Source organism: Carassius gibelio, chromosome A24 (assembly GCF_023724105.1).
Source record: "Carassius gibelio isolate Cgi1373 ecotype wild population from Czech Republic chromosome A24, carGib1.2-hapl.c, whole genome shotgun sequence".
Taxonomy (NCBI): Eukaryota; Metazoa; Chordata; class Actinopteri; order Cypriniformes; family Cyprinidae; genus Carassius; species Carassius gibelio.
The window spans coordinates 9,825,411-10,069,203 of record NC_068394.1 but is presented as its reverse complement, the minus strand read 5'-3'; the positions used below and the strand labels follow the sequence as shown (position 1 = coordinate 10,069,203).

The following is a 243,793-nucleotide window of genomic DNA, read 5'->3' as shown; positions in this document are numbered from 1 at the left end:
GAAACAGTACACTTACAAGTATACTACTAGAACACTGAAATTTGTATATACTTGCTACATAAAGTATACTTAAAATTATACTTGAACTCTACTTAAGTATATTTAATAAAATAAACTTGAAGCATACTACTTTTTGGGTGTGCCAACAATGTCATTTAAATATTTACATTAAGAAAGATTCATAGTTTAAAACATGTATATAAATTTAAAATTGTGGGCATGACTTCACCATTATTCCATAAATAATATTGCCCACAACCTCATCAAATAAAACAATTTAATCATTTTGCAGCTCTTTCTGCAATTATATGTCATTTGTTCATAGCAAACAAACCAGATAGCTTTGATATTGGAGCTTTCAAAATGGCTGCCATTCAATTAATTAGCTTCAAGCTAACAATCCACTGAGAGGAGCAGCATTATTGATGTTGAGTTCAGCAGAGGTGGGGCCTCCAATCCATCTGCCTTAAGGCAGATAGAACAGATATTCAACGAATTCTGAGGTTTCGCACTGTAATTGGGATATTATTTGGAAAAGTGGAGGAAGTTTATCAAGCTTTTAACAGAAGGTCTCTTGGTTGGAGTAGCACGGTGGAGAACTAGCCCTCTGGCTAACCGTTTCACTGGAGGTACTGAGACCAAACATGGCTGGCTAGACGACTGTTTGAGGTCCTGCTCTAAATGACTTAAGGTGAGTCATATTTCAGTAACAACAAAGAGTTCTTTATATTGGAGCAAAGGAGCAGCTTGAGCTAAATGAGTTTGTCTCTCATATTAGTTAGTCTCTAAGGTATTTTGTTTAATCTTCAAAAGTGACTATAGTTTGAGCAACAGTAGCTTAATCTAACTGCTTAAATTAACTTCTGACATTAAATATTGATAGATGCATCTAAATGCAGACTAGAACTAGTTGGTAAATTTGTGTGAATAAATCTCACTTGTAGTTTTTCATACAGTCTACTCATGCTCCACTGAAGTTTAGAGGTAGAGGTGAAGGTAAGGGTGCAGCTTCATGCCTTTTTTTCTATAAATGTTATGTTTTTGGACAAATTCATGTGAAAATTACCATTTTGTAAAACTTTAGATTGTCTAAAACTCAACATGTTGTTCGTGTGTGTGTGTGTATATATATATATATATATATATATATATATACCTAATGCACAATAACTTTTTTTAACCAAATTTTAGTGAAAATATTTTACAGTCCTTTACTGTTAGATATGTAGCTGTTTAACACAATATCTGTCTGTCTGTATACATTTATGATTATTTATTATTCTGTTATTTATTATTAATTTTTTTTATTATTATAATTATTAGACAAAGAAACGCCCAATTAAATATGATGAACGATATAAATATTAGTTGGTAGGTTTTTTTTTTTTTTGCAGAATTTTTTGTTGTTGCATACTTTAAACTATTGGACATACAGCTCTTAACACAATAACCTGCTGTCCGGTTGTTGGCCTTTTCAGTTAGAAATATGTAGCTTTCAACAGAGCCTCTGAATCATTTAATCCTTGAACGTGTTTATCCATGAATGTGCTTATCCAAATTATGTGTTTTGGAGTCGATAATCATCACTTGAGGTTTTTGATTGAGCTATGTACTTATTTGAACAATGCATGATTGGCCAGAATAAGTATGAATAATATCAGACAAAGCCAGGGTCAAACTAAGTGCAATGACATAATGGCCTCACTGAGTTGTTAGGCCTGGATAAATGATTCAGGTGTGAGAGTTTGTGGTCAGTAGACCAACATGAACTGTTTGGTTCGAGAGGCACTGTTCCAGGACTGACAGACAGTTGTGTAGCAGGAGCGTGTGACTTTACATGGGGTTGCATGTGTGAACCAACAACACTTCATTCAGCATTCAAGTAGAAAGATTATGGATCATTTGTGCAGTCCTCCATGTCATTGAGCTGTTTTGTTATTTCTTCTTACCTCATTTGTATTGCCTTTAAATGATACATTAGACCAAAATGCAGAACACTTGGTAAATGTGGTGATGTTTCTATTGACTGTGAAATATTGAGGACTGATGAGGGAATCATCATTTCTCAGGCACACACACATTAAAAGCCCTCTAGGCAGAAGCGTTTCATACTTTATTTAAAACACATACTGTAGGTTGTATTCCCTTTACCACAGTTTGGCGTTATATTGCAAGCCTTGACAGAAATGGATGAAAATCTGCCTTTGAGTTCTATTTTATGGTCATTTTTATAAAGATATCCTTGAACATAAAGTGCACATCTGGATTTCTATTAAACTGTTATTTTGTGAAATGGGTTTAGATGTTTTATGCATGTTTCTTGGGATCGAGGCCTTTATGTTTTACTCGGCTCATTCACCTTCATGCTGCAGTTCGCCAAGGAGTCCATTGAATTGTTCGCAGTCAATCTGTCCACAGATGAACGAGCAGTTTTTAAGGATGGTTATAAATCAAAAGCTGGATTTGTATTCTTTGGTTGTGTACTTTCTGTAGACAAACTCTCGCCAGTACACGTTTTTTGAATCTGTCTTCTGAAACAAAGAAAGACTTCTTGTTATTAGTCATACTTACTTGTGAAGACTTTTATATTACTAATGTTGGAGCCCCGATTAGGACATATTTGAGAGATGAGAAGTGACTATTAAAGGTATAGATCAACCAAAAAAAAAAAAAAAAATATGCCAACTTGTAGAAAATAAAAGGAGACATTTAGCAGCATATCCAAGCTCCACTCTTCCATTTGTATTTTTAGTTACTTATTTTATTATATTAATGTTTTTAATAAAACCCATTATTGTCTTATAGCTTGATCCGATAAAAAGCTGAAATATTTACTTTAATTAAAAATATGACGTATCGATTTATATATAAATATACATACATACATACAGTACAGACCAAAAGTTTGGACACACCTTCTCATTCAAAGAGTTTTCTTTATTTTCATGACTTTGAAAATTGTAGATTCCAGTCAGGATTTAGACCGTATCATAGTACTGAGACTGCTCTCCTTAGAGAGTCTGTCTGCTTCCTGATCTGGGCCCCAGTTAGTCAAGTATAAACACTAAGACTATGTGCCATATTTCTAGACAGAAGAGCAGCACCACCCCAGGAGGGATGAAGACCATCTCTTTTAAACAGGTCAGGTCTGCCCCAAAAGCTCGTCCAATTGTCTATGAAACCTATGTTATTCTGTGGGCACCACTTAGACATCCAGCCATTGAGTGATGACAATCTGCTATGCATATATAGTGTATATATATTGCAGTTCAGAGTTAAAGTTCTATGTATATATTATACCTTAAAATACAATGCTATATGATCCATCTAATTATAGATCACATTCATTGTATTTATTTATAACTATTTATATAAATGTGTATATATGTAACTATTTATTTAGTTTGTTAGTTAGTTTAATTGACATTTAAAAGATTATTTTAAGCTTTAAGCTAATACTATGCACTTCTGTGTAGTTGCCAGAAATTATGGATAATGTGATTATGTGTCATTACTTTTGCTGAACCTTCAGTGGCATTAATCTTGTCATAAAAGTGGCATGCAGGGCACACAGTATATTTCATAAGCCTCACATTTTACAAATTGGTATGGAATTGCAACTACTTGAAAACACCCTTTCTCGTAAGATCAGGTTGAGTTACCTGAGTATCCCTTTCCGACAGTTGATAGTTGAGTTGTAACTCCAGACAAGATCATGGAATGGCCCCATGTCTTGACGCACATGAGGTTGCTGAACACAAACTCCATGAATAGGCTTGTTTACTAACCACAAGTGGTTCCACTCACAAAAACCATAACAGCACAGTACACAACAGGGGTGTAGTTGACTTTTACAGCTTCCTGGTGGAAAAGAGCTTTCAGCTGGCCAGCACCTGCAGAGTTTGAAGGCTGCAAAGGGCAGGTTAGTGGATATTGGCTAGAAAGACATGACCTCAGCTTCTTGTGAGCAATGTGGAAACCATGTTTAAAGGCCGTCTTCAAGCTTCAATATCAGACTGACTCATTTATTGTGCTTTTTTAGTTTCTGAGTCCTCAAGACAATAGGGTTTATGTGTGTTGCTTGCTGTTCTCATAAAGCAAACTGTCCAAGCGAATAATAAAAAAGGCTGTACTTTGGGCGTGCTGAGGTTTTCCTGTCTCTTCATTTCCCCTAATGAAATCAGACTGAATGTCAAAAACATCTGTCCTAACTGATTCCCTCCTTGGTGTTCAGTTTTTTCTTTTTTTTCCTTTGATTTATTCAAGCGTGAAGCGTAGTAAGCATAATGGGTTTGCTCCAGTCAACTTCCTTAGTGTTCAGGAGGTCATCTGAGACTCTAGGGCCACCTAGTTCCAAGGTTGTGGGACGTAACTAAGTGAATGTGATTGGGGGAGGTCTTTTTGAAGAAAGTGTCCTGGGAGCTGCATGACCGAGTCAAAGTACACATGGATCAAATGTTTCATGTGATTCATGTATTCACAAGGTGCAGCGGGATCCCTCAATGCTGAGCTCATGATTAGCCTCCTGAAAGGAGGCCAAGGGCTGAATGTCAGCCCAACTGGTGGATATCCAGATGTTTTATGGGAGCCGCACCGCTTGTATGAAGAAAGAAGGTGGTGGTGGGCCAGACTATCCTTGTACTTAACATGGACACAAATCTTATTGACTGGTTTAAGGGGAAACATGACTGGGCTGTAATTTATGTCTTTTTATTACATGGCTCTGTGGAATACTTGATTCTGTTTGGTCAGTTGCGACATTCTGAGGTCTGTTATCCCTCGATAACAACCGGTAAAAGCTGATAACACAGGCTCATCCGGGTAACTGAAGTTGGCCCAGGACTCTTGCTAGAAACTTTTTTTATTGGTGGAAGCTTTGTGTTTGTTTAGTTAATAAAATATTAAAACTTGATTCAGAATTGTGTACAATTATTTAATCATTCATCCTGCTATCGCGTAAATGGCTGCCCACTGCTCCGGGTGTGTGTTCACGGTTTGTGTGTGTTCACTGCTGTGTGTGTGCACTTCAGATGGGTTAAAAGAAAAGAGCACTAATTCTGAGTATGGGTCACTTTCAACTTGCCGTTTACTCGCAGCTGCGGTGTTCACTGAAGTTTGCGTTCAAATATTTCAACTCAAAAATCAATATTTTGTCTAATTTTACTTATGTGGCAAGTAGCCGTGTAATAATTGGGATAATGTACATTCAGCTGTCTATACATAGCATAGACTTCTCTCGGCCACCCTATTGTCTTGTTTTGTGCATGGGTGGGACCATTTGTTTTTCTTTTTTATTTGATTGTTTGGTGCTCTGAATAATATAATCTTAATATTGAAATGCCATAGATTGCTTACAGCTTCAGATTTTATCTGCTAGACTTGACTTCATACATAGGTTTAAATAAAATGTATTTATTTATAATTGATTAATTTATATAGTTATACAGAAAAGTTTCTACTGCAAATGTGCAAAAAATCCAGTTCTCATTTTTTATGTGATTCAAAGCAGGCTTGTAAAATAACTTTTTGATTCAAACCAGTACTTTGAGCCTTTAAGCCATTACATCATAAACAGTCACTGTCGGGCATTCAGTTGCCATTTTCATTTTTGAAAGGGAATTGAGTTTAATTTAGAATTTACTGTTATAATTAACACACAAATCATTAGACTTTCTTGGACCTCACTGGATCATTATGAGGTCCAAGTCTCACTGGAGCATTATGGAATAATGTCTTTTGTTTTACTCAGTTCTTCAGTTTTATTGATGTACTACAGCAATGAGTGGCTTTATAAGGCAGGTTTCCAATTAAACTGTTGCTTCTTATGAACCTTGTGTACTCCACTTTAGATTAAGTGTTTCTTTTAGAGCAAATAAAAGCATTTGCCATTTGATTGAGGTACATTTGCAGTTATAGGGAAACAAATGTAATTTCAGTTAAGCCAGATGAGGAATTCTATGATAAATGAAAAGTTCACGCTTTTCCACTCCACTCTCTTGGTTGTTAAAACAAATTTGACAAGCACTTAAAATGTCTTATATCCTTAAGTAATTCCTTAAACCTCAAGACTTCCGGCTGCTTGTTTTAAAAGAGATGAACGTCTTCAGTTCTCACATTTGGCACGCTATGGGTTTCATTAGAGTAGTGTTAATTACACTTTCTCCATTGCCAAGCTAATTGAAGCCCAGGCCAAGAAGAACAGGGTAAACAGGAGATGCATTACCACTCCTTCCCATAATGCTCTTCCTGTCAGGCCACATCACAGGCCAGGAGATGGGCACACAAAGACGATGTTTGCTCAATCTATCCAAGCGAGGTTGCTCAATTGGGGGAAACTAAACTTTCCCATTGGTGTCATCCTTTTTTTCTCTGTTGGTGGTATTCAGTGGGGGAAAAGGGTAATTTTGAGCAAATCTGAAGAGAAGCCATATAGTTGGGTATTTGTACTTTATTAAAACAAAATATTTAATGTTGATTCTTAAGGTAAAGAGGTACAAATCTTGTCTTTTGTTCTTGTTTTTCTTCATCTTGTCTTCCTCCATTGGTCGTCGTCGTCGTTGTTGTTCTTCGAGTTTATTCATAACCAATGATCATGTTTTGACAAGTAAATTTAAATAGTATTTTATGATGGTTACACTGCTAAAAAAAATTTCTTCTTCTTCTTCCTAGTCCAGCACATTTAGTACAAATGTAGGACACACAATTGGTCATGTTGTGAATTTGAGGATGTCGTGGACCAATAGAAGAGGGACTTTATTGTGTGGCAGTCAATAGTTGCTAAGCAGTAAGAGAGGAGTGTTTGCTTATGTCAAGTCTAGTAGAATAAATGAGGGCAACAATGGGCAAATGTATTGACCTGACTCTTATATTTGTAGAGTCTTGGCAACCTCCCAGATGGATAAAGACCACAGATTTGTGGGGTAAAGCTTTGAAAATGAAGGACTTGGGTCTGTTGTTATAAATGAGGTTAGTTTTGCCCTCCTAGAATGTAGTTGTTTTTGTAAGTGCTGCTAATACAGGTGTAGCTTGACTATGTACACTGACCTAAGGACTTTGGGAACCTTTCTGGGTTTTGTTTAGCTGTCCATCATTATTAGTGTTATGCCTTACTTTACTTCGTTACCCAAGAAAGTAATATAGTTAAGTAATCCGTTACTTTGGAACTCCTTACCACCAACACTGACCAAGATGGCAAGCCAAAGCTGATAAATCTAACTTGCAGTCTTGTGTGTTGAATCAGCTGCATTTATAATGTTCATATGTTGATTGCTGACATGAAAGAATCATTTACATTCTGACTGCCTTTACATCAAAGCTGGTGGACGAGGGCTCAAGCTCAGGCTGAGCTGAGGAACACTCTGGAGAAGGAGCATTTATTTTTAAATGCTTGCAGTAGGGTTTTATTAATATGAGGTTAAACAAACAGTGACATGCCAGCTCAGACTACAATCATTAATTCTGGAATGCTGTCAGACCTCACATATATGCCAACTCTCTATAAATAACTTCTGTTCAAAGCCAAGAGGGACAATGAATTTAGAAGTCTGCATTACTATTTCCGTTTAAATGCACATACATGTTGTTTTTTTTGTTTTATTTTTTTTTTATATACAGAGAAGGGATGCTATTTGTCTTGTATTTAAAGTATTGGCCATAGATGTCTGTGAAACCTCCCTAATATAAAGCAAAAGATTCACAGCACCTTACTTCCACATATGAGTCATCTAATGTTAGATAATATCACAATATTACTATAGGCAAATGTTAAAATTAAGGAGTGATGATCATGGGTGGGTAGAAGTATTTCGAACTCTGAGCATGAGGCAGATGATGAAACAGGATGGACACCTCCGCAAAAACCATGAGCTCATCTGTGGGCGAATTTTATGGCAGCCTTTTAACATTTTAACCAAATATTTAGAACCAAAAACCAAATATTGAGGACATTATTTATTTTTGCTTTTATTAAAGATGCTCTGGCACGTTATTTTGTCACAAAGTTAAATGCTACTTCTAAAAAATATATTATTTGGATATAATATATTACATTATACATTGCTATTTTGGATGACACGGACACATACACACTCACACACACACACATAATGCGTAATGTTTTTTTATACTGTAGAAACTGTATATTCTATGGCCCTTCACCAACCCTAACCCTATCCCTCACAGGAGACTTTGTGCATTGTTACTTTCTCAAAAAAAAAAAAACTCATTATGTATGATTAATAAGCGTTTTGAAAAATGCAGACATGAGTTATGTCCTCATAAGTCACCTTCTCCTTGTAATACCTGCGTCATACCCATGTCATTTTACAGAGTTGTGTTCTGTTATGTCACAAAAACAAGAGCACACACACATACACACACATATATATATATATTTATATATATATATATGTATGTGTGTGTGTGTGGTGTTATAATTATTCCTTTCTCTGAAACCTGGTGTAAAGTCTGCTTGATGTTAGCAAAAGTTACTTTTTCTTTTAATTTCTTGTATATTAACATAGCTTTCCAACATCACCCAAACAATGGTAACCACTGTTATGGTTATTAGCATCATCTTCACCCACTCAATTCCTCTCCGCCTCCCCTACTTTTGTTGTATTACCTGATGCTCATCCTGAGGTCGCTGCCAGTAAAATGCTAATGTATTGTAGCTTAATTGTGAGAACTCCACTGAAAGTAGATAAAAGATCAGGCTTGTTCATATGCACATGAGCAACAACTGCATTTAACCCACCCCATATGATAAAACAGTTTTAGTTATCTGAAAACAAGCCTTTTTGACAGGAAACCAGGTTTAGTTCTGTTCTCACAGGATGTTTTCTCAATGTCGATCAGTCTGTAGTATTTATACATTATTATAGTATTTATTAATATGTTAAATTAACTTTTTCTATATTTTGTGTTTGTGATTTTTGATTAGTGCTCTTATCACTTGCAACAGTTTTTCTTATTTAGGTAATTTTGGTAATTTTAGTATTATACAATATTTTAGTTCAGTTATTCCCTAAGGCAGCCATTCTTATTTTAATTTAATTTAAGTTTATATATGTTTTCTATTCTAATGGTTTTATTTCCAAAGGTTTTTTTTTTTTTTTTTTTTTAAACCATAACACTGTCAAAGTTTTTCACACTATGTTTGGTGGTGATAAACTAGACAAAATCAACACTTTTTTCACCTTACGTTCATCATTTTATGGGCATTCCTTTGTGGCTAATAATAGTTATAATATTATAACTATATAATTATAAATATATAATTCTAATAATAGTTATACTTGGGAATGTCCTACTTGCTAAAATGTTCATTGAGCTTGTGTGGAATTTCCTCTGGCACATTTGAGTTTACTGAGTTACAGTATCTACATGGTTTACAGCAGTCATTAATACAACTTTTCTTGTATGCTTAACAGCTACACCGCAGACAACAATGCTCTATTGACGTCTAGTGGGTTAATTTGATATGTTTCAAGAGTGGCATAAACAAATTAAGCCTTATGACTTGCCATGAAGGAGATTTACCTGTCTGCTTATCCTGTGCACACACCCACTCTTAAATCGACTGCCGCAGAATTTAAGTGGTCATAAAGTTGTGTTGCTGTAAGAAGCTGGTCAGGGTTTATCCTTTGGGGATCTCCAAAAATGTACTGCTTTATATGGATTACCAAGGGAAAATATGTAAAGTTCATATTGAATTTCCATTGCATGCCCTGCCACCACTTCTCCTTTTTTTAAAGTAGATATGGATTGGCATTTTAAAAGGACAACGGTCCAACATTTGTTTGAATATAGTTTATATGAATAGAGTTTATGTAAATGCAGTGTGATTTAATATCATCCAAATATTTGGTCATATTTCCTATGTGGTCAGAATTTATCCAAACCTTTTTTTTAATTATTATTATTATGAATGTTCCAAAAGCAATTCATTGTTGCATGTTATTCTAAAAAGAAAAACTTTCTTTGTCATCTATAATCAAAATGTTATAACTTATTGGATGATGTTTACCAATAGTTAAATAGCTATTTTGGCATTGCTTCATTTGGTCTGGGTTTATATGACTCACTCTTCATGATTTAAAATCCATCATGAATTGATTTAAATCAAGTCTTAATATCCTGTTTCAATCTGAAAGGTCACATTATAGAAAAAAAAAAAGTTTCAAACGTCAGTTCCCATTGTTTTTAAAAGTATTCTGATATCGTATGAAGTCAAAGGTCTCTGAGAAGGTAGCGCTTTCAAAATGATTGCATTTTGTCATTTCCAATATTAAAGCTAGAGTTTTGGCATGATAAACTGGTTCGAGATCAGTTTTCAGAGCTAAATAACTGATTAAAACCTTCAAGAACTTTCACCCTGGTGCCAAGAGCGCTGGATTAGCTCATTGCCTGTGATAGCGACCTGCTGATAAGACCATTAGATACCAGAAGTTATTGGAAGCTCTTCTCACAGACGGTCATTTCCTCCCTTACAAAGTCTCCTGTCAAGCATACGCTAACGTAGGTTTTACTAGCCTGTTAGCACTCCCTGTCCCAATTACTCACGCCCTAATGGAGCTTCTCTGACTGGTGTGTTGAGTAGTTTACAGTCTGAAAAAAATCTCTTTGAAACCTGTTTTAATAGTGTCCAATAAATAAAAGCTTCTCAGTGGGAGGATCGCTGGGTAATGGCTGTTATGCTAAGAGTTCGACAGCTCCAGTGTTGAAGTCGCTGAGTAAATTACACACCACAAATCTCACTATCAACAGCCACTATGTGTTTGTCTGCAAGACTCTTACAGTTTGATGGCCCAAACTCTGCGGAGTTTGGAAGGCCTCGGCGCTTGTGTCTGAGGTGTGGGTAGAGCTAACTAATCTGGGTGTAGGAGTCAACCGGCACAATGTGTGTTAAATGGCAGCACCATAATAAACTCCAAACAAATAGAGGGTTGCTAACGCTGTGCAATAGCCAGGGTGGAGGGCCGCTGGTAGCCATCAAATGTCTGGGGTTCTTGGAAAGACATGGAGGCAGTGGGCAGATATTACAGCCTGGAGACGAATCCTGGGGTATTGGTTTATTTCAACACCCTTTTGAGCATAGTGTCATACACCCAAAAGAATGGGAAGAGACTTCTTTTGTATTTGCTTGGATAACCATTCACCATGAAATAGTCCTGTTTTATAAACCAGAACGTTCATGATACAAAACCGGAGTCGGTTACGCGGAGTGCTATCTTCCAGTTTCACAACACCACCCCCAGCTTTAGACAGCTAGATATAACAGGCCTTTGCTATCAGATTTCAGACTGCAAACTGATGCAGACATTGCACAGTGGATGCTTTTGAGCACGCATCCATGCACCTTTACAAAATAAACCCCCATGTTTATAGACCGAAGGGACTGAGGAATGTAGGAAATGTATCCAATATCTATACTCACTGTCCTCTTACTGTTTTGTTTATATGAAAGAATGGACAATGACAAACACAACCAGACAAACAGACACACAGAAAAAAAAAAATATATATATATATATATATATATATATATATATATATATGTGTGTGTGTGTGTGTTTTATGTACAGTATATGTATGTATGTGTGTTTGTGTGTTATTGTCCATTCTTTCCTTCTATCTATATGATGATACTGATACTACATACACTGACCTTTATTAATATTGGCTTACATTTTGGTAAATATGACCAAAGATTTTTCTTTCAAAAAAATTCATACAGCCACCTTTGGTCATATTTACCAAAATGTAACCTTCCATTAAAGTAAAATAATTGAAAGTGGGGGGAAATCACATTATGAAATTATGAGAAGACCATTAAAATAACCAGCCATGACTTCCTGTAGGATTGTAAATATGAGAAACACAAAGGCTAAATTCCCATAATCATGAGTAAAACCAAGAACAAGAATGTTGAGCTTCACAAAATAGAAAGTGGCTGTAAGAATAATGCTAAAGCATTGAAAATCCACATTTCCATTTTCAGGGCAATAATTAAGAAGTCCAAATCAACTAAAGATGTTACAAATCAGCCTGGATGAGGATGTGTGTCTATATCACCCTATAATGCATGGTGAGGAAGAGAGTTTGAGTGACCAAAGACTCTCCAAGGATCACAGCTGGAGAACTGCAGAGATTAGTTTAGAGCTTTGGGGTCAACAAGCCTTAAAAAAAACAAAGAAAGAAAAATGAACTGCCCCTACATCACCATATGGTATTACAGGAGGGTTTTAAGAAAATTCCTCCTCCTGTACAGATAGATTCAGATAAATAGCATCATGGATTCTGTCAAATAACAACAGATGAAAAATCAATACCCGATTGCTTCTGTTACAAATCTTATAATAGGTCATGGTTGTATCTTCCATCAGGAAAAGGATCCAAAACAAACATCGAAATCAACACAAAAATGTGTCACGCAGCACAGAATGAAGCTACTGCCATGGTCATCCCAGTTTCCTGACCTGAACCCTAGAAAATAAGTGTGATGAACTAAAGAGAAAAGGCACGAACATTGAGCTGGGTATCTAATGGATCTGGAGAGATTCTTTATGAAGGCATGGTCTATGATCTCTTGTCACATGTTTTCCATACTCCTCATGCTTTATAAGAGAAAACTCAGAACTTATCTTGGGAAAACAATGTTGAAATAATTGGGTGCCAATAATTGTTGTCAATGAGAAAAACATTTTGAAGTGAGTGAAAGTGAGTGAAAGTGACATTCAGCCAAGTATGGTGACCCATACTCAGAATTTGTGCTCTGCATTTAACCCATCCGAAATGCACACACACACAGAGCAGTGAACACACACACGCTGTGAGCACACACCCGGAGCAGTGGGCAGCCATTTATGCTGCGGCGCCCGGGGAGCAGTTGGGGGTTCGATGCCTTGCTCAAGGGCACCTAAGTTGTGGTATTGAAGGTGGAGAGAGAGCTGTTCATGCACTACCCCCACCCACAATTCCGTCCAGCCCGAGACTTGAACTCACAACCCTACGATTGGGAGTCCGACGCTCTAACCATTAGGCCTCGACTTCCCCGGCTTTTCATAATGAGACCCCCCCCCCCTACTTAAGACCTATACAAAGAAAGGATTTTAAAAAAGTATGAGCTTTTGCCTGAATTACTGCAGCAATGTGGCATGGCATGGAGCTGATCAGTCTGTGGCATTGCTCGGGTGTTGAGAGTCCAGGTTGCTCTGATAGTGGCCTTCAGCTCTTCTGTATTTTTGGGTCTGGCATATCGCATCTTCCTCTTCACAATACCCCATAGATTTTCTATGGGGTTAAGGTCAGACGAGTTTGCTGGCCAATTAAGAACAGGTATACCATGGTCCTTAAACCAGGTACTGGTCGCTTTGCACTGTGTGCAGGTGCCAAGTCTTGTTGGAAATTGAAACCTGCATCTCCATAAAGTTGGTGAGTAGCAGGAAGCATGAAGTGCTCTAAAACTTCCTGGCATACGGTTGCATTGACCTTGGACCTCAGAAAACACAGTGGACCAACACCAGTGCCTAACCTGATTTTACCAAGTGAGACATGTTCCTGGGACAACATCGTTGTTGACCCTGGAACAACATTGTGATTAACCAATCAGATTTGAAGAACCAGTTTATAGATTTTGTGAAGTTTACGCTTAAAATCAGTGTTTGGTGCTTGTACATCAGTGTCATTCATCTATCATTTCCTCTGATTTTAGGGATTACTCATGGTTAAGGTTAGGTTTAGGTGTAGGGATATGGTTAAGAATATATTTTTGGAGTAAAATGTTGTTCCAGGGTCAACAAAATATGTTGACCTAGGAACACATCGGACTTGGCAAAATCAGGACGTGCAACACCAGTAGATGACATGGCACCCCAAGCCATCACTGACTGTGGAAACTTTACACTGGACCTCAAGCAATGTGGATTGTGTGCCTCTCCTCTCTTCCTCCAGACTCTGGGACCCTGATTTTTCCAAAGCAAATGCAAAATTTACTTTCATCAGAGAACATAACTTTGGACTACTCAGCAGCAGTACAGTCCTTTTTGAAGCGAGATGCTTCTGACGCTGTCTGTTGTTCAAGAGTGGCTTGACACAAGGAATGTGACAGCTGAAACCCATGTCTTGCATACGCCTGTGTGTCAGGTGGTTCTTGAAGCAATGACTCCAGCTGCAGTCCACTCTTTGTGAATCTCTACCCCATTTTTAATGGGTTTTGTTTCACAATCATTTTGTCCAAGCATTTGTTTTATTAGTTATATTTTGTTTTCCCACATTTGATAATTAATGGCTTATTTGTCCAGTTTTACATTAAGATTTTAACATTGTTAAAGCATATATAAAAGGAAAATTAGTTTCCATGTCTAAAATCCCTTTTGTCATTTTTATAACTGTATGCTACACAATATCCCATCTGTTTACATAAGCCAGCACTGTCTTCATTTTTGCACGTGCATTACACAGAGCATGCTATTCATTTTGGCTGAGGCACAATACGTCAGGTTTTTCCTAAGTCATGAAAATTCCTCAGAAGCATGGCAGCACATTCTGGAGAGTTGCGTTGGTCCGATTCCCTCAGGAAAAGCCGGGATGTGTTTCCCCCACCGGCAAGAGTCACAAACCCCTCTCTGTCCACTTTCCTCCCCAGACCTTGGCTGGGAGCTACCCTAATTTATGACCCATTTCCTAAACAAAATATAGAGTTTCAGGTGTAAGTGTTCATATCAGTATACTTAGGAGAGTGTGGAAGCTTTACAATGCATGACCTGATATAGTCAGAAACCAGGCTGACAGGCCCGGCGTAGATTAATATAGCCCTTGTGACAGAAGCTCACATCTGGAGGGTGACGCAGAGTGCAGACACCTGAGCCCGGCAGCCGCGATCTTGCTCAGCACGTACTTAAGCGGCAGTCAGTGAGGTCATGGGGGTGATAGATGGGAACTTATTTTCACAGACAGAATATCGGCCATGAGAAAGGGAACGAGAAATGGGTGGAGGACAAAGAATGTACAGATGGGGAAAACAAAGTGAAAGAATGTGTTTGTCAGCAATATCCCTTTCTTAAATTTCATCCGACGTGGTTCTTGGTAAAGCAGCCTCGAGGCATTGAAATGGCACACGCCTGGATGAATTTATGATCTGTGGAAAATCTGCAGCTGCCCTCAAATTTAACGAGTTCTACCAAAGTCAAATGATGTATACACAGGTGAAGATTTCTGTTGGCAGCTTTTAAAAAAAAAAACAATTCTAACCAATCTGACTGACCACTTTGGTTTGTAAAATGTGACTTATGGGCATGTTTCCGTGCCTTTTGCAAATGAAAATGTTCGCCATGAGAGTCCGGCACTGAGTAACACACTTGTTTGTGTTTATGAGATTCTAACAGAACTTCTGCTGTAAGGCCGAGGCTTTTCTCACCTATAAGGTTGTGAAATCTTCTGGTGGTTAGTTATGAGCTATTACTTTAACACCTGGTGCTGAAATGTTAAACAAATGATCTATTGCTGTTGAGATTGGTACCTTGAAAGTTTCCATTTGGAAGGTAATGGGTCAAGTTTCTGACAAAATGTGTATTGTGACTTAAATTTCACAGTATTTTTTTTCCCCCACTGTTCTGTGTTTCTTTCCTGTTTTCACACTCAATCATGTACTTTCTCCAGTAGTAAGACCTCCAGTTATTCTCCTGTAGTCGGTCTGGTTAATTAGGGCAGCCAGTTTAAACAGATCTGAACTAACAGCGGAGGTCATATGTTTGAGGGAAACGGAGATATATTGATGTGGTGGTAAAAGTCGGAGTGTCTTACTCCCATCCACTCCTGTCTCCCCACAGAGCTGCTCAGATGTCTCTATCCCAAGGCTATGAAAACAAACACTTCAGTGTTTCTAAACCGGTGTCTGTTACTGCTTACACACTGCTCATGCATGGGACGATTGAATCTTTTGAGTATTATGGGGGATACAGAAGCAGAATAAATGGTTCATATTTTTCACACGGCTAATGTCTATTACTTAAAGTCACTGGTAAATATAGGATGTCTGCTAAATGTTTTAAAGGCTCACTTTTAAAGTAGTAGAATAAATTGTGGAAGCCAAATTAAATTAAAGGCTATTTAAGGGAAGTCAAGCCTCGTGCATTTTTTCCCCAGTCTCATTTTGGCAATGCATGCAGAGACTAATGCAGAGACTAATGAAGAAATATTATAAAACATTTTGCTTTCATTTTATCATTTCACTGCATCAAAGTAGTTCAGGATCAACCTTTTGGCTGGCATTTAAAATCCAGTTGTTTGTTTGTGTATATTTTTTATGTGATTTATTAGGTGATCTCTTGTTGGTTTTGGATTAAAATTGATATTTTATGCATTAAAAATTACCTATCCCCATTTGGTTCCAAAACCAATATAACTGATGGATTTCTATGCAAAACTAAAATAAAAATGTATAATGCATCATTTAAATTGTATAATGATATGCATAATGTGCTAGTCACACATTTTCATGCAATTACAATAAATGGAAATTGCACTCAACCAAAAAAAAATAAATAAATAAATAAAAAGGACAGTTGGTTCTTTGTGTACAACAGCTCATCATTGGGACAGTATCCTCAAAATGGCATCACTGTACTGAAAATAGAGTTGAACTTGAGAAACTGATCTGCTTGATTCATGAACGAATCATTCAGACTGACTGATTCAATGAAAAATTTGGTGTCCAAGGAACTATTCTTTAATGAATCAGACATTATGGATCACCCCAAAGAAAGTTAGGATGGACAAGATTTTCATTATTATTTGTTAAATGTTTTCTGTTGCTCACACAAAGGATATTACTTTAGAAAAAGTAGCTCCACTTTTTTTATAGACCACTTTTATGATAAATTGATATAGCTTTTTGAAGCTCGACAGCCCCAGTCATTATTCAGTTTCATTAATCCTGTCAATGTTTTTCTCTTTAAAATGTGACACGTTTTTCTTAAGTTAAATGAAGCCTGCATGATGTTTCTGTTGGTGCAGTTCAAATAATGGTGTCCATTTAGAATGCAGATGGGGATTTAAAGCACATAAGACACTTTTCTGAGAAAGAAAAACAAAAGCATTAATTAATAAAAAGAAATAATAAACCTCTGGCAGTAAAAAACAATCATAACCCAATAAATCATAGAAATAATGAATCCCACTCCACTTAATGTCAGTAATGACAGAGCAGTGTTCTTAATTGTTACAATGAAAAGCCTCCTTGGCCGCAAGTTAAAATGCATTTTCTTTTCCCTTCGCACCACAGAATCCAGATGTTCGGAGCAGTGCATGTTAAACAGTGGATGTCTTGTTGGCTGTAAATCCAGGACACGAAGAGCGAGTGAATGATTTTTTCAGATGCCTTCGAGTGTCTTTGACATTAAACCAGACTCTTAAAGCATTCTCCAGCCCACCACTTTGTTCTCCTTATGCAGTCTTGTCTCACAACCACAGTAACAGGTGGGCCGTCCCTCCGTCTGCTCGTGCTGTGCTCTGTAGAGTAGTGTGTTCTGCTTCTTGTTTTTCCAACTTTTAAATATGAAAATATCTGGTGAAGGGGTGTTTATGGTGCATCATTTCTTTTTTTTTTTAGACCATCAGAAGGCCAAGGCAGTCTGTTCAGTGTCTGAGCCTGTGCGTGTGCTCGCCTGTCCCCTTGAAGGAATTAATAACATATCCTCCCGGCCTTAGAGTCTCAGCCAGAAAGCCACAGTAAAAGTGTCTGGAAACATTTGAATAGCTGCATAAAAGTCAAGAGAACTGAACGACATTGTGTAGTCCAATATAAAGCAATATGGGCATGCAAGCAAACAGTGGGGTTTGTGACTTGGGCATAGGCAGCAGTTGTCTATTGCAAACCCTTTTATATTGCCCCCAAGGATTGACGAGTATCTAATGTCAGTGGATAATTTTTTTTTTTTACATTTAATTCTATTTTTTTATTGTTGACGATTAAATTGTCTCCATGATCTGCTTTTGAAGAAATATTGCACAGCACCCGTTCTGCCAGCTACACTTCTGGAGCATGGTAAAATTTGTTTTAATCTTGATATTTGCTGCATATTCACCTAGGCCGCCTTAGTGACAAGTTTATGTGCAAGTTTACCTCACAGTCTAATAATTAATTCTTTTAATTCTATTGTGATTCTTTTGCCATTCTGTTGTGTCCATGATCTGCTTTTGAAGAAATACTGAACTTGATATTCACCTAGGCTGCCTTAGGGACCGTGTGCAAATTAACCGTGTGAAAGACTTTTTTTAAATAGAAACATTTGTTTGATTGTACTGCTCAGACAACTTCTAAAATGGTAAAACCGACATGAAAAAGAATTGTTATAAAATTGATTTTTATTTTTTTATTTTTTATTTTTTAAAAGAAAAGTTGTGATATACAGTATCACGCACCTATATGATCCACAGATCTTTTGTTTTAGGTTTGCTGAGGATCTCTGTTAGTACTTAAACATTTTCAGATGCGTATCCATTAAGGATATCTGCTTAAATATAATATAGCAAAGATGGAAGTGCATTGATGCATTGGAATATTTTCTTTGCACTTATGACCCTAAGATCTTTTGACAGCGCATCATCAGCACTTCTTCCTTACTCAAATACATGTGTTTTTTTACGAATAACTCCTGTCTTAAGTCTTTCATTGATCTATGATTTCCTAGGACGTTCACCTCCAATTTGAATTTGGATGATTTTCTCAGTGTTACATTTAAGGATTGATACAAGATGTGTCTTGGATGTCTCGGTTGTATTTATGTTAGTGGCTCACACATGACGTCAAGTATGGCCACATTCTGGTTGAAAAAATAAAAAAATCTGAAAGATGCAAATTGCAGTTTTGGTGTGTGTGTGTGTATATATATATTTATATTATTTATATAGTGCTTTCTAAAATACAGATGGTGTCAAAGCAGCTTTACAGTGTCAAATGGGAAAATAGTTTGTCAATAATGCAACAAGACAATAACAAGTATTTTTTTTTCTTTCAGTTAAAGTCATTTCATTGATTCCATGATGTCATCATCCAGTTCAGTTCTCTTCCAATAATGTTGTGCAATCTTGCAGTAAGCCATTATGGTTGAATTGGACAGCATGTATTTAATGTTGTTTTATTAAGTTGTGTCTCTTCTTGCCCTGACTTTGTACATGCTGAATAAGTCTAGTGTTTCCTGCTTTAGATTTGCAAATAAATTAGTTATGACCATTTTTATGCATTTCACTTGTGCTCTCTCTCTCTCTCTCTCTCTCTCTCTCTCTCGCTCTCTCTCTTTCTCACTCACTCAGTCTCTTCTGTAAAAAGAATTCTTGGATTTTCATAATGTGTTCTGTAAACACTCACTTTGTTTGTTTTTATCTGACACATGTAACCACTTTATCTTCAAATTATTGGCACTCTTCTATTCAACAAATTTGTTCACTGTACACCACACATTAAGACTAATTGAAATCATATTGTGATGTCATGTGTATAACAGTGCGGCTCTTTGTTGGTGTTTTGATGTGGTTTTGTTGATATCTTACACTCTTGTGGTGAATGTGTTTGATTAGTGATCCTGAGGGTCTTTAAGTGGCATCTGGAATGCTGATCTCACCCTCCACCACGGAGCTCAAAGAACCTCTGAAGGATCACATCTCCAACTGTCATTACAGTCCCTGACTGGTTTTGTATTAAGTAGGTCCTGACTGCCTTAAGACAGATCCAGTCTGAATCGCAGCCTGTTGTGCTGTGGTATGGAGACCTAATGGGTGGGTGAGCGTCTCTTGACACTGGCCCCCCTCTTGGTGCATAACAATGTGAAGCAGAGTGATCTGGCAGTGAAGGTCCCGAGGGGAAACATCTAAAGCCAACATAACTCTGCCCCTCAAAATCCTGCCTTCATTGTTCTGGCAGACTTTCTGTTATCACTTATGGGAAAATATGGCCGTACATGATGTGGGTAATGCTTTTGGTGTGGTTATCGCTCTGAAAACTTGCAGTCTCATACAAGTTAAAAACATTACATACTCTATTTTGATTATGTCTTTGCTTTAATCACATAGCAACCAAACCTTTTTAGTGAGTGCTTGGGAGACTTTTATCCCTTAATTCGCTGTTTGTTTTAGAGAACTTTCAATTCATTTAGTCAGTTAGTTCAAAGTTATTACTGAAATAATGTACTTTCACTTAAGACACTACTTTTCAAATCGAATGTACTTGAAGTGGTCTATGTGGTGTATGTGGTTTTAGTGGGGAAAACTCAACTTTGCACGAATAAAGATTTTTCTGAAGATTAAAGGACATATTAAAATGTATTCTTAATTTTCCATTTCTAGCCCTGTAAGGCAGTCTCTTTGGTCTTCCCTCTTGTCTCTCTGCAGGCTTCAGTCACTGAACAGAGTAACTCTAGTTTCCCTCATTAAGTAGACATGGCAAAATTGTATTATCTTGGCTGTAAATGTGAGGATTCCTGCCATTTCAAGCAGGGCTCAGTTGGTCTGATTCTGGCGGGATGTGTTAACTGGTTTCAGCTGGAAGCCTTTTGCAGTCCAACTAAAAGGGTGTGAATTGGTTGCTGACCCACAATTTAACATTCTAACTTTAAGGCTTTGGAAATTTTCCTGACCTAAAATCAGGGATTCTGAATCTTGATCTTCTGTTTTGTAGAACTGCAATGTTGCATTATGGCCTACTCTTTCTAATATGGTGCTCTTTGCTGAATTTAATAGTATTTTAGTTTATAACTAATTTTCTTTCTGAATTTGGAAATTGGCAGGCATATATAAAGGGTAATTCAATGTAAAAGGGAATATGTATATATATATATATATCAGTACAGACCAAAAGTTTGGACACACCTTCTCATTCAAAGAGTTTTCTTTATTTTCAAGCCAAATTTCTTTTGGCTTGTAGTGTGTGTATATATATATATATATATATATATATATTATTTATTTATTTATTTTTCCTTTTTTTAAAAAAAAAAAGTAAATGGGAGACAATTTTGCTTTCATGTTGACTAATACTGTGACTTGAATACAGATAAAAATTTCCCATAGATGTTAAATTTGAATTAACTTTTAACACATTCACAGAAATGTGTTCTTTTGAAGCATGTCCTCTACTGTATATTTTTCTAGCTGACAGATCAGAGCAGCTCAGAAGCACAAGTGCTTTTTTTTTGTTTTTACTTTCATAAAAAATACAAAAATACCTGATTCATATTATTTATTCAATAATTCTTTGACCTGAAATGCATGAAAACACTGCAAGGCTGTCATAGAACAATGTGGTCTTTGAAACTTCATCAAGGATTGAAAAGCAGAATCCTCAATGATGTCTGATGTGAGACATTTGCCAAGGTATATACTGTATATAATAGCTGAGCACAGAAAAAAACAGTGCTTGTGCATTTTGTATTATTATTATAATTTTTCCTATTATTATTTCATTTTATTTTTAAATGTTCTATTAATATCTGGCAAAATTGCTTTAATTACAATTTAAGTTTAATGTGGTAATTTCAACACTTTCTGATATGATTAAATCATATTTTCCAGCTCTATTGTAGGAATGGAATGTCTGGAGAAGCTTACAGGATTCCTGAGCAGCACCAACTGTGAGGTGCTTTCATTTGTTCTTCCGTAAACACAGACTTTTGAAGGATGAGGCATGCCCAATTTAGCTAAGTGAGCAATGCCCCTATTACCTCGGCATTCCTTCAAGAAGCATCTCCCATTGTGCTGCCTCTCCCAAAATTAGCCCATCATGCTCCGTCTAACATGGAAGGTATTGAAAACTTTCCATAATTTCATTTTCCAGAGCCTGGGGGTGCAAAAATCCTCTATACTTGTTTGCAAAAGATGCCAGTGCCTGTTATACTACAAAGAAAGCTTCTCAATGTCTGCTCTTCATTATGAGCAGGGGCTTGGAATAGGGCAATTTCTACCAAAGAGATTCAGGGATGCAAACAATCAATCGATTGCACATTTGGTCTCCGTTCCTCATGAATGCTGGGCGTTCCACAGCTTTGTCATATAAAAATGAAGCATGCATGCAGACTGGGTGGGAACCCATCAACAAGTCTATGCATATGATGTAGTGCTGTTGTTTCAGTGCAAACGTTGCATAACTTTTTTTTGTTGTTGTTGTTATTGCCTACTAAAATTAATGTTAAAATTAATATTGCACTTATATGTATTCTATAAGTTTCAATACTTCTGCCAGTTACTTGCATATAGTTTACCTAGTGACAGCATGCCTTTTATAAACCCATGCCATTTCCGTTTGGCACTTATATGAGGAAGCCACTGACAGGCCGATTGTTTTTATTGTAATGCTCCAAGAGATCCTTCTATCTATTAACAACAAACACGACATGGTTGTCTGGGTATGGGAATTTCCTCAGGCTGAAGCAAAAGGTGTCCAATGCTTAAACTCTATACATCATCACTTGACAAGCCAGCTGACCCTCTGATCGCTAAAGGGGCCGGACACTGCTAGAGAAGTGTCTGGTGAAGGGAAATGTCTGCCTCCCTAGCTTTAAAATGTCAGATTAATCAGTCAATTACAAAGCACTCAGACAGTGAACTTTCTTAACACTGATATGTATATCCATACAGAATAGTAGGGCATCTGATGGGCAGTGTTAAATTCTGGCTTATCTTATCTTTTGAGAGTCCTGTGAGTGTTGGATTCATTGAGGAACTCCCTGTAGAAGCCTAGAGTGAACATTCCAGGAAGATGCAAGCTGTGAATTCTTAAAAGGTTTTTTGTTGCCCTAACACTTCACAGCTCGGTCTCATCTTGTCTTTGCAGTTCTTCACAATTCACAAAATAATATTTTTATTATTGATTGATTTGATTTATTTTTTCATTTTATTACATTTATTTTATTAACTGTAAACATCAATTTATTGTATTTATTCAAAAATAATTATTTAATTTTTATTATATTTATCCTGTTCCCTGTAGTCACTGAAAATTCTCAAAAAAAAATTATATTATTAATTATATTAATTATTTTAATATATATATATTAATTAAATTGTTTTGTTTTGCATAGCAGTCACTGAAAATGGTCTCAAAGCAGACATGCATTAGGTCATAACAATGTAGAACTTCTAATGGCCTCCTTTAGAAATAACAATGGCTAAGTTGTGGCTTTGACAGACTAATGGTATGTTGGAAAATATGAGCTCCATGTGACATTTTGTTAAAAAAAGTGGTCTTTTACGCACCGTACTATCAACAAGCACTCAAGACAGGCGTTGAGGAGGGTTTGATTAATGAAGACCTTGTCTGTTTGACATCCTTTTTCCTTTCACACTTCATAGCTTCAGCCCACAACACCTCCAAACCTCTGCCTTCCCAGACTGCAAGAGGACCAAGAGAGGACTGATGTGGGCCATAGAGAGTTTTCCATGATAGTTTGTTTAGCTTGATTCCATGTAAATCTCTAGAGAAGACACGCTCGGCCACCTCTCAGTAATTCAAACCAGACTTTGAACCAATTTGAAGCTGCTATTTATTGTACTGTTTACTAAAATACACATGTTGAGAAATCACACATCTGTGTACCAACTGATGGATGAAGTAGTGCCGTGGTGTGAGAGAATTAAACTTGCATATGTGTGCGTGAGAACAAGTGTCAGTGGTTTGCTGCTGAAGGTCACTGTTTGTAGAATGTACCATTACGCCACACGCAAGTAGCTGCTCTTTACCCTTGTTCCCCTTTTTCGGTTTGGAAACAAGACCCCTCCCTTTTAGACTGTTGTCCCTGAGGTTATTTTTCTCACTGAACTGAGATTCAGTCATCTCCAGATCTTTTTGCTTTCCTACAGACAATTAGCCTGTCTATGTCAGATTTTGCACTTCTGCTCAATTTCAGTTCATTTCTGTACTCAGTCTGAGATCGCATACAATCTATGAGATTACTTCCGGCTACGCAACAGCCGTCCAATCAACGAAAAGAGGGCGGGCTGAGAACCGTGACGTAGACACTAATCTAAGCGTAAGCACCGAATTTAAGATTTTAGTTTAGGTTAGGGAAATCGAAAACGATCACTGATATGGAGACACACGGGATGCAATTCGCTATGTTGTGGAGAATATTTCCTGCATTGGCCTACTTGAAGCCAGAACAAGAAAAGTGTTTGTTACACATTTTGAATGGAGGTGATGATGTGGACCTACTCCCGACAGATTTTGGAAAAAGTTTAATTTATCAACTTTTACCGATCATCAGCGAGAAACTGGGGAGGCCAAAGTCCAGCATGACGATAATTGTGATTGTGTCCCCCTTGATTGGAGGCAGCAAAGCTCACTCTGTTTCTTTTTATTTATTTTATTTTATTTTTTTGCACCATACCTGTGTTAACTTCAGAAGTTCGAGGCAGCTGAATTGGTGCGTAACACGCGTCATAACCAAATATTATGTGCTTGGCTTACGAGTCCAATGAATTTAAACTTCAGACCCCCACCCCACCGGAAAGTAAAAGCTTGTCAGTTATGCCCTTCCAGACTCTGTCTACAAAGCAAAACGAAGTATTGGTATTACCAGGCTAACAGACAATGAGTAACCAGAACAAACTTGCTAATTATGACTGGTATGTGTTCATTTCTTGATGAGGTCAAAGAATATTTCTGTAGCCACACCAGGAGAATTTGCAGATTTCTTCTTCCTTCATTAAATAACAACTCCTTGACATTTGATGCTGAGATTAAATTCATTTTCATTAATCATTGTAAATCATTAAAATAATGGAAAATAAAGGATATGATAATGATTTTGTCATGCCGTGCTCTCAAAACCATGTTGGGAATGTTCAGGGAAAAAGGCTCACCTGAACTTCCCAGATGTAAATACATTTCGTTTTAACCCAACAGCTTTAGTACTTGGACCAGCAAAGAGACAAGAACGTGATGAGAAAGCTATATGTGTCTTTTCTCTTTTCAGCAGCCTCTTTGTCCTTCATTGGACTTGGTATTCCTGATGACAAGATTCTTCGGTTTACCCTCAGCTTTGCCTAAACCTTCATTCTTTATGGTCTGTTGAACAGAACAACCCCCCCCCCCCCTTTTTTTTTACAATTCAGAACCCGTTTACCAGCCTCCATACAGCTCTACAGTAGTCAACATTTGAAGTGGATCAAAACCTTTCATCAAAGTTGTCCTAAAAACCAAAACAATACTAAATCTTGTCTTAAGACAACTTTGAACTTTTTTTGATGCACTTCAAATGTTGACTTACTGTAGGCTCCCCATCGCCGTCACCTGCAGTGACCCTCACCAAACCAAATGTGGAGTTAACTAAGTGTTAATTCTCATAAAAGTGAAGAGTAAACTCCTTATGACGGCAGTGGAGAAGAAAATAACTAACATTAGTATGTATGGTCAAATCCTGCAGATGAAAAGCTGTCTTCCATCCTGAGATGGTATTGGATGGAAACCCTTATCATTTATTTGCCGCCATATCATTCGTTCTTTCTGACTTTTTCTTTTGGGGAAAACATATTTTCAAGAATGTCTTTGCATATTTAGTATAAGTAATTGACCTTCAAAACAGAATTTGGTTCCTTTGAATTACAGCGTAAGGACAATTTTGGACAACAGTTAGTGAGATTGAGAAAGTAAATGATGATAAAGTGTGATTTTTTTTTTTTATTTTTATTGGAGAGCAAAGAAATGCCAGGGAGACGCCACCACACTATGCAAAACACTTTGTTTTGGGCCCTACACTGTTTCAAGGGCACATGCAATTCTACTTATAGCTCTATTAATGATCATTTTACTCCTTTCCAGATGTTCACCTTGTTTAATGTTGCATGCACATGACAGTTGACTTCACCAGCCTGGTTTGGATGCAGCCTCACCATGTACTTGTGCTTTTTTTTTTTCAGACCAGACCTAAAACCTGTGAAGGGTTGAGTATATTGGCCTTGTCAGTGAACGGCATTGCAACGCATGTCTTAGTTCGACTGGTTCATGCCTTGGAATAAATCTGCATGGGAGTCTTCATGGGAGATCCAAATTGCAGTAAATGGCCCCACACTTGCAGATGGATGACGTAGGAGAAGGAAGTTGGATACAGAATTTGATCTGGATCATGTTGGCTCGGGACAATGCTGGCAAGGTGTTTGGAGATGATTTTCTCCATAAGGTTGTGTTATCTAAAGGGGTTGAAGGAGAAACACTAGTGTGGAGCTTGGCATGCTGTCAATGCCATATGGTCTTGGCGGTGTGTTGATGTGAAGCCAGCTGGCTCTGGTTTTAATAGTGAGTGAAGGGAATCGTTTGGGTCCAGGGAGGACACGTTCACGCACAAGTAATCCAATCTAAAAGCTGGGTGGTCAGTAATGTACCAATTAGATATATATTACCCTTTGAGATATCAGTTGGGTTTTTTTCTTCTGTTTTTTTTTTTTTTGGTGGGGGGCATGTCACAGCGTGTCAAATTTATGTGGACTGCAAGCACTGCAATTGGTCTGTTATTACTCCTCCCTCCATATGTATTTGAGTTTTGTGTGTGTGTTTTGCACTTTAATATATTTTAATGTTACAAAATAAAACAAAGCTAAGAACAAGGGTCTTATCATTTATTATAAAATGTAGCATTATATTACTTTGTTGTCTGCGACAAACAGTTGTTCTGCCATGGTATAAAATCTTGCGTAGATTCAAAGAATGCCGCCATCTGCGTAAGCGAATAATTCTGTTTCAAATGGTTCATTTATTGCAATCGGGTGGCCAATTTCAGTTACATTTACATTGATGCATTTAGCAGATGTTTTTATCTAAAGCAACTTACAGCGCATTCCCAATTTCCTTTTTCTTCGTTTTTTTTTTTGTGGTCTAAAAAAGTCTGTCTAAATTAGGCTAGCCTGCTGTATTAAGAATCCTTAGTAAAATGTGATTGTAATAGCTCTACGGAATGTGAGATTTTAGTATATTTTCCAATAAGCTTTGTAATCTCTAATGCGTTCCTGTTGCAGTTCAGTTCTGATATTTTGTATAAGCATAGTTTTTACAATCGAGATAACCGCTGGAATGTTTCCTCAGTAGCACATTGTAACCCATGTGCTTATAATCACAGAAACTGATCTGTTGCAATAACAGAAAAGATGAGAATTTAAACTGATGAATTCACAGGGATGAGTGAGCCTTTCTGTAGTCTTCAGCAAACAGGATGTGAGTTACAAAAAGTATCAGCTGCATTATACTGAGATATAAAAGGACTAAGAGCCATATTGTTGTCTTGACTTAGAATTCTGATCCACGTGGGTGGCAAAGAAAATCTTATTCTTGGCTTCAACAGCTTATTAACCCTTGTAAGAGTCTTGGTGTGTGTTCTGTGAAACAGCAGCTCTGAAGATGTAAACCTACTTGATGATGCCTAACAGTACTTATGGTACTATGATTTCAAGATCAAGCATAACATTGCCAAATTCATTTGTGCTTATCTAAACCAGTCAAAAGGCGTGTATAAAAATGAAAGACCAAACTTTTGACTTTTGATTTCAGTGGGCTATTTCAAGTGCTCTTTGACAGGTACTCAACAAAGCGGGAATCAGTACTTAATTTTAAAGACAAACTTCTCAAATGGACAAACCTTTGGTTGTAGTGAAGATGGTCACTGATGCCCCTTTCCCTTAGACCAACATAAACACAAGTCTCAATTTCCATGACTAGGATGGACAGCAACCCGCAGTTGATGGATTTCAGTACGTCTTCCTCCTCAGTTGTCCAGTGTGGAGAGAAGAGGAATGCATTATCTTGTCATGGAAGAAACTGCCTAGGATTCAATGGAAGCATGGAGACAGTACATGCCTAAACTGGCACTGTGTGACTGGAAACTTGCCCAACAGAGACACTCTTCAGTAAGTTAAAGTTCAATTAAAGTTCACCAAATGACTCATAAGTGGTGTTTAGAAAGGGATGATTTTCTGTGTCGTCTTATCCTAAGTGAATGAATGAAAGAGATGTTTTGTAGCTTGTTGTAATTGTTTCAACTTTAAAGTCTCTTTGGATTGGTGACCTTAGTGATCTGAGATCCCATGTTGGGATTGACAAAGAGTCGCAGCTGATGGCTGTCCTGTTTTATGCTTAAAGGAATGTTACCCTAAATCTCACTTCATTCTGAGGAACTCAAGAGAAGTTCTAGACTGGTTTTGTATGTGCAATGAAAACCAAAGGGGTCCAAACAAAAAAAAGTCATCAGGTTTGGAACACTTTTTGTTTTTCAGTGTCCAGTATGGTGGAAAGGGGAATTTTAGTCTTCGTCATGGAGAAAAGCTTTGCCAATTTAGGCCTGCACTATATATCCCCAGCTTCTATTCAGTCCTCAGCACTGTCTAAACATGCAGGATCTGAATCAGCCCTCCACATCGGTGGGAGGAAATCACCAGGAAAGCAAGCGTTCTGGCCGGCTGCTATCTACAACAGAGAAAGAAAGTAAACAAGTATGATAGTTGACGAGAGTAAGGGAGGGGGAAAAAACTAGAATATTATTTGTTTATACTGTTCACCAAAACACAGTCCATCAAGATCTCTTTAGGAGGATGTGGGCTGGCAAAGCAAGCGTTCTTTTATATACTTCTCTCTTTTTCTGGTCTGAAATGTGGGTAGGTGCTCAGTAACTGGTAATAAGGCAGTGAAATGTCCTTCTGTCCAGGATGTGTTTTGGCTTTTAGAGGCAGGGGTGAGGCTGGACAGCACCTAATTTATGCATATGCAAGAACATCCTGAGAAAGAAGCTTGGCTGAGAGTCAGGCGAGCTCTACAAAAGATTGGCTGAAGGACCCGATATACTTCAGACGAAATGGAAGAAAGAACTGATGTGACGTTATTTTGAATGCAATCAGCCTGAGAAAAGTTTGTTTTGAGTTAAGTTTTGGCAGTTCGAAACAGCTCACCAAAGCTAACTTTTTGGGCGAGTTCATTTTGGCTCCTAAACACCTTTTGAGTTTCCATTGGTCTGTGGCAGTTACGCAATCAGTGGGTGTGTACTGAAACTCCACCTTCTTTTACGTGCAATATTTATTTATTTATTTATTTTCCCTGGTTCATTTCACATTCACAGGTCAGGCAAGAGAGAACAGTATCTCCGGCCTAGTCACTAGCAACATGAATACACTGGAGTGTCGAATAGCTGAGCTGGCACAGATATATCTGCACCTGTACAATCGCTCACAAAGAGATTTTAAAATTCAGAGAAATTGCAACAAAACTTGATGTCGACAACCCAGAGTTATGTAAAAAGTGACGTAGAGCAACATCCGAGACAAGTAAAAAAATAAATGAACGCCTAATAAAATAAAGTAACAAACTAACTCCAATATCCATATCATGCTAAAGTTCTCAGACTATGAGACATTCACATTTCCCATAAAGGTCTTCTTTTTTTATTGCAAACATGATGTTTAACTCTGAACTGCTGCTAATCATTATTCTTTTATCTATAATATTCTGACCATTGGTGCTCATCTCACACCTAGAATTGCCTGCACGTCATCATTTCATCATTGTTGTGTTTAGGGGATACGCACAAGCGTCGCGAGTTATGTTTACACTAATCTACAACCTGCCTCCAGGAGCGCAGTGGGTTTCAGAATGTTTGAAAAAAAGTATACCGTCACTCATCCTTTTTGAAATTATTTTTGCCAGAGTCTTGACAAGAGTCTGAGCTCTCTGCCAGCCAGGAGGGTTACAAAGTGGAACAGAGGGCCTCAGCAATGTTTGCTAAGATCTAAAGCTGTTCTCTAAAGCACTGTTTACATTTCATTCACTTGCACAGCTGAAAAGTGCTTAGCCTCTTTTTCTTCCACTGACCTTCCCTTTTATTCCTCTTTTGACTCTCTGAGGTGTATTCTGCCAATTGGTCAAATCATGTGTACCAGAGGAAATTATGTGGTTTAATGGGATTATTAGTTGGTTTATTCCAAAGAAATCTATCACACCACTGGTGTGCAAACTAAAACCATAAAAAATGATTTAATTACTTGAAATGATAAACTATAAAACTACAGACCAGTTTCCCTTCGTCCTTTCATTGCAAAAACACACACAGAACAACCTCCTTGACAGCAATCAATCTGGCTTCAGAAGTAGACATTGTTGAAGTCCTACTACTGGCAAAAGTGGAGTCCATCAATACTTATCTTGCTTGATCTGCCTGCTGCTTTTCATCATGGTTAACCACCAGATCATCCTGTCAACCCTATTGGCAAAGGGAATCTCAGGAGCTGCACTCCAGTGGTTTTAGTCTTACCTATCAGGTCCTTCAAAGTATCTTGGAGAGGTGAGGTGTCAAAGTCGCATCATCTAACTACTGGGGTGCCTCAGGGCTCAGTTCTTGGACCACTTCTCTTCTCTGTCTACATGGCATCATTAGGTGCTGTCATTCAGAACCATGGTTTTTCATACCATTGCCATGCTGATGACACTCAACTCTACCTCTCATTCTACCCCGATGGCTGCTTGCATCTCAGCTTGTCTAACAGATATTTCTTGCTGGATGAAGGACTATCACCTTCAACTCAACCTAGCAAAGACAGAACTGCTTGTGGTTCCAGCAAACCCATCGTTTCATCACAATTTCACCATCCGGTAAGGCACATCAACCGTATCTCCTTCAACAACACCCAGAAACTTTGGAGAAATGATTGATTGATCAGCTGACTTTCTCAGACCACATTGCTAAAACAGTCTGGTCCTGCAGATTTGCTTTATTCAACATCAAGAAGATCATACCCTTTCTTCTGGAATATGCTGCACAACCCCTTGTTCAAGCTCTTGTCGTGTACAGGCTGGTCTATTGCAATGCTCTTTTGGTAGGTCTTCCAGCCAGTTCTATCAAACCTTTACAATTAATCCAGATCGCATCATCAAGATTTATTTTTAATGAGCTGAAAATAGTGCACGTCACACCTCTGTTTATCTAGTTGTTCTGGCTACCAGTAGCTGCTTGTATAATATTCAAGGCATTGATGTTTGCCTACAAAACTACCACTGACTTCACCCCTTTACCCCTTTATTCATTACTTCAGATTTATATGCCCTCTAGAAGCTTGTGTTCTGCAAGTGAACATCGCTTGATTGTGCCATCCCAAAGAAGCACAAAGTCACTTTTACGGACTTTTAAATTAAATGTTCCCTCCTGGTGGAATGACTTACCTACTGTAACTAATTTAAGCAGCTGAGTCATTAGCCATCTTCAAGAATTGGCTAAAAACACATCTCTTCCATCTTTATTTGTCCATCTCTAGCACTCTCTATTCTAATTATATTATTTTTTAAAAATCACTTTTTAGACTTGCAATCTATTTATTTGCTACTTGTTTTCTTAAAAACAACAACAACAAAAAAAGTAGCTTTCTAATCTTTTTGTATTCTATCTGTTTTGTCTCTCCTTCAGAAATACGTAACGGGTTCTGATTGGGCCAGCGGTACCTGTGTTGTGATTCGACAGCAGCTGAGAGCAGGCTGCCCTCCTGGTAACGTGATTGGGCTAGAACGCACGTGCTGGAGATGTATTTATAGTCACAGGAGCGTTTTTACTGACGAAATGCACATGAAAAACCGCATTCGTCTTTATGTCCTCAGCAAAATGAGCTGCACATAGTTTTACATGTGCATTATAATGTTCGGGAACCGAGTTAAACATAAATTGTAACCATTAAACTCAAAGTACAGCGTTCCTGGGAAGCCCAAACAAAGAGGATTGGACTCCGAGATAAAAAAAAAAAACAGCGTTTCAACGACATGGCAACAAAAACAAACAGCTCTTCCTTCTTCTCCGTCGGTGCGCAACAAGGCCACGCCCCCCGTTTGTGAATTCATGTGGGGGGTGGTTAGTCAAAAAAACTGTTTTAGTGACGTCATTACTATAGGAACTAGAGGGATGTAGTCCAAACGGGTCGTTTTTTGTAGGCGAATTCTGTTAAATCAAATATCTCGCTTGGCATTTAACTTTGAGCTTTAGAATTTTACAGATATTATTTATACTCTAACAACAACATTACACACTAACTAAAGTTTAAAACATGGAATCACGAAGAAGGGGACCTTTAACAAAGCAAAAAAGACCTCTCACACTAGCTTGCTCTATTCTTTTTGTATTTTGTTTTCTTTTTATTATATTATTTAAAAAGCCCTTGCTATGTGTACTGTGTTAAGATAACTGAGACTGAGAGATTAAAGCATTGTTCTTTTGTTGATTTTGATTGTTTCTATTGTCTGAATTTGTAAGTCACTTTGGATAAAAGCGTCTGCTGCCAAATGTGTGTGTGTGTGTGTGTGTGTGTGTGTGTAATATATATAGTATAAGATAATATTATTATTATTATTATTATATAGAAGTTATTACACACATACTTTAATAGCATATCAGTGATAACAAGCAACAACACTGGCGCAAATGAATTATTTGAGTGAATAAACTCCAGACAAGAATGCCAGATGCTTATGACAATGTAAGGTTCAACACAAATGGATTCGGTTATACATGTATACAATTTAATTTTGGTTTGGGTCACATCACATTCTGTCTGATTTTAATTAATAATGTTTAATGCAGTGTTCATCTCTTTGTGAATTCATGGCTATAGTTTCAGAGGAAGTTCTACGAACAGTAGCCATCCTGCAGAGATTAACCTTATCCAGGTCAAGCTCTCATTCCTTAAATGGATGACATTTCTTAGATGCTTCTGGGAGAAAGTGGCTGTCAGTTAGAATAGGGTTAGAATAGGATTTCTTGTTCCTCTCACAAACTGGCTTTTTAATGGCTGTTGAGAGGTTCCTCTTTGGTCATTGTTTATTGCCTTTGTTTAAATGGGCACCCAATTAGCACCGAGATGACAGCAGATCCCCACCAGTACCTTTTAAGATGTAGAGGGCTTCCTGATTGTGGATGAATGCACACAAAGGCTGAAAATTGCCCTTCCCTCACAGTCTTAACATTAGACTATGAATTATTATGGGTAAAACAGACAGATCTATTTTGTTTTTGAAACAGAATGGACAGAGTTATATCTGTCCTAAATCAAGGCCGGTTCCCCTCCAAGTGCCACTGGAAAACACAGAGGTATTACTGGAATTTGCACCTGTTGCACGGCAAGCTGTTTGATCCACTACAGTGTCCAAAAAGATGACCGCTGCCGGCCATGGCAGTGCAGTTCACATTTAATTATCAGTGATGAATAGAAGTGAACCATTTGGTTTTTGACCATTGACCATTTTGATGTTCGGTGGTGGTCTTTTTGGCTTTACATTTACATGAAAACCTTGAAAAGTATTTTATCATTTCTTATATGTATAAAAAAAACGTTGATATCAAAGATACCAACATTGATTTTATGTTATTATTTAATATTTATTCATTTTTCTATTGATTTTAATACTTTATTTATTTTAATCCTACAATTTGGATTGATTGACTAATTTAAACCTGCAAAAGTTTGTTTGTTTGTTGTTTGTCTATCTTGTCTTAACAAAATACATTTAAATAAAAATATTTATACAAAATTATATTAAATGCATAAAAGTATTTTAGTTTAATCTAAATAATCTATTTAAAGAACTTATTTCTTTAAAACATGCAAGTTAAATTACAAAGGTATTTACTTTTCCAAAGATATAAGTTTTATGTTCAGCTTATCTATTTATTCAGTTATTTATTTACTTATTTTTAATTATTTTATTAGAAGTAAACTATTTACATTATTTCTTTAAAATATGAAAGTTAAATAAAAACAAAGTTATTTCCACATTAATTTACTATTTCAAGTTTACTTTTACAAAAGTTTTTTTGTTGTTGTTTTTTTTTCAGTTAAACAAGTTAAATATAACATGTTTTAAAGAAATAACAGTTCAAAACATAACTTTTTTTTCTTTAAAACATAAATATCATTGTTACCATAGTTATTTGTTTAATTAATTAAAAATTTGTATTTAATTTCATTTTAAATTAATATGCATGATTGCAATGGTTCATAATTCCTCTCCATCCCTCTCCATTTTCAGTTGAAAATGTATTTATTCAGAAGAACAAGAATGACATGAGCAGTTCCCATTATTTCACTGTCTTAGATAAACATTCATTTTTCCACAAGTCTTGACCATCATCATTTATATATTATCTCACACTCGGGCACAGGCACACACACTGTGACGAGGACCCTTAAATGTGGTCATTTTCAGAACGGCAACTGCATGCATTCTCTGAGAGGCCTAGGCACAGACGTTCTCTATTGTAGCACAGGGCCATAATGTCCCCTTTCAACTGCCCCCTTCATAAACAACCAGGTGTGAGCACAGTGAGAAGGGAGGGGGGCAGAAAGTAGGAGGGCACTTTGCCGGCACTTTCCATCTTCATACAAATGCCCCCTAATGTTCGTAAGAAAAGAGGACTCATAAACGTTATAAATATGCAGTGATGTGATAAAGCCCAGTACTTGAGCAGCAGTTGTTTAGCGGTAATGCTGTGTGGTAATTGAAAGAGTTCCCTACTCTCATGCCAATAACATATTGCCAGACTCTTGTCACTTCTTCTACTCAAAGGCTGAAATTCCTATTAAAAAGCCACAGTTGATGGTGTCTTTTCCACCACCCATGGATGGTTTCGGCACCAGAGAAATTTGCTTGTATTATATATTATTTGTGCATTCTTTTCGCATGAGGTCCACCCAATTTGAATAATTTATCACATGTCAAGACTTGCAGCAAGGTGAATCATTATACCTTTAGCACACATTCTGATAAGCCAATATTCTACTGTCTATAAATCTGCATAAAACAACTGGCCAGTATTACGCTGTATTAATTTAAATTTTGAGTCATGTAAAGGCCTTATTCAGAATATGCAGTGTAGCTGAACATTCATGCATCTCTTCACTAGTCCAAACAAAGTTATTTCTGTGTGACATTCGATGCTGACAGTTTTTCCAATAAGAATTTGTGTATTTATTGATTTGATTGTTTGATTGATTGATTGCTATTTAACTACATGTTGTTATTTCTTAACTTATTTATTAAAAAATATATTTTTTTTTAAATTATTTGAATTGTTTAATAATTGTTTATTATTTATGCATTATTATGAGCTATTACATTTCAAATGACATTTATTCTAATTCTATATATTTGTATATTTATTTCATTTATTGACTGACTTTGTTTTTTTTTTTTTTTTTTGTTAATTTGGCAGACTACATTTATTTGACTAACCTTTTATTTACCTAATGTGCAGCTATTAATTTAACCTTTAATATTTTAATTCATTTTTAAACATTTATTGTCTCACTTTTTCTGTACTCATTTAACAGTTCATTAACTATTTATTTAACATTTAAATTTTATTTGAGTTCTATAAATTTCTAATATTTATTTTGTTTGTTGACTAACTTTTAACTTATTTTATTTAACTCTTTTATTTACTTAAACTTTAAGTAAACTTTAAGTTTGATTGTCTATTTTAATTCTATTTTTATATGTATTTAACTAAATTTTTATTTACTTGTTTATTTCAGTTAAAAAATAATATTTAACTTTTAAATGACATATTTTAGTTCTGTATTCTATATTTTATTATTATGAATTAAAAATATATTTAAATTTTATTTACTTTATATAAATAGTTTTTTTTTTTTTGTTTGTTTTTACTTTTTAAACCTATTTAAAGTAACCATTTCATTATTTTATTAAATATGGACTTTATTTGGAAAAATGATATCCATTTAAACATGGTTAGTTTTAGTTTTTAATTAGAGATTTCACCTTTTATATCATCTTCAGTCCTGAACTGCCCTGATCTGTCCTTTTGTTCTTCAGCTGTTCAACCTCATTGATGCATTTAGCGGGCTTTTTCAAATCTTCTCCTTGTCACTGCCCTAAGCAACTACTAAAATTGAGAGGGGGTGAGCATTATCAAGATAACTATCCACCCCACACACACCAAACATTAATTCTCTCTGTCAATGACCTGCTCGCGGCATGCTTTTAGGGATTATACTCAACCAGCCATTTCAGGATGTCGAAGTGCGGACAGGGCCTCCTCACATGAGGATTTGCCTTCTGTCTTGTTCCTGCTTTTCACCTCTGGGCCTTAGAGGATTAAACCATGCTTCCGGACACAGAGCATTATTTGCCTGGGATGAGAAACCTACGTAAAGGAAGTAGACAGAAATATCCAGAAGTATCAGCCTTGATAGAGTTTTGGAAACTTACAGATAGGTTTAGCGTAATTAAGTTTCTATGTAGGGCAAGTAAAAATGTTAAAAAAAAAAATTAATTGTGTGCAAGATGTCCACCACAACATGTACAAATGCTTATATTTATTTTTTTTAAACCATTGTTCATTTGAATTAAATGGAAAGTGTAACTGCAGTTATAGCATGATATAGCTAAACCATCCACATAAATGTCTTAGATTAGAACAATCCAGACTCAAAGCCTTTTATAAGCCTTTCACCATTGGTGACCTCCGCTCTGACCTTTTCCTCTGCCTGTGTAAGGATCAGATGGCATGGGATGATAGGCTGGGAGAGTTAATGCAGCTGATATTTTTACTTTTATCCCTGAAGGGAAATGCTGTCAGGTTAAAGAGACATTTTTATTTTCACATGTATGCATGCATTTATACATTTTTATTTATTTATTTTAAATCCTATGTTTTTATGTATTATTTATTCTTTCTTTCTTTTAGATTTAATGTTAGATTATTTGTTTATATATATATATATATATATATATATATATATATATATATATATATACACACACACACACACACACACACACACACACACACACATATTTATATACACCGGTATATGTATGTATGTATGTATGTATGTATATATGTATGTATGTATGTATGTATGTATACATTTTACATATTTTTTTTTTATTATTATTTTAGATTTATAATATGACTATGTAGTATAGCATTATATATTTATATTATTTATATGAATTGAGAATGGGCATGAGGGTCTGTAACTCCTGTTTTTCTTTGGATGCCAAAGGTCATTTCTGGGGGAGGGAGGTTGGCAGGAGAATAATATTATTTAAAAAAAATTATGGAAATGTAAGACACCTGTCCTGAATCCATTAGTCTTTTGTCAGGCCTGATAACCTGCTAATGTATGACTTCACATAAAAATAAAAGAGTAAAGCTGTAGAAATTTAGAAAAGTGTTCCGACTTCTCTCTCGTCGCCTCTCTGGGGGTATGATTTAAAAATGTTCATCTGTCATAAGTTCTCAGTTTGTGCTCTTGCAGTCTGAGTTTTAGCTGAACCCCTTGAATGGCGCCAGTGATCAGATCGAGACTGTCGTTTTATATTAAAGTGAGCTTAATCATAATGACTCTATTCCCCTTTTAGATTTAGGGTATAATTGACATGTAATGTGGTTTGTCTTGCAAGAAAGAATTAATAGATTCCTTAGTATATAAATGTTGGACCTTCAAATTCAATCGTACTGACTTTGTGACTCTTCATAGTTTTTAATAGTGAAAAATAAAAATGTTTTATATGTATTTGACCTAGTTTTTATGTTGTCTCATTCCTAGAGTGTTAGCGGTTTTCTTGTCATGGAGGAATTCCTTTCTGTCTTCCGCCCTTTCACTCTGACAATGCAGCGATTCAAAGTCTGTTTCAGTGGAGATAGTGGTTCACACTAATGACCCTTGCTTGAGGTGCCTTTTCTGCATTGAAAGAATGCTGCAGAATCTTTCTCTGTCTTTCTAGCAGCTGCATCCCATCTGCTATGTATGCGAGATTAGTATCGCTTTATTCTTACATGTGGGGCTCCCATGAACTAATAATTTACACATGCTTTCATGCCACACTGTGCTTTACTGTTTCTCAAGCGCTGAGATGCTGAGCAGTGACAGAGCCTGAGGGGACCAAGGGATCTTAGGATTCCTGAATGCCACTAAGCATGCTACGGGCTTACAAACCCCAGGAAAGTCTGGGCAACAGCCTGTCCCTGTCACCCAAAACATCACTATCATAGTTCATCAAGACGAATTAGGCTTGGAAACCAAACCAACTTGATCTAAAGCTCGACAGCAAAAGCGGTCTGGAGAATATTGAACAGATAATAGCCAATTGACTTTACCCAAAAAATATGGTATGGGTTTGATTTTAATAGCATCTAGACATTTAAAGCCAAATTTTTTATTGAAAATAACCTTAGTGGGTTGTTTAGTTTGCTGATTTTCCAATATGATTTGAGTAAAGTCATGTCATAAACTGCTTTACATGTTTTGGCTGCCCTAATATGTTTCAGAAATGCTACTTAACCGTGCATAAGCTTTCTGGCCCAACATGACTGAGGGGCCCTTATTGCAGAATCAGATGATGGTTCTGATAAAGACTCCAGAGGAAATAACTTTTATATTCAGTTTCTAGCTCAACGTGCAATGAGGGCATATGAAAACAATACACCGTTTGAAGTGTCCCACATGGAAAGAACCTATATGAGGATATATGCGCATACTGAACATGAATCCTACAAGCAGTTTATATGCACACATATGCTGCATATATACAGCAAATATGAACATGTATGGTAATATATATATGCACATATATGAAACCTATATGCAATTTATATGGACATGTATGCTGTATATATACAAAATATATATGAACATATGATAATATACTGTATATGCTGCATATATGCATATACCGTATATGCCACATAATGGCGTCAGTCAGAGCAAGAAGTACCAGTCAGGTAAGAAAATCTAAAGTCTTGTTAAGTCAAAGTCTTTAATTTCTCTTTGAGTTTCTGTTTTGGGGTGCTTTTGTTTAACATTCTAGTATTGTGTAATCAGTTTATTGCTCCGGTAATAGATGATTTTGGAACCGGTTGGGAGATGTGATAGCGCATAACTCTCTGTAACGTATTGACTTAAAGCTGCAGTAGGGAACTTTTGTAAATGTATATATTTTTTACATATTTGTTAAACCTGTCATTATGTCCTGACAGTAGAATATGAGACAGATAATCTGTGGAAAAATCAAGCACCTCTGGCTCCTCCCAGTGGTCCTATTGCCATTTGCAGAAAGCCATCCGCTCCCGGTAAGAAACAACCAATCAGAGGTCTGGTCCGTAACTTTGTGTTCAAAATTTAGAAAAATTTATATAAGCGAGTACACCATGAATCCGTTTTCCAAACCGTGTTTTTAGCTTGTAGTGTCCTGAATCACTAGGGTGCACCTATAATAAGTGTTTATATTCGGACTATTTTAGATTGCTTCGGGGATACCACGGCGGAGTAACCCAATACCTTTGTGATTCTTCATAGACGTAAACAGAGAGAAGTAGTTCCGGCTACAATGTTCTTCCGCAAGACACAAGCAGTTCTGTTTATTAACCGCTAGAGCGTCAAAAGTTCCCTACCGCAGCTTTAAGTATACTAGAGCTGAAACAACGTGTTTTATCCACAACGTCGACGATGAAACAAATAGTCAGCAAATGTTTTTGAGTACTGGTTTGATCTCGTATCTACCTAATGTGAGAGTCTGCAATAATGCGGTTTGACCAGTGTGGCGCACATACATATGTAGGAAAACGGCCAATTTTATATATGTCACATATATTAAAAACCTATATCAAAACCTAATTAAAACATATGTTTATGTAGGTTATTTCCATGTGGGGTTATTCAATAAGTAGGCCGTGCACTTGTTTGCACGTGACAGCCGTGTAGCTTAGCAGCTAAAGTTACACTCTCTTCTGACCATTGTTTCAGCTTAAAGCTGAAAATGGTTATTGTTTGGGTTCTGGAGGCATTTCTAGATACTTTCATCCAAGAGAATACTAGACAACACTCTTAATTTTTCTGGCAAAGGGAACCATCCGCGGATCTGTCCGTCTGGGACATGTGCGGCCAATTACCTTGAAGTTAGCTTCCCCTGATCTGAGACACAAGATTGTATTGTCAAAAAATAAAAGTAAGTTGAGAATTATCCAAGCAGTTGAACTGCTTTTAAAATGTGATGGGGTCATAAAGAAGTCTTCTTAATTGTCAGGTCACTGTTATTGGTAATTATTCAGTCCAGTGAGGCATGAATCCCCATCCGCTCTCTGCACAAAATGATTGAGACAAATATGCAAATAGTGGTATAATGTCATTTTGACAGTGTGTAAACTCACTTTGTAATAATAGTGTGAAATTACTCTTGATTTCAGTTTCAGTAATTGAGGTTCCACCCCATACTTATTGGTTGATTAAAGCCAGTGACACATGACACTTGTCTGTGTAGTGATAATTGCATTAACTAGCCATGTGCTTTGATGTTGAATCTCAAAGAAACGTGCTGACGAGCCTGACAGTGGTGACTGCTGTCTGGGGAATCAAAGTGGTGCAATTAGTTTGCAATTAGCTTACTGGTTTACCTTTTGATCAGTGTGATGTCCTAGTCTGATGAATAGCATTCAGTGATGTTTTTCAATAGCTGTTGAGTTTTGGTATATCCTAAGTGAAAACTCGTTTCCCTTTGGGATGTGTTCTGTCTTTGACACCTAAGCTTAGCCATTTCATACAGATGGAGATGAAGATGTGGATATTTCAGGATACTAATGGGGTTATTTGCTGAGATCAGAGCATGCTTGAGGTCAAAGCAATAGGCAGCTGACTCTATAAAATCTTTGATCCAGAGCATGGCTGCATTGCACTCGTGCTTTTGGCTCTTGAAAGCATGGAAGACAACACCACAAATCTAATTTATGTTTGAGCTTGTTCACACCCTCTCTCTGCCCCCCTTGGCCCAAAGACACCAAATCTCAACCAAGCATGATGAATGAGACAAATGAACCAAGTAGGCCCCCTCTAGCTGATATACACACACACATGGTTCTCACTGCACCTGTGAGCCTAATTTAGGCTTGCAGATAGAAGAGGGCCCTTGCAGGGGTTAATTCAGTGTCCCTCTTTTGTGTGTTGTGAGGGGGACTTTTTAGGTTTTGCTTTGGACAGCCTAAGTGACCTCCTGCAGGGTCTTTGGGCTAATCTAACACAAGAACAGTTCGCAGTGTTCTATTCTAGAGGCTTCAGACATTAAATCCCAAAGATTCCTAATTATTATGTGTTAGTCAATGGATTCCATACCCGAGGGTAAAGGTTTTATGCCGTAAAACAGTATTTTATAATTTTCTTTTTTAATGCATTTTAGTGTTAAGATTATTTTTTCCATCTCCAAAACCCCTGAAGTTCCCTTACAAAGCCTCTAGGTGTTTGCAATGAAACTGCAGGGGGTTTGTAAGACAGAAATGAATACATTTTTAATAAAACCATGTACAATAAGAGACATGTCTTGTCAGTGATCAATGAGTCCACTGAAGAACATGGTTGTTTGCCACTTCTCACCCTCAAAGGCTTTAGAAATATTGGAGTTGGCGGTTGCAGGGCTGGCTTTGGGGTTTGAGGTACAGCATGTATTATGTGTGTAGTTGTAAAGGGGTGGGTCACACTTTGAATTCAGTCAATCTAATTTAAGCTCTTCCCTGAAGCTTTCATTCCATTCACCTTTTTTCCAAACCTCACATAAACCAGGACCAGGGGTTTCTGGTGCCCCTGATGAAAATAGCTTTTGTTGCTCTTAATCTAATATCCTGAGCATTTAAACAGCAGTGAAAAAGAGAATCTTGCTAAAATGGTGGAAGTATCTGTTTTTACCCAGTAGTTTTGCTGAATGCGCCAGCTGGAAAATATATGGCTTTAAGATGTGATAAATGCTTTTGCTGGAAGTTTGTGTCCGATCGCATAGGAAACCCTTTAAAAACAAGGCTAGGTTTGATTACACGCTTGATCAGTAGACGGGAACAAAATTGTATTACAAATGTATGTCAGTTCTGAGACTTGAGTCACCCTGTTGATTCCACTGCAATAATATGCTAAATCTCATGTTTTGCCATCTGCTGGATCTTATTGACCCTTCCAGCCTCTCCTGAAACTGTCATCAGCCTAGTTCCTCTCTCGGATTGACATTAGCATAAGAAAAGAGCATAAGAAAAGTAAAACCGATATAGCATTAAAGGTTAGACCTATTAGATGAACTACTCTTCTCTGTGGCTACATGAGAAGGGTACGTGACGACGAGCTCGCTGTATTTGTTTGATTTGGGGCTTTTGAGGGGTTTGTCAGGAGTGGAGATTGATCAGTGTTTCAGTTTGGTCTGGCCTAACGGAAACTTTTACCAGGTGTGAAAGCAGCTTTAAAGAATGCTAATAGGTCACTTAGCAGCCTTTTGTTTTCATTTCCTCAGCTGATGAACTAAGTTTCTAAGATAACACAGAATCAGGGTTAGCAGGTTTATTGAGTTATAGTTTGATAAAAGACAAGCCATGAGGATGAAATTGACATTGATTGTCAGTGTGCACCATACTGTTTTTCTATAGTCTTGTAGGTCCAAAGGGTCAATGGCATGACTCCTTTGTCTTGATTTGTGCAATAATCTATTCAAAAATACATTTAAATGGCAGTACATATATACAGTGACTTTCTGTTTCAGAATTAATTTTTTGAAAATAAATGTACAAATTAAATAAAAATATACCTTTAAAAATCTGTGTGGGCTTCCTGTCTTGATATAATGATGAAAAATAGCTTCATTTTATATTTTTTTATGTAATGCATCACATTTAAAGTAAGTTGGAATGGAAATATTTGTTGCATTTTGGTTTTCAATAAAAACACCACTGAAAAAGATTACATTTCTAAGAATTTGGCACATGCATTTTATTAACTTAATTTATTTTTAAACTGAGACACTCTAATCTGCCATTGTCCCTAAGGCAAATGTTCCAAAGAATTCAAATTTAATAGAAAATAAGCTATTAACACTGAAATTTTAGTCTAGCTTCAGATAAATTACTGTGAAGCCACTCTTATCTGCCATTGTCTCTAAGGCAAATGTTTCAAAGAACTCAAATTTAATAGAAAATAAGTGGCAGTGGCTAAAATGAATGAAACTAAATGGTGCTAATGATCCTGGCTCGGTCTCTTATCTATGGAAAATCTCTTTATCGCTTAACCTAAGGCAGTAGATTGTGAAGGACAGGAATGCTGCTGAGACAGCTGAAGATTTACAACAGGGAGGTGTGAGTTAGGCAGATGTAACAGTGTAGTGCAAACAGCAGTGCATTGTGGTCTATGCAAGACTTTCTTACTTGAACTAACCACACACATTTTGTGCATTTTATTTCCAGGCTTTAGAGGGGACTACTTTACAACTATATGTGTGAGTGAGATTTGAGGATCCTTAGGCTGCTTCTATTGGATTCTTGCGAGCTACAAATGGCAACATAACTGTTCAGAGACGTGCTGCCCTCCCTCCCTCCCTCCCTTTCTCATTCGCATTCTCAATCCCCTCCCTCCTCATCTCCTCTCCTCCCTCTCTCTCTCTCTCTCTAAATCTCAGGTTACCGTGGCTAGAGTTTTTAGACATCTCTGACTAGTGTTTCCCTTATGTCCTTGTCCCTGCCTCCAGCCTGGGAAGAGCCACCCAGTACCCTTTCTGATTGGACTGGGAAGTTTGTCTTCACACACCACTGTGCTGAGTGCTGGAGGACGTGTTTCAACAGATGGTCGGGGTTAGTGTGTGTCATCACATTGGAGAATGGATTAGAGGAGGAAGGTTGTCTTCCAGGAGCAGTGTGGTCCCCACAAATACTCTGAGGAGCTCAAGAGCGAGCAACCCACAGCAAGAGAGATCCACTCCATGAGCAAGACTGACATCCAGGTAATAACACTTCAGATTCTCACTCTCTCCAACTAATTTGTTTTTCCTCTGGCTCTGGGGTTTTTAGCCTATGTGTATTAAGTTATTTTTGGCTGCATCATTTGGTTTTCTTGTGTGAAGCTGAAATGCTGACAGGTTTGGAATTCAGTGAGCGAGATTTTTGAATGAGAGATTGTGGTTTCCGAATGACTGGACATACATCTTTTCCATGTTATGCAAGTTTTAATGAACCATCTAATTGGATTTTGACTACATGAAGATGACATGGAAAATCTGGTTTAACTGCCGTTTCTGTCTTGCTAAAAAAGTTAAAGGGAGCACACCACTCTAGATTGAGTATTACCTTCAAACTTTACCTATTATAAATTATCTTCAATTTGATTGTAATTGCTTTGTCAAAGCTAAATCTACTGCGACATTTAAATTTAAATTTTCCTCTGTATTCACTCAGCCTGAGCCTGCACATGTTTCTGGCAAACACAAGTTGAATGCATTTAAATGACTGTTGTGTCCTGCATTATGCTGACACTGTCTTCATTCTGAACAAAAGTGGCATTACGAACATCTCCTGGACCAGGGTGAAACACATGCAAACCAAGAGGTGACTCTAAAGAAATCACAAAGCCACAGGTTTCACTCAACTCCAGTAATCCAAAAAAAAGGGAGACCTGCCAATGAACTAGAGCTAGATGTCTAGCATTAATATGTTGCTGCCGGGCATGTATACAGTGCAAGGTGTTTGCTGAAGGAACTGTACAGTTGTAAGGGGGGCAGAAGAATGATGCCAGGAATGCAACAAAGACAGAGTTGTGTGAATGATTTTTATTTACACACATTAATCAGCCATGTCAACATCACTCACTCACTCACACGCCGAAACTCATTTGAGAAAACCACAAATACATCAGCACCAGTTTTGAGATTTTACAATGAAGGCAGTTATTACCAGTGAATCGGCAGGATTATGAAGGGGTGTGAATTTCTGTAGCTATGCCTTGTTAGTTTTTTGCTCTAACTTCATTAGTGTTTGAAAAATCATTTGTGAAATTGAGCTAATGCAGACATTACCTTTCGTTGAATCAGTTTAACGCACAAGCAGATTTGATTTAATTTGAGGTTAAAAGTTACCTTGCCAAATCAGTGTTGATGGGTTGCATTAGTAGCTAAATACTGCTTTTCAGTACGTCTGAAATGTACATGAGCCATATGTGATTAGGTGATGTAGCATTGTGATCTTTGAAGAGATCTGAACTAAAGTCGGTTTATGGTCTCAAACCCTTGTTTAAGTTAGAAAGCAGACAATAGTCTTGACCTGTTCATTCTTTGCAAACCGAGCCATGCCATAAACTTGTCAGTTACAGCTTTTCATCAATCACTTGCTCTAGGTGCAATTAGTTTTAAATATATGGGCCTGCTTCTTATTTCCGTCCACTGTTTTTAAGTTAATGATACGGTCAAAAAGGAAAGTTGTCAATTACTTATCTGCATGTCGTTTCAAACTTGTATGACTTTGTTCTGTGGATTGCGTAAGAAAATATTTAGAATTTCCTGGCCACTCTTTTTCATAATGAAAGTGTAGCTGGGATTGTCAAGCTCCAAAATCATAACTGTAAAAGTGATTCATTCAACTCCTGTATTATATACAGTCAACAGAAGCCATTCGATAGCTTTGTCTGATTAATGGACCAATGTTTTGGAGCTTGACAACATGGATTCCCATTTACTTTCTTCACTGGAGCACAAAAGGATAAATATTTAATATCTCTCTTTCATATAATGAATGACAAACGTGTTTGGGGTGACTTAAGGGTGAATACATAATGACAGAATAATCATATTTGGGTAAACAGATACTTGATCCTGATCCCCGCATCTTTTAGAGATTGCTGCAGTCAAAGTCTAAACAGTCGCTGCAGCTGTTGTGAATAATTTGTAGTTCAATATTTGGATCTGCCAACACTAATATTGTTTCAGTAGCTGTTCGGTCTTTTGGAACATTTGACTGGGGATCAGCTGTACCGTGAGAGTGGGACCATGAGAGCGCATGAACTCTAAGCTGTGTTTGTGTGTGTGAGACGGAGAGAGAAAGAGAGAAGGCAGTCACATTTTTGGAAAATAACTATGGGAATGATTTTTGTAATTTTGAATTTAGATTTCAGTCTTTGTCTTATTGTTAAAGGTGCTGTAGGGAACTTTTGTAAACAAATATTTTTTACATATTTATTAAACCTGTCATTATGTCCTGACAGTAGAATATGAGACAGATAATCTGTGAAAAAAATTAAGCTCCTCTGGCTCTTCCCAGTGGTCCTATTGCCATTTGCAGAAACTCCATCGCTCCCGGTAAAAAATAACCAATCAGAGCTGCGGTCCGTAACTTTGTTTGTGTTCAAAATGTAGAAAAATGTATATAATGAGCGAGTACACCATGAATCCATTTTCCAAACCGTGTTTTTGGCTTGTCCTGAATCACTAGGGTGCACCTATAATAAGTGTTTATATTCGGACTATTTTAGATTGCTTCGGGGATACCGCGGCGGAGTAACCCAGTACCTTTGTGATTCTTTATAGACATAAACAGAGAGAAGTAGTTCCGGTTACAATGTTCTTCCGCAAGACAGTTCTGTTTAATAACCGCTAGAGCGTCAAAAGTTCCCTACCGCAGCTTTAATGAACATTTCATACCCTGTAATTTAATATCCTGTATGGCTTCTCAGTTTTCCTAAGGCTTAAGACATGTGTTAAGTATTTAACCCCCTGCCATTCGTGTTCACTTACCAACTCAAATCAAAAGCAGCGGGAACCCTTGTGCCACTGCGCCGCATGGCTCTTGAGCTGTTTATAAGAAGCCTCTTCGCTATTAACTAGTTGCATATAATCACAGTTGCCAGAGTGCTGCACATTTAACAGCCTGTATGTACAGTGCTTTCTGTCAAGTGCTGGAAAAATGGCAGCATGTGGAGGTGGCAACCTGTGCCAACTGTTCCTCTGAGGAGCACCACTGTGTTAGTTACACAGCCTTTACCACCACATCAACATTAAAAATCTTGTTTAGATAGGCAGAGAGAAAGAAAATTGAGCTGCATTGTGTACATCTCTGCTTAATAATAGTGTTCCAACAGGAAGTGAGGTGTCAATTTAAAGGGAAGGGTAGTTGAGAGTTGACAGTGTTTCAGCATGGTGTTGTCTTGCTTATCTGCAGCTTATAAACCAGTTTATGGTCTACTGTTTATAATTTCACTGTGAATATCATTGATCTCTCTTCATAGAACGCAGGCATGATATTTAAATGATCCTTCCTGCTCTAGGAATGACAGACCCATGAGAAACACTAACAGAATAAGCTCTCTATAGTGCCCCCAAGTGTTTAAAGAGTTTCACTTTGTTGCATCGTTGTTACGGTAGGCCAATCCATTTTGGGATGCCTGGATTGCTAATATTTGGGGAATGTCTCAAAGCACAGACCTGTTAGGGTCTTTAAAGCGCTTGCAAGCTTGCCAGTGGTTCTTCTAGTCAGAACTTGAAGATTAAAGTTTCTCCAGTAATTCCATTATAAAAGAAAGGTATCTGGGAGATTCTGTCAATGTGGCAATCTGAGGAATTCCACATGGTGTCTCCGTATATTTCACATTTACAATGGAACCTGTTCTTTTTAAAAAAACGTACATCTGTGCTCTTTTTGTGCAACACCATTTTTATGTACCTTATAGCAAGTTTTGCGGCAGTTTCAAAGAGAAATGTCCACTGAGTGACACTAAAACACAGGTTCAGTACGTGAACCCTGTCATGTTTTTATTAAAGGGGGGGTGAAATGCTCGTTTTCACTCAATATCCTGTTAATCTTGAGTACCTATAGAGTAGTACTGCATCCTTCATAACTCCAAAAAGTCTTTATTTTTATTATATTTATTAGCGAAAGATAGTCTGTACCAATTTTTTCCCGGAAAAACACGAGCGCCTTGAGGCGTAACGTGTGGGCGGATCTAAAGAATCACGAGCGCCAGTAGGCTTTTGAGTTGAGAGCGTTTGGAAGCTGTGACACAGATCCAGAGGCTGAAATTTAACAAGAGCAGCATCCGCAAAGGCATCTCTATGTGGTATGTACTGAAACTGTATATATTTGCTTAGCGGTTTTGGAAAATGACTAAGTTCCACTTTATGTCGCCTTTTTTTTTTTTTTCTTTTTTTTTTTTTTTTAAGCTGTACATGTGGAAAGTGCAGTTTGATGACAACATCACATGTTGTTTACATGATGTGCTTACGCGCCGAGAGCTAAGTTAACAACACAGAGATATTTGAAGCAGTTTTACTCACCGCATGCGGTTCCAACACACGATCGTGACCCTTTTCCGTTGGGACTGCATTATCCTTAAGTAATAAATGATGTGCAAATCCGGCGTCAAACTGGGCCTTGTTTGTAAAACAAGCATCTTCGAAATGCAGGGAACAAAAAAAATACTTGCACAACTCCGTTGATGCTCTGTAAAAATAAACTCCATCCACTGGTCCCTTAATGCTGTTTCTCTTTTGGTAATCTGTGCAGGGTTGTCTTGCCCTGGCAACCAAAAACACACTTCTTTTGTGACTTTTCGCGACGCTCTCGCTCTGAATATGAATGCCTGTGCTCAGCCTCTCAGTGCTCTGCTATACGGGAGCGTGCGCTCTTCCGGCAGACGTGCCTTAGGACCCATATAAGAAAATTCCGCTCCATCTAACGTCACACAGAGCCATACTCGAAAAAAACTTTCCGAAACTTGTGACAAACCGGAAGAGGTTTTTTTGGAACAAAAATACTCCTTCAAACGCACTTAACTTAATTTTTGAAACTTTGTCCATGTTTAGCATGGGAATCCAACTCTTTAACAGTGTAAAAAAACTCAGTATGCATGAAATAGCATTTCACCCCCCCCCCCCCCCCCCTTTAAGTTGGTATAGATCCGTATTGAAGTGTTTTTATTATGTTGCTTCAGGTACGTATTGTGGCGGTTTAGAATTAAAATATCCAGGGACTGTCACTAAAAGTTAATGCTCTATATTGTTGGAAATATGCCCTACACCAAACCCAACCCTAAACCTACCTGATAATGTTAACAAACGCAAAACCGATATAAAAACGCATTTGTTGATGCACTGTACCATTTGAAGTTCCTTGGTTACATGGGATTTGAACCAGAGCTCCTGGCACTCAAGTACATCTCCGTTCTCCATGAGCTACCAAACAAACCTACCATCTATGAAAACCCATAGATATGAAGCTGGATATGGGCAGTACTAACATTTAAAACCATCAGTTTTCAAATCTCCCAGCATATTGATATTGTTTTGAAGTCATAACATGATATTCTTCAAGTAATAATGTGAAAATTACACTTTATTAATCGAAAATGTAAATTTGTGTGAAAAGGAATATAAGGTGTTGGAGTTTTACTGCCTCTAGTGTTCATTTATTTTGAAAACTGCAGTGATATGTACTTATTGGTAGGTATTTCGCGTCTCGCAAAAAAATGCACCCAGGTACATTTATGCCATGAGACCAGGTCTTACAATGATGCTCTCTTAAATAAGTCAGAGATGCTAATAAGTTCTAGACTTAGGCGTTGACTGTTACTTGAAACCTTTGGGGTCAGGATAATTTGTAAGGTCATGTAGTCAGTCATTATTGATTTTTAATTCACATTGTAGCTGGTTAACAGGTGTAGAGCCACATGTGGTTGTTTTTGGCTTGTCCAAAGAATAGACAGGGATCTTCTGAACACTCAGGAGTGGGTAACTCTGGAGGAGTCATTGTGGAGGACTGGGATGGACTAACCAGGTCTGAAGGGAAGTTAGGGCCTTTCAGGTTTGTAAGTGGAAGTTGAAAAAGTTTGGAAGCTTTTGCCTAGGAGTTGCTCAATGTGGGTCGAAGGGTCCAACCACCAGTATGCCGCCCTAAGCCCCCCATAGTATATTTACACATTTGTTCACACATGCCAGTGGTCACATTGAATGTTGCTGTCGAATGCGATCTCACACAAATTAGCCTGTTATTACCTGCCTATGGATGGCATTGTCCATACCATGTCAGTTCTGCTTTACCTTGTTGTAGAGAACAGGCAATCCTATTTAAGTTTGAAAGAAAAATGGCATATGTCAGGATCCATTTGAGTAAAGAAGGCTCAAAAAGGTGGTGTGGCCAGGGGGTGATGCTTTTATCCTTCACTAATTCAGAATAGAAATAGAGAACCAACTGGGGGGAAAGAATAGGCATGCAGCTCTGCCGACAGCTCAACTAATAAAAGACAGCGTGTGATGCTCTCAAAAATGTAACCTCTCATCCTTTTTTTAACTTTTGCATGAACAAATTCAGTGGGTTCATAACGACCTCTTTCGGAACATACAGCTCTATGCATGCAACATATCCAGACTCAAGCTTATTCTGTTGCTGAACAACTTTGATTTGCTCTTTCTTGGCTTTACCATGGGGATATGAGTCGGACCTCTGCTGTGGCTTGCTCTTGAGTGGAATGCCTATAAACCTTTCATTGCTTTGGGTTTGTCTCGCCAGAGCCCAATATGCAGGCCACTGGAAAGCTGTACCATTCAAATTAAGTGGTTCTGTGGTTTTCCTGTTTGGCTGCCATGATGTGATCAATGTGGCAGTAAAGAAATTAGATGTAGATCAAGGGTTGGGAAATTGCATTGTTTTCTGCTCTTTTAATTAATTATACCAAAATGTTTTTTGGAAAATATTGATTTAATCTCCTAATTGCGACTTCATAAATGAGATTTATTTATTTATTTTTTGTTGCAAATTTATCTCCCAACATAATTTTGTCTTGCATGAGACATTTCCACCCACAATTCCCATGGTTTATTTCTAATTCTAACTTTTCAAAATTGCGAGCATCTCAGAACATTTCTTTCTCACAAATTGCTACTTTGTTGTAATAGCGACTATTTATTTTTACAAATGAATTATTTCCATAATCCCAGCTGTCAATATTCTGACATTTCTTTTGATAATGAATTTATGCAACTTTCTGTCTTTTCGATTATATCACAGTTTAACTTTCTTATTTTGAACTTTCTCACATTATTGTTTATAAATGTATATACATAATAGATTTTTCCCTCTTGGGTTGAAATGGGCTTCCATAAGAGAGAGACTGGACAGCTGAGATTCCCAGAGGGCATTCCATAACTCCGCTCAAGCTCATTTACATGACTCATTGTTTTTCCTCTGGCACTCAGCATTTTAGGTTTGGCCTGCTGGCTGTGAATTTGTAAATGCATGTGAAATTTTGCTTGCACTGCTTTTGAAAATGAATCCTGTGTTTTTTTTTTTTGTTTTTTTTTGTTTTTTTTAAGATCATACAGTCTGGATGGGGCGTGACCTGTAAGTACAGGTGTCAGAAAAATGCCAGTGCACTCAAAGTTAATTATGTTACAAATGATGTGATCGCACGCTTCAAAAAAAGCCACACACATTCATGCCCCAAGCGGTGGCGAGGACAGCATCGGAGTACAAATTACAGGTTGCATTTCTTTGTGTGTCTGTGGGGCTGAAGAGATGTAAGACAAATAGTTTTTTTTTTTAATCTTCTTTGAGTATCTATAGCAGAGAGTGACTGGGAAGGTCAGGGAGGGGTTTTCTCATAGTCGGTGTCTTTTAGATTCTGTCTGTACATGCCCCACATTCTGGAAGTGTACCATTTCACACTTGGACAGAAATGCTCTGTCAGTGGCCTGCTGACAGAGCCCTCCATCCTCCCACTAACCCCTCCCAAAAACAGTCTGGAATTCTGTTCCTAAGCGCCCCTTGTACACATCCAGCATTCAAGTTGCTGCAGTCTTTAGTAGAAGAGGTTGAGTCTAAAATGAGCATCGGCGCAATAGTGCTGGTGGTTTCGCCATCAAGGAGTTTGTGCTTTCCCGCCCATTTAATGTGTGTTGTGCACTTCTGTGGCTTTGTCATTCCATGTACAGCAACTTAAGCTCTTACTTTGGTTTTACTGATGAATTAAGTGCGAGTTGAAAGCTAATACTGGCATTAAATGGAGTTATGCAGTATCTCCTCTTTCAGACAGGCCATATGTTCCAGAGGTGAGGCCTGTCGTGTGTGCTTGTCGGTAGACTAATTATTTATATTTGGGGTTTGAATATAATTCAGTTTGGCTAATTCCCCGTAAGGGAGTTACGGTCTATTTCTGTTTTGACCCAACTTTTTTCTCCTCCTTTTCACCTGTGCCCTATGACAGAATTTTATTAGATTAACATCACACACTTTTAGACTACTTATACAAGTGCACAAAACCCTGGATTTACCATCTTTCTTATCAAAGACACATGTCTAAAAGTGCTACAAGTGCACATTTTGACAAGTGTTCCAATTGGAATATTCATCAGCCATTATCACATGGGTAATTTCATCTGTATACATCTGAGGCCAGGTCTTTTCACCTGCCCATGTCAACCCCTTTGGCATAGATCTGGCCCGGTGGCACCACTTAAGCCTTCAGGCTTGTAATGGTGCCACGTGTCTTTAGTCAGTGGGCGGCATATACAATATTAGAATCACTTAAACAGCAAGGATACTTCAGCTCAAACAGATTTGCCTGGTTCATTGTGTTCTTCATGTGGGAGCTGGCTGCTGATTTCATGGAAAGATGTTGATTTATAAATTCAGGATGGTTACATCACTGGAAACTCACTGAAGCAATTTGAATATTTTCTTTATGTGGCATTTTAATGTGTTTGGAGTATTTGCCACTGTGGTGTGAGGAAGATTTCATAACACATTCTTTGGGAGGTTCTTTTTAACTGGTTTTATATTGGAATCTGGATCTGGAGTTATAAAAAGTCAATTTTTTTCCCCCATGGTGATGTATGTTTTGTGGAGAATATAAACAGAACGTAAAAGTCTCTGAAAGAAAAGCATTTCTCAAGGCAAAGGAACATATTTATTCTGCTATGGCTGGTTGCAGCTGTCATAAATTTTTCTCCCACACCCAACAAACACCTGTTAAATGTTTTTGCTACGTCTGTTTCTCTGTTATTTGTCATAAAGTGTTGATCAAAGGCCAAAATGTCTGATATTGCCACTCCTCCATTATGCTGTCTTTGGAGATTTGTTTCTTTGCTTCTTTCATTAACCACACACTTAAAGGAATGACCTGAAAACCTCTCTGGAGATACCTCCCAGCTGACAGAGAGAGGCGAGGATGGCTTGCTTCGGCTGCTTCAACTTGAGCGAAAACGCCAGGAAGAATCTCCGTTAGGCCTGCTAGAACACTGCCAAATTTGGTCAGAGCTGATTTCAGCCATACCTGGCTATCTCAGTCGATTGTACTTGCCTTTAAACAGCAGGGTAAGTAGCCGGAGAATGTCGAGGAGGTCTGAAGCTTTGACTGGGTTATGCTGCGCAGACTTTGCAGGTGGCTAATGAGTTGGGCCTTCATAAGAGAAAGCTAATCTCTCCCAAAGCCAAGCCGAGGAGGAGCTGAATGGAATTTGCTTAGCTCTGAATTCTGTTCCCTGTATGCTTAAGCCCGTGAGCTGCTCGCTCTTTCTCTCCCACAGTCGTTGAGATGCTGTGCGGCACCCACCGAGAGTCACGTGTGCTGTGGTACAGGTCACCCATAGCTCTGACAGCATGACTTCAGGGGCCTCTCTGCTGCCAGTATATTGGATTATGGAAAAATCATAAAACATGCTCTAACCCCCTGCCTTGGAATTCAGAAATGAGAGGTAGTGATGTGTGCTTAGTTTGGAGATTAGAGAGGGGTTTTGGGTGGGCTTTAATGTGCGACTAAGGTCCAGTGGATGGGGTTCTTGAGTGACGGCTCTGTCGGCTGCCATCGGTTGCAGCTGGGTGTGGATGTGTGCGAGACTGGTGTCATTGGAGAACCTGATAATGTGAGCTGGCATGGTAAAGCAGCTTGGCAGCCTGGGAAACTAAGGTGGCCATGACATCAATCTTTCAAAGTGTAAGTGCTCAAACTGTCTGCACAAGTTCACAAAAGAACAAATTACTTAATCTTTTTTTTGTCTACCACTGTCCTAACATTCTCTTTTTGTGCCATCTAAATCTGGGTTTTTGTCCTTAACAGCTGTCTCTGGACAGTTTTGTCAGTGTTTATTTGTTGTTTCGTGCTGGGTAGCCCCAAATCATTGGTCCAAATTCCTGATCCCCACAAGGCTTTGAAGTCTGTGGGAGGCTGATTATTTTAATGATATTTACATGCATTTAAATGAATGAAATGGGCTCTGTCAGGTAACAGGACCCCAAATCCCCTACTCTCTTTGGTTCCTGTTGGAGGGTTGGAGATTAGCATTAAACTTGTTTTCAGTGAAAGTCACTGCTATTTCCTCTGAAACCACAATGTCAAAGCCTTTATGCCATCCAATATACTGGTTAAATGTTTCTGCTAAATATAGTACATTGTTAAAATATTTAATAAAAGCCTCTAAGAATGAAACAGAAAAAAAAAGTATGAGTTCTTTGTAGTTTGTGTGTTTCTTGTAAAGTTATTGCATTTTGGCTTAAATAAAAAATACTAGATAACCACTAGAATTTGATTGTTTTAGTCAGTTTCTTCAAAAACCACAAGATAACTCTATCAGGATGGAGAAATGTGCACTATAGTCATCATGCACTCCGATTTGGACAGTGCCATTTTCATGCTGGTTGGCATAACACTGTTGACAACTGTTGACACTCCTGATTTGATTTGATTCTGATGTTTGCTCAGCTGTTCTGGCAGATAGAAAAGCTTCTGTTCCCTCAGCACAAGTCAAGTCTCTAGATACACACACACAAACATGCTAAGTACCAAAAAGAAAAACTACACAGGAACATCAATGGGATGTTTCAAGAGCACAGCCTTGCATTTGAAATAACTTTTTTTTGAAAGACTCATCCCATTAGGGTAGTGTGATTACCAGGGCAAAGCTCTGGCTTGTATAGGTGGCTTTGCTATGAAACTTATGTAGTCATTCAAATGTAGAAATGTAGTTTTCACTGTTTGTATGCTTTAATTCAGATTTGTTCATGTAGAAGTGCTGTAGGTATTAGCATCTTGCTAAAGTTATTATTTGTTTTAATTCATTACTTGGATTTTAGTAGCAATGTCTGACATGGCTTTCCCATTCAGTATAGGTGTTCGTAAGAGAGTCAGTTGGCGTTTGACTGCAGTGTATCCATTCACTCTGCAGTGATTTGGCAGAATGGTCCAGTGGCGTGAGAACAAACTGAAGCCACTTCAGTCGGATTCCATATTCTAGTTCTTGCCACATAATCAGTAATCTTTTCCATCAGTGAGAACAAAATGTTTCTATATTTACTCACTTATGTCATTCCAAAAAACGATTCTATTTTTCTTTTTAACAAAATGAACATATTTTAGAAATATTTTACAATGTATTTTTGTCCAATGAAAATCAACATGGTCCAATGTTACATTTGGGTGCACATCACACTAGTTATTTTGGTTTTCCTCGCTCCCATGTGGGTGGACGGCTCTTGGTGATAAAGGCTCATGCGGTTGCCTGACCACAGTTCTCCACAACTCTGTAGGCTTTGACACTGTGGATGGAGCAGTGAAGTCCTGGCTGATTTAAAAATATATATATATATAGAAAAAGATAAAAAAAAAAAAAAAAATGAAACGTTGCAAAATACCAGCCTCTAAAAGCTGTGACTAAGTAATCATTTATCTCCCAATGGGAATAATCACCATACAGAAATATGCAAACAGCCTCTGCAGAAACTGTGCGTCTCTGTGCATCTCTGTATTCAAATAGCCTGTCTTTTGCCATGTATAATTTACCAGATGATTACCCAAGTGAGCGAGGGAAGCTTCACACAAAAGTTTAAATTCTCGTTCACTCACTTTCATGTCTTTCCAAAATCTCCTTTCTGTTGTGGAACAAAAACATAAATGGGGAAAAAAACATTTTAATTTTTTTCTCCAATGAAAGTCATGTTTTAAATCCTATTGACTTTTAATTTTATAGACAAATTCTCTCTCCCTACAGAAAAATGAACAATCCAATCAAAGGTACTTGCAAATGCGCATTAATTGACAAGATCGTGAGACAGGTGTGATGTTTCAGGACAGCTAGTTCAGTGGTGTCTGTCAGGTAATGAGATACTTTGAGTGTCATCCTGTAAAAATAACTTTAATAGCATAGTTAAAGTAAAAACAAATCTTGCCTTGGCTTGGACTCTTTGATAATTAAAATACAACTGTCACAACCAATAAACTGTTAAGTTTTCTTAATGCTGATTGTTCTCCGGTGACTTGGCTTCTGTACAGGCTCATTCTATGGTGAACACGAAGTCTGTAGTGAGGGAATGGAAAGGGGGATTAGCCCTCGAGTCTCTCTTTGTCTATGGAAACCTTCCATTTATGAATGGCTGACTCACTATTTAACAGTGCCATCTGGTTTGATTTATACTTGTTCTTGGCTCACGAGAGACTCTCATTTGCAATGAAGATGCACAAACAACTTTGCCAAGGTGAAGGACGAGTTCTTGGATGATGCTCTGGTTTAAAAGGAATTATTTCAGGCTGATAGGGATCAGGATTTTCATTTTAAGTGATTTTAGAAGCTGATCGCACATGTTATGAATGCAGCTTTGCCATTTTCGTCTTCCTGGACGAAGGACTGAAAGAAACCAGACTATTTGTGATGCAGTCTGGATGTTATAAAACCCAGCGCAGTTGGAAAGAATGTGCCGGGTCATGGCATTCTGATCTGTATCATGTGGCCTCTTCCTCAGGAACTCATCTATCCTTACCTGCGAAGGCTGTGAATTCGGCAGTACTCATTTCCTAGAGTCTTTTGAGAGTCCAGGTGCTTGAGGTTTGGGTTAACCACCCCACATTACCACATGGGTCAAAGGGGGTTCAGGGCACATGAAAGTATTTGGTCTGGGCCTTCACCACAGGCAGCAGTTGCGGCTTTTGCTTGCCAAGAACCTCTGAGCTGCTGTCTCTGATAGCCCTAAATGGCAGAAAACACCGCTTTTGTGTTTAGGAAGTGGGGGGCGGGGGGTGGATGCCTTAAAATGCATGGACGAAGAGAGAAAGCATAAAAGTACAGATTTTGGATCACACTGGAGGACCCTGGTCTTGTCATCCATTAATCTGAAAATTGCACCTCTTTCATATGGGGCTGTTTTTTGGCAGCTGTTTGTCAGACTTGAAAAGTCCAATAGTAGCCTTTTTGTTTGGCACCTTTGAACCTTTGAGACTTTTTTTCTTAATAAGTCCCAAATATTAGTCCCCCAGCTTAGCTCTGATTAGTACAGTAGAGGCTAATTTTCTGGGTCATTTCGTCTAATCCCTAAAAACAATAAGGGCTGGGAGGATGCTTGCTCTGGTCCTCGTCTGTGACCCAGAAGAAAGCTTCCTTGTGTTCTTCAGCAATGCAGGTCTACAAAGGCAAGGCACTCAGCAGATGTGTGCAGACCATGAACCATAGTCTTAAGTTACTGTAGTTGAGGTTATAAAATTATTATGCATTTGTTTTTCAATACATTGTAATGTATTTAATTTATTTATTGGACAGTACATTTTCAGGCATATTCTTATATTTAGATTACTTTGCTGTCATCTAGTCTTTACTTAAACTTACAGTACTTTTTAACAATACACAGATGTGATCTGTAAAAAATCTCGGAAAGAATGTCTTCCATACTTTTTAAATTTTTATTTTATTTTATTTTATTTTTTGCTTTGCTTCGTTTTTTGTCTGTTTTTTTTTTTTTTTTTTTTTTTTTTTGACCCCAAAATCAACTATTGGCTTAACAGTATTTTTCAGAATTTTAATATCAGTGCATACTCAGAAAAACATGTTCTAACAATACTATTCTCCTTTTTTGTTCATTGCAGGACTTGGAGTACTTTAGTTCAATGTGGTTATCTGGGTATCTCCAGATATTCACTGTAGTTTAATATAACTGACTTTTAAATGGTTGCATAATGTTTAAATCCAGTGATATGGAAGTACTTTTTGTTCTGCACATTACAAACACATTGTCCAAATAATAGTTTGACTAAGCCAGAGGAAGTCGCCAGGTTTTCCGCTGAAGGCTTCAGATACAAACATCACATCATTTTTGCATGCCAGCCCAGTGTTGATTCAGTGCTAGAGAGTCATGGAAGTATGGAAGCATTGTTTCCCATTATTCATGGAAATGGAGGGTAGCAGGTCTCTTATTCGTAGGCAAAGGGTCAGTGGAGGACTCGCGCATCAGATAAAAGCAAAGTAGTGGTTTATGTTCTTGCCCGTGCCACCAACTGGAACACATTTTCACAGTAATGAGGATAATTAAAACAAAATTATAATTCACAACCCCTTTTCCTCCAGGGAAGAAAATAGAAGAGCTATTTTGGGTTGACTGTATTCTAAAATTACAGTTCTGGAATGATGGTGAATGTGTCATCTTTGAGGGCAGAGACCGTTTAATCTCATGATTGAGCTAAATAGCAACGTATTAGCTCTTCATTTTGTATGGGGACTTTTTCAGGCTGGAGTTATTAATGTTATTTTCAAATTGCTGGAGGCACATCACACAATACTTTGTCTTGTAGTGTCACATGAGAATGTCAATGAAAGGATTCGTTTATCACTTTAATTTAAATACTGATGCTGAAATGTCAATCTAATTTCCACCATATAGACATAAAACAGATGATGGAAAGGAAGCATACGTCTGAATAAATGGTTGAGGGAACTCTTTATGTACTTTAAGGCCCTTAAGAGGTTTTCGTGAGATCTGGAACTGTGTGTGTGTGTGTGTGTGTGTGTGTGTGTGTGTGTGTGTGTGTGTGTGTGTGTCTGTGTGTCTGTGCGTGTGTGTGTGAGTGCACATTCTGGTCTGACTGGACCCTGTCATCCCCAGCACCAGGGGTTTGTCTAAACAGCGCCAGTGTTTGCACAGTGCTGTCAGGGTGACTGGACCGACTATCCCTCGTGCTGCCAGTCTAAAATCCACTCTATCCAAAAAAGCATTTTGAGCCTCATTTGAGAGGCAGCCATTAAATGCACAGTGATGGAGGAAGGCAAGGACATGGTTTTTCGTTCAACAGCTCCTTATTATACATCATATGGCCCACCTCCTAAAATTGAAAATTGTTTACTCCCCTTCATGTTGCTTCAAATCCATATAACATAATTTTTTCACATTGGTATCAGTCATAAGCCGACAGTTCATAGTGATCACATCTGTCAAGATACAAAAAAAGAACTATGAAGACAAGGTAAAAGAAATATGTTTTCATAAATTATTGTAATTGTAAGTAATTTTGCAAATGTCATCAGAAGGGAGTACATTAAAAAACTTTTGAATGTCAGATTTTGCCATTTTTCAAGCGAATAGCTTGTATCATTTACTGCACATTTTTGATGTAAAGTAATTTGTAATTGAATGAGGAAGACAATAAACATTAACAGAGCCATTCTCAGCATACTGGACTTGTTAAAGAGTGGACGTGTGCATATTTTAAAAGGAAATCATTATTTGCAGGTCGTTTGAAATAAGTTGTGGTTCTTTTACTGCTTTTTTTTAACTCCTTGAAATTCCTCTAAATCTTTTAATTTAATTTCCATTACATTTGCGACCATACCCATTTGTTTTTGTCCCAACAAATGTCCAAGAAATGGTTACATCCTTGCTTTTTTATAATATGATTTTGCTTTACGTCACTAGTCTGGAAGGGATTTTCCTTCTTTCAAGTGGAGTATTGTTAGTTGGAATATGTGAATACATTGGCCTCAAATTGATACTGTAAAACCAGTGCTGACTCTAATTTACTCATTTATTTCTCGACTCTCAACAGTCTTTGCAACAAGTATAAAATAACTATTGAACTCGGGTCAATTACTCTACCAAGCAAAATTATCAAGCCAACTGAATGGCATACGACGAGGCTCAGGTGCATATATGGCCATATTGTTTCACAGCTCATTGATCATAGGCAAAGATCAGCATGGGACCACAAGCAATATGGTCCTCCATAAGGTTTATACAATAAACTTGCATAGAAATTGGGCTGGTATATCAATCACCCGGCTTTTATTTAGCCAATTGTCAGGAAAATGTAAATGACAAATTGCTTTACCTCATGCATTAGCACAAAAACTACAAGACTTAACGCCAGGACATGGGTTTGGGAAATGAAGCATGTCTATTGAATATGAATGATTACACAGAGTCATCTTTGCTGGTGTAGAGTGGATGCCATGCTGTGTAAAGGGGTCAGTTTGTAAACCTGCAACTGGCGACCACAGCACAAGGGTTAATGTAGCGGAACCCTCTTCCCCAAACTGCCTTCACTGGCTTTGTAATTCCCACTGGGTGTCCACTAGGGGTCACAAGCTTTGGGCCTTGTGACTGACAACATGGCCATAAAACATGATTGGCTGGGTGTGGGACGGTGCAGCCTTTAATAGCCAATGGCAAAGCTTTAATGGTACTGAAGGAGTGGGACTGATTAGAGAGAAAGAGCTGGCTTGTCTGCATACACGGAGAGAGACACTCAGGTCTTTCTGACTTCAAGAAAGTGTCTGTAAATATGAGTACAGAACTAAAGTAAACATACTGGGCGTATGACTCCACATGTGACACTGCTAAGCTAAGGACATAACAGGTAGGGTTATGGAGTGTTTCAGTGTTCAGTAAGTTACAATTTTACAAAAAAACTTTTTGTACATTTATTTTAGTGGGTGGACATCCTGGAAATGTGTTGAACTTTCATTGCAAGGGTTGAGATTTTCTATAGTCTGTTGCTGTTCTTGTGGATGGATGTGAAACTAGATGACACTGAGCTTAAAAACAGATGCAAATAATTTATTAGAGGCTGCCGACAAGGATCTTGAGTTGTTGTTTGTCTTAAGAAGGAAGGAAAAGTAGTTCTTTTTAGTCTCTCCAATTTGTGTCAACCGTAGTAACGTTTGTTTTAAACTTTTTAGAACTCCAGAAGCATTAACATCTCTTTGCGCTTTTCTGAACAGATTGCGTTGTGAGGATTCCAGCCTTCTGATTCCTGTTCACACTCCCCGGTTTGCAGTCCCATGATGCAGCTGGTGAGCCTGGCCTGGATGATGGTCCTGGCCACCCCACTGGTCTGCTTTGGTTTCACCACACGTGGTCAGGGCCTGCGTGGGCGGGTTCAAGGTGACCGACGAAACATCAGACCCAACATCATACTCATCATGACAGATGACCAGGATGTGGAGTTGGGTGAGTATACCAGATGTGATTCATCATTAATGGTCCACCTGTACTGCAGACAAATGAGGTGGAGACCTCTCTTGAGGCTTGCAATATTATGAATCAGCAAGTAGTTTGGAAAGTTAGTCTAGAGATCCTCAAAAACCATAATAAAAGTAATCAGTTATGATACAGCGTTACCTACTCATAAAAGTAACGCGTTAGAGTACTCATGCGTTACCAAAAATTAAAAGCAGTTCGCAGCGGCTCACACATGACAGACACAGCCCCCGGCCCCTTTAAATGCACCTAGAAGTCGTGACTCCCGACAATGAATAACGTCAGTCATCCGACTAAATTAACACTGCAGGATAACAATAACAGGAAAGACAGTCAGCAATCGGCTATTCCACATGGCGTTTTATTTATTTATCACAGAACATATTATTAATCAAAATTCGCACCTTACGTTACCCAGCCCGGGTAGCCTAGGCTACTGTATATTATGAGCACCACAAGATAACTCCTGATTTTTCTTTAACTTTAAATAATGCAGTTATCAAAGTACAAGTATGCTTACTTGTAAACACAACCTTAAACAGACTTGCAGATTTAACTCCATTTAGAAATGATGAACAACCGGCCAGCCAACGATCTAACAGAAATTAACAGCTGCCTGTCAGACAAAAATGATAACAAACCGACCGAATTAAATCCTTCACTGCCACACAGGCAAATGACAAATCGCTTAATAGCCGAAATAATTCTTATTAAAGTGTCACTCACAGAGTGTGCATTTTACCGTTATGCTCTTTTCTTTTTCGTTGACAAATTGAAAATAATGTGCGTGCTTCCATAAACCAAACGCTGTCCTCTCTGCTATCTTGCCGGGAGTTCGAAAAAAAAAAAAACCCCCCCACACACACAGGGTCAGGCGCAGGGCACAGACGTATCACAGCCGTTGACTTTACGATCACAGAGCTTCGGCTCCGCTGATACATCCGCAGGTGGCACAGTAGACCTAGGACTACTGTCTGACAAAAAGCAGGCTGCAGTCGGGATTTTCCTTTCCTTAAAATAACGGATTGCTTTTTTAAAAAAATAACGAAGTTACTGATTACTTCCGCACGAAACTAACGCGTTAAGTTACATATTTCAGGAAAAAAGTAATTAAAGTACTCTAACCCACAACACAACACTGTTACCCACAACACTGTATATATATATATATATATATATATATATATATATATATATATATATATATATATATATATATATATATATATATATATTTGTTCCCTCACTGATTTGGGTGTTTGAATTTCACTCTTCACTTCAATATTTGTGAGATGGATATCTTTAATAATGATAATAAGAATAATTTACTTATTATTATTTTGTGGTGTTTCAAGTAGTGTTTGTTGTCCATTTCCATTATGCCTTAAATAATTACTTACTAAGCATTCTAAAAATCAAGATATGTTTACTTGAAGCAAAATAATTTTTCTTATTGAGTTTTCTTAGGAGAAATGTATAAAAATCAGTCAGATCTTTACATAAAACAAGAAAATCATCATCCACTGGGGTAAGAAAAGTTCATGTTCTTTCCCATTTGGATTATGTGTATTTTTCTTACCACATTGGCAGATGTTTCTCTACTGAAAGGAATGACTTCATTTATTTTGTTGAATTGTTCATACTTTTTCATTTTGATTATATGAATGAATTTGAATATTTACATGATTATCTGTTCTGGAAAACAAGACAAAAATACAAAGTATGAAAATCAATTGTAGTACTCTACTGGATAGATTATGTGGAAATGTCCATGCTGGTTTAAGGTAGCACTGGTCTGGCTGGTGGATCACCATAACCAACTTAACTGATGGTGCTGATTGACTGACATCATGACTTCCGAAATTCAGAAATGTTTAATCTTGATCTTGGAGGGTTATGTTCCTGCACAATTTGGCTTCAACACATCTACCTGGTAACCCTGAAGACCTCGATTAGCTGGTTCAGTGTTTATTTCTGGTTTAAGTTAAACAAAGGCAATCTTGCTGGTTAAACTAGTTAAAACACCTTGTGAAAACACTGGCATTCATAACATGTGCTTGTGACAGTCTAAGCAGGTTTGTCATTCATCTTTTGTAGGAGATCTATTTAAGTTGATCATTATTAACTCGGCCTTGGAAAGAAAAGTCTTAAGCCTTCTCCTGGGCGCATTAGCTTGCTTGCTTGTAAGTCTTCTTGATCTGCCAACCAAGTCAGTCTTGGTATCGATCCCATTTTGGTAAGCCTTACTGTTGTCACTGGATCAGGTTCCTTTCTCTGAGAGCATAACATCCAATAGGTTTCAATCTCAGACTGTCATCATAGGTTTGACCTATTTCCTCTTTTAATGTTTAATGGCTCCCCTCAGACATCTGAGAGGCTAAGGGCCTTAGTCCTGAAACCACAGCCAGTCGTTGCATTACCACAGAACTACAGGGATCCTTCTCCACATCAAACCACTATTAGGGCTATTTTTGACATCATGTTGTATATTAAGACATGTTGAGGTTTTAAATTATTAACCGTACTTTACTGAACATTTATTTGTCTTGCTTGGTGTGTCAGGCTCATTGCAGGTGATGAATAAAACTCGCAAGATCATGGAGGACGGTGGAACCTCATTTACAAATGCGTTTGTAACTACGCCCATGTGCTGTCCATCACGCTCTTCCATGCTGACTGGGAAGTATGTCCACAACCACAACACGTACACCAACAACGAAAACTGTTCCTCACCTTCCTGGCAAGCTCAGCATGAGCCGCGCTCCTTTGCCGTTTATCTCAACAACACTGGATACAGGACAGGTAAGAAACAAAAGAGAGACAGACAAGCCATTCTGTCATTTAGAATAACTTTTATAATACCGTATTTTCTGGACTATAGGTCGCACTTTTTTTCATAGTTTGGCTGGTCCTGCGACTTATAGTCAGGTGCGACTTATTTATCAAAATTAATTTGACATGAATCAAGAGAAATGAACTAAGAGAAAACATTACCGTCTACATCCACGAGAGGGCGCTCTATACTGTTCCTGTAGTCTACCACTGAGCAGCATAGAGCGCTCTCTCGCGGCTGTAGACGGTAATGTTTTCTCTTCGTTCTTGGCTCTAAATAAATGCGACTTATAGTCCAGTGCGACTTGTATATGTTTTTTTCCTCATCATGACGTATTTTTGGACTGATGCGACTTATACTCAGGTGCGTCTTATAGTCTGAAAAATATGGTATATATAATTTTAGAATACTTTTTGTAACAATAGGAAAAGTCTGTCAATTTCGATAATTAATTTGTCCTTGCTAAATAAAATATATATTTTTTTTACAAATCTTAGTGTGCATTATTAACTTTTTTGTGTAATATTAATCCATCAGTTTAAATATTGATATTAAAATAACAGACCATTTTAGTTGGATACTGCAATTTTGCTGGAAAAAAAGTGTGTATAATAAATTGAAAACAATGTTTAAATGTTTTAACCTTAAGGTCTTCATGAGGGAAAGAAAAAAAGTGTTCTGCAATTTCACTAGAATTTTACCTTCACATTTGTTCCTAGAGGTCAAATAAGAGTTTAACAGGAATTTTCAATTTGTCTAATTTGTGGAAGCTAAGCATAGAGTAAAACGTGCCAATAGCCTTGTGCTGTGTGACTTGAGTGGCAGCACGTTCTGACCCTGAATACAAGGGTTCAGGCCTCACCACTGCCTGTGGTTTCCTGCTGATGTGTTAGTCTACAATGAGCTCTCCAGGGTAGACTGGCTGCTTGCCCAGCTCTTCTGGAAGATTTGTTGGCTAAGCTTAGAGGGGAAAGGGTAGAGGAGACATGTATACAATGCAGAGACAGACATTTACAGGTATTATTCAAAGGCAGTGTTATGAGACGCTTGTAAATGATCATTTTAGACTTTGTGTCGACCTCACTGAACATAGATTCATGTTTGTTTTTCTTCATTTTGTCCCACAGCTTTCTTTGGGAAGTACCTCAATGAGTACAACGGCAGCTACATCCCACCTGGGTGGCGCGAATGGGTGGGGCTGATCAAAAATTCCCGTTTCTATAATTACACCGTCTGTCGGAATGGGAACAAGGAGAAGCACGGCGCGGATTATGCCATGGTATGTGCTCCTGGTAACATAAGTTCACAGCCCAGTCAAAATGCCAAAGATTTCTTTTAAACTCTATTTACAGTTTATGTTCAATTGTATGCAACTACTTTCAGGCCTCTAATTACATATAAAATTTTAGTCTGTTAACTCCACATGGAATGTGGTTAGGTTAAACAGGGTGTGGGGAGTTACATCGGTGTCTTCTGAATCATCATCAAAAAAAAAAAAAAAAACATGGTAAAAAAGAGTCAGTGTCCTGTGTGCAAAGTTCCTTTTGGAAACAACTACAGTTCTGATGATTTGACAGGTTGGACATTTGGACTAAGCTCAGATTTCTTACTATTTTTGCAGGAAATATTATGTCATTTGTAAACAGTTTTTAAGTCAACATTTTAGCACAACATTTAATAAGCCAAGGTATGCAAATTTAACAAGCAATGCAGCATATAATACTATACTATTACTGTATGATACTGCTGTATATCATAGCCATGGTTCACAGTACGCTGAATGGCAAGATGTGAAGTGATAATGGCTTTTGCCATCCTTGTGCAAGACATTCAATATGAGCAAAGTGAAAAAAATCCAAGTTTAAAGGGTTCAATTTGACATGGCCATGTTCTTTCTCTATAGTGTTTTGGAGCTGCTGTCAAAACAAGCTTTTGGAGTTTCTCAGGTAGCCTTTTGCTGAGGTTTCATGGTTTGGGCATAAATTGGCTTGGAGGCGGTTTTAGGGATGAGCAAATAAATATTTGGACTGTTAATCGGATGTCAATTACCTGCTTGAATTCCCACAAGTGGAAAGGCACAAGAGGGTGAAGGTTTCTCCATGAGGTTTACAGAAATTTTGTTTGCTATAGTAGGTGTTCAAGTGGTTCCTGGAGACCATTAGGAACATTTATGTTCCGGTTTACATTTTGAAATGTAATGCTAAAAAGGAATCAATAAGAACCGTAAGCAGAGATATGAAGGTTTATAAATATTTCCTCAAAGTTTGCACCAAAAATGATTCTCATTATTGAAGAATGTCACACTCTTTATATTAGCTGTAGACTTTTATTCCTGTTTAGTCAATAAGTAGGAATTTAGACAATAAAAACTCACAATAAGAATGTGTTGCAAAGGCAGAGATTGTGCAATCAGTCCAAGATCTTTAATGTATTAGTTATTTAAGGTACATTCAGATTCTGTTTCACTGACACATTCAAGATGATACTGTATTGTTTTCAAAAATAAACAAACATGCTGGTTAAAAAATGGTTTTGTACAACAGAGAACCTGACATTGATGTGTTTTGCTGTAATGCTGAGGAACAAGGTCCACTGAGCACGTCTCTAAACAATGACTTGCACGAGACGTTCACTCCCACAGATGCTGGTAGCTGCACGTTTTAGCAATGGGGAGGGTGGGGTGTGGGTTTGGAGACTTTCCCACAACCAGCCCAGACCAGGAGCACTGCCATCTAAGGGCTTACAACTTCCACATCACATGATTTTTTACCCCCCAGGCCCTTGTGCACATTCCTGCTGCTGCATCATAGCAGTAAGATTGAGACCTCAGTGTTGTCATAACACCAGACTCATGGAGGGCTAAGACCCTCTGTCAACATTGAGTGAAGCCATCAACGCCCTAATCATGCTCAAAACTGAGTTGTGAGCATCATGCCATTAGCTCTGTTGTTGTAGGTAATGTCAGTTTGTGTGTGTGTGTGTGTGTATATATATATATATATATATATATATATATATATATATATATATATATATATATATATATATATATTATATTCAATAATCAAAATATATAGGGAAAAAAACTTCTTGTCCCTAGCTTTATTCTTTCAAGCTGTGAAAGAAGCATAACCATGTGAAGAGCATTCACTTTATGCATGATTTTTTTATTATTATTATTATTATTATTCTGCATGTTCCAGGACTACTTCACTGATCTGATTACCAACGACAGCATCAGCTATTTCCGAATGTCCAAGCGCATGTACCCGCATCGGCCGGTGATGATGGTGATCAGTCATGCAGCGCCTCATGGCCCGGAGGATTCAGCACCCCAGTACTCCGAGCTCTTCCCAAACGCTTCCCAGCACATGTGAGTGACTCTCAGAGCTGAACTCCACTGAACTCAGTCTATCCTGTCTGAGAGATTGTTGAGTCTAGATATTTTTATTTCTCTGTATGTATTTATAATAGGATATTCCAAGGGACACATTTTTTAGTAGAACAGTAGCATTCCAAGCAGATCACTTTCCTTTAAAAGTATTTTAAACCATTATAATTTGGCTTGCAGGTAAATATAAGTTTATAGCTTTAGGAATTTTTGTGGCCACATATTTTTGGAAATGTCATTTAAACTAAACTCTTAAGAGATGACACTGAAATGCACTTCACACATGACTCCACCACCCTGAAACTAGAGTGATTTATCATCCAAGTAAAGTTCTGGCACATGCCAAGTAAGATGATGGGGGATGAGATTTTTATGATCCTCACTCCGGGTGCCAAGACCTTGTTGGGTTCACTGCACTATCATCAGTTTCGTGGCTAAGTTCCTATTCCACAAACAGTGTTGTGGCAACAGGCCATCCATCTCCAAGTCCTTAACATCCCAGGCATGTCAGGATCCTGGTCAGGGCGACATCACACTTTTGTCCCTCAGGCCTATCCATTTCTTTCTACTTGTCTTCCTACGCAAAATTCTGGCACTTCTCGTATCAATCATGCCTTTCAGTATGTAGGTTTGGGGAATGCATTGTCTTATAAGACCCTTTTGTGTTATTAATATCTTTTTAAGTGCATGGGCTCTGAATAGATCACACTTGGATACCCTTAGGGTTCACATCGGCTGGCAAGTCGCTCTGGTGCCGAAAGGGTTGCCTGGGAAGTTGTGCCAAATATACAGGGAAACAGATGGCAGGCACAGGTTTCATTCTGGATTGCTGCAGCAGGGTTTTAGACACTTTTTGTGTTTTATTTATCATCGGCGTAAAAAAAGAACACAAGCACACTCATCCAAAATACCAAAATAATGTGCTCAACCACATTACTTTCTGTGCTTATGTATTTTCTTTTATTTATATTTTAGATATTTATTTTACTAAAGTTATAATATATAAATACATTTTTTATTATATTTTACTTAATTATATTTTATTGAAGTAAAATATATAAATTAATAAATTATTTATACTTTTATTATATTTTTATTTCTTTTTGTATTTTATATTTTATTAAAGTAGTTAAATGTACATAAATTGATAAATAATTAAATTATTTGTTTTACCTATTATTATTATTATTATTATTTGTTTTTTATTATTATTTGTTTTTTTATAGACTCTACTTCATCTGTCTTTGTTCTTAATTTGCATAATACAAAAATCATACTAGGTGTCCCTGCTAGAGTCATTATGTAAAAGTTAAATAAGCCACAGATGATTTTCTTGCCAGTCTGGAAGAAAAGCATAGTATAACCCTGTGAGCTTTGTAATGTGGTAATTGATACAAATAATCTCAAAAGCATGAAGTCTGCATTGCCGTTTTATCTCAAAGACAAACATTCTCTACTCTACTTTGTGGCAGGTGTCGAATCTGGACTAATTCCATCCTTTGACCTCCAAATTCTAAATTTGCTCTACCTACGTATGTGAAGAGCCAGGTTTCTTTTGTGGGGTGTATTAGTTTGCCTTGCTAGCTGGGTGAAGAGTTCAGTGAGCGGACAAAGGCGGACTGAGGAGGAGAGGGCAGAAGCTGTCCACTCAGACAAAATGGAGCTTGCCTGTGACCATAATTCATTATGACACTAGGCACAAGAGTCTGGTCTGGAAAGCAAAAGAAGGCCATGTCTTTCAGCTGTGGAGAAAGGCCAACTGCAGTCAACAGGTGGCCATCTCAAAGCCGTAGCTCCACAAACAAGTCCGTAGCCTCCTGTTTACCCAGCTTTTAATTCTCTACTTCAAATGCAAATGAGTTATAGCCCTGTCGTTGCTGGACTTATTACAAACTTTATTTTGGGCCCGAAGGCTGGGGAAGCTATTATTTTTCTTAAGCATGTGCCAACCCTCAAGCGATTAAACACTGCCAAGAATCCCTGAGACTCTCAGCATGGTGTGAGGAGAGATGGAGAGCGAGCCCAAGAAAAACACCTAGCGAGGAGAATTAGTATGTTTCCGTGGAGGGGGAGGGCAACTGCTGTTATTGATGCTTGTCAAATAAGTTATACAGCAGGCAGCTCCAACAACCACAAGTGGTTGTGAAATGGCAGACAGGTGTGTGTGTGTTCCTCACAGTGGCATGTTGTGCTTATTCACGCAGAACTCCCAGCTATAACTACGCACCAAACATGGATAAGCACTGGATCATGCAGTACACCGGCCCGATGAAGCCGATTCACATGGAGTTCACCAACTACCTGCACAGGAAGAGGCTCCAGACGCTGATGTCTGTAGATGACTCTGTGGAAAAGGTCAGTGGTTTATGCGTTCTTGCTCCAAAATCTGGGTATTTAACAGACTTTGTATATGAATGGAAAGTAAATGTGTTTCCTTTACAGATATATAATGTCCTGGTCGATACGGGGGAGCTGGATAATACCTATATCATTTACACAGCTGATCATGGTTACCACATTGGCCAGTTTGGCCTGGTCAAGGGGAAGTCTATGCCCTATGATTTTGACATCAGAGTACCGTTTTTTGTCAGAGGTCCTGATGTGGAACCAGGGGCAAGGTAAAATCAACTTCTATTTGAAATGTACAATTTGTACAATATAATATCTTTCCACACTTTATCTCTAACTGTATATTTCTATGTTAAAATTTGATTGACATTAATTAAAAAATATATATAAATTAAAATAAATATTTAAAATTGTAATATTATATATTTTAAATTATATTTATAATTCTAATTTTATTTATTAGCATTATATTATACTATAATGCACATTTAGCAATTTTCACAAATTAAAATATATACATTTATATATTTATATCAATATGTTTAATTATTAAACTTAAAATTATTACTCTATTTAAAAATAAATGTAACTTTGTATACAATTTCACACTTTTGAAAATATATTTGTATACAATTATTTATTAATGTATATATTCACATTTTATATATTTATGCATGTTAAAAATATATAAATTGACTATGTGTATGCACAATATATATCTAAAATGTTATTAGCAATAATGTAGTATAGCACACGTTGTATATAGAATTTCTTTCACAATACACATAACACGTAAAACATAACAACATTTTGTGTTACTCCGCAGGAACAACCATCTTGTGCTAAACATTGATCTCGCACCCACAATCCTGGACATAGCTGGCCTGGACACTCCTCCTGATATGGATGGCAGATCTGTCCTGAAGCTTCTGGAGCAGGAAAAGAATGGGAATAGGTGAGCTCAATCCTCTCCATGAACACATTCCCAGTGTAATAAATGGTTGCGTAGTACCTGTTTATTGCTTTTAATTCAACTGAGTTGGGTTTAACGGTTTGTGAACATTTGGAGTACATTTATAAGGGGTTTCTGGCAGGTAAAGAATGCTGGAAATGCTCTGGGGTCGTTGCCACTCATGATGGCAGGAGATATTGAGCAGATTAAGCGGTCCTAATTCAGGCCAAGCTAAACATCTGCTTATGGTATGCAAATTACACAAAGACTGAGAGCGAAATAAAATATTGATATTTTCGTATTGCAGATTCAAGCCCAACCGGAAACCCAAAGTCTGGCGGGACACATTCCTCGTGGAGCGGGGGTAAGGCAAACATTATCCCCTCTCTCCTCAATCATACTATAAAATCACTACAGAATGAATGTGTAAAAATATAAATGTAAAGTATACATTTTAATTGATTTATTTTGTATGGGAGGCTCACCGCATACAATTCAAACCGTTCCAGAATTCCACTGCCAATAGATAAGATCAGAAGTACGTATTACGATTTTATGAATCCATTGCACAACCATCCTTCTTCCTTGACGTCTCTTGGTTCAAGTTCACCTCAAAATGTTGGAAAATATCACAAAAGTATTCTTATTCACCCAAAATACCATTAACAATCACTACAGCGTCACTGTAAGTTCAGACATTCTTCAATCAAATATGTTCTCAGGAGCTCAGCTATTCAGAAAACAGCTTTAGACTCTCATTATCAGATATGTTTCAGTAACCTAGGACACTCACGACAGAAACAATCCTTCCCCAGGGGAAAAATATGATATTACCAGTGGTATCAGACTCAAATTTGATATGTGTGCATAGCATTTCCCTTGATTTCTGTGACTGATGTGAGGAATTTTGGTATGGTATTGAGGTTACTCTATTTAACTTATGCTGCCTTTGTGCGGCCATTGCACACAATCTCTATATATTGTATCTGTGGCCGTGGGCACAACCACTCTGCTGTCTCAGTCTAACATTCCTCGTGTCACTCACAGGGAGCTGTCAGTCTGTGTAATGGCATATTACCACTCCCACAGTCAGCCCGTGCTTTGTTTGTGCTTAAGGCTAAGTGAAAGAAGGTTTTTTTAGGAATGGTGCAATCATAAAGCACATCGTTGATCAGTGCAAGCTGTTGCTTCTGTGACTCAGTAACTGTTGTGTATGAAGCCAGATCACGGACTCGAAGCGTGTTTGTACAAAAATGCCATTAATTCAACCTGTTTTGCACTGTTACGACAGCTCTCATTTTGTGAGAATCAGATTAGCGACTACTTCATTAATCAGCTTTAGTGAAATCATGCAGAACACTTCATTTCCCTTACAGGCGGAGGTTAATTTGGACCGGAATGATTTGTAATGTTCCAGCTCTTATATATATATATATATATATATGACACAGCTAATATTTAAGTGTAAAAATGTAAATGAACAATTAAATATGTATTATTGAGTTTCATAAAATACTTTAATTCAGGCTTTTTGATGGACTGCATTCATTTCTTGACTAGGCAACCAGAATCACCAGCTTTTTAAGTTCTCTGAGTTTACAGAATCCTAATTCTACCTTTTATGATTTGTTTTTATGGCTTGGCTTGATGGAATAATTCACTCAAAAATGTAAATGTGTGAAAATGTACTCACCCTCAGGCCATTCAAGATAGAGATCGGTAGATCAGTTTGTTTCTTTATTGGAACAGATTTGGAAAAATGTAGCAGTACTTCACCTGCTCACCAATGGCGATTTTTGAATTTTTGGATTCATTCGACTTGGCATGAGCCAAGGATTCAGAGGAAAAAAGAATTTCCATTTTCACTTACGGTTCAAAAGTTATTAGCATGCAAACATTGAAAGTTTGGACAAGTGGTGGCGCTAGAGAGTAGGAGTTAGAGACTTTAAATTTGCTATAGTTAATGTTGGGACTGTCCTCTATCAGTGTGCCAAATTATACAACTTTCCCGCAATCGGTTCTATGGGCTGCCATAGACTCCCCAGTCGGAAAAAGGAAGAATAATAATAATAAATATAGCTGCAAACAGCAATATATACAACGGCTGATAAAATATCACAACAATCCACAAACTGCATGTTTGCAACAAACAAATCCATTATTAAGACATCCAAAACAGTTATAAATATCACAAACAGTTAAAACACCTTAATAAAAAAAAAAAAAACCTAGAACAGTTTCAAGGTTTTAATTGATGGACTGGGGTCATGTGGATTATATGTAAATTATTGTGCTGTGTACATGTACATTATCAACTGTTTGAACACTCATTCTGATGGTACCCATTCACAACAGAGGATCCATTAGTAAGCAAGTGATGTAATGCTAATTATACTCAAACCTGTTCAAATAAAGAAACAAAATGCAGTCACACTTTAGTTTGGTGACCAATTCTGACTATTAACTATTTTTTTTCCACAATAAATAGTAACATAGTTGTTAAATTCAGGCATGAAGTCGGATTAAGAGATCTAACACTTGGTCATGCAAAATAAGGCATTAAGTGTTTTATACGAGCTTATAAACAGCCAACATCCTAGAAATGTGCATTCTAATAAGCAACGAAATAATAGTGACAGTCAGTCCCTAAACTAAAGTGTTACTCAAACCACATCTTGGATGGTCTGAGAGCAAGTAAAATAAGAAAATTCTCATTTTTGAGTGAACTATTCTTTTTAACAAATGTCTTTTTTTTGTATCTAATGGAACTAACTACAGCTAGATCCAGAGGAAAGATATATCATGGGGATCTGGGCCACATTGTTGTTTGTGTGCTGTGTAAACTTTAATGCTCTCCACATATTAGTTATGAGATGCTGACCTGGGTGGGGCAGCCGGCTATGTTTTCCGGGCTTCCGAAACTTCAGTAAGGCTGCCAACTTTAAACCGTGGCCTAGCAACTCACCAAAGCACATTTGTTATTCCAGCAAAATCCTGCGCAAGAAAGATGACTCAGGAGGCAACTTGGACACACAACACTCCAACAGCTTACCCAAGTACAAGAAGCTGGAGGAGGTGTGTCAGCAGGCAGAGTATCAGACGCCCTGCGAACAACCAGGACAGGTATAAAGTCAAATAAACACATGCATTACTCTTTTTGTCACCTACTGTCTATATACATTTTTCCTTTATGAATTTGCATGCATATGCACAATATTTGCTATCAAACATTCAAGTGGTCTCAACCTGGACCTTGCTTGCTTTACTAGGGGTTTGAACCAGAGTGTTTATGCACTAAGAAATGCTTTTTGCCCCAACCTTAAATCATGATTGAACACATTTATATGCACCTTCAGCACGAAACCTGAGATTGGTGTGTATGGCTCACAGTCAAGTATGAGTATGAGTGGTGCCACTGTAATTGAAACCGATATTTACAACAAATTAAAGATAATTAGAGATTGGCCATAGCTTTCTTTCATCAGCACAGTGTGTGCCTGCTCCAGCAGACCTTCTGTGGCATGGCAATGAATCAAAGAGGGCTGAACATTACAAAATGGTGCAATTTCAGGTGTAAATGCAGACAATATTTCAAGGACTGTAGTAATGCAAACCAGATTCTTTTTTTTGGTCAAGTGAATTGTTTTGCTACAACACTTTGACAGGAAATTTGATTGAATGCAGTAAAGTTGTTGGAATAACACATGGGTTTCAGTCTTCTTTAGTCCAGTCACCTGCCAGAACAAAGTTGAAGACGTTTTGGAGAAAGATCCCAACATATTTTTATGAATAGACCTCAAATCTTTACTGGTCAACATGAAATAAGAGTTGATGCCATTTGCATCTAATCAAATAACCTTATCTTATAGTATATCAGATATATTTTTCTTTCAAAAATATATATAAAAAAGAAAATTCTTACTGACCCGATGGTGGGATGTTTTGGTAACACTTTAGAATAGGTAACACCTATTAGTTGCTTATTAGCATGCATATCACTAGAGTATTAGCAATGTATTAGTGCTAATTAAGAACATATTAATGCCTTATTCTACTAGACCTTATTCTACATCCCTAATCATACCCAATACCTAAACCTAACAACTACCTTACGAACTATTAAAAGAATTTATTGAGAGAAATGTCATAGTTAATAGTTAACAAGTGTTACCTATTCTAAAGTGTTACCGATGTTTTTAATAAGTACGGCAGCGTTTGCTACTGCCGTTGTTTTCCTGTGCAATCCACTATTTTTGAGGCCTGTCAATGTTTAATTGTTGAGCACAGCCAAAACTTGTAGTTATGTTCTACTGCTTCCATCTCAAGTCTTAGCTTGAGTAGAGTAGCAGTATCTGTTTTTCAAATATACTCTTGCTTTTTCTTTGACTAGTGGGAATGTGTTGAAAAGCCTCGCAAAGACGGCTTTAGCACAGTCCTACCGCCTGTAGTGGGGTCAATGAGGGCAGTGTGTTTGATTGAAGCTGTGTGAAAGTTTATGTCAGTTTCTTCCTGAATCTGAGTCAGTCATTCAAGTAGCGAGGCTTCACATAGTTGGCTGTGGCGCTGTTTGCTTATGTCTGTTTGACTTCTGGATATTTGGAGCCAGTCTCTCTCTCTCTTTCTCTCTGTGTGTGAGTGGATGTGAGGTACAAGAAATGCTCAACGTGTTTTAGTGTGTTTGGCTACTATGTCTGGTGGAACTAAATGAGTGAAAGTGCTCAAGCAAGTTTTGGCTAACTCCATTTTGGTTTACCGCCCTTTAAACAAACATCCTTGCTGCGAACAGATACAGCATCACCCGCAGATACATAAACTCAGTGATGGGACTCCAGAGCTTCTCAGGAAATCAGAACAGGGTTGTGGCCATTGTTTGGATAAGGTTTCCCATAGCACATGTCTGAGCTGTGGTCAGCTTGAAAAGCAAACAGCTCTGCGAGATTAGGAGATTAAGTCTAAATTGGCTTCTGATTGCTTTTTCATGGGAAGAATTGTGAGGTGGCCGTGCGATTGTGAATTAATAGGATTACTCTACAGATGCAGATGTCTGACCACTAAGTTCACCGTTGACAGACAGAAGATTAATTTCATTCATAAAACAGCTGTGGTTATGCAAATGAGGCGGTTCTTGCATAGTAAGTGGTTAGGCAGACAAAAATGTCTACCCACAACCTGAATTCCCGTCCTTTTTGTTACAGAAATGGCACTGTGTGGAGGAGGTCAGTGGGAAGTGGCGTTTGCAGAAGTGTAAGGGCTCTCTGAAGGAAGGATCCAAGAAGAGGGCGAGGAGTCTGCGCTCTCGAAGCTACGACAGCCGCGAGAAAAACTGCCACTGCGGAGACCGGCCTTACAAATCTGCCAAGGCAGCACGGCGGGCGCAGAGACAGTTTGCCCAGAGCAGTAATCCACGTAAGTATATGCACTAAAATGAGGAGGACGGATTACTTTGCTGTTCAAGACTGTATAGACAAACACTGGACCTTTTAGACTAGGTCAGAAAGTCCCTCACTTGTCACCGCCTACTGGTTTAATGATGCAGCCTACAGGAACGGTCAATCAGCAAATCAATAGCGTGAAGAGATTCAAAAGTTTTGAGTCACTGGGAAGAATTTCACTTTTCACTTCTAAAGGAAGGAACATTGAAACGGTATCTTCCGAAACTACAGATTTCCCAGAATTTTTTTAAACTAGTAATGAGCTCCATCAATATGTATATAAATATTTAACTATGACATATAAATATTTAAGTATGTGTGGCTGACGCTGATGTCTTCCTTCAGGCTACAGACCTCGCTTTGTTCACATGCGGCCAGCCAGATCCCTGTCCGTAGAGTTCGAGGGTGAAATCTATAATGTGGACCTGCAGGCTGATGACAAAACCCCCCTTGAGCCCCGACCAATCAGCAAACGGCACCATGACCCTGAGGGAGGTTTTGATTCAGACTTTGGGCTGGAGTCCGATGACAGATCGGAGGAGATGCAGTCAGATGACACTAATGCTGTGGGATACTCCAATTCTCTTAAAGTCACCCATAAGTAAGAGCTCCAAGCCTTTTGTTACCTCTAAACAATAAACTGTATTATAATAGTTTAAGCTGTTTTAAGTGTAATTTACTCATTTGTTGATCATTTTACCTTGGAATCACAGATGTTTCATATTAATGAATGACAGTGTGCACTGTGAAAGAGAGATTTACCAGTCCTCCAGAGCATGGAAAGACCACAAGAACTTTGTGGACCAAGAGGTTAGGCCCCCTGTCCCGTATTATCTTTAAGATTACAGCCGTTTAAACCGCATGAATGGTGTTCATTGTATACACTTGTCCCATAGATTGAACTTCTCCAGGATAAAATGAAGAAACTGCGTGAGGTCAGAGGCCATTTAAAGAGGAGGAGACCGGATGAGTGTGACTGTGGAAAGAAGAGGTCAGTTGACAATTAACTAACCTTGTTGAGTCATGTGGACTTGGTCAAACTCTGAGCGGACTATGGAAACATTATTGGTCATCGTTCCACTGCTCATCTCTCTTGTTTTATTTTACGAATCTATATATACACTACCGTTCAAAAGTTTATATATATATATATATTTTTTTTTTTTTTTTTTTTTTTTTTTAACAAGCATCGGTGCAATAAATTGATAAACAGTAAATGCTTTTACATTATTATTGTTAAAATAAAATTTATTTCATATATAAAGTGCATCACAGTTTCCTCAAAAATATTAAGCAACACATCTGTTTGCAACAATGATAATAAATGTTCATTAAGCACCAAATCAGCATATTAGAATGATTTCTGAAGGACCATGTGACACTCAAGTCTGAAATAATGGCTACTGAAAATTCAGCTTTGTCGTATTAAAATGTGTTATATTAAAATATAATCAAATGGAAAACAGTTACTTTAAATAGTATTTCACACTCTTCACACTTTTTATGTTGTTATTGTATTTTGATTCAAATGAATAAAGCCTTGGTGAGCATAAGAGAACTTTTTTTTTTTCAACCCCAAAATTTTGAATGCTAGTGTAACAGTTTTAAATCTTAACAGCAGTATTTTGCAGTTTGAGCAAGGCCTCTTTAGAAATTCCAGCTGAACTTAGTGCTGTTCTTTCCCTATTATAACCAGCTACTTTAGCAAAGAGAGAGAGCAGAAACACAAACCCGAAAGATTGAAGAATAGTAATGACTATCTCCATCCCTTTAAGTGAGTGCTTCTCGTGAGTGCGTGTCCGTGCCTGGTCAGTTTGTCTGTTGTCTGTAGTATCTTGTTGTGATGGTGTCGGATTTATGTCCAAATCCATGTTGAGCATCCTTAACACACTCTGTTGGCTGTGTGGTATATGTTGATAATTATGCCACTCAATTACAATAATTTTGTATGTGAAATAATGTATGAACTTTTGAATTGTTTAATTCAGTCTGGTTGAAATTGAAGAGTTCTTATTTCATCCTGTTGTATGTGTTTTGTTGCATGCATGCATATGTTCATGTTATTGATTAGTTAATCAGGCAATTTTCAGTACATGAGTCACATTTCAGATGGGGTCATTTAATTAAGAGCTCTTTCCATAAGTATACAATCCCAGCATCAATCTCTACCCATAAACATCAATGTAAAAACTAATTTTGTGAGGGTAAACATCATTTAACCACAAAGTCACTTTGTGAGACTGAAACACTCTTGTCTGAACGTTTTCAGGGGATCCTTACCAGATAATTGTGTAATTCACCTGGGATTGAGTTCCCTTTCACTCTGGCTCTAATGTCTCATTTATGCCACCAGAGATGTCATGCAGGAAGTGGACAGCAAGACTCAACTCTACAACGAAATCCGCCGCAGAAAGAAAGAGAGGAAGGAGAGGAAGAGGAAAAAGAAGGGTGATGACTGCAGTTTTCCTGGCCTCACCTGCTTCACACATAATAATGACCACTGGCAGACCGCCCCCTTCTGGAACTGTAAGAAAATGTTCATTGATTTTTCTAGTCCCATTTTATTTATTCTGGTAAATAAGTTGACAAAAATGTCTCTCTCTCTCAGTGGGTGGCTTCTGTGCCTGCACAAGCTCTAACAACAACACATACTGGTGTCTGAGAACGATCAATGAAACCCACAACACACTCTTCTGTGAATTTGCCACTGGTTTCCTGGAGTACTTTGACCTAAACAGTGACCCATACCAGGTGAGCATGTGTTTTCAGTTGTATTTTTAATTGGATCATTTGCTCTGAGTCTAAGATGTGGCATAGCAGTAGTGTTGTTGTGCTCCTATGGGGATGCAGGTTCGACTTTGATCTTTCTTGTTTCTCTCCAGCACTTTTAAATAAAAGCTTTAAATACTGGATAATGACTCTTTCTGTAAGGACATGCTATTATCTTAATTACAGCACTTACAATAACAGCACTGACTCGGTAAGTGCATATTGTTTTGCAGTTAACCAACGCAGTTTATACAGTGGAGAGGGACGTCCTGAGCCAACTGCATTTACAGCTGATGGAGATGAGGAGCTGTCAGGGCCACAAGCAGTGCAACCCGAGGCCAAAAGGCTTAGATGCAGGTAACACTCCTGTCCTGTCTCTGCACCACCCAGTCTGTGTGAAATGAGGGATGAAACATGCTAGCACACCTTTACTTTGGCTTCTGAGGTGTTTTATACATACAGATGTGAAAGATTCAGTTGCATCTCTGCTAAAAAACAAAAACGGATAAAACTAGCCTAGAACGGTTTGCTGGTCTTAAGGGTGGTTTACCCTTCCTGGTCAGGTTGGTTTAAGCTGGCTAAGCTGGTGTGTAGCTGGTCTCCAACTGGTCTCCCAGACTGACCATCTGAAGTGCTTAAAACCCCTATAAAACCAACCAAAAGACCAACTTAGGCTGGTTTAGTTTTTTTATTATTATTCATCTTTTTCCAGCGGGCATGTACTGTAAATGCTCATTTGAGAAATGAGATCAACACTGGCTTATTTTCTTATTTTGAGAGGAAAGTAGTGAATATTAAGCAAAACGTGGTCTAGCATGGTTTACTTTGACACAGGCTGATGTATGAATAGGGTGAACCACATATGGGATGCAACGTTGCACAATCTCTGTAATAGTGGATGATGGATTGTTCACTGAGTTTGGTTTCTCTCTATAAACTGTCTGCCCATTTCCTGTTTTTCCATTAATGTTTTTCATTTTAATCGCTTAACAGGGAACTGTAATATTCAAGCAGTCTAGCAATCACATCATCTCATACTTTAGCTTTTTTTCCCCATTCCTAGTGAATACCAGACCAGATGAAAAGGTCCTGCGAAAGAGAGCCGTTTATGTGCTTTGTGTAACTTTGAAAATCTAAAACTATAAACGTATATATTGACACACATTAATCTCTTTTGTTTTTTATTTTTCCTGCAGTGTAATTGTGATTTATAAAAAAAACATTTAGTAAAGGAATAGATTTCTGTAACATTGGGTATTTGGTGATTTAAAACCTGGTCGCCAGGCCCATTGTGATTTTCACTGTTCTGAAAACCATTTATATTTCTGTGAGGAGGAACGGACTCATTGTCATGACATCATAAAGGCCAGATATAAAGATTTTTGTATTATTGAATAGACTGATTTATACAAGTCGTGACAGCTTTTCAAAAACAAAATCAATAATGAAGTCAGCACTTGTTTTGGAGACAAAAACAATGGTTTTGGTTTGGAATAAAATCATAATCTTGAAGCAATAGTTAATAAAATCGCTGTGTACTCATACTCATGTCATTCCAGATATGTATGACTGACTTTCTTTCATTAAAACAAAACTCTCTTCCATACAAAGTGAATATCAAAAAGCTCTCAAATCACCAAGTCTCCTGAAATGTATATTGTTGTTAAGATTACCATCAAACATTGTCTTATTTTCATTTATTTTATTTTGTTTTATTTATTTATTTTTATTTTGTTTTTGTTTTTTACAAACGAAGCTGTAATATGATTTCAGACCTGAAATATAGCATCTTATGGACATTGGATGTATACCGCCTGTAGTTATGATTCACTTTCATTATTTGGAAAAGAGCAACGTGAACATTCTATTAAACATCTACTTTTGTCTTCAATAAAAGAAAGAACTTGTCTTGAATAACATTTGAAGTTTGGTGACATCTCAGGCATAACTGAGAAAATTTTGGGATGAACACACATCCATAAATTAATAAATGGTTGAGGATTTAAGACATAAAAATAGGATTTGTCACTTAGTAATGTACAAATATTACAAAAACAGATGCATGTTAATAATGTTAGTCTGCATGTTGTCATATTCTCATGATATTTGTGACCTTAAGTCATGAAACACTGTTAACAATGCCGTCATCATCGTATAACATTCATTCCATTATTAACACTACACTTCCTTACCATCTTTTTCTTCAGGACCATCCGGGAATTTTCCTCATTCATCTTTGATATCATTGTTCCTTCACTGTGGTTTAATCTAACAATACCTTTCCTCAGGAGCTGGGGTTATGCATGAAGAACTGCAATGTGATTGTTTATTAATATTTTTTAATCACCATAGACATTTAACATTGTAAATGCTTTTATTTTCCTGATCAGGAAGTAAAGATGGAGGAAGCTATGATCAACACAGGTATCCACACTTTTTGAATCCCTCATTGGCTTTTGAAATAACTGCATGGGCAGCTTGTTTCCACTAATACGCCATGTTTCATTGAGCTACGTTTGTGGTTGCATGCTGGGTTGAGCTAACAATTCAAGTACAGTATATTTAAACTTCCCATGAATTTTAGTATTTGAAATCCAACAAGTTTTCAAGATCATTCCTCTAATTTGAACTCTTAATGGATTGCTTGTTATTTTTATGCACTTTATGGATTCCTAGATGTCATTTAAACTAATTTGCATAAAAACCAAGGCTATTCATAGACATCATTAGTGGGGAAATAGCATCTCATAGACTTCCCAGTCCACAGAACGTCATTATTTCAGGCCTTTGCTTACCTTTTCCTCGTTCATGCCTGTCTTGACATCTCTGTTTTTTGGCTTACCTGCTTACCAGGCAACAGCAGCATCGAAAATGGTCAAAGTTGAGGAGGCCAAGCCTTTCATTCCTGTGAGTCTTTGAGACCATACGAACCCGTTTCTGTTCTCATTCCACTCTGAAGTAGTTCTCCAAGCTGCACACCACATCTCCATAGACCCCAAATTGAGTGGCAGTTCTGGTTCACTGTGGCCCGTGTCTGCCTGACCCACTCTTGGAATGCTCATTTCATTCTCTCGCCATCCTTTAACACGCTTTTGATTTTGCAGTTTTTCGTTTTCTACCTCTCGTCCACACTTTCAGCTTCATATTTATTTATTTATTTTTTGGGTTGCTGATTTCTTGGTTCCAGGATTTTCCATCTTTTCAGTCTCTCGTTGGATTGTTTTATTTTGGTTTTGAACTTCATTGCACAGTTTTCAGTCTGTCTGCACACTATTTATGATGTATTTGGTTTTGGGTGTCCATTTGGAGGACATTCGTTGCCTTGATTCGCATTCACACTGCTTTACTGCCGAAGAATAGAGCTTTTCTATTGGTCTTAAGAATCACTGCAGTGGTGTGTGGGGCACTAATTCAAGAACCCTCGGCACAAGTAGGCTGGGAATAACTGCATGTCATAGACTCATTCCAAAGTAAATGCTTTTCAACTCCGCAATAATCAACCCTTACTGATTTCTCTTGCTCTCCCCACTCCCTTTCCCAGAACACAGCCAGCCTGGGACGTCCACAAAGGTTAAGCTGCCCAATTTCACAGAGGACATCGACTGGCAGGGACTGGCAGATTTGTACTGCATGAACGAGAGTCTGTACGAACACAGACACAACTACAGTCCCGACCTGGATGACTGGACAAACTTTTGGAAGGATGTCGATTCTATGTTTGCACTGCTGAGAAATTTAAAGACACTCAACCAAACCGATAAGCTTGACCCTCTGGCTGAGCTGGGCTCCGGGGTCCTGGAGGAGGCCAGCGGTGCTGGATTCCCGATTCGAGAGGAACGCCCCCTGATTCCTGTCACCGAAGGTCCCTCGAGAGGTCCAACAACCAAAACTCTTCAGAAGAGTAATTTAAAGTCTCCTAATGAACTCCCAGAAGGCCGCCAAATCAAACCGAGCGCTCTTCCCAGGGGAGACACCTGGATTCAACAACTGGAAAAAGAGTTGGACAATGATGGAATGACGTTTAGCGGCAACGGCGTCACTGAACTGGAGACCCGCCATGACTTTCTGTTGCGCAGCTCTAAAATTCTGGATCGCCAACTGCTGGAAGAAGAGGAGGACATTTTTCAGGCCCAGGGTTACCTTCCCCTCTTGTTGCAGCCAGCTAGACCCCCAGAGCCCACTGGGGAAACTCCTCCAGCCCAGAGTGACAGCCCACTGGAGAAGTGGAATGGAAGCATCAGACCTTTTACCCACAAGCCCAGTGATGTTCAAGACTCGGAGGGAAGCGCCTCGGGAGCATCCCCTTTGAGAAAGGACTGCTGCCCTGCACTGTGAAGCCAGCCAACTCAGAGACACTAACCCCACGGAGCATGGACTGCTCTCCTGTATAATCCAATCAATTATTTTATTTTTTAAAAGTGCTTCCATTTATTAGAAATCAGTGTTATGTATTTTGTCTATATATATATATAAAAATGTAGAGGTAAAGTATCGGATGCATCTTAAATGTTGGGTTTGGTTTTAAATCTCAAGTGGGAAAACGCCACCAAAGTAAGGTTTTAATATATTTTTAAGTAAAAGAAAACGGTTCAAATGGTGAAACAGTCTCATTCAGTCTTGAATTAACCACATGCAGATTGTTTCCCCAGATGTTTGATGCACTTTTTAAAGTTTCTCGAATTCAACACATCCTGGCAGTCTCATTTAGATGTAAACAACTCCACGGTGACACCCAGGACACAACATAAGTCATTATTTGTTGGATACACTTTTGTTCATTGAGTATTGTTGGTGTTTTCTTCAATGTTTACTGCATCTTTTTAGGTTCAGGTCACTGTTAACACTCTAAACACTGCTTGAACATGTTTTATACACTTGGATTGTTGGTTTAATGGCTTGACTTGTTGGTAAAATGGTTCTCTCACAAATGTTGTATAGTTCAGCTGCATTCAGTCCATTTAATGAAAAAAGGGCATTCACCGGAAGTGCTTTAATCATTGATGACTAACATTTTCACTAAACTACAAAAATTAATCACGTTAAAATAGCTTGTTTCATTTGTGAAGAATGTGAAATGGGCATTTATTCTGAGTTTTCTGGCCATTTTCCTCCTGTCTTTTTAGAATTGCAATGTCTCAATTTATTTTTGAAAAAAAAAAAAATGGTTTGATTATGAGATGAATATGAGATGACCTGCCAAATTTGCAAACATTACATAACTTTTTAAGCAGTGGTGTTGAAACTATTCTGGCTTCTGGAAAGCCAAGAAGCTGTTTTGAAATAAAAATCAGCCAAACATTTGTTTCACCTACCTTGTGCCTCTGAACTTTCATTGAGAGATTGGATTCCGTTGGATTCCAGTGTGACCCTGTTATTACACTGCACATGGAAGTTGAGCTTTTTATAATATACTACAAAGTCAACAGTTTTACAGTTAATGTTCTTATCTAGTGTGATTTGGGTGCAGAAGACACATTTTGCCTTCAGGATCTGAAAATAATTTAGTAAAATATGAAAATATGATGAAAATGAACTTAATTTTTCATTTTTATCATATTTAGTGCACTTTATGTGATTAATTTTATCCCGACTAGCTATATTGTTTCTCTAAAAATGCCATTCATTTTGCTTCGTTCTCTCTCTCTCTCGCAGTTTTTATGTAAGAAAGATTGAAACCGTGGTAAAAAATGGAAACAACACAAATTTCAAAGTAAGAACAGTAGTAATTGTTTACAGAGGATTCAGTCACTTGTCTACTAAAATACACGCTGCTTATAACGAGGTATGTTGTTCGTTTATTACATAAACTGACAATGTTATTTCTAGTGTTCTATAATTGTACTCCAGTAATGGTAGTCTACCACTAGAGGGAAGCACTGTACTGTCTAGACCTGAACATGATGTTAAAGGGACAGTTCACCTTCAGTTGACTTCTTAGAGTATGAGGGCGGGACCACACACACACAAACACACATTATAGGGACCAACAACTGAAGGTGAAATATCCCTTAAAGTTTTCATTGTTCAGGAAACATCCAATAGATTTTTTGAAGTACCATTTTGATGAAAGTGTGGGAAGGCATAGTTTTATTACAATGGCATGAAATATATTGGCTTCAGTGTTATACAAATGATACAATTATTTAAATACTGATGATTAAAAGAAACCACTACGTATTTTTTTATTATTATTGTTCTGTGACTATATAAAATAGAAGTCTACACTGAAGAAATATAATGAAATCTTGATTGACTGAACAATGGTTGCTTCATATTTGAAGTGATTTAAAAATGTGGGCACAATAGACAAATGTAACCACCAGGTGGCGTCACTGTACTCATTAGCCAAGTGGATGTTTGACTACAGCTTTAAGGGTTACTCCACCCCAACCTGAAAATTCTGTCATTAATCACTTATGCTGGGTACACACCAAAAGATAATCGGACTGATTTTGGGCTGATTTGCCCCCTTCCGACAATCCTAGCTATGTCCTGATTATCTTGATGGTTCTACAGATTATTTTATAAGATTTTCTCTTGGTGTGAGGTGTGTTAAGAGTGCCCGAACCTGATCGGAAGAACGTCGGAGCGAATCGTATTCAACATGTTTAATATTTACGATCAGAAATCCTGATGTGTGGGCGGTACCCAGAGGACAAATGTGCACACGCTCTGGAGATGATCACGTGAAACGAAACAATATCCAATCAGAAAGCGAGATGATGGAAGACGGAAGCAGTCATGGCGCAGCACAAACTGAAATTGATGTGGACAGCGGAGATGGAGGATCAGCTTGTTGATTTGCGGCAACAGCACGGAAGTTACAACGTGTCACGTATAAAATCAATCCAAACAGTCATTGCAATTTCTTCCTGCATATCGTTCACCATGCTTATTCTGAAGTCTCGGGAGATTTTGCAAGATAAAATCAAAAAGTCCAAAATGTCTATCATGTAGAGTATCTCACATAAAAACAGTCGGTTATCGATTAAGTGAACTTAAACAGGTAGCTAGATGAAAACTGAACGTGTGTCAGTATTACATGCATGGCTTCCGGCTTAAATGGACCGTATTAAGTACATATTCCTGTGATTAATGTTAACCAACAAAAGATGTAAAATAAATGTACAAATGTTAAGTAAACCTACTGTATCTGAAGAATGAGTTTAATTTGTATCTCTTTCGTATTTGTCGTATTGTCTTATTGTGCTTTTTTTTCTAAATGTATAAATTATATGATCTGTATTATACATGAACAACTGTAATTTTTACAAGTTGCTATATTTTCAAGTTTTTCAATATTCTAGTTTTTCTAAATTCAATTCTTGATTCAAATTTCTCATATGTTTAATTGATTTGGTTTAAAGAGAGAGCGAAACATTAATGACTATTTTTGTTTGAAAACTACATATAAAATAGCTTCCAAAATAAATGTTGATAACTGCAGTTTTACTAAAATAATGACACAAATTAATGACAAAGTTTACAAAAATGCAATGACTTTTCATCGACTAAAACTATGAAAGACTCAAATGACTAAAATGTGACTATAGACTATTAAGTATTTTCATCTTAAGATAAAGACTGACTTAATCAAAAATGCCTGTGAACTTGACATCTTTCATACTTTTCTGGACCTTGACAGTGTAATTTACTTGGCAATCAATGGGACAGTCACAGTGTTGGGCAGTAACGCATTATTTAGTAACGTTACTGTAGTTTGATTACTTTTTTAGTAATGTAGTAATCTAACGCGTTATAATTTTCCAAATAGTAATTAGAGTATAGTTAAAAGCCGAGGTCTCTATACGTTAATGCCACCTTACATTGCTGACAAAATGCAGTTTTATAATCTAGAGATTGTAAAAATGATGTAGCACATGCAATGATGAGTCAAGAGCCAGTGGATTAGAGACCTGCTCCGGCGAGACACGACACAACAGAGAACAGCGTGTAGGACAAGACTTGATAGTGCATGCACTCGTGTGTGTGCCAGATGCAGGAGAAGAAAATGATTCACAGGACTCCGGTATTAAAATAAAATATCTAAAACAAATAAACTGTTATTCATCTATTGCACAAAAGCAACATGAACTGATAAAAAATATCAACTATTAACTGGCGCAAGCAAATGCATAGTTTCTATTTAGGCTATAACGTGTTTGCTTTTACAGGTTTGGAACGAAATGGGGGAAAGTGATAAATGACAAAATTTTCATTTTGGGGTGGAGTTTCCCTTTAAGAGGATAGACATCACTCAAAGCAAAAACTTTAAGCGTTCATGGAAGAATATTGCAATGGTGATGTGAGATGCTATTTTTGTACCTGTAGCTGGATGATTTGAAGATAATCAACATGATTCTTTCAATGTAAACTCCATAAGCTGGACAAACACTCCACATACACATTCTAATACTTTTTCAGGGAGTATAGTGCTGACTGACACTAAAAGAAAAAAGGGACACTGTCCTAAGGTCAGCTGGACACCTGGGTAAGAGCGACCCCTGAGGAAGACCATAAAGATTAGTTTTGCCTTGTTACACCTTTTTTCTTGAGTCTTTTTATGTGATACTTGTCATCATGAAGAAGCTTTTGTGGTTAAATAATTTTTAGGCTGTATAGCCTATATGGAAGTCTCAAACATTTAACACCATTATCTTTTTATGAAAATGTAAAAAGTTTACATAGGCTGTATGTCAGAAAGACCATAGGAACGGAAATTAAGAAACCGTTTCTGACGGACTGAAATTGTAGTTGCTACTTCCAGTAGACTGATGCAATAGCCAGCTCCATACGTGCGCTCTCCATTATTGTTCAATGTTGTGCGTTCATGCAAACAAATACCACACACACACAACGCAATAACCTATGTCAAATACTGCCATTTGATCCATCACATCTTCAGATGATGTTGTAAGGGATATCACTGCTTACCTGAAAGTACTATTAAAGAAAAGCTTGAAAGGATTCACATCGACCATGCCTGATTCTCTAACCGGAATCAATGTCCATATTTGTCCGCCAGTAGAACTGAAAATTTAACAAGGTTGACAGAGGTGGTAATCTGCAACAAATTGGTCCTTCGAGCCGGATTACTGGCAACAGCAAACAATATGGACACTGCAGCGAGTGATGCAGCGGAGCCTGTGGTCAGACCCAAGAGACAAAGTAAACCACCTTCACATCTGAGTGACTATGAGGTTGGCTACATACCTCCAGTGGACCCTCCTCCAATCTCTTCTTCTCGCTGTCACAGCCAACATAAGAGCCAATCGAGGAAAACGTCCCACAGTAAAGCCAGCTCTCATTCCAGATCCAGTGGTCATTCCATTATCTCTGGTGTGCAAGCTACTTCTGCACTCACAAGCAGTCAGGCAGCCATGGTGGATGAGAGAATCAAGCAGAGGCAGTATGACAACCTACGTCAGCAGATAGAGGAGGACACGTTGGCAGAAATAGAATATCAGAGGCTGCAAACACAAGCTAAAGAGGCTCAACGTGTTCAGGAAGAGGCTCTCATGGCAAAGGAAGCACTAACTAACCAATTAGAACGACAACGTAAGCTAAAAAAGGCAGAGACTGACCTAGAAGTGGCCAAACTGGTGAATTCTTTGCTCAGCCAAGACTTGAGTGTGGATGATGCAGGTTCTGAAGGATCCCCAGACACAACTGTGCCACCACCACAGTCACTTCATGCCAGCCCAGTCCAGTCTCATGTATCTCCGCAATCTCACAGCCCTGTATTGTCCATGATGCAAGCAAAGCAGACTGTCTCAGAGGCACAGAGCACATCAAGGGGACCATGCATAGTTCAGTCACTCAAAACTCCTCCATTGACATTTCAAGCAACTATGCCATTACAGGAGAATATGTCACATGTCTTGCAGCAGCCAAGCCCAGTCTCAATACCACTACCTCCATTCAACCCTGTGCAACAAGCAGCGACTCAGCTTGCGACACCATACACAGGTAGTGTTCTGATATCACAGACTAGACCTCCTGTTGCACCCATTGCATCAACCTCACATGTGAATACTCCATTACAAAGGCAATCAGCCCCTCTTATGAGTCAGAATCAGCCTATTCCAACCACTCATCATAGAGCACCTCTCTTATCTAACACACCTATCTGCCCTCAACCATATTCACCTCTACCTGTTCCTCAAGCTGGTTACATACCTCAACCCGGGACAGAACTTCTGATGGCAGCAGCCTATGGCATTCCTCGCCCCACACTACCAGTGTTTGAGAGTGGCACTGAAAGTGACTTTGCCTTGTTGAAGTTGGCCTTAGATAATCTCTTAAGTCACCATACTCACATCAGCGAGCAGTACAAATATCAAGTGTTGCTGAGTCACCTGAAATTTTCTAGTGCCCAACAACTGGCTAAAGCATATATGCACCACCCACAGCCATACACCACAGCCTTGCAAGCTTTGCAGGAGAAGTATGGCCAGCCCCGGCAGCTTGTGCAATCTGAGTTAGGTGCAATCATGAGTACACCACCCCTTAAAATGGGTGATTCCAATGCATTTGACTCATTCGCCTTATCTGTCCAGTCCCTAGTAGGCATGCTGAGAACACTGGAAGGTCAAAACGGGTATGAGCTCATGTGTGGTTCTCACGTAGACCGCCTTCTGAGTAAACTGCCACCAGCTTACCGAGACAGCTTCGTAGAATACTGCCTGAGTCATGGAATTCTACAAACTGGTACAGACAGAACCTATACTCTCCCCGACTTAGCATCCTGGTTACAAACGAAGTCACAAGCTAAACGTATCTCAAGCCGAGCAGCCGCTGTATTTCAGTCCGACACTACAAAGTCATCTGGGAAGAGTAAATACACTCCATATCATCGAGAGCGTTCAACACCTATACTTCTGACATCAGAGAAATCTGTCAAGCCTTTTGCACCGGCACAGGTAAAAGTCATCTCCAAGACAAAGCCCTATTGTCCTCATTGCGACAACCAAGATCACTATCTCAACTCCTGTGATAAATTCAAAAGGCTGACCACTGCACAGATCATCACCTGGATCGCAGAGGGCAAACGCTGTTGGAAGTGTGGTCGGAATCATTCAGCTGACTCCTGTAACCTCAAGCGACCATGTAAAATCTGCAAAGAGCTTCACCTTACCGTGCTGCATGACTCAATTAATGACACCTCCAGAGCAGTGCTTATGGTAAGCCTACCATCGACACAGATCTATCTAGATAGACCCAACCGCTCACAGAAAGTCATGCTTAAAGTAGTCAGAGTCCTCTTGCACAATGGTGGCCGAACAATGGAAGCTTACGCTGTCTTAGATGACGGCTCTGAAAGAACTATCGTCCTTCCCCAAGTGGTTCAACAGCTCAGGCTAAATGGAGCTCCAGAAGTTCTTCCCTTGCAGACAATCCACCAGAGCCATACCAAACTTGATGGGTCCACAGTAACCTTTGAGGTGTCTTCTCTCACCAAACCTACAGAGAGGTATGTGATTCGAAACGCATTTACTGCCTCTGGTTTAAGCCTTGCTGAACATACTTACCCTGTGGCAGCACTCCAGAAAGCATATCGCCACTTGAGAGGTCTACCCTTACAGCCAGTTGACAACGTCAAACCCTTACTCCTCATAGGGTCTGATATGCCACACCTCCTGATGCCAGTTCAGCCAGTGCGAAGAGGAGCAGAGAGCAGCCCCATTGCCATATGTACCAAGCTTGGTTGGGTACTGCAAGGCCCAATGTGTCCAATTCAGCCCCCTAAAGGTCTGCAACAATGTTTGCATATTATGACAGCCCCAATACGTGACGAGCTGTATCAGCATGTTGAGCGCTTGTGGCAAGTTGACACTGTTCCATACAATGAAAAGGTGATAACAAGATCGAAACAAGACCAACAGTGCTATAACCTTTGCAGACTGCCACTGTCAGAGTGAACGTGGATGGTGTCCTGCGGTATGCTACTCCACTGCTGAGGCGCACTCCTATCACTTTGCTTAACGCAGGGATGGAGTCTGTGCTCCCCAGCTTAAGAAACATTGAGAGAAAACTGGCCAAGAATCCTGAGCAAGCACAAGTTTACTGTTCTGAGATTCAAAAGCTTGAATCAGCAGGTTACATTGCTAAGATAGCACCAGATGAGGTAGACAAGTCCACAGAGTCGTGGTTCATTCCCCACCACATAGTGCACCACAATGGAAAGGATCGAATAGTCTACAACTGTTCCTTCCAGTACCATGGTCAGAGCTTGAATGAACAACTCCTTCCAGGGCCAACACTTGGGCCATCTCTGTTGGGCGTGATCTTGAGGTTCCGGCAACATGCAGTTGCAGTGAGCGGGGACATAAAAGGCATGTTCCACCAAGTACGTTTATTACCTGGTGACAAATCGGTACTGCGATTCATCTGGAGGAACATGAACCAGGAAGCTCACCCAGACATTTACGAGTGGCAAGTACTTCCCTTCGGTACGACCTGCAGCCCATGCTGCGCCACTTATGCTCTTCAGTATCATGCCCAAGAATACCGACATACCATGGCTGGATTAGTTGACATTGTGGAGACCTCATTCTATGTGGATAACTGCCTTCACAGTACCCCCGATCAAGGTGAGGCCAAGGCCATAATAGATGGATTGCGTCAGTCCATGCTACAGGGAGGCTTTGAAATCCGACAATGGGCATCCAATGTGCCATCCATTCTCCGGCACCTCCCATCGGAAGCCAGATCAGCTAGTAGTGAATGCTGGTTGTCTCAGAGTGGCACTGACCTGCAAGAACTTACACTCGGCTTACAATGGAATTGCCTCGACGACACCCTTGGGTATAGAAACCGTGTAGCAGAACCTGCTCAGCCCACTATGAGGAACCTGTATAAGACTTTGGCAAGCCAATATGACCCCTTGGGGTTCATCCTTCCTTTCACCACGAGGGCAAAGACTCTGATCCAGGATCTCTGGAGACACAACCTAAGCTGGGATGACCCTATTGAACCCTTACATCTGCGTGAGAAATGGTCCACATGGATTGCAGAGCTTTCCAGTATCACCAAACTACAATTCCCTCGACCTTATGCTCCTGGCAAGTCCGACACTCCGTCCACTGTCAGAGAGTTACATGTCTTTTGCGACGCCTCGGAGAGGGTATATGGATCTGTCGCCTACCTTCAGGTCACCGACGGGAGTGATGAAGTCCATGTCACCTTTGTCCTTGCTCGATCGAGAGTGGCCCCTAGGAAATGCCTATCTATGCCCCGCCTGGAGTTGTGCGCGGCGCTCTCTGGAGCTCAGATGGCCAAAGTCATACAGACTGAACTTACCATTCCCATACACCAAGTCACATACTGGACCGATTCAACCACGGTGCTGCATTGGTTAAAATCAGAATCTTGCCGATACAAAGTCTTTGTGGAGTCCAGAGTAGCCGAGATCCAGACACTGATAGATGTTTCTAGATGGTGGTATGTTGACTCTGCTAGAAATCCCGCTGACCACATCACCAGGGGTCTTACTTTAGCGGAACTAGCTTGCCCCCACCAATGGAGATCCGGTCCTTCCTTCCTGACTCAACCACAGAATAAGTGGCCAGCATTACCCAGTACAGGATCTGAACCAGACCTGAGTGAGATGAAAAGAGCATCCTTTGTTGGAGCAATCACAGTTGTTCCCAGTCCAGTGCCTTTAGACATCAGTCAATTCAGAACCTGGAAGGAGCTACTTCAAGCAACTGTGGAGTCCTGTGATGGGGCGGCCAACTCTGACAACTCTTCTGAAGCCTCAAGGTATATACAGGCAGAGAAGCTCCTCTTAGCACAGGCACAGCTTGATTCATTTCCAGAAGAATTGCGGGCTTTGAAAGCTGGACAATTCATCTCGACAGACAGCCGATTGAGGTCTCTCGCTCCAGAATATGACAAAGATACTGGTCTTATCAGAGTGGGAGGACGACTTCGTCGTATTGAAACCCTGCCTCCTGATGTCATTCACCCTATTGTTCTAGACCCTCAACATCAGGTCACAAAGTTGCTCATCCAAGACATAGATCAACAGCTCAATCATCCTGGTGCAGAACGAGTACTAGCGGAGCTACGCCGTCGATATTGGGTGCTTAGAGGCCGTGAAGCTGTGCGCAGACACCAACATTTCTGTCAGGATTGCCAATTTTGGCGCTCCAAGCCACAGAACCCAAAGATGGCTGACCTTCCACCATGCAGGCTACGTCTGTTCAAGCCACCATTCTTCTCCACTGGTGTAGACTGCTTCGGGCCCTTTCAGGTGAAGATAGGTCGACGTCAAGAAAAGAGATGGGGGATCTTATATAAGTGCTTGACAACTAGGGGTGTGACGGTTAGTATATAACCGTGAGACCGGCGGTTATAGTTGAACACCGTCATTAGAACTTTATAACCGCCAAAACCGTGTCACTAAAATATTTTTTACAAACATTTTTTATCAAAAATTATTTTCATTTTTTAGATAGGATCATCAGATGCGCAATATATCGGGAGACATGGTTTTTACCACTTAATGAAGTTTTGTAAATCGTCAGACATGATATTTACCACTTCATAAAATTTTGCTTTGTAGAAAACCTTTCTTAAAAACGAATTTCGTTTTGAACAAATTTTATCTTAATTTTAATAGATGTTTCATCAACCAATTGCATGTATTTTAATAAATAAAAAGCAAATATAGCAGACAATGATAACCGTGACATGGAAGCACCAGCGCGCGGCGTTCACTTGCACTGCACTGTGAACTAGAGCGCATCTCATCATAAATGAAACTCAGCGTAGGCCTATGCCTCATACTCTAGCATTAAATATTTTTGCTGCATCCTTTCCAGAACAGACAATGTCTTTTTTTATTGCGGCTCGCATCAGCAAAGCATAGACCGCAAAACAATCAGCGGATGGCGGGCGGGTGAGGCTTTGAAATTTGCTCAAAAAACTTTGGCGCGGATGATGAGTTTTGTGACAGATCTCCTTTATAAACGGAGGTCTGAAATCTCTGCCCCTTTACCGATCAGAGCGCGCGCTGACACGGAGTTAACCCGCTATCTCCAAGATCAACCAATTGACTCTACGGCAGATCCACTAGCATGGTGGCGAAACAATATGAAAAAAAATGAAACACGCTATCCGACGGTTATGTTATGAACCGTCACATTTGACTCACGTCATAACCGTCATCACCAATTTTGAAACCGGCACACCCCTACTGACAACCAGATGTTTACATCTTGATCTCCTTGAACACCTAGACACAGACGCTTTTCTCCTGTCATTACGACGCTTTATAGCCCGCAGAGGGAAGCCCTTTGAGATATTATGTGACAACGGCACCAACTTCACTGGAGGTGATCATGAGTTAAGAGAATCCTTTAGTCAAATGACACCTGAACTTCAGACACAACTGGCTAAACAGCAGATCCAGTTTCGCCATATCCCACCGAGCGCCCCTCACTTTGGCGGTACATGGGAGCGAGAGGTGAAGTCAGTTAAGACTGCTTTACGAGTCATTTTACGGGAACAATCCGTGCCTGAATCTGTGCTGCAAACATTATTAGTGGAAGTAGAGGGCATACTTAATTCCAAGCCACTTGGCTATGTTTCATCGGACATTGCAGACCCGGACCCTGTGACCCCGAACATGTTACTCATGGGACGCCGTGATGCCTCCTTACCACAAGTCCTTTATGACTCCAACGAGCTCTTGGGCAAACGCAGGTGGCGACATAGCCAGGTATTGGCTGATCAGTTCTGGACTGCTTTCATACGCAGCTATCTACCAGAACTACAGGGCAGACAGAAATGGACATCGGATGGCAAAGGGTTGGCAGTAGGACAAGTGGTGCTCCTAATTGACCATCAACTCCCACGAGCACTATGGCCTGTGGGTACCGTGACAGAGACCTATGCAGGAGCAGACAAGAGGATTCGGACAGCTAAAGTCAAAGTCAAGGACAAAACATATCTGCGTCCTGTTGTGAAACTGATTCCACTTCCTCCAAAGAGGGATGGGGATAAAGACACTTTGGATGGCCTTTCTTAAGGGCTACAATTAGCCTGCCGGTAATTGGGGGCGGCAATGTCAGAAAGACCATAGGAACGGAAATTAAGAAACCGTTTCTGACGGACTGAAATTGTAGTTGCTACTTCCAGTAGACTGATGCAATAGCCAGCTCCATACGTGCGCTCTCCATTATTGTTCAATGTTGTGCGTTCATGCAAACAAATACCACACACACACAACGCAATAACCTATGTCAAATACTGCCATTTGATCCATCACATCTTCAGATGATGTTGTAAGGGATATCACTGCTTACCTGAAAGTACTATTAAAGAAAAGCTTGAAAGGATTCACATCGACCATGCCTGATTCTCTAACCGGAATCAATGTCCATATTTGTCCGCCAGTAGAACTGAAAATTTAACAAGGTTGACAGAGGTGGTAATCTGCAACAAGCTGTATATAGCCTACACATAATACCTGTTCAAAAGTTTGGAATAAATAAACACATAGTTGATCAAAAGTGACAGTAAAGCCGTTTATAATTTTACAAAAGGTTTCTAATTCTGTTCAGTTTAACTTTTTATTTCTTAAATAATTCTGAAATAATCACAGTTTCCAAATTTGAATACATCCTCAAACTTTTACAAAAGAAATAGGCCTACATTTCCCAGCATGCATTGGAATGGCGTCACTTCACAAATCCGCAATCTTTCATTCACTCATAGTTCGTGTCGAGGACAACAACTCACTACCTCTGTTTCTATCTGACCGGGTAAGTAGACGCACACCTCATTCAGTTCATTCTTCAATCAGTTCATCATTATTATTATTAATCGGAGCTTAGAGTCGAGCTATTAGCGATGTGCTATGGATGCATTCAGTGAAAGGATCAATGTTTGGACTGGCAGTATATTGTATTATATTTCTGCGAACTAATCTCATTTATAAAGTCGTGACTTCGCAGACGTTAGTTCGGGAATTAGTTTTATTAGATAAACAAATAATTCGGGCAGGTTGACACCGTTTTTAATTTTCCTCACAGTGTTTTATCAGTGGTCTGTCGCACGTTTACTGTTATTCTTTGTCTTGCTCGACCGCTAATATACCAGACAGCAGCTCGACTTAACAAAACAAATGACAGGATCAGTAACTTACGCTATTTCTATTGCTTCTTGAACAGTACCTTTATTTTACAAATATTAATACTACTTTGTCTTTGTTTCCATTGTCTTTAGGATTCTGAATCACTTAACTACATAAAATCATTTCAGCACCATGACCAGATATCATGTCATCCTATGTATACTTTTCCCTGCTATACTTGAGGCGAAACTGTAGGCAGCTACAACAGGTGAAATATTATATAACAGATCTAATGCATGTGATATGACCACATTATGATGAGGAATAAAAAAATTATTTTGTTTATTGTGTGTCTAATCTGTAGAATAAACTTTAATGTATAATCTTAGCTCTATTTGCATTGACTCCACTAAGCCAAAATGACTTCATCGTCTAACAATGAGACCGGGAGTGATATGTCAGAATCTCTGGAAGTCTGTGAATTCCAGGGACAATATGGAGATCCGGGTGGTTACTACAAATCCAAAAGCCTGCCCGTTCTTAACGGAGACTGTCCTAACGTTAATGAGTCGTTGGAACCAAGGATGCTCAATACTATGCAGACTTTAGTAAATACCAACCAGTGCTTGGCGTTCACTGAGCCGCGACAGAAAGGAGACTTGTGTGAACTGGAATCACCCACCAGGACAGATTTCTCCCCTTCCATGTCCAGTATGGTGGGTTTAAGTAGCTCCATGAGAACTGAAGCCAACCGAGCAGGTGGCAAAAAAATAGGCTTTCCACTGGCAAGATTCATCCGCTTTCCTGCAAGAAAGTACATGAGGGTGATTCTGTCAGACTCCATGTGTTTTCTGTTCTGTATGTGTTACCTGACGTTCATCCAGTCGTTGATGGTCTCGGGCTATCTTAGTAGTGTCATCACCACTATTGAGAAGAGATACAGTCTTAGAAGTTCAGAATCGGGACTGTTGGTTAGCTGCTTTGACATTGGAAGTCTTTTGGTGGTGGTCTTCATCAGTTATTTCGGCGGTCGAGGCCAGAGGCCACGCTGGCTGGCAGTAGGAGGGGTGTTCATCGCCGTGGGAGCAGCTCTGTTCTCCCTTCCGCATTTCATCTCTCCATCTTATCAAATCCAAGAGGTCAATTCGTCCACGGGGAACGGGGGCCTGTGCTCAAATGGGATTGGGAGCAGAAAGGATGCTCTGGATGTGTCGTCCTGTCCAAGGGACCAAGAGGGCAACGATCACTCTATATATGTTGCCCTGTTCATCTGCGCCCAGGTCCTGGTGGGCATGGGATCCACTCCTATCTACACGCTTGGACCAACGTACCTGGATGATAATGTGAAGAAGGAGAATGCTTCCCTCTACCTTGGTAAGAAACTTCTTTGTGGTTTTGTGCCATTGTCTACTTAGTTTTGTGCTTCTGTTTTTACTTTTGTTGATGAAAGGATGATCTTTAATTTCTAACATCATAGTTAAGAGTGTCATCAATTTTTTCAACCCCAAATATGTATTTTATATTAATTATTACATTTTATATTTAAAATTTCCCTAAACATACAATACATATTTAAACAAAAATATGATATATAACATTATGCAGAATTGTTATATATGAATATTTTATATAATATAAATATCTGAAAAAAACTGTATAAATATTAAATATAACCCAAACTGTATATGAAATATACACATTAGATATATTTGTATTAAAAAAATGATTTAATATACGAATAAAATTGTAGTCATATACGGTAATATACAAATAATCAGTTATAAAGTAATAAATGCATAATATATACACAGTGTATAAAGTGTATCGATATTAAACATAGCAACTATTGTTTTTATTCATTAAATTAATTAAACATACATAATACAGTATACACACAAATTGTATATTATATATTGTATATTTTAAATAAATGTATAAATAAATAATGATACATATTATTATATTATATTATATTATATTATATTATATTATATTATATTATATTATATTATATGTTTACAAAAAAGTAATAATAATAATCCTAGCGCAGCACCAGAGGTCATTGCAAGTCGAGGTGGGTATAATACAAGGTCACATGACCTTTGTTCTTTCCTCTGTCAATACATTTATCCTTAATCTTTTCCAAATCCCATTCCTTCCTCCATGTGTCGCATGCTGATGAATTTGTATGAAGTCTCTTTGAGTGCACTTGTATTTAGAGAGACTTTTGTTGAAGAAACGGTTACATACTTGAAAAACGGAGGCATCAGTGTTAAATAATCTTCTTGTTTTGGTTTTAATCAGCATCACTATATTGTCAACATGTCAAGGCATAACCATGGTAACTAGGAAGATAGGAAGCATGCTGGGAGTGTGCATAGTAACAGGTTTTGACAAAACAAAGCTGCTGTAGTTGTATGATTGATTGGGACAGACTAGGGATTTTGAGTTTTGTAGGAAGACTCTTTATCTACAGCTTGGTGAGTAAGTGGGGCAGTGGACTAACCCCCAGCTGTACACACTCCCAGACGGCGTCTTTTAAAGAATCACAGCACTGATCCAGAAACAGGGAGGGGTCTTTGTGATGGGTAATAATGCTTCAGTGAACATGTACACACAGTCTTGGAATAAAGAGCACCCCCTTATAGAGTACATGTGCTACAGCCTTAAAATCAATGTATTGATCACTGCTTACACCTGAAGCCAGTTCAGTGAGCATGATATGACTGAGAGCCAGAGACACAAAACAACTGGCTTCTCCACATTCTGACAGCCTGAGGTTTTTCTTTTCCCGTGAAACTTCATGGCTAGGAAAACATTTTTTATCTTACAATGCAATATACACCTTAAAGAGCTCCCCCCCCCTTCTTATAGTTACATTCTTAGCTTGTTTGAAGCATTAAATGGGTTGATAAGATGATGATAATGCAGTTGTTTTTAAATGTTTAATGCTTTGATTGCTTTACCTTGTGCTTTCATTCAGTATATTTTAGATTAAAAAGAATAAAGTATTTAGAAAAATTACATAAAATTGGACTTTTGGTCGAGTCTTGATTTACTGACTGCAACTAACATGCAGCTAAATATAATATGAATCATAAAACGAACCATTTATCAAATTTTGCCTACTTTCTTTCCGACATCTCCCTGTTCCAATTATTTCAAACCCCATTACAATTTGTGTTCAGCACTTGGGGCAAGCGAAGACAAATTGAAATCTCCTATATGTTGAGAGGAAGTAGAGTGAAATGTTTGCTTCATCTTCAACACTTGTTTGAGCTGCGCACTCATTCCACTTTGGGCCGTTATACTTTCCTCTGAGCTCTTCACAGGTGGTTCAGAGTTTGTCATTGCAAAACAAGAACATGCTTATTCTCATTTCTCTGCATCTGTTTATTTGCCGCCTTATACCTATGGTGTCTGAGTTAGTTGTGTGTAATGGACAGGGAGTCTGCTTTATGAAAACATTTGCATGCCCCCAAATCAAATCCCTTGTGCATATTCATTTTAATGAGCTAATGTAAGTCCATTTTGTGCAGTTTCCTCTTTCTGACACACTTTCGCATGCTAAAACGGACCCCTGTTCAGTTATCAGTGACACTTACATGTAGAATGACTGAGAATAACACCTCTAACCTATTTACTTCAAGGCATAAACATAAAAAATGGCTAAACATATAGTTATGGCTATATATAAACATATAGTTTAAAAATGCCCGCACCCCTCCCCCACCAAAAAAAAACAAAAAACTGTAAAAACACCAGTCGATGTATATCAATCAACCTCTAAGAAGAACATAAGCAGTTTTTCCACAGTGCCAACAATATCGAAGGTGTACAATGGAATAGTTGACACAACAATAAACAGTATTACTATAACAAATAAAATGTAAGTAGTATGCTTAGTAAAACAAAAACAAAAAATCAATTTTAATTTACTTAGTGTACTTGCAAAAAAAAATGCATTTTGAAGAATATCGTGGCCATTCATTTTAATACCTATAATTGACGTTAATTAGGCTACAGCTGTCAAAAAAAAAAAAAAAAAAAGCACCATAAAAGTGCACTGAAAATAAAAATTGTGTTGGAAGTAACAATTTTCAGTCAGAATTTACAAAATTTCACAAATAATTACAAAGACATTGCAGAAACATTAAATTAAGTGTAAAATTCTTTAGAAGAAAGATTGGAACAGTGTTTTCTTGTGAATGTGTTGCAACTAATCTTTTTGTTTACAACTTCAAAAATAGTGTAGTTATTATTACTGACTTGTGCATTATATTCTAAGTCAAAGTAATCGTTGCCAGAATATTCATATTTAAAAAATAATAACTAAAAAACTATCATATTTTTCTCTCCAAATAAGAAATAATGCATACAGGTGTAATGACATGAAGCTGCGTAAATAATTAGAGAATTTTCACTTTATGGTTTAACTGTCCCTTTAAAGGCACACTATGTAAGATGTTTGTAATAAAATATCCAAAAACCACTTGCAAATTGTTATATATTTCATGCAGTCGTGCACTTAAGTTATCCCAAAAGTTCCCAAGGATTTGTAAATCCAGATAATCATCCCGGTTCGTTGTTGCCTATCAATGGTGTAATATCCACGCTATATGTTTCCGCTTGTAGAAACTATGGCAACACAGGTGAATAAAAATGCTGCTGCAGTTAAACTAAATCCATTACGGTAATCACAAATAGAATTAAAATGAAATGAAAAGTGTTGACTGCAGCATTGAAGGGATACTCCACCCCAAAATTAACATTCCCATCATCCCCTATTCCCATGTCGTACCAAACCTGTAAAAATTTGTTCGTCTTCGGAACATAATTTAAGATATTTTGAATGAAAACTGGGAGGCTTGTGATTGTCCCATAGACTGCCATGTAAGTGCCACTGTCAAGATGTTAACCACACAGAAATTTGACTGTGTTTGTGAGCAGACGACCTAAAATGTGGGCGTACATTATGCAAATGTGTTATTTCGTGATGTAGAGCGTAACAGAATAAGATTCAAACTCCTGACGACTTGTTTAGGCAATTGTGAGCCTTCTCTTTTTTTCTTTTTTTTCTTTTTTTGACAGACAATAACTTTATCTGTCGTGCACTGTTGGCTACACAACTTTGCAGAAAGTTTATGTTCACATACATCTACATGACACACTGCATGAAATGTAATAGTCAAAAAGGCGTAATATGGGCACTTTAATGAAATGGGGGCCCAGGTTTTTATCTGACTGATTTATGGGCCAACGATTTTCTTAGTGTGGTGCTAGTGACTTATAGACTGCAGTCAGCCAAGGGGGTCAGTTTTGATTGGATTGTTCCTGTGTGTTTCTAGTGTGTGTCTGTATTTTAGTTTGTTGCCAAATGCAGAATGAATAATAATACTCCAGTAGGCAGCTCTGTAACTAAGTTCTGACACTATAATAACTAAGGGCCTGCATTATTTCTGTATTGGCTGTTGCACTTTTTTCAGAGATAGTTGATCATAATGCACTGATGGGTCCCTGGTGGGTTTACAGTTTTATTTGTGGTAGTAATTGAGGAGTACTGCGAGATGGATGGAGGCTCTGTTAAATTGGTGTGCACAATATCAGGATGCCATGTGTAAACACACCTACTCTGTCAGCCTGCTTCTGGTAAATTTAGAAGCGGGTAACAGCTGCTGCTTTTTGTGTGTGCATATGTGAGAAGGAGAGAGACCCTTACTTTACAAGGTGTTTCTTCAACTACAAGCACTTATTGTCCCATTGGGTTTTAGGAAATAATTCTGAGAATGTGAATTGAGCGGAGCAGATTGATTTTTGAGTGAGCAAGTAGTGGAATTTTAGAACATTGGAGCGTTGTGGTTTTCACTAGATCCAAGAGCGCTCCACTACTGCTCCATCATAAGCACAGTTAATGCCAACAAACCATAATATAATTGCATTTTATTAAAAATTCATACATTCAACATCATTAACTAGCTTGACAGATAATTGGATTACTAAAATCAGAAAAAAACCTGACGTTTACAATGACGCTATGGACGAGTGCGGGAGGGTTTTTGTTTGTAATTTTGATTGGGTTAATTCACGTTGTAAAACAATTTATTGTACAGGTAGTTTATCTCCGCTCTAAACGAAAGTGCTGCTACATTGCTGCACGCGCGCACAGCACACCAGCTCACGCATAATGTACAGATTGCATGCAGATAGAAACATTCAGGAGTGCTGAAAATTATTTACAATGCTGTCCTATGATTTATCAGCTTAAAAACTCAAAACTTACAGCTTATTCTGTTTCTAAAGTAAGTACAACCCCTTAGATTCACCATAGTGGAGAGACACTGCTCAGGCAAGCAAATTAAACAGTCATTTAACATAGACTTGGGCTAATTGTAGTGTTTCAATAAATCACGTTAAAACGTATTATTCTAGTACTTTGTATTTATTTTTCGTTTAAAACAGAACTGAACAGAACTTTGTGATATTTTAAAATATACTGAAATACTTTTGCTGCAAATTTCATCATGGAGCGAAGGCGGAGCAGCGTTTTTAAACCGTGGAGTGAGGAGCGGGAAATAGTGAACCTGGTGGAATGGAGTGGAATGACTAATGCTTTGAGCGCGGAGGGGAAATTGTTGCCGCTCCACTCCACATAGTACATACTCTGAAACAATTGTTGTTAAACATACTTTTCATAGTCCTACTAGTTTAATTATTTTCATTATTATTTTTCCTCTATGCTCCACCTTTCTGAAATGCATAGATTTTTACAAAGCTCATTGTTCTGAAAAGCGAGGTGTGCTTTAATTGGCCAGCTATCCATTCTGACTGCCCGAATAGTTCAAGTGTGTGACAGAAATGTTACGCCCCATACCATACAGTACTGTGATGCCATGTCCCGGTGCGACGAGACAAGACAAATAAAACCCATTAGAAACAAAGGAATTTGTTACTTTCATTGGGGACATAATTACTGATTATGACTTATATTGTATTTTTATGCTTTGTGTTGCATATCGTGCCGCGTAAACATAAAACCATGTCTGCATTTGTGATCTGTGAAACAACAAGCGCTACTCTCCACTGCTCAAAACCTGCGAAACCTCATTTTGTGCTAAATGTTTCCAACACACTCTGGTAATACATTCATGCTTTCTTGCTCAGGAGTTTTATATTTTCCTCCACACACTCCATCCAGTAAGTGCGATCATGTTCCCAGGGCTGTGCTTTTGCCGTTACGTGGCCTCACAGAACATTGGCACCCATGTCAGGCTACTGACTTACAGAACAGCCACTTCCAAACTCAGCCACAGGCTTCGGTTACATGTTGGAGTTTCTCAGAAGATTGTGCAAGTAACTAATGAGCTTTTTACCAGCCTCCGTCACTGTCTCATACTCCCCTCAACATTTAAACACGTCATCGTCCTTTTGTATGTATCACGTCATTGGGAATGAACTGTATTATTAGAAAATCTCAGTTTATTCAGTTTCAGTATATTCACAAAATTTATGTTCTACAGCAATAGATTCTAATACAGGCTGTTTCCAAGTGACTAAATTGTTAAATGTCATATGAAAACTGAATACCCATTTTTTGGGGTGCATTATATTGTAGTGTTGCTGCTCACAAACTCCAAATAGCCTAGTTTAAATGTCTGGGCTATGTAAATAATGTATGATTTTGTGTTTGTATTTAATATCTTGATGCATAATGATTATACATTGCCATTTTATATTGCTTGCACATTAGACCTATAGGCCTGTGTGCAGGCAGATTGGGTCTGACAGATGTCACATAGAGTTTGAAATGGGATCAGAGCACTTGTTATGGTGTTAATTTAAATTAGTGCCTGTCTGCAGGGTTTGCGAACAATGCATGTCAATTTGAACAACTCAAATGAAACAACCCTAATTGCAGACCCAGGACTGTCACCAAATGACAGTGGGTTGAGCTAAATTTTTACAGATAACTTTATTAATTGCTTTGACCTTGGGAGTGTCACAGCCTTCTCCCTTCGGAAAACTGTATCATTGCTGACTGTTCATAAGCGCTATCTGCTGTCAGGGAGTGAATCTGCATCTCATTCAGCTCATTTGCTGTTTTTTTTTTTTTTCAGATATGTTTTATGTAGTATAGTTTCACAAAATTAAAGTCAGACCATTCTGTTTTTGCTTCAACTTTCGAAATGTTACAATCTAATTTATATTAAAAATTAGTCATGCTTGTATGCTTCATCTTTGTTTGGATCATGATTAAAATCCAGTATTTGCCTCTAATCTTAAATGGAAAGAGCACAGACAAAGCCTTAGTTTGTTATTAAGAGATTTCTTGTATTTCTGTAACTTGTTTGATTTCGGGTTTAGTTTTGTTATATTTCAATTTCACAAAGAAACGTGCATATCACAAATCCTGGAAAATACATTCATTGTAGTTTTTTAACCCTAAAGTCGATTAACGCATATATGCGTTTTGAGTCATTTTTTCCTGATAACCCCGAAAACATTTTTTATTACACTTTGTCAGTTTTAATCGTACAGATAAGAGCAATACAATCAATTGAATCTGTAAAGGGTCTGCTTTTTTTTGGATACAGATATAATGACAACAAAACTTAGTGCACTTATAAAATAAAGATAACAAACAAGGTGCGCTGTCTGCAGCCTTTGTCTGCGCTGATCTTCTTTTAAAAACACGTCATTAAAGTGAATACTCAACGAAGAGACATGAGAGAGATATCTATAGAAAGCTTGACATATTTTTAAACTAAACAAGTGCTGCCGAAAACAGATATTCTGTGATAAAGTAATCCATATGAAAACAACACGATGTCTGTTTTTCATGTCTCCCTTCATTATATCTAATGTGACCACACCCCCGCGCTTAACGCGCTATTCAGATTCAAACTGAAGCGCGCGGCTTGAATACGCCCACACAGAAGAAAAAGCAGCCAGACTTTTCAAGTTTTTTTTATTTGACTGTTTGCTTCGCGATGAGAGGAATAAGATATAAATCACCCCAAAAAGATGTGATGTGGTTGAGGATTTGAAAAGAATGAGGCACTTTATTCAGCAGAGATCATAAACATGAGTAAGTCTTTTTTTATTTATTTATACTTGTACTAGTTTTCATATAACGTGTAAACATTTTACTAGTTAGACTTTTTCCAAACTATAATTCCTGACTTAATGTGTAATCAAGTGAAACATTATGAAGTTTCAATAACAATATACAATACTATACCATTCAAAAGCTTGATGTAAATAATGCAAATGTAACAAATAGATGACTGCAACAAATGTAAAAACAATGTTTTTCTTTCGATTTATTCCCTCTAAAAACCCAGAAAAATATTATCAACTCTTTTCAACATTAATAATAATGATAATAATAATAACAATAAATGTTTTTTTTTTTTTTGTTTTTTTTTTAGAAAATAAGATTGTTAAAAGGATTTCTGAAGGATTGTGTTGTGTGACTGGGGTAATGATGCCAAACAATTTGTTTGAAAGTCAGCTTTGATTGTTCATAATTAACTGTTTAACTGCTCCCCCGAGTGGATATTAAATTACGTTGTGGGATAATTAAATATATTCTTAATAAACTACAAACATAAAATTATATACTTTTATTTTGTTCTCACATTCTTTCTTGCAACTCCTCACTCACAGTGGCACAGCTGAATGAGAGGCTCATTATGCAGCTCATTATGCAGGCCTTTGTCTTCTCAGGTGTAAATCACAATGATATTCATGGTAGTTGACGCCTACTCGCATATGACATAAGAGCAACCAGCACAGTCTTTCGATTATCTCCTTTTGCGTTCCACTGAAGAAAGAAATTATTGCAGTTTCATATTTTGGGTGATCTATCTCTTTAAGTAGTGCATTTGCCCCCAGCATTGTGTGTACTGTGGACATCTTTATTACAACATTGGTCTGAAATACACCTCACCTATTGTCTTTGCTAACTGTGTTCTTAAAAGACCTCTTGTTGCTTCTTGTTGAAATGGCAACGATATGCAGTTGGAACCATATTACACCTAAACAAGAGGAGAAAGACTTGTGCGAAAACTCATGCCATCTCCATTTTTTCACAGAACCCTGTTGTTTTGCTATAAATACATGTTAAGGTGATGATTTGCAGCCTCACACTTTGGCCTGTTTGGGATTTTAGATGTGACTTTGTCTTATCTAATGACCTTCCCTCAGGATATAAGGCTTTCTGAACTGCATGTTTGCCACATCTCTTTCCCAGCCCAGAAGCTGTGGAAAAATATCTTCTCTGAGGATGGTAGCAAGTTATTTATCTGTAAGATATGCCTGTACTGAGATTCATAGGTTGAAATTCTAAATCCAAGTATTTGGTATTTAGAAACAATTTCAGAAATGTAGCATGAACGGTCATTTGTCCATTCCATGTGTGTCGAGTCACATTTTCCATGTGCCAGTTTCCCATGCAATGACACAAGCTTTTGACTTGCTGGTCACTGGTATTGCAGTGCATCTTCATTGGTCTTAATTAGCCCAAATCCTCGATTCTATGCTAATCTCATTTTGAAGACATTGCCCCAGTTCAGAGCAGCATTTGAATGTAGATGTAACATCTGCTGCTCAGTAGGTTTGGATGTGTTTTTGTAGAATGCCTGAAGTATTGATTTACATTTACATTTAATCATTTAGCAGATGCTTTTATCCAGAGCAACTTACAAATGAGGAGAACAGTAGAACCAACCTCTATATTTTTTTATTAAATACATTTGAAAAAAGAAAACGAAAAAATAGAATAGGTAAGTGTTCATATTAATTGGTCTGGTGATTTATTATAGGGCTTGCTTTATAATATTTTGCATGGATGGAGGTTGGTGGATCTGACTGTGAATTGTCCAAAACAGAGCCCTTGATGAATTCTTCTGGGTTGTGTTCCTGTAGATCTCTGGATTGTAATGTGCACCCACAAACATCTCATACAGATGGGATTTCAGGAATTAACCTTTCTGTAAAACCTAGAATTACCTTTTATGACCTTCTCTTTCATAGTTGTGATGTATGTTAGTATTAATAAAATGTTCAGAGCTTCAGGTATGTTCTATAAATCAGTTATAATCAAAACTCAAGCTACTACTATAATTTGTGTTCAGAGTTATATTTTATAGCGACAGTACAGATTGATTTATTATAAATAAATACTTTAGAATCCTCCACAATTTTAATTAGCAGCAATATCAGAAAATCTTTTTAAAAAATCCGAAAGGTTTAATGTATCTAAATCATGGCCCCAGATGCATCCACAGATGTCTGAACTAAATCCTGAATATCCACTGACCCCTACTACACCAACCTGCCACTGACTTTGAGATAGAAAGTCTCCAAGTGCATGTTAGTTCATTCTTTGACACCTGACAAACACACAAAAGAGTGGGTACCCATCTCTCTGCCCCTTCGCCATGTGTTTCCTTGAAAATAATTGCACAACTTAGAACGTTTGTCAGCCTATCAGATTCAAGCTGCCCTGTAGTGTGTGTGTGTGTGTGTGTGTGTGTGTGTGTGTGTGTATGTGTGTGTGTTTGTGTTTGTGTGCATGTGTATATATGTATATGTGTGTGTGTGTGTGTGTGTGTGTGTATTTTATCTAATTTTATTTTTATTTTTCACTCTTTAAATGGGCTAGCAGCTGTTTCTTGTTCTGTCTTTACTTTCTTAATTCTAGTTCCCTTTAGTACTCCATGTTTTCTCTTATTTCATGGTCAGTTCACAGAGAAAGAGTGAACGAAAGCATGAGAAAGGAAAAGAAAAAGCAAGATAGATCGCACAGAATGGATGAGATTACAGATTTAGAGGCCAAAATGAGCATTTGACCTCACAGTGAATGACGCTAGGGCTGGCAAAGAAAAAGGTACAAAGGGATTACCAAATTTTTTGGGGGGCGGTTCCTCGTAATAACATTCCTACACCAAAGCCCTTTAATGAGTGGAGTGTAACTTCGTTCAGTGGGTCACATGGAGGTGGTTATTGATAGAATGTGTGTAAAGCCATTATAGGCTGGGACTGTCTTGACCATCAGCCCATCCCCCTTCTCAGATGCTGGCAGAGGATGTGATTAAACATCAGCTTTTCAGAAAGTTTAATTTTGTTTTTAGTTACAATCACATAATTACACTGGTGTGCATCCTCACCCCTGTGCTTATTTATTAGGGGTGTAATGATTCACTTGTTTTCTCAATGCATCGATTACAAACCCTGACGATGCATATGCATCGATCTGAAACATGATTTTTTAACAATAATCTCGGACAGTAATCGATTTAAAACGCTAGCAATCAAATGAATCACGATTTCTATAGCGATTCAATGCTTTCAAATTATATACACATTAAATTACTACAAGCAAGAATTAATGGAGACCTTGAACAGTGTACGTGCCTCGCTTATCTCCTAAACACGCTCCATTATATCACCGCCCGAGACTGTCACAGGATTAAACTAGCAACTAACAATGGACAAGTGTTCTATAATCCTGTGAGTGCACTTCAAGAATTCAGAATATAATCGTTTTAATCGAAACAAATCTAATTTAATTGTGAATCAAATCAAATCGAATCATTCTGAATTTGCAGAAATCGAATCGAAAACCTATGAATTGTGAATCAAAACGAATTGCTGCCTACCCAAAGATTCACAGCCCTATTATTTATTGAATAATTTGTGCTTAAATGTGTCTCTTATTTTTTGTTACACTGAATAAAAAAAATGAAAATGCAAAACCAGTTTATAGCATCGTGAGGTTGAGCTTTTCACCAGCAATGATAGATGTTTGAGAAAAGGACATCACTGTGTGCAGATTTCAATTTCACAATTTCAAGAAGTGGTATTCACTGAATGCCCTTTTACAAAAAGTCAATTCAAATTTTTCTCTTACTTCGAAGTACTATCTTATCTTACATGAAATTGGTCCCAAGTGCACTTCTTGGCAGCCAGTAAAACCAAGACAGAAAATAACATTAAGGTGGCAATTAGTCTGTGGAACAGTAAGTCAGGTCCATGAGGAGCAGGTCAGCTGTTTTAGCTCCACATCAGGGTGTAGGAGGGAGACCGGAGCCTCCTGAAAGCTTACTTGGGGAAATCTCCAGCTAAAGAAGAGCAAAAAGTGGCTACTTTGAAGAACCTAGAATATAACGTATTTTCAGTTGTTTCACACTTTTTTGTTATGTATATAATTCCACATGTGTTAATTCATAGTTTTGAGGCCTTCGGTGTGACTCTACAATTTTCATAGTCATGAAAATAAAGAAAACTCTTTGAATGAGAAGGTGTGTCCAAACTTTTGGTCTGTAATATATATATATATATATATATATATATATATATATATATATATATATACATACACACACACACAGTGTACCAGAATACAATCAATTTCTAAAATATGAGTAAGCTTGAAAAAATAAAATTGCCCTTCAACTTTTGTTAAAATAACTTCAAATAGGGCTAATCAGTGACCTTGAAATTTAGGAAATTGTTGGTTGTTCTCTAATTTTGATCTCCACTTTGTTTAATTTGTACCTGTGCAAATGGAATGCATAAAGAACACCAGTTGCTGTAAATTTTTAATAGTTTTCATAGCTTGACTTCCTTAAAATTGCTTCTCATGCTAATTAAATTCACTAATCAAGCAGCTTACCTAATGTGTTTCATCTCGTTTCATAATATTTAAACAAGATTTCATAAGTGGTCCCATTGGATAAACAACAACAGTCTGTTTTTTCTTAACTCATTTGCTTATAAAAACGTATCATGGTGTTTGCAGAATTAAGCATTAGCTGGGTTTGAGCATAAGAAATCTCTACACTATTATTTAGACACTAATAGAAAATAATAATTTAATTAATCTGTTTGAAAGAAGCCTGTTATGCTTACCTAGGCAGTATTTATCTAACAAAATAGAGTAAAAAATATTAATGTTATGAAATATTTGTACAATTTAAAATATATTTTTTTCTATTGTTATACATTTATAGATTTAATGTTTTCATATGTATGGAAAGCTGAATTTTCAGCAGCCATTTCTTCAGTCTTCAATGTCACATTAAAAGGTTGAATGGTAGTGTACTTTATCGTCAAATGTAGCCAGAGGGACTGACCATATACAAACAATATTGGCCATAATGCGTACAGGTGGACGGGTTAACCAGCTTGCTTTACTTTACTTACTTACTTCATACTTTATTGTCAGACTGTGTCTGAAATTTGTCTTGCATAACAGTATTTATGTTTACAACAACATTTAACATACATTCTACATTGACATTCACTCCAGCAGTTTTTTTTAAAAGGTTAGGATATATCAGGCAGTGCCTGCTGAGATGACAGCTTCTGGAATAAGATCTAGTCTTGTGAGGAAACCTGACAAATTATAGTAATGACACATGACCCAGGTAACACAGATCTGGCTTTGGCAAAAATTATTATGGGGATTATTAAACGATTAAGGGATAGTTCGCCAAAAAAATAGATATTCTGTCATCATTTACTCACCTTCATGTTGTTCCCAATCTGTATGAGTTAAATTCTTTTGCATAACATAATAGATGTTTTAAAGAATGTTGGGGTCCAAACAACAATTTTTAAAAATATAATCTTTTTGGCACAGAAATGCAGAACTCAACGAACAGGGAAATAAAGAAGAACAACATAACTGACAGTTAAGATAAAGTGCTGTCACTTTGATTATACATCAGCTAAATGGTTCATCCAAAAAAATTTAATTCTGTCATTGTTTGCTTACCCTCTTGTCATTCTAGATACCTACTATATGACTGTTTCATCAGAAGAACACAAAATGAGGTGTGCAGCTGAATTAATAAAGTTTAAATTCATGTCATGCAGTGGAGGTGAATAGGGATTGAATCACCATAAAATTAGACCATGCCTTTTCCGGCCGCTGAAGCCAATAACCTTCCTGTTAATTATCCTGTGAAGTGTATTTGTCTTTGTCTAGAGTCAAGGCCCAGAGTCAAAAACAATAACAGTACACGAGCATCGCTGTTCTGCCAGAGTGTTTATGATATTGTTAGTTGTTCAATGTCAATGAAAAGTTGTGTGATTTAATAATTTGTTCCTAGTGAATCCTGTTCACTATTTGCATAGAAATGGTGAGTTTGTTGAATGAAGCTCATAGTGTCAAGCGCATAGTCTCTCTCTCTCTCTCTCTCTCTCTCTCTCTCTCTTTCTCTCTCTCTCTCGCTCTCTCTCTCTCTTTCTCCCCCCATTTTTCTCTCTCTCTGTCTCTTCTGTGTCAGCTACATTGCTCTTTTTGTCTGATGGATCATTGCTGCTCTGTGGCCTTTGAGGCCTCTGTGTCCTCTTTGCACCTCATTAGCCTCAAAGTCATACCTGCCCCGGGGACACAAATGCCCTCAGAGAGGACTGTGGTTCCCTCACAGATTTGTGCTTCAGGTGCAGCTTAGTGAAGTGAGTTATTGTTGCTGCTTTGTGAAGTTTCTGACCATAATTTTAGGAGTGCCTCAAGGCTTCGTAGTCAGGTTATTCCCATTCTTACAATTTTTTTTTCACAAAAGGTGATGTCGGTGCAACCCAGTATAACCACTGTTTTTTCCTGTCCTACAAATAATGGATTTTTATAGACCTGTGTACACTGCAAATGTACTTTTAATGATTTTTTTTAACAATATTATTATATATTGTAAATAAGATACATTATTTATTAATGTATATTAGGTCATATTAAACACTTGAGCTTTATGAAGTGAATTGACTGAAGTGGTGAGTGGCCAAGTATGTTGACACGTACTCGGAATTTGTCCTCTGCATTTAACCCATCCAAGTGCACACACACACAGCAGTGAACACACACACACACACAGAGCAGTGGGCAGCCATATTGCTGAGGCACCCAGAGAGCAGTTGGAGGTTCAGTGCCTTACTCAAGGGTCTCACCTCTATTGAGGGTGGTATTGAGGGTGGAAAATAGTTTGCGTTATAGTGTTTAACAAAACGTTTTCCATGTTTCTTCATTTCTCTCACGTGTGACGCAAGGATTTATCCACAGTGTGGTTTTAGTTGTATAGCATATTGCACATTTCATACCAGGGGTCTCCAAACTTGGTCCTGGAGAGCCAGTGTCCTGCAGAATTTAACTCCAACTTGCCTCAACACACCTACCTGGAAGTTTCTAGTATGCCTATTAGGACCTTTATTAACTGGTCCAGGTGTGTTTAATTAGGGTTGGAGCTCAGCTAAACTCTGCAGGACCTACAGGACCAAGTTTGGGGACCCCTGGTTTATATCATCATCTGATTTCAGATTTTACTCAGTGATGTAGTAGTACATAATATCCCATATCTCACCTTGGACTCCTTTTTCTCTGGGTGTTTGTAAGTGATGTTGTGGGGATATCACTAAAGCCATGTCTAATGCTCTGACGGAATTGTACTGGCAGCACAGCTGTGTCAGGCCATTCTGATGGGGCTCTCTGGGAGAGATGTATAAGGTTAGAACTTGTAGGAAGACACTGCTGCATCAGCAAGTTCCCATGACAATGTCATTCCCCATTTCATTGTCTTTTACCCCTGTCTCCTAGCAAAGCTACAAGGTCGAACAACCAAAAGATTCAGTACTTTATACTCAGAGGCTCAGTGGCTTTCTCAGAATTTATATACTGTTATATTTCATGCTTCACCCCACTGAATGTAGTTTGATGAACTGCTGCATATTATGCTGTTGTTGTACTCCAGCATAATTCTCTAGGGATACAAGGCTTCATTAGAGCCCAGTGTGAGATTATACAACTCAAGCCCATATTTAATCAGCTTCATGCTCTTAACGGGACAAGAAAAACACAGATGTCCTGCAATAAATCCCCCACAGGGCACATTCGGTGACATTAGGGGACGTTGCAATGTTTTATTTCATCATATGCTTCATGCTCAGTTGTTTTAAGGCTGTTATGGGCCATTAATTATTTCTAGCGTTATGGACTTCACCTTGTACAACCTTTTTGCTCTCTTTCACGACAACGTCGGAGTGCGCACGATGACTTTTTTTTTTTCCGTATGTAATGAAATCAATTTATTAATCTTCCCTAATTATTTTTGCCACTCGGGATGCAGCTCATTTAGCATGAAAGGTGCTCACTTCAGACTTCATCTTCTTCTGCTGAGATAACAAATCCTCAAGGAGTCAGTCAGGGTTGGGAGCGTTTCAGTCAACCTTTGTGAGCGCTGCCTGACAGCGGGGGTAGAGAGAGAAAACAGCAGTTCCTCGCCCCATGAAACAAACCATATCTAAATCCATCACACAGGGGGAGAGGGGAACACACACAGCTGCACTCCTCCAAAGGGATCGCTGGTGTTTTTAATCGAATCAATTAATCTAATAGAAATGAATAATCTATTAAATGGATCTAAATTACTAATGTAACTGTACCAGTTCTATCGGGGATACAATTAATCTTACACTATCACACTAAAATGCAGTTTTTTTATTGTTTATTTACATACTACACTATAAGAAAAAAAGCTAAACTGTCTCTGAGGTGGTACCCTTTCAAAAGGTACTAATATAAATGTACTTTTGAAGTATTAATATGTACATTTAAGGGGTAAATAGAGTACTAAGATGTACCTTTTAGCTTTTGTACCTTAAGTTAGTTTAGTATGAGTATGTTTACATACGTTGACAATATTTATATAAATTAATTTGTGTTGTTTTTATTATTATTATTAGGAATAATTACAATATTTAAAACATTATTTATATATTTTTTTTTTTTACAAATTAGTTGTAAAATTTTTATCATGTCATTTTTTTTTTACTTTCATAATAATACCCATCAACAACATAATTTCCTTTATTTTAAGTATTTTTGTTTTCAATTATTTCATAACAAATACATTTTTATCATAAAAAATTATCTTATATTTAATATAATTGTATTTTTATTTGTATTAATGGTCACCATATTTTGGGATTTTTATTTAGTAAATCCTCTGTTAAACTAGTGTATTAATAGAGACAGAAGATGCACCTTTAATTATAAAATGAATGCATAAAAAATATAATACGCCTTCTAGGTTCAGTAATGTGAGGCACTCCTCTCAAAATGACTTTTCACCTGTATTTCATTATTTATGTACATCATTTGATCTCATATGTAGAAATAAATTGCCCCATCTAATTCATTTTGAGGAAAACTCAATGCCTCCCAGGAGAAGGTGATGTCCTTGAGTGATCTGGTTGTGTGGTGGTGTATGTGTGGTTCTACCGATGGACAGCTGCAGCATAAATGTCCTTCAACTCCCACTCCTGCAGCTCAGGAGATCTTTTCAGTTTACTGCAATCCTTTTGAGAGGACCATATTGCATTTGTGTCAAGTGACTGACTCTGCATCATATCTGCTGAACAGGTCTGTTGTGTAAGTTTCATCGCAAAGGTTCATTTGAAATTCGTGGAGCGTGCTGTTTTGACGTCAGTTGTTGACGTTCATTGCGATAGTACGTTATTGCATAGACAGCATGTTTTTTCCTCAGCAAGCACCTCCTCTGTCCTTCCCAGGAAGGAGAAACATCACATGCCAGTGGTAAAATATGCTGGGTTTCTGCCAGGCAACGGGCAACCTTGAAGGATCTCCAATTAAATGTCCCTCCTTCACCCTCTGCTCAAGCATAACGCTATTAACACGATCACTTCAGCCGAATAAAGCTATTACACAATTAATATGAAACATTATTATTGACATTATTATTAATCATTCACCAAAAATGGTTACTTATATTTTATTTCAGCTAAACCAAGTTTTATGTCTCACAATTTGCCTTTAGTTAAATTGCCTTAAATTGCTATACTATATGTCACAGTGGGACTTAATAGCCCACAGTGTGACTATAATTTACCATTTTGCTTTTATTTCTTGTAAATATGACATCAAACTTTACAATGTAATTTTATATCTTGTGTCTTTTATCTTTTTGTTACTTTTACAGGGATTTGCAACTGTAACTCACAGTGGGACTTTATCACAAAGTGTGACTGTATTTCACAATTTTGTTAGCAATGTGACAAAGTGTGACTTTATATTTTGCATCATAAAATGTTTTGTGACTTTCAAATAATTGCAACTATATCCCACATTGGAACTACTTCTCACAGTTTTTTATTATAGCTTATCACAACTTACCCACAATAGTACTTTAACTCATAATTGGACTTTATATCTCACAGTGTAACTTTACTTTATCTCACAATTACCTGTTACAGTTCATTTTTTTACACTGAGGCTAAAACTGACTTTCATACATTCATGGCAAGCATAATCTATTTCTGTGATGTTTGCCATGCCAAAGAATTGAAATCTGTCTCACTTCAAAGCTCTTGACTCAACACTTACTGATAAGCTGGCATGCTGATTATTTCTTTCCACAATAAAAATGCATCACATATTTCCATCTTTATATCAAGGCTATATCCAGCACTTCATTGCCACATTTTACCCAACCAAAATTATTCAACCTCTGTTCATTCAGGGACGTCAGCTGATTTTTTTTCTATTCATTAAGGTGAAAAAATGCACATAATTTCTAGTTTCGCAATTACTTTACATTAAAATCAAGATTTCACTTCGTTAAGTGAGACTTTAGAGGACTCATGCTTGTCTTTTCCAATACTCATTATGTGCTAAGTGTGAGCACTTGTTATTGTTAAAGTGGATGAGTACTGAATCATTAATGTAATGAAATGTCACTCTGATTTCACATCCTTTATTGTAAATTTATCCGTGCTTATATATGCTGCGCAGTAAAAATGGGAAGCCTGGTACCACGAAAGCTCTACTAAAATGGCTTTAATTATTGATTAATTTATAGTGAATTATTGTAATGCTTCAGACAAGCAAAGTTTATTCTTCTGTATCAGGCTGTCTGGTGTAGGCTGTTTGCTCTCTTTATTTGTTTGATGTTGGCCAGATGTTTGGTTCAATGTGCTGGGCATTTCTGCTTTTGGCTGATAAGAGCATTTATCTGCGGCTTTTCTGCTTTTAGGAATAATTTCTCCCTGCTCACATAGTCTCCAGGGGTATTTCAGAAGAACCTCTTATTTAATTAGGCTGTAGATAAAGCTGATTTAATATTTGAGAAGTCAAGACTAGAAGAGACCCTGGTGATCCATAGTTTACAAAGAAGGCCACCTAAGTGAATAAATGAATAGCATTATGGGAAAAGGTTGCAGCGTTATTTTCTCTGCACACGCTTTGAATTGCACAAAAGAATGGAAGACATGATTGAGAGTCTCTGCCATGTTTTTTTTTCTCAGCTGTGGCACATTGTGGTTTGTAAGTGACTTCACACTGACACCTCTTTCTTTTTAAACTGATTTATTGTGTATTTGTTGCAGGCAAAATACAGATTGAAAGGCCTTGTGAGTGAGAGCAGTAATATTACCAGTGTACCATACAATGACTCCACTAACAGCAAATCCAATGCTAAATATGCAAACATGATTGGGCGGCAGTGGCTCAGTGGTTCATGTAGGTTGTCTACAAACCGGAAGGTTGGTGGTTCGATCCCCGGCTCCACCTGACCAAGTGTCGAGGTGTCCTTGAGCAAGACACCTAACCCCAGCTGCTCCCGACGAGCTGGATGGTGCCTTGAATGGCTGACACCGCAGTAGGTGTATGAATGAGTGTGTGAATGTGAGGCAACTTGTAAAGCGCTTTGGATGGGCATGGGTCTGTTGAAAGCGCTATATAAATGCAGTCCATTTACCATTTTGATTGATATAAATGCATATTTTCTGAAAAGTGACAGTATATTAATAATTGCTTTTCAATAATCAGATTTCAAGTATCAGATGGAACTGTTAAACAAGGACATACTAATGAAGAAGTGTTGGAGGTGTTGGTATATATATATATATATATATATATATATATATAAATTGCAATATGAATGAAGACTGATATTAATATTGCAATTAGTTGCAGTGTAAAATAAAATTATTATACAGTCCAAACATACACAGCAAACCTGGAACATTTATTTGGAATTTAATTAATTCCAATATAATGTAAAATCGCAATTAGATTGTGCTGCCCAATTGTGATGCTTAAATGTACTTATTCACCTTATTTATTTAGTTTTGGTGTGTTTTGATTTTCTATTTTTTAGTGTAGTATAGCTTTAGAATATAAGGAATTAATCGTATACCAGCCATAACATCAAAATAATTGACTTATAACTTAATGGCCAGAGTTTTAGTAACAGTTCATCCAAAAAAGAATGAAAAGATATAAATCCGTTTTATGTTTTATTCCAACCAGATTCACTTTAAAACACCTCACATTGTAATCGTGTGCAAATAAGTATGAATTTCCCCGGAAGACTTGAAAGCATCATAATGTAAAATCAAACAGACAAAAGTCAGCCTGTCCTATTTCATGGTGTTCAACACCCATTGCTAAATCTGGTTCAGAGTGTAAAAAATATCTGTGCCCAAATGTCATGCCGCTCTGCCTGTAATGTGCGAGTGTGTGTGTGTGTGTGTTAGATTTGGCTCATGCTTTCATCACTGGCTTCTCTCACGTAAGGAACAAGAGACAGGAGTCTAAGCCAGTGTAGTCCTGTTTACATCAAATAAAAAGTGACTTATCGGTCTCCCTCAACATGTTTGTACTTGTGTTATATAACCTGGCAGGCCTTTGGCCAAACCTTCTCCCATACGGAGATAGATTAGAGATTAGGCCTAGTTGTGTTGCTGCACCTGCCTCAGTTTTGTGTGAGCTTCTGGCTGGATCAGAACCAGCTTTGCAGCCGCATAGGAAGGGGAAGATGTGGAAGGGGAGACTCCACTACTGCTATCTGTGATCAAACGCTAACAGATGACTGTAGGGATAATGATCTCCCGACAGTACACACATCCCTCCACTGTGGAAAACAACACCACAAAGTAATCGAGCATTGCATATGCAACTGTCCATGTCAAGGATTAGCAAATGCACCTAAAGATCCTTTTAAACTTGGACGCCAGCTCACTTAACGCTATCTGTTTGCACGTGTCAATGTTTACAAATAGATTCAATGAAATGGGACAAAATAAATTTTTACAAACTACCATAATTCCTCAAATAAAAACCGGTAGTCAATGTGACGAGTGGGGCAGGGCCGAGAGCCATGGGAACAGGAGCGAGGCCGGTGGAGTGATTGGAAATGAGCGACGACAGTGACTGACAAGAGAGGACCAGGCCTGGGTTTTAGTTGTGTTTGGTTTTTATTTGTGCGTGTCAGTTGTTCAAAGTTTAATTTGATTGTCCGCCGGTTCCTGCCTCCTCCTTCCCGAAGATTATGGAGTTTTAATTCGTTACAGTCAAATAAACGCTGGGCCTCTTATAGTGGCCGGGGGCGTGGTCAACACGGACAAATAAAGGCCGGTCTTAAATAAAGGCCGGGGGGAAATTTGTGCAGCAGAGCCAGATAACGAACGTGCACGCCCACTGTGAACCGGTTGCATCGGTTTTCGGATCACCAGTACACTGAACAGAGAAGCGTTTCTGTCAGACGCGTCTGATTCGAGAACCGAGGAGCTGATGATACTGCACGTTTCTCATTCTCGAGTCATGAATGGGTCGCATCGGTTTTCGGATCACCAGTGCACTGAACCGAGAACTGTTTCTGTCTGACGCGTCTGATTCGATAACACTAGGAGCTGATGATACTGCGTGTGCATGATTCAGCATGAAGCAAACTGACACATAAAAGCCTGTTACCTTCTGCAAGTTCTGGTAAATAAAGGCCCCGGCTTTTATTTGAGGAATTACAGTATATATCATTCTAAAGATCTAAGCCTCAAGCATCGATGATAGATCACTGTTTTTCAATGAAAAGCTTATGAAGAATGTATTTCCTAAATTTGTATAAGCATTACACATCAAAACATGCATAATCAAAACTCGGTACATACCAGATTCATTGTAATAACGAGTCATAAACACATCCATGGTAGTAAATCCTTGTTTAGCTATAAAGGTAAGGGTCAACTGAACGACATCCCAAAGAGCACTTTTAGTCCAACGAAGCAATAACATTGTAATATAGATAGTTATTCCTATGTTTACGTCTCATTTCTTTGGGTACATTATTGTTTGTATCCGTTATGGAATAACTTGCGTTCAAAAAACTGTGTCCTTGTAGTAAAAAAAACAGCATGGTTTTGTAGCATAGAGTGTCACAAACAGAATGAGAGCATCCACTCAAAAAAAGTCAAAGACACGCGGACTAATGTTTATTCGTGGTGGCTTGTGATGTCCGCTGTGACGCACCTGTCATCTGATGGAGGGCGTAACTTAGCGATCAGCTTTTTACGCAATTAATTATTATTATTTTTTTTTTTTCAACATTTTTTGTGGGGAATGTGGCTGTATCTGCATGATTACCATTTATATGAGCGTACATCACCGTGTGATTACTGTGCATGACAGTTATCAGTGTAAATGCGTCTATATGAATAGAGTGTAATTTTTGACTATATGGCGCATCTGTATGATTACCATCTGTGTAACTGACCATTAGAATGATCATTGACTGTTTGAGCATCTATCAATGTAAATGCTATATTCCTAGCAATCAAAAAAACTCATGAGGCATGTGACTTTCAACCCATTACTTTTCTAGATTGTTTCACAAATTATTATATGTATTTTATATGAAATAAAAACTTTTCATGGCACTTCAGTGTCTATAACTTTTAATCTTTTTGAGCATTATCAACTGTGGATAATGAAAAGTAAAGCCCAAAGGGCCTTCTTTCCAAACACACCAAAATTGTGAATGTAGCACACTGGAGTCAGGAATTAGCAATTTTCAACACCCATGTTGCAATTTTAAGTTAGGTAGGTTATTTTCAGCTGTGAGACCCAAATTGGGGGTGCAGGTTAACAGATTAATAAGAAGAACCAGCATCCAAAGAGTCACTATATATATATATATTTATAAATATATATATATATATATATATATATATATATATATATATGTATATATATATATATATATATATATATATATATATATATATATATATATATATATATATATATATATATATATATATATATATATATATTTGAAAAAGAAAAAGCTCATATGAGTCATTTTTCCAGGAATCAGACTACAATCTGAAAACTGCTACTAATACATGATGCTCTTCAACTAAGTGGAAGCATGACGCACTATTAATGATTAGTCCTTCATACTCTTTGTGTGGCTGACTCAGTCGCCCAGTGAGTCAAGAGTGGCAATGAAAGTGAAAAGAAGATTAACAGCCTCAATCAGACATCCTGTGGAAAAAAAAAAAAAAAAGTAATTATGTGGGTGTACAGAGCGTGGTTTGTAACATGTGGTTGGTTGTGTCTTTCAGCTATTATGTATGTGATGGGGGCTCTGGGGCCAGCTGCGGGGTACCTGCTTGGAGGCGTTCTGATCGGCTTTTACGTGGATCCAAAAACAGTCATCAACATTGAGCAAAATGATCCACGCTTTGTTGGCAACTGGTAAGATCTGTTGTTTGGCAGCTTCATTCCAGCCAATTGTTTTGGATATTTACTACAAATAACATTGTAGAAACCCCTTTTAATTCATTTATTTAATTCCAGCCTTTGAAAGAGTACCATAAACTAAATGTTTGCCACTTTTTGAGCACATTTTACTACTAATAATGCTTTAAATCCCCATTTCTATTCATTTATTTCACTTCAGCTTTTGAAAGCATAACATAAATTTAAAAAAAATTTAAAAACGATTTTTGAGCACATTTTGCTAGAAATAACACTGGAAATTCACATTTATTTTATTTTTTCATTTCAGCCTTTGAAAGCATAGCATAAAATAAATGTGTACCACTTTTTGAGCATATTTGCTAAAAACACTGGAAATCGCCAGCCTTATTGTCATTAGAAACAAATCACTTTGTTTTTAGGTGGAGTGGTTTCCTACTTTGTGCTTTCGCCATGCTGTTGGTCATCTTCCCCATGTTCACTTTCCCCAAAAAACTTCCCCCTCGACACAAGAAAAAGAATGGGGCAGACAGCACCTCCAATGATGATGATGTCCTGAAAGAAAAATCCAACAACAAAGACCAAACTGTGGCATCCTCCATGGGCTTTGGGAAGGACATCAAAGGTGTGTATCTCAGTCATGTGATGATGCACACTACAGGAAATATGCATGTACATATTGGAGTGTTACCTTGAAATTGGGGTTATTTTTGTCCTCAACGCATTGTGAGAAAACATCAGATTAGCAGAGGTTCATAATATCATAATATGATTGTGTGATACAAATCAGTGATTTGTCATTTAGCTGATGCTTTTAACATCTTACAGTACATTTATTATAAATACAGTCCTCTGGAGTTGTGTAAGTGTCTTGTACGGAGCAGGATATGAACCTGAAATCATTCTGTTATCAGCCTAGATCTTTGACCAAGAGGGTTTGTCTCTCCCTCTTTTAATTAAACAGTGCTGCTGACCACCACTGTCAGGAGATTTTCAAATGCTGATATAGAAACTGTAGAATGATGATCCAGCTTAAAATGTTATAAATGAGGACTGCGTAAGCTAGCAGAAGTGGCTTTTCATTATTCATCTGGGAAGAGCATTAATGACAATCCTGCCACCATCATCACTAATACGGTCCAGTACATAACCAATCTACAATTGCACTGTTGTTGGGAACAACTCTTTATCTAAGAGATGACAGAAACCAGTTTCTGCTTTAAAACAAAAAATAAAGCAAATAATTTTAAAATAAGAATTAAACTCACACTGTGAATACAAAGTCAATGTAAGAGGAACAAAAAGTCAGAATTGTAAGATCTAAAGACAAACTTGCGAGGAGTAAAATATAAATGTACATAGATTAAAGTTACAAAGTCAATTAAGATAAATAAAGTTGTAATTGTGAGATTTAAAGATTTTATACAGCACTGGTATAATTGAAAAAATTGAATTTGCATTGATTCAGGCAATCAGTGACACTATATTTTAAAATAATTTATCTTTGTTTTATTCTTACAAATGCCTTCTATTTTAAATTAATGTTTTCAAAAAAAAAATAATTATTATTATTAATTTATCACCGTTTTCACAAAAATGTTTAGCAGCACAACTGTTTTTAATATTAATTATAATAACAAATGTTTTCTTGAGCACCAAATCAACATATTAGAATTATGTCTGAATGATCATAGGACTCTGAAGACTGGAGTAAAGACTGCTGAAAACTGACATCAAAGGAATAAATTACTTTTTAAATTAAAAATATATAATAAAATATATATTACACATTCAAACGAGAACAGTGTAGATTAAGTAAAAAATATCATTGTTATTATTGTCACACTGTGTCTAAACTTTATTCAGATAAGTGCCAATTATTATTTGCCTGGAGAGACTTTTGTCCTGCTTTGACAAATACACACAAGTGACTACAAGCAAGACAAGCTTTGTTCTATAAAACAACTGTAACCTACTTCCATTCCTCCTGGCCTGTATGTGTTTGCATCAGTAGGCTTTCCACATTTCAACTTTTTCTACAGTGCCTAGGCTAGAGTAGTTTCTGGGACTTTGATGCAGAGGCAGAAAAGATGTTAAGTTCATTAGTAGGTGAAGGTTCTAATCTGGCTGCTTTTACCAGCTTCTGTCTCTTCTGTCTGTCCCATAGATAGTATGAGAGTTCAACCTTAGCTGTCTACCCTATTAGAACAGCAAACATCTGCTAGTATGTATTATAACTTGTTTGAGAGCTGATGCGGAGAAGACAGGAGACACAGCATTACTTGAAGACCAATTAGCATGGAAATAAATAATATTTGATTATTTTCAATTTGTTTTGGTTTTGGTTTTTTATGCATAGTACGGTATATTGTTTCTATACTGGTTATTGGCCTATATTACAGATGTTTTTTTTTTTTGTTTGTTGGTTTTTTTTTTGTTTTTTTTTTTTTGTTTTTTTACAGTTCATTTTTAGCAAATGGCAAATAAAATAAACTGATTTATTTTGGTGTTTTATTTATTTATTTATTTTATTTAGATAAAATATTAAAGAATTTTGGCCATTTCATGGTTATTGATTTGTGTAGTTTAGTTGCTGTTTTTTATTTTATTTTATCCCATTGTACAGACCTCCCCAAGGCTGCCATAAGGATCCTCAGCAACATGACGTTCCTTTTCGTGAGTCTGTCCTACACAGCTGAGAGCGCCATCGTCACTGCCTTTATCACCTTCATTCCCAAGTTCATCGAGTCTCAGTTCGGAATCCCAGCCTCCAACGCCAGCATATACACAGGTACATGTTTTCACCATAACCGTAATTAGACCTCTCCATCTATATTCCATTATTTCTCCTTAACACTTTTACATATGTTCTCTTTCCTAGTCATATCACACATTGCATATGATTCACACTCTGTTCTTCACATTACAGAATGTGTGTTAAAAATGAAGTGTGAAGACGTCACGTGTGATATTTCTTTTCACAGCTGTGAATTTTGATAGTTATTATATAAAGCTGTATAACCAAATATGCTTGTTTGAGTGAATATCACTGGGTCTCAAGATATCATAAAAATGTCATTGTTACTCATCTACATTGACCCTCAAAAACATATTGCCTCTACCTAAGAATCTACATCATTATTAAGCCGTGCATATGTCAAAATATCTCAGCACAGATGCTCTCTCATAAGGTAACGGGAGACTGGCCAGGATCCCTAATCAGAGCCCACCAGGACTGAGTAGAGAGTGTGATCCGCTTCTGTCAGCACGGGTCACTGCCACTTGTGTCCAGATTGTTAACTATATACATAAATGACTATAAGACATTAATTTATTCATTTATAAATAAGACATTACTGAGTAGGTTACTCACAAATTGTAGTCCATTACTGATTCCGAATTACATGACACAAATTGTAGTTGGTAACATAATCCATCACATTACCTATTTTAGCTAATATACTACTTTTTGATTAGTTTATGATTGCATAATTATTTTTTTTTGCTTTGATTTAGGATAATATTGTATCATGTTGATGTAAAAATAAAAAGAGAAATTAACATTAGATTGTAATAGCATTGTATCTATAAGCAATACGTCATATAGTATTTGACAATATAGTATAATGCAATATATGTGTGTGTGTGTGTGTGTGTCTGTGTGTGTTATAAAATTATTATAATCCAATAAAATCTTAATGTAACATTTGAAAATAATCTAAAATAATCTGAAAAAAATATTGTCAATCTTTGTTGTACAGGTGATTTTAGGGCTCTGTAGGAGAAGTAAATGTGAGTTGAGAAGAGTTGGGGGGGGGGGGGGGGTGAGAATGAATTAATAAATGCTTAATTTAAATATTTAATTAAAGTGAATACTTAGTTTACTTTCATAAGTAGGCTTTGTTCAAATATGCGTAATAATAATAATGATGGCTTTTCCAAATATGAGCAATAATAATAAAGGTGCTTCCTAAGTGTCCTAAGTCTCAGTGATTCGTTTCTGTATATAAACTAGCAGGGTTCTGGTTTTCTGGCCCCTAAGCTTGTTTCCAGGATACAGTGAGAGATACAAACTAATGGTATGGTTGCTATGTCGACTCTTAGCTATGCTGTGTTCTTAGATTATAACAGGAAAACAACTTGTTCGCTAGAACTGTCAGGGCATAGCCCTCATGGATAGGGTCTCTCTTTCAAACTGAAGCAAGCAAAACATTGGGCCCTATTTTAACGATCTGAAACGCAAGTGTCAAAGCGCGAAACGCAAGTAAGTTTGTGGGCGGGTCTCGGCGCTGTTGCTATTTTCCCGGCGGGATAAATGGGTCTTGCGCCCGGCGCAAATCTAAAGTGGGTTGGTCTGAAGCAGCTTCATTATTCATAGGTGTGGTTTGGGCGTATCGTGAAATAAACCAATCAGAGCGTCATCCAACATTCCCTTTAAAAGCAGGTGCGCAAGTTCCATTATGGATTGCTATTATTATGGCGTATTTACCAGGCGCACGCCAGGAGCGGTTCACAGCCGAGGAGACTGATGTTCTTGTAAGAGCAGTGAAAGACAGAGAAGTTGTGTTGTATGGGGATGGGAGAATAATTAGCCTGAATAATTTGTAAGCTAGATTTATGCCTATTTTTTCACATCTTCGTGGCACACCACAATGATTTCCGTCATCTCATGTGTTAATATTTTTTTAGTGTAACAATTTATGATTTGCAAAAATAACTGTTGCATCTGTGTAGATTACATGAGCAAAGTGTATGCGCGTTGTGCACGCTATACATTATGGTCAAGCATGCGCCCTTAAAATAGCATAATGAACAACGCGCAACGCGCCACTGACTTTAGACTAGGTTTTTTCTGGTCAGTGGCGCAATTGTTTAATGGAACAGCAAAATAGCACCAGGGATTGTTTGCGCCGGAACACGCCTCCTTTTTTGCGCTGAACCGCCCAGGGAGCGCAAGTTCATTCACTAGTTTAGCGACGTGCTTCTGTGGAGGGAAAAGCACGCTTTGCGCGGGTGCAAAATAGGAATGACACATGCGTTGGTGTACAAAGTCAATTGCGCTGGGTGCAAGATAGGGCCCATTCTCTGATTTAAACCCATGCTTTATTATTGACAGCAGATTGATGTGCCTGCTGAAGTCAGAGCATTCACACAGGCCTGGATGTTTTACATATCAATAGATGTAAGCAGTTTGACGTTTTTGTGCTGTTTCCTGAGTTAAGGCTGCCAAGTTTCCCTTCAGAATATAAGACTGCAGCTGCAATAAACTAGAGACCTACAGAAGACAGATGGTGTACCATAAAACTGAAAACTGAGCCCAGGGAGCATCAGATCTACATTTATGCTCCAGCTTTCCTACAGATTAATTCAGTTGTAAATCACAGCTTGACTCCAGATTCAACAATGCTCATAGATCACCTATATAAATATATAGAGTTGTTCCTATAAAAGCATTCAAACTTGTGTACAACACAAATGTTTATCAAAATATATTATGGTTATGCAGTTAATATGCAATCACAAAAATGTGTCAAATCAAGATTAAAAAAAAAAAAAAAGTATGCATATTTTTATATATTTGTTTATATGAAATGATTATATTAAATAATAACAATAATAATTGCAGTAATTATTAATATTATTAATGTTGTAAACATTTGTTTTTATTATGGATATGTGCATTAATATTATTAATGAAAATATGTTTAATTAATTAATATTAATCATAAGAAAAACTATTATTCGCCCAAATAACACTAGTCTAACTGTAGGTCATATAAATTTGATTAGTAACATAGTAACTTGACACATTATTGTGGAATGTGCATTACATGTGCATGTCTGTATTTTTAGTGCTATCAAATGTGACTCATCCAAAATTAAGGATAGAACTGTCTGTTTTAATTATAATAATTTTAAACTAGTCTAACATCAAACAGAGGTTTGATAACAAAGCGTTTATTTTCAGTTTTCATTTATTTTTTTTTTACTATCATGCATCTCACTGTGTCTTCAAATCCGCATCACTTCAGACGGCACTAATGACAGTAATACGTGTGTGTGTGTGTGTGTCTGTGTGTGGGTTGTGGTCATTAACACCCTGCTTTGCTCCAGCTTGTTGCCTACAGGAATCATTGTACTTTGCCTTTACACGTCCCACCCTCCCCTCATCCACAGCACACACACACACACACACACACACAGCTCTATGCCAGCTGTGCATGCAGTCGGGCTCGAATCTCCTAAGACATCCTCTAAAGAATACTATCCATGCTCTCCTTCTAGATACACTCAGGGTTTGTGTGAATAGTGCTTGTTTTTCCTTCTACTTTCATGACAGGAAGGTGTTCCTGACGCACTTCTGGCTAAATATAGCACAGAGGAACACTGTATTGGCTTCACACAGCCGTGGTTGTCTCATGAACAGGCGTTCTTACCACCTTGTCAGGTTGGAAGGGTATGTGTGTTTATCCTCGTGTGGGTGTACGAACATTTGATGTAGTGTAATGAAGTTAGGTGTTATCAGCTTGAAGCTCACTGCTGTGGATTTCCTGGCTAGTTTATGCTAGTTTAGTGCTAGCTTAGATGGTGAACTTACTAGTAAAGTTGGGTAACTAAGGAATGCTTGCTTGTTTAGCTCAAGAGGTCAAAGTTTGCATCTGGTTAGCATGGTCCAGTTAGCCCCTGCTAGTAGATTTTACAACTATACACGAAGAATCTTTATCCATTGATGGCCATTCAAAGTTTGAGTGAGTTCTGACTTTTTAATAAGAAAAATATAGCATAGAGCATTTTTTCATAGTAGATTTTTACCAGTTCCTTATTTTTTTTTTTCAGTTAACACAATGCTAAGTTAGTAGGTTAAACCTGTAGCTAAGGAACATATCAATAGCATGATATGAATTTTTGTAGTTAACACCATGCTAAATCGGGAACATTTAATTATGTCATAGAATATTTTTTACAAGCATAGCTATGTACAGTATACATAGGTACCACATTTGACCGCTCCAGGAGCATCGACACATCAGCTATCTTAGAAAAGTTAACCAGTCGTCACTCACAGTAAAAATCACTCTTCCAAGATGCACATTGGCCAGCTTCTGGTTGTAAAAACGACTGAGATTTAAATTCCAGTCGAAATGGGATAACCTTTCACAGGATGTGTTGGTTTGTGTTTTTGTATGCATTAACTTATTTTTCCAGGTTTTTAAACTATGGTAACTTTTTAACGCCTTGTTTCTTGCCAAAATTATCCGATGGAATAGGGTATTGCACAAACCATATGACTGCCATTGAGCTAAATAAAAATGGTAATGGATATATAGACCTCTATGGTTTAGCTAGAAAAATACATAAAGATGTTACCTTGACCGAATCAAAAAGATACTGATGCTGAATTTGATTTCTTCGTTTAGATTGTGTTACAATGCATTTATAAGGGAAAAAAATCAGCTTGAGCTTCTACCCAGCTTTTCTTACTCATTATTTGCTTTTATGAAGCCTTCACTCTTGTCAGTGATGAAAGCAAGCATGTGCTTGCCTTGCCCACCCAGTGGATTTACACAGTGACCTCGGACTGCCAGCAGTCGGCTTTGACTTTCAAATCCCAAGCTGTGATGCCAGCACGTGTGCCACACTGCTCTGTCTCACACACATTTCTGTTCCTGCTCACTGCTATTCTGCCAGCCTGTGATGTCCGTATTTGGTTCTTAGTCGCTCAGTCGCTACATTAGCATTTTTCCTTGATGGTGTTTTTTTTTTATGCTTCAGTCATTAGACTCTAAAATCCACAGCCAAAAGGCTGTGATGTGAACAGATGTTTTTCTTTTTCATGGTGTTTCTGCGAACCACGTTCAGGATGCTTACATTCCTTCAGGTCTTTGTGTTAACTTTCACCCATAGAAATATGTGGACATTCATTTCCTTGAGCTGCGCTGTCACTTTTTACTTCTAGAATTTTATTTTTGTCACCAAAGAACCAAATGATATAAGGAGCCCAATATAAGCATATATGAAAGAAAAAATATGTAAATATGCAATTGAAATATATATATATTTACAGCAGCATACACATGACAAATCAAAACATTATCACAAATCTGTGTGGAAATAAAGTGTATGTACGGAAATGTCTGTCCCTTTGCATAAATGCAGTGTGTTATCAGTGCACTCATACACATATTAATTAATAACGCACACAAAAATGCTTACTGCATAACTCCTGTACACCATCGCAATCTCCTTAATCTTGATTTCAGTCTTCATCCATTAAAACTTTACTAGCGTGACTGGTTATTCAGTCGAGAAATTTAATTTGTGTCTCATCTGGCCATACATCGTTGGGATGGTTGGCAATCCATTCAGTTTGTCACTTCACACAGCGCGACGTGTGAGGGCTTGCACTTCTCAGAGACAATCACAGAATATGACAGAGCTCGTGTTTAAAAGCGAAACACTGGAATGAATATTTCACTGAAAACGCAACGCGAGTCTCTTTTCTCTATGCAATCTCTGATGTAATCAGCCTGGTTTCCTTTATATTAGCGCTGTTTTGGATGGATTGTTTGATTGCATTCGCTTCCTCGATCATTGGACTGAAAACTTTCCTGGAGTTTAGTAGCTTAAAATGATCTGATCTCAAGCAGAGAAGCAACAGTAATTTTTCATTAACTGCGTTGTTATTTTAATGCGTTAACGATTGTAAAATTAATTGTTTGCGTTGACAGCACTAATATATATATATATGTGTGTGTGTGTGTGTGTGTGTGTGTGTGTGTGTGTGTGTGTGTATGTGACCCTCAACCATATACATATATCAATCAAGTTCAATCAAGGACATGCTGATGTGCTCTTGGCTACACATTTGTTGACTTTTTCATTTAAGTCTGAATTATAGTGTGATAAGTGGCTTTGTGGATAAGTATTGTAACTGATCTCATTCCTTTTTCTTTTTATTCAGGGGTCATTATAGTGCCCAGTGCAGGGGTTGGCATTGTACTGGGTGGCTACATCATAAAGAAACTCAAGCTTGGAGCTCGTGAGTCCGCCAAGCTGGCCATGATCTGCAGTGGGGTGTCTCTTCTGTGCTTCTCCACGCTCTTCATTGTGGGCTGTGAGAGCATAAACCTGGGTGGGATCAATATCCCTTATACCACAGGGTAAGTGAAATACACACGCATTAAAACCTTTCAGGGTAAGATTTGATAAATGCTGCACAGATTTAGGTATCCTATTTACGTTTCGTTTCAGTTGTAATAGAGTTGTATAAACACTTACATATTACAAGTACAAATGATGTAAGAAGCATATGTTGGACAGTAGTTACAATGGCTTTTTCTTGCATCATGGTGCATTTCAATAACCTTACTTATGTCTGCACGTATGGTCTGAAAATACATTTTGATTAGTCCGTATGTGATCCATCTTATGGTTCTAGATTTAGCTAATCCTGCACAACCTTCTTAAATGTACTATACCTGTTGAGAAAGCATGCTCAATTTATGCATATTTCCGGCCTTAAAATTGCATATTTATGTGAAGTTAGTTACCATTCATTGTGCTTGGCTGGATAGATAGATAGATAGATAGATGGATGGATGGATGGACAGACACATACATACTTCTTTTTAAACTTTATCTGATGCTGAAAACTAAATTATGAAATAAATAAAAAATGGGACTATAAAAAAAAATATGTAACATGTATACATTCATACACACACTCATTTGTATTTCTTATTTTTTCCTTGTTTGGGCTCTTTCACAGTCTGTGACCCATGAGCCGTGTGCATGACATTCCTGCTCTGTGAGGTCCATTGTCTATTTCCTGTCGTCCACCTTACAAGGCACCATTGAGTGATAGAACAAGTTTCTTGTGCTGAAGTCTGCAGTAGGGGAGTTTGCAGGGCCCTGACCAGCGAGACAGCATGTTTGTGGAAGGCATAGCACAAAAGTGTGAGGCCCTTTCAACAGATAGAGCTGCCCTGTGAGACACGGATGTGGAAATGCAATGCCTTTGTGCTCAAAGTAACGAGTAAATGCTTACATTTCACATTCATCCAAGCTAATTCTTTCCACTGCATTTCTCAAGGTTAGCCTTTGTCATCCTTTATGTTCTATAACAGTATTCATTATAGTTAAAGGAGACACACATGCAGAGGTGGGCACAAATACATCAAAAACTATTTTGTTACAAACTACAAATACTGGCTCATGAAATGTAACAAAATAAAATACAAAATACTGATGTGAAAAATGTATTTAAATAAAATACAAGTAATTAGTATTTTGAAAAGACAAAAATACTCTCACAATAATTTTAATATGTCTTTTTTTTATTACTGAAAGGTCAATAACCCAAATAGTAGCAATAACCCAAATATGAGAAATGTGTAAATTCAAAATAAAAATAAAAAAGCATGGGCATTTCTCTAAATCTCAACAGGGCCTGAAATTGCTCCCTCTGACGTAAATGGCATGTATAGCAGAGTTCACATCAATGGTGTGGTAGGCTGACCTTAATAGCAAAACTTTATTGAAAGGTCAATATCAGAAATAGTAGCAATAACACAAAACTAAACCATTCTCATTTATTATTGTTAGATTATCAGTTGCAATTTACACAGCCATAACTCAAATTACTACACACCAAAGAGTAAGCTCTATTAATAAAACATTTAGCCAGAATAAAATATATTCACTTTAAATCAATTACTGCTTAATAATTAATACAGGAAAATGCACACCATATTGCTTTACTGAATGTACATTAAATGAATGCCTTTAAGCCTACTACAGTAGGCCTATAGCCTGACCTTTAAAATAGATTTTGAGAGTGGTAGTATATATTCTTCTCCCGAGACCCTTACCTCACTAGGTAATCAACACATTAGCTCAGATCAGTGGAGAACTAATGTATTACTGCAGAAAATGTTGGGGATAAGCTAGTACTCCGGGGGAAAAAATAACAGACCGAGAATTTTCATCACAAAATCAAAATTCCATTTTAATCATAATATATATGATTAATCATATTAATCATAATATGTGTGGGTTTGTTTTACACACGAGACTCTAACTGCCCTGACCGCGTATGCCTTTTCCATAGTAGATTCATGAGTTCACATCTACGTATATTTAATACAGTAAGTTTATGTGTATTTGGCGTGCTGTCCGGGTGGAGGGCTCCAAGCTCGGAATGTGGCCAGAACCCAGAGTACTCCCCCCCGGTTGTGGTAAGAGTAGATGGATCTATAAGTGAGGAGAAATGGGGTTGAGGAGGGATGCTGAAAACTGTCAATAAACAGAGGTAGGTTCTGCTGTCATGAGTTGATTACTGATTGGTCTCCACTTGTGTTAATCAGGTTAATGAACTGCGACTGCTCCTCCCGAACTTTGTTATAAAACATCATATTGCGTATTAGAATTGCGCTGCGTGCGCAATTATTGAAAAGCAATAGGATTGATGATCATTTTATACAAAATCTGACGGAATATCAATATATCTCATATGTATTACGTTTAAAACGTGTAAAACTGCAGATGGATGTTATATTGTGAACGCTTGCTTAGCATGGAGCGTTCCGTGGAGTTACGGCAGTCGCACTGGCGCAGTTTCAAAATAGGTATGATGTCCTTTTATGAATGACAACACAGTGCATTGATCTCATAAGGCACAATTATTTTCTCTATAATGCCGTTCAGTGTGCAATATGTGTGTGTAGACTGTAAATTTTTTCACATCACAAAACACTTTACCTTAATGCCGTTTTTAAGAGGAGCCGCGCCACTTCTTCTCCTGTGTTCAAAACTCATTCTCTTCTTGGAGGGAGCCCAGTCTACAGGGTGTCACGTGATTTTCGTGCATCTAACCTGAACATTGCCATTGCCAACATCAGACAGAAAATATGGCAAAATCATTTACTATGGTGATAAGCATATGGTGATTTTTCTTAAGTATTTAAGTATTAGAAATACTCTAAATACACTCCCTCAAAATATTTTGTTACAAACTACATTTTATTTTTTCCACACCTGCAAAATACAAATTACAAAATACACTAAAGTAATTCAATACGTATTAAAAATACATTTAATTGAAATACTGCCCATGTCTGCACACATGCACATTCAGAAGCTCTTATTTATTATTTATTAATTTACTAACCACAGCTGTTTAAGCTCGGGGTGACCTTGACCAGAAAACAACTTCTGTTAACTGAAGCTTAAAGCCTGCTTTGGGAGGTGGTTTTTTCTATACCCACTGTGTAGTCCATAGATAACAGTTCAAGGTCTGAGATCACATATTTTGTTTATTTATACATGTACGTACTTTCATTTGACACATTAACATGTTCACCATTTAATAATCACTATCCTGAAATTTATTTATATATACTTATTTAGAATCAAAAGTATATGTATGTATATTTGCAAATCCATTTGACTCTGTAACGTTATATGTTTGTCGCGAAATATATATAAGGTAAATAAATATATATATATATATATATATATATATATATATATATATATATATATATATATATATTTTTTTTGTGTATATGTATATATATATGTATATATATATATATATATATATATATATATATATATATATATATATATATATATATATGTGTATATATATATATATGTATATATGTATATATATATATATATATATATATATATATATTTTATAATGTATTAATTCGTTAATTGCAAATGTGATGCGTTACAATTTATGATTTATATTGCAATCCATTAATTTTGTTATTGGCTGATGAGTTCTCTCTTTAGTTAATGCATGAATACAGAGTGTATAGTATAACATTGCCTACAGCAGCTGATGTAATGCCTTTTATTCTTAAACTAAAACACCCTCTTCCCCCTCTGTTTCTGTTTTTCTTCAGGCCGACACTCACTCTGACCCACAGAAACCTGACGGGAGGCTGTAATGTGAATTGTGGCTGCCGGATCAACGAGTACGCTCCTGTTTGTGGCTCAGATGGCATCACATATTTCAACCCCTGCCTGGCGGGATGCAGCACTGTTGGCAATGACAGCACCGGGGTGAGCCACACTGCATGTCTTTCTGGAGATGCTCCAGATTTTCAGCACAGCACAGATCATTTCAGGTCAAGGCATACCCAACACCGAACACGGATATTAAATCTTAATCATCTAGTCAGATGTTCTGTACAGGTCTTTCATTCCAGCTACATTTATTCACATGTAAACATCTCATCTCACTGTCTTTTCCTGTTGATCTGGGTCACTGACACAGTGTCCTTTTTATCGTTGAAAAAATCAATCAATGCAAAAAAGCAGGTCTTTTTGAGTCAGAGCATAAATTTACTGCATAAACTTTTTTTTGACGGGAATATTTTGCATAATCACAGAATTGCATTGCAACAGTGTCTTTAGAATTTTTGCATATATATAGTAAGTTTCATGTGCATTTTTTAATGCAGATCAGAAACTACACAGACTGTGCATGCGTGCAGAGCAGGCAGGTCATCACACCACCCACCAGCGGCCAAGGCAACCAGCTGCAGCTGGTCATCGTGAAGACCTACCTGAACGAGAATGGATTTGCTGTGCCAGGGAAGTGTGATCGCACTTGCAACACACTCATCCCCTTCCTCATCTTCCTCTTCATCGTTACACTCATCACAGCTTGTGCACAGCCCTCCGCCATTATTGTCACTCTCAGGTAGGAAACAGTAACTAATATTTCTGATCTTTCATGATGACTTTAAAGGTGCATTTTTTTCTTCATTAAAGTCGGACATCATTAGGGCACCTTAAACATTTGGAATCAGTAAAACTTATTAATGTTTTTGAAAGAAGTCTGTTATGCTCAGTAAGGCTGCATTTATTTGATCATTTTGAATATTTGGAATATTATTCAAAATGATAACTCTTCTATTTTAAAATATTGTAAAATTTAAAACAAACATTTCTAATTTTCGATCTTAAAAACACCAACCTCCTTTTTTTTTCTTTTTTTTTTGAAACTTTTTTTTTTTAAACTTTTTTTCAAGATTATTTGATGAATAGAAATAATAATAATAATAAAAAAAAAACATTTATTTGAAATAGAACACTCTGTGACCTTGTCTTTCATGTCATGTTTGATCAGTTAAAGCTGCGGTATGGAACTTTTGACGCTCTAGCGGTTAACAGAACTGCTTACGTCTTGTGGAAGAACATCGTAGCCGGAACTATTTCTCTTTGTTTATGTCTATGAAGAATCACAAAGGTACTGGGTTACTCCGCCGCGGTATCCCCGAAGCAATCTAAAATAGTCCGAATATAAACACTTATTATAGGTGCACCCTAGTGATTCAGGACAAGCTAAAAACACGGTTTGGAAAATGGATTCATGGTGTACTCGCTTATTATATACATTTTTCTACATTTTGAACACAAACAAAGTTACGGACCGGACCTCTGATTGGTTGATTTCTTACCGGGAGCGGATGGCTTTCTGCAAATGGCAATAGGACCACTGGGAGGAGCCAGAGGAGCTTGATTTTTTTTCACAGATTATCTGTCTCATATTCTACTGTCAGGACATAATGACAGGTTTAACAAATATGTAAAAAATATATATTTACAAAAGTTACCTACTGCAGCTTTAAGTGCAATCTTTCTGACTAAAAATTATTAATTTCATTAAAAGAAATATCAAACTTACTCCAGGCTTTTAAATAGTAGTGTATCGTAATTTATTTATTATTATTAATATTATTTCAATATATTTTATTTAGTAGTAGAATGTATTAAACAGTACAATAAAGTCATTTTCTTTTGCAGGTCAGTAGAAGAGCAAGAACGACCGTTTGCTTTAGGAATGCAGTTTGTGTTGCTAAGAACTCTGGGTAAGTCATAAATGCTTTATTTACTTGAGGAATGCAGACCTTTAAAAACTAACTTTGGTATGAAATCCATCGCTCTTGTTTATAACTGCTGCAGAGCTTTTAATATTGTACCACCTTGTGTTCTTAAACGTAAAGTACAGCTCTGGACAAAGCATTATACATTTAAATTAGATAAGAAAGAACAAATGCAGCGTAAAATGTAAAGCTTGCAGAGAAAAGTGACTCCACCAGGGACAATCCACTGCAAATTAATAAACCAAACTTCCCTTTGCCAAAATTCTCTTCTTCTTCCATGTCTGCAGCCTACATTCCCACACCAATCTACTTTGGTGCGGTGATTGACACCACCTGCATGCTCTGGCAGCAGGACTGCGGTGTTCACGGCTCTTGCTGGGAGTATGATGTCACTTCCTTCCGCTTCGTGTACTTTGGCCTGGCCGCCAGCCTCAAGTTTGTGGGCTTTGTGTTCATATTCCTCACCTGGTACTCGATTAAATACAAAGAGGACCGCCTCGAGCGCTGGCAGCGGCATCTGCCTCCTCTGGGCACCGTCAGCGATCTCATCTGTCACGTGGGAGGCCACAAGAGCCACGCTCGTACCCGCTCCTGCCCCGTTTTCACACCCCGCCCCGAGCCCCCTGACCAGCCCCCGCTCAACCGCGGACTCTGCAGCCAGAGCTGCCCCGGAAATGCCCTCAAAGCAATAACCCCACCTGCCCACTCGCTAAAGGAGATGCACATCTAAGGAACGTGCGCCCTGGCATCTGCCTCCACGTGCCTTCCTGTCGGGTGCCTCCGTGTGGTTTTCAGGGGCTTGCTGCGCTCCCTGATCTCAGTGTCACCAGTACAAACTCACAGCAAATACAGGTTGTGGAAAATCATGGATTATTTGCTGTCGAAGTGTATGGAAGACATCTCATGGTGCTAAATGAGGAACGGAGAGGACATTTCTCTGTTTTCAAACTTGGATTCCTATTATATCAAAGACAAAGGTCCACAAGCACAAAAGGATATCAGTACTATGCAACACCGTACCGCATTACAGCCTCAAGGCAGATGCTTTATACTCTATTACAGGGGTTCTCAAAGTCTACATTCAAAGGTCCAAATCAGAATTTTCAACAATGAGAAAGGTCCGGAACTATTGGTCATTACAAAACTTGTTTTTAATCAACATGTATTACAAATTAACATTCATTTTATGAAAAAATAAGGTGGCTGCATTCAAAATAGCTACATGAATAACGTGCAAAAGTGGCAAAACAATTAATTTAAGGGTCTGAATTTTTCTTAACAAAACACCACAAAAGTAACATGGTGCAAAATACAGAGCAGTTTAATGTGAGAAATGGCACTGTCTGTCTCCCATCAACTGCCGAAACCGTGGCACAAAAGGTGTGGTTGCTAGACGGAGACACTGGCCTAAATGTTCATTAGTCAAGCTGCTGCGGTGTGAGTTCTTTATAGCATTCATTGCTGAGAATGCAGACTCACACCGATAGGTTGACCCAAACATGGTAAGAACACAGATGGCTACTTTCTGTAGATTGGGGAAATTTTCAGCTGTGACCATTTTAGTCCAAAAGGTAACAGTGTCACAGTCCACTTCCTGCAAAACCACGTTTTCCTGCAAGTCAATTAGTTCAGTCTGCAGAGATGCCATGCTTGCCCACGGGAAGATGCTCTTGATTTCTTTTGAAAACTCCTCAACATTCTTGACTAGGAATGGAGATGTAATGCAAAGCAGCACTTGTCTGCCTACATTGAAGCCCTCAAAGCGCATCCTGAAATTTTCAGCTAGCTTCTCCAAAAAGGAAAGATGGTGATGATGGTGATTTCCATTAGTCTGCTGGAGAAGAGTTGGAAAGTGGATATGTGGCCCTGTGATGTCACTTTTAAAGATCTCCAGCCGCCTTTCAAAGGAGCGCACTGCTGCCATCAGATCACACACTGTATTGCCTTGGCCCTGGAGCTTCAGATTTAGTTCATTTAGATGAGATGTTATGTCCACTAAAAAGGCCACAACCTCCATGGTGTCATTATCCCTCAGAAAATCCAAGTAATGTCTGGCTTTGACATTCTTCTGCTGGGACAAAAACATCTCCAAATCTGTCCTGATGGCCCAAAACCTTTCCAAGACTTTTCCCTTACTCAGCCACCTAACATTGTTATGGAGGAGTAAGTCGTCATAAGCAGCATTTACCTGATAAGAGAAAGAAAAAATATATATACAAATAAATAAATACATTACTTTTCTGTGTTGCATAAATATTCATAAAGTGAACACAAACACCTTTGTAAGTGCTGTAAATGGTTAAAGTCTGTTGTAAGTAGAGTTTGATTTACATTTTATTCACAATTGATGATTAACATAACACAATGATTAAATAAATAAAAAACATTTGTGAAATAAGGGTTGACTTATCATCAGTCAGTGGGGAGATTTTCAGTATTTCCTGCATTAATTATGCCTTAGTAACACATTGATTAAAATTGTTAAAGTTGTTGCTCTGAAGCCATATTTGCACATAGTCTCTCTCTGTGTGTGAGTGAGTGTGTGAGTGTGAGTGAGTGTGTGAGTGTGTGTGTGAGTGAGTGTGAGTGAGTGTGAGTGAGTGTGTGAGTGAGAGTGTGTGAGTGTGTGTGTGAGTGTGTGTGTGAGTGTGTGTGTGAGTGTGTGTGTGAGTGTGTGAGTGAGTGTGTGAGTGAGTGAGTGTGTGTGTGAGTGAGTGAGTGTGTGAGTGAGAGTGTGTGTGTGTGTGTGTGAGTGAGTGAGTGAGTGAGTGTGAGAGTGTGTGTGTGTGTGTGAGTGAGTGAGTGTTTGTGTGTGTGTGTGATTGAGCGTGTGATTGAGCTTGTGAGTGAGCATGTGAGTGTTTGTGCGTGCGTGATCAACACTTAGTAAACCTCTATTGACCCACACACACAAAAACACAGTGAATGTAAAAAGTCAAATAAATTCTCACCTCAGTCAGGAATGCCCGCAGAAGACGGTGCTGAAGGGCAGAGGAGGCTCTCAGGTAGTTCACAAGCTTCATAATAGTTTCCATGACGTCTGAATATTCTTTTCCAAGGCTAGCACACAGCATGGACTGGTGTATTATACAGTGGTATGTCAGCAGGTCGGAGTGCTAATCTTTAAGACGCTGAACAGCACCCTTCTCCTTCCCTATCATGGCTGGAGCACCATCAGTAGTGATGGACACAATATGCTTGACATCAATTCCCCGTTCATTAAGCATCTGAATGATAGCTTCATATATGTCCTCTCCTCTAGTGTGACAGAGTGGAGTAAGGCCCAGTATGTCTTCACAGAATGTCCCCTTTGCCTTGCTGAAATATCTGACAAACACACATAGCTGGGCTTGGTCTGTGCTATCTGTTGACTCATCCACCGCAAGTGAAAGGCAGGGTGCATCTTTGATATCATCAGTTAACTGGTTTACTAAGTCATGGGCAAGTACCTCTGTCCTCCTGGTTAATGTGTCATGGGACAGTGGAATTTTCTTAAATTTTTCTGACATCTCCTGTCTCTCTTTTCCCTCAAACAAAGCATCTGCTATCTCCACTAAACACTCCTTAACTATCTCTGCATCAGTGAATGGCTTCTTGTTTTTGCCTAGTACCCAGGCCACACGGAAAGATGCTTCTGTAGCTCTGTCTTGCTGTGTCACAGCTCTCACAAGCAACTTATTTGTTGATTCATATGAAGTATTAAGCTGTCGTAGTTTTGCTGTCCGTACCTCTGTATTTTGTGGATATTGTCGTTCAAAATGACCGTGTTTTGTTTCATAATGCCGTTTGACGTTTCCACTCTTCACAACTCCAACTGTTTCGTTACAAATCAAACAGAATGGCTTCGTGCTGGATTGGGGCAAAATGAACGCATACCTCTCTGTCCAATCATCTTTGAAAACTCTATTTTCTTGGTCAACTTTTCTTTTCCTGGACAATGACATCCTCCACACCCATTCAAACGCGTATATTACTGAGGTGAAGTGTCGCGTCGCGCAACTCGCGCCCAATTACGTCAAACGTTTACACTCACTGGATGCCATGGCAACTGAATCACGGAAAACTTTCAATATATCGCCTTCGCTTTAATTGCGGAAAATCTCCAAAAATACATAAAACACTAAACAAATGATTTTGACATGCGTTTAATAAAGTAGGAAATCCAGACTTTTAATCCCTAACACACAATTACTGCTGTTGAAATATGAAATGGAGGCGGGTCCGGATTGAATTCTCTCCGGGTCCGGATCCGGACCGGAGTCCGGACTTTGAGAAGTGCTGCTCTATTATCATTAACAACAGTATTCCCAAAAGCAGAACATCTCACATGGCTTTTAAGAACAGGTCTGTAAAAAGAATTCACCTCAAAACGGTGTTACCAATTCGCTTCTTGTTAGTCGGAGGGTTTGATTATCGTGAGTGTGATTTGGGTAGTATTTGAGGAGCTGTACTACAACTTTCAGCCTCCTACAGATGGATCACATAGTGCTGCATGTAAATTCAGTGCCTCAGATTTTCCCATCAGCAGTGAGGCCTGCTGGGTAACATGCTGAGCACTGAGTGGACTGCTAAAATGCATTTGGAGAAGGACTTTGAAGCTTTTTCTTCTCCTTCTTCATCTTCATAAACATTCTGTCTGTTCAGTGATTGACTCTCAAATGACCATTTGTGTTTTGTTGCATACTGCGGGGTCAGATGTTCAGTGGTATAGTATCAGGTCTGGAAGAAGTCAGGCTTTGGTCAGATCTATTTAATGGATTTTTTTTGGCGAATCCATATTCAAACTGGTTTTGTTTTTTGTAAGTGTGAACATCAGAAAAACTAAACAAAAAACACATGAAACCTGAAGTTTAAAAACCTAATCCAAACCACTTTCATATCTGGTTTGAAATCTGATTTAAATATTTTTTATTTCTTTCTCAGTGTGACCAGTAAGATCAGACATGGAATGATAAACTGGATATGTCATTTTTTCTCACTTCTAAAAAAAAATCTTCATTGGCATATGGTTTCAAGAACAAGCTTTAACATCCATAGACCTTTCCATTACAAAGGTTTTTTTAAAGTGGAAAAAGGTTCTTTAGATTATTACAATGTCCTTCACAATAGGAAAATAAATGGTTCTTTAAAGAACCATTTAATGAAAGGTTCTTTTGGGAACCCAAAATCAATCGTCTATGGCATCACAGCGAAACTACCCTTTCAGAACCTTTACTTTTAAGAGTGTATAGTGAAGTATGTGACTCTGTTGTGAAATAGTGATCAAGTCAGTGATTTTGGACACAGTGTGAATTCCTAAATGTCTCATTTGTTTTTTTTTTCAAGCTTTTTTTTTAAGATATATCAAAAAAAGATATATCATGATGGATAGGAAGGCTTAACTTTAAAATTGTCATCCTCCCTTTCCACATTTAAGGCACATTCTCACCAAATACGATAACTTTAAAGATAGCTATACCAATATTGGTGTACACACCAATGAACGAAAATGTTCTGTTTATTATGTGTTCAAATGTTTTCATGTGCCACTTTAAACATTCAAGCTATTTATAGTCAGATGGATTTTGATTGGCTGCCGATGTTTATATCATGTAAAATGCTATTGTTTCTCTGTGTAGTTACCTTTTTGGTGTGACTTCCCTATTTTCATAGAATTAAACTTACACAAAGTTATCATGCTTTGTGTAAACAGTTATGAATGATACAGTTTCTTGGCGTCATGCTGACATAATCATTACTAAAGTATCCAATGTAGAAAGACCCAATATAAATGTCATCACTGGTTTGATCACAAAAGTCAGATTTGAAAACCAAATCATATTTGTATGTAGTGTGAACAGCGATTCCAACCCAGATTCAAATCAGTCAACCGCTCATGCTGCTGCCGTCTCCAAATACCTGAGCATATCTGAGCAGCTTTAGCAATAGCATTGGTAAAGCCATAGCAGAATGTGAATGGATCTCCAATTTGGTTTGGGAGCTGTTGACGTATATGAGCGTGTGCTTCAGTTACAGTCAGATCCTCAAGCACTGGCTCTATTCTTATGCACCGACTATATATAATTAACTTCTGCCTAATATTATCCAAACCTCAGATTTTCAGTAGTCTGTGATGGGTTTATAAAGCTAGTTTGGCAGATCACTAGATGTAGTGCAGTTGCTATTGATCAAAACACAGTACAGAAGTCATGGAGAAGTTTTTAGCCATGTGTAATCATTTGCATAGGTATTATTTGGTTTAGTTATGATTTATGAGGGACTAACACGATAGTCAGGGCTTAGCATGCGAACAAGAAAAACCCAGCTTAATCAATGAAAAAAAGACCATGCTGTATTAATTCCATCCTTTTAAATATTTCTTCACTTTAAAATGATTTTGCAAGCTTTGCTGTATTATGAACACCATTTCAGACCTACGAAATGAGTACATACTTTTTCCAGACCTCTTATTGTCAGTGTTTTTCATAAAATATTGTGTTGAAAAGGTATTCAGATGATGACTTCAAGTATTAGAATGTGACATTTAAAAATTGGGGTGTAAGATGTGAAATCAAGCCCCTCTGTGAATTTGAAATCGTTTTTTTTAGGTTTGAGAACTATAAGGTGTACAGTGGTGAAAGTCTGACTTCTTTACAATAATCAGGAGCTCCCCATTAGTTTGACCTACAGTGTGAGCTGCTCAAAATCAATCTGATGAAATGGTTCATGTAGTGCCTGCAAGACAGTGTAAAATATCAATAAAGTATCTTGAAATAGACAAAGTAAAAATGAATTTCAACATGAACATGTAAATGAGAACAAACAAATGCAACAAATACAGAAACCCTTTTATTGTATTTTAATCCCTCAGTATCATGTTGTTATTTGGGGGAAATCGTGGGCTAGTGGTTAGAGATTTTGACTCCTAACTGTAAGGTTGTGGGTTTGAGTCTCGGGCTGGCAACACCACGAACCCCCAACTGCTCCCCAGGTGTGTGTGTTTGCACTTTGGATGGGTTAAATCAATGCAGAGCATGAATTCTGAGTATGGGTCACCATAATTGGCTGTATGTCATGTCACTATCATGCTACGTTACTAAAATAAAATAAAAAATGGGGAATAATATTTTCCCCATTTCTTAAATTAGAACACTAATACTTTTCTTACAGGTTTCAAGGTTGTTGTTTTTTTAAGTGAACAATTTTTATTTTGTGCCCATTTAGTCAATGGACTCAGTTGCAGCTAAAGCTCAAGGAATTCCTTTTAAAGAGCATCTCACATTTGAAGTCAAATGAATGCATTGGTGTCTGTTTTCACTATCAGCAGGGCTGATTTCAGATCAGTGTAAAGACTAGCTGTAATTGTGTAGCTTCTGTACTCATGGATACAAGATGTCCTGAACTCCCACATGTGAACTATTCATCTAGACATTTAATTCTGTCTTGGTTCTTCAATATTTTATTGACGTATTTATTGAAATAAAAGAATTTAGAAATAAACTGTAAAGGAGACATCAATGTCTCAATGTGTGTTGTTTTCAAATACCTTGAGTTCATTTAATAAAAAACAACAAAACCGTTTCATTCTGTGGACTTCAGTGACATCACATTTTTATATTTTGCATTTGTAAAATTTTCATATTATAAATTGTTTTATAAGGAATTACAAATATATATATTTTTTTTCTTTGTAAACGATCATTTTCTTTTGGTTAACAGTAGTGCCACCTACAGTGAGACCACAAACCTTCATTTCTTTATGATTCGAAAATTCAGAATTACAAAGTTTTATTTTATGTATTTAAAGCTAATTGATTGATTGAATTTAATTACAAATATTTTTTTCCAAGAGAAAGACAAAGACTGGCCTTTAAAGCAACTTTCTATCATAAAAAAATACCAAATATTAATATTAGAATATTCATGGTTGTATTTTTGATTTACAAACTGCAAAAACAAATAACTTAACCCACGTAATCACATACACAAAAGAACAACACAAACAAAGGCAGATATAAGAAAAAGCTTGACTTTTATTTTGAAGGGACAAACTACTGTCAATTGACTTGAATGAAATGAACAGCTTTAAATGGTTAAGCGTGAAAATATATAATATAAAATAACTGCTTGGTTTTGTCTTTAGTTTCACAGAAGCAGAAAATATATACAACAAAAAAGGCAGAAGTAAGAAACACTTTGTAAAGCATCAGAGATCAAAACATACATCAGTTGTGACTAATAAATACCAATCATTTCCTTTTCATCGCGATGAGGTGATGCATCTTTACAAGGGAATAATAAGATGGACTCCAAATAATGAAGCTATTAGCTTGAAGAACAGCACGTGAAGGCAAAAATAAAGCAAATACATTTCTGATTGAGCATTTTTTATTTTGCTCTAAATGCATGTAGTACTGAGACAAATGAACGGGTCTTGCATGCAAATGCTCCTATCGGATCAAATAGTTCTCCGCCGACAGCTAAAGTCTGGATGGTCAGATATGTACACCAATTCATCTCCTCAAAGCTTATTCAGAGACATACAAACTTAAACTTCTTCACTGTGAAGTGGAAACTATACGGGCAACACAAATTTGCATAATATGATACACGTTGCATAATATATGCAGGTTTTTATCAACAAAACGTTTTTGAAACTACTAAATTTATATCCACAATTCATGTTATCAGTTGTGTTTACCCAATTTGAGTTTGGTAAGTTCATTTAGGTAGTTACATTGTAAGTAAACTCCCACTTTATGCCTGTCCAGAATACATTTTTCAAGCATAGATTTAGCTCTATTAATATATTACAAATGTTTCGATACTTGAACAAGGTGGATTTCATTTCTTAATAAAATAATTTGTCAATAAACAGATTAGAATTCTCTCAAATCTACATAGTTACAAAATGTTAATTCTCTATATCACAGGCAACGTCATCAGAAACTGATTTGTAATCAATAGGTAGGTTATACAGCATCATCTCATTCATTAGACAGGAAACAGCGGCTCCTCGTGTTAACAGGCACAAAGACTAAACTTTTCTTTCGTTAAACGCACCTTTCTCTTTATTGCCCAAACCATGAATAAATTAAGTTCTAATGCTGAAATTCTAAATGTGAAATAGCTTAAAGTGTTACTTCGTAGTAATAGAATAGATTATTAAATACTTTGCAGTTGGTGCCCTTTTCTCCACAGCTCAAACAGAAAGATGTGCTTCACACAGGTTAATGTAGGTGAGAAACGTGAAACAAAACTTCTCCCGAGCACAGTGTGGCTCAGATAATATTCAGCTGGCATTCGGAGAAAAAAAAAAACATAAATAACTTGCAAGGAATAAATAAAAGCAATTCTAAATAATGGTCAACAGATATCACAGTTACATTATGAGATATCTGCAGCGTGTAGAATAAATTAAAAGGAAAGCGTTCACTTTTCTCCACCTTGTGCTGATGATCCAACACCATAAAATGGCATGAAGACAAACTTCGATTCAGAGGCGAAGGGACGACATGACGCGGACCCATCTGAGCTCTGACTGGTTCATTTTTTATCACAGATAAAGTGCTAACTGAGGAGTCTCGGGGGGATTTGTGTACCGTTAGAAAATCCCAAAGAGCCATTTTGTGGAACAGGAGTCTTCCTCTAGCTTTGCCAAAAAAAAAAAAAAAAAGTACAGACCACCATCTCAAGTCCAAAAAGAGACCCCTTCAAAAGGGCTCGTTTAAATGCTGTTTGTTTTGGTGAAAATTCTCTTAAAAAAAAAAAAAAAAAAAAACGCAAAATAACAGCGATGGTCAAAATCCATTGCTTTTCTGAAAGCTAGAAAAAGTCCCTGAGATACATAATCAGCATTATGACTCCCACTGGTGCCCCTTCTGAATTTGTATAAATAACCTTATAATAGCAATAATAATAATGGTAAATGTTGATAATACCTCCAATATGGGTGAGAAATTCTTCACCTTCCTGGCCATATGTACAAACATTCAAAAATCCGTCGGCCAGACTTGTTTTTGAACTGAAATGTTAGCTGCCACAGCAATGGCAATAATGATAATATAACTTAATGCTTCGCTAACATCTTAAAGGCAGATAATGCAAATATCGATACCCTGGGATGGAGGGTCTCCATTCATAAAGTAAAGATAAACTAAAACATATAGCATTCATTTACAATCCACCAGTTCATTTGTACAGCGATCCCACAGGAGCCTCTGCTAGACTTTTACAGACTCCATCACTGACAGCTTCATGGCATCTTCTAGCATCTGATTGTCCGTGAAGGTGGCCGGGGGTTCTGGGACAGAATCCGACAGGCCGATCAGAGACTCCAGGAGACATGTGCCTGGGTCGGCGGCCTGTGGAAGGCTGGGGTAAGTAGGCAGCTGGAACTGAAAGAAGGTGTCCATGTGTTCGTACTCCTTTAAAGAGTTGTACAGCGAGCTCGGTCCAAGACAAGGAAAGCTGTCAAAGAACTCTAGGTCTGATTCGGATGACAGGCTCAGGTCCATGTAGCTGGCCGAGTGATCGATGGAGGGCGAGGGTGTGTGGGGGACGGAGGTGCTGTGGAATAGGGCGTTAGCTTGATTAGCGTTCTCGTCTAAGAGCCCAGACATGTTCGTACGGCTGTTATCCGTCGTGTTGTCTGTCGTGCTGAAAATGCCGTAGCCCATTAACTCGCTCTTTTTAAGTTGGAAGTCGCAGTTGTTGTTGTAGTTGTTGTTGTGCTCCCTGACAAAACAGTCCTCGTTGTCTGTGTCGCTAAAGCTTAAGATTCTCGTAAGTCCGTTTTCATCGACACCTAGCGGCGACTGCTCACTCTGAGCATTTTCCGTGGATTCCAAGTCCTCGCTCTGGCTTGAAGAACTAGACGAATCGGTCATGTCGCTGCTGCAGCTGTTCTCTCCCACAGCGATTAGCTCCGAGTTGAAGTGAAACGTGGGTCTGTCTGGCGCGGTGCTGCTCTCTGCTGGGTGGCTTGGGGAACTGCAGTCTGGCTGATCTTCAGAGGGCGTCTCATTCTCTGGCGTGTGCTCCTGCAAACGCTTCTCTAGTTCTAGCTTCATGATGGTGTGGATGTAGTGCGTCTGAACTCGGCTGGAGTTGAACTCTATGCGGCCTTCTGTGTTTCCACAGCCGTCTTTAGTGCAGCCACATGGGAAGGATGAATGGTCCATCTGTGAAGTCAATACACAGTACATTGTGAATGAAGAAAGTGAATATAAAATACAATTATATATAGCATTTATACCTTTATAATTTTTAATTATTTTATTTTTAATTATTTCTAATTTTTCAAATTTCTTCTGCATTAAAATATTATACAAACTACTTTTTTAAAGTTTGGGGTTAGTAATGTTTTTTTGTGAAAGACGTCTTATGCTCACTAAGGCTGCATTTATTTGATAAAAAATACAGTAATATTATGAAATATTATTTAAGTTTATAATAATTGTTTTGTGTTTTAAAATATATTAAAATGTAATTTTTTCCTGTGAATTTTTCAGCAGTCATTACTCCAGTCTTCACTGTCACATGATTCTTCAGATGTGTCTTCACGGTCACTTTTGATCAAGTAAATGCATCCTTACTGATTAAAAGTAACGTTGCGGACACCATTTTTTACAGTTCGAGCTACAGGAATAAAATCAGGAAATATTCCCCATCACCCTGGGATGGTTTGTTCTAAAAGACGTCGGTCATGACTGAATCACTCACCTGACATTTGATCCCAGCCAAACTACAGCTGCAGCTCTCCGGCTCGCAGAAGCCCTGGCAGTCGCATCCGCAGTCTTCTCTTGATGCACGCAACTCATGCAGCTGATGCTTCTCATCTTTATCGATTTTCTTCACGCCAGCGGCTTTGAGGATGGCGTATCTTCTCTTGGAGGGGTAGGGATGCAGGAAAGAGCCGTCATCCAAGTTTACTCCGCTGAGGTCAATTTCATCCTCTGGAATGTCATCGATGGTCAACCTGTCTGCCTCTTCGGACACTTGGGTACCATTTTGGGTAAGCTACCACAGGAAAAAGATATTTACATGACTGCAACTTTAAAACCTCTCATGTCTGACAACAATTTTGAGAAAATTAAACTCAAGAATACCTTCAGCTTCAGAGCTTCCAGTTTCTCCTCCTTCAGTCGGTTTTTGATTTTCTCTCGCCGTAGGTGGCGCTGTGCTATGGCGAACTCTGCTAATGTGTAGCAGCGCTTGGCGCTGTGTCTCTGCACCATGCCAAGGGTGCAACCTCCCCGGCTTGGCACGCTGGTGAAGCCCTGACAGCGAGGAAAGAAGAAGACCGTAACCTGGTCAAACTGCACATTTCCTCGCCGTGCGCGCTTGGCCTTCTTCAGGATAGATGTGGCTGGTAAAAGAGAGAAATAATGAGAGGATAAATATAAGACGTTCAGGCTTGTGGTAGACTCGAAAACATTAAATGGAAAACAGTGTGCAAATACATTCAAAGAAATTCATGCTTGGAATTTCTTAAAGGAAAATTAAAAGCACATGTCTGAGAGAGAGAGAGAGAGAGAGAGAGAGAGAGAGAGAGAGAGAGAGAGGGGTGGAAAAAAGTCCTGTTCCTAGTGTCTCATTGGGGAGTATTTGAGTAGGAAGTGTGCCAAGCCTATTGGGAAGACTTGGAGAGAGTGAGTCTCTTGTGTAAACATCAAGATCTTTTTAACATTTTGTCGCTTGTGCACTAAATCACCACTAGATGGCAGGCTACACACAGAAAATCAGCTCATTGCTACGACCATTCAGTCATACTACCAACACAATATTCCAGCACTCAACATCAGAACAGATGTGCAAATAGTTCAGCTTCTAGTTATCGGTCTGATTCAGTCATATGCGAAGACAACTGCATTCCTCTCTGCTAGTGTCTGACAAACACTCCACACAGGAATTTCCCCTTGGCTAGTAAAGCATCCAAAATCACAACCCAGCAGCTGGATGATCTGGAAGTTTGAGGTTTTTGGAAGTGGTGAGAGCACTCAAGACAGCTGCTATTTAATAAAATAAAGCCCATCTTTATATGAAATGGGCCATTTTGTTACTCGTTAATTCCTTGTCCTCTGTGCAGGAATACATGGTTGTGTTGAATTGTTAGCCTCTGTGAGAGAGAAGCACATTCTCCCTCAGGGCCACCAGCTCACCGACTGTTATCTGAAGAGAATGAAGGAGATGGCTCTCACTGTACCTACAGCTGGTTTATATTAGACTTGCAATGGTGGGAACTCATCCTCACATGTTTTCCTATACTGAAGCTTGTGCAAATATGTTTTGCTTATCTAATAAAAAAAAAAAAAAAAGTATATCAGATGGACACCACAATTGTTCTCATATGCATATACGGGGTTGGACCATATCAGAAATACAAAACCATCTTATTGTTTGAGGAACAGAGCAGCTTTATGCATTATTGGTGATTTTAAAAATTAGAGTAAACAAGCAGTGACTTCTTAGTGACATCTCAGTTATGCAATAATACTCTAATGTGGATGTAAGTCAGGGTGGAGGCATGTTTTATTTCAAGTCAATGAAAATAAGGTATTGAGCGACAGACAAACAGCATGCTCAGTGGTTTGTACGTTTGAGTGTGATGGTGCCAATCATTATGCAACGCTGAAAAGACATCCAAAAGACTCCAGAAAACATGGTTTGAGAATATTAGACATGTGCAAGCTACTGAAAAGACTGTGCACTAACTACTTTTCAAAAGTTTGGGTCAGTAAGATTTAATTATAATTATTACTTTTTTTCAGCAAGAATGCATTAAATTTAACTAAAGGGACATTAAAGACATTCATGTTACAAAGACTTGTATTTAAAAAAAATACTGTTCTTTTGAACTTTTCATTATTATTTTCAAATATCAAAGAATCCTCATAAAAATAAAAAGTATTATGTTTCCACAAAAATATTAAGCATAAAAAACACTTACTGACCACTTTTGATTGGTAGTATGTCTGACACTCAGCTTTTTCCCACCATTCTCATCCGATTTTATAAGCCGTCTACCCTGACTTTGTTTCATAAACACAAGCAGACAGCGGTATCGTTTCCCTTCCTCTTCTCTTCATCCTTGCCTTCCTGCTCCGCGCCCCTCTGCATTTCTCAGCACCTGTGCTGGGTTCATGCCCGGTGCTCAGACAAAGCTCTGCGTTCATTCTGTCTCCGTCACATGGCACGCTCGCTGGCTCCCTGCCCTGCCATCCTGAGAAACTCACAACTCTTTGCTATCCATTCCCTGACTCACCGCACCAACCTGGATGAAGGATCTGGAGGAGGTGACCTTGTGAATGGGTCATGCATCAAAACAACCTGTGTAATTAGTTGCATCCATGCAATTAATCTTGCGCCCTCCTGCATCTCAATAACACCTTATCAGGTAGAACACAAGGTTGAGATAAGCCTTGCAGACCTTATGCATTAGAAATAACAATGGGAATAGGAGACTGTCACACGTTAATTTTAAATATTCTAACTGACCCCCCAGGGTTTTTTTTTTTTTAAGGTAACCGTTATTTTAGAATGTATTGCCTGATTATTTGATTAATGGGTGCAGGCAAAATGAAAGTCCTAACACTTTATTACAAACACACAGCTTTTCGCTTCACTAGACTTCTTGACGGGAGTTGCGTTGATTGCTTGTGGATTATTGTGATGTTTTTGTCAGCTGTTTGGACTCTCATTCTGACGGCACCCATCCACTGCATTGAGAATCCAACAGCAACTGACGTAATGCTAAATTTCTCCAAATCTATTACGATGAATAAACAAACTCCTCTGCATCTCTGATGGGCTAAGGGTGAGCAAATGTTTTTTTGGGTGAACTATTCTGTTATGTAAGAACCACTTCTCAACCTTAATCAGAGAATAAATGAGTAGTTCAAGGGGGGAAACTCACTGTTAAAGGATGTTGCTGGGGAGCTGGGGTTGCTGGGGGTCGAATCCAGGGTGTCAGAGAAGCAGCTCTCCCCATCCGAGTCCCACTCAGAGAAGGCAGAGGAGGAGAGAGAGGAAGGGGAGGAGGAAGAGTAACACGGGTCCTCCTCCACCTCCTTATACTTCCTTTTGAGAACCCCGCTCATGGCGCTAGCGTTTGGTGATCTGTAAGAAACAAGCAAAGACAGAAAAGAGTGTTAAAGGGGCAAAAATTAAAGTTGCACTTTCATGCAATCTGCCTTTGACCACCAGCTAATTTGTTTTGCTATTGAAATGGCATTGATATTGCAAGCAGTGCTTAGATGTTATTGGCCTGTGTAGAACTTTTGTTGTCCCAATAACAGCTAAATGTCCAGTGAGGTTTTTAAATACAGGCTATGAGCATTACTCCCCAAACAAGCCGCTGATCATTCTTTATGCCGCCGCTGAGCGGTGAGGAAAACAGTAAGCAATAAATCACGTCCTGCTGCTGCAAGTCAACAATTACCAGACCCTTCACCCACTTCTAAATCCAAAGGCTTAGACAAATACATTGATTAGGATGGGGGTTGATTACATAGCCACATTATTGTGGAGGTTACCCCTCTCAAAAAATAAAAATAAAAACACACATCCTAAAGCCGGTAGCGGCAATTACGCTTTACACAGCTACTAAATGCACTTTATGAGACTCTGTAGTAAATGTGTGTACAGCTTGGCACAGTAAACAAGTTTATGTAAGCCCAGACGGCATTTGCTGCTGCTCCTGTGGAGAGGTTGCTTATTAGGCAATAAAAGCAATCAATCCTTTGCAGGAAGGGTCTAGTCGGTGCCCAACAGCTTTTAAGGGTCAGAGCCGGTGCAGCACAGTGGCGCTTACACAAAACCATCATTTGATACAGGGAGCTGTGGAGTCGTTTGTTTCTCTGCCCTGAGATAAACCCCAGTCAGCTAGTTCACCTCAGGCTTGGCCTCTCACTGAACTCCACAGCTCAGATACGTTCATGTTGAAACAGGCAGAATAGAAGGAAGGAAAGATGGGTTTTCAAGTGAACGGACAAAAATTCAACTTAAGATGTGACAGCTAGTCATTAGTCAGTAGTAGAATTGTATCCTATGCTAACTGGACATAGAAAGGGCATTTTCTTTCCCCAGAAGACTAAGTGATAATGAGTAATAATAAGTGTTTCAGAACTTGATTGATCCCAGCAAGACAGCCACTTCTAAGAAAAAGTGACAGACAGTCGTGACTGGCAGATTACATAGCTCATGAATTTGGTCTATAGTGTGTCATCGACGAAAAAAAAAAGAAAAAAAAAAGCCAAATGGCACTGACTCATCCCTGCCATACAGAGTGTGACTAACACAATATGACTCAATAGTAGTCTGCTATTTGTCTAATAATCAACCCTTGACACTTATTTTATCAAAGCGTATGTGCACTAATACTTTTGGTGTCACTGTATTTAAAAAGTTGCAAGTTCAAATTGACAACTCGAATTAATAGAATCGTTAGTGCTAGTCAATAATGCATATGCATAACTATACAGCCAATGTTGTTTAAAAAAAATGCTATACCTAGAAAAATACAAAAATATATATATTTTTTTTTACACATTTTAATTTTGTGACGTCGGAATTCACTTGTAGGATTTTTAAATAATACTTTTAGTTTTAAATGTTTGAGTTAAAATTTTGTAGAATTTTAATACTGGTGATTTTTCGTTATTGGACATAATAGGAACTTTATGTTCATCCCTGATCTTAAGACACGAGTGTGTAGACTTTCTTTTCCCACAGGTTGCTTTGTTTACAAGCTGAACTTCTATCTCTGTGCATGTGTATTTCACACATTAGCTCTGCAGTCACAAATGTGCCAGACATCGAGGGGATGTCTGTGCTGTCTGCACATTCAGCTGCGTCTTGCCGGCTGCCAAATATCACTGCCCAAAAGCACAAAGTGAGTCTTTATCTTCGTCTAAACCTGAGAATATCTTCCACAAGTCAAACTTATCTGCTTGTGCAACACCAGCCGAAAGCAAATAATCCTCTAACCCTGACAAGAGGAAATATAGTTGGAAAGTTATGCAACAGTTTGTCAAAATCAGATATGGGTTTTAAACGGACAAATGACACTGCAATGTTTTGACTTGCCTGAAAACAGCAGTAGAGGCGAAGGGCAATCTATTTTTATTGCAAACAGTATGTGTCCAGATCTGTCCTCATTTGCATGCGGACAGAGCCAGAGTATGAGCGTGAACCCTTACATGCTACGTCTTGATTGAAAACAAGTAGCTTTTTGCACAGACAAGCCCACAGACTTCAGCAGGAACATCTTTTTATGCAAACGGCAAGATGACTAGAGAGAGTCTTGACACTTGATTTTCGCCACAACACGTGGAGAAGACTGCAAACCAAGAAGAATTCACCCTCATCTGCTCATTTGACTAGTAAATTGCCTTTTGCCTTCTCTCACCGTCACGTTTCTATACACAGTCCATTCACTCTTTGTTCAAGAAACCACCTGATAATGGTATCTGGTGCTCGTTGTTGACTGAGTTGACTTTCACATTCAACAAACATCAAAAAAGATAAAAGGAGATGATCCCCGAGGACGGTATGCATGCCTACCAAGCAGAGGAGTTTTAATGAAGGACTCTGGACAGTGAGGAGAAGGGGAAGAGAGAGCGGGTCACTTGTCTGCAGCCTACCTGACACTGATTTGTTCATCTTGCTCAATGGGCAGAAACAATGACAACAAGCTAATCCCAGGAACAAGAGAGGGGGGATGCAGGGGTCAACATGGAGCTTGTCATGTTGCGCTCCAACATCGGCGGCGACTAGATATACGAGCGAGAATCTCACAAATAAAAATGAGCAGTCCAAACACACATAAATTCACTATAGAGAACGTCTGGATTTCACATCCAGGCAGGAGCTGTCACCGACAAAGTATCCCAGAAGCTCAGAGCAGGTGAAACGTTTGCACAGGAGCATAAATAATGCTGGGCTGCCATGCCAATAAAGGCAGTGCACTGAGGAGATATTCTCAATGCTGTTGTCACTAAGAAAGGTGGAAACAAAAGAAGAAGACTGCTGAAACCGGATCTTTATCTGTTGTCGGCAGGCTCCTTGCAGTTTAGTGTAGGATTAAACTTCTTAAACCCCCCCGTTGTTGCTGTCCTGCTTCCAAAAAGCATAAAAAACATTGAGCAGCCTGTCTGCAAACAGTGGAATCCTGACCCGATCTTATGCAAGAGTTGACTTCGCCCCTCCAACTCACAGCTTCCATCCTGATGATAATCAGCAGCATGTACCTCTAAAAAGTGGGACTATGCTAACAGGCTGCGAAATATGGTGCAAAAGCCCTTGCGAGATAAATGGAATAAAAATCCAGATTCCACAACACTCAAGAACTGCAGTCAGGGGGAGGAGGGAGTCGTGTGTTGTGCCCCTCATCACTCTAGATATTCAACTATACCAGAGACATTCTGGTCCTCAACCTCAACCCATGACGAGTACACATTCATCCTAAACAGGAGCACATAGTGATGTGGGAAGAGGGTAGCCGGCGAGAACTTTAAACAAATAAATAATGCAATGTCTCCAGCCCACAGGAATTCCCCCCTGGCAATGGCGACACATTCTGTAATAGTCTCGCTATCCCAGATGTGTCTGTGTAGTCCAGACCACTATTGCCCAAGAGGAACCACATCAGACCGAAACATCTATAAAAACACCTGATGGGGCACTGAGAGTCATCAAAGATTACACTATTAGGGTGGAGATGAAGATTTAGCTGTATGGACTCATCATAGTGTGCATTTCCAAATTTGAAATACACAGACCAAGATTTAGAAGAATACAAAAGTTTACTTTACTGATATCCAAAGTGAAACTAACCAGAAAAAAAAAAAAAAGACAATTCTAACTTAACTGGTTTTGAAGTGGTTTTCAAACTGGGGTCGAGGGAAAACAAATAAATAATGAAAATAAGAAGAAATAAAACTCAAATAAATATATAAAATGATTGATATTATTGTTTTTGTTATTATTCAATTAATACATCTAACATACGAGTAATATAGTAAGTAGAAGACTTTTACAGAATGAATTATAGCCTTAATTTTAGGAGCAGTTATATTAGGATGATCATATTTGGGGATGACACTTCCAAAAATAAGACATCTTAAAACACCCTATGAAAGTCATTTCACAATTTTGTGTGAATAGTTCCTCACGTTTTAAGTCAACGAGTGGAAAATATGATCACTCAGGAAACTGCCTTTACTGAAAGCAGATATTTCCATCACACATGGAACAATTTGCATTAATATCCGAAATGCAAACTTCCAACAGTGTTGCTTTCTCGAGCGGTCATCAGCAGGAGTTTGTTCTGACTAACTTAATGGTGGCAAAAATAAATACTAGCCATCTTTCTTATTCTCTTAAGACTCCCAAGGGAGAGAGTATGTGGGGGGAGCTCAAGGGTCAGGAGCTCATGTACGACGGGGCACTCACTGGTACCTCACAAGCTGGGAGGAGTGCTAGAGAGTGACAAAACAGATGGGAACCCTCTGCTTCTCTGTTTTAGAGACATCAGGACCTCCACCTCCCCCAATAACACTGCCAAACACCGAACTATCCCAAATAGGAACACCCAGTCTGAGGGTGGGAGCTTAACAAAAAGATGACATGTTGTGATGTACACTAATGATGTTGACATCGTCTCCGTTAAATGGTATGGCTGGTCTAAATGAGACACGTGACGACTCTTCAGAAAATAAGGAAAGAAAACTACCTAGACATGTCACTAGACTGACTCTCTAGTAAGGTCACATTGATTTCAATGACCATGACACAGGTACAAGTTCACACCTCATTAACCCACAACTACGTAAACAAAATTATGTGTATCTTTTATGGGTCCTATTTGATAAGTTTAACGTGCACTCCCATTTAAAACATGTAGTTTTATAGAAAGCACAGCCACCTGTGACCAGTGCACCTTGAGAGACAAACACATTTTAAAAGACATGAAACACAATAAAAGACTTACTAAGGTTGAGCATGTAGGTGGAGTAAGCAAACAAAATTCGACAGGCAATATTAATTATTCCCACAAACAATCCAAGTGAGGTCATAAACCACAACATAAACTTTCAAAGCGTACGCGAACGTCATCATAATAAGAGGCGCTGAAAGCTGGTTATTTTGACAATATACCGAGTCGCTTGAACTAAAAGTTTACATATTAGCTCATAACTGAATGCAGTAACTTCCACATTAAATCTGCTTACAGACATGAACTGGGAATTACCTCACGAAAGAATCCAGCTAATATGCAGCCGAACTCAACAGCAACTAACAAACGGGTGTGAATGAGCACATTAGGTTACATTTCCAGTCACGCCGTGCACAACGTGTCAATTGTTTATTTGCCTCTCGCGATGAGCCTCAGACCCGCATGCAGCCTCGCAGGCACCCGCGGTGACGTCACTGAGGACTGGAAGCGCTCGTGAGGCTGAGCGCAGATCTGCAGGCGCACACACACACTATTGAAATTATGCGGTGTGGCACCTTAAGGAGTCGCTCGCGCTTCAGAAGACACACAAGCAATACGAACGTGAACGAGGAATGCACTCAACACATACACACTTCCAACCCAGCAATTACGGCTTATCGGATACACACACACAGTGTCCAATATGCTGGAATCCTGCCAACGGATCCAATCAGAACCGCCAACAGCTGCTAATGAGAATTACCTTTTAATCAATCCCAGCGACTGTTTTACAGGGAATGCTTAATTTAGCAATCCGTGTTAAAATAATAAATCGTTTAAGAGTTTATTAGTGAAACAAAATGTATTCACGAGCGTATACATAAGAAACGCAATAATGGTAAATAATGTAAACTTTAGTTAGCTGTTGTTGTTGTTGTTTTAGCATTTTACAACAATATAATTCGCTATTTGAAATAGTTACACAACACATTAAATATGTTTACACTGGCCGACGAAAGCACACTGAAACTATCTGGCTGGACTCCAGCCCCGAGGTTTGCCTATTAGACACATTACAAGTGCAGCGTTAAACAGCGCGGACCTCCGCTACTCACCGATAACGTGTCCGACCAGCATTAGTATGTCACAGTAAAGAAAAAGAAGAAGCCGTAATAATCCAAGTGATACAATGGCGCGTTTATCCGTATAGAGATCCCGTTCTGTCCGTGTGGCTATTGTGCGCTCGACGTACTGAAGCAGCCGCTGAAGCTGCTCCTCTTGTCTGAAGCAGACGGCTGAGCAGCGCAGTCTTTTCGTCAGTGGAAAACTCCCTCCTGGCGTGTGACGCAGGCGGTGACACTGCCCACGCGCCGCTTCCTGCCTTCCGCGCTGAGCGACACTCCTCCTGGCGCGCTCGCATCCTGACAGAAAATCACTATTAGAAACATGATTGAGAAAGGGCCGGAACACAATAACCGCGGGTTATGGGAAACAGTATGTTCATGGTTCATGACCCCCCCCCCCCCCCCCCCTTTTTTTTTTCTGTAACCATATTTCCTGTAAATACTGTAGCAATCATAGTAAATAACATTTCCTAAAAATTTTGCAACACTTTTCAGAATCATTCTGCTATATTTTTTTTGTATAACAGTGGTGCCTAATAAAACTTAACTATGGTAAATTATCTATAAATGTTTTATAAAATAGCCTATATTCATACAATTTAAATGTATGATTTACTGTATAGCTACTTAAGGTTGTTTTAATATTTAATCATCACTCTTTATCGTGTAATTTTGTGACTGAATAAATTAAATAGGCCTACATGCAGCTTGATGTTGTCTGGGTGGTTATTATTCATCATTTCCTGAGTCAACCTCCACTGAATTAATGAGTCAAAAATCTTTTGCATCATTTAGTAGTAAATCCTGTTACACTTTTGCATCATTCAGTAGTAAAAACTTGTTAAACCATTGCCTCATTTATTGGTCAGATTGTTGCAGATGTTGATTGCAACAGTTGGTGCAATTTCCCAGACACACTGAATAAGTCATTTGATTACATTTCATGCATTTATTAAAAAAGCTAGACTGGAGCTGAAGGCGAGTTAAGGTGAGTCACAGTGATTTCAGGTACGACTGAACATTACGCCCCCTCCTATCTAAAGCATCTCTGCAGTGTTACAGGTGTGTCATTATTAACTGCGCACGTCTGCATGACACACAATTCCACTAATGCGGTATTTCTCAGAATTTTGTGCAGCACAGACGTGTTTATGAGGAGGAGACTTTTAATTTCTAGAGAAAAAGGGAGCACTGCCAGTATCAAAACAGGTGTAAAACTTTTAGGTGGAGCTATCATAATAGAGTTAGTGTTTGTGTACAGAGTGTATTAATCGAACATAGGATCACAGACCTCATTTTAGAGGGCTTCAGACCTCGGGGTCCCGTAAAGAGCATTATCATTCACCAGCCCAAAACAAATAGGCAGGTCTGATGGCATGCTGAGAATCACACGTCTGCTGTTGTTGCAATACACAAATCAAACTGTTAGACTAATGAGCTCAAATCACTACTCTTGAGCAATTTTATAGTTAATGTTGCTGTTTACATACTTTGGTGTTCATGTTGCTAATAGGTGTTTACTTATAATTTTTGCCATGATTCATCAGTGCTGGTTTACCTATTAGTGCATGTGTTGTTGAGACAACAAAACCGGAATGTACTGTAGTCTCTCTTCTTGATAAATTTGTCTGTTACCTACATGCTTTTAGTTTAGACACCTTTCAAGCATATCTAGATAGTCTGTCTTTTGATACTTTGTCACTTCTCTACACTCAACTCCTGCTAGCAAAGCCACTAATATCTGTTAACGTTAAAGAGATTGGTTGACTCTTGCTGGGTCACTGTGGTCTTCAGTTGAAAAACTTGTTAAAGAGAGAAACAGAAATGCAGTGTGCTTAGCTTACAAAGTGAAGGTACTACTGTTACATGCAATAATATTAATAAAAGATGGCTCAGGACATGAAAGAACTCATCACAAATTCCTAAAGTGGAAAAAGTTCAAGGGATGAACACTGATACTCACAAATGTTTGTCTTCTCTTCCAAGAAAAGAAGCCCCGGGAGGGGGAGGGGAATGATTTTGCCAGGGCCACTGGCTCAGGCCTGCATATATTACCCACTATGTCTTTAAAAGTGTGCCAGAGACTTTACCGCAGAGGACGTCCCACATCGAGAACAATAATGGCCCTCAATGCTTACCATCTGCAGAGAGAAAAAAAGCCATAGCTGCACGTGTTCTTAGCAGCACCTCACATGAAATGACTCACATTACTGAGGGCTCAAATACCTCACTGAATACATAAGAAAACAAGTGTACACGGAAGTTTCACATTCAGGTTTAGAAGGGAAAAATCACCCAAAAATTACAATTCTGGAAATACATCGTCATTCTTATGCTATTCCAAATCTCACAAGTAGATTGAAAAAAATATATCCAGGCCCAAAATGAAAAATAATGAAATAAAAAATTGTAATGAAATTTTATATTAAACTTTTTTTTTTTTTTTTTTTTGAATAATACACTGGAAACTCTAAATATATAATAAAACCACACAATACTGTATCTAGTCACATGACACATATGGATAACCTTTTTAGTCTTTTTTTTTTTACTATTTACAAACTTGACAGCCCTGGATTTCAGTTATTTTTATTGATGAAAGGGGCCGGGATACGCCTTAAAAATTATAGAATAAAGAAAGATAAATTTCCTCAAAATGTTTTGGGGTGAACTATTCATTTTAGTTTGTTTAATATCTCAGAAAAAATGCCTTTAGTAAAGATGAAGAATAAACAACCTCACATAAGTTTGAAAATTAAAGGGAGAAACAGTGGTAGGTCCTCAGGACAAAGCCTTGCAGTGAGTGTTGAGAAAGAGAGGGGTGCTTACAGGAGTCAGGGTGAAGTGCAGGTTTTTTGGGAACAGATTGATGGCCCCAGCTGTCCCTAAGGAGGGAGGCAAGACAAAGCTGGGCAGCTGGTCACCTGATACTGCACTTCTGGATCTGCTATTCAGGAGTTCAATTATGGCCTTACAGTCTTCCTACACTCTCACTGCTCCTGATTATAAAGTAACAACAACTTTTGAGTATTAAAGAATGATGCGTGCTGACAGCAGTTTAAAAAACTATATATATATATATATATACACAGAAAGTTTAAGGTAACTTTTGCAGAATGTTCAGAAAATTCCAAATCTGACTGGCAATAGAGTGCATTATTGCCTGCCCACATTTTTAGCTGCTTTGGTTACAGAAGTTGTTTTTCTCGCTCTCTTTCTTTCCATTAATTTCTCCCATAGTGATTATTTTAAAATATTTGTTAAAGTATGAACCAAGCCAACCAGCTGGGATGTGAATTGAAGCAAAAAAGTATTACAAATATATATCAAACAAAAAGGCAAAGGTACAATGGCTTTAGTGAGGGAATGAAATACAATTCCAAGTACCGTATTTTTCGGACTATAAGTCGCACCTGAGTATAAGTCGCATCAGTCCAAAAATATGTCAAGATGAGTAAAAAAAAACATATATAAGTCGAACTGGACTATAAGTCGCATTTATTTAGAGCCAAGAACCAAGAGAAAACATTACCGTCTCCAGCCGCGAGAGGGCGCTCTATGCTGTTCAGTGTAGGCTACAGGAGCACTGAGCAGCATAGAGCGCCCTCTTGCGGCTGTAGATGGTAATGTTTTCTCTTGGTTCATGTCTCTTAGTTCATTTCTCTTGGTTCATGTCAAATTAATTTTGATAAATAAGTCGCACCTGACTATAAGTCGCAGGACCAGCCAAACTATGAAAAAAAGTGCGACTAATAGTCCGAAAAATATGGTAAATGAGATATTTGAATTCAGAATGATGAAGAAATATAAAGCCATTCATTTAAAGATGTTTATATCTATAGAAACCATACATTTTAGGTTTAAAGCTAAATATGCATATATACACACAATGATTTAAGAGAGCACAGGAAGACAGAATGTAGTTTTTATAAAAAAATTTCACCAAACATTCCATTGTTAAACACAATTATAAGTTGAAATAATCCAAACAGACAGTTCCAGCAAAAGTATTTACCATCAACTGACAATCTCAGAGCTCACAATAGGTCTGTTTTTAAAGGTTTACAAGTTATTGTTAATATTGTTATTATTTGTGCACTGCGTTCAACAACAGAAACAAAGAAGAACAACCTTAACAAGAGGAGGATGGAGGACGCTGTGATTGGAGCAGTGCTTTTGTTGTGTCTCGTGGGTTTTACAATAACGGACATTGAATTCCGACATATACGTAAAGCAATGACAATTGACAGTGCTACATTTGCTACATGTGCCTGCACTACAGCGTTCGTCCATCTATCGCTGTTCATCATACTTGAGAAATAATGTGAAACAATGTTTACAGTATGTTACAAGGAGTTTTCAAATGCGTCTGGCCAATCAATGTCTACTTACGTCACGGTTAGTACCAGTTGTGCTAGTTAGAACCTGCTTTGGAGTAGGAGCTAATTTGGTTCTCGAAAAAAGCAGCCCTGTATTAAAAAAACGCAAAAAAATTGGGTAGTTCCACAATTAGTTCTGGTACTATGAAAAGGTTCCCGCGTTCCAAAAGGCCCTAATGTACTCGCCCCGTTGTCATCCAGGATGTTCATGTCTTTCTTAAGTTGTAAATAAATAATGTGTTTTGAGGAAAACATTTCAGGAATTATCTCCACATAATGGACTTCTATTAACTTCCAAAATGCAGTTTCAATGTAGCTTCGAAGGACTCTAAACGATCACTTTTGAGAAAATGTTTTCATAATTTCTGTACGACTTAAGAAAGAAAGACATGAACATCTTGGATGACAAGTGGGTGAGTACATTATCTGTACATTTTTGTTCTGGAAGTGAATTACTCCTTTAATGTGCAGGAGGAAGAGAGCAGAGACACCCTTCCCCCAACTCACCGCCAACCAATTACTACACGAGCTTCTGCTTCACTCAGAGACAGACGGATGTAGCCAGTGACATGACATCATCAGATGCCCATTAAAGGAGAGTTTACTTGTTTTCACCCCCTCTCTCTTGCTCTCTCTCTCTCTCTCTCTCTCTAAAGATGAGCTCAGAAACGTGAAGCCTATTCTCCCTCCAGAACTCTGTCATAGAACAAAGACAAAGAACTGTTTGTTTAAATCAGAACTTCCTTTAAAACTCAGGTATGGAAAGAGTTAAACAATTGGATTATTAAAATGTGAGAACTTTAAACTTTTTATATGTGTAAAGCTTTTAAATATTACATACTGAATACTTCTAAAATATAGGTGTTTAACAGTACTTGAGCTGGTACTTTCTTGGTTGCATCTGCACCATGACACTCACTGTTTCCAATAGTTCCTTTCAGTTCCAACAAACACTCATTATACTGCCCCTGCCCTCAATGTGTATGTGTGTTTTTCTCCTGCACAGACTCTCTGTGCATGACTTTGGCAGCAAGATAGAGAGAGAAAGAGAAAAGACTCAACTGGTTTTGTTTACTTAGCAACATTGCAAGGCTGTGAACTAATGCCTTCATGAGTATTTTATTTAATATTGCTCACATTGATTCACAGTTAGTTATAGACTAAGTATATATCAATACTGTTTTGCTGATTGGAGCTTGAAATATGTCAGCAGTTTATATTAAGAAACTATTACACTATAAAAAATGTATATATATATATTCATGTTAAATTCACTGTTTTACTTACTGTTTCTTTGTAATTATTTGTAATATTTACTAGTGAATTTACTTGTGAATGAATCCAGGCTACTTGATGTAACAAGTTGTGGATTTGGGCATGCAAACAACAGAAAGCAAGTTCATTTTAATGATTAGGGGCCCAAATAACAAGTTAATTTCTCAAAGCTTAATGCTTTAAACAAATGCTTTTACGCCACAGCCCCCCTCTCCACACAGTAGAAAGTGAACGAAGGGTCATGAATTTGGAGCTGCAAAGGTTAATGATGAGTGACAAGAGGATTAAAATGGCTGTAGATCCCAGACAGTGGCTGACTCTGACCAACCCCCTACCGGCGTTAAAGATCTTTGTAGTTTCACGATGGGTGACTGATCTCCTCGCTGATCATTCATCAATGCTCAACATCTCAGTGGAAACAATAGAACAGAGGCCTATGCTCTTAGTGTGTTGTCAGGTGATCTCTGTTCTTGTAATAGACGGACAGACTTTAAGAAATCTAACAGAATATGTATATTGATATATTGCATATTTACTGTGTAGATATGCTGTGGCATTTCCAAAACACCTTGCTGATGCTCCTGTGCAATATCTTTTAGAGCAATACAGATAAGCCAGCAGAAGTCAATACAGCGTTGAGTGTATGTCAGATCGTGTCAGCGGGACTGCAGCACTTCCTTATTGAAGTGTTTACATGCAGCACACGTGCTTTCAGACTCGCTTTCCTTCCTGCGGCTTCAATGCAAAGAAGTCAGCCGTCAGTTGAACAGCGAGTTTTTACAAGGCTGATAACAGTACGACTACCCCTCTGTGTGCATATTTGTGCATGAAGGCTCCCAAAATAACAAAGGGAGAATGTTGATGAGAGATTGTTTTGCGTGTACTCGGATTTCACCAGCAGAAACATTGTGGGGCATTTTGAGGCTTCTTAAACTAAATATCGTTTATGATCTATTAGATGAAACAGTCATGTGTTTTCTCACCTGTATGGAATCTGTTAAGTTTATGTAACTTTGCTTTCAAGTTCTGGTTTATTAGCTTTTCTTTTCCTCTTTCTCATAAGCAAGTCTTTGTGTTCCTCGCAACACACAGGAGGTTTCTTTCCAAATAACTTTCCCGAGGCTAAATATCAGTTTCCAGCTAAATAGGCGGAGATAACAGACAGTGACGGAAACCCCTTTAAGACGTCACACACTGCCTCTGAGAAAGGGAAACCAAATACACTGTGAAGTTTCCCGTTAAAGCAGGGTACTTCCTTACTACTGATCTGACACGCTTGCAAAGTTTGCTTGCTCCATTTAAATAGACTCTAAAATAACAAGCTATGATTGAACGACCCATACTATAGCTGGGAAACGCTGCCTCCAATCTAACCACACACAGAAGTTGTTCAAGAGGAATATTAGTTCGATTACCTTTCTTATGTGCTGAGAAGTATATTTAGTACTACCGGTGTGACTAACACAAATGACATGAATCACACCCATAACAGAAATGAGCTAAGGCAGGGTTTTTATTATTATTATTTATACGTAACATGTTGATGAAGATTTCCCCTTATTATCTTTGTATCTGAATAGAATATTTTAGCAGATACTGTGAAGATCAGATTAAGCACTGTCAAGGACTGACAAGACTAAACAATCAAACAAGTAACTAAATCTAAAATGACTGACCGAGAAAGGAATTTAAATATAAATTGATTAAATAAATAAAGCTGATTCTGTTTGTCTTAATGATTCTGAAACCTTCATAGTTCCATGAACAATTTATTTTAGTACTTTTAAGCAAGAAATCCAATTCCATTGCCAAATGAATGCGATCATTTCAATAATAATTCACTTTAAACAAATAAAAAAATCTTTTTAGATATGGCATAACTTCTATGCAATAACTGATTGCCTGAGCCTTGCTATATGTAAAATATAAGGATGTAATGTGTATCTTTATCACAGTGTGTGTATTTGTCAGTAACTACACTGTGTGTTTAATTTAATAAAAAGAAGCAGTTTATTAGATTAATTTGTTTAGCTATCATGCTGCACCGGCTGTGCTGTATGTTTTTGATTCACTAGAACTGCTTCATAAGAGTAGTTTGTTTAGGAATTACACAACATTGATTGTGCCGGTATGTATTTGATTCAGTAATGCAAACTGGTCCATAAGAGTCATTTGTTCAGCAATCAGACAACACTGGTCACACTTTATATTTTGGTTCACTAGAACTGGTTCATAAGAGTCATTAAGTTGGGAATCAGACTACACTTACTGCACTATTTGATTCAGATGATTTGGTTTATGAGAGTCATTCATCTTGGTACCAAACAACACTGGTTGTGCTGCGTGTGTTTGATTCACTAATACAGTTCAGTTCATAAGAGTCATTCACTTTGGAATAGGAAAACATGGGCAATGCTGTAATCTACACTAGTTGCATCATTTGTTTTTATGCGGAGTAAAACAGTACAGTATTACGTTGCATTGGCACAACTTGGCAGAAGAATGCATGTAATAGCGGAAACGACCATCGTTTTAAAAACCAAGGCATTTGCCTAAACAGAAACTGACTTTGAAAAAATAAACCTAGATTTTGAAATATTCACTAGAGTACCAGTGTGACATGTTGCCCCAGTTTCTCATTCTACTAGCGTTTAAACTGAACTTACATACTTGACCAAAAACACACAGCTCAGCGACTCAACCACATGCTGGTTTCGGTGGGCCTTAACATCTCTCTTTACATGAGACTTTGGGGAATGTTTATGACACACTAGTGTGTGTGTAAAAGAGAGAGGAAGGGGTGAGTCTGGCAGGACCTCAGCACTATGTTGTTACCAAGGCTACAACAACATGCGGGCCAACCACAGGTGCCGCTGCAACAACAGCGTTTCCCAATTAGGGACCCTGAGAGAGGCCCGATACTGAAATGTGCCCCCAGGCTGCGCTGGGTTAACTAAATGGATCCACAGTCGTTTAAAGTTAACAAAAGGCTGACTCGGGAAGCATTTGAATGCACACCCCCTTCTCCGTGTCCCGCTCTCGTTCATATTGCATGGTTAAGGATGTGCTTTATTTCAGATGCCATAAAAATGTAAGCGACAAAAGTACAGAAGTGAAGAAACTTAAACAACTAATCCCATTCTCGCAGCCAAAGCTCACACAGAAACGCTCACACACACTCAGACCAGCTTTGCCCTCAGAGCCTGAGAAAGAAACTGAATCGTCCTGTTTGCCGAGGGCTAGTGTCCACACATCCGCTTCCACAAAGGCTCCATTGAAAGTGCACCCAGGTTAAAGTGTGTTTGAAAACCCTGTTTAACAGCACAGAAAGGGAGGCACAACCCTGACTGAGAGCAGAACCAGCAGGACTCACACTGCCTTCTTTACTGCCCGCCTTAACACACATACTGGCTGTTGTGCTGACACTTACATTTTCTGTCTCCCTCTCCCTTCCTGGTGAACAATATGAAGGGAGGAGCAGGAGAGGAAGTAGCCAGGCTGGGTGGTGAGCGGGAGGGAGGAGTGGGCCCCTCTCTTTCCCATGTGAAGGACAAGTCTGTTGAAGCGTCAGTCTGGGGCCGTGATTGTGTTCGGCGCCTGGCTGCGTCTCACAGAAGACCCCCATTAATCACTGGAGCAGGTCTCTCGCTCTTTCTCTTTTTCTGCCCTTTTATGCAAAGCACCACCTACATCCAGGACCCCACACACAGAAGAGGCATGTGCGCACACATTAAGCACTTCTAAAATGCACACATGCAGAACAGGCTACTCTGAACCTTCCACAAATAGGCTAAGAAATAAGGCTCCAAAGTCTTAAAAGATGACTTTTTTTCTATTTCAACAAAATATCATTCAGTCACACACACACACACACACACATTCCAATTGGGCCCTAGATTCTCTGAACAATCCCCCACCCCACAATAATTTATCTAATGAACACTTGTAGGTGAACTGCGTGTAGAAGCATTTCATGAATGCAATAAAACCCAAACGTTCTGTAAATACCACTATTTGGAAAGGCTGCAAAGTTCTTTTAATCCTGTTGCACTGAGGTGGAGAATGTCAAATAGCTGGCAGTCCAACCTGATGAGAGCACTGGAATTGTTGGCTTATTCTCATGAGGATTGTTTACCTAAACTGCTCAAGCTGGACACACCCTGTCAGCGCTGCTCGGAATTCTAGCAAATGCTCACCAATTTACCTACCTTCTATATCATATAAACCTAACTCCTACATATCTATTATATCTCATTGAATCTTGCAATATCCTTTAAGATGACAACAGAACTCACAGCTTATTTATTGTTTAGCATAATTAAAACGTATTATTGGAGTATGGTGGGCAAGACAACACTATTATTCCATAGGTTACAATTTATATTAAAGTATAAAAGTGTAGATATTCAAATTTGATTTAAGTTCTCCATCATTTTAAAACAGATTTTTGCTTTAACTATTCATTTTAAATGTGGTGAAGATTCCAGCGTTCACGCGGTTGTGGTCCGTCCGTGCGTTTTCCAGGAGCGTCGCATCTGCAGCAGTGCAGCAATCGTTCACGTACCGAATAGTGGACTGCAAACGCGTCCTGTGTGAAAGCACAATGAGTATGAGTCTGTGCTGCTTCTGTACCACGTACGAAACGCACACAGACTGCATATGCACTGCAGACGGAGTATGTGTGAAACATGCATGCGTCTTGTCGAGCTTTCCATTGGGAAGCGTCTTTAAAAAATGATTATAATAATAATTCCCTGAAGCAAACCCTGCGGCTTCAGCTGCATCCATGTTAGCACGTCACGTTTGATGTGGCAATTTCACAGTTGGCATACACACAGGTTTAAAGACTCGTTCTCGCCCCCTACAGATTCGGCTAGGTATACATCCGCACTAAAATATCAACCCAACTTTGAGAATAGATTAAAAGCGATATTTAGCCCGATATTAGTCTCACGTTAACGCAGCACATTAACGCCGATAACGGCCCACCTATATACATACACACACACACACACGCACACACACATACACACACATAATTGTATTGCATAATAAATGAAAAGAAAGTAAAATACAGAAAGATTAGAGAGTCAAATAAAGATGGAAGAGATGGGTTTTAAGCTGATTCTTGAAGATGGCTAAGGACGCATGATATGATATGATATGATATTATATGATATATTTGTCACAATTTTCATTTCCATAACCATGCAGATGGGAACTGAAACACATTTCACCTGAACTTCCTGTCACTCACATCCTCACTCTCTCATCTCCTCCAGCTCTCTAATGCTAATTTATAGAGCAGTGGAGAGCAGAGAAAGAGAGAGGCGGGTGGTGCAGCAGGTCAATGGCTTCTTCAGCACATAAACCCTCCTGTAATGAGCAATATTTGTGAAGCAGCAAGGTGACAGAGCCTCTAGAGTCTTGAGTCACATGTCTATACAGCACACAAGCTCTTCGTGTGGCACTCAGGTACCATGGATGGAAATTAATACTTCTGGCCAAACATATGATGATATTACTCTTTTATACTGTTTTTATACTTTTATACAAAAAATCTATATATATAATATTCATATATGTTTATATATTAATTTAGAATACTAATTATTCTAATTATAATCTAATTAATGGTATATTCTTTCAAATATATTTATATAATATTCTTGAAATATAATGTTAAGGAAGAAAATGTCACATCAAGCATTCATAGAGTAGCTGTGAACATTAATTTCATATCATTACAGTCATTGCAGTGACAGCATTTGGTATAAATAAAAAAGAGAAATTATGCAGTATTTGATAGCAGTATCGTAATTTAGGGATAAATCCATTAGATAAACAACAGACAAAACCCATCAGATACATAAACAAGACAAGCAGTCCAATGTCTTTCTATTGTTCTTGTGTATGATAAACATGTTTATCACTGAACCCAGATTATGTGATTATAATCCATCCACACTCCCATTCCCAACACTGGAATCATATTATGGAACAGGAACAGTATATTTTCAAATTAAATGCTGGAAAAACGTCAACATTTCACACGCCGTTTCTTAAAGTACCATTCTGAAATGTGGACAGATCATAATTTAGTCTGATCAAAACACACGCAACAAGGACAAATGGGCCTTTTGATTGGCAGAGACTGAGTGAATGGCAAAATAACATTGTAAGCAGGCCTGTGGGTTGTGTGTGTGTGCATTCTGGGTGTCTATGTGAAGTCACTAATGGTTGTGAAGATGTATTGCTGTGTCAGCTTGATGAAGCACTGGAAGCTTCCCATCCATCGGCCGTGATTAATCAACCCATCAGAGGCTGTTAATCATGGAAACAATACACAGATTATAGACACACACATGCATCCTAAATAGCTCATACACACGCAGTGAGATCAGACGGCAGACAGTAATTGTATTTCATTTACAATAATAAATCATCAAACACACTTGATTGGCAATTTGCATGCTTGTTTTGTAATACACTTTGCAGAAAAGTAGATTTACATACTGTAAATGTGTAAAAACAGACTAATGTGGTTGATTGCGATTTCACTTTTTTAATGTTAGTTGGTGTGTAATGTTGCTGTTTGAGCATAAACAATATTTGCAAAGTTATGACGCTGAATGTTCAGTGCAAAAGGAGATATCGTCTTTTAAAATTATGGCAGTTTAATGTCTACAAAAACGGCTCATGCCATAACTACAACTAGGGGTGTGTGCATGAAAAAATGCGTAATTCTGTCTTCTAACGATTTCAATCGATTCACAAGTTTCACAATCAGTGTTCCTGTTCCTCGCAACCCCTGCTCTGTTCCAATTATACACTTCATGCGTATAGAAAGAAGGGTTAAACATAAAAAACATACCCATACCCATAAAAACTGTGTGCTTGCACAGATTATGCGCGATCCTCTTCACTAATGTCCTCTGCATCTGCAATATTGACAACGCCATTGTTTACAACCGGAGCACATGCCACTGAGGCTGACGGTTTAACGAATCACAACACACTGGATCAGCTAACCAATCTGAGACTATATTTACACGAAAACGATATAGTCAAAAATGGAAAGTTTTTCCCTTACGATTTTTAAAAATTTCACGTATACACAACTACATTTTCAAAACGATTCGCATTTACACATATCTGTGAAAAATGGCCAAAAATGCTGTTTTACGTATGGCCAGGCATTGTCACCTTGTTAGTAAACAGTATCTGTATGGAAGTGACGATTATATGATGCATATGATGCATCTCTGCTGTTGGTAGATATATTGGTGAAGTAAATACACAATTTGCTGAAGAAGCGTTAGCAAACTCCAGAGCAGCTACAACAGTATCTTGTACTCCACCATTATTATGTATGTTTGTTCATGCTTGCAATTAAAATCAACACCTACTGCATATGTCTACATAGTCAACACATACTACGCACACGCATGACTTAACCATTTTCAAAGATTCCTGTATTGTGTGTCTCTAAGATAACAATAATGGTGACTTTTTCAAAGACTTGAAAAATATGCATTTTCAGTCCCCAAAACGCTGTTATCATGTAAACGAACTGACAAAATGCATAAAAAGTTTTCTGTTTTTGCTGAAACTTTGTTGGTAAATGGCTTCTAAGCCCATCGCGTATTTCTGAGGGAGGGGCTTCATAAAACTAGGAACTCATCAGGGCATTTATCACAGAGAAGGGACAGAGCGGTGTAGAATAAGGCTAAATAAAGTTTTTTTTTTTTTTAAACAACGCATTAACATGTTAGACGGCATCCCATAAACACAATCAAGCCTAGAAAAAAAAAACAGTCAACCACCCCTTTAAGACAATATACATTTACAAAATGCCATTCTATCTTTTATGTATTCTGAGAAAAATTAGCAAACATTAGTAATTGGAATTTCTTTTATTGTTTTAAAGAATAAAACTGTTTTAAATAGATTAAAAAAAAGTGTATTCATTTGCCAGTAAATTAGCAATCTGGGATGAATTGTAATGCTGTTAAGAAACCATCTGACACCTGAGAGGTGTAAATCCTTCATTTATAACAAAAAGCACTCATTCCTTAATGGAAAAGGACAACTACCTCACTCCTGATGGATTTCAAACAGTAATTTGCATGTAAATGTTGTCTAAACGGTTGCTTTCATGCCTACATATGCAATGTAAGATGAATTCGACAAAAAGAAAGCTTTGTGCTCCTTAAAAGTCCTGACGAATGTCTCTTAAAGTGCCCCTATTATGCCATTTTTAAAGTTGCTAAAATTGTTTTGAGTATCCTGAAACAGGTTTACATGCATGCAAGGTAAAAAAAAACATGATGGTTTTCTCAAAAAAAAAAAAAAAAAAGATTTAATTTTACATAATTTCTAAATGATTCGTAAATGACTCGTGCGAAGCCCCTCCTTTCCATGACCCCTCACTGCTGTGATTGGTCAGGAGGCACAGTCCTTTGTGATTGGTCTAGCACATACAGCACATGTCAGAAATGAAACTCCCATTGCCATGACAGCCCTGGAGACTTGTCATTACATAGAAAAGATGACAAGCCGGAGTCTGATGATCGACAAGACACTGATTCTCAAGCATGACTGGACGTTTCTCAGACGTAAATGTCAAGTGTTAACAAGTCTGTGTTAATTATAAGATGTGATAAAACAAATTTACTCTAACGGTATAGGATACACCGTCTTCTCAACATGATGTTAACCACACGGATATTTTACTGTGTTTTTGGGCGGACATTAATCAAATTAAACTGCAAATGTGTTACTTCGTGACATACAGTTTTTTGTTTTTTTTTGATGGACAACAACTTTATTTATGCACTGTCGGCTACACAACTTCACAATACCACGACTTAGGTGCCCTTGAGCAAGGCACTGAACCCCCAACTGCTCCCCGGGCGCCGCAGCATAAATGGCTGCCCACTGCTCCGGGTGTGTGTTCACAGTGTGTGTGTGTTCACTGCTCTGTGTGTGTGCACTTCGGATGGGTTAAATGCAGAGACCGAATTCTGAGTATGGGTCACCATACTTGGCTGAATGTCACGTCACTTTTCACTTTCAACTGCAGATAATTTCTGTTCACACACAGCTACATGACACACTGCATGAAAGGTAATATTCTAAAACGTATAATAGGGGCACTTTAAGTAGGGATGTAATTATTCACTCAACTTACAATTCGATTCATGATTTTGATTCCACAATTTGATTTTCTCACCTTTTTTTTTTACAAAATGAGATTGAACAAATTATACAGTAAAGTGAAATCGGTATTGTTTAATTAGGGTATTGCTGCACATTTCTTTGTGAAATTGAAATATAACAAACTAAATTTTAAAACAAACCCCAAAACAAAGTAAGTTAGACAAATAAAATAAATCTCTTAATATGAACAAACTAAAGCTTTGTCTGTGCTTTTTGCATTTAAAATTAGAGGCAACCACTGGATTTTAATCATGATCTAAACAAACATGCAGCATACATGCAGGATGCGTAGCTTTTAATCTAAATTAGACTGTATAATTTCAAAAACAGAATGGTCTTTATGAATGGAGTTTACTTTTGTGGAACTATACTAGATAAAACCTATCTGAACTAAACAGCAGATGAGCTAAATGAAACGCTGATTAACTCTCTGACAGCAGCTGGTGCTTATAAGCAGCAGTGATACATTGTATGTTATTATTATCTTTCTCCTCCTTCTCCCCACTCTCAGAGATGGACATTTCCACACTTATCCTGTCCAATCATCCTACTGCTTGTCCACTTGATCCGATCCCCACTCACCTCCTTCAAGTGATCTCTTCTTCAGTCATACCTTCACTTACTCACATTATTAACTCCTCTCTTCACTCTGGAACATTTCCCTCAGCATTTAAGCAGGCTCGGGTAAGCCCACTGCTTGAGAAACCATCTCTAAATCCAGCGCTTCTAGAAAACTACAGACCGGTATCCCTTCTGCCATTCATTGCAAAGACACTTGAGCGAGCTGTGTTCAACCAGCTTTCTATGTTCCTTGTACAGAACAAACTCCTGGACAGCAACCAATTTGGCTTCAAAAGTGGCCACTCAACTGAGACTGCCCTGGTCTCAGTTACTGAAGCCCTGCGACTGGCAAGAGCAGCTTCAAAATCCTCAGTACTCATCTTACTGGACCTGTCCGCTGCTTTTGACACTGTTAATCACCAGATTCTCCTGTCCACCCTCAGAAAGATGGGCATCTCTGGAACCGCACTCCTGTGTTTGAAATCCTACCTCTCAGATAGATCCTTCAGCGTGTCTTGGAGGGGTGATGTTTCTAAGTCACAACAACTTGTTACTAGGGTTCCTCAAGGCTCAGTACTTGGACCACTTCTCTTTACCATCTACATGACGTCATTAGGATCTGTCATTCAGAAGCATGGCTTTTCTTATCACTGCTATGCTGATGACAGCCAACTCTACTTCTTATTCCAACCAGATGACCCGACGGTAGCTGCTCGCATTTCAGCCTGTCTGAGAGACATTTCTAGCTGGATGAATGACCATCACCTTCAGCTCAACCTTACGGAGACAGAACTCCTGGTGATTCCAGCTAACCCATTGTTTCTTCACAACTTCTCTATACAGCTGGGTTCGTCAACCATAACTCCTTCCAGGACAGCCAGAAACCTAGGAGTTGCAATGGATCATCTGTTAAGCTTCACAGACCACATTGCTACAACGACCTGGTCCTGCAGATTTGATCTATACAACATTAGGAAGATTAGACCCTTCCTGTCAAAGCACACCACCCAACTTCTTGTCCAAGCTCTTGTTCTCTGCAGACTAGACTATTGTAATGCTCTCCTGGCGGGCCTTCCTGCATATACTATTAAGCCTCTTCAATTGATCCAGAATGCAGCAGCGAGGGTTGTCTTCAATGAGCCAAAAAAAGCTCACGTTACTCCTCTCCTCATCAGATTACACTGGCTACCACTAGCTGCTCACATCAAATTCAAGGACCTAATGTTTGCTTACAAGACGACCACTGGCACGGCACCAACATACCTAAACTCATTGGTTAAATCTTATGTGCCCTCCAGAAGTTTGCGCTCAGCAAGTGAACGACGCCTTGTGGTGCCATCCCAAAAAAGTTCTTAATTAATCCCTCTCACAGACCTTTTCCTGGACTTCCAAAGAATTTTCAATGAGTCAGTTTAAAAATCTAAGGAACCTTTATTCCATGGATGTTAAAGGTTCTTTATGGAACCACTGCAACCAATAAACAAACTTTATTTTTAAGAGAGTAGGTGTGTTTTACAAAGGCATTCCCTTCTTTTCGAACAGAACTGAGAGTATCGCACTTCCCAGAATTCCCTCAAGCCAGTTCACATGACAATAGATTCATTTAGGTGCCATTCTCCATAAACGCAGGTGTCCTGGTATGGATGCCAACTCTGTATTTTCATTTCAGTAATTAGACCCACTGATTAACCTGACGTTGGCTGCATTCCACAATAGACGAGAACCTGCTATTTTCCATCTCCCTTAACCACATGTTTGATATCAAAGATGACTCATCATAACTGCCATTTCCCCAACCCTGACTCTGTGTTTTTACTGGCACCTCGCAGCTGTACGGAGGGGAGTTTTATTTTTCTGCTGACCTCTCTTGCTAGTTCTCTCCCGCTCTTTCTCTTTCCTGACCGCGAGATGATGAGATATGAGAGTTGGGTGGTAAATTAGATCAACAGGCAGTTTTCCACTGCATATAGAAGATGTGCTAATTTAGGCAATGTGGTCAGAGTGCGTCCTCGCCCCTCATGACCGTTGTCCCACGCGCTCCGTAGAAGCTTCGCGCTCTGGCAGATGGCTGTTCACAGGGCAGCTAGATAATGATGGAGGATTAAATGCCTGACTCCCTTGCCATATTCCCCTCTTGCATGTGTTTGTGTTCCCTCTTTAGTGAGAATTTATGGGTTCTGTGGTGCAAAGATAGACTGCCACAAAAAAAAAGCCACTGAGAAAACACCACTAATCTGCAAGTGATTATTCCCATTCAAGTGAGTGATTATGGATTAATAAAAATGCTAATTCATAGAAATACAATGCAATGGCTTCCAGTGAAGAGGATTCATGGCATGTTTGCCCTCGACTCTATTAAAAAGAAAAACACAGAGATCATAAATATGGATCCAGTTTTGTCAGCCTGTGTGGGTGGTTTGTGCCAAGCAGTTACTCTCATCCCAAACATATTATTAATTTGAATACCTCGGGCAAAGGGAGAGGCTGACATGGGAATAATTGAAAGAGATGTGATTGGAATCTGGAAGGCCATGCTAACTACACATTTAGGGTGATTCAATAACAAGTTGTCAACCATGGAGCATTCTTGATACCAGGATATTTTCAGCTACCTTCACAAGATGTAGTCAACAGGTTCTAAGGGCATGAAGACCAGAATGTTTTGCAACATATTGAAATGATTTCTATATGAATGCCCAGAGGCAGAGAACAAGCAGGACAAAGTAAATATTAAAGCATTTACTTAATACATGCTCACTGGGGAATTAGGTCAGCAAGTGTGTTGTAAGCGGCTGATTGTTTTTCCGTTGTGATTTATTGGAGCACCTTGAGAATATTTTTTTTTTTGTGTGTGGTGAAACTGCTTTCTGTTTCATCATAAATTGACTGACTTATAACTCCAATTCTGGGTGAAAGGCAGAAAAGTCAGCAGAACATCTACTAGCAGAATCAGAAACCAAGCAAAGCTATGGGCAGAAATGCCACTGAAATTGACAAAAATGCCCCAAATACTCCAAATGAGGGGGCCAAAAAAATTTCCAATGGTGTTTTTCTGCTATATATTTTAAAATACATGCACCAGATATTAAATATAATATGTTTTATTCATGTTTGTTTTATACAGTAAAAATAAATATATAAACTTTTATAAAATTTTCTTTGATTTTGATTTATTGACAAAATTCTAAGTAAAAAGTAATCATAAAAAAGTGTTTAATACATATTTTTAAGGTAAAATAATATGTAAGTAATCTTTAATAATAGTTTGTTTTTATTTTTTGTACATTCATGAATATCATGAATACCAAGGCATTTCTGCAGGGTTACACCATGTGACCTGAATGAAAGTGTATTTGTTTTATTTTCATAAAAAGATCTAATACACTCAGTTTTCAAAGTTTTCAAATAATATTTGAATATTTTATAAACATATTTTAATAATATTTTATTTGCTTAATTGAACCTTTTTATATTAAAAAATATTCCAAACTAATATTTTTAAAAGCATTACAGCATTTTAAGACTTTTTTTTCTAATCTCATAATTGACCCATAAATGGGTGACACTTTTATATGCTTTATAAGTGAAGCAAAGTAGAAAAAAAATCATGAAAATATATATTAAATATAAATTCCTCAAACAGCCTAACAGCAGAAAACTAGGATCAGAATTAAATTTGCTAAAATTTCCTTCACTTTCCACCAACTTGTCACACTTGGCCCATTTTACAACCTGTGGAATTCAATAGAAACATTCTCCCATTACCAGCAGCCAAAGGTGATCCTTCACAGACAACATAGACATCTGAAATTGTACAAGTTAAGTATTAAGATGGCAGAGGATTCATCGTTATGGGGCAGAATGCATTGCACACACATACTCACACTTAGTATTCCAGAAATAAAGCAGGCTGGATCATTAGTCTCGGCACATAACCACATAACTCACTTATTGCCACCATGAATATTCCTAGAACATGATTTGTGATCCAAACTGTCTGCCCAAGTTCTGTTTATTTAGAGTCAGTCTGACTGAGTCAGTACAGAGTATCACTTAAAATAATACAGACACAGCCTGTAATTTAAGGACAGTGTTTGTATGTGATAGAATCCAGCTCGAAAACACACAATGAATGCTCTGGTCCATTCAACCCCATCAGTTTTCTCTTTGGAAAGGGAGCTGGAATAAGCTGCATTCCATTTTATTTCACCACATTTACTTGGCTTCAGTGTTATTTTAGCATTAGTGTTTTGTGAGTTGAACAGCAAGAGTTTAAACAAGGACAATCTATTGCAAACCCATTTCCGCCATGGAATAAGAATATAAAAAAAGGTAATAAAATTGTTTTTAAAAAGGCAGTACAAAAGGTAATTAATTGCGACTTACAAATTGTCCCAACTCTGATTTTTTTTCCCCTAACAATTCTAACTTTTTCCGTCACATTTTGGATTTGCAAGATATGAACTCAGAAGTGGGAAATATAAACTCACAATTATAAGAAAAATTACAGAATTGTGAGATATAAACTTGCAATTGTCACAATAACCTCTTTTATTTTTTTATTTTTTTTATGGCAGAAACAATAAACAGAATTATCAGAATTTAGAATTGAGTATATATATCGCAACCTTCCAACCTTCTTCTTCTTCATAAATAGTTATTAAATACTAGTATTTAATAAATATTATTTTTATATTCCATGTCGGAAATGTGCTTCCATACAATCGGCTCTGAAGTTGCTTTAACATGCACAACTTCCTCACCATGCAACATATGGTATTGGTGACATTTACAGCCGAGCTTTAAGTCCGGTTCACAGTAATGTTAGTTGCATAAATGCATTCATAATCAAGCTTTGTTTCTTATCTGTTGCAAACGGCTCCCAAAGGAAAGCTTTATTATGATGTATCGTGTTGATGTCACAAGTTTTAGCATCAAAGACAAACGTGGCCTTTCTTTGCTGTGAACCGCCGTTCTCACCTGGAAACAGATCGGGACTGGCCGGCTGCCAGGTGCATACTTAGCGGAGGATATGGCGAAACATGGCCCTGTGCTCCTACAAGAAAGGCCCCAGCGGAGGATTTGAGGGCCTGATAGGATTAGACTCCCTTTCTTTACACACTATTGATGAGGATAAGGAATCCGTAGAGCGCTCATGCACTCCAAAGCTCTCCCAATGCAATGCATCAGATGCCTTCACTGCTGCGCTTACACCATTACACACGCCATAAAACCTCTGCACAAATGATTTCTCCAGGAGCTGGTCTGGTTACATGTGCCGGAGAAAGTTGGCTTGATTTTGCTTTGACCACAAACCAATAGTGGTGTTTATTACCTCATAGGGAATTTGCTCTCTTCGCTCTATATATCTCACATACCTTAATCCTAAGATAAATATTACTAATATTTTCCTTCAACAGTGAGCCAAGAGAAATATACATAAACAGTCATGTAAGGACAGTCTAGCGCCAGAGTGAAAGTTCGCCAGCACAATGCATTATGGGAATGTGGATGACACTTGGATGACACACTCGGAAAAAGAAATAAATGCTGCATAATGGAACAAATTGAATTTTTTTTTTTTTTTTAAGTTAGACTATATTTTAACATGCAGTGTCTATTTACACTAAAGGTCCCAAATATATTTACGGCAAAATAATTTTTTTCATTCTATAAAGATGTTTGAAATATCTAAGCAAAGTTATACTGTTACCAAACGAAACACACAGCAAAGTAACTTTACAAAGAATATCTCTTTGGGTTTGAGACTTTAGTCTTTGCAACTTTAGGGATCTTATCTATGCACAAACAGCTCGTAACACTACAAAGAGAAAGGAAAACTTGAAATTGCATCATATGACCCCTTTAAAAAAAGATTCTGCTTGCGATGTCGATAAGTTTGCACCAGCTCTACAGTCAAGTTGCTTCACATTTAGCGCTTTATGGAATAGACTGATTTAAAGGAAACAGCTCCAACAGTATTAAACAAGGAAAAGCATTATTTACGATTAGAATTACAATGTTTTTTTTAAATAGCTTTTTCAAAATGTTTTAGTTTTGATACAAAATGACATCAATGCAGGTCATTCTCTGATACTTAATTTGAAGTATATTGGGGCCTTTAGTGCAAATAGCCTGGCACAGACCATTTATGCAAACTCTGCCCACCATTTTCTGGTTGACGCAGACAAAATTACAAAAGAAAACAAACCAGTAACTAGAACAGTAGCGTGGAGAGTAAGAAAAGTGGATTTATCTCATACAACCAACCTAAGTTGGAATTTGTCTTTTTCTGATCCCATTCTTCTTCATTTTCTTTTGCAATGCGTTTATTTTAAATAAAATTAATAAAAAATATCAGGAAAGGGGAAATAAAGTTCCTACAGGGTATTTAATAGTTGGAATACATTGTTTAACTGGTATAAACTTCTCGTTAGTACTGCTCTGGGATGGGATGGGATAAACACAAAACACTAATTCAGAGTATCGGTTACAATACTTGGCCGCGTCACAATCACTTCACTATAATTAAAAAATGTGTTTTGTCTTTGCTATGATTGGACTCGCTGGAACACTAATGCAACCCAAGGTATCTGTACCTGCCATCAATTTTATTAAGTATACTGTAAATATCATCTAACTATTATTCACACTTAGTACAAAGAAAAAACTTTTTTGCTATTTCGCTGTCACTTTGTGCCTCTGCTTTTATCTTGACATGGCATCTTTAAAAAACCCACTTCTCATGGTGGAAGATGCTTAAAACCAACAGTGCATAATTGTCCCTTCACTAGGAGTTTGACTGACAGGCAATCTGACCAATCACAATGCCCAATCTACCATTTTGTCTAAAAAACAATCCAGATAGGAGAGTAGATTAATTTCAGTGAACTTGAACTTGAAAAATGGTGTGTACTGACGTCTTTCCGCAGTAAAATAAAATACCTACTGATGTTCATTCATGTTTATTTTGTGTTATAGTTACGAGTAAGATAATCGGTTCACATGCTGCTTGAATTGAGGCGCTACATCGATCTGTTACGACGCATTAAAGAGCCACAGTGTGGTATTTATTTTGTTCAAATTTATTTTGTAAAAATTACAAAATTTGAAAGCTGAGACTTTGTGTCATACCAAAAGTAACTGCTCTGTCTACGGCACATTGTCAGTGTCCTCTATGCTCCGCGATGTAGTTTTCACTGTGTGAGAACATGATGTGTGGTGTGAGAGTGGACATAGCAAAAGTAACTAAGGGGAGGCGTGTCTTTGTGAAGGGTCAATTAGTGTGAGGGCTTAAGCTGTAAGTTTGAGCTGTTTGCACAAATTGCAAAAACCATAAAGCTAACAGCCAATACACTGAACAACTGACTATTCCTATTTTTTTAAAAATACATTACATTCTTTTTTTTTATATAAATGATGACAAAGTGTTTTTGTTTATTTTTAGGGTGAATTATCTATTTATTATCTATTAAATCTTAATTCGCAATGTCAGAGATAATGCACTGAAATCTAGCATGACAACACTGTTTAAAGAGAAACTAGATGATCATCTAAATTCAAAAGGAAGTCTTCATAAAATCTTCCCTTTGCAATAAAAAAATTATAAGGTCAGACATGCTAGCACAAAATAGAATCATGTAAGAGGATCTCTCAGAACATAGAAACTCTCTGTGTTAAGAATGCAAAATGGTCATCATCTATGGCCATAGGTAAAACTTCTGTCCCCATTGCACGCCTCAAATAGATGCAATATATTAGAGCAGTTCTTCAAAGGTTCAAAGAGCCAGGAAAAGGGCTGTAATCAGGTCAGAAAGGGGCCATTCCTCAGCCCAGACTTTGGATCAGTGTTGAGGAGCACGGAGCTGTTTAAGACAGTTATGTACTCCTGTCAGATAAGGCATGTGTCCCTTTTTGATCTTTTCCCTCAGCTTTGATCAGTGGTTTTGAGTCTGAGTATGTAGTGTTCATTTAGACATTAGGCAGCAGGCAGATGGGAAGACTTGCTGCAGAAAGTCGAGAACATGACACACAGATTTGCCTTTGGTCTCTTACGCTGTGGGGTCTTTAGATCTGAGCGATGGAGATTTTTTTTCAATCTCTCTGTAATGCACTGATCCTGGAGCTGAAGCAAACGTGAATGTGTCATTTGGCGCAGTAGCCAATCATCCATAAAATATTGCTTCCAGAGAAAAGTCAACACAGAAATGTTTGAATTGGAAGAAAATGTTACTTTATGTTACTTAATTTAACGTGGTTAATTATAATCAATTATTTTTAATTATACTTTTATAATAATTTTTAACTTTAACACAAATAATCATAGCACAGACCTGTATATCAATTATGAAATAAATGATTTTTCTACCATCAGAGCAATTTAATCTTATGATTCAAGTACCACCTTCATGTTTTTTTAATCCCAAGTACATAATTAATTATAATTAATAATTAATTTAATATTTAATTAAACAATGTATTAAATAAATAAATATAAACATAATGAATAAATATACTGTTAATATGCACACACACGTATATATATATATATATATATATATATATATATATATATATATATATATATATATATATATATATATATATATATATATTTGTGTTGTTGTTATATATATATATATATATATATATATATATATAGATAGATAGATAGATAGATAGATAGATAGATAGATAGATAGATAGATAGATAGATAGATAGATACGTAGATAAATAGATAACAACAACACAAATGAACACTTTAAAACATTCAAAGTGTTAACTATATATATTTATATTGCATCTACATTTTTTATTTTAAAATAAAGAGTACACAGATGATTTTTAATACTAAAGGTTCAAGGCACCGTAACACCATGTGACTGGCAATAAATTTGCCCCCAAAATTCCTTATGTCCATTACAGATTCTGATGTTCATGCCAGCGATGCAGCTGTGGGATACATACTGCTGATCTGTTGCATCCCTTTGAAACAGATTTTGGAAATTGGGAGCAAACTTCACCAAGCTAAATCTTCTCTGATTAAGTGTGGCTGTCTCTGTGTCCTCTGATAAAAAGAGCTCTCTCCTTCACTTCTGCCCAGCCCCCATCATCCCTCACCAGCACAACACAAAGAAGACTTCCAACATTTTTCTTAAGAGTTAAAAGAGAGAGAGATGCCTATACTGTCTAAAATCCATTTTGGATTTAAAGTGTGTTTAATCTAAAATAAACCTGGATTGTAACTACCTGATGCTATGAGAAACAGTCATTGCAGTCTTTAACCTTTTTTTCTGAGTTTGCAGCCACAGCCTAAATGGTCTCTCTCTCAGGGGGGTTGTAATATCACATTGGGAATTGGACTATTTAAGTCCCTATCTCACTAGCGAAGCAACAGGTTGAGCTTTTGTTATGCGTTTAAGCCAGAGAAATAATGCATATTAAAACAAAGAATGGCAACAAAGCGGGTTTACAGGATGAGCCCATTAAAGCACACAAACCAGAACTAATTTTTATTTATTTAGTAAGTGAGTTTTAAATGATTTATTCTTTCTTGTCATTTTATCCCTCTAACTCTTCTTTAAACAACATGGATAGATGCTTTACATGTCATCCAGACAGCTCTTCCTGTCACATCTGTTTTGATCTTCCATCTCTCTCTCTCTATATCTAAACATATATAAAACATATTCCTATAACTCAATACTTTTTCCTTTCGGTCTTCCAGCCCTTTATGTCACTATTCTGCACTTCCTGTCTTTGATCCCAACCGGCAGGTCAGAGGTTTGGTCATTTCCTCACATTCAGAAAAACACTAATAATTATTTCCTGCATGGCTCCGGAGAAAACAAACTCTCGAACTATGCAACACAGTTCGTATAGACACGATGGCAAATTTATGTAACCGTCTGTGCGGTCTTCATCTGAACAGAAAAGACATCATGCAACATTGCAAACACTATCAGTAACATTACCGTTCTGGGTGACATCTTTTCCTTTAATGCTATCATAAGAGTTGATGATCCACAGCGAAACAATCTAAGACTAAAAAAAGCTCCTTAACGGTCTTAGAAAAGGCTATATAATGAACCTTAGTGAACAAGGACAATGGAGTAAGTGTTGTGCAAATGAGTGGAACTGCCATCGTTCCTAGCACACACTTAGAAGAGGTTCAAGCACTCCATCAAATGCTTTCAAACCACAGATCTTATCAGGTGTTAAAAGGGACTTGAGAACAAAAGCATCCATTCTCTAATGTTGCTCTAAAATGCTTACCCGAAATGGGACTGGGAAGATTTGTTTGTCGCAGGTTTACAGGATCACAGAGCTGCCAAAAAATGCATCCAAGCAGTCTGTTGGTGTTTCACAGCTTCATTAAGACAGTTGTGGTGTGTCCCCAACAGCGCTACTTGTGCTTTATCCCTGGAGGAATATTGAAAGCAATTTAAAAATGTCATTACATTCGCTAAATATTTACATAATTATTAAGTAAATGTTTGAATACTTAATATGTAGTGCTTGTGGCGAAAACAGAGTGAGTGTCAAGTGCTCCAACTTTTCCTTACTGTACAAGCAGAAGACTTGGAATTGAACTGGAATATTGATTAACTGGTTGATGGATTGTTTGATGGAGGGAGGGATGGATGGATGGATGGATGGATGGATGGGTGGATGGATGGATTGCCATTTATATGCTCACCAAGACTGCATTATTTGATTACAAAAACACTTGAACTTACAATTGGAACTTATCTGTTTCATGTGATCCTTTAGAAATCATTCTAATATGCATGCAGATTTTGTGGCTCAAGAAATATGCCTTATTATTATCAATGTTGAAAAACGTTGTGCTGCTTAATATATTTGTAGAAACTATAATATATATATATATATATATATATATATATATATATATATATATATATATATATATATTTATATTGTATAGAAAGTTCCAAATAATAAAATTTATTTGTTTGTAACATTGTAAATGTATTTACTGTCACTTTTGATCAGTTTAATACATCCTTCCTGAACAAAAGTATTATTTTCTTTAAAATAAATTTACTGAAACCAAACTTTTGAACGATAATGCACAATATAATATTGTTATTTCACATTATACCATGATATTAAATTGTCATCCTATCCCCAGCATACAATGTCCCATTTATGCTGTTGATAGTGGTCTCCAGAGTATGTGAGCGGAGTGAGAAAGTCGGAGCATTGAGGGAAGTCGTGGCCTAATGGTTTGAGCTTTGGACTCTCATTCGAAGGGTTGTGAGTTCGAGTCTTGGGCCGGACGGAATTGTGGGTGGCGGTAGTGCATGAACAGCTCTCTCTCCACCTTCAATACCACGACTTAGGTGCCCTTGAGCATGGCATCGAACCCCCAACTGCTCCCCGGGTGCTGCAGCATAAATGGCTGCCCACTGCTCCGGGTGTGTGTTCACAGTGTGTGTGTGTGTTCACTGCTCTGTGTGTGTGCATTTTGGATGGGTTAACTGCAGAGCACAAATTCTGAGTATGGGTCACCATACTTGGCTGAATGTCACTTTCACTTGTTTAATTCGCTTTGAGAACGCTCCCCTACCGCTCAATCACGAGCCCAAATTATGCCAACTCACGCATTAAACATAATTAGTCAGCTTGACAGATAGGCCTATGTGGATCTCATACAAAGGTTAAAATGGCGATGGAAAAGTGCGAGAGGATAAATCAAGTTATACTGTTTGTTAATCTCCGCTTTGCTGCACACGGACAGAGCACACAAGCTTACACATAACGTACAGATCGCACACATACATTAAGTAATAAAGAAAAACAAAAAAAGTTACAGCATATTCTTTCTGTTCCTGAAGTAACTACCCTCAGCTTCGCCATAGAAGAGAGAGACGTTGCACAGACAAGTAAGCAAAACGAGTTAAGCAGCCATTTATTATGAACTTGGGCTAATTGTAGTGTTTCTATAAACCATGTTAAAACTATTCTTCTAGTGTTATGCATTTATTTTTCATTTAATATAATTTCTGAACAGAAACAGTGAACCCGGAGCGGAGTGATTATTGAATGCTTGGAGTGCGTAGCTGAAATTGTAGCTGCTCCACTCTGCTCACATACTCTGGTGGTTTCCATTCAGCTCTTACTGACCTAACGGCTGGGTGATTACTTATCCATCCCAAACTTCAGAGGCTCCGCAGGACACTCAGCTCACAGGACATCTAATGGAGGCTGGGTCCCTCCCTTTGGAAGTGAGGAGTAAGTGATGAGGCCTTGCTGGAGTCTGTCGGCTTTTTTATTGTTATTATCAGGGAGGAGGAAGCTCTAAATCAATCCAGTTCAGAGGTTCTTTAGAAGAGGAACCGGATCTGCCGGCAAGAGGAAGTGAGTCTGTCATGATCAATTAGATACAGGCTATGAACTTTTCCTGGTGGTTAAGTGGTGTCTGTTTTGTGTATCTTGTTTGGCCACTGGATAGATTATTGAATAGAATATTGAATAGAATAGAATAGAATAGAATAGAATAGAATAGAATAGAATAGAATAGAATATGATTTGACACACACACACAAAAAAGATTACATTAGGACAACATCTTTCTCTTCCAAGACTCAATGTTTGAACCTCAGCGACAACATTAAAGACCTATTCAATCAGGTTCAAACCACTGACTGTTACCTACATTGGTCACCAGTGGACCTGTGATTAGGTTGGTGGTGGAGATGGTGGTGGGGTGTTACTAATTACCTCACATGAACTGACAAGCACATAAACAGCCGTTATCTGTCCATCCCCGAGCAACTTGAGTGCTGCTTTAAAGCAAAGAGTGGCTGAGAAGAGTTATTCAGTTCAACTCTCAGCTCCCCCTGAGTGAGGACGCTTTTTGCTTCACCAGTCTTCACATGCAGGGACAAATCAGTTCATCAGTTGACTCGGCAGATTGCCAGGCCAGAGATAGAGAGAGAGAGAGAACACTAAAGCCCCTTTCACACTGCCATTCCGGCAAATACAGGGGTAAAGTGTTCCTGTAATTGTTCCCTGGTCGCTAGATTTGGCACTTTCACACTGCCAGTGATGACCCGGTATATGTGCGTGCTTTCACACACAACCCTTGAAGATCCCGTAACGACACGTGACATCAGCGCGTGACGTGTAATGTACGAGTCGACAACTGAAGCAAGCAAACGATCTCTGCGTCAGCGCGGAAAGTGAGGAACTAACTGATCTCTGCTTCATTACAGTTTGCACATATGTTTTCGTCGCGAATGTTGATCTTCCTTCAAAACAGCCGGTAAAAAAGTCGTGCGATAACGCGCGTCATCACTTCGATACCGAATTAGATCTGGCTTTTGTTCACACAGCGCTCGTTCCGGATCGATTACCGCAATGTTACTATGTCCCCAACCCGGGTTCGATTCGGTAATCAATTCCGGGACGTGGTTGCTTTCACACAGAAGGCGACCAGGCAATGTTACGGGAATATTGCGGGTCCGACGTGCAGTGTGAAAGGGGCTTAAAAGAGACCCGACCACTAAAGGCTGTCATATATTTGGGTGAATCTTATTAAACTGGTCAGAAAATGACAAATAAAGTAAACACTATATATAACAATAATGAAAATTGTTGGTTAAAATTAGCTTAACTGACTTGTAAAAATAATTTCAAAATGCAAAAATAAAATTTTTAAAAAGAATACTTTTCTTTGTAAAAGGAAATATTCTTAAACATATCATAAAAAATATCATTTTCATTTTGTGGTAAAATCTATAAATATAAAATATAAATAAGCAGTAAATATAAATATAATAAAAAAAAATAGTGTGGGAACTTTATTAGAATGCCCAGTGAGGCTAAAAACACAGAATCTTCTCGACATGATGTAAACACACTAACTAGCGGAAGTGTTTGTGGGCGGGTCAGAGTGTTCATATTTCCCGGGCAGGCGGGATTATGTAAATGTGTTACTTTGTGACGTTTATAGGTAACAGGCAGAAGATTAAAAATGGCGGTTTAGAGTCAACTCTTTCCTTTAAAAGACAATATTTTTATTTATCATGTTTTTTTTTATAACAACTTTGCAGACTGTTTACACTGAATAATATTTACGTCACAAACTACAAATATATATATATATATATATATATATATATATATATATTTTTTTTTTTTTTTTTTTTTTTTTTTTTTTTTTTTTTTACCCATATGACATGCTTTTTAAAACATCCATTTATTTAGCTTTGACTCAAGAAATCTCTCATTCCCCCCCCCCCCCCCCCCCCCCCCCACATATTTGGAATCTTATAAGGAAAAGTGTATGTCATAAGTCACATATCTATCCTAAAAGGATACAATAGTGTTTCATAGGCTCTCTTTCATTCCTGACAAAATTTCAGAGCATGCACAGCTGCACCTGCACTGGAAATGTAAGCAAACAAGTGCACTCAAATATTTCATTTTCCAGAACCTCTTATGGTCAAGGCCATTTACTGTGGTATGTTTGGCTTGTTGGTTTAATGAAAATACAGAACATTTGCCTTATTTCTCAGCCTTCCCATTAGCCGAGGGAGGGAGAGAGAGAGAGAGAGAGAGAAAGAGAGGTCAAAGCATTGAGTCTGCATATTGATTGACAGGCTGATTTGCCAATGTTCCCTTAATATGTAGGTCAACAAAGCTCCAGACTCACTCAAGAGCATGTTACATTTTTTATTTGGGTCGCACCTCAATTACCACTGATCTGGTCCTGATGAGCTTCTCAAAGATGATGTGTAAGGAGAATTCCTTTGGAGTAATTCAAGAAATCACGCTCAGAGGTTATTTTGTGAGAATCGCGGCACAACAGATGCACTCCGTCTGACGGCTGATAAAACGGCAGACGTTTGTGTCGCTCATGCACATGACAAGACCACCCATGTCCTGCCTTCCCAGTCATTCAAACTTGTTTACAAGGTTTAGCATCATCTCAAGAAAGAGGAAAGCGGCGCTCCTGAAACAATGGCAAGGCGGTGTAACAAGCGAGTCTTTTCAAATCTGTGCAAAGAGATGTAGCAACTGAGTTCGGCTGCAGTGCACGATTGGCCTCGGCGCAACCAATGAAGAGATGCTGCTGCAAACCTCCAATCAGAATTAGATGCTTTCAAACAAAGGAATGTTGCACTGCATTTGATTATACGAGAGCAGGGAGACTTCAAGAAAAAGATGCTCCCATGATACATGTTGAGAACTATTCAACATGCAGACTTACAGTAGCAGGGAAAAAAAAGGCAACTATGCTGCTATCTTTGTTATAACACGAAAGCTTTAATGGATTAATCAAGTGCTTTACTACTCTAAGGGATGTTCCATAGGGATAAACAAGCTACACATTCAATTAATACTCAACACACTCCCGGCATGGGGTCAGCGGTAAGCCTCAACCCTAAAGTCCTTTTCTCCGTATGGGGGAGGGAGGATGACAAGCTCAGGGATTCAACCCTCCGCACACATTGCCAAAGAGATTAATGAATTGAATTTCAGAGATCTAATAAACAGCAAGAAGCAGACACATTATTCAGCCAGGAGAGAACATGACAGGAACATGTCAGTCATTTGTCAGTCATTTAAGAAGGAAGGAGAAAAAAAGTCTTTCTCCACAAACTGGTGATTAGCATTATGTATTCAGAATATTGTAATTAGTGGGAAGTTCTGTAATTGAGCCTCTTGTTGTGCATGTATTTCCCATTTATCGATAGTGATGTTCAATATTTTCCCTCGATGTAATCCTTTGCTCTTTTGTATTAAATATTTGAACACAGGTTGAGACTGACCTTTTTTGGTTTTGACTCTTTTATACTGACACAGAAGAGATGTGGAACAGGAAATAAGCAGAACGACTTAAAATTAACATGATCAAAACTGATTCTATTTACTTTCTTAGGAAACATTTATCATTATATATATATATATATATATATATATATATATATATATATATATATATATATATATATATATATATATATATCGATTTACATGTGTCCAATTAAGCTACAAGTTTCTTTAGAGCACTGCTCTATGACACTAATGTCATGGCTTTGATTCTTAATACTCATACGGCAAAAAATGAATACCCTGAATGCACTTTTAGACTCTTTTAAGTGTCTGCCTAATGCATTTATATAAAAGCATCAAGGAAATGAGGCAAACCACTAGTCCAGCTAACCATTTGTTTTGTAGTTGCATTATGCTGATGTGCATGATTCCACATTTGCCCTGCTCACTCCACCTCCGTCTTCATGCATTTTTTTCAAATGTCGAAAAGTAAAGTAAAGCTAAAGTGCTCATATTTGATCCAGGTATAGTGTTTAGGTGGAGCTCTGCTGTGCTTCTCAATAGGGTGCACTGACAGAAATGGTAGGTGTCCTTTAAAACACCCCAACACGAGTGACGCTGGAACACACCTCTGTTACCAAAAAGCCAGCCACATCTGTCACCAGAACCTGTTGGAGCTCCCTAATTATCACACTAATTACCTGTGAAGGGTGTATGATTACAATCACCTCCTGGACAAAAAAGAACACAGGCTGGGATGCTGCTGTCATCTCTATTATAAAGAAGAGAGTCTTAGTACCTTCTTTTGCCACAAAGTACCTTTTGTGAAACAGAAAGGTTCTTTAGATGTTAAAGGCTCTTATTGGAACCATTTAGACAAAATGGTTATTCTGTGGCATCGTGACGCACCTTTATTTTTACAGGATTTTGCTTTATCTGCTTAGGCTGTACATGCATTTACATCTCAACTCATTGTCTGAGTAATGCTTCACTTTGTTTCAAAGGGATATTCCACTCAAAAATAAAAATTCTGTTATTTATTCACACTAAGTTTATTTCTGGTGTGTAACATAAAAGAAGATATTTTGAAGAATCTTGGTGAGCAAACAGTTGATGGTCCCCATTGATTTCCATAGTTTGAGAGAAAATACTGTGAAGAGTACACAGTCAATGGGTAATAGTAACTGTTTGGTTACCAACAGTTTTGTGGTCAGCAGAAGGAATACATTCATACAAATTTGGTACAACTTGAGTGTGAGTAAATGATGAAAGAATTTGCTCTTTTGGTTGACCTAAGTTTATCATCTTTTTGTTCTGTGACAAAACTTGTAAAGACTAAATGGGAGGGTTTAGTTTAGCAATTTCTATTACATTTATTTGTAGTATATTTCATTGCATTTTTAAACAGTATTTGTCCAATAATTGTCCATTCAGTGCGATTAAATTAATAATCATAGGAATTTACGGCTTAAATGTGGTTCTTGCACACAATTTCTGTACTTTAAAGCCTTTGGTTAATACAATATTGATCTACCAGTTGGATTTTATTGTATTTAATCAGTAACATTAAATAAAAATGTTCAGTGCCATCACATTTACATTTATGAACATTTAAAAAACAAAGACCAAGACATTCTGTTCTTTGTGATTTTTGGTGCCATATTCAAAAACCATAAACTAAGCTAAAATAAACTAAAATAAATCAATTAAAATAGCTTAAAACATATGCACTAGTAACTTAACACACTGTAATTAACAGTGGCTGTCCTTAAAAATAAAAAGCCTGTTTAGGGTAGGATGGTGTTAGGAGCTAAATAATGTATCTATATAATAATACAATTTAACTACATACATTTATTTATAATATAAAAATAATACAAAGGACTGTGCTGTAAGATGTGCATACTAAATAGGTTTTAGATGCTCTCTTTAAGTCCATACTTAATACTTGTACGTTTTAATATTTCTAAATAAATATACACAATAAATATACACATTACATATAAGTGTTATATACAAAAGAAATTTGTATATTAAAGATATTAAATTTGTTATATACAAATGAAATTTGTATATTAGAGATTCCTTTGAATATGTTGTTTTAAGGGATAACTGACAGAGGTTGTCCAGTCAATGCAACACAGGCTTTCCTGTATATCCAGCTGTTTTTAAACATTACATCCTACACAAAATATGGCAAAAAATCACAGAGATTTCCCAGCCTTCCTATAAAAGTCCCTCTGTACACCCAACAGGGATCATCTTACTATGCGTGAGAACCAGACCTCTCCACACCCTCCACCTATGACACATCCCAGCCCTCATCATTTCCAAAAGATGTTCAGGTGATAAGATGAGAGACTGTCTTATCAAAATGCTTGAAGGTTGTTTTTTTTTTTTTATTTTTTTTTTTTACCAATTTTGTGTTAAATCCATCTAGTTATTATTACTAGATCTGGGTTATTATTAGATGTATCCAGTGCTGCTGGTGTATCTTATTCCCCCAGGAATTCATGGGAGATGGTGAGAAATGTCTTATCAGTGGTGTAATTATCTCAGAGTGACGTTCATGAATTAAACGTAAAAAAAAAAAAAACATTTATGTGTGGAAAGTTCACTGGTAGGAGTTTGTATGGAGTGTCACTGGAAATGGAAAATGTGAGTTGGACCTTACAGGCTGAAGAAGGGTGGAAGTGTGCAGGATGAGAGGGTGGGGTTGCCTCAGGATCGCTCACATGGTTTTACTGTTGCTTTGTGGAAACTTCAAAGAACTGTGGCTGAAGACAGGAAGAAATTTTTTTTCTTTCTCACTTGCAACAAGGCAAGGAAAATCTCTGGTTTTACATGAACTCTGTGAGGTCATGTCTCTCACCCCTTTTCTAACAAAATTATATTGGTCCTGTACTACGCAACAGAGTGATGATGTAATGGACTGTTACCACAAAACCCGAAAACTGCGTGTTTTTAATAAATCCATCAAGAAATTTCAGAAAGGTGCCTCATGGCTAAAACATGAGTCTACTTTCCATAATATTGCTTTTTCCGGTTAAAAGTTATCTCATCTGAATCAGAAGAGAAATATGCATGGATCAAGCACCATTTACATACAAAAACAGTGTTCAACAAATAGGTTGGTGGATGTTGATGTGAGAGGACAACAGGAGATTTTCGTGCCTCATGATTATGGATTGGTTTTTTGGCCAGAAGCAACCATTTAAAGCATCTTTGATTGGATTTGTTTTCCCTTAAAAAACATTTATGAAAAACTTCTCACTTCACAAGACAGTAATTGATGGACTGGAGTCATGTTGTGTATTATTCTATTCTATTGTTTGTTTGTTTTTTTCAGCTGTTTGGACTCTCATTCTGACGGCACCCATTCACCGCTGAGGATCCATTGTTGATCAAGTGATGTAATGCTAGATTTCTCCAAAGAAGAAACAAACTCTTCTACATCTTGGATGGTCTAATGGTGAGGACATTTTTATTTTTAGGTGAACTATTCCTTTAATTCATCATATTACTGCTTTCACAAGCTTCTTCAATGCAACAGTCTGAAGTTATTTATAAGAAATACAATTACAGCAATCAAATTGTACATATAGCGAATGCAAATATTAATTGCTTTCATTTAATTTAATTCCTTACATATTCAGTGGAAAAGCTTTATCTAACACTTGAGGAACAACAGCGGACACAAAAGCCATTGAAAGAGAATGATCACTGTCAAATATAAAAGCTTAATGTTCTTAAGGAGCGACCTGCCACCTTGTGCAAAGTACTCTTCCACAGTTTTATGTCAGGAATAAGAGGTCCTAAAAAAGATTCCTGGCAGGTTCTCATGGCTGCGTGTCACAGAATCCAAACTGCGAGAAGTGGGGGAGGTTTACTGCTGTCTGCCAAGTGCTTCAGTCCAAAGTGCATAACTAGGAAATAATAGAGGGAATTAGTGATTTCACTGTATGTAAAGATTTATTCTACTGTTTGTGTCAGCAGAACTAAATACAGAACAAAGTTTTAGTTTTGTTATTCATCATATCAGAAGACTGTCTCTACGTACTTTTACTTTAAAAATACATAAGTACTGACCACAAAGCTATAGGTCAGTATGGTTGAATTCAGATATGAAGATCATATGCAAATAACTCCAAATGCAATATGCAATATGCAAATGACCTAAGCATACAGTGTTAATCTTCTGCATTCAAATATCAAGTACGTGGAAATTAAAAACACTAAAAAAATAGTTTAAATTAGGCTCACTACCTCTACAATGTGGCTTTAAGTTAATGCATGCAAAACCCTGTCTTTCACAGGAGATCTCAGAACCTGGCTCCTTTGAAGCCGCTCTCTTCGTATGATCAAAGAACACATAGCACTGCCAGAACGTCTCGTTGTAGATGCGGGCACAGGCACCTGCTTTATGGCTCTCAACGGAAATTACTGCCATCCCTTCCTAAACAGTGCATCTCTGACTCTTGTATCATTGCATATTCTTTACTCAAAATAAGCCTTTTCCTGCCAAACATCTCCTGTTTAGAAGAAATGAACTAGATCATCACCTTTTGTTTACAGGGTCAAACCCAGTCATTATATTTCTACATGTATAATAGATGCACAAATCTCATATGGGACATATGTATGGCACTCTTCTCTGTTTCTTGTGTTACTGGTACATTTCTTCTAATTTCACCACTTTTTGCATTGTTTGAATGCAGTTCACAATTACTTGTGACCATTTGTGCACATCTGACTGGTGTGCAAATGCTTTCGCGTACTAGTGTTCACACAAGAATTGTGTGTTAGCAAGTTATGTCATTTTAGTCGTTTTTGAATTCTAGTGTTCTACATGAGCCTCTTGTAAAATTATGCATTTATAGAGCAAGATAATGACATAAGGAGGTGATCCTTTTTCAACTTGTTGTTGTTTTTTTCTGACATGTTGGTGTTATATCTTTAACTTGGATGTTATAAGTTGCATTGAGTAAATACAGCTGGATAAAAAAACAAAAAAAACGTTTGTCCGTCTTCATTTCAGGCTGCAATGTAAAATTAACGCATTTAAAAGATCAAAAGTGACATTAAAGACCCTTATAACGTTACAAAAGATTTAAATTATTCTAAATAAATGTAGTCCTTTTGAACCTTCTTTTCATCATTACAATCTTGAAGATCACAATTACCAGACAAATATTAATCAGCTTAGCTGTTCTCAAAACTGATAATATGGAGAAAAGTTTCTTAAACTAATCGTAATATTAGAATGATTTCTGAACGATTATAAGACACTGAAGACTGGAGTAATGATGCTGAAAATATATTACAGACAACAGTCATTTTAAAATGGAATATCATTACACTACATGACTGTTTTCACTGTATTTTTGATCAATTAAATGCAACCTTGTTGAGCAAGAGAACATGAAAAAGATTTGAATATAAAATAAAAAATTACAATTTGCGCAAACTTTTTAATTGGCCAATAAATTGGCATTTTGAGAAATAAGTATTTCTTTCTAAACGTAGAAATGAGGGGGAAAAAACATTGTAGCCCATTGAACCTATTACAATGTAGTTCAGTTTATTAAAGGGGGGGGGGGGGGGGGTGAAATGCTCGTTTTCACTCAATATCCTGTTAATCTTGAGTACCTATAGAGTAGTACTGCATCCTTCATAACTCCAAAAAGTCTTTATTTTTATTATATTTATAAGAGAAAGATAGTCTGTACCGATTTTTCCCGGAAAAACACGAGCGCCTAGAGGCGTGACGTGTGGGCGGAGCTAAAGAATCACGAGCGCCAGTAGGCTTTTGCGTTGAGAGCGTTTGGAAGCTGTGACACAGATCCAGAGACTGAAATTTAACAAGAGCAGCATCAGCAAAGGCATCTCTATGTGGTATGTACTGAAACTGTATATATTTGCTTAGCGGTTTTGGAAAATGACTAAGTTCCACTTTATGTCGTCTTTTTTTTTTTTTTTAAGCTGTACATGTGGAAAGTGCAGTTTGATGACAACATCACATGTTGTTTACTTGATGTGCTTACGCGCTGATAGCTAAGTTAACAACACAGAGATATTTGAAGCAGTCCAACACACGATCGTAACCCTTTTCCGTTGGGACTGCATTATCCTTAAGAAATAAACGATGTGCAATCCGAAATGCAGGGAACAAACAAAAACACTTGCACAACTCCGTTGATGCTCTGTAAAAATAAACTCCATCCACTGGTCCCTTAATGCTGTTTCTCTTTTGGTAATCTGTGCAGGGTTGTCTTGCCCTGGCAACCAAAAACACACTTCTTTTGTGACTTTTCGCGACGCTCTCGCTCTGATCAGGCTGTGCTCAGCCTCTCAGTGCTCTGCTATATGGGAGCGCGCGCTCTTCCGGCAGAAGAGCGCGCACTTAGGACCCATATAAGGAAATTCCGCTCCATCTAACGTCACACAGAGCCATACTCGAAAAAAACTTTCCGAAACTTGTGACAAACCGGAAGAGGTTTTTTTGGAACAAAAATACTCCTTCAAACGTACAACTTAATTTTTGAAACTTTGTCCATGTTTAGCATGGGAATCCAACTCTTTAACAGTGTAAAAAACTCAGTGTGCATGAAATAGCATTTCACCCCCCCTTTAACAGCCAACTCATAAAACTTGAAATTAACATTAAACTATATTATAACATGCTGTAAAATAATTGCACTTATGACACTTAATGTATTACCTAATGTTAAACTTTATAGTAAATAAAGTATGTTTTCACATGCTCTAGTCTCGGTTATATAATATCATCTAATTAAACTTAAGCTTCCTCTCAGCATTCATCCAATCAGGTATCAGGATCTTTTTTGATAATTCACTAAAAAATCTGTCAAATGTGTGTAATGGCATATAGACTTTGAGTGTGTGTGTGTGTGTGTGTGTGTGATCTATCTCACTCTCACTGTCTCAATCTGCAGGTCTTGCAGCTCAAGTGTTGACGGGACGGGAGTGTGTCCGCGTCCGTTGTCCGGGGACTGGGCTGGAAACACCACTGCCCTTTTCCTGTTTGACAGGACTTTGACATTCCGGAGAGGCGTTACACACAGGCGTCCCTTTCATGCCGCTGTATTAGAATGTTATCGTCCTGGGAACTTCTAGTCCCAGGCTGTCCTCAGGAAAGAGAGATCTGCGAACAGAACACCATATTACAGCTAAATTACAGGTACATTTAAAAAAAAGCAAAAATGATAAAATCCATTTGAATAAGAATATTAATAACATATTTAAAGATTTTTTAATGTTACAATAAATTAATTAATATAAATTATTTATAGCCAAAAACTAAAAACAGTTGGTTGCAAAAATAAAAATAAACCAATTTAATTAAAAATATATGTATTTATTTTTATTTATCCAACCACCCTGCAAATGAATTAATGAATGAATTAATTAAGCATTTATATAGCACTTAATTGTGTATTGCTGTGCACCCAAAGTGCTATACAATCATGAGGGGGTCTCTCCTCAACCACCACCAGTGTGCAGCATCCACCTGAATGATGTGACAGAAACCACAGTACAATGGTGCCAGCGTGCTCACCACACACCAGCTACAGGTGGAGAGAGAGAGAGAGAGATAGAGAGAATTCAGAGGATGGGAATTATTAGAATTTGGCCAGGACCTCAGGGATACACCACTACTCTTTATGAAAAGTGCGATGGGGTTTGAGTTAATGTCTCATCCAAAGGACAATACTTTATGTGTCCCCATCACTTTACTGGGGAATGTTGTGTTAGCTTGGTTATAAATGATATTCTATGTAAAATAATAATAATAAATATGAACTATTCCATTTATTTATTTTTCTATTTCTTTGGTCTTTGAGTCATCCTGAAAGGAGAACAAAATGCTTCCAGTAAACCAGAGATGCAGCAGGTCTGTCGAGCCGCTCTGTGCACATGTAATGTCTTTTGGGGAGAGCTCTTTGAAGCCCGGAGCTCTGTGGCAATCCCCGGTGGCCTCGTCTTTGTTTCTGCGCCTCCCTGGAGTTGGCGCAAAGCACAGGGCAAGAGGGAGCCCCACTTGGCACACGAGGATGAAACGTGGCAGCCTGTCGGCTCCCCGGTGTTCAAGCCTGCCCCACTAACTGAGTTTTTAATAAATAATGAGACATGGTATGAATAAACTACGAAGCTCTGCTACTGCCGAAGGGCTGCGAGATACCAAGGTAACAGCACAGAGAGAGATAAATAAGTCAACAGCAACTCGTTATCACTTGCTGGTGTATCTCAAAAAACCACATTAAGCGACACCTCAGTTTGGGCTTTTTTTGTTTTTAGGATATTTTCTGTCTGGGAAAACAGAGAGAGTGAAAAATGTAGGATTTTAATTGCCATGTCAAAATCACAGCAGCAGAAATTCCTCGAAGCATGGGGTCGAGTCTCATGTCTGAATGCTGCTTCAAATGAGCTGGAACATACTGTAGGTGTAATGTGATAGTGTGCAGACATAACTGTAAGTGGCACTTATAAAGTATATTATTAGGGGTAATATAATATTATATATCATTTTATTAATTATTTTAAATTTTATATATATATATATAAAATATATATACTGTATATACTGTATATACTATATATATATATATATATATATATATATATATATATATATATATATTCCTTTTAAAATAATAAAAAAACTACTTATTAAAAAAAATCATACTAAAGTATAATAATAATAATAATGAAAATATATATTTTTTTACTTATTTAACTTTTATTAATTGAATAGAATTATATAAAGTGGTTGCATAAATAAAAAGTGAATAAAAATTCATTTCTAAACAAAAAAATATGTATACATTTTTTTATCCAGCCACCCCACAAATGTTTTATTTGCTTATTTATATTAATAAATAAATAAATGTAAATAATACTGTGTGTGTGTGTGTGTGTGTGTGTGTGTTATACAACTCTGTATAATGACATGGGTATGACACAGGTATTACAAGAAGAGGGTGACTTATGAGGACATAACCCATGTCCCCATTTTTCAAAACGCTTATAAACCATACAGAATGAGTTTTTTTGAGAAAGTAAAAATGCACAAAGTTTCCTGTAAGGGTTAGGGTTAGGTGTAGGGCCATATAATATACAGTTTGTACAGTATAAAAACCATTACTCCTATGGGATGTCCCCACTTTTCACAAAAACAAATATGTGTGTGTGTGTGTGTGTGTGTGTGTGTGTGTGTGTGCATGCATGTATGTATATATAAACACATTACTTCACAGTGGCACTTATTTAGCATATTGTTATAAGGGGTATTGTGTAATTTATATAATTTTACGCAATCATTTATATATATATATATATATATATATATATATATATATATATATATATACATACATACACACACACACACACACATACATGCATACATACGTACATGCACATACAGATATATTACCTGTTCTAGAACATTTGGTGATCTAGTCATAAATAAATAAATACAATAACAAAAGTGACCTTTAAAAAAGCCCAGCAGATGCATCATGTTCTGATATGTGTGCTCTATTCTCAGCACCCCTGTATCACACACCTATGAGTGAAACATCACCCCCAAACTCTACTGACAGCAGATGGAGGAAAAAAATATGTCTCCTATAACAAAACAACTTGGCATCACACTGAATTCACTCTCTAAGACACACTTTTATGCAGCCCTGCACCCCAACATTGAGGTCATATATCCCTTAATCTCTGACCCATTGCATAATCTGATATTAATGTGCGATATACCTGTTTTTTAGTGCTTCGGTTGAGACGCTGCAGGTGAATAACCTACAAGCTCAGGTTCATAGGGCAGTTTTGGCTGGAAGTGCATCAAAGTGATGAGCTCTACTTCTATGGAATTAATACCAAAACAAACATAGGGCAAGTCTATTTTGCCAGTTTTAGAAGGATAATTTTACAGATCTATTTTACTATTTGTGCATATGTAAATTCATAAAATTAAAAAGTAATTTTTTTTTTAAATGAAACATCAAAACATTCTTTAAAATCATGTATTATTTATATTATTCACATTATTTGTATTTTTTAAATATTTTATTATATTATTTAATTATTAAAAAAATTACAATAATTTTTTTTTGTAAAAGGATAGATGAATATACTAGAGATAAATCATAAATTAATACATTAATTAATTCATTTGTGAATAAAGTAAATAGGGTTATATTTTGATTCCATGTGGCTCTATTAGAAAGAATATACATGTCTTTAATATTATGTGTGACTTAAGAACATTAAGCATATTAAATCAATAATGCTGGCTTTAAATGAAAGAATACACAACTAAGTAAAGCAGTTGTGGCATAGTTTATGTGATGATCATTGTATTTAGCAAGCTCTAGTAGAACCAAATGAGCTGTTGACTATTTAATAATTCATTAAATTTCTCAGATACAGAGAAAGACATCTTGGATGAATCTCCTGTGCATGCACATCTCAGAGAGATTGCAAGCTGATTTAGCTAAACGCTGATGCATTACAGTGCATAAGAACCAGAAACTGGATTCCATCTGAACAGGAGATGAAGAGACAGTCGGGCCGATAAAAAAAAGAAGGGAGGTCGGAGGAGAGATAATAGATAGCAAATGAGAACCAGTCTAAGGGATCTGGGACAAGCAAAAGATGAAAATTCATGAAAGGATGATGAAAAGAATGAATGAAACGCTGGCTGGGTGGAAGCCTCTTTAAATGTTCTCCATTTCATCAAAGTGACTGTTGGAGGCACTTAACAGCTTTCATATTAAAATGATTAAGCACCTTTTGAAGCAGTGAGGGGTGGGACGGGCATCGCTCTGCAGGAGAGCAGGAGTGAGGGGACCTCAGAGAATGGATTTGAATGATGTCTGAATGTCACAACAGACGTCACCCGCTCAACTGCAGATGCACACAAACCAATCAGCTGTTACACACACTTTAATCAAGCTATAGGTTACCAAGATAGCTCTCATGTCAGAAAGAAAAAACATGGATTTCTGTGTGAAATCAGCAGGATTTGCACATGCTTGCAAGGGTAATCTTCTTTCAGACCTACTGGCAAATCCTCAATAAATATATATATATAATGAACTAACATTAAATACTCTACATAATAATACATAAATTTAATTCTATAATGAGTTAAAAACAGTCATGAACAACAGAAACGTCTACATTGCATTTTTTTAATCTCATAATTCAGACCTTCTTTTCATATTCTAAGTTAATATCTCACAATTCAGACTTTTTCCTCACAGTTCTGAGAAAAACAATCAGAATTACAAGAAACTGAACTCAGAATTCTGGCTTTCTTTCACACAATCCCACGTTTACTTCCAATTCAGTTTTATCTTCAAATTATGACTTTTTTTCTCAGATTTCTGAGTTCATACCTGGAAATTCTGTTTCAATTTCTGAGTTTTCACTACGGAATATCTAAAAATCCTGAATTTTTTCTCGCACTTGCAAGTTTATATCTGCATGTTTATATCTCATTTTATTTATATAAATTATTTGTCTCACAAATCTGTTAATATCTTGCAATTCTGAGTTTATATGTCGCAATTCTGAAAAGAAAACAAACAAGCATCCATATAAAGATTATCATAAATGCATTTGCATTATATAAACAATGTGGAAAAGCTAAATGAAAACCTCACTGGAATGTGGTTGATGTGTCCTCAAGGGGCTTGTATTGATGAAAATGCTGGTCTCATAAAGTCCTGCAGGTGTCCTGTGCTGGCGATGCTGTGAGGTGAAGATGTTAAGAGTTTCCTGATGTTAGTAAAACAGAATGGTGTGGGGATTTCCTGCGGGCAGAGATACTTCACTGATCATGCACAGTAGTAGGTCTGGGACTGTTCGTGGTTTGTTTTTGTTTTTCTTCAAAGAAATTGTTCATTCTACAGACACGCTGCAGCAGTGTATCCATATTCCTCTGCCTCCAGACCATGTGTTTTGATGGGGAACCTTGATGCAAAGTACAATTTTTGCCATTACACTGTATTGTACTATTAATATAATGCAGGTAATTGTATGCAAAAAATATGTATATATTTTATATATGACTGAAAAGTCAGAAATGCAGGAATGAGCTACAAAATAAATAAATAATAAATAAATAATAATAATAATAATTAATGAACGACAGTTCCTCTAACAGAGTAAAGTATAGATTATGCAAAGGTTTGTGATTGGTAGGCTTTATGTTTTTGCAAGAAGTCTCCTTTGCTCACCAATGGTGCATTTATTCAATCATATATACAGTTAAATTGTGTAACTTTATTTCAATTAAAAAATTTTATGTAACTTAAATTGTTAATTTATTATAATTAATTACTGTGTTCACACAGCTTAATTCTCCTTTACTTCAGTCTTCAGTGTCACATGATCCTTTAGAAATTGTTGTAATATGATGACTTGGAGTTCAAGAAACATTATTATAAATGTTGAAAACAGTTCAGGATTCTTTGACGAACAGATAGTTCGAAAGAACAGCATTTATTTGAAATAGATTTTCCTTAAACAATGTAACTCTTCTTACTGTTAATATTTGTCAATTTCATGCATCATTTCTGTATGAAAGTATTGATTTCTTGAAGAAAAACTAACTTTTAAAGGATAGTGTATATAATTCTGAAGTGTGGCAATTGAAGCTGATTTTTAGATATATATTAAAAAAATCCCGGAGCAGTGGGCAGCCATTTATGCTGCAGCACCCAGGGAGCAGTTGGGGGTTCGGTGCCTTGCTCAAGGGCACCTAAATCGTGGTATTGCCGGCCCAAGACTTGAACCCATAACCTTAGGGTGAGGAGTAAATCTCTCTAACCACTCTCTAAGTACATCCAAACATGTATAAATAAAGATTTTTTTTATTATTAAATAAACTGCAGAAGTAATGAGACCAGCAGCCCTTGTGGATTATTGTGATACTTTTATCAGCTGATTAGATTCTCATTCTGACGGCACCCATTCACTGCAGAGGATCCATTGGTGAACAAGTGTTGTAATGCTAAAATAATTAAGTGAATAATAATAAATAAATAAAAAACAATAATAAAAAAAATACTGTATTATGCACACTACAGTGTAAAAAGACCTTTGACATGGTTGTTAAAAGAGCCTAAGAAAAACCAACACAAGATTTATGATCCAAACATGTATAAATAAAGCTGTTGTACATGAAACTGCAGCAGAAATGAGACCAGCAGTCGTCAATCTCTCCAGTCAAGAGCTCCTCGAGTCAGTTTGCGGCTGCCAGCATTAGCTTCACTACAATCCTCACTTTCCGCTCTCATGGGCTGGCATTGTTCAGTATAACTCCAAACAGATGGTCTACAGGCTGGAAACAGGTGAGATCTCTCAGCCTGAGCAGCTATAGAATCAAGAGCAACTCTCAGACTCAACCACCTCAATCCATTCACCCTGTAATCAAACAGCACAGCTGTTCCTTTATCCCTGATGCCTCAACACCCGTTGCTCATCTCTGGATTTGAAATCGATAGGATTTGTAGTTCGATCACGGTACAAAGCACTGGATTGTATCTGAATTGGGATATTCAAGATCTCCCAGCTGTAAATGCAACAAACGACTAGTATTGATCAGCCAATCATTAAGTGAATTTGACGATGCTCTGTAGAATCATTCAGTGTAAAAAGCAGTAAACAGATGCTGGGACAATCTGCACTACTTTTTCTCTCCAGCCCCAGGGGGACATTGTCACATGATCTGTGACTAAAGAGCAAATAAAATGGATTGTGACCTACAGAGAGGGCAAACTAGTGTGTAAAACTATTGGTAACAAAAGAAAGCATTGAACCACAGTCTGAGGTGCCATTAGTCAGACTTATCTTCCTGTTTTTAAATTCCGCATCTATTGGGGCACATTTTAGTGAGAAATATGTGGTCAAATTCCTGTACTTCTTAACCTCTTGACCTTGTCTTCTTAAACAGTCAGTCACAATAAAAACAAAGCCCCCTGATGGAAACATCGGCAGGGTGCAGCTTACCACTTTGTACTTAATTTAAGGGATGGTTGTAGGAATGAACATTTGCTGGACATAGACTCGCTCTCAGGCCATTCAAGATGATCAGTTTGGTTCTTCATAGGAACATATTTGAACAAAATTTCCATTATATCACTTGCTCATCAGTGGATACCCTTCAGTGAATGGGTGCCGTCAAAATTAGAGTCCATAAGTGGTAGTTAGGTTCTTAATTGCTCATGTAGAAGCAATTAAGGAAAGAAAGAATGGTGATGATAAATACACTATGAGTTTAGCAGATTGCCGACACACATTCTCTAGACTGAGACCTTGCCCCAGGCCAAAAGTGTCATAACCCAGTGTGTACTTCACACATGAAAGTTGTTTTGTACTCGTACAGAATGATGTACAGCAAAGCAGCTGGCATTAAGTGTGGCTCCATATGTCTAACTAGTAGCTTGCATCCCAGTTTTACCCTAGCATAAGGCTGCAGTTCTGCTGCAACAGTGTATCTGAGGATTCAGTCTTTGTGGAGATTTTATCCTTACACTGACTGTAAACATCTCAAATCAGTTTTGCCACTACATGCAAACATGCTTAACATCAGAAACACACTCCATTGACCAGACCGTATGCTAAATGAGATGAGAATTATGACATGTTTGCATTTTGGCATAACTGCTTTATCTAATTCTTTGTAAGTGAATGGGTAAAGAGAAGAAATTCTATAAAAAATAAAGGTTGTCTGATAATTGTACAACCATTTTATGATTCACATGGGTCCTTGTATTGCTTATATGGTTCATTAGAGACAGTTTATAGAAAAAGGTCTTGATGTTCTACATTATTTTCAATCAGTGTATCATTCATTAAAACTCTTGAGTTATTTGAAACACCATGGATGATTCTCTGAAGAACCATATAACTGAAAAAAACAAAAAACAAAAAAAACAACAATGCAAACTGAAGTTTTGTAGAATTTAGTTCATCTGTTTGTCCAAATATACATGTCACAGGTCAAAGAAAAGGTCAGAGGTCAGTCATTCAGTAGGCATGGGATTGCATTCATACTACAGCCCTGCATACGGTACTTCATGATGAGTCAGGAAGTAAATCAGTACATACACCACCATTATAAAAAATATTTGTTTAATAAAAAAAAAATCAGCAAAATGTATTAAATTGATCCAAATTGATAGTGAATACTCTTAGTATTTAAATATATATATATATATATATATATATATATATATATATATATATATATATATATATATATATATATATATATATATATATATATATATATATATATATATATATATTTCAAATAAATGCTGTTTACAAAAAAATAGCAGTTTACAAAAATATTTAAAGCAGTTAAACTGTTTTCAAGCTGTTTCAAGCTTTCAACTGTTTTTTAAGCAACAAATCAGCTAATTAGAATGATTTCTGATGATCTTGTGACAGTGAACACTGGAGTAATGATGCTGAAAATTTTATGTTTTAAATTATATTATACAGTAATAGAAAATTGTAAAACTTTGTTTTAAAATGAAAATATTTCACAGTATTACTTTTTTTTACTGTATTTCTGTTCAAATAAATGCAGCCTTGGTAAGCATAAGAAACGTCTTTCAAAAAAAATGTAACTGACCCCAAACTTTTGAACAGTAGTGTACTCCGAAAGTACAGTCATTCAAATGCAGCCTTAAAGTCTGAGAACTTTGAGGCCATTTATAAGATAGTTTACACATAAAACAGACCAATTATGCACAATAGGCATGTGAAAAATGCTTGTCCAATAGCTACAGGACAAAAAAAACTAGTCAAAAACTGTCTGAATTACAGGAAATGCTCATTTCAAAGGATTTCTAAAAAAGAAATACTCCTAAAGCATCAGACAGTGGAACCTTTTATCGACCCTTTATGTCGTATTTATTCTCTTTCTTTCTCACCCCACTTTTTTTGCACACCAAAGAACACATTCTACAACACACTGTTAACAAAAGCTCAACACGTCTGCGGCTCTGTGGATGTTCCACAGCGGATCTGCCACTGTCTCGAGGCGATGCAAGGATCCTCTAACATACTTTATTAATTCTCTGTTCTTATCTCCTGTATCTGGCTATCATTACAGCTCTATATATAGAGTCTGAGAGTGGGACTAAGGGAAGATGCACATACACATTACATTAATGGCTCTGGGCTTTTCTCTGCTCAGTTGTAATGTACAAGTCGACAGCACACACAGATACAGGAGTTACACACAGATAACAAAAGCACGATGCACTTCTCTTCTGGCAAAACCATCCTCAATTAATTTCAAATTAAATATGATAATTATGCTGAAAGAAAATAAAAAGGTCACTTCTGCTCACGACAGCATGGATATGTTATAGTTGTTGAATATTTCATCAATATAAAATAGCCTTTTTTACTTTTCTTTTTTTACTGGCAAATGAATTGGCGTCTACAGAAATCGTGAAGTGCTTTTCGCGAATGTAGACTCCCACTGAGTTTGCTAATGAACAATCACCAGGGACTCCCTGATGGGTATTGTGTGGGAGCCACTGCTGACAGTAATGTGGAAGCCGGATTACTTTTTGTTGGGCCCTTTGCGGTATAATTTCCTCCATCTCCTCGGTGGGCATCTTAACCCTCCATTACATTTTTAATATTCACTAATCATGTACCACTTTCCACTTGTATCACCTACGTTCCATCTAGAAGCATACTTCAGCTTTTGTTTGGCTACATCTGCTAAGTAGTGTCCCCTGTTGTCACCGGCCCTCCCTCTGGGTGACTCCGTAGAGGGCCGGCATATGGAGCCAGAGGCCTGGGATCGCCGGGGGTCATTTCAGCACAGGCGAACTAGTCTCAGAATGTGACCTCTCTTGCTGTCCCTGGGGCTGGACATGTTCGTCCATGTGGAAAGCAAAGGCAAGTCCAATGCCATTTCTCCAGCCTTCACAGGCTGCTGGACAGAGCGGTCGATTGAGGGCGATTTAGCGCATGCAACTTCACTGCAGCTCTGATCGATTGAGTATGTATGTGTGCATTTAGGTTCAGTCATTACATCTACATCTGAGGGATGGGATGCCTGTGGTGGATCAGCTCAGATGATGTGCAATAAATCTCAGGTATGCAGTATATGTCCATATCCTGTATAATGTTTTAATTAAAAATAAGAAAACATAAATAATTAAAAATATGAGTAATATACGTATGAGTAATAATAAAAGGAGTTCATTTAATGAAAATTTTTTAAATACTTGGGGTCTGATTTTAACGTTTTTGATAAATACTTTTATTCAGCATAGACGCAGTTAATTAAAAAGTGACAGTAAAGACTTTTACATGGTTTCCACAAAAAATGAAAATAAAAATAAAATAAGCAGTACAACTGTTTTCAACATGATAATCAAATCAGCATATTGGACTGATTTCTAAAGCATGTGAGACTGAAGCCTGGAGTAATGGCTGCTGGAAATTTATCTTCGCTATCACAGGAATAAATTACATTAGAATTCAGTTATTTTAAATTTTTATAATATTTCACAATATTGCTGATTTTACTGTGTTTTTGATGGAATAAATGCAGCCTTGGTGAGCATAAAATACTTCTTTTACAAAAAAAAATATAAATAAATATAAATAATACCAAAAACTCCAAACAAACTCCAAAATTATATTCTCCACTGAAAATAAGCAATGTAGGAAGATTTTAAGCAAGCCTTTGATTGGTTATAATTTGTTGAACTTTGGCTCTCTGAGCATTGCTCTTATTTTGAGTGGTCCTGCATAGCAACATTGCCTCATCCAATCACGAGTCTGGGGCGGGACTATCCATTTATCCAACCCGTAGCCAGGTGAAGTGTTTGGGAAACCTGTTTTCAAACCAAATCATTATTTATGCAATTCTATTTGGTGCCATTAATACACACTTTACCTTTAAGACCACCGTAGTAAATAAAAATCACACACACACCCAAACAGCTGCTATTTACCAACAGAAATGATCTGTGATCATATACAACAGAGTTTTGCAATCATCTATGATGTAAACATCAGAAATAGCTGAATGCAGAAATTGCACATTTGCACCAACACCAGCACTGAGCAATTTCCAAATGAAATTCCAAAGCACTGCCTGTGCCCTGAGGCTATTGGGAAACTGGAAAATGTCTGCTTCACTGCAATTACTGGTGAAATAATCTCAGAGGACCAAAGCTATACTTGCATTGTGACAAACATGATCACTTAAGCCATTTGCATGCAGGGATAATTGGAAAATATGTACTGATTAGCTTCATGTATAGCCCCATATTAGAGAAGACTCATTAGGTAACATGACTAATCGGCATTAATATGATTTAGACATGTAGCAGCACAAAGGTGCACCAAGATGCTGTATATTAAGAGTTAGCGCTAGACCTTAAACACAGCCAGCAGAAACTGAAGCAGACATGGAGACGTGTCAGGAGCGATATGTGTCTGCGATCACCAAATTTGGAATGGCAGACAAGCAGGTAACAAAGCACAACATGAAGCAAGCACATCTCCCTTGGAGTATCGCCATGAATCAGTTGAATTAAATCTATGCTAAGAGGCTAACATAAATGGAAACACTCTCAGTGCCGGTATCAGTTCTGCTCTCACTCTGATAAAACTAAAAGGCGTCTTGAAATTGAAGTCCGATCAAGGCGTTTTTGAGGCAATTTCTTAAAAAAGAAATAGATTAGAGACCACATGGAGATTAAGCTCATTGGAAGTATAGAAGAACCATCTGGGCATTCAGAGAACCCTGGCTTTAATTAATCTCACAGAAGTTGGGAGGGTAATGAGCACTCAAATCAGCATTTTAGCACGAGAGAGAGAAAGAGAGAGAGAGAGAGATAGGAGGGAAGAAGAAACCAGCAGTGGCTGTTGTGAAGACAGCAGCAACGTTGAAATAGAGCATATTGCCTTCAGGGAAATTAGCACTGTGCGCACCATGATGAATGCCCCATTGTGTCTTCTGAGTGAATCGGGGGCTGGGGGGAAAGAAAGAAAAATGTCTGGCTGAAATTATGAAGTACTCCCCTTTTTATCATCCCCGTGCCCATGTCCTGGAGTTTTCCCTGGAAACGGGGAGTAGAGAAGCGTTTTAATGAATGTTGTTGAGCTGGCCATTAAGTAGGGTTCTAGTGAAGACACTGTGTGTTTGTACATTGAACTGGAATCAGGAACCACCAGTTCCTACTGCTCATCCTTATAAATTAAAGAGTAAAGCCTGTCTGTGGTCAATTTACAGGTTCAATTCTCTTTGGAAAGTATGAACAATTCTAAATATATTGCATATTATCACAAATCTAAGCATTACAAATCTAAAACCACACTTCTGCCTACTATAATAAGCTTGGTCTTGAGGAAGTGAGCGGTTCTGTGACTACAGAAGACAGCTTTCATTAGTCATAAGTCACATGCCACCAGTATGAAGAGTCACACTTTGGTGATAAATGCTTTTCCCAGGGATTTAAGACATGTGATTGTAGTCATGAACTGTACATTATGCATGACAGAGAGACTTTTTGAGTATGCCTACATGTGCTTATGTGTTAAAATCAATGTATTTGTTAAAGTCATCTTTAAATGTTCAAATACTACTCTACCTCCAAAAAAAAAAACTGTAACTATGTAATTTGTTGGATGTTTTCCCTGAAAATTGTATATAATGACTCTTGTTTGTTTGACCATCACAATCTGCCTGACAACAGCAAATTTGGCTCAACCAACAGCGTGCGCCTAAAGCAGGACTATAGGCGTTTCTCAATGTCAAGGATACTTCCTTGGCAGGACTGGTCCTTCCAAGTCACTTCCTTCAGAGGCTAGGCGAGACTCCTCTTTAGCATTCGGAGAACACGTAAATGGAACAGCCTAGGAAGTGCACGTAATTTACGTAAATTTAATTTTAAATGTAATTGCGTCATTACATCAGTGAAAAGGTCCGTTTAAATAACGCTGTAAATGGTATCGTTAAATTACTTTGGACAACTTAACTTGTTATTTATAAAAGAAATGCAGATGGCACAACCAAGCAAACAATTGTTAAATGACAGGCCCGGTTCAGTTAACCATTTGTGTTTGTATAATTTACAGTATCAGTTATTTGTATGGTAGTAATTTGTACTGGCATTTAAATGTTAAACTTTACTTATATTTACTACAGTTAACAAATGTTTGGTAACGTAAATAAAAACCATTAATGCTCCGACTCCGCTAACGTTCGACATTTTTAAATTTTTGAACAAGATAGCAAAGCTGCGCGCATAGGATTGTGGGTGATTTGAGAGCGCGAAGGATACACATATGCATCCTTTCCTGTGTATGGCATATTTTTCTAACGAAGGACGAAATTCCGAGGATCCTCGACATTGGAACAGTTCTTCAACGGATGTCGATGACGTAGCATCCTCGAAATACTGGCTTCCGATGATCCTTCCTTGACATTGAGAAACACCTTCCATGTGTTTGATGGAACATGATAGAGAAAAAGTTCAGGAAACCTGTTTGAAAACTGCCATTATTTTTTTAACTCCCGTTCAACATTTGTGGAAATTGGTAAAAATGCTTTTCCTAGGGCTTCAGCACACATGTGATTGTAGTCAAACACTAAATTATGCACGATGCAGAGACTTTCTGAGTATGTTTGCATTTTCTTGTGGGTTAAAGTCAACATGTTTGTTAATTAAGTCATTTTAAAATGTTAAAATACTGCTCTGCAAGTTTAACATGCAAAAACAGCTAAAGATATGTTATTTTTAGGATGATTCCATGGAAATGTTTGAAATGTGTGAATAACGTCAGTCCTTTGTTTGACCATCACAATCTGCCTGACAACAGCAACATTGGCTCAACCAATGGTGTGAGTTTTTCCAACCAACAGAAGACAGAAGTTTTAAAAGTGTCCTTTTTAACACCTATATAATGTAAGTGTGATTAAAATTCTGAATATCAAGTTACTTTTTGTGCATTTTTGTTTAATAAATGTAATATTACCTTATGCTTGACATTTTCTGCCAATATGACTGCCTGGTTTTGCTTGAAATTGTTTAAGATGGTGTACAATATTGAGTTTATGTGTGTGTGTGTGTGTGTGTGGATCATTCCCACAGTGCTTCCCAAAGCAAGCCAGGGCTTGTTAAATAATTTAACCCCTGGAGTCAAGCATCGGAACAGCTTGAGTGAGTTTTGGAGGGAACCGTGCTAAAGCCTGGTGGTCCCCATCTGTGTCTGCAGAGGGTCCCCAGACGACCTGTCGCTTAAGAGTGTCCAGAAACAGTCTCTTTTTAGATAATTGGGCTTATGCTGCTTCAACATTTCATTACGAGCGCAAGGATCTAATCATGAATACACCTAATCCAAAGCAAAATGGTGGGATTTCACAAAGATTAAGAAGATTATTTAGCAAAAGACCATTCTTTCTGCAACATAATATCTACACAAATCTGGATTATTAACAAAACGAGTTGTTTAAAAATTACAGCACAGAACGTGTCAGATTAATCACGTCATCTCATGACAAAACTAATCAATGTCTTTACAAGGTTACATTTGGAGAACACGAAAACTCATTCATACAAATTTCAGTTAGGAAATATGGTAGGTGCACCGAATGGAATGTCTATAGTTCAATTTAGTGAAATGTATGGGAATATGTACAAAATAGGATAGTTTACAGTGCCTTCATATACTGATTAAAAACATGTCCATCATAATCTTTGTCCTTTATTTTGTAGTATTTTTGTAATAAATAAAGAGAAGGTACACTTGCTCAACCAAAGACTTTACCAACTTGTAAATACCAACTTTCCAGGAGGATCCAATTACACCTTACTATCTTTAACACTTTAAAATAAATGAAGTGTAGTGACTGAAGTGTAGTAGTGTAGCAGTTTTGTGTCCATAAAATCTTTACAGTGAGCCAAATAAGGAAGAGGTCAAGACAGCTTTTTCATACTGTAGGAATGTCCAAATCTCTTCCTTTCAAGACTTCCTCCTCTGCACAAAAATGTGGAGCAGATTCCTTTCTGGAGTTCCAGTGAAGATAATCTGCGCTCTGAAGGAGACAGCAGTCTGCCGCAACTGTTTACACAAACACATGAAACCACGTCACAGAGACACGTCTGGGAAGTGGAGCGACTGAAATCCCACAGTCCTGCTACACAACATGCATATACAGCCAGAGTGACTTGAAAGTCCTAAGAGGTGAAAGAGTTAACATGGGTTGTCAGAAATCATCCTGCTGTGCGTTAATTTCAGCCACACATATCCCCTGACCATCACACAGTGGTCGTCAGTGTCACTCCCTCCTGCCCTGATGGTAAAAACAGATAATGCTTCAGCACTTTTTTCTGCATTATAAGGAGTGATGTCTCCAGTAAATTAGACACTTAAAATTGTTTGCTGCTCAGAAACTTGCATTTGGATCACAAGAAACACATCATTCCCTCTGAATAACTGCGGGAAATGTAATACAGATCAAAACCTGACCACTTGTCAGACATAAAGGCCAAGGTGTTACAATTACAGAGACATGTATGGTCCATGGACACATTTAACATAATTTTAAAAAAGCAATGTTTTTTATATAATTTTTGCTACTTTTGAAATGGATTATGTATAGTTTTACCCTTGTCCTAGACCTAGACTTTCAATCTGTTAAGAAGAAAAAATAGTTACTTTAAAAACTATTATAATCTAAATAAAAAGTAAAATAAACATTTAGAAAATTACTTTGTCCTTCCTCTGTGATGTCATCTCAAAAGTCAAGTTGCAGTACTTGATTCAGTGTTGTCCTGTGATAATCAAGTACACTAACTAGCATGCTTAAGATTAATGCAGAAAAGGTAAGATAATTATAATAGAAAATGTATATAGAACTTTTATACAGAATATAATTGATAATATAATTATATTATAATATAATATAACTTACACATAATATAATGCATTTTCCCAACTGAGCTGTAATTGTCAAATGATGCGAAAACATAATATTATTGTATTTTACTTTATTAATGTATAACATTTATTATACGAGTTAAAATATTATTATTTCATAATTTAATATTTTATTATAATAAATTTACTTGTGTCTCAGTCCTTTCGGAAAAAATAAATAAAAAATAAAAATCATTTCCACAACATAATTTCTATAAGAATGCTGGGTAACACTATACAATAAGGTTCATTATTAGAACTAAACATTTATTCTACATCATTTATTCATCTTAGTTAATGTTTTTTTTAACATTTAATAAATCATTATTAAAATAAAAAGTTGTGCATTTTAACATTACTTGTGAATTAACATAAACTAACAATGAACGACTCTATTTTCATTAATTAACATTGACAAAAATTTAAGGATGCAATAGGTGATTGTCTTCAGAAACATTTTTTGTTATACTGGTTGAAAGTCTCCTCACATCCCTATAGCAATTATTAAGTTAAGTGGTTTAAATTTATATATCTGTATTTATATATTCTGTGGAAGGCGCCTGCCTGTCAATGTATGTATCTGTATACCTTTGCGCACCCTGTTCGCGCAGACAGAATACGTCATTAGTGCATGTGCAGTGAAAACAGAGCTAGAAAGGCAGACAAACATCAACAACCCGGTCTTCCTTCTTGGTATTGTAGTATTTTTAACGTTTTCTCGCTGGCTAATGACACATGATGTAGCCCAGTGGTTCCCAATTCCACTGCTCGCGCACATATTTAGCTTAGCTAACGCACCAGATTCAGATGACCGACTAGAGCTACGTGAATGAACTGTGTTCCGATCGATATGATCCCTACACAGTGTTCAGTGTTTACTTCACTTCGGAACATGGACTGGAATTGGGAACCGCTGATGTAGCCTATTGTAGTAATGTTGTCTCTGGTATTCTGGTCTGTGAGCATAAATGCATTCAGGGGGTGTGGCTTTGGACCGCGATTCCAGGGAGGGTGGGACGTTCGCTTTCAGTGCTATCAGGCTAATGTTAGCATTTTCCAAGATCTCCTATTGCACCTTTAATAAATAGTGTAATAAATGTATTGTTCATTATTGGAACCTAATAGAACCTTAATGTAAAGTGTTAATGATTGCTGTTAAACACAAAATACGATTTGAGCTGAAAATGACTATGTGGTTGGAAATTAAATGTAAAAAAGGCAACAAAAAAAAATATATATTTGCACATTGTTAATAGACAAATGAAATTAACTAGAGAAAGTTTGAAAGGCGTGAAGAGCTTTTTCTAGATTGCTGATTTTCTAGGGTTAAAACCGCCTGCAGTTGAAGAAACACTTTCCGCTGTCTATATTACAGCATCCCCTGATATATGAGGGTGTATTTTCTATTCCAATTGCATTAAGAAAATAAAGCACAAGAATACCACAGTCTCATATTGAAGAGTGGCTCTTCTTATAGGCAGGAAAGGTCAGTGCAGAGTCTGACCTCTGCTAAGTCAATCAAACATCTCTATGGCTGACAGATGAATGGATTAGCACAGCTAACCCACTATGACTGTCCACTCACAGCAGTAAACAGCTCCATCCTCCTCAGAGCGAATATCTGTAACCTCCCATCCGACACTGAACAGATGAGCCTCTCTGAATGACACCGGGCCGCTTCATGACAGGATTCATAAGCAGCACACCTGATTTATTTATTGAAGGATACAACAGAAACTTATTCTCACCAACCTGGGAACAAAATTCAATTGAGCCTTTTCATGAAGGGAGAAAAATACATTTTCCTTTGACAATAAAATGATATATTAAGGTAAATAAATGTGATTCTGGTTAAAAACGGAGTCAGATTTTCATGAATAAATAATCAATCCTCAAACACAGCTACGATACATTTTTAAATCTGCCACCCCGTAGGCTTTATGAGATCATGAATTTATTATTAGACAACATAAAGGGGTGCCAAGAACTGTTTAAATCGTTATCTAAACAATCAGTGGATTACAGTTTCCTTTATTTACAGCTGCATTACAAGTGCACAGAAGGGTCGAGTCCCGGCTGAGTGCTGCCTTGGTCCATATTTCTCATGATCAAGCCTCAGAGGAACTCTCTAAAGGTTTAAGACCAGCTATTTTTGACATCTCGCTATTCTTAGCACTGCAGTGTCTTCCGGTCCTGCTGTTCAAATGGTGCTTAATAATTTAGCGAAATGAGCACTGCTGTTATCAGTTGACCACATGGCCTACTGTAAGTGCACTACAAAACACTGCAGAGAGCGAGAGCTGGAGGTGAAGAGACCTGTACAACGGCACACTTCCTGTCTATATGACCTCCATGACAGCGTCTTTGATATGTGAAATAGACACAGTTGAGCACTATGGAAAGAGGATATCGCAGAAGTCCAGCTGAGTACACCCACACAGCCCATCTGTAGTGGAGGTGATTCACACTCATTCACACTGAAACAGAGCTGAGCTTCCTCAACTGCATTTACACACACTTAGTTATAAAGCTCTATATAAATGTCACCTGACTTTTTTGACCATTTGTAAATGACATAACTGTGTAATTAAAATGCTCCTGTTCCTGGGTAATGTTGCCTGTAAGTGCAGTTCTATGATCAGTTTCCCCATCCAAACCCAAACCATAATTACTAGTGGGAAAAGGAAATCTGAGTCTTGATAAGTGGCTGCAGGCAACTATAGCTTAATATACATAATTTACTGAAACTACATCCAAATCCACTATATTAATTGATCCAAATCAATAAATCAAACCACCCACTTACAAGCATTTTGCAACTATCTGACATGACTGAGATGACCAATAAAATTATGGCATACCATACAAAATTTAAGGTTTGTTAGTTTTTTATATTTTTGAAGGAAGGCTCCTATGCTCACCAATGCGGCATGTATTTGATGAAAAATACTGTAATATTGTGAAATATTATTACTATTTAAAGTAAATGGTTTCTATTTTAATATATGGTCAAATGTCTTTTATTCCTGTGATCAGTCTTCATTGTCACATGATCCTTCAGAAAACAATCTAATATGCTGATTTGGTACTATTATCATCAATGTTGAAAACAGTTATGCGGTTAAATGTTTTTTTGTTGAATATATTTTTTTCAGCATTGTTTGATGAATGGCAAGTTCAAAAAGAAAAGCATTTGTTTGAAATGGAGATGTTTTGCAGCATCATAAATGCCTTTACTGTCACTTTTGATCAACTGCACCTTTGCTTAATAAAAAATATCAATAACACATATATGTTTTGAATGGTATGGTGTGTTGAGCTTGCATTTTGTGGCACTAGGTGAGACAGTAGCCGTTACTTAAATCATGCTGCTAAATATATGCTTTGTGAGTCGCAATAACAGCAATTTAGCAAAGAATGGATAATCATATAATCAAATTATAATTACCTGGAGTGCTTTATGTACAGTAAGAAATATGACCTGTAACTTGAAGATCTATTTTATGGCTCCATATAGCATGAGATTTACTACATCTGTTTTAAAAGAAATAGCAAACAAAACTCTACAGGGAATTTACTCTGTATTTAGTTTACACTAAGAATAAGAGGCTTATATCCAATCTATTAGCTAGCTATGTGTCACTATAACTTGAAAGGGCTACAGGCTCTCCATCATAAGGCTTATAATCTGTTTCTTTGTGCACATATGTATGTGCGTGCGTGCATGTTTGCCAAACGAGGACTTCTACAATAGGGATGGAGAAAACACAATTATGTGAGGTCATAGGGACAAAAGAAAAACTAATACATTAGATTACTGAATATTCACTTCGCAAAGCAGCCAGGTGAAAATGCTATATTTGCTTAGGTATTTTTTTCTTTTTTTCTTAACTTTAAAGTCACATGACAGCAACACTGACCCCATGACCTTATAATAATTAATGGTCTAATAGTGTGAATGGTTCATCTGTCTTTGTCATCTTTCATCTACTTCCCTATACACCTGCCAACTCCAAACAAATAATTTTCACTGGGCAAAATAAAAAGGTAGGTAGAGGGTTAAAATTAAAATTGACACCCTTAGTACAATTTATTTGAACTTTTGCAATGAATGTAACCACATATGAAAAACTGGATGTGATCAAAAGTGATCATTTGTCATTCTATAATTCTCAATGGATAAAAAATAATAAGAAGAAAATAGTTCTCAGATAGTTGGAGGGGAAAAGCTGAAATTGAGTCCGCTGATACAGATGAACCAATAATTATTTTACAGTTGAAAATCAAAAAAATAAATAAATAATTTGAAATGCTGAAACTCAATGTTAAGCTATTCGTGTTTTTCAAGATTAGTCAGCTGAAGATGATAAAGGTAAACTAAAATTGATAAATATAGAAAATGAGAATGAATGATTATATATTCAATATCAGCTGATGCAATAAATAAAATATCCCTAACATCAGAAGTAAAATATCTTAATAGATTCAGCCGCTTAAGTCTTTGCCATTTACGACATAGATAGTAAATTATTAATACATAAATAATTGAAATAAATATGTTATTAAATAATTGAAATAAATAAAACAGCAATAAAAAAATTATAAACATTTATGTATTTAATAACTGAAAGAAATAATACATACATAAAATAAGCACACATACATACACAAATAAGACTGTTATCATGCAATGTGAACCAGCTCCTGCTAAACATAATGAATTTTCTCCGCCTGTTTCCCAGGCCATATCACCGTTCCACAGCCCCGTGGAGATGTCTGGTGTCTCTCCTATAAAAGTGACCTCTTGACCCTGTCTCAGTGTTTCATGGGTGGGATAGAGCAGTGGCGAGAGGTGGGGGAAGTGTGTAGCACCATTGTGTCAAGCAGTAATCAGCTCTCTCCAGGCCTTTCACAGTCTATGTGTAACACAGTAGCTCTGCATTTACCACACTAAAGACTCGTCATTAAACCGCCAGTCCCGACATCACTAACACCACATTTACACAGGTGCCAGCCAATCTACAAAACCAACAATGGCCTTTTATACTGCACAGGAAGGCATGTAGGGATCAAGTACTAGCCGCTGATTAACGCGACAAATTATACAGTGTGCTACAGCTAATAACACTACTCTTCATTAGGACCACAGCATTTTGTTTATGTTATGATTTTGCTAATTAATGGTGTTTTGACTGACAGCTGATACCAATTACAGTTGCTGCACTTATTTGCGTGGTTGCAGGCCATATCATGAAATATTCATGTAACATCGACGCGAGCCAAGGACGGCACATGGAGCCGTCCACGTTTTATGCACCGCGACATATTTTCCAAAAATGCAAGTGGTCTGTAATTGTTTTCATGAGAAAGGAGATACTACGATCTACAGATGGGGGCATTGATGCAGTACTGTCTCAATGGCAACATTTGGTTAATGGTGCACAAATATCATCTTCACAAAAGGAAAGAGAGAGAAAGAGGCTGATTTAAGACTGTAATAAATGCTGGAGTATCCGCCGCAATTAACAGCTGTTTTACACAGCAAGGTTTTTTTTTTTTTTTTTCAACGAGAGGCTAATTATAAGACAGAGAATTGCTTCTCAGCATAAGGAGATATAATAAACTGTGATGAGCCCCCAGGCATTCTCTTGGGTTGCCGCCATGTGTTCTGAGGTGACTTGGAGTCGGGTTACTCCACTCCACACCAACGGCTGACTCTGAACCAGTGCAGACAGCAGAATGAACATGAAGCCCTAAACACAGCAGACAATGTCATAAAATGTTGTTACTATGTCTTTCTAATAGTATGGCATACACCTCCTTTCAGAAGTTTTTTTAATTAATACTTTTATTCAGCAAGGATGCATCAAATTGAGCATAAAAGGCAGTAATGATGTTGCAAAAGATTTTTTATTTCAAATAAATGCTGTTCCTTGGAACTGTCTATTCATCAAAAAATCCTGAACAAAAAACAACATATCATGGTTTTCACAATAAAATTAAGTAGCACAACTGTTTTCAACATTGATAATAATAAGAAATGTTTCTTAAGCATCAAATCTTCATATTAGAATCTAAAGGATCATGTGATTCTGTGACTCAGTAATGATGCTGAAAATGCAGCTTTGCCTTCACAGAAATACATTGACATTTTAAAATCTCTTAAAATAAAAATCAGTTATTATTATAATTTTAATATTAGACTTCTATAAAAAAAATAAAAAACAACAACAACAATGGTGTATAAAGGCAAATTCACAAAATGTGCATGGCTGGACAGATAATGTGACTTTCAGACCAATAAGTAATTCTTAATCAAACCTTAAATAATATTTCAGTCATTAAAGCAATAAAAAACATATTTTCATGTTACATTTGTTACATCTTTTGTGAGTTAAAGTCTTGATTGGGGGGGTCAAACTTCTCTTAAATCCTTTATAATATTCCCTTGTTGCAATTTGTTTGGACTTTTCATATGAATGTAACAACATATTAAAAACATATTAAAAACTGGCTGAGATCCAGTATCACAAACTCCCATAAGTGATTCAATTTATTGAGCTTTTCTCATCGATATATGACTTATTGAAGGGCACATAAATCAACAAATGTAAGAATCATGCATTACAAAAAACAAAAATCGTCAACCTTGCAGGTTTTTTTTTTTTTTTTTTTTTAAATCAGCGAGAAAGTAGTAAATGCAACCGTACAGGTGGTCTCATTCCTGTTCATGAGCTCAAAGGTCAGTGTCCGGCTGCTTGAGTTTCATCTGTTTCACCCATGAGGAGTGACACTCTTTCGAGACATGGTACATTTTGAAAAGTGCACTTACAGTACATAAACACTGCACTGTTATGGTTATGAACAGTGTGACAAATGATCACAAGAGACCATTAGAAAAACACTAAACATTATTAATGTACAGCAATGAGAACATTTTGTCACAAAGGGTATGCTGGGAAGCCCAGTGAACACAGAAGGACAAAAACACATAATTGCTCACACATCCACGCCCTCATTGTACCTTTACGTAGTAGACACCTGGGAGAGCTCAGACAACACCTGTTCAACTCCTCGAATCATAGTAGTGCTCTCTTCATACGCAGGTGGCCTTAAAGAGACACAGACACACATGTGAGGAGTGTCCTAAAAATAGCATGTCCCTCTCACTAGTTAATCAAGTCCGATTTCAATGTTCTGATGAAAGATGAAATCATTTCTAGAGAGTATGTATGATACTGGGCGTTAACTAAAGTAATTACTATCAAAAATGCATTTAGAGAAACAAAACAAAGAGCGTTTGTTTATGTATCAGCTTCTGTTTCTAATAACTCCCCTAACTAGTTATGTAATGATGAGACAAAGTTCAACTAACAGCCTGAGATAGCAAATACATCTGAAAAGAACCCTGTAATACATTAATCATGTATTAGTTTTCAACACAGTTCGCTCCTCTCTTTCATGCTGTTCGCACACATGGACTCATATAACACATAATCATATACACACACACACTCTTTATTTGAGTGTGACATTACCATTGAGTCAACAGCTGTGTGTACTCTGACTTGTGTGGCTTTAGTGTACAGACAGATCTTTGACCTTAAACACAAGTCACACATTTTACGCCACTCTACCGCTCTTATACATACAGACACTCTGGATATGACCCCACTTAAAACACTGTTGTCCACTTAACCCAATGAACTGATTTAAAGCACCGGAGAGAGTGACATGGCCTGATCTGGCCCACACTTCAATCTATATTTGGCTACGCTAACATTTTTATAGTGTCTGGCTTTTATACTCTAGTTTTTAAGCGCAAGCTCTACAGCTCTGAACTGTGCTGATGTCAGGGCTCAAATATATCTAGCTTTTATGAGGGCAATAGGTCAAATTAGTAATGGCCCTGCTAATATATATATAAAAAAAGCATATTTGATACATTTATTAAACACACACACACGTATATATGTGTCTATGTGTTTAATAAATGTATAGAATACATTATATATAATTTTTTTTATTTTTATGATAGGTAAAAATGTATAGCCTGAATGCACTGTAAGTCGCTTTGGATAATTGTTTATTTTTATTTTTTTGTTTACAGTTTTTTAAATTATAACTGAAATCATTACTATAATAATACATCATAGAGAATAAATATAAGAATATATGAAAGAATATATGCTGATGTCCTAAATAACTGTGCTAGTGTCTTGGCAGAAAACTGTAAACTAACCTACAAGCAACCTAATAAAAACAAAAAAAAACAAAAAATTCAATAATGACTGTAATTATCCATTATTTATTCATTCTAAAGAAATATACTCTGTTATAAAGACATATAGTATGTTAAATATCAGACATATCTTAACTAAAATTCAAATATACTAAACTAAATTAAAACAGAAATAAATTAAAATATAAATATTAGTTGAATTTTTTTTTTTAAGTTGTCTGGAATTAAACTAATAAAAAGTTATAAAAAAAATACTAAATTAATTAAAATAAATTAAAACAATTTAGAAATATAATATAATTTAATAAATATAATAATATATATTTTTTAAATTACAAGCAAAACGATTAAAATGTCTAAAATTATACTAAAATGAAAAAAGGTCATTCAAAATATTAATAAAACTATAAAAGTATATATATGTATATATATAGCCTCTATACTCTTTAAACTAAGAGCAAAGTTTTGTCACTAAATTAGCATAAATCTGTCAAACCCCAAACATTCTTCCACTATTGCTCCAAAGCAATCTCATCACCATCAAACACACCCCACCGAACAGCTCAGTTGCCATGACACCGCCTAAAACAATAACAGCACCACAGTCCCAGTCCAGTGTATAATGTGGAATAAATAGACGATCTATTCCAGCGCTGTGAAGCTCAGGGTGACTCAGGATCCGATACACCAACTTGAAAAGAACTGAATTATAATTGATGAATGGCACGATTCAAAGAGCCCACTCTAATGACATCAGCACAGGTGAATCAAGGGGGCGGAGCCTGTGGGCCGGCTGGGTGTTCGATGCTCAATGATCATGTAACAGCTGAGTCATTCTCCAGAAGCGTGCTGCGAGCGAACGCTGAGGTGGGTGTACAGATGACTCACTGCAAGCAGGAGACGAGTTATTCATGAAAGACTGTTTAACTCCAACACTGAGTTACAGTAAAAAGTGTGAGTTCATTTACAGTAACACAAATCAACATGGAGTATTAAGTGCAGAATAAAGTCTCTTAAGAAAGAAAGACTGTAAAATGTTCATGCCCAGACTATAATATCAGAAAACCGAGGGATTGATGTTTTCCAGCATCTTAAATCCATCCAGGTCAGTGTGGTCAAATGAAGGGTAATAATCTGAGAGTGGCTTCTCTTCATCTTCATCTCTGTGTAGTGGTTTCCCATCAGTCTACTGTAGATCTGGGAGGAGTTTTAGGCATTTCACTTCAGTACCGCCTCTGTGTTGTTCTAGTTTTTTGGCAGATTACTGGAACTGGATAGCGTAACCCATAGTGGAACAAAACAACAGCTACATCTTCTTAAATAGATGAACTTTCCGAACAAGATGAATCACAGGTTTTTGAGTCAAAACACACTTTGAGTGATTATTCAAGCAGCTGCTGTTTTGACACATAGTCAGGAAGAATGTCATGTGTGTTAGCGTAAAGTCATGTTAAACAGATCCACAACTATACTCCAAAGCTATGTAGAGCTTCAGTTTAAACATACCAGAGTTTAGTGAATACAGAGTGTTCCTGTAGCTCAAGTGGTGACACATTGTGTAAGTCGCTTTGGATAAACGTGTCTGCTAAATGCATACATTTAATTTAATTTTAATTTAGTAATGGCTGGAAGACAGCGAGTTACATTTGTTCAGTGTTATTGTGTGATATAATAAGTTTGTATTGTCAACTTGCCACTAAAAATGTATTTTTTATATATACTCAGTAGATTTAAAGACTAATACTTTTAAAAAAGCAGAGAGAATCACCCATATGGAGACAAATATCTGATATATCACATACATTTATTGCTCAAAAGTTTGGAAGAATGGTTTTGCAAAAAAGTCTCTTATGCTACCCAAGACGGCAATTTCAAGAAAATGAAGCCTGTTTTACATACAGCTGCCCTGAACAATTTGCTTTTGGGGATTTATTATTTTTTTAAACAGAATACATTAAAACTGCAAATTTAACCATGATGTATAAACACTTTACATGTTGTTGTTGTTGTTGATGTTTTTTATTTTCATTTGTTTGTTCCGCATTATGCTAAAAGCATTATTAGAATGAATATTTAAAAGAATACATTACATTTAAATAATAAATTATGGCAAAACCAGAAATAGTACTAAAACAAATTTCATTTTCTTTACACACAAAAAAAAAAAAAAAAATTTAATTCAATATTTATTTTTTATTTTTGGTGGGGAGTGGTCAAATATGACTGACATGGCCATTAGATTCACCTGAATTTCTTTATTTCACATAAAACACCACTTATCTTTTCTGCCGTTTCTCTGTATTTGTGCACATGATTGTCTAAAAAACATTTTCACAGCCATTTAAAGTGAAGTTCCCTTTCTCAGGTTTGGACTGGGATGGACCCTATTGCTAATAAAGCCATTAGCGCTGCATATTCTTCATATCTAAATTGAAAATCTACAAACATGTCATCAGGGTTGTTCATATCCATCTCATCAGCGCTCTTTGTTTTCTGTTTCAGCTGAGTCACGACTGAAATTCATCCCCTACTGTTCAAACCTCTAGATTTTCCCAGAATTAAATGGAAAATCTTATAAGCCGGATGCCTGTTTCTCTCTGGGATGTTCATTTGAACGTGATTACCAGCCTTGTGCTGCTGGTTCTCTCTGTTCTGTCTCCCAGCGTGTGATTTCATTCTGCTTTGGCAGGTGGTAGGTGTAGAGTGCATCACGATCCTGCAGCGAGTGGTAATCGCTCTCTATATACAGCACCGATGATACAGACAGAGAGATGCTGTTCATTCACAACTCCGCTGCCAGATCTGAGTCATGAGAGAGCGAGAGAGAGAACAGTGTCCCACTAAGCAGTGGGAGAGAAACAGTGACCTCATTCTGAGTCATGGAGCCCGTATCCTGACCCAGTCTCCGCCAGCGTGTGCGCGAGTGCGGATCATCAATAACCTACATACAGATAATACTTATACAATCTGATTTTGCAGGTCAGATCGTTTCAGTTTAGCATTCAGCGCAGGAGCCACAGTCAAGTCTGGCTGGGATTTTTGTCTTAACACTTTTAAAAGCTGATTATTTGCTTAAATCATTTAATGTGCTGAAAATTGGAGGCTGAAATCAATCTCTATAACATTAAAGACCCTGTGGAATCAAAATGGGCATTTTGTGGCTTTAGTCTGTTTGTGCTTTGATGTCAAGCAACAGTATTTGCTAGTATGCTGCTAAAATTTTGCTTTTAATATTTATACTACACACTAATTTTTACTACTCAAAAGTTTGGAGTCAGTATTTTTTTAAATACTGCTTTTATTAAGAAATAATGTTTTACATTGATCAACGGTGACAGCAACAACGTTAATAATGTTACAAAGGATTTTATTTCAAATGTCTGCTGTTCTTTCCAACTTTCTATTCATCAAAGAATCCTAATAAATATTTACCCATAAAAATATTATGAATCACATCTGTTTTCAATATTGATATCAATAAATATTTTTGAGCATCAGTTATTTCTGAAGATCACATGACACTGAAGACTGGAGTAATGACTGCTGAAAATTCGGCTTCGCCATCACACTAATAAATTACATTTTACTATATATATATATATATAGAGAGAGAGAGAGAGAGAGAGAGAGAGAGAGAGAGAGAGAGAGAAATTATTAAAATATATTTGAGAGACTTTAAAATTTAAATCATATTTACAAATTCTGACCAACCCCCAAATAAAAATTTTGAAATGCCTAAACTCACAGCAAAATGTTTTATTTTATTTTATATAATTTTTTACGTATATCATTATTATTCAAATTAGACAAAATAGTAAATCATTTTACTAGTGACCTTTTATTGTTATCATCCATAACATGAAAACACTTACTGGCTTATTGTTATAAACAATAATTTTACTATTGCCATCATTTTACATTCAGTCATTTTACAGTAATTCTTCCAGCAAACAATGTATAAATATTGATGACTCATTCTGAACTACACAGACTTTTGTCCAATCAATTGATCTGTAAAGTAAGAATGCATAAAAAAAAAACTCCTTTTCACATTTCCCATCCAAACTTCCTGTTTGTCAACACACAAAAGAAATGCAAACTTGATTCTTCAGGGCCTTTAACAGCATCTATGATCAGAGAATGTTTTTTTTTTATTTTTTTTATGGATTTATAAATTCACATTAAGCTATTTTATCCCCACCCACAGTGAGAAATCGAGTTTGACTAACAGCAGGCTAACAGAAGTACTCTGTGTTCACAACACCACTATCAGTTTGGCTGTCTGCCCCATGACTTCTCCGAGTTCAGGTCGCCTAGCAACCGCTCCCCTGCTATTTGAATTTTCATGCATCACTATGTCTGCAGTGATGTCACAGTTGCCCTGACAACCATATGCCCGACTTATTGTGACACTTGCACTGTAAACTATCTGTCTATGTGGTAATGACATTTCCAGAGGTTTAGGAGCAAAGCATCTGTGATGCTTTCTGAAAACGATAATGAAGCTCGAATTTTTGCGTTCATCTAATTAGCTTGTTTTTTTTTGTTTGTTTGTTTGTTTGTTTTGCAGGGTATTTAACTGTAAAATAGAAAGATAATAAGGAAAACTAAATAGTTAACTCTTAAACAGCACTGCAATAAAATAAACCATTTTCTCAGGGTTGCCTTTTCCTTTGTCTGTTTCTCTCAAAACAAACCCCACAAAATGGCTCCATTATAATTCCTTGTATACGCACGCTGACAAAAAAAAATGAGGTATTGTTATAATCACGCAAAGGACCAGTGTTGCCCAGTCAGTCAGAAAGCCACGGGATTGTTTTAAATATAGAGCAGGTCAAAGAGAATGTAGCACAAACCCAAAGGCCGTTTTTAGCTCTAAAGACACTAAGCCTCTCTGCTCAAGTTCCCCTTTTTATTTTCTTCCCTTGATTTAAAAGGATGTTTTAGCGTTTCGTTGATCTATGTCTTCCTTAATCATAGTCCTTTCCTTAATCCCTATAAAAACACATTCTGTATAGGTCTCTGGCACAATGCTGGCAAAACTACATGTGAGACATTAATAGCACTTGCTAATAACGTCAAAACCTAGATACAAGACACAAGGATTTCCTGTTATGCATTTTCCGACAAGATCATGACCTTTGAACTATTAATCTCGATTGATTAAGTGGCCTTTTTGCTCTGAGCAAGAGTACAGGGTACATTTGTTATACTGTAGATTCAGCTTTATCCTTCCAGCCCAAGCTAAAATGTTCACTGACCTGAATGTACAAGAACTAAACATCTCTTTTTGTATGAACCCGAGCCGATGCTTTTGTTGACCTCTCTCAAGAGAGTAAATATTGATGACTGGGTCAGTCAGGAGTCGCTGCGGCCAGAGGTAGGGAAAAAAAGCGATAATCTGTCTAGATCACTCACTTGTCAGAGATAATCTGTCTAGTTCAGAGTGAGTGTACACTACAATGAGTCAGCGGTACCACTGAGAAAAGCAGAGCATTGGATACACAGGCACAAAGCTGGTGTCCTTTGCCAGTTTGCCAGCTCCCACAAGACAGCGATGCCCTCTGGGAACATTACAGTCCCTGAGTACATGAGGAAGGATGCTGGGAAGAAGAGAAAAAAAATGAAGTGAACATGAAATCAGATTTGAAGGACATTTATATGAACGTGTATTTCCAAATGTTGACATTTATTACCAGAGATACACATTTACACTTATAATATTAAATATTATTTTACTATTAAAATAATCTAACATTAAATAATATATTATAACATGATAATATATTAAACAAAGAAAAAATAATAATGTTTTTATTTGAAGAACACAGTTTTTAAAATGTAGGAAATTACAAAATAAATTCTGGTTAATTAATATCGATACTCCCAATTTCTGTTAATATAAAAGTTTGAAAACAAGCAATAGGGAAGCAAAAAGGATGGAGAAAAAAATATCGATGACTCATCCTGAACTAGACAGATTTTTGTCCAATCAAATGCTCTCTTTAAGAATGCTCCGCCTACTAATTTCACTCAGAACTAAGACTACATCTGAAATGCCATACTTCCATACACTTCATAGTGTCCAACATTAGGCAAACTGTCCATGGACAGCCTACTATTTTGAATGAGATTCTGAAGTGCACATCCAATGGACAACTTACTGTCCCATAAAGCCATGAGAGAGGATTTGTGAATGGCTGGTAGGTCACATGACAATGACAACATGATGAATCCAGTATGTCTGGTTATATTTAGGGGTGCTCCGATCACGATCGGCCGATCGTTATGCGCATCTCGTCAGTAAAGCCGGTTTTCTAATCAGCGGTTAATTCCATCAGGTGCGTGATTTCTCATAGAGCAGCTGTTACTCCACAGAGCCGTTGTTAATAGAGAAGATGCGCAAATCACGTTAATTTTCAGCGTTTATTGGCCCATCTTCTCAGTTAACAACGGCTCTGTGTAGTAACAGCTTCTCTATGTGAAATCACGCACCTGATGGAATTAAACGCTGATTAGAGAACCGGCTTTACTGACGAGATGCGCATAAACGATCGGCCGATCGTGATCGGAGCACCCCTAGTTATATTCATACTATATAAAACATAAATTTTTATGCTCACCAAGTAATTACTTATTCAAAAGAAGTACCCAGGGGTTAAAGAAAAAAAATCCTGAGCCTGAACTTTTTTTCCAGGGACGGGGCGGGGCAGGGGGGCGGTGGGGGTCCCTACTTTAACATTTGAAAGGATACTATGGTAAAGTTATTTTCTTCCTAATTCACTATTCACTATTATGTGTGTCTCGTGTTCTGATTGGCTAGTAATGTTAGTTTGGTTGAGAGTGAACGCTGTGCTCCTATCATACCATTGGTAGGCAAACTCATGGACTCGAAACTGTGATATTAACCAGGTTTTTTTGTAAATGTATAATTAGTACCTGTACCTGTTCAGAGTGTATGCGATTTCGGACCCAACCTAACTGTAATCTATGTAAAGCCTACTGGCTTTAAAAAATTAAATAAATAAAAAAAAGGCTCTTTGATATGTTCCACTCAATCTTCCTGTTTCAACTAATACATCAAAAGAGTAAAGAAAACTTTCAGGATGAAATTGTTTTCTAGTGTAAAGAGAAACACAATGAAATGAGACATCCCAGATAGCATCCAGTCTGCCTTGCAATCTTACAAGTGCTGGTTTATTGCTGTTCGAGAGCATGTGATTGAACACTTGTGTGGAATCTAGAGCTCTGCGTAATGTGACAGGTAATTTGTATGGGGGTCTGGAGATAGCTGACAGGAGAACAAACTCATTCATTGTCTTCATATGTGCTGCCATTTGACACAGTGGCACGCTGCCAAGCTAAGGTCCTGCCAATGACTTACAACAACAACAGCTCAAACATACAAAATGCATGAAACTATAAAGTGCATCATGTATAAGTCGGCTGTTTCATAGAGACGTGATCTTAGCTGGAGATCAGAAATTATAATTACATAAACAGCACTGTAATCATGCAAATGGATCTTAACATAAAGGACTTGACAACATAGAAAACAGACGTTTCTTGTGGTTTTCACTTCTCTTATCCTATTTTAAAATGCAGAGATGACTATATGAAAGTAAATTTTAGTTTAAAAGTTTTTTGTCTGAAATTCCCAACCATCAACTTTGATTTAAGCATTCGGGAAACCTGTCTGAAAACAATAAGACAATTCAAATAGACACTTCTATACACACACCTTTGAGACGTGCTATGATTTACAAAGGGCTCTTTTCCATGCATCAAACCTCATTGTGCCTTGGGATCTTTTGTCCGAAACAAAAAGACAAAATTGTTTTCTGTGATAGCCCCATTTAAAAAACAATTTAAATACTAATGACTTTATGTCACTACCATTCAGAAACTGTTGTTTTATTTTTATCAAAAATACAGTAATATTATGAAAAATTTGAATTTTACAAAAGTTCAAGTTAATTTTAATATATCTTTAAAATGTAATTTATTCTTGTGATATTAAAGCTGAATTTTCAGCAGCATTTGCTCCAGTCTTCAGTGTTACATGATGCTTCAGAAATGCTAATTTTAAATTATTTTAAGTGTTTTTATTGTTGAAAACATTTGTACTGCTAAATATGTTTGCAGAAACTGTGATACTTTCTGGCTGTCTGTCTGTATGTCTGTCACGTTTGATCCATTAAATGCATTCTTGTTAAATAAAAGATACATTTCTATTGTAAAAATCATATTAAGCCCAGACATTTTTTAATGGTATTGGGTCACACACTCAATACAAATTTTCCTCTTTTTACAACTGTTGTGCTTTTTTCTTGTAAATAAAGGCAAAACAAAGTCCAGAAATGAATATTAAAATAATATCCCCACATAAGCTATGTCCGCAATAGTTTTGTTTTTGATACACTAGCAACACTTAAGGGAAGTTCCAGCAGATGAGAATTGGGAAATCCAACCCTTCTCCTCTCATTGGCATTTGCAGTTATGTCACAACGGACATCACCCTGATAAAACAAAGCACACAAGTATTAAGCCTATTTAAATGTCACTTTGGATGACATAAAATAAAATTGTTCCTCTGTGGGTGATAACATTTGACAGTTACTTGCTCTGGGGAACAGTTTGCTAATCTTGGGCCCTTAAGCTCAAAATAGAAAAGTGCAAATCACACCTGGATTTCCCAAACCTGCAGAAACTTCAGTCAGCTAAAACTACTCACAGTTAAATCAAACACAAGAAAGTTTTGAGACTGTTTTAAACTACAAAGACAATCTCAGCATGTTTGTGACAAGCGCTAAATGTGATTAACATAGGCCTACTTCATAAGTGTTATTATTAGTGACTAAAACTGTTTTAAAAAAGTTTTTTCGGTGTTTGAAATAAAGCGGAAATAAAATCTTAACATTAGATGAATAACTTGAATCAACATTAAACTAAAAAGAGCTGCTCAAAGCTTAAATTTGACTTGTTTCATAATTGAAGAACTTTTAGTTCTAGTATTAATAGAAGATTAATCATGTTCATTTCTTGCTTATTACTGTGAAGCTGATTTTATCTTTACTGTATAACGTATTTTTCGGACTATAAGTCGTGAGTATAAGTCACATCAGTCCAAAAATACGTCATGATGAGAAAAAAAAACATATATAAGTCGATCTGGACTATAAGTCGCATTTATTCAGAACCAATAGAAAACATTACCGTCTACAGCCGCGAGAGGGTGCCTCTCGCGGCTGTAGACGGTAATGTTTTCTATTGGTTCATTTCTCTTAGTTAATTTCTCTCGGTTCATGTCAAATTAATTTTGATAAATAAGTCACACCTGACTATAAGTCGCAGGACCAGCCAAGCTATGAAAAAAAGTGTAACTTATAGTCCAGAAAATACGGTAAACTGCTAGATAAATAAATGTGATTTGACTTCAAATAAGTTGAAGTTAAAGTACTAAAACTGCTAAAATTATGTAGCAATACAAAATAAGGTTACACTGTTATTTTGTACCCTTGTTACAGTGTAATTATACATTTAAGTGCTGTGTAATATTAATTAACTCCAAGTACTTACTGTATGGTTAGGGTTAGAATGAGAGTTTGGTTTATGGTTAGTTGCATGCAATTATGCATAATTTATTGTTATTACTATGTGAGCACAATAAAGTTAAATAGAAATTTTAAAACATAAAAGAATAAAAAAATCTAAAAACTACAGTAAAATGAAAAACGACAATACAAAAATAAAACTGAAAATTAAAAAATACCCCAATTTAAGTTAATAAATACTAGTTTTCACATAATAATGAAATACCACTGTATATGACATTTTCTAAAAAAAATCCACAAATAAATGCATTTCACTGATTTTTCACAGCATGCTGTACTCTTACTGGTAGCTGGAAATATATTTAAATTAGCTTTATAATAAAATATTCCAGTTTTTTGTGAATGTGGAATTTTCTGAATGGTGGCCAACAGTTTCTTCTACAAGTTCCCTCTATAATCAAGTTATGAAAGGCCGGTTTAGGGTCAGGCGAAGGAAAAGGCGTGTAGTGGTTCTGGGACGCTGAACCTTTAGATCAGCTGACAAAAACAGAAATGGCAGAGACCGTGTCTTGATTCTATTGAAGAGAGAGAGCAAACAGCAAGCTCTCACATGTGACACCATGTGAGTCTGGCTCCAGCAGAGAGAGCGAGGGAACATGAGACAGTCATAGAGAAAGATCTGCTTTATGTAAGTGTCTACTGTGAGAGGCTGGATGTTTGAAGGACTCACATGCTGATGTTGTGGTCTCTCCAGGCTGAGTGTGGGATGGCCCTCTCTCCTGCCATCCCCTCCTCTTCCTGACTCTGCTCCCTGCTTCACCCCTGGCACTCTAAAATGCAGCTGGGACAGGGTGTGTGTGCGTGGGCGTGCATATTTGTGTGTGTATATCACTGTTGGGGAAGCTACAAGACTGTACCCATTTAAAAAGTAGTTAGATATGCTACACGTTACTAAATAAAAGGAGCTATATATATACATTAAAGGGATTTAAGGCAACAACACATTATTTATATAATTAACAGATAATGTAACTGATTTTAAATAACCACGGCACTATCTATCAAGCAGTCCTGGGCTATGTGATGATATTAATGAATTTTAACAGATCAATGAACACCAAATATAACCATCCAGGAACCACAGTTGAAATCACAGTGATAAACTGCAACATTTAAAGGAGTGCTAAGTGTTTTTCGCTCATTAATGAGACAATTCACCCCAAAATGAAAATGTTTTCATCATTCACTCACCCTCAAGTTGTTTCAAACCTGTGAGTTTCTTTCTGATGCTGACTGCAAAAAGCCAGCAAAGAACCAGCAACTGTTTGATTATCAACTTTTTGAATATGTAATTTTATATTAAACAGAAGAAAGAAACTCCTACTTATTAAGGGTGAATAAATGATGATAGAATTTTCCTTTTTTTTTTTTGGGTGAAATATCACTTAAGTGTTATTTTGGTATTATTTATATACTAATATTTATATATATATATATATATATATATATATATATATATATATATATATTTATTTATTTATTTATTTATTTATTTATTAATAACTAGTGAATATAGTTTGTTCAGCTGCTGCTGCTGCTGCAAAAAAAAAAAAAAATGGTATTAAAATAAATTTAAAAATAAAATACATTTTAAAAGTTTGCACTTGTTCAAGTCAGTGTAGTTTTTCCAGTAACCAGTGCAGCACATGTCAAAAGAATAATGTGCTCTGAAAAACAATTGCACCATACTGTTACTGACTAGCAATGACACTAATTCTAGTTATTTACTTGCTGTTTACTTACTTACTTACTTACTATATACTGTATTTGTTTGTGTGTGGGTGAATAGTGGAAAGATCTGAGACTCTGACTTTGCATTAAGAATGCTAAAGGAATAGGCCTGTGTCCAGTTGGCCTCCACCCTCATCACTCACACATACATACACACACTCCGACACACACTTTCTGAACCCCAGCCTTCCCCCTCACCAGCGCAGGCAGCTGGCAAAACACAAAGGGAAGAAGTGTGCAACTGGTGCGATAAAGCTTGGAACATCTTGTCATGTCGTCGTCAGCAGAATACATTCTTCACACAATAAATCCTCACGCGCCGAGCTCTGCCCCTCCACCCTCACTGAAAGATCACCACTGGAGACCCTCCCAACTCTTTCACATTCACAAGATGGTCTAACCCTGCCTTTTAGAGTCACAAAGAGACAACAAAATTCCCATTCACTACCCCCCTCTGCATTTTTTCTTGGTATCTCACACAAGAGCCAAAGAAAAGGATTAAATTATCTCCCCCAAATCATGTAGTTTTTTTTTTAATCAACATTAAAAACTTCTTTACTTGCAATTTCAGAAAAGTCATTATTAGTTTAAAATCGTACTCTCTGCCAAACTTTTCACATCATTCACAAAGCTTGTCAAACCTTTTCAGATGCATATTCATGCTGCAAATTTGCATATGCAAATGCAAAATTTCAAATATTGCTCAGAAGTCAAACGGTCCAGCTTTACTAAACTTTTGGTGCTTTCTTGGAGTTTGGCAGTAAATAAAAAAAAAATTCAATGCATGCTGAAAGCACAAAGAAAGTCTCCTTTTGTGTTTAAGGAAGATAAAAATCATGCCAGGGGTCAATAAATAATGACACAATATATACATATATTTAAGTAATCTCACTTATAAATAAATATATATAAATAATTTCCAATATTGTTACCAATAAATGTAAAAACTTTTTTTTATATAATTTCCAATATACATTTAAATAAACAAATAATTTCATTTTTATACATGTACAGATAAATAAAATTTATAAATAATTTCCAATAATGTCACAGACTAATAAAAATAAGTGTAAATAATTTCCAATACACCAATAAAAAAAAAGAAAATAATATTGCCCATATTGTTACCGATACCAATATTTTTGTATTTATCTGTAACAATGTTTAAAAGTGTTTATATAATTGATAATTTATCTATAACAATACTGGAAATATATATATATATATATATATATATATATATATATATATATATATATTATTTATCTGTATTAAAATTGGATCTTTAATTGTGCATGCTTATTTTACATGCTATTTTGACATTCACATTAGCTTCTTAGTAATCGGCCAGAATTTTGATATTATTCCATCCCTACCTTTAGTGCATTTTTATTAAAAGTTACAGGGCTGTATATATTCTAGAACAGGTTCCCAGGCCAGTCAGTGCCAGTGAGAAGTTAGGACAGGGTGAGCGCTCTGTGCTAGAGGGTAGCAGCGTGTTCCAGAGCATCAGACGCTCAGAGACCTGTTCTGTGAATCCTCTGAGGACATCGGTGCAAAGTCTGCCGCTGTCTGACTGTTCCCATGGCAACGGCCAGGTGAACAGACAGGCTGGAGAACACGGTGGGAACACGTGACTCTCCCCACATGCTCAGACACACAGACAGACACGACTACAGATCTGTCAGTTAAACGCCAAGCTGCTTCACAAAACAAAAGAACACCTAGATTAGAGTGAGAACAGGTTACTACTAATGCATGGATGTGCAAACGTCTCATAATTTAAAATCTGCACACACAGCATTTCTGTGACTTCTAACTAAAATTCACAAAGACGAGGCAGTGTTTTCTGCATTAGCTTGGATGGAAAGACAGTGAGAGAAAGGGAAGTGGGGGGGGGGTATCTGCCTGGGGACTGGAACTCAGGTGTCATGAAGTCTGAACATCATATAATGAACAGAACTCTGATGGAAAAGAGAGAGAGAGAGAGAGAGAGAGAGAAGAGGATAATTAGCTACTGTGAAAAAAAATTGTCCTTGGCTACCGTGATGTGTTCTTCCTCTCCAAGTTCTCCATATAACAAAGGTGTCAAATTATAGATATTACTTAGTCTAAAATCAAAGCAAAGTTTATTATGAAAACTATAATATTATGTTTAATAAGCTATTAGGAAGGCAAAAACTAGCAATGTAATATTATTCATGTTAACAGACAACTGGGCATTTCTATGTTAACAGAATTTTTGTAAACTAAATTTTTTTTTATCAAGAAACTAACCTGAGACTATAAATATATAAATGTGTCTTTTTTAACCTCAAATACAGGTGCATCTCAATAAATTAGCATTTCGTGGAAAAGTTCATTTGTTTCAGTAATTCAACTAAAATTTTGAAACTTGTGTATTAAATAAATTCAATGCACACAAAATGAAGTAGTTTAAGTATTTTTTTTTATTGTGATGATTTTATCTCACATTTAACAAAAATCCACCAATTCACTATCTCAACAAATTAGAATATGGTGACATGCCAATCAGCTAATCAACTCAAAACACCTGCAAAAGTTTCCTGAGCATTTAAAATTGTCTCTCAGTTTGGTTCACTAGACTACACAACCATGGGAAAGACTGCTGATCCGACAGTTCTCCAGAAGACAATCATTGACACCCTTCACAAGGAGGGAAAGCCACAAACATTCATTGCCAAAGAAGCTGGCTGTTCACAGAGTGCTGTATCCAAGCATGTTAACAGAATGTTGAGTGGAAGGAAAAAGTGTGGAAGAAAAAGATGTACAACACACCGAGAGAACCGCAGCATTATAAGGATTGTCAAGTAAAATCGATTCAAGAATTTGAGTGAACTTCACAAGAAATGGACTGAGGCTGGGGTCAAGGCATCAAAAGCCACCACACAGAGACATGTCAAGGAATTTGGCTACAGTTGTCGTATTCCTCTTGTTAAGCCACTCCTGAACCACAGACAACGTCAGAGGCATCTTACCTGGGCTAAGGAGAAGAAGAACTGGACTGTCGCCCAGTGGTCCAAAGTCCTCTTTTCAGATGAGAGCTTTTTTATTTGTCCTAGAGTCTGGATGAAGGGTGGAGAAGCTCATAGCCCAAGTTGCTTGACGTCCAGTGTTAAGTTTCCACAGTCTGTGATGATTTGGGGTGAAATGGCATCTGCTGGTGTTGGTCCATTGTGTTTTTTGAAAACCGAAGTCACTGCACCAGTTTACCAAGAAATCTTGGAGCACTTCACGTTTCCTTCTGCTGACAAGCTTTTTGAAGATGCTGATTTCATTTTCCAGCAGGATTTGGCACCTGCCCACACTGCCAAAAGCACCAAAAGTTGGTTAAATGACCATGGTGTTGGTGTGCTTGACTGTCCAGCAAACTCACCAGCCCTGAACCCCATAGAGAATCTATGGGCTATTGTCAAGAGGAAAATGAAAAAACAAGAGACCAAAAAGTGCAGATGAGCTGAAGGCCACTGTCAAAGAAACCTGGGCTTCCAGAATCCAGACCACCTCAGCAGTGCCACAAACTGATCACCTCAATGCCACGCCGAATAGAGGCAGTAATTAAAGCAAAAGGAGCCCCTACTTTCCAGAAGGGCAGCAAATCACTTTATTATTATTATTATTGGTCTTATGAAGTATTCTAATTTGTTGAGATAATGAATTGGTGGGTTTTTGTTAAATGTGAGCCAAAATCATCACAATTAAAAGAACCAAAGACTTAAACTACTTCAGTCTGTGTACATTGAATTTATTTATTTATTGAATGAATTCAATTTGAGTTGAATTACTGAAATAAATGAAATTTTCCACGACATTCTAATTTTCTGAGATGCACCTGTATAGCACTTTATTTCATTTTACAACTAGTAGCTCAGTATTCCAAAGTCTGAAACGTTCTTGGCAGTGAATGTTTTAACCTGCCAAAAACATAATTATATATACAGATAGATAGACAGACGGACAGACAGACAGAGTTAAAAAAGTATCCATCATCATTCAAGCATATCAGCAAGTGTCAGATTTTTGTAAGCTAGTGGCTCGCGTGTGGCTATTTAATGCATAATGAATGACATGCTGAATGTGTACCTCCTCTCCACATTATTTATTGATAGAGTTCTCTTAGCGTCTGCTACCATAACTTGTATGAGAGGCGGCCAATGCATCAGCTGAGGGGAAATGCACTTGCAGTAGCCCCGGGGTCAGGGAACAGAGCAGCACTCGCACTCGGCTTAGGTTTCGAAGATACATGTGGCTCAGGAAATCCCATCGGACCTTCTGTATGGCCACTTGAGAGCCCATGCAGCTCAGCAGGGGGATTGTGGCTTTTTCAAAGCTCTGGGGCCCTTATTGACCCATGATGTAGAGACAAATTTCACCCAAGGCCACAGGAAGCATGGGGCCATCCACTTTTAGAGCTGTAGGCCGTGTTGAATAAGGACATGTTTGCAAATACAGAGGTTTATTTTTAGATGATCTATAACAAGCATCCTAAATTAGCAGAGGCCAAAATATAACTCATGATATGATTCACTCCAGATATGAACATGAGCTGTAGTTTGTTATGACATCATCCAGCGGTCGAAGAAAGATCCTGGACATGAGTTTGATGCACCAGTGAGGTTGACCTTGTCATGAACTCAGGGATGGTAAAAATAAATAAATAAATAAGTCAGGGGTTGAGTGATTCACCTTTGTGACATTCCTAATTTTATAACTCTTTCGAGCTTTAAAAATGTTGCTAATGGTGCACCGTTAATTTATTTAAAATAGTCCAACTCATGATATTCCTGTCTTTTAAATCATTCAATAGATTTGTGCAAGGAACCGACTGATTCACTGATAGTCTTCCACTGCAACGAGCTGTTAACCACTTCAACCTAATCACTGAAATGATCTGAACTTGAGCCAATGAGACTAAACCATTGAGTCTGTAAGTTAAAGCCAGATGAGTGAGACTGATTCCTGAAGTCAGCCAGATGAATTCAAGTCAATGAGTTGAATTAGTCTCAATGGGACTGAATCATTAAGTCAACGATTTGAATTAGAGTCAGCGTAACTGAATCACTGAGTAAGTGAGCTGGATTAGAGTCAATGGATGGATGCAATACTTCTTAACACCATGTTCACCTTCAGTATACTCCAGTCATGTCTTATAAACTCGCAGGACGAATGTGACTCATCTGCCTTGCTGTCAGTCCAGACTGATCTTCACATGTTGTTTAGATGCTGGAGGACATGCACTCCTTTCACTTCTGATTCCAGAGGACCAGAGTGACTGACCTTGTCTATGGACACAGAACTGCTGTGTTTGTCAGTATTGAGGAACCTGTCACATCCATCTTTAGCTAATTGTCGCAATGAATTATTGATGGCAGGTATGACGTGCCTTAAAGACACAGGGGCTGCCAGAACAGCTCTCCATAAAGAAATCTATAGGCTCTGTCAATTCTGCATGCTGAGCGATTAAGCTAGCCTCACTCCCAATCTAATTCCCGCTTTGCTGTCCTGGAACACATGAAGGGGAAAATTGCTTTCACAAGGTAGCAGTGAGTTTGGATCCCATCACAGGGACCTCTTATTGGAATGTCAGTTTTGATGAATGGATCCAAATGAACATTCCCCACACTGGAGGCCTTTCACTGAGGAAGAGGAACACTGCTGCTCTCGCTCTTCAGCGGTAGATATCTGCTGATCCCTCTCATAAGGGGGGGGGGGGTGAAGTGGGTCATCATAAAAAAGCTCAGCTTGAGGTAATTCATACCTCTCTGAATCATTAGAAACATCGGGACAAAGTGGGCGCCTGAAACTAAGCTCAAGGTCGACCATTAGACTTCCTGTTTCCTGTTCACTTGCTGATGTGGTTCAGATTCTAGACTCCAGAGATCACATGATCAACATGATTGGACAAGCGTACTTGGTTATTCAATTAGCCATTTTAAAATGTATGTGTATACAAGGTACAAAATGAACATTAGACTAACTGGCATGTATATACAATACTATTCAAAAGCTTTTTTTTTTTTATTAATATTTTATTTAGCAAGAACACATTTAAACTGATAAAAAGTGACAGTAAAAACATTTATAAAGCTACAAAAATAATGCTGTTTGGTTAAACAAATTCTTGTTAGAAAAAAGTATAATGTATCAATATTAAACAGCACAACTGTTTTCAACACTGTTAATAAGAATTTGAAGACTGGAGTAATGGTTGCTGAAAATTCAGCCTTGCCACCATAGGAATGAATTACATTTTACAATATATTAAAATTATAATATTTCAAAATATTACTATTTTTACTGTGTTTTTGCGGTGAGCGTAAATTAAAAAAAAAGATCTTACAAACTCCAATCATTTGAACGGTAGCGTAACATGCAATTTAATTCAAATTAATAAAATATAAACAGTCTGATAAAACAGCTGTTTAAGGTGAATATTTAAAATCAAAGTTTTATCTCAAATGTCAAAGCTTTTCTTTCAGAACCTCATGTCGTGACACAAATGTAGAATATTAATATCAGTAGGTCACTGAAATCAAAATATGAGAAACAAAATCACAAACGCCTTCATGTTTTTGAAGCACATGCCATTTAACAGAGAAATTGATCATATCTTGGGTATCATGCTCCTAGTGATCTGTTTGTTACAAAAAAACAGCTAAATATTCCATTCTATTAACCCAATAGTACTGTTGATCACCTAACCCAAAAATGAAAATTATGTCATCATTTACTCACCCACACTTAGTTCCATTAATGTACACTATTAGTTTTTAAAAGTTCACTTTACTTTTTATGTGCACTTACAGAGAATGGGGAGTGGACTCTAGTAGTTTTAAAAGTCTCATTATTTATATCAACTGTTCTGAACTGAAGAGATCACTGAGTTGAACTTGAGAACTGGATTTGTTTGATCAGTGAATAAACCATTCAGGCTGGTTTTGGGAACTAAATGAACCAAATTATGAACCAAAAGATCCAAATCAAAAGAATGATTCATCCATGAATGACAACTAGGATAGATGCATAGCTGAATTTCAGTGGGTTTCTCACACAAAGCAATGACAATACTTCAGAAGAAACTGAATCCAGCACACAACTTATATGGACTTCTTTTATGGTGCCTTTTAGAGCTTGACAGCCCCCCCCCCCTCCTCATTAACTTTCATTATACACAAGAGCCAGGGTATTCCTTAGAAACTGTCTTTTTGAGTTCCACAGAAGAAAGTCAGTTTCACGGGGGTGGTACAACGTAACAGTGAGAAAATGATGACAGAATTTACATTTTTTGGTAAGCTATCCCTTTAAAGACACTTTTGGCCTGTGGCTGATCATTTAAGACTTGAGAGCTCCAGCTTATAAAACTATCTAGACCAAGTAAGTTCTTTGTCCTATTCTTTGTTTTGGATACATGCTGATGATGACACAGCTGATCCCAAAGCAGATACCAGACCGTGTCTTACGCCAGAGTAGGAAAAACATAAGCGCCTGAGTGTCTGCAGTATCTGTGTCTCTGCAGCGTTAATTGCTGCCGTTGTGCTATAAATAGAGAGCGCACATCCACGGCCAGATTTCTTTGTCCCTCTCCTCTGGATTCAACATGCCCCTGCTATTTCTGTGAGGGATGCACACCAAAATAGCCGGTATTGAGCTCTAGTGGATCCCTGTAGCTCTAAAAATAGCACCTGTCAGATATTTCCTCCAGCTTGCCGAATGCATTCAGATGAGCTAAAGGGGTATTAATATCCACAAGCAGCATTGTCAAATCCTGCAACTGATCACACATAATGTGGGTGGGGTGTTTTGGGGGGAGTTTATTATTACAAGTGTGTGAGGATGAGTGTATGCTGACATCATCTGGCTCAGGCGTCTCCTCTAGTTCGTTCTCAGTGACCTCCAGTTTGTAGCCCAGGAAACCACACTGTGATCCTGTATATACTGTGAAACTGTGAGCTGCAGGGCAATTGAAATGTGGTAAAGACTGCAATGTTATAAGAGAAGAAATAATATTAAAACTGTGAAAATATGTGTGCATATATATATATATATATATATATATATATATATATATATATATATAGTTGTGTGTGAGAGAGAGAGAGATCTTGTTATTCATCCAAAAGCTCTAGGTTTCCCTGCTGTATATGTGCATGCATAAAACACAGGGCTTGAAAATGTAGTGCTGATGGTTAAAGCCATTCCCATGTAGTTGTTGTCGTATCTGCAGAGCTGTATTGTAGTGCTGTGTGCAGGATGCTGTTGTGTGCAACTCCCTCTGAGCTCCTGTGTCTGTCCCCTCTGACTCCAGTCATTAATCAAACTCCCTGCAGTCAGACCTGCATAATGCAAAGCAGAGCTGACGACATGTGCAGCCCCACAGCTCCTAGCCACAGGAGAGAAGAGGAGAGGAGAAGAGAAAAGAGGAGACAACTGGAAAAAAACTAAGACATCGATAATTATTTCAGTGACATGAATCTGTCACAGTGGGGTTTAATTCATTATTTGTTGTCTGATATTATGCAAAATTTAACCACACTATTACTCCTAAAGGCAACGTGAAACTGTGTTCACAACCCGTTTTACATGTATAATGTAATGTATCTCTGAATGAAACAAGAAATTTAAAGGGTTAGTTCACCCGAGAATTAAAATTTGTCCATCTTCTACTCACCCTTAAAGGTGCTGTAGGGAACTTTTGTAAAAAAATATTTTTTACATATTTATTAAACCTGTCATTATGTCCTGACAGTAGAATATGAGACAGATAATCTGTGAAAAAATTCAAGCTCCTCTGGCTCCTCCCAGTGGTCCTATTGCCATTTGCAGAAAGTCATCCGCTCCCGGTAAGAAATCAACCAATCAGAGGTCGGGTCCGTAACTTTGTTTGTGTTCAAAATGTAGAAAAATGAACATAATAAGCGAGTACACCATGAATCCATTTTCCAAACCGTGTTTTTGGCTTGTCCTGAATCACTAGGGTGCACCTATAATAAGTGTTTATATTCGGACTATTTTAGATTGCTTCGGGGGTACCGCGCGGAGTAACCCAGTACCTTTGTGATTCTTCATAGACATAAACAGAGAGAAGTAGTTCCGGCTACGATGTTCTTCCGCAAGACGCAAGCAGTTCTGTTTATTAACCGCTAGAGCGTCAAAAGGTACTGGATTACTCCGCCGCGGTACCACCGAAGCAATCTAAAATAGTAAAATAGAAGTTACAATTTTAATCACAAAGACCATTTTGAATAAAAAGTACACATTAAGAGCAGTAAATATAGTAAAAAAAATAATAAGAAGAATAATAATTAAAATTTAGTCATGAAAGCCTTTTTTTACAATTAACAAACAATTGTAATTGAGTAAAAAAGTCACAAAGACCATTTTTGGATTAAATGTACACAATAAGAGTAGCACCTATGGCCAATTTTGAATTTTAAATTGCTAAAAAAAATTATAAGAAGAATTTAGTTATGATAGCCATTTTTTTAACAGCTTCCAAGCATCTATATCTATCCAATTATGAGATTTATTTTATCTTTGATAATGATATGTGTTTACAAACTGAAGCACAAAAATAACTATAAACATTCAAATGACTATTTAGGTCTTGAATGTAGGTTAGTATAACACCTCATCTTAATCACAGCTTTCATTTGGCCAACTGACTCTCCCTCTTAACCCTAATACATACTGTCTACTCTATTGCTGCCTGCCAATCTCTTCTACTTCTATCCTTCCCTATTAATAGAACAACCTTGCAAACACAGACTGCATGGTGTATTCACTGGCTATATTTGGCACGAAACAGGAAAAAAAGAGCAACTAACACTCAACTCTAACACACACTGACTATATATATAACTAAATTCAGCAATTTATATAGTGACTCATGAATCCCTTTAATTTTCAAACCAGTCTGGAAATACATAATTAATTTCTGACACAATTGTGGAAGATATGAAACTGTATGTTTTCAGTAGTGTAAAATGCTCTTCGAAGGGGCAGGGGGGACACTGCCCCCTACAGGAAGGCTTTGGGAACAGGAGCTTTTTATGTGAGGCACATGCCATAGAGGGAAGGTAATCTTACCACTGATAGCATCATGAAAACCTCTGTCTGTCTCGAAATGATGTGCGTATTTAAGATTAGGCAAAGATAAGCCGTCAGCTCTGAAACAAATTCAAGAACAATTACACAGAGGGAATAAAGACAATACGAACTGATCCATGAAAATCTATAACAAGCTGTTCAAAGGAATGGTATAACAGGCAGTTGTAAATGTATGAATTTCTATTCAACTTTCTTATTTTGGTTTTAGTTTTAGTCATTTCAGCATGTCAACAAACTAAAATGAAAATGTAAAAAAATAAAAATCATATTCAATATTTAATTAAAATGTAATGGTTTTAGTTAGTCTTTATACCGCTGTTTTCACTGTCATAAAAACGGGCTGATGACTTCCTTGTTCTATAAAGTCCCTCCTTCAGAAATACGTATCGAGTTCTGATTGGGCCAGCGGTTCCTGTGTTGTGATTCGACACCAGCTGAGCGCGCGCTGCCCTCCTGGAAACACGATTGGACTATTTTTGAGAAGCAAGTGGGCAGGAGCATGTGCTGGAGATGTACTTATAATCACAGGAGTGTTTTTACTGACGAGATGCGCATGAAAATCGCATTTGTTTTTTTGCACAGCCCTAACATCTAGTTAACAAAGTTAATCAGTGTTGGCCTTTGTGTAATAAGTTACAGAAACTGTTAAACGCACCAACTTAAATAATAAAATACACTTACCTTTTGTGGTCCATAAAAAACGCCTTCTCCAGACAAAGAGGGAACTGCTCCATCTTTCAAGAATAATCTTTGTGCGAATCCATCATTAAACTGATTGAGATTGAGGAAGCTGTCCTCAGCAAAATGTGCTGCACATAGTTTTACATGTGGATTATAATTTTCGGGAACCGAGTTAAACATAAATTGTGACCATTAATCTCCAAGTACAGCGTCCCTGGGAAGCCCAAACAAAGATGATTGGACTCCGAGATGAAAATAACAGCGTTTCGACGACATGGTGAAAAACAGAAACACAACTCTTCCTCCTTCTCCGTTTGAGCGCAACAAGGCCACCCCTGTTTGTGTGTTCATGTGGGCAGAGGTTAGTCAAAAAACTGTTTTAGTGACATCATTACTGCAGGAACTAGAGGGATGTAGTCCAAACGGGTCGTTTTTTGTAGGCGAATTCTGTTAAATAAAATATCTTGCTTGGCATTGAACTTTGAGCTTTAGAATTTTACAGATATTATTTATACTCTAACAACAACATTACACACTAACTAAAGTTTAAAACATGGGATCACGAAGAACGGGACCTTTAAATTGTATTTAACATGTATTATATGAGCTGTAAAGCTGTTCTTGTCATATACAGTAGTTTTAGGCTCTATGTTGTCATTGCAGCAAAGCTGTAAAATTTGCATTCAATTTATTAAAATTGGAATTAACATAGAAAACACTACCAAACAATGGATTCACACTAAAAGTACAGTATGTCAAGGCTCAATGGCAGAGTATTTAATTGTTTAAAATGTCAAATCCATTTTCAATTCCCTTGTCCAGTAAGTCACTTTTTTTTGCTTTTTTAAAATGAAAATTCATTTTCATGGCAAACAGCATCATGCCACAAGTGTGTAATACACACCTCTATACACACAAAAACAAATATTTATTGTCCATGATAAGAGCTAGAGTGTTATTATATGGCTATCGACTACAGTTTAGACTACATTGTGCTGTAATGCTATAGAGACGTCCCTGCTGTAGGTCACGTATTCATAGATCTGAGGTTGTAAAATAGGGTAGACACCTACTTAACAAACTGGAGTTTAAGACCACTGCCCATCTATGACTGCTACTCATCGGCTTTCTATTCAGTCACAAAGAACTGATAAACAAGCAGCAAACGCCACGTATGCACTCACTCGTGCACATACACAAGCCCGGGGGAAAGCAGCAAGCTCTTCATGTAGCAAAGACTGTATCAGTGCTCAAAGCCTGTGTGTGAGTAGATCCCTCTCGTCTGGGTTATTCTGCCTAATCCCATCACAAGACAAATCCCCTTTAGCCAAACACACACACAAATGCACCAAAGTCCATTAACACAGATAACAGGTTTGCACGACCGAAACCAGCTCAATCAGAAACAGTGTACATCGCATGTGATCCTTGTTTGTTTGTTTGATGTCTGCTGGAGAAGTTGAGAAGATGGATAGAACCAGGGTGAGTGGGGGAGGAGGATGAAGAGAGTAGCAGGTGAAGTTGAATGGTGGGTTCTCCAGTATCAGAGGCCAGTGGGGCCTATTCATCTCCTCCTCCTCTTCCTCTTCCTCCTCTTCCTCTGACATGACACCTCAGGGGTCACCAGGGCTGCTTGTGGGAGCGGAATGTACCTCTCGCCTACCAGAGAGGATATGGATGATACTGATCCAATAGCACAAACCAATGAATGCGATTTGTGGCAGATTGGCCATCTACCAATCCTCTTCATGTACGCCAAGGTTGAACCAAATATTTAAAATTGATTAAGGGGAACAAGTGTTAATTTGTATGTTTTAACAATTAAAAATCCCATAATGACTTCCTATCATTATGAATATTACAGAGATCTGAAATGTATTACAAATACTGTACATTTACATACTAATATTGAATCCAATGGAATTTTTGTTTGCTCATTCTTCAGTTCAGTTCAGTTCTCAGTAGTTTAAATATCAACTGTTTTACATGTGAGTAAATTAGACTTTGCATTAGATAATTGTTGACACACACACTAAAAATCTTGAGGAACTAAATTAATTTAGCATAACTCAGATCATTTATTTGGTCTTAAAATAAATTTGTAGCTTTTGATTGAAGACTTGCATTATTGAAGGCAAAACTGACCATCATTTCAGTATTCTGAAAATCTAATAGTTCCCTCTTAAAATCTTTGCAAGAGTTTCTGGGAAACTGCAGGGGGTTTGTGAGTTGAAGAAAAGCTAATAATTGATTAAATAACAAAAAACACAATATATAAAAAATATATTTATTTTATGAAAAATATGAAAGTATTTATAAAATATTATTGTATTTTAAAATTACTGTTAAAATGTTTTGTTAAAATGAATATCTTAATATCTGTACCTATGGTAAAATATATGTAATTTATTCCTGCATACTTAATGGAAATATAAAACTTTTGTAACATTTATCTTTGCTAAATAAAATTATAAAAAATAAAAAAGTAAAACTTAATGATCACAAACTTTTGAATGGTTCCCTGCATGTCATGTGACCATGTAAATATGCTGTTAAATTACTGAAATATTAAAGAAAACATTATAGGTCAAAGGTGTTTGTTTGTTTTTCTAAGTTGGAGAATCCCTGTTCTAGGAGATACAACTTCATACTTCATTTTGAGTATTTGTTCCCTGATCCAGATCCTTCCCCACTGTTGCTCTGAGTCTCAAATCCTGACAGTCTAACAGCTCAATCCATCTGCGTATTCCTGAAGTGTTAATGTATTACCAGAGAGAATCAACAGATGCCCAGCAGTCAAATGATAA

The 243,793-nt window shown here is 37.5% G+C and overlaps 3 protein-coding genes across 12 annotated transcripts; 2 read left to right on the top strand and 1 right to left on the bottom strand.

Moving 5' to 3' along the window:
- The first annotated feature begins 395 nt into the window (after positions 1-395).
- LOC127946526 (extracellular sulfatase Sulf-1-like) lies at positions 396-84,059 on the top strand. Of its 9 annotated transcripts, XM_052543153.1 has the most exons (22): positions 396-691; positions 43,511-43,762; positions 60,764-60,992; positions 63,585-63,824; positions 64,983-65,134; positions 67,059-67,228; positions 69,451-69,601; positions 69,689-69,864; positions 70,422-70,550; positions 70,855-70,911; positions 73,535-73,670; positions 75,743-75,953; positions 76,325-76,580; positions 76,693-76,789; positions 76,876-76,970; positions 77,676-77,753; positions 78,333-78,505; positions 78,588-78,730; positions 78,982-79,105; positions 81,139-81,172; positions 81,602-81,655; positions 82,290-84,059. In XM_052543153.1, exons 3-22 carry the CDS (start codon positions 60,824-60,826, stop codon positions 82,321-82,323), a joined length of 2,679 nt encoding a protein of 892 aa, XP_052399113.1. In that variant the 5' UTR covers positions 396-691; positions 43,511-43,762; positions 60,764-60,823; the 3' UTR covers positions 82,324-84,059. The 9 variants fall into 9 exon arrangements, with proteins under 9 accessions (XP_052399113.1, XP_052399117.1, XP_052399114.1 ...); XM_052543154.1 differs by lacking the exon at positions 81,602-81,655 and having other exon boundaries at positions 398-691; positions 82,290-82,468; XM_052543155.1 differs by lacking the exon at positions 77,676-77,753 and having other exon boundaries at positions 399-691.
- An 11,374-nt stretch (positions 84,060-95,433) lies between these two features.
- LOC127946613 (solute carrier organic anion transporter family member 5A1-like) lies at positions 95,434-137,693 on the top strand. 2 transcript variants are annotated; one of them, XM_052543310.1, is made up of 11 exons: positions 95,434-95,520; positions 95,984-96,099; positions 96,246-97,205; positions 120,252-120,384; positions 120,810-121,012; positions 123,014-123,178; positions 129,350-129,548; positions 133,305-133,464; positions 133,866-134,107; positions 135,214-135,278; positions 135,581-137,693. In XM_052543310.1, exons 3-11 carry the CDS (start codon positions 96,251-96,253, stop codon positions 136,021-136,023), a joined length of 2,565 nt encoding a protein of 854 aa, XP_052399270.1. In that variant the 5' UTR covers positions 95,434-95,520; positions 95,984-96,099; positions 96,246-96,250; the 3' UTR covers positions 136,024-137,693. The 2 variants fall into 2 exon arrangements, with proteins under 2 accessions (XP_052399270.1, XP_052399269.1); XM_052543309.1 differs by having other exon boundaries at positions 96,221-97,205.
- Positions 137,694-143,287: 5,594 nt separating this feature from the next.
- Positions 143,288-156,547, bottom strand: LOC127946323 (cysteine/serine-rich nuclear protein 1). Its single transcript, XM_052542817.1, has 5 exons — positions 156,327-156,547; positions 150,190-150,392; positions 147,383-147,642; positions 146,997-147,293; positions 143,288-146,455 (listed from the first exon to the last, which is right to left on the bottom strand). The coding sequence occupies exons 2-5, from the start codon at positions 150,371-150,373 to the stop codon at positions 145,496-145,498; spliced, it is 1,701 nt and encodes a 566-aa protein (XP_052398777.1). The 5' UTR covers positions 150,374-150,392; positions 156,327-156,547; the 3' UTR covers positions 143,288-145,495.
- Between the last annotated feature and the right edge of the window lie 87,246 nt (positions 156,548-243,793).

Bases quoted from the DNA above. Each gene is read 5' to 3' on its own strand.
- LOC127946526 (XM_052543151.1), top strand. From the start codon at position 60,824: ATGATGCAGCTGGTGAGCCTGGCCTGGATGATGGTCCTGGCCACCCCA. The intron at 75,954-76,324 runs GTAAGTATATGC...GTCTTCCTTCAG, and splicing joins TGCCCAGAGCAGTAATCCAC to GCTACAGACCTCGCTTTGTT. The intron at 76,790-76,875 runs GTTAGGCCCCCT...CTTGTCCCATAG, and splicing joins AGAACTTTGTGGACCAAGAG to ATTGAACTTCTCCAGGATAA.
- LOC127946613 (XM_052543310.1), top strand. From the start codon at position 96,251: ATGACTTCATCGTCTAACAATGAGACCGGGAGTGATATGTCAGAATCT. The intron at 133,465-133,865 runs GTGAGCCACACT...TTTTTAATGCAG, and splicing joins TTGGCAATGACAGCACCGGG to ATCAGAAACTACACAGACTG. The intron at 135,279-135,580 runs GTAAGTCATAAA...CCATGTCTGCAG, and splicing joins TGTGTTGCTAAGAACTCTGG to CCTACATTCCCACACCAATC.
- LOC127946323 (XM_052542817.1), bottom strand. From the start codon at position 150,373: ATGAGCGGGGTTCTCAAAAGGAAGTATAAGGAGGTGGAGGAGGACCCG. The intron at 147,643-150,189 runs GTGAGTTTCCCC...CTCTTTTACCAG, and splicing joins CCCAGCAACATCCTTTAACA to CCACATCTATCCTGAAGAAG. The intron at 146,456-146,996 runs GTGAGTGATTCA...TTGACTTCACAG, and splicing joins TGGCTGGGATCAAATGTCAG to ATGGACCATTCATCCTTCCC.